This window comes from Anas platyrhynchos, chromosome 2 (assembly GCF_047663525.1).
Source record: "Anas platyrhynchos isolate ZD024472 breed Pekin duck chromosome 2, IASCAAS_PekinDuck_T2T, whole genome shotgun sequence".
Classification (NCBI taxonomy): domain Eukaryota; kingdom Metazoa; phylum Chordata; class Aves; order Anseriformes; family Anatidae; genus Anas; species Anas platyrhynchos.
The window spans coordinates 155,735,346-156,023,703 of record NC_092588.1 but is presented as its reverse complement, the minus strand read 5'-3'; the positions used below and the strand labels follow the sequence as shown (position 1 = coordinate 156,023,703).

The 288,358-nt window shown below is 37.6% G+C and overlaps 2 protein-coding genes and 1 long non-coding RNA gene across 19 annotated transcripts; 1 reads left to right on the top strand and 2 right to left on the bottom strand.

The window, feature by feature from the left end:
- Positions 1-19,992: 19,992 nt before the first annotated feature.
- LOC110353387 (uncharacterized) lies at positions 19,993-23,771 on the bottom strand. The gene is made up of 2 exons (XR_002403819.4): positions 23,274-23,771; positions 19,993-20,430 (listed from the first exon to the last, which is right to left on the bottom strand). It is a non-coding gene; the product is annotated as an uncharacterized lncRNA (long non-coding RNA).
- A 12,256-nt stretch (positions 23,772-36,027) lies between these two features.
- Positions 36,028-67,760, top strand: LOC101789968 (vasoactive intestinal polypeptide receptor 1). Its single transcript, XM_005023237.6, has 13 exons — positions 36,028-36,109; positions 45,654-45,753; positions 50,464-50,571; positions 51,294-51,403; positions 54,171-54,268; positions 55,412-55,544; positions 55,992-56,145; positions 58,232-58,292; positions 61,450-61,519; positions 62,396-62,487; positions 62,933-63,062; positions 64,307-64,348; positions 65,517-67,760. Exons 1-13 carry the CDS (start codon positions 36,065-36,067, stop codon positions 65,703-65,705), a joined length of 1,332 nt encoding a protein of 443 aa, XP_005023294.1. The 5' UTR covers positions 36,028-36,064; the 3' UTR covers positions 65,706-67,760.
- Positions 67,761-72,949: 5,189 nt separating this feature from the next.
- ADCYAP1R1 (ADCYAP receptor type I) lies at positions 72,950-215,917 on the bottom strand. Of its 17 annotated transcripts, none has more exons than XM_027450328.3 (20): positions 215,798-215,917; positions 215,216-215,518; positions 182,019-182,188; positions 156,904-157,009; positions 130,147-130,254; positions 116,416-116,451; positions 115,748-115,789; positions 113,901-114,004; positions 113,248-113,345; positions 112,685-112,817; positions 110,651-110,804; positions 107,013-107,073; positions 102,991-103,060; positions 101,578-101,669; positions 96,143-96,184; positions 89,401-89,454; positions 86,523-86,606; positions 81,315-81,444; positions 81,080-81,121; positions 72,950-79,445 (listed from the first exon to the last, which is right to left on the bottom strand). In XM_027450328.3, exons 3-20 carry the CDS (start codon positions 182,067-182,069, stop codon positions 79,236-79,238), a joined length of 1,617 nt encoding a protein of 538 aa, XP_027306129.1. In that variant the 5' UTR covers positions 182,070-182,188; positions 215,216-215,518; positions 215,798-215,917; the 3' UTR covers positions 72,950-79,235. The 17 variants fall into 17 exon arrangements, with proteins under 17 accessions (XP_027306129.1, XP_038030652.1, XP_027306128.1 ...); XM_038174724.2 differs by adding an exon at positions 214,525-215,054 and having other exon boundaries at positions 215,216-215,849; XM_027450327.3 differs by having other exon boundaries at positions 215,216-215,849.
- Positions 215,918-288,358: the final 72,441 nt, after the last annotated feature.

The window sequence follows — 288,358 nt, the reverse complement described above, 5'->3', positions numbered from 1 at the left end:
TAAAAGGAATACTTATTAAACTACCAGAGTGCTTAATGAAAAAAACCACAAAACCCTAATGGTTCCAACCTGCAATTAAACACATCTTTCTGCAGGCAGGACAATTTTCTTTAGAAAGCACTGCGAGATTGTAACCATTTCATCCATCATTGAAAATGACAACTCCTAGTTACATGTGGAAAAATAATATATATATAAAATAAAGACAAGATGAATCCAGGCTCAGCATGCTCTGTAACAACCTAATTGACATAACCCCAAAGGAAAAGTATTTGTCAGACACTGTCAGCTCCCACAGCTGCATAGTCTTGATTTTCTCAAAATTATAAGGTTGGGTTTAAGTACTTTTTGTAAGAGAGTGGAAAAAAATAACACATAGAAAACAAAGTTTCTTATCAGGAATAAAAGATCCAATCAAACCTCTACTGTTAACCCCACAATGATGATGATTTGCAGGAGGTACCTAATCTAAATTCAGTCTCCACTGTGCAAAGTACTGCAAACAAGCATTTCTTACATCAGAAGCATGCAGCCTAAAGACACTACTTGAAACAAGATTGTGGATAGAACATGTACAACATGTACTGACCGTGGTCGTCAGATCAACAGCTTTAAATAGTTAATAACTACTGTTTCAGTGAGAATCAGATGTAGCTGGTAAACCTTGTTCTTGATCCCGACTCACTGAGCAGCCATGCTTGCATATGGGCACAGAAAGCAGGGTTATATGTTCACATCTGAAAATAGAAGTGGTAATAAAGGCTTTTTTTTCTGAGCCCCAGAATATATATACATATTTATGTGTAATTTAATATATATTAACACAATATATTAAATATAATAATATATCATTTAATTATATTTATATATTAATAGAGTCTTATGTATACTAAATTACATAGATTAGGGGAATATGTCAAGTGAGTTGCTTTTCTTTCTTTCTTTTTTATTTTTTTTCTTTTTCTTTTTAAATAAAAATGTTGTGTATTCAGGAGAGGGCATCTAATCATTGCATCTCAGGTGTTATGATAATTTTGAATAGTTTTTAATGGAACAGAAACTGAAGTTTCATTAAAATTTTTGAGATAAGAAACAGCTGCACCAACAACAAACACGATCCATTTTATTACTGTGGATGTCTATATACAGTATTTGTCCCATTTGTAATTAGCGTAGTAGTTAGAATAGGAAGGTTAAGGCTAAACCAGTTGTCTGGAATCAAGGTAGGGTGACTTTCAGTTACAGTCTGAGCCTTATTAGCTGGAATCTATCACTCTCTGGAGTTCTTTCTTCTATAAAATGGGAAAATCTTTTCCACCAGTGCAGACTGGGGGCTGACCTTCTGGAGAACAGCTCTGCAGAGAGAGACTTGGGAGTCCCGGTGGACAGCAGGCTGACCATGAGTCTGCAATGTGCCCTTGTAGCCCAGAAGGCCAATGATATCCTGGGCTGAACTGGGAAGAGCGTTGCCAGCAGGTCAAGGGAGGCGATCCTCCCCCTCTACTCAGCCCTGATGAGGCCACACCTGGAGTATTGTGTCCAGTTCTGGGCTCCCCAGTACAAGAGGGACACGGAGCTACTGGAGCAAGTTCAGAGGAGGGCTACAAAGATGATTAGAGGACTGAAGCACCTGTTGTACAAGGACAAGCTGAAAGAGCTGGGCCTGGTTAGCCTGGAAAAGAGAAGGCTGAATGGAGACCTAAGCAATGTCTACAAATATTTGAGGGGAGGGTGCCAAGAGGATGGAGCCGGTCTCTTTTCAGATGTGCCCAATGACAGGCTGAGAGGCAATGGGCACAAACTGAATCACAGGAGGTTTCAGCTCAATATGAGGGGGCACTTCTTTACTGAGGGGGTGACAGAGCACTGGAACAGGTAGCCCTGCTTAATCCTGATGCAATATTAAATTCAGCAGAAGTTCAACTATATATATATGTATATAAATGAATATATATGTATATAAAGGAATAGCCACTTCCCACACAAGTTTCTAAAAAAAAACCCAAAAAACAAAAAACAACAGCGCATGATTTAGTCTTATTTCCAATAACTCCACGTATATATTTCACTACTATCCTTACATGTCTACTTACCTTTAAGAATCTGCTTCTTATTTGACTGTGGTCTCTGAATGATTGAACTGCTGAGTCAGTGAAACACAGTAGCTTGAACATTACTGTAAAGAAATTAATAAATCTGGGCTTTATCTTCTGCGATTCAGCTAACTGTAAGAGTGGGATGATATTATGTCCCTATCTTTTAAGAGAGCTGTCAAGATAAAAAAAAAAAAAATGACTGTGAAATGCTCAGATCTCTCAATAATGGGGTCACGTATGTGTCAGAACTAGATAAGAAGAAGTGACAATGTTGATAAAATATATGAAGATTTTATGGATATTCCAGCATGTCCTCACAGACCCATTTAAACTATAAAAATATTTTCCCAGTGTTACTTTCAATAAATAGAGAAATCAATCTACCAAGATCAAACTGAGTTTAGGTCACTTTGTCTAAGTGCCAATGTCAGTTATAACGTTAAAATTAAAGAGAAAACAAAACAGAACACATTTCAAGCCTAACAGATGCTGAGAATAGTGCAGCTGTGCAGTGTGTGTCCAATTCAATTATGTTAACTTTCTAGTTCAAAAGAAAGAGCATTTGACACCAGTGAGAGTGCAATAATATAAGAAATTTTTGAAGCTGTTAGCCCAATGGAGACAGCAGGGAATTGGATAGTAATGACAATAAACTAACTCCTGCAAGAAGAAGAGCCACACTCAGAGTTCTGAACCTTCTGTACCGTTAAGTTCATTCATTTCTCTTCACTGACAGCAATCTCACACCTGTGAGGGTCAGTATTTCCACTCAGAGTGTCAAAAAGATCAAATAATAAATAATATGCAAATATTTCTGTCAATTTTGGGGTGGGGGTGGGGAAGAGGGGTGTAGTAGTGCTAGTAATTGGTTGTACTAGCTGTATCTAGGAGCCTTGGCTATGCTATGAACCTGAAGTTCCATACTGAAACCGTACTGAAAGTTAGTAATACCTTCATCCGAAATGTTTAAGTCGTACCAGTTCCTACAAGCCTCAACCAATATCCAAAACAGCAATGTATAGGCTAAGCTTTATAGAATATAAAGACCATAATACTTACACAGTTCTTTTAGACCAAGAATGATTACAAACCATACTCAGAAATCTATATTAATACACTGTCACCTCCCAAATGACGCTAAATCCACTAGAAGAAAACTTACAAATCTTTCCAGTCTTGGAATTAAAAACAGTGCTACAAACAGCAAAAATAAAAACTGAATAAAGAACAGAGTCAACCTCAGCCTCTACAGCCAAGAAAACAAAACCAAAACAAATCCCCTGTGAGATCAGCTGTTATTTACTTCACTCATTTTTATCAAACAATTATGCAAGTGCCAGCAAGCCGATCAGTACATCTGTAACTTGAAATTATCCACAATAAAGATTATGTTTTCCTAGTGTTTAGCCAGCAGAGGCTGGAAGGCATAGATAAAGGCTTACAGGGAGGATTAATGGGTATTATTGCATCTGTAGATTGGTAGGGTCAAGAGGGAAAATCACGAGAAACTGGGTTTCATTAACTTGATTTTTTAGAGAGTGTAGATAGCTAGGTTTAAGAGGGAAATTCATGAGAAACCGTGTTTCATTAACTCAGTTTTTAGACAGTAAAATATTTTAGGCAAACAGTGAGATAGATGAAGTAAAAAAGTAAAAAATATAAGAAGTCAAAAAAGTAATTAAACTAAGAACCACATTTCTTATCAGGATTTAACCTCATGGCAACACAGTGGAGAGGAACCACAAGTTTCAGGGCTGTACCCTAAGACTAAGGCTGAAATTTTTAACTTATAGTAAGCCACTTTGCAAGCTTTACAGCAGGTCTGTGTAGATTAGCAGAGCCACACAGCAATTCACTCTTGTCCTCAGTACTGGAAAAAAAAAGTGGAAGGGATTTGCATTGCAAAACAACATGAGCTTTGAGCTAAGATCTCTGTCCCATTGGAATCAATGGAATTATAGCATTGGGCAGCTGGCCCAAGGACTGCTTCTGTATAACAGAAAACAACAGTTGTTTTTGACATATGTCCATCCAAGGTTACCAGAAAGGGAACACTTTTCCTGTGGAAGAACAATTATGTCAAGGAGCACTGAATAATTCATGGGACATTCTGGTTACTGAAAGGATCCCTCATCCTCTCTTTTTTCCATAGATTCTTCATAAGAGAGGTGCTCCAGCCCTCTGATCAGCCCTCTGATCATTTCTGTGGCCCTCCTTTTGATCTGCTTTAACAGGTCCATGTCTTTCTTGGGCTGGGGGCCTCAGAGCTGGCTGCAGTCTGCAGGTACGCCTCACAGGGTGGAGCAGAGTGGGACAATCCCTCGCCCTGCTGGCCACGCTTCTTTTAATGGAGCCCAGGATGAAGTTGGTTCTCCGAGCTGTAAGAGCACACTGCTGGCTCATGTTTAGTTTCTCATCCACCAGAACCCCTAAGTCCTTCTCTGCAGGGCCCATATGAAATCTTTCACACGAGGGGGGAAAAAATGAGAAAATGAATGTAGCCAAAGACCTGTTTTAGAAGAATATTTAATAGAGAAACTTTCAGGTTTCAGACGATCTGCAAAATATGAATTTCCAATGAGAGCTTATCAGATGAATCTTGACAGAAGAAAAAGGGAGGAGGTATCAGATAGGCCCTGTTCTCCGTAGCACTATCAAGACTGAGATGCTCAGAGACGGACAGCCCATAAATGTAGGTGCCTGTGGCATTTCAGCATTGAAAAGTAGATTAAGGTTACATGGCACCTGTACAGGTGTTTTCAGGATGACACTTTTAAAAGTGGGCACCCAGGTGTTACCCAGGTATTGTTCACGTGACCACGAACAATTTATACTCCACTTTATTTCTGTGGGGTATAAATTCAGCCCTTCATGGAACTGGCCTTTCTTACCTTTCATAGAAGAAAGTGTACAGTGATGCTTTTATGGTGATTACAATTATTTAGCTCTCTCTGTCCCCTCTTTTTCTAAGTGTCCCTCTGGTGACATCCCTCTGCCCCTCAGATATCAACCACTCTCCTCTAAAAATGTCTCATTGACTGACTTACTTGACTTAAACTCAGAGCAATTGCTCTTAGTTTGAAGCTTGCTGCTGCTCAGAGTCAGAGAAAGGCACAAGTGTAAAACACCTTGTCTGTACCCTCCAGGTATCTTAGATGGTCTGATAAAAAGTGAATACATCTCCGTCCAAACATTTCCTTGCATAAGATATATGTGTAATATTCCCCCTGTGAATGCAGTCAGAACTGCAATACTGGATTTATTCAAGTCAGTCAGCACAAGTATCTGAAAGGTCCTTTGATCTTTACAGTTATGTCTGGGAGCACAATCAATCCTGTTGTCTTTAATTTGCATCGGTCAGGGGCTGAAATGGCTCCCTAGCAGTGATGTTCTTTTTTTTTTTTTTGCTATGACAGAAGCAAGAAAACTGTATTATATGCACAAGGCTACTGGTGTTTTCCACAAAGTACTAATTAGGGATGGCTGACTAGATATAAATCACCAGCAGGAAGGAATGTAATTGTCTTACAGATTCTTATAGCTGCTTAGGGGCAAGCAAATCAAACGACATGTTAATTGCTCAATACCATAGATTCTTTCACACAAGTAAGGTTTCTTTTTTTATCTTACTTTAAAAGTTTAGGCCCAGTTTGCTGACAGACTTACTATACGTGGTTTGAATTCCATCTTTGTGCCTTCACTGATACATGAAAGAAGCAACTCAATAAATATGTCTAAACATAATGGAGTACATGAGACTTAGAAACCTTTATCAAATTTCATGATCAAGTTTCTTGCTGCCTAACACTTCTCCCTACTTGGGTTCAGTGGGAGAAAAAATGCCCCACACAAGATTTCCAATCACCTGGAGATTCAAATAGTCTTCTGGGGCAGAAACCCAACAATGTGGGAAAAAAAAATCATAGAAAAAAATATCATAGAATGGCTTGGGTAGGAAGGGACCTTAAAGACCATCTAACTCCAACCCCCTTGCCATAGGCATGGATGCCAACCAGTAGATCAGGTTGGTCAAGGTCACAAAATGAACCCTTGCATCCAAGTTCTAAGTTTGTGCATAAAATCATTTCATGCCTGTAATCATACTGAAGATGTCCTCTTCAGTCTTTGATGACATAACACACCTTGATATTGGATAGTAAGAATGGAATAGAATAGAATAATAATAATAAAAACAAAACAAACAAACAAAACTTGTAATTAAAGCAGAGTCAGAAACAATGACTTCTATGCAAGCTCCTATCTTTTTCCTTTTTATACTATCTGGTCTAATAAAATTTCACTACCATCTAAACTAAGCTTGTTTATAAACTTTTTTTTTTTTTTTCTCTGTAGAACATCACAGCTACAAGACCACTATCATTATGACCCCTAAATAATTTTTCTACCTTTTCTGTTCGTTAATGATGTAATTTTGAAGCTGATCACCAATTACCAGATTTTCAAAAGCATTTATGCGCCTAATCATGCATATAGATGTGTAGTGAGGTCATCATTAGATACATCTCAGACTAACATACATGCTTAGCGTTTAGGTCAATTGATTCCCATAGTGCTTAGGCACCTAAATCTTCTATAAGCATTCGTGGTTTAAAAACAATGGACAGCTAAGCACCACCACACCACTCTCTCTCCTCTTCCTCAAAAGGACAGGGGGAGAAAATATAATAAAAACAGATTATGGGTTGAGATAAGGACAGGGAGACCCACAACCTATTACTATCATGGGCAAAAAAAGACTCAACATAAGGGAGATTAATGTGATTTACTGCCTATTAACACACTAGAGCAGTAAGAACTAAAGGCAAACAAAAAACATCTTCTTCCTCATCTACCCGTTTATCCCTTCTTCCCCCCACGCAGTGCAGGGGAACAGGGAATGGGGGCTACGGTCAGTTGCTGCTGGCTCCCTCACAGCTCCTCTCTGCCCCTGCTCCACACGGGGTCCCTCCCACGGAATGCTGTCCTTCCCAAACTGAGCCTGCAGGGTCTGCCCATAGGCAGCAGCTCTTCAAGAACAGCTCCCACATGGCTCCATTCCACAGGGTCTATGCCCCAGGAGCAAACTGCTCCAGCACAGGTCCTCCACGGGCGGCAGCTCCCCCCAGACCTCCTGCTCCTGTGTGGGCTCCTCTCCACGGGCTGAAGTATGGAGATCTGCTCCATGTGGGTCCCATGGGCTGCAGGGGGACAACCAGCTCCACCACGGGCCTCTCCACAGGACGCAGGGGAACTTGTGCTGCGTGCCTGGAGCATCTCCTGCCCTCCTGCTGCACTCACTTTGGGGGTTGCAGGGCTGCTTATCTTGCATTTCTCACTCCTCTCTCCCAGCTGCTGTAGCACAGCATTTTTTTTCCCCTTTCTTAATCTGCTCTCCTAGAGACCCAAACAATATAGGACAAACAATTTGGGACCAGTAAAATCGCTGTATTGGACTTCCGGAGGGCTGACTTTGTGCTGCTCAGGACACTGCTTGGTAGAGTCCCTTGGGAGGCGGTTCTGAAGGGCAGAAGAGTCCAGGAAGGCTGGGCATTCTTCAAGAGGGAAATCTTAATGGCAGAGTCTGTCCCCATGTACCCAAAGATGAGACGGCGTGGAAGAAGACTGGCCTGGCTCAACAGAGAGTTGCAGCTTGAGCTTAGGAGAAAAAAGAGGGTTTATAATCTTTGGAAAAAAGGGCGGGCCACTGAGGAGGACTATAAGGAAGTAACGAGGCTGTGCAGGGACAAAATTAGAAAGGCCAAAGCTCATCTGGAGCTCAATCTGGCTATTGCCGTTAAAGACAACAAAGGCTCTGCAGGAGGATCTGGATAGGCTGCACCGATGGGCTGAGGCCAACTGCATGAAGTTCAACAAGGCCAAGTGCCGGGTCCTACACCTGGGGCGAAATAACCCCAAGCAGAGCTACAGGCTGGGAGATGAGTGGTTGGAGAGCTGCCAGGCAGGGAAGAACCTGGGAGTGATGGTTGATAGTCAGCTGCATATGAGCCAGCAGTGTGCTCAGGTGGCCAAGAAGGCCAACAGCATCCTAGCTTGCATAAGAAGCAGTGTGGCCAGCAGAGCTAGGGAAGTGATCGTCCCCCTGTACTTGGCTCTGGTGAGGCTGCACCTCGAGTACTGTGTTCAGTTTTGGGCCCCTCGCTACAAGAAGGACATGGAGGTGCTTGAGCGGGTCCAGAGAAGGGCGACGAAGCTGGTGAGGGTCCTGGAGAACAAGTCCTACGAGGAGCGGCTGAGGGAGCTGGGCTTGTTCAGCCTAGAGAAAAGGAGGCTCAGGGGTGACCTTATTGCTCTCTACAGGTACCTTAAAGGAGGCTGTAGCGAGGTGGGGGTTGGCCTGTTCTCCCACGTGCCTGGTGACAGGACGAGGGGGAATGGGCTTAAGTTGCGCCAGGGGAATTTTAGGTTGGATGTTAGGAAGAACTTCTTTACCGAAAGGGTTGTTAGATGTTGGAACAGGCTGCCCAGGGAAGTGGTGGAGTCACCATCCCTGGAAGTCTTCAAAAGACGTTTAGATGTAGAGCTTAGGGATATGGTTTAGTGGGGACTGTTAGTATTAGGTCAGAGTTTGGACTCGATGATCTTGAGGTCTCTTCCAACCTAGAAATTCTGTAATTCTGTGATTCTGTAATATCACTCATGGCTCCGCTCTGGCCAACAGCAGGTCCCTTTTGGAGTCATTTGGAGCTGGCTCTGATCAGACATGGGGCAGCTGCTGAGCTCTGCTCACAGAGGCCACCCCTGCAGCACCCCCCATAAACAAAACATCACCATGTAAACCATGAAACTCTACTCCTTATATTGGTAAGTATTTGTTTACATATTCTTTGAGTTTGGGCATAGATGAAAGCAGTCTGCAGGGATGTTATCACAGAAGAGTTGTTGCTAGCACTCGCAATTCTATTGCAATATTCATTAATAATTAGTGGATTTATTTTTGTGTGTGCATGTTTCAACATTTGCGTTCCAGTGCAAGGAAACTGTCCAAGCTATAAGTACATGCAAAAATGATTTTCGACCTGTGGTCCACATATCTGTGAAAATCTTAAGCTATTTCTAGAGGCTGAACAAGAAGCCAAGCATATTGCAAGCTAGTTCAAATTCACTAATTAAAGGGAATAGTAAGGGATATTTAATGAGAAGTGAAAAACGAAAGTGCTGAACGGAGACTTTTGAGCCCTTTCCTAGTCAGGTCATCATTTCAGGAGAGAAACAAAAGTGTAGAATAAAATTCAGATAAATAAAATAAATAAAAATAACAGAAAATATAAATGAACAACTTAAAATTCAGAGGAACCATTGCAGAGGCAAGCCACCAGGACTAGAAGGTCAAGTAAGGTCCACACTTGGGGGCCAAATTATAGTGCAAGAAAAGTCATTTTATATTCCAGTGGGCAGGAATAAGTGCCTGTCATTCTAAAGAATTTAATTCTAGCTCTTTATTCCTTACTAATCGGTCTCAGCATCAGGAAAGCTTGCTTCATTTTTTTTTATATATATATATATATTTTTTTTTTCTCTACAGAAGTTGACAAGACAACACAATTTGCTGAAAATAACACGTTGCTCACTCTTTCTTGTCTGTGCCCTATGACACTGGTAGAACACTTCATCTGAAATAGTTATTATTATCAACATTTAAGTCCTGCAATCACTGTTGTTTTCATTCCAGAAAAATAAATTCTCTTCTCCAAAAGCACAAAAAAAAAATCTGGGATAAAGTAACTTAATATTGTGCTGTGAACTGATCACGAACTCAGACAAAGAAAAATCCTTTAAGTGGGATGCCAAAGTTAAGTTAAAGTCTCTGACTGGTTCCTCTCACTCCTGGACAAGGTCAGTGCCCTCTCTGTCCTTAGGGATCTTCCTGAGACACATATGGATGTTGCCTTCATATTCAGGGTTCAGGCTGGCAGATACTCCAGAGGGAAAAAAAAAAATCCCCCAAGAAACAGAGAGAAGCAAACCCCTCAAAGCCTGACTGCAGTTAATGTTTGTCTATAGACAAGCTTTATACTATTCTTCAAGATGTGAAGGACTAAATATGACAATTAATTAATTTTTTTGTATCCACAATGTGCTAAGCAGCTTTAAACTATAGCCAAACCTGAAAGGAATTAAACTTGCTAGGGCAGAATGTGAGCTTTGGAGATCAGAAAGGAGAGATTCAAGTGGAAGGTTCTGGGCCAGGGATACAAAAATGACTTGGAATTGAGGGAAAGAAACATTATGAAGAGCTGGAAATGGAGCAAGTTAATGGAAAAAAAAAAAAAAAAAAAAAAAAAAAAAGCAGCAACAGCTATTAAATATGTTATTAAGATTCCCTGAACAGCAAAGACTACTTCATTGGCTAAACAAGCTAGCTAAAGAAATCATGATAATGACAATATGTAGCTGATGGGTCCCACTCCTCCCCTCAAGCAACGTTTTGTAAGTTGATAGCCATAATTACATGCCTCCTAGCTCAGCGTGTTCCTCCCCTCCCTAATATATTGGGTGCCTTAAACCAGTATGACCAAAAGCCCTGAGAGAATTCACTAAACAAAGCAGATCCCACAGATGAGGGAGCTTCACTAAGAGAAGCCTAATAGCCTGATAAATCACCCCCTCTGTCCCCCCGTAGCTGAAATTCCCATTAGTGGCTGTGAGTGGGTGGCCAGTAGGTGGCAAGAAGGATGGTAAGGTTAGAGAAATATTAATGGTAGAACACAGCAGGCACAGGCTGGGATCTAAATGCCAAAAGATGGATGTGGAGGGACTGAATTTCAGCATGTAATGGAATAGTGGACATCTGCTTAAGTCTGGTTGTTTCAGACATCTACTGAATTAAAGAAAGTGTCCACATTGCAATAGTAGGGTGTAAATCATTACCAGTCTTCCCTTCATCTCACTCAGGCACAGTCTATCAGTCCTAATGGTTTCTTAATATCATTATTTATATTCTAAAGCACTTTGGAGATTAGTGAAAAATATTTTTGCTGCACTGACATACTGCCAAGAGTCTTAACCAGTCCCAGTAAGCCTTTATTTCTCTCTTTAGTAGCCCCTCCATAGGATTCTTTCTTGATTTTGTCTCGGAGGTCATATGCCTGTAAGAGTAGCCATACACTGACTGTAATTTTGTTTATTTATTTATTTATTCCTTGTGTGTCCCTGCCAGCAACCAAGCAACCTGTGCTAGCTGTCTGACTGCGCTAACCTATCCCTGGAGCCAGGGATTCAGACTCCCCCTGGCATTTTCTTACTTTGCTAGTAGGTAGACAGAGTATTAATAGGACATTAACAGGTTTTGTCATGCTGGTATATTTCATCCTGAGGCAGGCATTTAGCTCTTAGGATAGACTCAGCCAGTTTTTTACTCCTATACTGAGGAGTGTAACCGAAGTGGTTCATGAGTGTAGAGCCTTGAATCAGAGGCATCCCTAATGGTTATTCCTCACTTTTTACTGTCCATAGTTAGATAAGAAGACTTATTTTGAAAAGTGCTTCTAGATTTATCTGGGGAGAAAAATGTGGCTAATTCTGGAAAGTTCTTGCAGCCCTCAGCAAAAGCTTACTCTGCATGTACAGCTGAAGAGAGGGTGCCCAGAGTATAAATGGATATTTTAGGTAAGTGAAGCAGAAGTGAGATAAACCTGGGAGAAAGCCAGATAATGTGGGTCACCAGATGGGATGCTATAAAGCAAAAGGAACAGTAGCAGGAATTATCTGAATAAGAGCAAAACAAAAGGACATAGCCATTATCAGTAGCTCTTACTCTTTTTAGCTAGTCATGATTGGAACTGAAAAATCTGTAGTAGATGTATGGGTTCATATAATGCAACAGACATTTAAGAGAACATTTTATAAAACAGAAACAATACAGGTTAGTTATCATTAAGACAATAGTAAAAGGACAGGAATATTCAGTTTTTAGAAGCTGTAAACTATAAGCAGCCACTACTTTTTAAATAATCTTGTACTTTTCTCCTATGTGCCCCTTTTCACACTCAGCCCAAGATGAGTGTCCACCTCTGCAGCCTTGGGGGAAGCCAGCAAAATAGCCCACTGAGGTTTTCTATGTAGACACACTATAAGAGAACTAACCCAGATGATGATCATCTTTATCAGCCCCAAAAGATCTTACTGATCCTTTTCTTCCTTTTTCTTCAAAGAGGACTGAAGACTGAAGACACACAGTTAAACAGTATATTTTACTCTCATCTCATGAAAAGAACTGTAGGACAGAAGGAGCTTGGGGCCTTCTGACTTTCTCCTAAGGTACAGCAATGTTCATGTTCAGCCTGAGCTGCTTGGGGGTAGCCAGGAAAACCTTCCTAACCCCCCCAGTCAGGGACAGGATCCATCCCTTTATAGTATGCTGACTTGCTGGTCTTGGCTGATGTGTGCAATCTGTGGCTAGCACAAGAGAAAAATAACACGCAGAAAGAGATTTAACCAAATTGGTCTATCAGTTTGATAGAGATAGACCTCACCGTCCTCTAGCAAATCCAGAATTATTGCTGCAATAATCCTCTCCAGACAGTACTGCTCGGATGTGACAGAACAATGAGAAGAATCTCAACGGTTAGGTTTCAAAATGGAGATATGCAAGGGTGTTCGGCACACTGGGCTATTGGATTATCTTAGACACATGCTTCCTTTCAGGGATGCCAGGATTTGTACACCTGCAGAATTTGGTAGTGCACATTTAAAATAAGATGTGTAAGGTGAATTTAAGAACGTAAAATAGCTGTGCTGTGGTCGGGCAAAGGTTTCATTTAACACAGTAGTCTTTTTCTAATAGATAAGCAAAGGAAAAAAAGAATTAGACAAGGTATTTTCCAACATTGACTATATACAGCTGATAGAGCTGGAAAAAAAGTGGACAAGCTTCTATCTATCTTCACCTCAGATGACATAATAAACAATACTACTTTTCCCTAAAGACCTTGTCTACCTGAATCCAGATATTGTCCCTGCTACAGAATTGTTATTATTGTGTAAAACAAAAAGCTGAAATATGTCTTTCAGTATTCCTCACTCATTCCATTCATGTGAGAGTAGTTAGGGATGACATTTTTCCCTGGTGATTTTTGGATGAAAAATATCTATTTCCCCCCTAATTCTAATTTTATATGAAATTGACATTCAAACAAATAAAAACATTCCAAAAATAAAAAAGGCATTCATTGGTATTCATTCCTCCATCCCTGCCTAGCTTTCCTGTGTGGGAAGCATCTGTATTATTTTAATTACAAATCCAACGCAGCTTTCTGTCTTTTTTTTTGATGGTGACTCTCCAGGACTGAAGAAATTAATATCTTGTTTTGGAACAACACCTCACAGCTATTGATGTCGCTTTGAATGGTAGAATTGGTATGAATGACCTTTCAGGTATACCAACATCAAAATTATGTTAGACCAAAGCAATAATGTCCACAACATAGACAGCACGTATGAAGGTAGTACCAAAGACAGAAGAATATTGAAAGAAGGTGTCCTCTTGCAAAGAGAAGATAAAGATTTGTGATTCCCCCTCCAGTGTCAATGGGAACTTAAGCTCTAGCAATATATAGGCAATACCTTGAATGGGACTTCAGTTACAAAGGAGACAGATGTTGTGACAATCCATTTGTGTACTATGCTGTAGCTATGAAGGTGTTGAGATATGACAGAGGTGTTGGGATACGACTGAAGGGCTTTTTACCCTTAATATCAACATGTAGAGTAAAATATATTACCTCTCCATAAAAATATCACCTTCTTGAAAGTACGGATTAGATGTGAAGGAAGATAAATAAGTAAATATATAAATAAATAAGCAAGATTGAAAAATTGCTTGCACTTGCAAAAAGATTCATAGAAATAATAATCTCTGGGTAGAAACATTCAATAGCAAATTCTACCAAATCAATCAATCAGTCAATTAAAATATCTCCTCAAAGGCCTTGTTTTAATCAGTTGTGTTAATTTATGGATTTAGCTCATCACCCTAATCTTTTCTTCCTCTCTTCTTCTGCCTTTAATCACCTGTAGGCTCACTGAGAACATAAATGATCTCTTGGAGACTTTCTTGCAAGAAAGATCAGTGCCTGCACAGCATGGGGTTCTTCTAATTACAGCCTTAATTTCACATTTCTGTCATTAGTGGTCATCCTAGATTAGGGCACAGATGACTTTTTAGTGTAAGCAAATATTCTTACAAGGCATTTTTATTCTTCACCAGCAAGCAGGTGCATTAAAGATATTCAGAGCAGTCAGACAAAAGACTTAAAGAACAGAGGCAGTTCACACAGCATTCACAGCCGTAATGTACCCATCAGAGCTATAACAAGCCAAGACATTCCCTGATGCTTAATTTCTTTGATGGGCTCTTCTCCTCAAAGTCTCTAGTGTCCTAGTGCTTTGAGCATATCCATGTAAGCTTATTAAATCGTTCCTCAGAGTAACTTTAGTAACTTTATAGCAGGAACTCACAGTAGGGTTTCCTGGACAGAACTGGATTCCATTTATTTATTTATTTATTTTATGTTCAGCCAGTTACAAGAATGAAACTGTTCACTGGGGGGAAAATCCCTGAAGTGTAAGGAAGATCAATCAGTCTTCAAATAGAAGCCAAGCTTATTTTGCAAGAGTAACAGATGAAGCATCCTGAAGACACACAACATATTCCACCCCCCACCCCCCCAAAAAAAAAACAACAAACAAAACCAAAACGAAACAAAAAAACACCCTACAGACAAAACAAAACAAACAACAAAACAAAACAACAAAAACAAAAAATGAGGCTCTGCCATCTGCTTTGCCCCAGGGGGGAAAAAACTATAAGCAGAGGACCAGCCTTTCTGCAGGAAAATGGTATGTGTCAATAGCTGCTGCTACATCTCCTCTTAAGCACCTTCCCTATTCTCCAGGAGCTATAGCAATAATAATAATAATAATAATTAGTAAAGGTTTTCTGAATTTCTCTCACCATATTACATAGTCATCTTACACCACATTCACCTAGAACAAGTTACCAGGCTTTAGAATTTAGGAGCCTGACAAAACACCCAATTTTGGTCACAGCATTGAGGGGCCTTCAGCAACACATGTGGCTTTTCTGTGATGCTTTGGAGCAGTGAAGAAGTTAAAGAGAGTAAACCAGGCTAATAGCTTCTAAGAGTCTCCACTGAAAGGCATTTGGCCATTATTAATATTTTTTTTCTTTCCCCTTTTCTAGAGAAACTTTCTTTCTATGACTCATTGTTTCCTTGTCTGAAGGACTTTACATAATGGAAAGGTAAATACTACTTTGGGTGGTATAAACCAACCCTTCTGACCTGGCTTGGAGTCCAAGGTTGGATTGATTAAAAAAGAATAATGATAAAGAAAAGAAAAGAAAAGAAAAGAAAAGAAAAGAAAAGAAAAGAAAAGAAAAGAAAAGAAAAGAAAAGAAAAGAAAAGAAAAGAAAAGAAAAGAAAAGAAAAGAAAAGAAAAGAAAAGAAAAGAAAAGAAAAGAAAAGAAAAGAAAAGAAAAGAAAAGAAAAGATTTTAGGGGAAAAAAAAATCTTCCCAGGTATCTAATTTACCAACAAATGTGTAAATAATTACCTACAGATTTACACAGAGAATCATGATTTTTCTGTTTTTCTAGCATCTGCTCTTGCTTTTGTGGTGGCAGAATAGCACAACTAAGTTAAACAGGGATCAATTGTCCTCAAACTCCATTTAGACTGAGCGTTGTTTTAGACTTGAAGAAAATAGAGTTTGCTCAAAACCTTTGCTTTTTCCAGTGGTGCCTGCCATTCTAATGAAAGATATCACCTCCGTTTTCAGATTTTGCTTCGTTACAGCTGGAAGCAATCTTTCTGTTGACTTGCTGGGAGCAATGTTGGCTTTTTAATGTAACCATCATACACAAAGCAGATTATGGACATGTGAGTCAAGGTTACTCACAAATATGCCTTTTTCAAAACATGACAGTCCCATTGGATCTCATTAAGGCAAAGGGGGGTTGCATATGAAGTCAGTGGAAAATATTTCATGGCTGCTACAAATGGAAGATTCCTACACATTATTCCAAAACTAACTTGGAATGACAGTACAACAAAAAGCAAAAAGAAAAAGGAAAAAGTAAGCAAACAAACAAACAAAACCAAACTTCTTCCCCTTTCCCCAACAGATCTTATGTTTGCCTAGCTTTAGGTTTATGATACAGAGCAGTAAATTAAATTAATTCTCTCCCACAAACATACCTTCTAATTAGTGACAGTTGTTTCTAGACTGAATGAGCTGTAAACATGGAAATGTTTATCTTCAATGAAAGGTAAACATGTACAGTCATGCACATACTTGTATATAAATGTAAAGACACATATACTTTATATAGTTCATATACTCTATAATTATTTACATAAATTATTTGATTTAACAGGATCATCACAGTTAAATCTTTCCATGGAGTTTTTATAAGACATGGTGTTTTTATAAGACATGGTGACCATCTTTCCATGGTCTTTTTAGAGGTACTTTGTCCATAAGGAAAGTACCTCTATCTAATTTGCTTTGGAGATGGGGAATGTATAGGTATATTATTATAATCAATCAGGTTGTTATTAAGACATGTAATGATGACATATTATGATTATAATAATACACAAACATCTCCTCACTAAAGCCTCCTTTAAGGTAATTGTAGAGGACAATAAGGTCTCCCCTGAGTCTCCTTTTATCCAGGCTAAACAAGTTCTGTTCCCTTAGCCACTCTTCATAAGACTTGTTCTCCAAACAATTCACCAGCTACGTTGCTCTTCTTTGGACATGTTCCAGCGCCTTGATGTCCTTCATGTGAAGGGCCCCAAAAATGGTTCTGAGTGATAAACAGCCATTGTTGAGTAAACACATCTGCTTTTAGAAGCCAAGGATCTTTGGGATGACTCATTATTTGACTGGGAGAGCGCCTGGGATTTCTGGACACCATGTGATAGGTCAAGGAGCTGTGGGTAAATGTGAGATCAGAGCTGTACAAGCTGGCTCTTTAGCTCAGTGGGCAGTGACAGAAAAGAGAGAGGCTGGGAACATCAGAGGCATCAGAATGGGAATCCTTTTCCACCAGCCATGACACCTGCTGAAGTTGGGAAGCAGAGAGGTAATATCCAGCTGCCTCCTGTGTTTCTGCGAAGATCCAACTCCTAAAAGGCCATTTTTAACAATGCCATCTTTGCTTCACCATCTTATTAAACTTCAGAAAGCATCCCATTCACAAACCCATTGCTGTGCATGCACTTTGTTGACCATTCCCACCTCTGCTTGATTCAAAAAATCATAATTGTTCAGTTTGAAAAACAATTTTAAAAAGCCAGCATTATTCAGAGAGACTCAACCCAACTTGTTGCCCATGCAACCTCTCTAAATCCCTGGCTAATATTTCACAGGACTGGAGTCACCTTTCCATGCTCCCCCGCTTGGACTAACACGACCAGACCTGCGAAGAGCTTGGGTGCCCTCTGCGGACAGAAAGAGGGATAGAGCCCCGGATCCTTCAGCAGATCCGGAGCTCCATCTAGTGGCAGATAGAAAAATGACGAGGGAATGTGAATGTGTCGAGAATACACAGCTTTTCATAGAATTACAGAATCGTTAAGGTTGGAAAAGCCCTCCAAGCTCATCTGCTCCAACCATCCCCTTACCACCAATGTCACCACTAAACTATGTCCCCAAGCATCACGTCCAGCCGCTCCTTGAACACCCCCAGGGACGGTGATGCTACCACCTCCCTGGGCCCAATGCCTGACTGCTCTTTCTGAGAAGAAACGTCTCCTCATTTCCAACCTGAATCTCCCCTGGTGCAACTTGAGGCCATTCCCTCTCATCCTATCACTAGTTGCCTGCGAGAAGAGGCTGACACCCAGCTCCCCACACCTTCCTTTCAGGTAGTTACAGAGAACAATAAGGTCTCCCCTGAGCCTCCTCTTCTCCAGACCGAACAACCCCAGTGCTCTCAGCCACTCCTCACAGGACTTGTGTTCCAAGCCCTTCACCAGCTTTGTATCATTTTTCAAACTATAATTGATGTCTTCAAGAATGCCAAGTGATTTGTTGACAGTGCTGCTGGGGCTGAGCATTTCTGAGCCAAGGGCAAAGCTTTGTTCCTTTAGTGGAGAGCATAGCATGAGAAGTCAATGAGGGCAAGGCTGAGTACTTGGGTCTCCTCCTCCAGACTTTGGTATCTTGGTACCTTCCACAGAGCTACATTTTAAAGCACAACTATAAAAATATAGATACCCAAGGCCAAACTACAGTTCTAAAAATCTCTGTACAGAATAGGCCAAGTTTCCATACATAACAGTTTCTGTTTTGTCTTGTTTTTCAATTATTCTTCTGGTTCCTAGAAACACTTAGCCTTCGTGTGTTGAGGGAGTTTTAACCTTCCTCAGATAATCCAGATCCCAAGCATGACAGCTCTTTGGCTTCTCTTTAACTTCCTTCTCAGAGATTCCCAGTGGGCTATAGATGTTCCCAGAGGCCACCTAATGATGCAGGATGCAGAGGGGAGGCAGTAGTTCAGGTCTCCTTTTGAACAAATAGCTGTTTCCAGCTGTTTTTATAGCACTTAGGCATCTGGGGAGGTAACCCAGTACAGCTGACTCCTAAATCTGTCTCTTCTCAAACTGACCTTTTCCAGTGAAGCTGTTTTGTCCCTGGCTGTGTCCTGGCCTCTGTTGGGGCACTCCTTCCATTCTCTGAAGCAGTGACTTTACACAGAGAAGAAGAAAATTGCTGAGCTCAATGTGAGCCAAATATGAGGTTATTTCAAATGATTATGACAGATGTACAAAAATTTCCTTGTAAGACCCGTATAGGCACAGGTCAGCTGTACTATACTCAGGATTTGAGAAGCAAAATTGATTTTATGTCAAGTGGTATTCGTTTAGTGTGTGCAAACACAGCCAAGTAAATAACTGATTTTGTGCTTAGTTTTCATTACTGGGAAATTAGGAAAAGTTTAAGTTTTAGAGTCAAAGTCAAATGTGAGTGTATCAGTTTGATTTTATTTATTTATTTATTTATCACATTTGAAAGGCTGTATGAGGTTTCATTTAGATTTAGAGCTCTTCTTGCTCTCCAAATCTAAAGCCTCAAAAGTTTCCAAAGATTTTAAAAGACAAAGTAAAATGAAAATAATTTTTATATCAATTTCTCACTCTGAGTTTTAAAGAAATTTCTTCAGTATTTTAAAATGAGGAAGACAGTATTTTACTTTTAATTTGTATTTATTCAGCTGAAATAACTCAATGAACTTAGCAACATTTCACCCCATCATTCAATTTGAATTTAATTTTTCAAATAAATGTCCATTCATCTCAAATAATAACACACATTAATATAAAGACACAAGCACTTTTTTTTTTTTTCTTACCCCAATTAATAGCTTCAAAACAATCTTGATCTCTTGGGTCAATTCCTCCTTTCTACATCCTTGACAACCCAAAACACCCAAAACTGATGTATTTAGTGAAATTTTCTATGCCAAGAGTAGTTCTTTAGATCTTTTAGGTCTTAAATAACGCAGGCGGTTCTGCGAATTGTGGAAATCATGAAATCATGGAAATCATTTTTTTTTTTTTTAATGAATATGAGGTGAAAAGTTGAACACTCATGTGGCTTCTGTGATTTTTAATAAGGTTTGGTCTCATATGCTGTTCCTTTCTCTTTTTCCTTTAACAGAGAGCATTAACGATGTCATGTTCAGCTATATGATTCACAATTTTTATTAAACTGCTTTAAAAGTAATGCTATTCAGCCTCTATTTATCTTACTTTGTCAAGGGTAGCTGGAGTAGGACATTGGATTTAAAAGCTTTTGGGGGAAAATAGTCAAGAGCACATGTATAGACAGGGATCATACGAGTCATTTTCCATGAAACCACTGAAGTGACTCCAGAGTGATTTTATTTTAAGAAACAACATACAACTGATTTCAGCACTACATTTTGCTGTCACCTCATGGATTTTGTTCCAGAATCTGGAAGTTATTAGAAGGGCTGATTTCTACTTCTTCAAGTATAGATTTCATTTTATTTTTCTCAGAGCTAATCAAAACTGTTTTCCTTGTCATTGTTTTTTTTAGAGTAAGGGGAGAGTTCAGGCACAAAAATATGGATGTCTAATGTAACTGAAAATATCCAGAGCTGTCTCTGAGGTCTCCACAAGGCAGACAGATGTGGCACCGTAGCGAGGAGTTTGTGTCCTTTTGGAGCAGCAGCTGGAAGCCAGGCAGTATGCCCTTGGGTGACTCAGATAGAGACAGATGTCCATCCATAGGCAATTGAATTGTTCTTTACATACTTGTCTGGAAAAGAAAAAGAAAAAAAAAAAAAGATTATTTTGTCATATTTGTTGTGGGAATACTTCCTTTTTGGTTTTGACTTGGGGGTTTTAATGGAACTTTTAAACCAGCACTTAAACTTTTTTCTCCTGAACGAAACAAACAAAACGCACACCACAGTCAAATGATAATAATAGAAGGATTCTATATTTAGTTGTAGAATATATAATTCACTTTTAAAGCATAGTTTTTGTCTTTGGGTTGTTTTGGAAGTGGGGTGAAGAAGGGACACAGTTACATTACAGACAAAATATCTTGCTGCTGTGCTGTGATGACTTTCTGGTAATTTTTTTTCACTGAAAGCAACAATCTCCACTGACTTCAGATGCAGTTTCAGATACTGCCTTAGAAACAATTTCATACTTTGTACAGTTTTGAGCAATATGTAGTCCATAGACTGTCTCCCCAGATATCACCTTTTTACTCTGGTTGCAAATGCAGGGTTCAAAGCGTGCTTGAGGGCTTTCCACAGATGGGGCACCCTTTCACAAAAGCCACTGCCAAGAGGACGGTAAGATCTAGTGATCTTTTGTTATCAGGTCTTTTGTTATCAGATCAATTGATTCTGCTCAATCAACAACAAAAACAACAAAACCAGTGTGTGACTCTCCCTCTGACACTTTTGTCTGTTCTTTGCTCCTTTGTCACAGGACTGTCATTAATATTTATGCGCCAGCAATCATTCAAGATTTGGCCTTGTACTGGTGATGACCAGGTTTATAGATGTGCATGACGCAGATGTTCCTTCTTTGTGTATTTTTACTGGTATAGGTAAACATTAGGTAGTAAGTTACATAATGACTGTTCTTTCTTTCTTTCTTTCTTTCCTTCTTTCCTTCTTTCCTTCTTTCCTTCTAAATTAGTCCATGTGATTTCTATGAGCAAGTGTTAATCACAGAATCACAGAATTTCTAGGTTGGAAGAGACCTCAAGATCATCGAGTCCAACCTCTGACCTAACACTAACAGTCCCCACTAAACCATATCCCTAAGCTCTACGTCTAAACGTCTTTTAAAGACTTCCAGGGATGGTGACTCCACCACTTCCCTGGGCAGCCTGTTCCAACGTCTAACAACCCTTTCGGTAAAGAAGTTCTTCCTAACATCCAACCTAAAACTCCCCTGGGGCAACTTAAGCCCATTCCCCCTTGTCTTGTCACCAGGCACGTGGGAGAACAGACCAATCCCCACCTCACTACAGCCTCCTTTAAGGTATCTGTTGAGAGCAATAAGGTCGCCCCTGAGCCTCCTTTTCTCCAGGCTGAACAAGCCCAGCTCCCTCAGCCGCTCCTCATAGGACTTGTTCTCCAGGCCCCTCACCAGCTTTGTCGCCCTTCTCTGGACCCGCTCAAGCACCTCCATGTCCTTCTTGTAGTGAGGGGACCAAAACTGAACACAGTACTCGAGGTGCGGCCTCACCAGAGCTGAGTACAGGGGGACGATCACCTCCCTAGCCCTGCTGGTCACACTGCTTCTTATGAAAGTTAGGATGCTGTTGGCCTTCTTGGCCACCTGAGCACACTGCTGGTTCATATTCAGCCGACTATCAACCATCACTCCCTTCCCTGCCTGGCAGCTTTCCAACCATTCATCTTCCAGCCTGTAGCTCTGCTTGGGGTTATTTCGCCCCAGGTGTAGGACCCGGCACTTGGCCTTATTGAACTTCATACAGTTGACCTCAGCCCATCGGTCCAGCCTATCCAGATCCTCCTGCAGAGCCTTCCTACCCTCGAGCAGATTGACACACGCACCTAGCTTGGTGTCATCTGCAAACTTACTGAGGGTGCACTCAATGCCCTCATCCAGATCATCAATAAATATCATCGATTAATAAACCATTTATTTTTTTCTTGAACCTTTCTGAGCTCAAATAACCATTCCAAGTGCTTAAGTTATCTCAGTGCTGCACATATGCATATCACTTACATTCTAACATCTTACTCTAAGTAACTTATTAACATGTTCTTGCTCTAACTTTGCAGAAATATGATAAACTAAGGTGATAAATAAATTAAGCAGGATCTTTGCATGGCTTTCCATTCATTGCACCTTTATACTTATCATACAACTTTTGGCATCCATCTTAGATATTTACACATAAATTTTTACAAAGTCCAAAATTAGGTTTTTAAGTTATCTGATCAAGGTTAAAATGAAAAGCTGGCAACCAGTTAGAGCAGATAAGAATGAAACATTTTAGGCATGAAAATGTTCACTGGGAAACACAGATTCATGTCAGCCATGGCATTTTCAGAAAGCGAATTTTTCCATTTCAGTATCTCTTATTGCCAACATATTCCAGTGTCATTTGTTTCCCAAAATAAACCTACAAAATCCTGTTCTTGTAATTTTCCAAGAACTTTACTTTAAAAAAAGAGAGAGAGAGAGAGAGAGAGAGAGAGAGAGAGAATTAATAAAACCTAAGCAAACCATTGCTACTTGTTCTGATCTTTTAAAGCTGTATTTTTTGTTTCACCAGTCTATTTGAAAGGGAAAACAAAACAAAACAAAACCAACCATCTAACAACAACAAAAAACAACAGGACAACCTGAACATCTTCTCTAGCTATAAGAATTAAAAAGAAGCTGAAAAAAAACAAAACAATTATTCCAGTTCCTCTGCTTCAAAATTTCCATTTCATTTCCCTGACACTCTCCCCTCCCCTCCTCTCCTCTCCACCACAACTTGCTCACTTCAGTAAGAAATTCAGGCGTCAGTGCCCTGTCAGATGCAAGACCTTTGTCTCTGTACAGGCAGATGAGTACAAACCAGCACAAAACTGCTAATGAGAGGCGATCCCAACCCACCTGCTTGTCAGCTTGCACTGCAGAAGACAATGTACAGGGGTAGCACCGTGAGTAGCATCAGGGGACTCTGTATGGCCTGCCTCTATAACCATCTCCTTTAAAGGTCACCAGTTATTTTTGCCTTCTTTTTCACATAGATTCTTGAACTCTCTGCTGCATAAATCTCTTTTTAAATCACCGTTGTAGCTGGCACACCACACACACTTGGACCAACACCACCAGCTCCTCAGACTCTTAAGGCCAGAGTAGTTTCACATTTAGCTGACACAAAAGAGGACAGTCTTCCTGTTGCTGCTTCGTGTTTCATGAAATGTCTTTTTAATTACAGTGATTCTACCTCAGTTGCTTTTCCGCTATAATAAGCCCTCTACTGCCAGGAGGAGAAACAATAATAACAACAAACCCTGCATTAGGAGGAAACATTTCAGTCCTTGATACAAAGCTTGCTGCCATCTATTAATTAACAGAGGCCACAGGAGCTGTTTTCGTTGTTCTTGAATGAGAATTGTATTTACAAGTGATAGCTATATCCTTTGTAATTGGAGGCTGCAGAAATAACCTACTAATCACCTGATCATTTCAACCTGAATTAAGGTGGTGATGTTTCCAAGAAAAGATCTGAGGATGTTCCCAGGCCAGACCTGTACTCAGGGATGTAATCATTTATCTCTTCAGAATTTGTATATCTGCCTGAAGAGCAGTTCTAAGAATAAACTAACAATGCAGAAAAGGCTGGATCACTTTATGCATTCACCTTTGCTTACTTTCTGCTTCTATTTTATTTGATTTGCTGGTGAATATTTGCATCAAGAGCTGTGGATTTAGCAGCCAGTGTAAATAGGAGTGTTGTTTTATTATTTCCTTAATAATATCTCAGACGAAATTCATGGCCTCTTAATGGCAAATATTATACTAAAATATGATTGTATAAAAAGTTTTTATTCATATTGGAGAAATAATTAAATAGAGAAATGCATATTTATTTGAATACATAATTTAATAAATTTAAGATATATATGTTTAAAGTTTAAGAACATAGAAAAACAGCTGTATGGTTCAGCTCAGAATCATATACTGCCAATTATGTATTTTTTTGAACAGAAAGTTCAGGACAAGTTTGAGAAAACAACAACTATGCAGAGATTCTTCCAAGAAAGCCTGGCTGACTTCCAGCAATTTGTGGCTTAGTGACTTCAGCAAAATGTTCTCGGCCACAGTGGTCAATAACTTAATTATTTGTTACGCAAATCAATCATTTAAAACACAACATATTAGGTTTAGCCAGTCACATTTGAATACTTGTTGACCCTTCCTGGCTCCCCTAAATTGGCAAGTGGCTGCTATTAAAAGCAGGTATTTGTTAAGTTTGGCATGTGTAATGTCAATCTTTTTCATCTGCTTGTGTCATCAGCTACTCTGGTATTTAGTCAGTCTGTACATAAATGTTGAGTATCCTTGTTGGTCAGAACAACACTGGAGATTTTTTCCATCAACATTGTTATAAGGATTTTGTGATGGACTTGTTTCCCATTTTCATTTTTGACAATTATATTTCTCTGGGAGAGTAAATAATAATAATAAATATAAATAAATAAAAAGTAGGGAAACAATCACTTTCAAGATATCTTCAGGTAAGCATTGTATTCTGCGCACACACAAAAATAATTGAAATTATTAATTTCAATATTGAAATATATTTTGTAATTTCTGCATCAGCAAACAAAGACCAGAGTGATCAGAATCTAAAATGTGTAATGTGCCTGAAGCCTTCAAAGTTATCAACATGCAAGAATTATTCAACTGTTTTCCAGATAATGAATCTGGGAGAATTAAAACCTTTTTATAATCAATTAAATTACAGGAAAAGGGTGAATATGTGTAAATGGTGAGCTGTTCACCATGTTCATCACTAAAAGCTAGCTGTTATGAATATAAGTGGAATTATCCATGTTTAAGAAGAAACTGATGGTTTTATGTTCTCCAGCCCAACTACTTTAAGTTCAGGGATTTTTACTGGGTTTGAAACATTGTGGGAGAAAGGCAATCACAATTGTCTTTAAAATAAAGGAAATTTTGAACAAGTAAGCAAAACCTTATAATCCCAAAATGTAAGCTTGTTCCCTGACTGTGCTTTGTGGCATGCTTATACTGACTCTTATTCCTGCTCTCTTGAGCGTAAATAAATCTTAATACTGAGGTGGTTTTTATGTAGTTTCTGTTCATGAGTTCCTGGGTTTAGATCAGTCCTAATGCTACATTAGTTTTCATCTAGTTATTTTTTGTTGGTATTTACAGCAAGAATTTTCTCACCTCATTCGGCTAATGCTGTGTTATAAAGCTTAGTTCTTAGAATGCAATTGTGCATTACACTAACTGTTGTGCAGTTGTCTCCAAATAAAATAAAATAAGAACCCTAGGTTTGAATTACTTTTTATTATTATTATTATTATTTTTAAATGATAAAAAAGATGTTGAATCCTTTTCTCACATTGTCATATTCTGTAATTTTGTAATGGCTCCTAGAAATATAAGAGCAACAACAGACAAACAGTACAATATCAAAACTAGGAAAAAAAAGTATCTTCTCCACAAGCTTTATGATAAAAAATAATAGGTAGCTTTTTATCATCTATTAATCTAGTAATGGTTGGTTTGTTAGACACAACTCAAACAAGGTCATTTGAGTCGCAGCATTAGTTCACGTGGCATTATATTTTCACTACTTCTGTTTTCTTTATGAAATACTTCCAGGATGTTCAAGTAACACTTGAAATTACATTCACTTATGCATAATATGTCATATTGCTGAGCTACAATTAAAAATGTTTAATAGAAAAAAAATGAAGCAAATAGAGTGATAAATTATGCTTTTTCTTCTGAAATATTAAGTTCTCAATCTCATATAAGCAATTACTACAGCCTTAAATTTGACCTAGATGGTATGATGGTATGTATTTTCACTTGGAATTACTTTTTTTTTTTTTCATTGTAAATGTCAGGATAGTAAAACTAAACTTTTTTTTTTTTTTTTTTTTTTTTGTACAGTTTTCCTTCAGATCTGGTAAATTGATGCACATTCAGGCATTTTGCAAGATGTTCTTTGTCCCATTGGTCTCTTCCTGGGGGAGGTTCCTAGATTTTTATTCTGGTGCTTATGAATCACAGGAAAAAGTGATAATTATCTGGTACCACCACACTTGTGCTAACCTGATATAAAAGCCTAGCACTAATATTCCATATTATTTTTGTCATGGATTTTTCATGATGAGATGTTAAGCACCTAACAAATTGATGTCTTCTTTAATTATTTGTTTGGGTTATGATTTTAGCTAGATGTGTTATTTGAAATATGTTTTTCATCAAGTATCTAAAAGCAGTCATTTAATAAACCTTTGAGAGCCATAAGATTTTTTGTATTTATATACTTAATCTCTTCTGGTGGGGAACAGTCATTTATAGTAGAAAAGGAAAGAAGGAAAAAAGGGAAGGAAAGGAGAATAAAGAAAAGAGGAAACAAGAGAAAAGATTTCCCAGTAGTAGTTATCACGTCCAAAGTTGATTTTCTTTTTTGTTGATATTTAATTCTTATTATTAGCCTGTCAAATATTATTTGTGAAACAGGAAACACTTCAGCTCATAAGAATCTGAAGGGATTGTTGTTTCTCATATTTGTGCTGGTTTAGATTGTGCAGTTACTTACATGTATTTCTCAATTTAGCATTCAGAGAACACACTGAAGAATCCACTGTTTCAAACTTTAGGCTATGGTCTCCCTAGGTACTCCTGTAGTCAGTGGAAAAGCAGGAGGGGGGGGAGAAAGATGTCTGTCTAGAGAACATCAACCTAGATTTGGCATTCTTAGGGGTTAAGTCTCTTTAGAGGAAAACAATATAAGGCTTTCATCCAAAATTAGTGTAAATGGAAGTGTGCATGTATATACATACATGAACATTCAACAGTTCTCCTTCCATAGGCCAAATATGTCTGTGGAAGCATATGGGTTGATGTTGGCATGTTTTACATAGATATAAAAATAATTTTATATTTAAACCTAGAGATTCATGGCCCTCCTGCTTTCCTGTGGTAGTTAATGTTCACACAACCCATTAAATAAGTAAATAAATAAATGAAATTCTGAGGTAAATGTTAGTGCTCTGTTGCTTACAGATTTTGCTGAAAGACCTGCAAGAAAATTTCTTCCCCATAAGACTTGATTCTGTCCCATCTGAGGGCTGTGACTCAGAAATGTTTAACTAGAGGTTTTTGCACTCTCAGAAATTGAGTTAAATAATTTCCCCCTACGCATAGTTTGCAGCTTGCTTGGCCTTGAGCATACAAAGTTTCCCTCTCAGGAAAGCTTGTGGTTCCTGTTATGATTTCATTTTTCTTTAGTTTTCCTTTTCCAAAATGCCAGTACTCAGAATAATGAGTCTCTAGGGGGTAGATCACATAAAACGTTTCTGTGTTGGATTCATTTAGTCAGTACAGTCAATGGCACACAGAATCTAATTGGTCTGATGCAAGAAAAAAAAAAACTTGAACATGCCTGTTTTTCTTCTTTCATTACAAATAAAGTTATGGCATAACTAGCTCAGCTGTACGTATCTACAATATAAAAAAGAATGAAGGTGAGAATTGTCATATCTTTCAGGATCAGTAATGATGGCCAGTACCTGAAGATATATCAGAGTTGGATCCTTATATTTATTATTTATTTAATGTTATTTATTTAATAACCACTCATTAAATAAAATCAGTGTGTTTGCATACTCTAGTCTTGTTCTTGGTTCTTCCTTACATTTTCCTATGACAATTAAGAAATTGGCCAGCATGTCATACTTGTACATAAGGAGTTTACATCACACTCCTGCATCATCTTCTTTATATTGCTCCTCCTATAAGTAGTGCTTCTCCTAGAAATTTAAATCTTCTTTGAATATGTCTGCACCTTTATCCCATGAGAATACAAGGGCACATTTCTCTGAGATAATTGGCTGGGTAGAAGCAGCACATGCATATGCTGTAGAGGAGAATTCCATGTTCCTCTCTCTACATCCACAAGCTTTGAGGGAAGTAATAAATTTGCTTTTTCTCAGTCTCACTTCATTGAATCTTTGTCCTCAGTCCTGCCAGTGATGGGTTGGGAAGACATTTTTTTCAGAGCAGGGCTATCTTTGTGGTTTGAATACAGCAAATTGAGGAGGGCCATGGATGGACAGAACTGGTATGCTTGTAGCATCTGTAGTGTTTTGTTACTAGTGTATTCTCTGGTATGGTTTTTGCCTGTCACTCTTTTAAATCATGCTTTGGCACTGTTCAGGTGATAGCATAGTCCAGAGAATGTTTCCAGTGGAAAGTATGAGTGAGACTGGGCTCTTTCCAGGGAAAAAAATGAGTTAGCCGTAGTTAGCTACATGGACAAGGACTGGCTCTACCACTTGCTCCTTCAGCCTTGCCCATTTTGATTTGTTAGGTATGGAAGATATGAACCTAATCCAGTCCTCAGAAAGCTATCTTTATTGGTTTGAGGTGGATGCAATTTGTACCTCCACAAAGCTGAGAGACTTAAAAGAGATCTCTTAAAAGAGATGCTAAGAAAATTGTGTTGTATGGAGGAACTGGAACACTTCAGGGTCTTTTGTGTGTGTGTGTGTGTGTGTGTGTGTGTGTGTGTTAAATATGACAAGAAACACAGCAAGGCATAGAAACAAACATCTTCCCAGAAATATTGATGGCAGAGCACTCTGGCTCGCACTACTAGATAAGTGCTATAGATCCCGAAGATCTCCTGCCATGGCTCATGTTACAGGTCTGCTCCTCTTATCAACTACAATTCCAAACCCTGTTTCAAACAGCCTTAATGCTTTGCGTTATCACTGGGATCATTGAATGTATGCAGTAATATCTGCAATTGAAAGAACAGAAATGAATTACACTAATAATACTTATTCAACTGGCAGTGTTTGTATTAATTTATTTGCATCTTTTTAAAATCAAAAACTGTTTTCTGTTATGAGCAGGTATTTTACCACAACCAGGAAGTTAAAAAAGATAATTAACTTTGGGGCCCTTTGCATGTTCTCAGGCCTAATTTATTTTCCACCCCCTGGAATCTAGTTTCATTTTCCTAGGCAGCTTCAACCTGCAATGCCTTTAGTACCCATGTTTCATATCTGGCAGCATCCTGTAAACATCAGATGTGCTAAGGCATCTTGATTGGCACAGGTCACCTATTGTTGGGCAATTTAATTGAGCCTTGAGGAGTGTAAGTTTATACAGTAGTGAATGGGATCTTACCTAATACAGTCAATGGAGTCTAAAAAACTGACTAAATGAAGGTGCCATCTTTTAGATGATTATTGACCCCAATGGAGTATCTTACCTGCATCTTAAGCACCTAGTCTGCATTTGACACCTACATACTGATACCTAAATTTCTCAATGTCTGAAATGTTCTCCACCTCTCATCTCCCTTTGAAGTCAATTAAAGGGGACAGAATGCTATAGGAGTCAGTGCCTCCCACCACAATACAGGAAGGATGAGTTTCAAACTGGAACTTCCTATCTCATTCTCATAACTGTAAAGCAAGCTTAGATAATTAGTTTAGACTGTCTATTAAACACAGCAGGAGCTCACTTTTCCAGCTTACACATCCAGATAGATGCCTAAATGAGGTGCCTATACCAGTGTGTGAAATCTCACCCCTAAAGTAAACATCTACATCTGAGTGATCATCCTATCCTCCTTTTAGAGACAGTGGAGAGGAGTACACCCTGGGGAACTGATTATCTTGTCCTCTGTAGACATCTAAATTATGTCAGGCAAATTGCATTTAACAGTGCCTGTGACTGTGAAAATAACCTGGAATAATCAGTTCACATTTACTCTCTAAATGTCTGAAGTTAGATAAGAAGAGCACAACTGTAGGGATCTGAGATGCGCTAGCTGTCTGAGCCCCCTCTACTGTTAGTGGAGAAATTGGCACCATAAAACAGAAATGTATAACAAATGACGACCTTATCTCTCTCTATCAAACATAAAAGAAGCAGAGACGAGTATATACTAGCTAGTGAACTCCTATATCATTAAAAATAGGTTACTCATATTTACCTATCTCCTATTTTGCAGTTTCAACCAATACCTGGAAGAAGCATGAATATCTTTTTTTTGGCTCTCATGAGGAGAGCAAGCATAGTCTTAAAACTCTATTTCAGTGAATAAGAATCAGTGTTCTACTTATCTTGAAAAACAAACAGAAATAAATTTGGGTTAAAACAGAAAGAGGAAAGCAAGAAAACAAATGAATAATATAATGCATAAACTATTTCCGAGGACAGGAACAGCTGGGTTGTCAGCTCTTTAGAGACTATTAATAGGAATGAAGATTGCATTGTGTGTCACTGGGAAAAGTAACTTCCCTTAGGTTTGAAAAAATAACTTGCCTATTCAACAGATAAGATACAATAAAAGTAGAGAAGGGATTGCTGACAGATTTTTTTTTTTTTATTTTTTTTTTTACTTTTAAATGAGAAATGTGGAAAAGATTAAAAGAAGGTGTTTTCTTTATTAAAAAATATACCTTGTTTGTAGTAGATATATATGGATATGATACATTTTTCAAATTCAGAAAACACCTTAGGTACTTAGGTGGAATTAAATTTATAGATTAAAATGTGGGAAGAGTCCATGTGAGGCCAGTGTCTGCATGGCAGTAAGGAAGGACCTGGAGGACTTCTACGTTTTCAGACACCCAAGACATTCAAGTTGGTCTTGCAGATATGGCAGAAGATCTATGGGATACTTGGGTCATTCTGGGACAGCAAATGGAGTACAGATGGGACATTCTACAGCATCTTAAATGAAAGTAGATAGATTGGATGCAGACAACAGAAGTATGCCATTAAATATTTCCTATTTAAAATTCACCTATATGTTTCACACTGGGTGGAATATCAAGTCATTTTCTACTACAAAAACCTGATGTAGCTGTTCATTTACCTCAGCACATGGAGACTCTTGTTATAGCTGATCATAACATGTGTTAGTATCATGGCCCTGTGTCTAGTGTATTTTTGTAGTTATCTTCATGTTAACATAACGTGAGCTTGTGCTCATGTTATGTTCTTCACGCTCAACAAGCTTCCTGCCAGCCAGGGATGTATGAGGTACAGCGTCTTTCACTGGAAATGGGCCTGAATTTGAGTCCATTAAGGCATACAGTTTGTGCTTGAGAACGCCACATCCAGAGCTGGATGTCCAAACAAATCTGCACAATGCTTGGTGCTGGTCCTCATTCTTAGCTCTTCTGCTAGCCCTCTGAGGCTGTGGTTGGCTGCTCACTTAAATTAATGTTGGCCTTAAATCCTTAAATTAAAGAAACAATTCTCTTTCTTCCTGCCACTCATTCTTATCCCTAAGTTAATGCTTTCTTGGACCGGAAGAGGTATCTGCAGACCATGTAGAAAACCAGGCTTGAGAACATCAGTCTGAAAAATACCATGCAAGAAAGGAAAAAATATTTTCTGAAAGACTTATTCCTGAACCTGGCTAAATTTACAGCTGCAGAAACAGATCAGCCATGATACAAAAAGGAGAGGGAACTAGTAGAAGTGAGAGAGTATGAGACAAGGGTGCTATGTTTTTTAGAATCAGTGAAGGTTTTTATATGCATCAAGCTGAGTTCTGAAATCCAAAGAACTCCTTCATGAGTGTTTTTTTGTGTGTGTGCTTTTTTGTTTGTTGTTTGTTTATTTTTGCTTTTGTTTCTCCCTATTGCTACAACATATTAGTAGCATATTGAATTATAAGAGTTCTTGACACCCTTGACACCCTTGCCTCATCCATACCCTGGGAGGGATCTATCAGCACATGGTATTTCTTCCATGTTGAAGTGCAGTTGAAGTGTAATTTATCCTTTGCTTCCAAGATCTTGTATTCTAAAAACAAGACAAGAACCAATAGGGATAGAATGAACAGGGCAGAGAAATAAGGAGACAACACAGTTCAGGACACCAATCAGCATTAACTCTTCAAACCATATTTACAGATAAAGGAAACAAGACTGGACTGCATCTCTGCCTATATTTCTGTGCTGTCCCTGGAGCCATGCCAGGTAAAGGTAGCAGAATGTGGGTACGTATAGATTGAAAATCACACGACACAGTGGGAGTCAATTTTCATCAAGAAAAATAGCAAATAGATAACACAGCTAGTGTATACAAAGAAATTGAGTTGGACAAATCAGCCTCGTGCAGCTCTAGGTACTTGTTTTCTCATACTTAATGTTTTACCTATTTAGCATCTCCACAACAACCCATTTCTTCAGCTGTTTTATCTTCCTGCTTTCCATCCCCTCAAATATCACACAGAAATCACCCTCAAGAACAACACTTCTATCCTTTCTGTACGTCCTCCATTTTCTGAATACAGTGGAGCTTTGTTTTTAATTATAGTTGCAATATGTTACTCACTAATGTCATGTTCTGCCTAACTGCTGGATTACATGGTTTCAGTAATTGCAGTCTTCTTCCCATACTTCCAGGGCTTTTTGTTTTCTGGTTTTAGCCAGATTCATCAAAAGATTGTTTAAAATGTCAATAGATTCACCTTTATTCCCCAGCTGACGGCTCATATTGCAATGTGGTTCTGGAGCACTATACTTTTGTTGTCTAAGGTGCTTGTATATGCACTCAAAGGAAACAGTTGCATTTCAGAAAGATTTTTGTTATGGAAAAACCTTATGCAGGTAGCATATGGTATCAAAAGCAACATTCTCTGGCACCTACAAAAGGTTCTAAGCCGCTCAGTAAATGCCAAGTAATTTTCATTAACTGACATTAATTGATTCAGAACATTCATGATGGGGATTGTGAAGAATCACAGGTCTATTGCCTCATTCATTAAGTTTCATATGGCCAAGATGATTAGATCCCTCTCTAATGCCGACCAGAGGACATTTTAATGCATTTCAAAGTTATATTCTGAGACCAGCTTGGTGCTGTAGAACAGTAGGTTATAGTAAGCTTATCAGGGGAGGAACCATTTTGTGATAAAAAGTAACAAATTCCATCAGAGCCTGCAAGAGATTATGAGAAATATGGTTACTTTCCTCTGTTATTTCATTATTAGAACTTCTTTGGGTAAGTGTAGAGTAATAACAAAGAGTACAGTGAATAAAGTAAATGAATGTGATAAACAGAAATTAGATTTCTAAATAAGGTTTTAGCCTACAAAAAAAAATAATAAAATAAAATAAAACTCAGTTTGAAGCAATGAATGGACATAAGTAGAATAAGGAACTCAGATTCCCATACATAAGTGTATAAGTGAGTTTTATAACATCAACTACATCAACATGTTAGAGAACAACGACAGCAGACTTTGTTTTTTGTTTTTTGTTTTTTTTTTTTTTATAGCATGGAGAAAAACTCATAAAAAGAGGAGTTTCCAGCTAGTCTGTTTAAAGTTCAGGTGTTAGAATGGGACCTGTTTTGTAGATCAGCTGGAGAACAGATAGGAAAAACAGGTGCAAGAGAGGAAATCTAGGAAGAAGAAAGCACAGAGAGACCAATGCCTTCTCCTGAGGACTGCTTATGACCACCCATGTCAAGATACTACCCTCCCCTTTCTCTCCTGAAAAACAAACAAGCAAGCAAACAAAACCACAAAAGTGGTTTGCACTTGGTTCTGCTCCACAGTGGGAGACTGGGTTTGATAACCTAAAAGACCTCACCAAAGTAATCTGAGAGGCCTTAAACAATGGAATGTAACTGAAACATTCTGGATTGGAATGTCATGTTGATATTTATTTAATTGCACCTCCATATTCACAGACTCTCTCTCTCTCTCTCACACACACACACACACATATATATACATACATATATAAATACAGCAATAAAGTCCCTGAGCAACTTAACCTGAGGCTGAAATTTGTCCTGTTTCAAAGTGAGGAGTTGGCAGGGGCTGGTTCTCCACAGATGCCTTCTGATCTAAATTATTTTGTTACTCTATGATCTCATATACTTAAGCTGATTGAATACTCTTTTCAGGAATTTTCATTTGTTTTTATCTTGGGGGTATTTGATTGATGTCTATTTTGCATTTTCTTTTGTAACTCTTAGAATAGGAACCGATGATATTATGTGGTGCCTACCTTAATGATTCTATATAATGTGTTTTTATTTATTTTATGTTTTTTTCCATTAGAATGAGAACTACTTTACTGACTAGTAAGAGTTGGTCAAAGTTTTGTCATTCTCTAGAGATGAGGAAAACTGTCAAAATAAGACTTAAAATGATTTTTTTGAGTTGTTTAATCACTTGGTTTTATAACAAACTTGATTTTGATGTAGTGTTCGAGGCTTATCTGAACAGGTGTTATTATGCACTAATAAAAGACAAACACATAGGAAAGAGGAGGTAAATGAGAATTGGGTTACCAATGTTATCCTACGAATTTCTGCTTTCATCCCCCTCTTTATCATGCACAGGTTGTAGGTTTGACTGTCTCTCTAACATAAGCCTGGGGTTACTGTTTGATTTTAGATCCAAACTTTGTTGATTTCCAAGTCTAAGGAGAAGTACATCATGACACTAAACATGTCAGCATTTTAATATAACAATCCACATATTCCCCATTACAACAGAGACTGATCTGGTCAGGATTAACAGAGTGCAAAGAGAGAAATTAATAGATATCACTGACATGACTTAGTTGCCCAAACACAGATAAGAAGTGTTACTCAAAGTATCCTTGCATATCTGAAATATCTAAATGGAGCTAGCAAAAATGACAAAGGACTTATAGGAGATCTATACAAATATGAAGAAATCTGCAGATATATGCAATTCCAGAAATGGTGTTAGATGCCTCTTTTGGAGTGGCTTAGGAGAACCCTGAATCTCTTCTGACTATACAGAACCCTTATGTTTAACACCACTGGGAAATAATGAATGATAAATGGGATATGAAATAGCACTTCAATCTCATCAAGAAAAATGCTTCTGCCATGTCCATAATTCCTGCTCTCTTGGGCCCTGAGAATAGCTTGGTTTAATATTTACTGTGGCAAAATCCAGATTTGGTGTCTAGGTTCTATGAACCCTGACATTTAAAAATTGCTATAATTTTTTGCCTTTTTCTTCTTCCCTCACTCCCTCCTACCCCTAAAGAAGCAGACTGTAGGAAAGACTTTACTCTTTACCCACTGCACCCATAAATAAAGCTAGTTTTGAGACAAATTTATGCAAAAGAGCCAGAAAGACCTTGCAAAGGAAATCCCCTTGCAAATGAAATCCCTTGTCACTGCTTGAAATTCCCACCTGAGAGAAGGGAGACTAAACTCCCTCTTGCAGAGGACCCAGGAAATGCCACCCTGCCAGACCCACTGGAAACGCTGCTCCTTTGAAAACCTGTTGCCACCGGCTGCAAGCACAGGCTGATGATAAACAGAAGGAGAGGTGAATTCAGCATCTCTTCTCGAACGGGGAGCATCTGCCTCCAAATACACCCTTAAAGACCAGCTGGTGCTCCAGCCCCCTACAGTTTTGCAGATGCCAGGTTCACGGAGGTGGGTCCAAAATCCCAGGGGAATCTCAAGCCTGGCCCTGCGGGGCAGGAAGGTGCGGGAGGAAAAGTTGCAATTGTCGGGATCCCCAGGAGGGACCCGGGGGTCGGGGAAAGGAGGTGCAAGGAGCTCCGGGGCGGGTCTTGGGCAGGTGGGGGCGGGCTGAGCATCGGCTTTTGGTAGCCTCAGAGGAGGCAGAGGGAGCGGGGAGGACCCGGAGGATGCTGCAGAGGATGCGAAGTTTGTGCTGGCTGCTGCTCCCCCTGGTGAGTGTCCGGCGGCGGCCCCGGGGGAAGGGGTTCCCTGGGCATCTCTGCCTTGCTCTGGGTGCCGGGGGTGGTCCGGGGAAACCGCACATCAGGCTGCCCACACAGCTGGCCACAGCTGGATGGCTCTGCCACTACCCCGCAGGGTCCCGGGGAGGGTCGTCCACAGAGGCAGGGTAACTTTTGTCAGAAGAGGGAGCAGGCTGAAGGAAGGGAAAAAATGAAAAGAAAAAATAAATAAATAAAAAGAGGGCGGGGGGAAGGAAATAAAAATAGAAAACGTATTCCAGAGTTACAGATTTAACCCAGCTCTTTTCTTTAATTTTTCCAACCCTATGATGCTATTAATAAATCTCTTTCAGTTTCCATTCATTAGAACTGCAGTTTCCAGAGGACAGAAAAGCATCCCTAGATCAGAGTAGCTGTAGCATATCTTTAGAGGGACAGGAGGGGATAGCTTGCTTCTTGTCTTGTCCTGAGAAAGGTAACTTTGCTGAAGAGAGAGGCTAACTAGAAGGGAATACTTCCTCCTGATGGATTTGGGACATTTACTTCTGTGAGAGGGCACTGATGTTTTTACTGCTGAAGGCAGCTGCTTATAATGCCACCAAGCAGGAGCCTGAACCATCTTGTGTCTGCTGTGCACTGGAGGCAGCAGGTGAGACTGTAACGTTAAACATCAGGGAAGATGTATGGGCACAGAGATGCAATTCAAACATGTATATCTCTCCTGTGCCCAATGCCAACTGCTGGTTTTGCCTGCACTGATTAGCAAAAGCAGGTGTAGGTGTAAGTACATCCATATCTCCTCTTTCTCCTACATCTTTAGCCTCAAAGAATTGTTTGGGAACCTTCCTGGGTGCGATTCCTGGGGACTCATTAATTCTAACTTTAGCCATTTCACAGTTGAATGTTTAGTGTAGGCTAGGATTCAGACTCCCTCTGTACTCAATGTGGAGTCAGTCGCCTTCCCTGGAAGGATTTCCTCTTGTCCTGAGAAGGATAGATGGGGCAAATATTCCTATAAAGCCTGTTCTCTCCCATTGACGATAACAGCAGTCTAAAGGGTTACAGACCGGACTTGACCCTTCTCTTTAATAAGGTGAAAGACAGGAGGCAAATTCTCACACCAGCACCAGATGTGAATCTTTTGGAACACTGGATTTTCATTGTGTTTAAACAGCTTTATTTACATGTGTTAAGATATAGAATCTTGCTACACAAATCTTGTTACATACAGTTTTTATTCAGGGCAAACTAGTCAGCCTGCAGCATTACACTTCTACAGGTAGAGTGACTTTGGCATTTGGACTAGCCCTTTTACACATATCAGATGCATAGCTTATTCTTTCAGATGTCTGCAGAGTGGAGCTAACCTGGAATGATGTATCATGCACATCTGTGGGCTGCCACACATTTTAACATTTTAGCATAGTGCAGCAGTCTATGCCCATAATAAATTACTTATCAGAAGGGATGAGAGCAGAGGAATTCCTGTTTGGAAAACTGCATGCTCCAAGTAGCTTTTGGCATCAAACTATTGCTTACATATGAACACCAACTGCATTTCTGGTAAGTGTCAGTGATCTAAATCTCATTGTTTTTCAAGTCTCAGACTTGGTCTGCTGGGAAGGTTTGGACTCTAAGTCAGACAGCCAGGAAAAGCCAGAGCCCCACTGGATGTTTTGAGTAAACGGTATTTTCACATGTCAAAGGGTCATATCAGAGAAAAAAAAAATCTAGTGCAGATTCTCCAAATATTTCTTCATTCGGATAAGAAAATAAACCAGAAAGATAATCCTGAAATAATCCTGAAAACTTCCTCTATGAAGCTAGGTACTTCTACCTCCTGTCAGCTCCCCAGAGAGCTGTATGATGCAGGATGTACTTTCTGCATTGGAGAATAGAGTCCTTGGCATTAAAAATTACCATTTGCTTGTAAGTGACAAGCAACTGAGAGCTGTGGGTGCTGAAATGCATAAAAAGGACTTTTCCTGTCTTAAAGAGCTCAGTCTCAGGAAACAGTGGATGGGGAGCTGAAAAGACTCTGTATTTGTCATCCTTCCTGCTGAACTAAAGTGCTTTCATCTCCAAACACTTAAAAGCTTTTCACATTTCTGGAGAAGGGCTTCCGCCTTGTTTGAAGAATGGAGGTGAGAGGGAGCATAGATGGGTTATCATATGGATCTACATCCATAGCAAGCAGGCACATGGATTCAAGTCCATAGCAAGGTGCTAAGTTCCCAGTAAAAGAGATTTGGGCTGGCTTAAATTCCAGATAGAGTCACTACTCAATCTTCATTTAAGGGATAAATGTGCTTCTTCTAGGGATTCAGTGTCTGCATACCTTAGGTTCCCCTCCACAGGCAAGTGGAGGTGTGGAAGGATCCGTCTGCTCAGGCATTTTGTTCTCCTGGAGTGAGTTAATGGAGGGAGACAGGCTCCTGTATAATGAGTCACTGTGTCCTCAAACGGGTGTCTGAGAGAGGTGGGAGGAATCCTCCCCTGGAACTGCCTGTCTGCCTTCATTGATTATTAAGGGAGGCTTGATGGAGGAGTTTAGATTAATCATCTAAAATTATCTGTCTAAAATTAGGAATCTTGTATAAAGTTACTAGTTTAGACTCCTTTAATATTACTAGGAAAGGGTAGGAACACTCCAAGAACAATGGCTATGGCTTTGGTTGAGTGAGCTTGCTGATGGTCTCTGACATCTGTTTCATTTTTCTGGAACTTGGTGACATGAGACCCAGCCTTAGGCAAACATTCTACACATATGGAAAGGGAGAAATATCACCTTAATATGGGCACTTGAGATAGCAAAAGGAAGGATCCTTGGCTATTAGGGTGCTTTTATTCTGTAAATATTAGTGGCATTATTAGTTAAGAAATTAAATGCTCTAACAAGCTTATAGAGCTAATGCATTCATTTTAATTTTCTTCAAGATAATATTAATTACATTGGGTTTGTAAACAAAATAAATTAGTATGTCTGAATTGTCACATAGAGAATTATCTATGAGTAAATACATATACTGGTATACACAGATATGTATGCGCAGCTAGTACTGCTCTGTATAAAGCTATGTGGTTAAATACAGTCAGATAAATACAATCCAATACACAGAGGAGCATTCAAACATTACTCCAATTTCTTAAAAACAATCTTGAAAAGATATTCCTCTAAATGACTGTAAGGCAATCAGTATCTCATCTTTTCTTGTTCCATAGGTAATAGAGTTAGAAAGAGGAAACAAACAGTGAAAATGTCCTCTAGGTAGTCATTTTCAGCCAAAAAGACTCCTGGAATAATCTATTTAAACTGGCTGAAGAGAAAGATTGGAAATAGGCCTTTACCTTTGGGGTTAAAAGCTTTGGGGATCGAGACTGTCAGAACTTTCAAGTTAAGGGCAGGATTTTTTATGATAACTAAATACGATGGAGTCATGACACTGCTGTGGTGACCTCATGCTTTACAGTCAGTCAGAATCAGGAGTGGTAAACATGGCTTGGATACGGCAGTTAAAAAAAAAAAAAAAAAGGTGGATACTCACTGTTTTTTCCAAGCACATTTAAGCATTGGGCTTTTTTGCTGTGTAAGAAATTTTGGCTATTTTTTAATAGTTTCTTCAAGTTTTCTGACAGAATGGAATACTGCCTATATTGTATTATAATACTGCATAATGGCTTACAGGTCACAATGAATAGGAATATCCTTACTTCAGTGATTGTGAATGTAGTTAAACTGACATGGCTTAAACATGAGTTTATGAAGCTCAAGGTTTGTCTTAGCTCTTTTCAAACGGGAAAATTGTCCCTGACTTGGATGACATATGGTTCCTAATTTTAAAACTTTCTAATTAGTATTTGGCTTTTTGAGAAAGGAGTGAAACAGGTGGACAAGGACAAGTGTTATGGAAGATTTTCATAAGATATGTTCAACAGATAAAGCTCATGAAAATGGCTGGGGATTTGTTGGACTTCTTCAGTGAACAGACATGTATTCAGATTTTTTTGTGTTGAACATAAAAAATGTTCAACATTTTCATGTTGAACACATCACTTTGATGTGTTCATCAACATTTCAACTTAAAAAAAAAAAAAAAAAAGCATGCGCTTTAGAGCATTTTCTTCTTTGGACTGTGTTTTTGGTAAAAACAGCCAGCTTATGAATGAATGAACACACCAGTGCACAGTTAAAAAAGGTCAGGGAATGCATGATTTTCACATGTCTTTGCTGTGCTCTTCTGTACTTCAAATAGCAAGTGAGTTTTAATCCTCCCAGTTGAGAGTCTATATGACATGAGTGGCAGACAACTCTTGTTTGAATATGGAGAAGAAACTATTTGGGCATCAAAGTCATAACAGAAAAAGCTGAACAGGAGAAGCCCAGACATGGAGAGCAGGGAGTACAGAGATGACTTCAGAGGAGATGAGATCTGAGAGATGAATTCAAACTGTGGAGACAGAGGGAAAAAAAATAGTGATGAATATTATGAATATTCTTAGTAAATGATTTATGCACTAGATGCAGAACTTGTTAGTGTGGGTTTAGGCTTCCACTGCATTGGAAACTTAACCAGATCACTGGAAATACACTTCAAGTTCTCGAAATGTTCCTATCTTTCCAATTCTTCATTCAGCTACTTCTTCCATTTTTATTACTTTTCAAAATGACTAAGAGTTACCAATTCATTCCTGTTTTTTTTAACCCACTGAATTTCTTTTACAAAAGTATGAATTTCTTTTACAAAAGTATGAATTTCTTTTTCAAAAGATGTCCAACTCTGAAGCACTTCCCTTGTTTTCAGAGAGCATAGAAAATGTCCCTTCTTTTTCCCAAGTGTGCTAATAGACTTTTTAATGAGTGAAGATCTGTCCTTTATGTGATGTCTAAATTACAGTTTTTCTATCAGAACAGTCTGAGGGCACCATCTCTTTACAGGCTCTCACAAACAATTGCTTTTAACTAATCTGCACTAAGTATGGCATTAGGATGTTGCTAAAAATACTTACTTCCCTGAGCTTACTAAATCTGGCCTTGTCCAACACAAGAAAATTAAAGCCTGAAGTGTCATTAGCGTGAATTTTCGGTTTGGGCAAACAAATGAAAATACAGAGGAAATAGAAAACAAGGTTATGCTTCTTACCATCAGTAAGTGTACGGCTCAAGGTTTCAATGCAGTATCCTTATGGATGTTAATAAAATTAAGTTCAAAAGTAAGTACAAATCTAACATCTGGCTCTATAAGCTGTCTCAGGGTTTAAGCATGCCCGCTTCTGTCATATACAACTTTTTAATGTTCACTTATGATTGCTTTTTTTCCAGGCAATATTGTTTCAGTTGTTAGGACTTAGATTTAAGACACCACTGTGAATTTTGGTTGGTCACTAAAGTTTGAGACTGCAAAAAGATCTCAGTGTAGCTCAGCAATGCAAAGCCTCATTCCTTGAGTGCTGTCCACAATACTGCATGAAACCCTAAGCTTTCTGTATAATTCTCAGGGTGAAGGCACCCTGTAATGTGGTTTTCAGTAAGGTCAATGCCATGTTGCTGCCTTGCCAGTAGGAAATGTTGATTCAAGAAGCAGCATTTTGAATTAGCCTCTGAATTATGACCACAGCAGTGAAGACTGTGTCAGATTGGGCACCCTTACTTTGGTTCCTAAATTACCCCTTTCTAAGGTGAACAAGAGCTGCTCTTTTCCTACAAGAGCTCAGTGATTACATCAGATGCCTCCCACATTGCCATACTGTGTCCCCGACCTGGTGAAGCAAGTTAGAGCAACAACAGGCACTTTTCTCTCAAGGCACTGTGAGAATAATAAGAAAAAATAAGCAAATAAGTAAATAAGAAAAATAAGTAAACCTTAGCCAACAAATCACAAATAATATTCTGCCCAGAAGGCTTTCCTTTAACTGTAAAATGGCTTAATGGTTGTCTTTTTCTTAAAGCCAGAGGAAAACCAACAAATTGAAGCATCATCACTGTTCTAAATTTCTTGTATATGTGTCATTTTTTCCTTATTTATTTATTTATTTTACAGTGGGATTACTTCCAATAAGCTACAATATTGTCTGTTAACAAAACCAGCCTCATTTTTGATTCTTACAGTGTAGGCTGTAGGTTACCTCTGTAATTACACTTGATCTTGATTTTCTAACTGTCAGAAATATTTAATCTATTCTCCGGCCTATAACAAAAGTTCTGGTTTCTAATGGCTACAGTCACTGGCACACCAAATCCAGTACCCCAAAATCAAATCAAATTTATATATACTTATTAATTGCTAAGCTATCAACACTAGTGGCATTGTGTTTAATCTCACTATTGGTGAGTATCAGCAACAGTTGTTATAGAGAAAATCCTAAAATCATGTTTTCTGATGATTAATCATTGCTGTTGGAGGCAGAGGGCTGGACTACATGGTCAAAGGATCTGATCTGTTATGGCAGTTCCTCTATCTTGTGGAAATTCAACACACACCTTCCCTGTGGGTAGAGTATGGGCTTCCCAGCCAATGCAAATGAATTGCCCTCCACTGGTTTCAGTGCAGTTCTGGGTTATAGTGACTGATAATCTGGTTCAACAGGTGTGGATTTATCAAAGGAGGGAAAAGACACACATACTGCCTCTTTGACAATGCATCTAGCAGAGTACAGTTGCTCAGTCCCTCATATGTGTTACACCTGCAACTGCTGCACGCACTGCTTAAGTTTGCCTTTGGAAAAATATATTGCTTCCTCTTTTGAAACCTTTCAATTACGTGTCTGCTTTTCATTCCTGGCACCTCTGGCATGAAGAGGAACCTTAAGTTAACCCATGTATCCCAAACGCTTTTTCTCAAAGGCATTTCAAATCTGTTTTAATGGTTTTGAATTCATTTTGGTCTCTGACTGGTCAGTGCTTTCAAGCATTTTGCCAAAGGACTCAAAATAAATGGTAATTGTATAAATCATGTTGAGTTGTTGTGACTTTTAAACACCAAGCCTAAGAATATTCCATATACAAAGTTTCTCATCAACATCAACAGAGTCCAGGAATTCTAGAAAACAAAACAAACAAAAAAAGACTTGTTTCCTGTCCAGCTGAATCCATCCTTATAAGTAGAAATAACGAGGGACTTTTTGTTAACAATCATTTTGCTACTACTACTCAAAATATTTGCTTGTTATGTAGGAAAACCAAAATGTATTTTAAAAGATAAGCAATAAATGTGGCTCACACTAAAACCTGAAAAATTACATTTCAGAGTAGAGTTACTACAGATGAACAGCACGAGATATTTTAAGAATCCTTCATGCTGGTTTATAAACTGTATTTAAAATTGCCCACTGGAGAGATAAAATGCATGAAAAAAATCCATGTCTTAATTTTCTTTTCATGCAGTGTCCTTAATCCTCTTTCTGTTCTAATATTAGGATGTATGAACCATGTCTAGGGCTTTATAATTAAATGCATTTTGTCCATGCTACTTTAAAATGCAAATACTGATAAAAATTTTGAAGTTTTTGAAGGTAAAGTTTTTTTATTTGTTGGTTTTTTTGCTTTTTGTCCCCCACCCCACACCCCCTGGCAGATATTATTATAAAAATGTAATAGTCTACAAAACTTCCAGTCACTTTCAGTTGATGCTAAAAGAAGTCCTGGCTGCACTGCTCACTAAACATTCTGAAGGCCAATAAATCAACTTCCAGTGACTGAAAAGGCAATATAGCAGTGATGTTTTCATCTGCACTGTGTTTTCAAAGTCATTAGAGGTTTAGAATGGCCTACAGTCTCCCTCAGAAATATCTCAGAAAGCCTTCAATCCATCACCACAATTAAAATCACTATCCCCAGAGCCTCTGGCTTTGCTTTGAATAGTATATCTTGCAAAGGAGCAAACCCTCTGCTCTCTTCCATGTAAGACTCCATGTCTTGAAAATCCCACAATAGCCAGAGGAAGCTTTGGTGCTCTGTTCAGTGGTCTGAACATAGTTTAGTTACTTTCTAGACTCTCTTAGCTCTAATGACTGAGGGGGTTAATTCTGTTGCTTAAATATGTGTGTGTGGAACTATTTAAAACAACCCATAGCGTCTGAAACTTTGTCATGGGGCTGGCAAAATTAATATCAAACCTACACAAGAGGTCTGGGATACCCTATATGAACACAAATGTCATTAACCATCCCAGGGTGAGTGAAACATCCTTTAAATTTCTATTGACTGCAAAAGAAACTCAGATAACAAGGTCTCATGTAGACACTGACATTGTAGATAATTTCTCAGAATTTAATTGTCCCTAAAGAAGCACCTGCTATCATTTTCAGAATGTTGAGGTTGTTAAGAATATTTTCACAATGACAACAAATATGACTGAAGGACCCTGAAACTTTCCAGAGTGTGAGATGGAGGCCAAGTAAAATACATGACAATACCTCAATGACACTAATTATTTGTATTTAAGAAGCTGTATCTAGACCCTAGTAAACAACACTGGTGATGTTTAGAAGTCCATTTAACTGGTTAAATGTAGTTATCTTCATCTGAGAAATAAAAATAATTCCATAAGCTCCAAAAGTGAATCATGCCTATATATATTTTTTAATTTCTTCCTTTGGTGAAATTGAAACAATGTCTCTGTGTACCAACTCTGCATCCTCAGAAAGTAAAGTGATAAAGTTATGTAATCACTTAGAATGAACTATGATCATGGCTACAATTTTCTTAATTTCTCTAAATTCTTGGACTTTAATATTATTTATTTAAGTCTGAATGGACAGACATCTGCTCCTTCCTATGGCTTCTTTCTTTTCTTCCTTTTTAATTATACCAACTTCATTCAGAAGGGAAGAGCTTAGACCATGTCTGTCAGTAGAGTGATTTGTATAGCACTGTCATCCCAAAGTCTTGGAGAAAATGGGGAACCAATTCTGTCAGTCTCAGCATCAAAAAAAAAAGAAAAGTGGGTACCTGCTCCTGAAGAATAAAAAAGACACTGCCATGAAACTCCCAATAATTCAAAAATAACTCGCAAGAGTTATTAATCAAAATAATTAACTAAGAAATTATCTATTTATGTTTAAAGAAAATTACTTATTTTTGATTTATGGAGAAGAAGCATGCATATGGTCAGAAGGTATGTATGTTTGGGGAACCCTGATTCCAATAGCTCATGCTCTTATTATCCGGTATTGGCCATTTGACAAAGAGGTGGAAATCCAAAGATTGTGAAATTCCAAAGACTGCAAAATCCACTTAAGTTTTGTGAAAATTATAGGCATAAAAAGGAGTTGGTAAAAAAAAAAAAAAAAAAAAGATAATAATCCATCTTAGAAAAAAGGTGCTACTCATATGGTGGACAGAAAAAAAAAATGTATATGCATACGCACACATGTATATAAATTGATACATGCACAAGATCACAGCCTCTTTTCCCTTTGTCTATCCTTCTGCTATTTACATTTCCTATTTGCAGTTAAAAAAAAAAAAAAAAAAAAAGGCTCTGTTCACTTTGGTAATCACAGAACTTCTTGGTTATGTTTTCTTTGTCTCACTGAGGTTGCGGGAATACATCCAGAATGCAAGATATTCCAGCAAGTCGTGAAAGAGGAGGCACTCTGCCTAGAAAAGAATGAATCTGTTTCATCTGATTTTAAAGGTAACGGTCTTGATTGACAAGTTCTGATATTAGTATCTCTTGTATCACTTCAGGTGTGTGATGTGAAGATACCAGTTACTGAATCAAATTTGATTCCACAACCCTATTTTATTTGGCTTGAAGTGCTTCTCCTTCTATTGGATGCAGCTTTACCTCATCTGATTTTAGATGTCTGTAAATGCTCAATGTCAGGATGTGTCTTCTTAGATTCCCTTAAAGTAAATGGAGAAAGGTGGGTGTCCTTAGAAAAATTTTCATTGCCTTTGCCTTAGATGCTTACTTTAGGATGAGATGAATCATTCTCTGAAATCACATTTCTCTTTACTAACTATGGAATGAGGCTAAGATGATTAGTTCAGACTCTGAAAACTTTAAATGTCTATTTCAGGCAAGAAAATCATATTTGGATATATTTTTTTAAGTCATTAAAGTATTTTATATGTACTTATATCCAAAACCCCAAAGAAGCTTCTACAGAATACAGAAAAAAAAAATGCAGAAATTTTATTATGTTGAAAAACATTCCAATTTGGTGAAAAAGTTATTTTCCAGAAGAAATGAGAAGAAAAAAAATGATCCCAACGTCTTCAAAACATCTCATTTCTACATATTTGGAGTTTTTCTGTTTGTTTGTTTTAAATTGCTTATTGCAATAGTGTTTTGAAATCTATTATATGTCCAAATATAAATTTTGTAAGTTAAAATGAACATTTCAGCATTTCTGTAACATATTTTTAAAATGCTGTAGAAGGGAATCTCTTTACTCTGGTTCCAGCATTCTAGAGGCCTGCTTTTAATCGGTTCAAATTGAAATATCAAATGTCCAAACTCTTTCAAAAACTCAATCCCATTTTTTATGGTCAACTTTGGTTAAAAAAAGATTGAAACTGCCTTTCAGTTATCATAAATTATCAGATGGACATTTTCTAGAGATGAGTTATGAGACAAAGGTGCTTCATGCACTTGGTATGAATGGAAGTATTGCAACCACCTGGAAACCTGCCTTTAGAAGCCTACAGAAGTTTATAGACTAAATCTCAGGATACGTCCTTTATCTTATGTATTTTTCTGACGCCTGTCCAGTCACTCTGGTATCTGGCATTGTTCTTGTCCGTTCTATTTCAGTGTTATTTTTTCCTCACCCCTCCACCTTCTTTAATCAACTCCAAAATACCTCCTGGATACATTTTACACTTGGAACACCCACTAACACTCCGCAAAAATTCTGGCAACAATCAAGCTTTGTCCATCATGATTTATTACAAGCATTTTGTCTTTGAAAAGTACAGTATGACATTCCAGATATTTTTCTCTTTACCAGGAAAAAAATTATATGATTTTGGAATCCTCTTTGTAGCAAAGGCCATGCAAATAAATAAATAAATAAAATCCTGAAACTTCTGTTAAACTATTTAAAAATCTTGAACCTTGTCAACTGTGATTTTCTCAATGATCCCCTTTCCACCTTTTGTTCTATACCGAGGGAAAGAGTTTAATGAAAATCTGTTCTGGTATTTGCAGCCTTTCTCAGTATATTCAAAAATGAAACATTAGATCTGGAAAAACAATTCATCTAGGGTTTTTTAAAAACCCTAGTTTATGTTATCTAGAGTGTTCTAAAACTTTTTTCAGATTGATAAGAGTCTCTGGATGTTTTTCAGTTTTCAGGAATTGCATATGAGACAAAATTAAAGACCACAATTTGTACAGTTGTTTCCCAGCACTCTCAGAGAATCAGAGGCAGAATTATTCTGTGTTGCAGAGTTTTAATCTAAAGTCATTAGTCATTATCCTCACTGTATGGAGTGGTGTCTAATGAGTGTCCTTAGTGAGTCAAGGGTGCAATTCCTCACTTCTTGAAGTTCATGTGTAAAATAGGTCAATTGAATCAAGCTCTAAAAATGCTTATTTTTCTCCTTTGAAAACAAAACAAAACAAAACACAACAACAACAAAAAATTAAAGAGTTTTGGGTGTCTGAAGCAGACTTAAATATCTATGATGTCAACATTACTTCATAGGATTCCTACTGCACTTGTCTTTATGGAGTCTCAGATGATTTAGCCATTTGTTAGTGTCTTGAAAACCTCAGCATGTGAAATGTTCTTGCTGACTTTGCACTCAGTGCTTTCTCAATCAACTATAGAAGTTATTGGAAATGAAGTCCACCCACTCTGGAAGATAAAACATCCAGGTCCCGCTCTCAGATAAGTTCACCTAATTCTGTTATTTAACCCCACATTGTTAAACAGGTTAAATTTTTAGACTCAGTTCCTTAGAAGTCTTTTAGTGCTTCTTAGAGGAACTCTTTAAGTCTCTTAAAATGTGTGGGGTTCCAAGTCTATGTGGACCTCCCATTACCTAACTATTCATTTGAAAATTAGCAGCCTAGTTTAGTCTATAATCATCAGAGAGACCTAGGTACATGCACTGAGTGATTCATCCTGTCCTCAAAAAGGAGACACCGATATATGGGATGAATCATCCACTAGAAGTCCCTGTCTCTTTCTGCTGATTACAGGGGGGACATAGCTAAGTTTAGCTAACATATTTCAGACAATTAAAATTAGAGATAATGAATCAGTCTATTTTCCCATCTGGCAAATTGGGGATACCAGGAATTTCATCCTTCTGAAGGTGATGTGAGGATAATCCTGTGGAAGATTCTCAGGACTATTCTTTCAGAAGCCAGAGAGTAACTTTGCTTGGCTACAGGCAAGTAATATTGCTTCCACATTTCAGCTCTTGACAATTTTAGATTCGCCTTGTCATCAGTCACAGAGGAAACAGAAAAGAATCGGTGAAGGAAAATAACACCTCCCAAATGAAACTCATGCACTGTTTTATATCTGCCTTATGACTACCTAGAGATTAGTTTCTGTTACAGCATGGTGCTTTTTTATTGGTTCAGGCACCTTTACATGCTGATAATTTTTCTGTACTTCACCCACACCTGCCTGACAACTGACACAGCATGACTGCAGCTTGAGTGTCAATGTGATGCATCAGTGACAAAGGTGTGATTGACTATAACTTCTGAAAACACTTTTTATTGGATGCATAGTTAATTAACTGCCCTGTATCTTCAGCAAACAACCTCTGGTTTAAGGAACCTCATAACTGCCAACCAGCCAGATCTGTTCCCATTTATGATTATTTCAGAAGATGCTGGGAGAATTTCTTCTGCTTCAGGATGAATCTAATCCCTGAATTCACTGCCAAATTTTGTTAATTGACTAAGACAAGGATTTCAACCCATATATATATATATATCCATATATATTTTTTTTTTCTTTAAGTCAAATGAAACTGATAGACTTTAAGAGTGAAGTCAGGAAGCTGAGTTTTTAAGTTGGATGATTTTCATTTGACTGAAAGCATTAATAAAAAAAATCTCAAGAGCTTATAATTATTCCATATTTTCATTTTCTTGACTTTTGACAATAAAAAGAGCTGTAGCTGATTAGACTTTCAGAGTGTGTCTGTTTGAATTTAATGTATTTTCTCTCAAAAGATAATGTAGAAGTGTGTATGTGAGGGATGATACACTCAAGGAGTAGAAGAAAGCAACACAGTTCTTCATTTGTAGAGCTTCATGGTCTGTTGTGACTCTTCTTCATGCACATGAATTAGTGAGAAAGCCATAGACAATCTCATTATGGAAGATCAGGTGTGTGATGTTCTGTGTGTATTCCTTTATTTAGATTTCTTTAGAGATGGACTCAAAGAGTTATAGTAAATGGGGTCACATCAGGCCAGAGGCCTGATGATACAGGACTTGAAGATTTATTAAGTTTGAAGATGACACTAAACAGGGACGAGCTGTTGACTCTCTCAAGGGTAGTGAGGCCTGGAAGAGAGACCTAGACAAATTAGAGGGCTGGGCAATCACAAACAATATGAATTTTAACAAGAACAAGTGTCAGATTCTGCCCCTGGGAAAAGGGGCAGCCCTAGATGTATGTACAAACTGGGGGGTCAAAAGGATGGAGTACAGACCTACAGAATGGGATCTGGAGGTTCTGGTTGAAGACAAGTTGAATATGAGTCAACAATCTGTTCTGGCAGCCAAAAGGGCCAACTGTATCCTAGGGTGCATCAAGCATTGCTAGCCAGTTAAAGGAAATGATTGTCCCACTCTGCTCTGGTGCAGCCTCACCTCAACTGCTGTGTGCAGTTTAGGACACCTCAACATAAGAAGGACAGAAAAGAGAGCATACAAAGGAAGACCACGAAGACGGTGAAGGATCTAGAGGGGAAAACATAAGAGGAGTGGCTGAAGTCCCTTGATTTGTTCAGCCCAGAGCAGAGCAGGCTGAGGGGAGGCCTCATGGCGGCCTGCAGCTCCCTCACGAGGGGAGCGGAGGGGCAGGCGCTGTGCTCTGCTCTCTGGGGACAGCGACAGGACCTGAGGAAACGACATGGAGCTGGGACAGTGGAGGGTCAAGGTGGGTGTTGGGAAAAGGTTCTTCACTGAGAGGGTGGTTGGGCACTGGGAAAGGCTGCCCAGGGATTTAGTCAAGGCACCAAGCCTGCCAGAGTTCAAGAAGTGTTTGGACAATGCTCTCAGACAGACATATGGTTTGATTTTTGGCTGGTTCTGTGTGGAGACAGAAATTGGACTGGATGATCCTGGTGGGTCCTTCCCATCTCAGGATATTCTGTGGTTCTATGATTCTTTTTTTTTTTTTTTTTTTTTTTTTCTTTCCAGGGTGCACCAGAGATTGGGATGGTCTGAGCTGTTGGCCCAGAGCTGCTTTTGGGGAAATGGTTAAAATTCCCTGTCCGAGATTTTTTGAAGAAATCACCAATATCCATGGCAAGACATTTTTCCTATTCATCTGATCCCTAGATATTTAGAAAACAAAATTAATAGTTCAAGATCAAGTAACTTGCATATTTTCATGATTCACAAAGCTATCTTATGTGACCTGACACAGAGTAATTATGTAGATAAACATATACATCTTGGCTTATGGTGGATATTTGACAATTTTTGGTGTGGTGTTATGCTGTACTGAATTGTCTAACTTCCTTCGTTGTCTAAAATATATAGGTAATTGCACTAGGTTGCTGAGGTTATAATGGAGTATATTATAGAATCACTGACTTATGAAATCATGAATAATTGATGTTAGAAAGGACTTCTTGAGGTCCTCTAGTCTAATCTTCCAGTCAGAGCAGGACCAAATTCAAAAAATCAAATCTAACTTCAAAGCTAAGTCAGGTGGCTGAGGACTTTGTCCCTAACAGATTATGTTGTAAGTACAGGATAGATTGCATAATTTGGTTTACTCTGTGTGAAGATTGAACTTGCAGAAAAAATGAATGGGAACATCTGTATTAATGTTTCAAATGATAGATAAATAATTAACTCTCTGTAGCTAATCTTGCTAAATGTGACTACACCTGCAAGTATCTAACTTATGAATCAAAGTAGGAATATAAATGTTTTTTTCTTGTCAAAAAATAAAAACAACAACAACAAACAAAACAAAACAAAACTTGTGATTCATTCTCTGATATATTTCACCCTTAAAGGCTTCCTTCAGAGAAACTGTACACAGGAGGCATATTGGTCAGAACCATTCCCACCATATGCTGTTGCCTGTGGATTCGATGAAGGTTCCAGTAAAGGGCCTGAGGATCAGGTGAGTTTTTATTTCCTGCTTGTGGACATCTCCAGAGCACATTCTCCTGAGTATACTGAATAGATGGATGTTCCCACATACCTGAGCCCCACCAGAATTCAGTAATTGCCCTTCTTCAATGTTAAACTCAAACCTTCAAGTATATTTACCAACTGTTTAACAAATAAGGCTTAGTGCAAAGCAAAGGAGTAGCAGGTAGGAGGGCCACTTTCCTCTCAATTTTTCCTCCTATTTTTACTCAGTAGATTCATGGTTAGGTCATCTATCCTGCCTAACAAAGACTTTGTTTATCTGAGATAGAGGATTTGAATTTACACTATCTTCCAAGGTAACCTTACCAACCTGTTTATAGGGAATTTTTCAGGGAAATCTGTTTTTGATTTATTTTTTTTCCATCTCTTCTTTGAATCAAAGAATAAAAGAGTCCATAATTTCATAGCAATGTTATCAATATATACGTTTAGTAAGGAACTCTTGGATACCACTAAGTAGTTCCACACTTCATTTTAGGTACTCAAGAGCAAGAAATGAACCCCCATTTTTCTTGTCTTGAGAGCAACATTTGGTGCTTCATATAGACTCTGGCAACACTTTTTCATCCACATCTTCATATGATTTAAATTTCCACATTCTTTATCATTGTGTTTGGCCCCAGGGTAGGAATGACTTGCACTGCATTGGTGGTGGTTGTTCTTCAACAGATGAGCTTTACTTCATGGCTGAACAATATTTATTCAGAGAGCCATGCTCACTGCCTCTGTCTCATGAATTCTGATCTTTGCTAATGAGACATGAGAGAATAGGGGTATCTCCATCCTCTCATCTCCATTCTGCATTGGGCAAGGTTCATACATCTCACATGAATGCACTAGTGCCTGTATCATCATAGAGTGTCCTCTTCTTATGGTAATTTGATAGAACTGATTGACTCCCTCCAATCTATGAAATAAAAGACTAACTCATATAATTTCTTGTGAGTGTTCAGAATTGGGACTTCACAGTGGAAAAGGTTATTGGTCACTGACCAAGACACAAAAAGCTGAAGAGGATTGTCTTCACTAACACTCTGGCTGTTGAGTAAGTCATTTGGCTCTCCAGGAGGGGAAAGGTCAAGCACAGAAGTACTAGTTCAAGTATCTGAATCTTTAGGAAGTGTTGACGCAATTGGTTTCATATGGCTTCATGAATTTGGAAACACAAGCATATTTGTAATAGGCAATACAAATACAAATTTGTATTATAAAAGGGAATAGAAATCTGGAGCAAAATTCCCCAACTGTAAACTAAAAATATTTGTACAATGGCATGGTTCTCACACACAGAACTAAACTCTCTTAATCTTCAAACCAGAGTGGATTTTTCCAAGAAGCCCCAGGTTTGTACTGAGCAGTAAATCATGCACATGGAGAGTCTGTAGTTGGCCTAAGCTGATAAGAGGAAAGGGGCTATATTTATATTTTAACATTAGCAAAGATTTCACATTCATGCTGTGCCTGTGTTTAATTTGTTATCTCAGTCATAACCACAAGGTTTATGAAGGGAAGATAAGATCAATTAGCTCTACTGCATTGTAAACAGAGGGAAGTTGGTGAGAAGAATCCCACTTGCAATCTAAGAGGACTACTTGTTTCATATTTTGTATCCTCAATGAGAACCTCATGTGTTTTTTGCATAGAGTATTGTTTTTTCAGATATGCTATAAAAATAGATAACATATCCAAATACTTCCTTATTCATCTGAAGGATCTATTTTTCAATTTGCACCTTTGTTTTGAAAATATCATATAAAAGATTAGCAGTATTTCAAAAACATAAGGGTGATTCCTAAATTGTCAGGGTTACTGATTTATTTATGGATCTACTTAAAAATGTTAATATATTGTCTCAACCTAGATATGCTGCCTTTTAGATAAATGCAGTTTGAATCAATTAGAGAACAAAGTCTCCACTGCATTTGCAAGGAGGAAATCTGAAACTAAATTCAGAGAATTTAGTTTCATGGGATTTTGAATAGTTAGGTGGTCCTGTAGTGAATCAGAATAAAATGTGTATAGCTAAAGCCAAATAAAATTGTTTTATTTTTCTTTGGAAATAGACTATTTGAATGCAAAGCAAACAAACAAATAAGCTACAAAGAATTTACAGTGTTACAGCTGTAAGGCCAGTGAATGAAATGCTTGTCCAAGGAATTAATGTCTGTGAGGTTATTTTTGTGGCTTTAACGTTCTTACTTCCATGATGCCATGTGACTTTTTCACAGAATTTTGCTTTCCTCTCCTGCAAAATGCAAGTTTTATTTATTATTTAACTATAGCTGTTTATGAAAACCAACAATTCTCGAATCAGCAGAAAACATCTTTTGACCTTAATGGAGTACAATCTGGCCCTGGTCTAAAGTTACTGATTCACAAATCACCCATCAGCAGGTTTCAGTGCCCTAGCGTCCATATGTACCTAGAAGAGGAATCATAGTTATATAACAAAGTTAACACCTTCCTGTTAAGCACGCTCAAACTATTTTATTGTCACTATTTCAGATGAGTTGGTGGGCTGTGAAACCTGTCACATGCATAAGGTTTTGAAGGGTTCAAAAGAAAAAAGACATGTTAGTGATGGAGGGAAAACCTGAATCAGATCTTTAGCACCTAAAGCAGCATGGAGGGGATGGGAATGTCTGCTAAGGGAAACTGTAGCTTAGTGAAATGAGCACACCAGCATGCATGCTGCATAACCACCAGCATTGGTCTTTGTTCTCTTTTTCTCATAGAAATCGTATTATTCTGCATTTTGGCGTGTCTACACTGCTGGCTATGCAGCATCAGTGACTTCACTCATTACAGCTCTAATTGTCTTTGCTGCCTTCAGGTAAAAAAAAAAAAAAAAAGTCTCTTTTCAGGATGTCTCAAGACAGCCTTATCCTAATTCCTTTCAAACCTGTGTTTTTGTTTTTGTTTTTTAACTATTTTCAAACCTTTCTCAGGCATTATACTATCAATGGAAATGTGTTCTTTTATTCATGTTGTGACATTTCCCTGCAGACACTAAAACAATAAAGCTGACTGGACAGTCTGTCCTATTCTCTATAACTGCACCATACAGTATTAATGCTTCAAGCTGTTATTGCTATTAACATAAGATAACTATTCCTCCAGTACATAGCAGGACATACTCTGCAGAAAGTGAGTATGTCTCATGCCCTGAACCTGTAGTCATTCTAAATTGTTCATTCCCTCTGTGAAAGACATAATAAGGAACAATGGAAAGAGGTTTAAAGAAATTAAATGTCATGCTTGATACTGTCGGATATTAGGAAATAGATCCTGGTTTAGACTGGCTCCAATGAACCTGAACAAAAATGTTAAGCCTACTTTCCAGGCAGGAGTGCAGACCACAGAAGCAACTTCCTAGGTGGTGTAAACTGACAGTCTCAAAGGTCATATCTCCTATAGAAGGACCCAGGACCAGGAGGCTGATATGTCCAAACCTTGAAGGAGATTCCTTCATCTCAAGGCCAAACCATGGAACCATGGACAGGACAATCTAGGGAAATGCAGCCTGGAGTAAGACAGCTGCTTCTCTGTTAGTAATCCCACAACAGGCAGCTGACACCTGTTCAATCCTCTCTGTTCTCCTCCAGCAAGAAAGGAGCTGGAGAGCCTGTTGCAGCCTTGTTTAAAAAAAAAAAAAAAAAAAAAAAAAAAAAAAAAAAAAAAAAAAAGATGCTATTTAGGATAATTAAAAGACACTATTGCTGTATAGCCCAAGAGTCCCGGAGTTATTCTCTGCTCCTGGTATCTCCTTTAAATGTGTGGCAATTCAAGGACAATTAAGCTAACACTTTTAGTAGAGCAAACAAATAATAACTGCTGTGATCCTGTTTGCCTAGCTGCCTCTCAGATGACAGATTATTTGCCTTGGAAAGTGTCTGAAGTCACCCTGCATTCCTGTCTGAGTTCAGATGAGAAATTTCTCTTGAAAAAACATTTTCCTTTTCTTTTTCTATGTCAGAAAATTCCACTGTACACGGAATTACATCCATATGCACCTGTTTGTCTCCTTTATCCTGAGAGCAATTGCTGTTTTCACCAAAGATGCTGTTTTGTTTGCAGATGAAACTATGGACCACTGCCTAATGTCAACGGTACTAAACTTCCCTACTGTCTTTCATTGAGTTAATACTTAATTCATGACCTGAAGAGAACATGTAGATTTCTTAATCCAATTTCTCTTTAGTTTGCAAGAATTGAAATTTTAAAGCAATCAGTACCTTACAAACAAAAAGATCAAGTGCTATGGGTTACATTACATCCAGAATTGGTGTATAAGGTACAGCCTTGTTGACCCTAATGGAGCTGTATCAATTTCTATCACAAATTCTATAAAAGAGGCCCAATGTTTTCTTTTCAAAACACAGAAAGTTAACTGAAATGATGGAATCCCATATTTGCTGAAACCTTGTATTAATTTCCTCATTTTTGTCTGGCAAATTTGATTTTTTCCTTATACTTGTAGAGAATCCAAACCCAATGGAGAATAGACCTAATAAGTTTTTTTTTTTTTTTTTTTTTTTATTCCTCTGCATTTCCAGGTTGCTTGTAAAGCTGCTGTAGCATTCTTCCAGTTCAGTATTTTAGCCAATTTCTTCTGGCTTCTTATAGAAGGGATATACCTACAAACACTGCTTTTGCTGACCTTTGTTTCAGACAAGCAATATGTATGGTGGTTCATATTTGCTGGCTGGGGTTAGTACTCTTTTCCACTCTGTGTTGTTTAGTATTTCCATTTACTTTTAGAACTAAACAAAATATTCTGAAATTTCCTTTGATAATTTCCTTTGATGAAAGGTGCCTTTTCATGCAGTAGTACTACATCAAAACCATATCATTATTCTGCCTTTCCTCTTATCTTGGTAGATTTTTCACCACTTAAAACTTTGAAGGAGAGGGTAGAACAGAATATTAGAAGTACTTGGATATACCTACTCGAAAGACTACAGCACTCCTGTTTATGACTGGAATTAATTTCATGCAACTACTGTCATTTAAAAGTTAATCATCTAATCTAAACTATCTCTCCAGGTTTTTCCTGCAGCAGTAGAATGAGGCAGTCATGCTGTGGTAGTGATTAATCCAGTCTTCAAACAGATGACTAATGTGCCTGGATAACATCCTGAAAACATCTTGTCTTCATCCACTGACTAAAGAAATTTGAGTGACTAACTTTAAATTGACATTTTGCTTTTGGTAGGCAGAAATAGATATCTGAGATCGCATGAGTTCAGGTCTAGGAATCAAAAATTCTATTTATTTATTTTTCCAAAGACATTTGCTGTCTTTAAGGAATCTTTTGAGTTTATACAACAATTAAAAATATCTCCCATTATCAGAATATGGCACAAAAAAAGCACACATTTTCTTTCACTGCAGAGAATTGTCTATTGTGACTCTCAGATATTCTTGTATTTCACCTTGGCTATTCTAAAATTGAGGTGTTTAAATTGAGTGGTTATATAACACTTTTGGATTATAAGTAAAATCCACATTCTTCTAAAGTAGATAGCATTTTTGCCTCCATCTTCAGATTCTTAAACTTGATTTATGTAACTAAAATTTTTTAAATCTGAATTTTATAAAGGGGATGCCAATTTGGAGCTATTTCAATTATGATTGCCAGAAAATAAACACTTAGGTCTTGATTCATCACAGCTATTTTGAGATAAGAACAGAAACACCTCAATTGATATTGTAGTAATACTCGTGTCATATAAAATGTCAAAAGTGAGAGACATCTCAGGGGCAACTCAGATCATAGGTAATATGGATATAATTTTTTCCTTTCATTAATTAAAAAGTCAACTTAAACTGAATATTATCCCATTATAAAAGCTTTGAGCAAAAGTTAGGAATAACAATTTCTGGGCTTTTTCTACAGATCTTATATGATACTTAAATAGACAGTATCTATATTTAATTTGATTTATCAGTGTGAATGTCACTTTGTTCTAATTAGAGTCTCTTTTGTGGCATATTTGAAAGGCACTTAGTCTTTGGAAACCCACTGATGGAAAGCAAAAGAAATTGCTAGTTTAAAGACCTGTTACAAAGGAAATAAATAAATTAATTAATTAATTATTAATAACAAAAACAATAATAATAATAATAATAAAATGTAAATAGTTATTCACTCACAAATGCAGAATCAATAGCAAAGATTGGAAAGAAATTATAAATCTTAGCTAATCTTAGCTAATAGTCTATTAGCACAATTTTTCATGGAATGCTTTCAAGTTGACTGTTTTACAATGATTGGTAGAAGCTTGTCAAGAAAAGATAAAAAAAAAAAGAAGAAGGAAGGAAGGAAGGAAGGAAGGAAGGAAGGAAGGAAGGAAGGAAGGAAGGAAGGAAGGAAGGAAGGAAGGAAGGAAAAGATAAATTCTTCCAGCTAGTGTACAAAGTATTGTGTTCTGACCGCAATTCAAAAGACAAAATAGCTGTAGCTCAATAAATGATTCTTTCAGCTGCACATCTGCTCTTAATTTATATCCAAACCTACAAGTAATCCTAGCTCATATTTTTGAAAACATTGTTTCACAGCATCCCCTATTCTTCTATTCTTTTTCATTTTTATTTCATTCTCCTATTCTTTTTTTTTTCCTTCCCTCTGAACTGAGAGTTAAGTTCTTCCATAAAGTCAATTCAAGATTGTCTGTCCCATTGTCTGAAATTTAATGTGCATCCAATCTGCTGTACTGTGAAACTTCTTGCAATAAAGTTTCCATGGGACACGGCATTAAAAAAATTATATTGTTTTCTACGTTGATCTGTCCAGGAGCTCCCACTGCTGTGATGTTTACTTGGGTCCTCACAAGAATACACCAACAGAATACTGGGTAAGTCAGAGCTTGGGTAAGGAAGCCAATGTCATCCTATTTTATATTATATTTTGATTTATTAACAGGGAAAAAATATAAATTTAAAACAAAAATATTGTTCCAAAGTCATGCCTCCAACCATAAAACTTCATAAAAAAATAAGTGAGAAAATAATTTTCAGTCTTATGATTTTGTTGCACATATACTGAGTAATAAAATTTGGAAATGTCATAGTAAGAATTAAAATTTCACTAGTTTTCTAATCCCCAATTCTTGATTTTTTTTTTTTTTTTTTTAAGAAAACCAATACTTATGTTTAAAAACAGCCATTTATATCTAGCTCTAGTCTTTTCACACCTGTACCTTGAAAACAAACACATTGTTATGTCTTGATAGGTAGTTTCATGTGTTATTTTCATCCCTTTATTTGAATCTTTATATATATATATATAATTATAATTATTCTTTATCTTTCAGTATGAGAGTCAGTTATAAAGCAGAAGATTGTTTACTAAGGGTTGCCCTGAAAGCCTTCAGGTTATTACACATGGATGATAAGTTGGAAAAGATGTTATTTTATACCTACCTCCTCAGGACTCACTTAAATTGTGTAGAAATAATAAGTATTATAGTCTACCACATTGGTACATCCTATTTTCCTCTTTTTGTATTACTGCAGTATATCTGTAGTACATGTTCTCCACTGCAGTGTTTCATAAGTGGAAGTAGTCTACCTTTCCAAAGCATGTACTTTTTTTTCTTTTTTTTTTTTTTTTGTGGCCAGAAAAGGTGCAAGAAGGATTTCATTTCTCCTCCTTTCCTGCTGCTCCAAAGCTCCTGCTTTTCCAAAGAATCATAGAACACTTTGGGGTAGATGATCTAATCTTAAAGATTATCTGATTCCAAACCCCATGTCATGGGTAGGGACACCTCCCACCACACTAGGTTGACCAAAGCCCCATCCAGCTTGGCTTTGAACACGTTCAGGGATGGGGCATCTGTGGCTTTTCTGGGCAACCTGTGCCAGTGCCTCACCTCCCTCTCAGTAAAAAAAAATAAAATCTTCCTTATATCTAATATACACTCTTTTAGTTTAAAGCTGTTACTGCTTACTTAGTCACTACACTTCCTGACAGAGTCCCTCTCCAGCTTTCCTGCACTTTATGTACTGAATGGCTACTATGAGGTCTCCTGAAGCCTTTTCTTCTCCAGGCTGAACAACGCCAACTCCCTCAGCCTGTCTCCACAGCAGAGATGCTCCAGCATCTGAGTATCCTCATGACCTCCTCTGGACTTGCTCTAACAGCTCCCTGTCCTTCTTGTGTTGGGGGCCCCAGAGCTGGGTGCAGGGCTCCAGGTAGGGTCTCATGGGAGCAGAGCAGAGGGGGAAAATCTCCTCCCTCACCCTGCTGGCCATGCTGCTTTTGATGCAGCTCAGGATATGGTTGGCTTTCTGCAAGTGCACCTTGCCAGCTCATGATGAGTTTCCCATTCATCAACACCCCCATGTCTTTCTCATCAGGTGTGCTCTCAATCCATTCTCTGCTCAGCTTGTATTTGTGCTTGGGATCGCCCTGGCCCATGTCCTTGACCTTGTGCTTTACCTTGTTGAACCTCATGAGGTTTGCACAAACCCACCTCTCAAGCCTGTCCAGGTCCCTCTAGGTGGCATCCCTTCCCTTCAATGTGTTGAGCACACCATACAGCTTGGTGTCATCATCAAACTTGCTGAGGGTGCACTTGATCCCAATGTCCATGTCACCTACAAAGATGTTAAACAACGCTGATCCCAGTAGCAACCCCACAGGAACACCACTTATTACTAATATCCGCTAGGGTATTGGGCTGTTGACTATAACTCTTTGAGTATGACTTTCCAGAGAATTCCTTACCCACCAAGTAGTCCATCTGTCAAATCCAGGTCTCACCAATTTAGAGACATGGATATCAGTCAGGAAATAAAAGTGATATATAATAGTACTTCTCTGCAAGCAGAATATTCATTAAGTAAACATACATGTATATATACATGTATAGGCTCAGGTGAAATGTATAAATAATTTAGGCTGAAAAATAATAATCCCAGCGCAGATGCCAGAATGGCCAGAGTATTGGGTTTATTTCTTGAATCTATAGCAGAAGAAACCAGCACAAGATACTCCAGTTACAAAGAAAGTTCAGGGAAAGATGGATGAATGAGCACTCTGACAAGTTCTCACAGGGTTAAAGAGGGGGCTGAAGGCTGAACAGCATTTGAACTTTGGATGCTCTTCCAGCAAAAGGTCTACTCACTCAATTTGCTTGTCTGATATACTTTAGGTGCCTACTTTAAGGTAAGGTGAATCACATCCTGTTGCACTGATCATCTTTGCAAAAGAACTGTAGTGGAATAGCACCAATGAAGACATTTAAAAAGTCAAATGTATCTCATTGCAGATATCTACATTCATTTGGTTGCTCCTTTGATAATAGATATATAAACAAACCACAGTATCAGAACCACTCTCTTTTTTGCCTAATATCTAAGAAAGAAACCCATGTCCTTCAGACACAGCGGGTCTGAACTCATGTTGCAAAGAAACATCTTATACTCAGATATGCAGCCAAGTGTTTTGTGTGACAAAACTGGAAGAGAAAATAAAGGAAAATGGAGAATGAGAAATACTAGCATATATGGAACTTGACTGAAGGGAGGAAAAAATTAAATGTTATTCATGCTAATTACATTAACAGCCTCCCAACAAAGACCAAAATCCTATTTTGCTCTCTGCCTTCAGGGTACCTTTGATAGAGGTCTAGATTTTTCTTACATATATCTGCTTCCCTTATGACACCAAAATCCTTATATTCCTATATTCCTGGAGGTATAGCAGTTTACTGCCTAATTTGTACTCTGTAAAACTTTTTTTTTTCAACAAGAGAGTAGGAAAGAAGCCTGAAAATATGTGTATTTTTTGACTTCACTTTAGTTCTTTAGCCCTTGGCTCTTACCGAATAAAATTCCTTTAAATCGGGCTGTACAGAATTTCTGGGGGAGATATTGGGGAAGAAGTAGAAGCAGAAGCCTTTGAATAGCCATTTCAAAATGTCTGTCACCTCCCTATTCAGTGACAGAAACAGTCTGGAAAAGCTCACATGGTATAGATAATATTACTGTTTTTGTTTGCTGTTTCAGATGTTGGGATGACGATGAAAATGGAGTAGTGTTATGGATCATCAAAGGCCCCATTCTGCTAACCGTATTAGTATGATTTGCATTTTTTTTCTTGAGCATCTTTTGAAATCTGACATATTTCTAGTATTTCATATTTCATATTTTCTAGTGCTTTCTTTCAGTAAGGTGGAAAAAAAAAGCACAGTAACACATGCTATGTTTGATTTCTTTTGAATTTCAAATAGGTGAAAATTATTGTATAGTATGTAACATTTTTTTATTTTTTTCTCCCAAAAAAAACTCTAAATCACAGTCTAAGGGGTAAATTTTCAAGAGTCACACTAGGACATTATAGAATCACTTTTCCACAGACATTCTATATACTATGTTCTTATCTGTGCCTCTGTAATTCGTTTCTGAAGAAAGGCAAACCATACTGGCAAGAACTCCTAGATAATATGAAGCTAACTTAAATCAAGAAATATATCTAAGTCATTTTATCTAGTATATTTTTACAATGAGTTGCTAGGATGTAAACTTAAGACAAAAATTCCGTTATACACAGACTCATTCTATCTAAATTCAGAAAGTAAAGAATATGCCATTTATGACTGTGTCTGTTATAATCCCTATTATTAACGATGAAGGGAACTGGAGGGACTATTTAAACCACAGAAGATCATCTGTGTGTTGACAGTGAGTACAATGAGATAATATCAGACATATAATGACAATCAGATATGCAGGACTAAATTCACTCAGCAAAACTCTGAGCATATCTTTACATATAATAATATATTGGTGGGAAAAACGAATATTTCTAATGATACTTATTTGATCTGAGAGCAAATCTTCACTGGTTTATATCAGTGCAATTACTGTTATGGGAGATTCTTACTTCGTTTGTATCAACTGAAGATGCTTCCTGATTTGTAATAAATTTACAGATTCTGTTTTTTCTTTACAGATTAACTTTATTATATTTATTAATGTGATCAGAATTCTAGTTCACAAATTGAAATCTCAGGACGGAGGAGGGAGCCATTCAAGCCACTTTGTGTAAGTATTGCAGGGTCTTTTGAAGTTGACCAATGTTACTTGTTCTAAGAAATTGCTTTACAGACAGCACCACAAAATGTTCCATTGGTTACTATACATAGAGAGATGTCCCCAGAAGAAATAACAAAGTAAACCTGTCTTTGTATCCCACACTTTTGTTTGATTGAGATTGGTCTCAGGAGGCAATTTGGTGCCTCAGCCTTTGCATACATAGCAGGGAGAAGACCCTTAAAGGTCAGTCTGGAAAACTTGCATGCTGATTCATCTTTGCTGACCAGGTGTTGACAGTGAGAGTGGCAGAAAGTAATATTTCTGTAACTTCATTGGATGTAGTTGCCTCCATTCTGGACTTGTCCTCCATAGTAAAATTTGTTCCAACACATAACTGTCATCACTAACTTTGTAATTCTAACAGTACCTTGTTCTTTAATTATTGGTTTTCCAGGAGGCTTGCTAAATCCACATTACTCTTGATCCCACTCTTTGGAGTGCACTATATTGTATTTGCATTTTTCCCAGAAAGCACTGGTCTGGAAGCTCGCCTTTATATTGAGCTAGGCTTGGGATCCTTTCAGGTAAGCTGAACAAAAAGTTTGAGTCCTAGGAAGTTTGGGCTGGAACACTTCACTCTTGGGAATTTTACATTTTTGTTTGGTTATTACAGCAGATGTTAATAATGTGTCTAAATTCAACACACACATTCTATTTTACTCCAGTGCAAGCTCTCTCTGTTGTTCCACTATCTTATTATTTAAAATCCAGTGCTAGTCTTGAGTTCTGACTCAGACTTCATATTAATAATCACAAAAAAGCACATCTACATTTTTTGAATAACAATGACTGAGTGCCATGAAGATCAGGCTATGGATTAAGAAGATCTGATTGAAACTTAATTCCACAAGTAATAAAGGTGATGATATGAGAAATGAAAAAATAATGATAATATATAGTAACCTGTTCTGCCCTTACACTTCAGCAGTAGTAAATCCATCATCTTAACACTTCTGTGCTTCTTTTATTTGCTATAACACTGTCCAGAATGATATCCTGGCTTTGGAATGCCAGGGACTGGTAAATACCTGAGGTTTTTTTCCTTCCTCTTTCCTCTGTACCCCACCACTTTTGGCCTAAGCCAAATTTTGGACCATGTTACCATTTTACAGTGCATTGGACCATGTTACCATTTTAAACAGGTGGAGAAGCAAGGGTCAGTGCTCAGGGCTGTGCTTCATGCAGTTTATATATGAAGATGTAGTTTATCACTGTCTAGTATCTGCCTGTGTTAGCACAGTCTATGAAAAGGTTTGGGTGTGGGCTGACTAACACTCACCCAAAAGAGCTCTGACTGCAGGTCTGGCTGAATATGAACCCAAGACCATTCCCAATAGGTTCTTTCGACACAGACATCCTCTTGTGAGTGAAAGAAGGTAATTTAGAAGAAAACATGCAAACCAAGAACAGGTCCTCACCAACTTTATTTACTAGTGAAAATATAGCCTTGAACAAGGTGAAGGTCCCTACTACCTTATCTGGGGAAGAATTTGTTTGTAGGATACAGTGAACTGCGATTTAGTCCTTAGTGCCTCCATAAAAAGTCAATGATGTATATGTAGTGTCACCAGTCCACTGAGACATTGAATCCAAATTTGAAAACCCATTAAATAGTTCCACATTACATAAATCCCAATGGAACAATGGAAAAATATTTTTGCTGTCTTACTTGAAGTTTGAATGAAAGATGATTTTTTTTTTTCCTCCTGTTTCTATGCTTCAAATCCTGATGGCTGATTTTTTCCCTTCTCTATTCTCCCTGTCCTAGGGTTTTGTTGTTGCACTTCTATATTGTTTCTCAAATGCAGAGGTGAGTAGCAAGTATATAAAATTATCAAAACCTTTGAAACTCATGGACCTCTCTCGTTTTTTATTTTTCCTGTTTCCAGAACTGATCTGTGCTTTGATCTATTCCTGAACACATGAAATACCCCTATCTCTTTTTCCCTTGGTACCTTTGTTGACTTTATTTGTATTCATATAATTCTGACAGAAGGATACAGAATAAGCTTTGAAGCAGTGACCCTTTACAAATGGTTGGTGACTTTTCTGTCAGGGGACATTTTTTCTGCTTTGTCTGATAGCTATCATGATGATGTCTCAGTGGAAACCTTGTAACATTGTACTTTAGTTTTGTTTTTTTTTTTTTTTTATCCTGGTGTGTTTTCCCTTTCCCTTTCCCTTTCCCTTTCCCTTTCCCTTTCCCTTTCCCTTTCCCTTTCCCTTTCCCTTTCCCTTTCCCTTTCCCTTTCCCTTTCCCTTTCCCTTTCCCTTTCCCTTTCTCTTTCTTCTCCAGCACATCCTATATGAATTCTGCAGTTTTGCTCAAGCACTTTCTTTTCTCTTTTTGCCACGTTCTTAGAATATTTGTATTTAGATACAATCCCTAGAGTATGTTTTACAGAGCTTTATCATTTTAAAAGCAGCTTCCCACAGAAAGAATGAGATTTATCTGGATTTCCCTGTATAAATAGTGTAATGTAATGTAATATATATTTAAGTTGGTTCAGTATCTTCCAAAATCAGTAAGAGATCTGTAAGAGGGATTTCAATATGGATAAACTGAAAACCTGGAGAAGGACCTTGTGCGGTCGTATTTTACACTGCAGGTCAAAGCAGGAAGGCACAGATTTGGTATGAGGAAAAATATCTGTAATAAAAAAAAAAAGGTGGAAATATTTATGTGGTAGAAATACAACAATAAATAAAGAAACTACAATTGCTAACTTCCTTGTCATCCTCTGGATTTTGGTAATAGTTTGTTTATTTATTTATTTATTTTAGTGTGAATGGGTGTATGATTTAAGTCCACCTAAAAATGCGTTAAGGCTTAATCTTTATTGGTTTGGGTGTATATGGGCCTAGCAGTCACACAGAAATTTTGGCATATTTTATCTTCAATGACCTATGAAAGGTCATTTTATCTCCAACAAAAAAGTTTTTATTTTCTGATTGTTTTTATAATTCCTTTTCCGTAGGTTCAAAGTGAACTCAAGAAACAACTGTGCAAATGGCAGTATCAAGAGTACCTGAGCTTCACACACAAACATGGTACAATGTCCAGAGAAAACAGTCCAGTCAATTATGTTACTCAGTTATCATTGCTTGAAAAAATCAGTCCGAAAAGGAAAACATCTGCGTACCAGAATGGTGTAACTTCTGTCTGAGTTTATCTATCAGGCTGAGTTGCTGTAACCTCGTAGCATACTACCTAAAATATAGACAGTTGGGATTCTTTATGGCTTTCCGTAGTGTCAACAGACTTCTGAGAACTTCTTGTCCTGAACACAAGCTGCTTTTCTCAACTGGTACAGATTAGTATCACAGTATCACAACTCTGGCTCTTTCTCTCCTCAACCACACAAAATCCATTGTTTTTTTTCATTGTTATTGTTGTGAAATGACAGATCGTGAGGACTTGTGCATCAAAAGGTTAGCACTCATATCAAAGGAACTACATTCATTTTTCCCAGGTCCATCATGTTTGTCACATCTTTGTCAGTGTTTCCTGAAATTTCAGTTTGGAAGAGCACTATAATTAATCTTCATTTGAAAGATTACAGAGTGGCAAAAGCTTGTGATAATAATTAGTGATTTTTTACTAACTGTTTTGAGGCAATTTCAACTAACTTGATGGAATTATGCACTGGGAAGTGCTAAGCACCTGTCTAAGGAGCAGTAAGCTCCTTTGAAAGGAATCTCAAGGTATCACATGAGTGATGCAAAAATGACTTGAGTTACATTATCTACTTGTTTTTTGTTTGATTTTGTTGTTGTTGCGTCTGTTGTTGTTTATTTGATTGGTGATTTTGTTTGCTTTTTTTTTTCATGCCTGTACAATGGAGATACTAAGTCAGGCCTGAGGACTTAAGATGACATTTTCTTATCCATGGGAAAACATGTAGTAGCTGAGCCTTAGGAAGATTATGCATGTACAAAGGAGGAACATACAGCAAACACAATGCAATATCCCAGCTGGGCTTTCTTAAGCTCAGAATAATTTACAAACTGAGTCTTCTTAGTGACCAGACACTGGTCCTTGTGTAGCTGGAACAGAACTTCTATTGCAATATCCTTGAAGGTTAGCTGGATCCTCCAATTAAATCCACTGTGGTACTGTGCTTCTGTGATTTTTGGTGACCTCTCTCTGAGGATGAACTCTGTCATTGTTGTGTTGATTTCAGTCCTGCCCACCATTTCTCAGCTCATTATCACTTCACTGAAGAATGTGCTAGAGGTCAGAAGCGAAACAGAGTATGGTCTGGTAAAAAAGAGCAAACCAATCCTGTACTTACATCACTTCTTTGGGTGGCCTTCCTCTTTGGGATTGAATTGGCCTCTACATCAAACTCTCCAAAAAGCAGCGTGTTTACACAAGGTACATGAAACATAGCTGCAGTTCATTTCAAGATGGGACCATTCCCAGAAGGACCTGCATCCAGACTTGAAAGCACTTCTAGAGACTGCAGCCATTCAAGTACACCCTGGAATTTCTATGAACTGGAATATCAGTTTAGCTTTAAAAAGTAGAGCTCTGTCCCTGATTTTGTTGAACTCTTGATTAATTATTTAAGCAAGGTGATATTGACTTTGTGGGAACCTCTTTGTTGATTTTAGGTGCATCATCTCTAGCCTTACATGTATTATTACAACAGAGATGTATTGTCCATGTTTCTATACACATAAGTTAGACCACTCCTTTATTAATTAGCCGTTTACTCCATTTGTCCCAATGAATCACATGCTCTATACAAAGGTGTTATCTTGTCTGTTCTGACCACCTTATTGGTTTTCCTTGTAAAAATAATCATTGCTCCTGTGTTGTGCGTTGCCTAGCATAGTGATTTGAACACATATGTATGACGTACATCTATAAAATGTAAGTGATAATTAAAACTGTTGTGTTTGTAATTTTTTAAATGTTTTATGTCAGTTTGGATGTTTCCTTCGAGACTTTATCAAAAAATGACAGTCTTATAATTGTGTTTGTTATGGATACAGTTTTGAAGCCAATGCATATGTATGATTATGATCTCTTTACCCAAGAGGAGATTTACATTATAGGAACTTTAACCTGTGGCTTGAGTTGATGCCTCACTTCTCTTTCAAGACACCATCACCAAGACAAAGCTTTGTAGTAACCTGCTTCTATAAATTTAGGAGAAAAGATCATTTATTCAGATATTTGGCTACTTATAAATGTTTTCTTGAGGAAATAATTAAACAGTGTTGAGTTATATAATATATGAAGGAATTGACATATAATTTCCTTTCATTTGTCTTTGAAGGGAACAAATTGGAGTGATCCTGCTTTTGTCTGACCTGAGAATGTTTCCTAAACAAACAGACAAAAACAAACAAAAGACTGGCCTGAGGCTTTATGTTTTGAACATACTACCATATTTTCTCTTACACCTTTCTTCATGGTTTATTTGGTGTATATATCAGCCGTCTTGTGTTACACAGCAATTCCCACTTCCCATCTGTGCTCCCAGGATGGCCCAAATTTGACTTTAAGGCCACCTATCTCACTCCATGTCCTTTGATTTTCTTACTGGGAAGCTTCTTTACTGAACTAAGGATCTAAGGAAAGGAGAAATTATGACAAAGAGCAGTAGTAGGTACATCAAGAAGGATCTTTTCATCACTCATCCAGTGTTCAGCAGCAGAAAATTCAAAATATGCAGTAATGACACTGTTCTTGTCAGACTTCAAAAACTGTTTTGTGCCCATCTACAGTCACCATTCACACTGAGATTGCATTAACTCCTTGGATAACCACTCCTGCCTTAGCCTCTTTCCAGACACCCTCACATCCCACCCCACAGTGATCCAACAAAATACCTCAAATGTTCTCCAGCAACCTTAGCAATATGCCAGGCACCTGTTCTGCCTGGGCCTTGTCCAGAATGTCCCTGCATCCCTCCTTATGCTTTTGACTTTTCCAAGTCTTATACTTTTCTATCATTTTTAATCAAGATGTGTAAGCCATAAGCTGGAATTGAGGGCTTTATAAAGTTATTCTGCCCGTATAAAAACATTATTTGCGTAATTTGTATAAAGGGCACACTTGGAACAACATGATGATGAAGTTAATAACCCTGGGGAGAACAAAAGTTTCTTGGACAAAGATTTTGTGTGGGCACTGAGAAGGCTGCTTCATGGCACATGTAAGAACATGATGGTGTATGCAGGAAAAGGAATGTGTTATGGATACGTACTGCTCCATTCCACGCCTTTGAAGGCGTTGTCACAAAGGATGCCTAGAAGTGTTGTGCCATTTGTGTGAAGGCACTGCCATCTAGTGGTTCATGGTGTGTGCTGGGCATGCTACTGCACTGTCTGGAAGTGCACAGCCAGAACAGCCATGAAGCATGCTGAAGCACGCTGAAGCACTGTTCACAGCTAGCCTAACTAGCTGAGGATCTGAGGTGTACCCTCTCCCAAGTGAGATTTATATGATTACCAAGGGACATGTGCAATATATCATTTAGTATATCAGCTAGGAAAAGCTGTTTTCTCTTCCTCTAATTCTGTTATCTTTCACATAGTTTAACACTCTACATATTTTAAAATCCATTTCTAAACTACACAAACTCATAGAAAGATTAAAAACAATTGTTTCATCTGTTTCTCTCGATGTTGCATGGTGCAGCAGAGTCAAGTTGATTAGGTGATTGAAACTTCTTACTAAGAGTACTAAGAGTAGTAGTAGTAGTTTGTTAACTTTTAGTCTTTTTTTTTTTTACTCTCCTGAATGCTGACCTTTCCCAAGGTTGCATATTGTATACACAGTTGGATTTTCAGAATGGTTCAGTAGTAGAAGACATAGTAGAAGATATTAAACCAAACCAAACCAATTAAATAAAAAACAAGAACAACAACAACAAAACAGGAAGTCTGATTATGTTCAGAAAAAGGCTGAACTGAGGAACTGGAGCCTGCAACATACGAATATATGGTACTAGAGTATGTATGAGGGTACATAAAATCTATCGTGGGATCATAGGCAGCTCTGTCACTATATGAGAGGGGTGTAGAGAATGGAGATTACTCAAGTGTATCATTTAAAGCTGTTTGATATAAACTAAGATTGGATGTCTAAGCCAGTGACAGTATTAGCAGTACAGTTAGTGAAATCCTTGAGCTGCACAGGTCTCCCTGAAGTGAGCACCTATATTTGGCCAACTACAGAGTTGTCTAAACATCATTAACTATTAATCTGGGGTTGGATTTTATAAACATAGTTATCAAATGCTGTTGGGACATCCAAAACATCTACACTGTCCTGGAGATATGATTCAGATTTTTGTACACTTACACTCATCTGGAGATCAAACAGGACACCACGCTGTACCTGAAATGACACTATTTAATCTAAGCAACCAATTTCTTCCCTGGTTTTATTATTAACGGAAGTATGGCCCACATCTAGCCCACATACACATGCCTTCTTTTTCCCTTATTCCTACCTCATGTGATAAACTCACCCCTGTAGGTAAAGTCTATTAAAGGAGCGTCATAGCCTCCTTGTATATGGGCTACCTATGTGGTTACATCAGCAGGATCTTATGACTTTCTTTTAATCTTTTAAAATGCTGTACAAAAATGTTTCCTGTCCAAAAAATTCACTCTCAGGCCGTTATGTGAGTGGGCAATGTTGATTAAACCCACACCCTTGCAGGACTGAGATTAAAAACTGGTGTGAGGGGAGTCAATACCAGATAATGGGTGAGTGACTAAATCCTGTGATGCCAAAATTGGTCAAGGTTTTTGGAAATTCAGTATTCATTTATTGTTCAACTATTGTAACAATTCAGATACAATTTGATGACTGTGCCCCACTAGATGCAAGTTTCCAGAAATAGTGTTTTAGTAAACTTAGAGACTCTACTTGTAAGTCTTCATGATATTGGTTTAAAAGTTGTGTTAAAATCCATTTGAACTAGACAGTGAGAATTTTTTAAAGTTGTTCTCTTTGGTATTTTGACAGATTTAGTAAATGAAGGTTTTCCAATGTCTGATTCTTGTAGCAAATTTGCTAGTGTGGTACTGTGTCTTTAAAGTTATGGATATTTACCACAAGACTTACATTTAAATACATTTATATGTGCCTTGTCTTTCTCTGTCTGTTAACTAAAAAAGAAGCCTAAAACATCTGCTCAGACTAGACACATAACCTTTAGAAATAAAGTATTCTCCAGATTCCCTCTTCCACATTTGCTAAGCTCCCTGTTTAGTAGGACAGTGACTGATGTAGCTCTTCAGCATGTGGTAGAAAGGGCAGACACATCCTGTGCTGCATCCTCTTACAACCAAAATAAAGGGTTGATGCTGGCCCAGCTCACCCAGTAAATCCCCAAGTAAGTGGATTGTCACAAGATATTCACAGTGATACAGAAAAATAATATGTCACACATCTGCACTGAGGACTCCCCCAACCTGACCATGGACCATGTACTGAGTTTAAATAACAAGGTTTTGGTAGCAGGAGGCTGCAGGTGTGGATTGTGAGAAGAATCCAGAAGGTGCCCCACGTTAGATAAGGGCCAGTTTCAGCCATCTCCAAAGGGACTCACCGCTGGCCAGAGCTGAGGCAATAAGTGGCATTGTTCATGCCTCTGGGAGAGCAGATTTAAGGAAGGGAAACAAACACACTGCTGTGCAACAGCAGCTGGAAGAGGGAGGAGTGAGAAGCAGCCCTGCAGCCCCCAAGGTGAGTGCAGCAGGAGGGCAGGAGGTGCTCCAGGCATGCAGCACAAGTTCCCCTGCGGCCCCTGGTGGAGCAGGCTGTCCCCCTGCAGCCCATGGGTCCCCCATGGAGCAGATCTCCATGCTGCAGCCCGTGGAGGAGCCCCCGGTGGAGCAGGTGGATGTGGCCTGGAGAAGGCTGCGGCCCATGGAGAGCCCCCGAAGGAGCAGGCCCCGGGCCGGAGCTGCAGCCCGTGGAGAGGAGCCCACACAGGAGCAGGGGGGCTGGCGGGAGCTGCCGCCCATGGGGGACCCGTGCTGGAGCAGTTTGCTCCTGGGGGATGGACCCTGTGGTAATGAGCCATGTGGGAGCAGTTCTTGAAGAGCTGCTGCCTGTGGGTAGCCCCGTGGGCTCAGTTCGGGAAGGACAGCATCCTGTGGGAGGGACCCCGTGTGGAGCAGGGGCAGAGAGGGGCTGTGAGGCAGCAGCGGAGATGAAGCATCAGGGACTGACTGCAACTCCCATTTCCTTGTGCTGCTCATGGGGAGGAAGGAGAAGAGGGTGGATGAGAGGGAAGGTGTTTTTGGTTTGTCTTTTTTTTTTTTTTTTGTCATTTCTCACTTCTCTAGCTTGTTAATAATAGGTAATAAATTTTGTTAATCTCCCTATGCTGAATCTATTTTGCCTGTTACAATAACTTGAGTGATCTCCCTGTCCTTATCTCAATCCTTGACCCTTTACATTGTATATTCTCCCCCTTTCCCTCTGAGGAGAGGGAGTGAGAGAATGGTTGTGGTGGAGCTCAGCTGCCCAGCTGGGTAAAACCACCACAGCCTAGCATCCCATTTCATCCCAGTTCCTATAGTAACACTATAGGATGCTGATCTCCAGTTCCACTACAGCCCCGCCCCACCATTGGTCCTGTTGAAATAGGCTGACATCATGACCTTGTCTCCGACCTGTCTTGTGCCTACCTTGCCACCATGATCTTGTCTAATGATTCATGATAACAGATCATGTCCCCATGGGGGGGGGGGGGGGGGGGGGGGGGGGGGCAGACAAAGAGTTACAGAAGCTGAGGAAAAAGATAGAAGCTGAGAAAAAGATGGAAGAAGGCTCATGAATAGATCATCTAGTGCAGAGTCCTCTGTAATAATAGCAGGGTGAATGTCCATGATCTTTTAAAAATGACCCTGACAAGAATCTTGAGGTTTGTTTTGACTGGAAAAGAAATGGAATATCAAAGCATGTCAGATATGATAGAGACCAGTGGTTTTCCAACTTTGCCAACTGGCAATGCCTTTTTTTTTGAGAAAAACAAACTTTATTTTCCACTTTAGACCCCTTAAAGATAATCCACAGGCCCAAAAGGACCTGTAGATTGAAGTTTAGAACAGGGGTTATTAGTTACAAGAGAGAGTGTGTTAGTTTTTGTTTGTTTGTTTGTTTGTTTTTTCAATATCAAACTATATTCACTTTTGATACTTATGTGGTGGACTAAACACCTTCTTATCATTACTCTGCTGATTGAAGGTGAAGGAAAAATGTGCACGGCCCACTAACAGCAAAGACTTCATGCCTCATTAATCCAGGACTGACTTTGCCAAGTGTAATTCAGGGACTCCTTTCCATGAGTAAGCTAATGTTTTTAGCCCCCCAAACTCCATCCTGACTGTTCATATAGAAATATGCTACCCTGCAACTTCACAGACAAAAAGCTCTCTTTGTTGTCATTTTATATCAGAATGGACTTATACAAAATGGTAATACATTTATTGTGTCATCTATAGCAGTCTACATGTTAAAAACAATTTCTCAAAACACAAAAATTGTTACAAAGCAGCAATTGATGTATGTTTTTCCACCTTATAACAAAGCTGAATAACTTCAGATACCATTATTAGTTAAACCAGTTTTGACCAAAAAAAAGACTGGTATTAAAACCAGCAGGCCAGTAGGTTTGTACCTTGACACAGTCAAAAGCCAAAATACAGCTTTCCATATGATAACTTGGTATATCTCTTCTCAGAGCTACAGTATGTTGCATCACCGCTAAACGGACAAAAAGAATGGAATGAGAACAAACACATTAAATATCTGTTTTTACAGATTACACTGCTACATGAAGGCCTCTTCAGACTTTTCTGCAAGGACACACTCCATTGGAAAAGGCATATCCAGATGTTTGTCATTTCAGACACTAAAGAGTGTCATTTCACATGACATCATATCACAGAGTAATTCTTTATGTGGATGAATTCCCCAGAAGACCAATAGGAAATTGTGATATTAATCATAAGAAAGTGAAATGACCATGAAGTTTAAAACATTTTTTAAGCTCTGCTGGTGTGTTTCCATACACAAAATACAATGTGTATTTAGCTGAACTTCACTCTTCAGTACAGATGCGCATGGAGCTTAACATCAGAGCATCATTAACTATTCCTTCATGCTCCATATCTTCCCAACTTTACTCTTAAATGCAATTCTGAACAGGTTGCATGTTTCTGACTCCTAAAAGCAGAGGATAAAATGCTAACTTTTTTTCATTGCGTGTGTACTATGTACCATGGTTTGTTTCTAGACACAGAAGTGCTTATCACATGTACACAATCTGGTGGAGAGAACAAGACCTCCTGAAAACTGCACTCAGTGAGAGCCTTTATCAGGCATGCATCTCCCCCAAATCTGCTTGGTAACATCCAACAGAAGCCAACCTCAAGATTTTCAAGACCATTATTCCTCACCATACAGGAAACAGAATAATAGTGACTAAGCACAGACCCTAGGGGAAAGTCAACTACATATAGACTTTCATAGTACAGATATCAGTCTCTGATCTGGTCAGTTAGACTTCCTGGTGGAAAGAAACAGATATGTGCAAAGTATGAATCATGTCACCCTTGAGTAGACATCATATATATGTTTAATGCTCTTACTCTAAAATCTTTCATTTCTCTCTGGTAGCTACAACCAGAACAACTATATCAGAGGAAGACTTCACTGTCAGTGGTGATGTGGATGTCGTAAGCTACCTTAGTGACATAAGATCTTTCCCAGGGCTTTCCTATGATCCACAATCCTTAATGCTGAAAATGCCTGATGTTGAAAGGGACACAGACGTATAATATAGCCTAACTGAGATTTCAGCACCTTTGGAGGCTGTCTAAACAGTTTTGCAGTTATAGCTATGGATATATACATATTATTTTTTTCTTTCACAGAATCTCTTATATGCCCTAATTAAAACCCACAGATCTAGGTTTTAGGACTTACTGTGGAAATCAGGCAAAATCAGATATTTGGTTGTATCTTTGCATTATGTACACCTCTAAAGTTGTTCCACCTCAGGAATCCAACAGACATCACTCTCACATAGACATAGTCTAGCTACCCAAAAGTAGATAAGCTTAGTTTATCTCAGTGAGTGAGTTTATTTCAGGTTCCTGGAAATCCACACAGACATCACAGATAGGAGCTATAAGAGACACCAATCTTGTTTGACAGCTGGAGGTCAAGCAGGATCCTGCTCTAATTGTCTTTACTACTTTATCTTGCTTCCCCTAGAACTCCCAGGCTATAACAGATCTCCTAGGGTCACATTTATTTTTCTGCAGCACCAGGTAGAAGATGATTTTAAATATCCAACATTTCTCTGGAAGCTTTGTTCATAAGAGCAAATCACTGGATAAAAAGAACAAAACAAAACAAAAAACCAAAAAACTTTCAGTTTAACTGTTCTCTCTCCCTTCTCCCATCATCCAATTTTAACACCTGGTTTTCAAATATAAGTACTTAAATGAAGCAGAACAACCTGGGCATTTCTTCTACAAAATAAAAATACACACAACTAAACACAATACAGGTGAAGGTAAAAACATTTGAGGTCACCAGTCAACAATGAAACAAGCCTTGTACTTCTGAAATATATATCTTATTTTTCATTTGGGGATGTTAATAGTTCTGTCATACCAATAGTCCACATCAAAAGTCAATAATAAAACAGTGGTTAGGTACAGTAAATACTCACAAAAGATGCAGTACGATAGGTTTTTGAACTCTTAAAAAAAAAAAAATTAGACTAGAAATACATTATGGACATGGTAGAAAAGATGGCTCAAGGAGTACTGCACTGCACACTTTTGTTTTCCTTTTAATTACATAGTTTTAATAACATAGTCTTTCTAGCTCCAAACTATATTTCACAGTGAAAAATCAAACAAAGCACTATTACACTGAATTGATATTTACACACACCCAGAAGCAAACCAGCTTTTGGTTTCTTCCATCCTGAAACAAATAGAAATGGCAGCCACTGTGAGTGGTGGCCATGCATGTCCAGTATCTTCAGCTTACATTCAATATAAAGATTTCTGAGACAGAAATTTGTGCGATGGCATCAGAATCTGTTTTAGTTTACTATATACACCTGAAATCTGATCTTTCCAGAAACACTGAGAAAGTCAGAATGACTAAGAAAAAGCAAACAAACAAACCAAAAAAAAAAAAAACACACACAAAAAAACACAATAACTTTGCAAGTGTGTCAGCACTTACAATAAAAAAATATAATAGAAGGGATTGCTTATATAAAATAACATATATTAGATATGTGGAGATATATCGTTTCTTCTGGTAAATTCAGTGCTGGTGAAAGGTACTGTAGACTTCAATTCGTCCATTGAACAGTAAACACATGGACTGAAAAAGTAGGAATTTCCCCTCCAATGCCCTTCAACTTGCCTTGCTCCAGAGCATTGGCTCTGGAGTGTAAGGGACAAGTCCATGTTTTCATGACTATTCAGTCCTTATCCTCTCTTGCTGAGAATGCCTAAAAAATAGTATTAACAATACTGTTCTGAGGCACAAATCCAGAACCAAAATGAAGTGGCTTTGTTCTAACAATTACAATGGTTATCTGTATTGATTCTAACATAGCTGAGGACCTGATCTCTAGGGGGCATGATTGGAGGATAGTTTTGATGTTGTGGACACTTGCCCACGAGGCACTGCAGAAAGATCCACCAACTCAAATTGCAAAGCACTGTAAGACAGCTAGGAAAACAACAGAATCTGAAAGTAATCTTAGAAAAAGCTTTGACCAAAAAAAAAAAAAAAGATCCAAACACCTTCTTGCTCTGGACTGAAACATGGCATAAAATTTCCAACCAGAGGCAGTTAATCAACACTTTTTTTTTTTTTTTTTTCCCAAAGGTTCCAATTTATTAATGCTTGAAAATTGACTACCAGCTATTCATGCAAAATAAACTTTTAGATTGTTTTAATAATACGCTTACAGTATTGCCAATATAATACCTTGTGAAATCCCATACTACAGAAAATACAAAACTAAATGATATCTGTTCATCTAATATCAGATAATTTCATTTAAAAAAAAAAAGTATAAGTATTCATTTACATATTAGATCTGACTTTCCTCATCTCCCTCTCTTTCTGGTTTGCAAATACTATGGTTCCTTGGAAAACTTTATAAAATAGCTTTTAGCATCATCTAATGAGATAGGAAATTCTAATCTATCAGTTAAAAATATTTCAGTGATTTTTGCACAGAGTCTGGAAGAGGAGGATAAATTCTGCTCTCAGAACAGTAAACCAATGCTGAAGACTTGCAAACAATGTCAGGATCATGTAACTCCCATTTAAGGTACTGTAGTATAATTTAACTGATATAAATCTTTTTTCTGGTCCTCTGTACAAGGGTAGATTTAACCTGACTGGGGCATAAGTGTCTCATATTAGAACGATCTTGTATGATATGAAGTCAGTCTTAACATTTCTCTCTGTTTAGAGTGATTTTTACATTCATTTACACTGCTACAACTGAGAGCAGAGTATGTCCCATAAAGCACTATGTAAGAGTTAAGTATTACAATTAATACTTCTTTCACAACTGACTCTTTTTTCCTTTTAAAAATAAGGAAGCTAGTGTTATTTTAAAAAATTTATACTTAAAATGACATTTTTTCCCCTAAACTAACAAAAACCAGTGAAATTAAAAGCTCAGCTGACACTAAAATTCTGAATTGTTCTTTTTTTATTTTTTATTTTTTATTTTTTTATTTTTTACTTATGATCAAGTAAACTAACACCAAAGAACAAGCCTGAATTTTAAATTTCCTGGTTACTATTAGTTTCAGTTTGTAGCTTCACCTTTAGAATGTCATTTTCATTTTTTATTTTTATTTTTATTTTTTTTTAATATATGCACACACATACACACACACATATATATATATTTAGATATATATATGTATATCAGTTCCTAAATTCAAAATGAAGTGAAAGCTAGTATGGTCATCAGAGCCTTTATGTATAAAGACTTAAGAATTGACATCATTGACATTTGACTGAAGTAGATGTGTACCAGTCGTGGCTTTAACTACAAGGCAAAGTTGGAAAGAATGTTTTAGTTTCTTTCAAAAACAAAACAAAACAAAATAAAAACCACAACACCAAAACCAAACCAAACCAAACCCAACCATCCAAACAAAACCAGTAAGTACATCAGTATTTAAAGAAATGGATTATCCAAAGAGAGAGAAAAACACCAGGTGTGGGAAGTCATCCAAAGTCTTTATCTTTTCTTTCTATAGCATTTTATTGTTCAGTTTGGTTTCTCACCAAATGCAGTTGACTTTTACTTTCCGAGACGATCATGCCAGATCTCTCTTGTGCCTCTTGCTCTGGGAAGGAAGAGTCATAATACACAGAAGTCAACCAGGTTGCAAAGGCACCACAGCACTACCCCAAAACATGCTGTGTTTGGGCACAAGTGCAGAAGATTCAAGGTTATATGCAGGGAAACACCATCTTGGAACTCACTTTTGCTTTTAAGGTGGGAAGGAGGAGACAGTTATTTCTATTATTCAAAGAATCCAATCAATCAATCAATCAACTCCCAAACAATCAATGCCAAAAATACAGATATATCTTAATTACATGGCCCTTTTAGAAAATTCACAGCTTAGCTAGAACATAAAACATTCTCAGAAGTGTCCCTGGGTATGGCAAAAGACAGCTGATTTCATCTCTCTTGCCTGGAGTCCCCCCACTGCCTGATGATAGCTATGCATCTTCACATTGGCACAGAATTTTCTTTAAGTCCACTGGGTACATCTGATTAAATCCAACCATGAAGTTAATTTCCTGGAGTTCTTCCTGAACCTCCTAGTAAGAACAACCCATGTTAGCTCCATCCTAAGACTCAAAAAAGAAACACTGGAAATTCACATGCCAAAAGACAGGGACAGGATAAGATACATTTGACTAGTATTAAAAAAAAATAATAATTAAAAAAAAAATCCAAAACAAAACAAAATGAAAAACAAATTGAAAAATTACAGTGTTCATGTCCATTCACAGATTAGTATCGGTTTGGCAACCAAGGGTCACAACTGCACAGCAATTACTTGTTACTTTTGACTGACAACAGATTACTTGCAGATGCTCTGAAATGTAAATCATTGAGCAGGTGGGCTTGGCTTTTAAATATTTTCCATCAATGGCCTTGAGTACAGTTGTGTATTTACAGTGATTTTTAAAAAGATATATATATACACTTCCACTGCTTTTTCACCTCTACAACCATCAAGGACATTTTGGAGGAAAGGAAATGAAAAAGGGAAGGAAAAATGAAGGGAAGGGAAGGAAAAGGAAAGAAAAAGGAAAAGAGAAAGGAAAGGAAAGGAAGGGAAAGGAAAGGAAAGGAAAGGAAGGGAAAGGAAAGGAAAGGAAAGGAAAGGAAAGGAAAGGAAAGGAAAGGAAAGGAAAGGAAAGGAAAGGAAAGGAAAGGAAAGGAAAGGAAAGGAAAGGAAAGGAAAGGAAAGGAAAGGAAAGGAAAGGAAAGGAAAGGAAAGGAAAGGAAAGGAAAGGAAAGGAAAGGAAAGGAAAGGAAAGGAAACCTCTACCACCAGCAAAACTATGTTTATTTGTTTTCTTTTTAAAGGGGTGGTTTTTGGTTTGCTTGTTTATTGTTTTGTTTTCCTTAGCTGCTCATGTCGCTAGATTCTCCGCATTTATGCTGGACATCCGAATCTGAGAGCTGCTCTTGCTCAGAATGGAGAGTTGTGTCCCCCCGTTCACTCCGCTGCTCGCTAGAGAAGGATGACGATGTTTGAAATCCACAGCAAAATACCGGTTGACTTTCCAGCTCCTCCATTTTCTCTTTATTTCTGATTGCACCTTTAGGGAGAAACTTCAAAAGGTCATTTTTTATGTACTTAGCCGCTCGAGGACATGCTGACAAATTATCAAGCTTAGAAGAAAATAAAAAAGAAAAAAAAAATGACAGAACAATTTTAATGACAATAAAAACCCCTTACTTTATCTGAGGTGACTTCTGTGTGTATGAAGAATGCCAGGCATGCAGTGGGAACAACAGCCTGGACTCAGTGTCTCTGACTACAGATAATTTAGGATCAGCCCAGAGAAAACTTCTCTTTATGCTTTCAGCTCGCCTCTCAGTAGACATTTCTTGTGTCCGTGTACATCTAAGAACCCTTCCTTTCTTATGACCTTTTATTATGGGCAGAGTAAATCACCCATAGCAAAGCAATCCCTGGTCAGAAGTCTAATTAGAAAATGAACAATAATGAAGTTTTCCTTGTTATCACCTCTACAGTTGTCGTGCTTAAAAATACTATAGCATGAAATTGGCTAATATAAACTAGTGTAGCCCCACTGAATGAAACCAAGATAGAGTGTTTGGGGTATGATTCATTAAGTCATCTTCTTTATTATTTATTTATTTATTTGGATAGTCAGAAGTTAGAAGTTTAAGTGAATCACAGAATCACAGAATTGTCTAGGTTGGAAGAGACAACCTCAAGTCCAACCTCTGACCTAACACTAACTAGTCCTCCACTAAACCATATCACTAAGTTCAACATCTAAATGTCTTTTAAAGACCTCCAGGGATGGTGACTTCACCATTTCCCTGGGTAGCCCATTCCAATGCCTAACAACCTTTTTGGTAAAGAAGTTCTTCCTAATATTCAACCTAAAACTCCCCTGGTGCAACTTCAGCCCATTCCCCCTCTTCCTGTCACCAGGCACATAAGGCACACTATGGGAGAATAGACCAACTCCCACCTCATGGGGGTGAGTGAGGAACTAGTGAGGAACTAGTCTTTTCATAGTCAGGTTAACAGACATCTGTGGAAGATAATTCATTTAACCTGTGCTAAATACACACTGGTGAGTAAGACACAGAACCTTCTAAGTTTGTTTGCTTGCTTGTTTGTTTGTTTGTTTATTTTCCCCTCTAGATTACAAAGACAGTCCACAGTTACCCCAGTAAGTTGTTGAATATTTCAACACTTAAGCACACTTGAATGTCATTCTACAACTTAAATCTTTCCTAGGCCTTCAATATCAAGTAGAACTGTATTGTAGATGAGTGATCTTATTTTACTACTGAAAGCCGTAAAAAACTATATTAAAACTGCATTATCCTGTAATACAGGTAACTGCAGAGAATGAGTCAGATTAGCTAAGGTCTGAGTCTCTCCTTCAAGGTGCTTCTCTCTCTGTTGACTCCAGAAGGACTCCTGGGAAACAAGTCACTTAAAAAAGTAACTACCTCTGTTAGGGAACATTAATCTGAGCCATCATTTGTGGCAAGGCCAATGTTTTGTTTTGATAAAGACATCACACATCCTCCTTCTTTTGTTGAGATATTGTGAAATTCAGACTGAGGTATTAGGAAATATGTAGATGGAGAAATATGTGATAGGGAGAAATTAGGATAACAGTTATTCCTACAAAGAAATGGAATGGGAATGGAAATTGAGGGTGAGGGTGAGGGAGGGTAAATATTAAAGGTCTTACCTCCCCATTCAAGAAACAATAGAGAACAGCAACAACAAAACCCTAGGTAAACATGAGAGAAAAAAAAATCTTTCAGGAAATGCTGGAAAACGGAGTTTAATAAACAAACAAAACCCAAAATGTTTGTACACAAAGCATATACATAAATGAATAAACATATGGTCTGAAAACTGTGCGTGCATAGTCATGATAAGAGATTTCTTTTTAACAAAAGCAGAATTCACTGTATAATCACCTGGAAAGATCCCAGTCCCAATTCAAACACTAGTCTCTCCCGCTTACTGACATTTTCAGGAGAAAAAGCAAACACCGTGTAGTGAATTCCAAACAAGGGGATAAGCAGTAGCGTAGAGCGAGCCAGTCTCCTGTTGTAATAGAGTGAAAGAACTTTAATGCAGCCTTGTAATAAACAACTTGTGCTTTAATTAAAGAAGAAAACACAGAATCTATTTTGTTGCTTCCCTTTCAGGAAATACATACACTTCATAATTAAACAAACGAATATACAACATCCCCATTTGTTCCCTAACAGTGATTTTAAACACACTGTAGTTTGCTTCCGTTTCTTCATACTGGTACAATTATAACACTTTAGTAATACATTATACCCTGTATTGTTATTCCGATTTATATTATTATAAATATTTTTTTTTTTTCCTACACTGCCAAACAAGAGAAACGTGGGAAATCTTGGCATGGGATTCAAACTGCTACCATAAAACAATTATAAACCTCTCACATAATTGCTCAATTCCAGTGGAGGGTTTGTTCTGAGGAAAAAGTGTTACTGATTTTCTTAAATAAGTTGAGGAAATAGATAGAGGACAAGGAAATCTATAAAACCATAAAGACCTTTGGAAGAGCTCCATGCTGTTTTTAAATTCAAATTTTTGGCCTCCTTATATTTATGCAGGATATTGCAGACTAGTTTGAATTGGCTTATTACATGTTCTATAATATCCTTAAAATTATGTTGTTTTCTTACTGAAAATGAAGACTTATTTAATATCTCCAAGAACTCTTTGAACATATCCTGTTCAAATGGGACATCAGTGCATTGCTAATGTCCCTGTCATACTTTGTGCACTAGTGGTGATAAACACATCACAGACTTTGCCTTAAGATGATACTAAATGCATATGATTCACTAGTCAGATGCAGACTAAATCTCAAGTCTTCGTGAAAGACCCCACAAATCACAGAGCATAGTTCTTGCAAAATATCAAGTTAGACATTGGCCAAAAGTATTTTAACTAAAGAAGAAAACCTTGAAATGAGATAAAGAGAGTGCAAAGTCTTCATTTTTGGTGGCCTCTAAAATAAGTTATACAGGAGTGACTCAGTACAATGGATTAAGAAGTTTCAAGGTCTCTTCTAGTCCTTTTTCTCTATGAGTATGAAATTAGATTAATAAAAAGGAATGAAAATATTGTAGAAAAGATTATAGAATAATGCTCTCCATAAAATCTCCATAAAAAAAATAAAGTTTGTAATGAATTTAATAGTATCTTCAACTACCAATAGGATACAAAGAAATCAAATGCAGATTGTAAACAGGAGAAATAAGTATGATTCCTAAAGTTCTGCTATGCTTTTTATTCAGGTTTAATGTCAATAACAATCAAATGATAAATGCTATTTTGATTCAAATATTACTGTGAATTAGTATGGTTTATTTCACTGCAGTCATAGGGGATTACTTTTGGGAAAGATGCAGAATTTTCTCTATAGCCAGTTTTCTGGCATTAGTAATTTAATTAATCATTAAATTAGTTTATAAGATCTTGAAATATAATGTCATCATCAACTTATTTGAGATGTTGTCTTCAGTAGTGTCATAGGAGTCATGAAGAAAATATATGAAATGTAAGAAGCTGAAATTTCATCCTGAAATTTCATCCTGAAATTTCTATATGATTAAGATCAACAGAGAGGAAAATAAGATTTTAATAGGAAGAAAAACTTAAACTATTACTAATGGCTGTGCAGATGATGATGAACTGTGTTTTTCTGAAAATATTAGGAAGAAAGACAAAGCAGCAGCTGTGAGACTGATGTGTATATGTGCAATGGTGAAATGAAGATGTTAAAGATAAGAATATAGCGAAATTCTCAGGAGTGCAACATGGAGGATGCCATCCAAGACAAGGCCATCCTCTTTTCTTCCCACGTTTTTTCAGACAAAGGAACATGGGGGACAGATCCAAGTGTTTTGAGGTCAATAATCAGTTAATGAGTTTTAAACAGACTGTTTGGAAGAGGCATATTCTCCAAAGGTATAGAAAAAAACTTGATTATTTTCCAATGGATAAAGGAATATTTCAAGCTTACTTACAAAAAAAATTAAAAATAAAAAAGTGTAAAACAATAATAATAATAAAATAAAAACAAAGTATGTGTGCAAATATATATATATATATTTATTTATTTATTTATTTTTGAGGCCGGCATTCTATTTTCCATCTGTCATCTTCCTTAAAAACAGCTTAAGAATCAGATTCCAATAGTATGGAATGAACATTTCCATGGAATATCAACTTTCCATAAAGTTAGTCCAAAAAGACAAAGGTAATTGTGTCTCTTATTTTTCCTCATTCCTGAGTGTGTTTCCTTAACCAAGTGAAATTATAGAAAGACATCCTTATAATAAATGTAACAGAAAGTAGAAAGGTCATCTAACTTTGACCTGTCTCTGGAGCAACCATGTCTATTTTGCCATTGCACATCCACACTTATTCAGGTGACTCCTGAAATGTCTGTGCATATTACATGGGACAAAACCAGGCTTGAAATGGAAATGAAAATACACATCATATTGCATTGTTGAATAGAATTCCAAGCAATTTCTACTAAATATTCCAGTGTGATCATATTCTGCATTTTAAAACATGATTCTATGAGACAAATTTATGCTATTATCTAAACAAATGCAGTAACTACTGCTCAAATGAAATAGAGAGAGAGAAAGAGAGAAAGAGAGATGTTACAGGCAACAAGCACCAATGAGGTCTAAATGGTCTAAATAGGTTCTTCCAGCTTCTTTGAATGTGACAACAAAGATATATCTCTAGATTCACAATCTGCAGATATAACTGTAAGAAAATCTGCTCTGGATACGTGAGGATGCTATTTTCAGTAACTGAAGGCAGGCATTAAAAAACATGGGTCTTCTACACCAGGTGACATGAAGCTCAAGAAGTGACTGAGGAAATTTGTGGTTGTTACTTTTTTTTCTGTCTTTGAGATAGAGGTGAAAGCTGTAGCTTAGAGCTTTCACTCCCATTAGTTCCAGATATTCCCACTGAAATAGTGTCTTGAACGTTTTCTCCTGGGACTATAGCTGCTCCTATTGGACTAACTGCAGAGTAGTGTAGCTCGAAAAAAAAAAAAAAAAAAAAAAAGTGTATTTACATAAGATTTGACAGATGTTATAGCACTGTGCTATTAAGGTAAAAATAAAATACACAATAACTTGTACTCTGGCAAACACTTTGTTGCCTTGTGCTTAGAGACTTTTATCATTCAACTTTTTGGAGACTATCACAGACTTTCAAATGATGCAAAAGACCTTCAAAACCACAGGCTTTGAGGAAAGTTGTTGTTATGTTTTCCCTTTATTGTCAATAAAGAGTAACAGGCACTTATGTATGAAGATGAATTGCCTCTTCCTAAGTCCTTTAAATATCATCTCCATGTTTCTCTATTGACTGTAAAGGAGGTTTAGACTAGGTTTGTGACATAAATTGTGATAAAAGACTTGTAAAGTTTAGATCAGAGGAATTCCATCTCTTTGGTCCTAACTCAGTGATGAATATGTGCAAAAAGTTTTAATGACAATATTTCAAATAGAAAGATAAACAGCAAACCATGAAGATAAAGGATGTTACCATCATTAATATGCTTAGTAGATCTCCTGTTTAATAAACCAGAGAATCTATATTATTTAAAGAATGCTAACATGTTAACCTGACTTTTGTGAATGTCTGTATTCTCCCTGACAGGTACATATCTTATCCAGAAGCTTAAATAGGTCTGTAGGACTTTGGAAGACTTGAGGCAAGACCTAGACACAATAACTGATGATGTCTTTATTTTCCCATGTATAAAACATGTCTTCAGACTAACGGCTTGAAAAACAGTGGAGGCTTACTGAGATTTCCATTTCTGGCAAAAAAAGTACAGTTTAAAATTTTTTTTTTGGGGGGGGAAGTGTATAATTTTTCTGGCCTCGTGTTTAGGCTGAACTCTCCCTGCCTTTGACTAAGTAGAGAATTCCACCTTTGGCAGCTATCAGTCCTCTGTCTTTGTGAAGTACTGCACTTAACATGAAGTTTGTTTCCCTGCGAAGGCTCAACAAAAAATCTATATTTTTGTTAAGGTTAAGAGGAGAACCTTGTATTTATAGTATCTCCTCCTAAATGTACACCCCAGTTTTGCCACTACTTTTTTTAGACTTCAGACTTCTTTCCATGCAGAAAATGGACCTGCTGCCTGCCTCTCTGCTAGTCTCTATTCTTTCCACCTGTTTTTGCATGACATATGTCTGTTGACTGAATCTTTTGAGCATTGTCAGAGCTCTATTTTTTAAATACCTTGAGGAGATGTAGAATCACAATCAGGGGAAGTTTATATTCACGCTTAAAATGGGTTTTGTTAGTAAGAAGACATATCAAATTACAGAACTGTAAGTTACTAAACAATTTGTTTTCCTTAATGATTTCAGCAAATACTATTCTTCAGCAAAATGTTGTACTTGTGGATCAGTGGAGCCAGAGATCCCTGGGAGTGTTGATTTGCACTCATAAGCCTGATATAAAATTAAGGGGAATGTTCACCAGAAAGTATAGAGTATAAGATTTCTGAAAGGTACACATCTCATCTAAACGTATCCTGTGGGCTTCTTGCACAAGTAACAGAGAGTGAGATGCACTGTGAGAACATTATTAGTTCTTGTCTCTAAACAAAAAGACACATTTTTCCTCATCCCTTCATGTATACTTTTCCTCATCCCTTCATGTATACTGAAAACCTCACTCAGTTCATCAGACTTGTACACCAACTGAATGTCTGATTCACTCAAGCCTGCCCTACTCTACCCCTATTGTTATAGCAAACTTTCAGGTGAAACATTTCCTCTCAGAATGACCAGAGAACACCACTTTGCTGTATAATAAAGACTATCTATTAACAGTTTCTATAGAGACACTATCCAAAACCATAAATAGCATCAGTGATAATTACAAATTAAAAAAAAAAAAAAAAAGCTCTTAAATCTTTGATCAAGGTGCATCAGCAAAAGCACAGAACAACAAAAAATTCTACATGCAACAAGAACTAAATGAATGCTTGCTCTTCAGTTACTACCCATCTGCTTATATTAAATCATTTACTTGCAACATGCTTCATACAAACACAGTAATGTTACAGGATTGCGTACACTTACAGGGTAATGGTTGATAGTTCTGACATCTTGCAAGAGTGCTGGTTAGCCCTCTTAGGCTTACAGTAGCATTTCTGAACGCAGCTGCTAAATATGACAAGATTAGCATTTTTTTCAGCATATTGTGAACAGGCCAAGGTAGGTCACTTTCAACACATTTCATGAGACACATCACAAAGATGGAAAGCGAACATGACAGAATGAAGTTACAACACAAACCAGCTGCTTGACCGAAGCAAAAATAAAGAAATTAAATAAAAATAAAATGCATTGGGTGTCACTGGCAACTGGGATGTGTCGATTCACAGACAAACCAAAGATCAAACAACCTGGAGGAAGGCGGGCAGTTTTATGCATCCAAAATACACATGACTTTTACAGTCTGGTAGTGTACAGAGGGTAACAGAACAATATAATAAATGAAAGCTGACTGCACGCTTGTGGAGAACAATCAAATAGTAACATAAACTTGTAGGATGGAAATTAATCTATGGTGAAGTTGGAGCAGATGTTCTTCATTTTCATGTGTAAATACCCAAGGTAGTGTGAATCCCTTCTTTCTAGTGAAGATTACTACTAAGGACACCGAAGCACTTCTTTGCCCAGATACATATTATTTTTTGTCCAGCACACTAAGACAGGTGGGATTGTATAAGCAGCAGGCTCATTATGATAGACCAGAACTGTGATCCCTACATGTTGTACTCTAAAAGGAACTATAGAGAATGGGAAGTGTATATTTAAATTTAACCACACGGAGGCTAATTTGAATCAGTTGTTAAAAACATTAATCTTGAAACAACACGGGAAAGCATGTTGAAGGATCTGAGGGATAGATATGTTGTATCTGCTATGTCAGACTTAAAAAATTAAACCATGAGAATTAACAATAGGAATCTGTTGTTGAGGTATATGTGGGAGTTTCTGTTTGATATTTTGTTTTGTTTTCAACACATGGTTATTTTGGTGGAATTCACCTCAGTGAAGCTTGGATATTTACAGTAATAATTGGATATTTACAGTCTAACTAAACCGGACGTGAATTGGTCCATTGGGAATCATCAGAGGGATGGTCATGTGAGAAGTACATACTTGTTGGTCAAGGTATATCTATTTTAGATGTCTACTTTAGGATGGGTTGAATAGAAAACTCCAATAGCTATCCCGACTAAATCTTTGTTGACTCTAAAGGATACTCTGGTTTTATTTTTATTACTTTTTTTTTTTTTTTTAATCAATTGCCTAGAAAGTGAATCAAAAGTTGCTTCTGTTTCTCTGCTAATATGCATGGTCTATGATTTCTGTTCATCTAGTTATAGATGGAAGAAGCACTTCATAACTTTAACAGTATAATAAAGTAAGTTGAAAACAGGTTAAATTTCTCCCTACTGGTAACACTTTTAAGCCAATCCCATTTAATGGGACTCTTTTTTTTTTTTTTTTTTTTCCCTGTAGCATAATCAAAAACCTACATTTCTATTAGAGACTATAGAGACTATAGCTTAAGAGCTGGAAAAATTACAGTGTAGTGGAATGCAAACATCCAGTAGATAGAAAAAAACAATCATGTTTCAACTTGCAAAAAGAAAAGAAAGGAAAACAAAACAAAACTCTTTTCTTGTATGAAGCTGAAGGAAATACGAAAATGACTGTTCCTTTTACAGAATCATTTATTGAATAAAATTTTGCACTACCTCTGTCTTTTACAGAAGTGAGTTGTGCTTTACTCAATATTTAAAACTGATTAAAAACATGGATGAAAGTTTTAAAGAAGTTCAGAGAAAGTTCCTTTTTACAATGGCTGAGACTTTCAAAAGTGACTGGATTTTGAGTGTCTCATTCTTGGATAACCTGAGTTGAAACAGCAGAAAATTATCAGAACAACTTTTACCACAAGAGGGCTGCCCAGCTTGTGCTGAAAAATGGTGTTTATGAAGGTATTTTAAGGTACATAATCTGAAAATGAACTAAAAATCAAATAATGTAAAAATCAATAATTGCTTTTAAAAATCTTAGTTATGGGGTGTAGTCACTGATTATAACTTTCCTTTACTGATTATATCCTGTTTTATTTGGCAAGGATTGACTTTCATTATAGTGAGTAGAACTAATATGACAGCATTTGTTTTTCTGATATAATTATTGAAAAGGTAAGACTTGATTCTAAAAAAAAAACTATCTAAGAAATAACTGCTATTCTACTGCCAATGAGGGTAAGATCATACCTTAAAATGGAAAACTTCTTTAGCATTTCTTAAGAAAATGCTGATATTTTAGCATGCTTTTAACATTTTTCTATCATCATATCTAATTTACCTAATCATCTCCCTGATGTTAGATATTTTAAAGTCACTTAAAATCTTCAGAATATAGAACTGACAAGAGTTTTCTTTCCTTTTCAGTTTGCTATTATTAATTTATTTATTAATTTATTTTTAAGCAAAGTTGAAACATCAATAGAAAGAAATGGAGAAAGAGAAAAGACAGAAGAGGCAGGAATCACAAAGAAATGAAAAGGAGGAAAAATAACTAAATAAGAGAATAATAATATAAATGAGATTATGGATATCAAAACATTACATGAATTAGGGCAGAAGCCTCAGATTTCTGTAGGCACAAACAAAATGGAACTGGTCACGTTTAACTATATGCATCTAAGAATTTAAACTGAACTACCATCTTTAACTTACTCAATCATGGAAAGAAACGGGCACTTCCAGAGGTTGGTCTAACCTATGCAACAGTGCCATCTAGGACATACGGGATGCATTGTCTTATGGAGAGGTGCCCTGGTCTCTCGATTTGACCATAGACAACAACTAGACTGCTTAGATTAAATACGAGACTTTAGACAGCTAAAGGCAAACAAGCTGAGTCTCACCGCATGTGTCCTGTGCATGGACTGCAGCTGCATCTGGAAGGAAGAGGGAGGGTGCTAGGGTGGAAGGGGAAAGAAAAAGTTAAACATTCCCAGGATGAAATGAGTGATGTATGATGTGGCTGAAGACCATCTTGTCAGACTGAACACCTTACGTCTAGCAAATTAATGCAAATGAGAGAGTTCACAAATTTGAGGCAAAAGTAGTTGCAATTCAGTCCTAAAGACTTTGTAGGTTTTTCAGAGATGCTTAGAAGAAGTAAAATGAGTATGTTTTTTTTTTTTTTTTCAGGGGAGTGACATTATGCATTTTTACCAAGTCCTTGTACATACATAATGAAAAATCAGGGCTCTGGGTTTTGGTCATTAATAGTACACAGGGAAAGGAAAAGTTTGTGGGTTGTCTCTGAATATGCTGAAGGTAGAGCCTCTGGGAAAACATAATGAAGGTAGAATTTGATTAACAGAATTTAATACTGTGCCTCATTAAGAACCTTTGTGCACCCTGCTCAAATAATTTTACGTAACCTTACTCCAAATAGGATTGGCAACCTGGTCACTGAAAAAGAAAAATAAAACAAAATATGTAGCAGTAGGGAAGAAATGTAGAAACAAACTAGTGAAATAACTGCTGAAAATACAGTAAAAAGTTAACCAAAGTGAAAGTTGAAAGATTGTATGGGAGAGAGAGTGGAAAAACTGAAAAATGCAGCTGTACCATCTAATATTTATATCCGATATTGCTATAGGCTGTGGGAAATCCTTTCCTTGCTACTCAGTAGCTAAGGATTTCTTGCACCTTGACTTGTTTACTGGTAAAAACACAAGCTAGCTTTACAGAAATCCTGTATTTACAGATCAAAAAGCAAGGATTGTACAATCCTACCCCACTGCAATGAATGTGGGCACTAATCCACTGCATGCAAGTAGACTCATTCACTTCTCTCATTCAGACAGAATAAAAAGCAAGGATGCTACTCAGCAAAGTGGTTATTTAGTTTCATCTCATGTAACTTTCGCAGTTTATAATATAGATATCTGCCTCTAACCCTGTCATCCCATACTCTGCAGTCAGTGGTGAGAAACAGACTATTATATGAGATCTGTCTGCCCTCTTTTAACATCTTGTTTATAATGAAATAAGAGGTAACCAAGGATGTTATTCAATGAAATGGGTAGATCTCTACTGACTACAAGAGACCAATATGATTAACCTATTAAATCAGTTGGATCCCATACTGTCTTTCTAAATGTACAACCATTGTTGTGCTCTCAGTAAAAAGCTATTGCTGTTTCTCTATTCTGCAATTGAAAACAAGTCCAAAAGTCCTAGTCTAGTCATGTTTTAGTCTAGTTATCTATAGTTCTACTTTATACTCCTGAAACCACCAAACTAAAAAACTTTCTTCTGATATCTCTAAGGGGTCTGAGGTATTCTAGGTTTGTCTTCTGACACATGGGAATAAATTGAAAACAAGTTTGGATAAATGAGGCAAAGTGTTACATCAAAGTCTTTGGTCAAACACTTTGGTTCAATTGACTTCATTGGGTGGTAGATTTTTATTTTTATTTATTCCATCTGTTTAACATGTAGGAGGTTATTTTTTTAATTTTATTTTTTTATTAATATGCTCCTGAGTAGGAGCATATTGCACAGTTCAGGTTATTTTATTTTATTTTATTTTTTTTCCCCAGTGTTTTGTAGAAACACAGAAGATTTTCACTTTTTGTGTCAATGAATCTAAGAAAGGCAATGAACTTCAGACTTGTTTATGCAGGAATTCTCACAAGAGTGTCTTATGTATTTCAAAGCTTCCACTTAAAAAAAACACATGGAGAAAAATTTCTCCATGAGTGTACATTTTATTTTCACCAAAGACAGATCTAATCACTGAAACTGAAAGCTAGCATGGTAAGTAAAATAAATAAATAAATAAATAAAACTGTCATGGAAATTACATGTCTGTGAGAAAACCTCTACTTCTTCTACAGAGAATGAGACCAGATTACTGTTTGCAGACTATAGATGCAGTTAAAAATAGATGTTTAACAAAAACTAATTAGAATTGAAACTTCTTGGTGAATATATATATATAATTTATTTATTTATTTATTTATTTATTTATTTATTTATTTTATTTTTTATTTTCCAAAACTGAAGCTTGAAGATGAAACAGAGTGGATAAAGAGAGACAAAAGTCAACTCTAGCTTCTCCATTCTTGACTTTGCTAACATCAATAGGGTGGTCATGCAAGGATAGAGAAAATAATTGTTTATACTCAAAGGTCAAAAAGTAAAGAGGTAAAGTTTAAAGTTAGCTGTGTTCTAGAGAAGAAAACAAGTAGTATTTCCATCAAAAAATAGACTTGAATGAAATGTAACCTCAAAATTATATGTCCTCATCCTTCTTCTATATTAACTCTGAGATTCTACTTCCACATGATAGGTTATTATGATAGGTTATTCTCACTGACTCTAGAATATAACTTAATGTCATGCACAATGGAATAATTCTGATGGAGGTGCATTAACATAACTTCAGGGAAGGAGACAATAGTGTGTTTAGTGAGAAAAATGTACCACATCAAACAAGATTCTTAAATGGTTTTGAATTTAGGTTTACTGCTTGAAACAGTGACTATGTATGCCCAAATCCGGCCATTAAACATCTGAGAATATGATCAGTTTATGCCTCATAATCTTTAAAACATATAAACAAGTAAAATCTGCAGTGTGTTTATTGTCTCAGGCAGAAGAAGTGGACATTCAAGCATTATAGACAGGTCTTAGTCTGGTCAGCCAACAAAGCTCAACATTGGTGTAGCTACATTGGGTTTACATAATTTGGAGCTCTGAAGCTTCAGTTATGTTGCTGTGCTTCACCTGCCTTACATATTTCAGAATATCCCTGTGGGGAAGGATCAGATTTTCAACCCATCTCCTTAACCCTCCTTAGTGAAGAAAAGAGAATGATGTTTTTGTTGAAAAGGCTTTGGCTTTCAGGCATTTAATCATCTGAACAACACCAGTGATTTCAACTGGAGTAAGACAAATTACAGTTCAGAAACTCTCTCTGTAATGATACTGATGCACAGGAGCTGGAGTTCTAAAACTATGATGTAAGCCACGTGTACAACCTTAGACTGGCCGAATTGTGAGGTAAAATACATTTGCTTAAACCACCTTCATTAAGACTGAATTCAATATTAAGCCATTGCAACTTGGTGGCCTTTAAGTGAGTTTTCATATTTTCCAAGGTGAGAAAAATTTCTTCTGGGGAATTAACCAGTTACCACCACATGGCTACCATTATGCACAATATTAGTTAAAAAAAGCCTCATGAGCATTTCACCATTCCAGATTAAAAAATAAAAATAGAAAATCTTATGCTTTCAATGCCTTCTTCCTCGTCTCTTCCATACCTCAGGATCTAAGGACTATCTACTTGCTTGGAGAATCTCCTCTAAGGAAGGATGTCTAATTCTTCAGACATAAAACCAAAATCACTGAATGTGAAGCATGTTAGTTGCTGAAGTGAGACACGAGAAATCAATGGTAAGGAGAAGCAGAGACACTGAGGGAAAATTAAACTCCTTTTGTTCTTATATGGTAGAGGCAAAAATGTGAATGGCAGCAAAAAGTGAATGGAAAACCATGGATGCTGGTGTTCATCGAGCTTTGACATAAATTGAAAGCATGTTCAAGATCAGAGATGTCAGAATTATTCCCCATTCTCTGCAGTCTTTTAACAACTGCTGCATGACCAGTTGCTTCAACTTTTTTTTTACTTTTACACTAAGTAAATTCCAAGAAATAACGCTGCAAACTCACTTGGGACAAATAAAATTCCAAGTTTTTCCTTTTTAGTGTAATAATGCCTTAAAGCAACTAAAATAGCTATTAGCAGTGCAGGAGGGAGAGTGAAAACATCTAGAATGATCTGATTTGGATGCTCCCATTTCAGCTTCCAATTTGAGGTTTCTAAAAAAATGATCTGAATTTCCAAAATTATCAACATTATCTTCTCTACTAAACAAACTAAAGGATATAGTAGTGCTCTCAAATTTATGAGTAATTCATGAAGACACATTGCCTTTGGCACTGGACATTCTTCCACTGATCTCAGTGACCACTAACATTTATCAATGTAGATCAAAATTAGGTTATTCACTTCAGTGAGGTGCAGTGACTTTAGAAACACATTTATAGAAACACATTCTTCAGGAAGCCTACCTTATTTTTGCTAATTTGTGAACTTGAATGTGTAGCAAAAGTGGTATTACAGAGGGTTTAGTTACTATAATTGATTTCCTATTAAAGGAAGAAGTTTTATATTGTGCACATTGTTAAAGTATTTGTAGTTTTTAAAAAGCAGTGCTGGAACTACTTTGCATAGAGCATTTCAAACCACACTTGTGTAGTTAAAGACCTATGTTTACATATGTACTCATGGACCCTACACACATAAATAATACTGACTTGAGCCTTCAGTTGTTATGAGTGCTGTTTCCTAGTTTCATACCATCTATGACAGTCAAGCCACAAGATTTTAGGTAGAGGGTATGAAAGGTCTCAAAAAGAAGAAAAAAAAAAAAAAAAGAACCAACTGTACAAATGTTTGCTACTAATATATATATATATATTTTTCAATATGAATTCAGAATACATTCTTTTTTTTTTTTTTTTTTTTTTTCCACTTAAGTAATCTTGGCAACAGGGCTTAGTGGTAATTCAGCCTTTGATGGAACTGTTGAGAGAACATCAAGCTTTATACTACCGTTTCTTCTTAAAAATAAAGAAGAAACATTTCTATCAAGAGAACCACACTCTTGAATTTAACACAACATTGTCCTTACTCTCACTGATCGGAACATCTCTCGTTAATCTTTCTAAAGAAGTGGCCTCTCTTTTAATGCAAACACACTCTTTTCTAGTTCATGTCTTGCTCTTGTATCAGGTAACGTAAAAAAGTCTGTTTGCACATTTAGGACATTCTGTGGACAGAGAACTTCATTCTCTGAGACAGCCACAGAGTGTGATAGAATCATGTGGGAATTCTGAGACATTGTTAGAGAACTGTTAAGCAAGAAACTTAAACAGATTTCAAAATAGCTAATCCATGAACCACAGAAATCAGGGGTTTATCATTTCCTCTGTCTGTATAATCACTGAAACAATAAACTTACCCTTGAAAATACCTTACAGCAATGTGCACAAATAGTGTTTAAAGAGAGAGTCTTCATATTTTTCATTATTATTTCAAAATAAAATGGTCATCAACTTCCAGTATACAGGTATCACCTATGCAGGCCAAGACACAATGGACTTCCACTCTAACCACCTCCTAAGAACTTGAAATTGCAGAAGCAGAGCACTTTTAAACACTGTATTAATCACAGAGGTTCTTGCAACCACAATAAACAAGTTTTGTTATCAATGATTTCAAAATCAGAGCCTATTAAACCTCCAGAAAATGTTTGCAAATCATTGGAAGTGGATGGAATTCCTTTCAGAAATAGTAATTTGCTCTTATAGTAGCAGCAATTTCCTCAGGCAAGTGATCCATGGAATAACAAAACCTCTATCAAGGTGGTTACCTAAGTATCATACTTAGGCCTGATCCCATCATCACTGTAAGAATGGAAAAGATGCACAGTGAATGAAAGGACAGCCTTGTGGTTGGGAAGCCAGATTTGAAAACAGAAGACCAAGTTCAAGCTCCTCTACCTGGGCATCTGGGGGGATTTTAAGTAGTCCTCAGACTTTTGCATCAGACTCAGCTGTTAAACAGAAATAACACCTCACAGAAGCATTATAAACACACTATATATGCTTTGCTGATTGGCTTTATACTTCTTGAGAACAGAGAAAATCTGTAGATAAATAATCAAAGCAGAATAGGATTTTCAATTATTTTATCTGAAAATAAATTAATCCCTGTGCAATTATATTCTTATTAATTATGGTACATAGCCTATATGATCTTATATTCCTAAGGAGTGTATTCATTTTTTTGTATTCATTTTTTTTCCACATCCCTACCTGAAAAGATTTTGCAGAAATTAACACTCCTATCCACCCCCACCCCCCCAACAATTAATAAATGAAACCAAAGGCAACCCCCAAAAACAAAACAAAAAAACAACCCCCCAAATAATTATTTTTCTTAGGAAATGTCAATGAAAAGTATAGTAGTTGTGAATGCAAACATTTTCTCTAGAATATTAAATAAATTAGTAGAGAATTAGTCTTAAGAATCACAGTAGTAAACATCTGCTTTCCTAGTATTTCTTAGGAATGAGAACTAGGTTCTTGGTGATCATGCACTGACACCAAATTATCTTTGTCTATGTTTTCCATTTTATTTTCTTATGATAGAAATTGGTTAGCAGAGGGACATGAGTTCCCTTCTTTGTTGGGTTAGTGGGCATTCCAGCACTCAACTGACAGAACCTGGCATTAGGAAATTAAAGTGCCATGCTAAAAAATACACCGTTCATCTACTGTCTGTCATTTTCCTGTCAGAAATTAGACTTCTTGCCATGAATACCCTGCCAATAATTATTAATGCCAGCAGTCAGAGCACTTGCAGCAAGACAAAGCAGTAGCAGAATGAATCACTGAGTGTCCAGTGACTTTGTAGGTGAACTGCAGAGGAGTGTTGTTTACCAAAACATTTCTGTCACAACATTGCCTCTCCTGCCCTAACCCTCTAGGTTGCACCATATGTAAAATCATACCTACCTATGATATATGCCATGTTTCTCCTTTCTTTCCAGCAAGATGCTGATTGGAGGAATGACATAGACCTGAATTAGCTAGGTATTTATGGGGTTTATTTTCTTTTTCATTGAATTTTCAACTTGTGATACAAAAATTATGATGAAGAATCTGTTAAGGCAAAAGCAGAAACAAGCTTCCCCCTCCCAGGTTATACTATTCATGACCAAAAAAATAATAATAAAAAAAAAATTAAAAATAAGCTTTTTTTTTTTTTTTTTTTTTTTTTTCCCAGTTAAATGTGCTTTGATCCTTGAAAATGAATAAATAAGCAGACTTGATGGAAATGTTTGGGCCTTTTTAATTTTAAAGGTTATTTCAGCATGCATCTTCACCATGCATACCTACTTAAATACTGTACTGTTTTATGGTAGTGATATCATTAGATGATCTGTCTATAATGAAGCTTTCAACACTGATCCTGAAAATAGTAGCCTGGATTTAAGTTTGTGTAGGCATTGCTAGAAGAATATGTTTTTTATAATGGGTGAATGTACTCTCTCTACAACTACTTGACTCAATCTCAGATGCCTGAATGTAGTCTGACATACCAAATTACACGCTCTCGGCTGGATTTCTCCCAAGACAAATAATGAAGCTTTGCCAGAATAACTTATTAACTGTTTCTTAAAACTCCAGTTCAGGGACTGATGTATGAAAATCCTTCCATACAGCATGGGCCTGATGTGACACACTATGTTGAGCCAGCTTCAGTAGGGTTGTGAATAGGTGTTTCTAGTCCTTAGGTGTGTTTCCAGTGCATGTTAATATTGTATTTATGAACTTCTGATGTGCTGCTACTTCACTTTCAGCATATGATGTAACAGTGTCCCTGAATAATTTACTACTACCTCTTCAAAATACTTGCAAACTACACAAGTGGATATTGGTAAGAATCAGGCTGTGTCTTCTACTTGGAAGCACAATAAGCAAGATCTACCTGGATTGAATACACAGATACAAACACATTTGTGTTATAGGATTAAGTATGTCATAATCATAATCACAATAAACTAAAATTCTTTATGGAATTCATTTACCAGCTCGGGCCAGAGACATATTTAGATGCAGATACCTGTCTTAATTATACCAGGAATACAATCTGTGTCACTTTTTGACTTACTAGCACCCAAGGATCTCAGAACTTCTCACTCAGGAAAAAAAAAATCTATTGCATGTGCATTACCGGGCTTGTTTTCTTTTGATACTTAATTTGCTGGAATTATTCAGGACTGACATTAACTGAATTAATGATTTCAGATTAACTGAAACCAGAACATGGTCCAAGCAGTGAAGATATGTCCTCTTAGACGACTTAGGCTACTCCCTCTTAACACTTAAAAGTTAAAAAACAAAACCAAACAAAACAAACAAACAAACAAACAAACAAATCTGACTACTGAGAGAAAGTATGAAAGCTGCTTTAAATTCTTAGGGAAAAATAAATAAAAAGGAATCCTAAAATCAAAATCAAAATTAAAAAGCGTAGCTTTTCTTTTCTTTTCTTTTTTTTTTTTTTTTTAAGTCCTACCTCAGCTGCTTAGATATTTTTGATGAATCTAACCCCCAGTCATTTCAAACATAAGAAGGAGTTTCTATCTAAAAAAAAATACCAGTGAAATAAGCACAGAGTTATTCTCTCGCAACTGACACATTTTCAGCAATTTGGTCTGAAATGAAGTAAGCAGCATGCAAACAGCTTTGAGGGGAACTAAATGCATGATGAAAGATCAGTTAGCCATGAGACTAGTAATGAATGATTGAACATACAAGTTGATAAAATGGAAGTTTACAATAACTAAAGCATTTGACTACTGTAGAAAATCATTAGGAGTTAGGTACGTTTCCAAGTTTTTGTCAGCCTAAAGGAAAAGGCTAATACATGTATTAATCATAAGGAAGGTTTTTAGAGGCAAATTTTTATGAGAGTGAAGCTCTCATTATTGTGCTGCAGATTATACAAATTATTAGTTTTTTAAAAGCAAGCCTTGCAATCTCTAGTGGCTACACTATGTTAATTAAGCATTAGCTCCCCAGTAGTGCAATCTTCTGTTGTGTTCCTGTCATAGCTTGAAGCTAACTTCAGTAGTGGGAATTTTAAATAATGAATGCAATGTGGTAATAATATATAATTAATCTTTGAATTTAAGCACATCCCTAAGGCTTGTAAATTTAAATACAGGCTTAAGTGATTTGCAGAATCATGACCTCTGTGTCTACAAAATTGAACTGGATGCAGATTTTCCTAACAGAAAATAAACATTAAAAGCTCTCAAACCTGAACATATACCATATATATAAGAAGAAAATAAATCCTCTCTGATGTCAAAAAATGAATTATTATTTTTGTCTTTTTTTTTTTTTTTTTTTATTTTAAACAGAGTTCCCGAGTCACAGGTCTATAGTAGACAAAACAAAGGCTTATAATCTTTGCTACATTAGATCATAATCTGATGGCAGATTATTTACAGGCAATTTCTCTGGAGTCAGAGGTCAAATTTCAACATAAATTTTGAATCTGAAACATCCGAAGATTGTGGTGTAAAAAACTATTTCCTTATATGCCTCATTGTAGTCTAACAGGTACATAATCACTACAAACACTACAAAACTGTGATTTAAATTTCTTGTTATCACCATGATGTGGCAGTATTTACCCTCATATTGAAGGAAAAGCAAGGGATTGTGTCAGCATTTTTCATCTGTACTGGTGTAAGGTCAGATGGTATGAATTAAACAATTGCAGAAGGTTTAAATGATCCTTTGCAACTTTGCACTGAGGTGGATCCAGTGAAGAGCTCTCTGGAGCCTTTGGTTGTCCATGCTCAGCTAATGGTGATGGAAGTCCTGGCTTAAATATTGTTCCCAAGAGTGGAAGGCTGATACCAGAGAAGGGATATTACCTTTATAAACACGCTGAGCACACTTCCTCAACTGTAGCTGATATGATCTATGTATTAATTATTTAATTATGTTGTAGAATAAAGATCTGGATGAACAGTTTGGCCTGGTGGGGAATTGAATGAGAAATCGAACTACTTTGTCTTGCCTTTTTTTTTTTTTTTTTTTTTTTTTGCTTGTTTTGTTTTGTTTTTCCATTACAAACATTGTGATTCTGTTGAATTCTACAGTGTTCAGCCAAATACTGCTGGAAAAAGAACTTTTCTAAAAAGTTTAATTTGTTTGCTATTTTCATCATGTAAATAATATCTATGTTTTCAAAATGAAAATGGGGAAACATATTTCACTTCACAGGTTTGAATGCAACTAAGGGATTCTTAAAATAATCTATCAGAATGGAGAGATAAGGCTTAAACAAATAGCTATTAGCATGCACTTTCCTGGGGATTTTTCAGTCTACTAGGAAAGTACTGGAAATATTTGATTTGTATTTTGCATATTTCAGAGATAATGAAATGAGATTTAAACATTCACTAGCATGAAGTAGCAATATAAGACATGAAAAATGCTTATATATGGGCCATAATCTATACACTGCAGAGATTTCAATATGGTGACATTACCATACTATGATCTAGCCTTTTCCTTTGTTATAATGACTCCCTTTTAACAGGATATGTGTGCAAAAATAACGTGTATGCCTGGTGTATATCTGCATAAACTTATTAGTTTCATTTCTGTGTGACATTTCTGTTGTTGAATCTGTTTGGATAAACAACACTCCGCTTCATAACACATACATAAAGGCAAGATCAATTTATACACACCCATTTATAAAGTTGCAAAGAAATATGAAAAATAATGGCAGCGAATGAAACAGAAAAAATGATGTTTTCTCTTGTTTTTTGTTGCTAACTATACACATAGGAAAAATATCAGTAAAACCCAGTCACCATATTGGTCAAAAACGACAAAGATGCTTCATAGTCTAGTCAAATCTTCGGAGTCTGTGGCATGCTTTGCTTCATATGTGCGAGATGTGCAGCAGATGTCAAACATGCACTTAGCAGGTCTTAATCAGAACTAGCCCTGCACATCTTAGGTACCAATGACAGTCAAGGTTTAGTGGCTGACCTCCCAGAAGCACATACAAAGGAAGACTTCATGCAAACTGTAGGCAAACCATGCATGGGAGATAGTTAATTTATGCACTATAATTTCTCCTGAGTTATAATCCAGAGAAATATTGACCTGCAGAATGAATTTGAAACATTGTTTATGGCTGAGTTTATGCTCATTGTTTATGGCATAGTTTAGAGCAAACATCAAGGGCAGTATTTTCAGTATGTAAATATTATCACTTCATGAAAATACAAAGAAGAATAAAGACGAGAAGGAAAGTAAAATAGGCAGCTGGGGGTCAGAGTTTTACCTGAAAATTGTTTTTTAAATGGATTATATCATTATACTCTGGGTGAAACTGATTTTAGGGAGATAATTAAAAAAAACAACCAAACAAAAAAAGTATTACAAAATAAAGGTCTCCTACTTTACCCTGACATATTTAATTTTTATTTATTTGAATAACTTGCATTTTTTTACTAGCAAACTAATCAAAGAAATAGTCTTATATATGTTTATGAGTGCTAGAAAATGCTGGAACTCATAAAAACCTGCAAAACAAATGTGTGTGGTGCTTGGACTACAAAGCCAAGCAAGCACCAAAAGTGCTGCTACATTCACTAGTTATTCACAATGATTATATAATATTTTATATGGTTATATGCACTCAAAATAGAAATGACTGTCTCAAATGACCAACCTCAATCTTCTAATGATCTCGGTAAATAAGGGGAGGGGTAGGTGGGTGGGGAGGGGATGCAAGCTTTAATAAAAATAGGCACGATAAAGTTTTAAAACCTCTAACGGATTAAAAGTTGGATTTCTTATGCATTTTTAAGCAAGTCTAAATTGTTGTGAATTATTTTGCTTAGGTTGAATTCAAAATTACCAGAAACATGATCATGAACATAAGCAGCTTTAGCCAAAGATCCTGAAATCTTTTTACCAAATCTCATTGCTCTCAGTCAACTTTGGACCACGTCTCTGGAACTTATGAAGCACAGCAGACTCTCTCATGAATACAATAATATTTATGCTTGGTCAGTATATTAATTTACAAACAATTGAGTTTTAAAAAAGAATTATTATTTTTTGTTTTTTATCTAGCATTTATATTTTTCTTTCTTTTATTTTATTTCCTAAGTGCTTTAAAGATGAAAATGAGTATTAAAATGTACTTCAGTGGCTTTTGAAATAATAATACAAAAAAATCTAAATCAATCAAACCATTTTTAATAGATCTTGTGACTTTTTTAAAGTCAAATTTACTCAGATGAGTTTTTTTTTTTTGTTTGTTTGTTTTTGTTTTGTTTTGTTTTGTTTTTCCTATGTGTATATTAGAAATTTAAATTGATTACTGCTTTATTTGTACTTACAAGTAAATGCTGGATTCATTGCCTCCAATATCAGGTGACTGGAGTTTCTGCACAAGTATCACAATTATGCCAATAAAAAGCACAAAATTTATCTGGGGGGAAAAGAGAGGAAATTGTGATGACTGTGATATATTTTTTCAAATATAAGATGAGACTTTCACAGTGACTTGCTGGCTCCATTGTATTATGCTTCTCCAAACTGCACTCTAAAAGTTTTATAGGGTCGTTAGCTAAGTTTATAAAAGGCATATTGCCCCTTTTTCCAGACAAAAATATCCCCCTGGCAGCAGTGAAGTTAAGGAAGAATGTAGTTTATCAGAAAAATGAGGTAAGACAAGTATAAACACAAAGGTTTAAACATTTGTCATTGTCCACTGATCATGCTTAATTTCCATTGTCTGAACTAAAGCATTTCTCAGCTTAGAAGTTTCCACCATCATTTATTTCAGACAATATTTAGTGTCTGCCATTTCCTGAAAATTCCAAGTTCTATCACTTTCCCTCCACTTGGCTGAACTGTCCCAAGATGAGATAAAAGAAAAAAATATATATATTTATTCATGTTCTTTATGACTTTTAGTTTTATCTCATCCTGAATATTTATTTATTTTCCCAGAGAATTGTGTCATTACAAGTAGAGTATTGAAATTTTGGAGAAGAGCAAAAGCAGTTTATTTTGATGTTTTGAACTCAGATTTAGCTGTGACCTACTCTATAGGCCAGAAGAAAATATGAAATTTAAGGTTTTGCTTGTTTCTTTGCTTGCTTACTTTTTTTTTTTTTTTTTTTTTCTCTTTGAAAGAGTTGTCAGCATCTATTTTTTTTAAGAATAATTTTCTATCTGGATGTGAAAACTACATGTAGATGGAGAACTCTTATGTTATTAGATTAATTACCTTTAAAATGTGTGAAAGTTACTGTACTTGAGAGAGCTGTCCAAACACTTAACAGGGGAAGCACCACATAATAAAGACATCTATATCTAAGTATCTACCTGTGAGTTTGATGTCTAAATTCACACAATAGTAAACAGAGACCTTGCCAATATTGTCACTGGAGTATGGAGAGCAACTTAGCATGTAGACACCTATGTGCAGTAAGACAAATTGCTTTTTAGGTGCCGCTAATCATATTGCAGAAAGGCTCAGTTTGATTTACTATATTGAAGAGCTCAAAGCCGTTTAAAAACTCCTGTTAACCCTGAAGCAGAACCTGGAGACCAAATGACTCTCAGTTGTCTATATGTAGGTATTGTGCACCATTCGGGTAAAACCCAAGGCCTTCATCATCTAAAGAGAGCTTAGATACCTTGTTGAAAGTTGAACACTATGTAGTGAAGTCATTAGAAGAAATTTCCATCAGTTATTTGCCCTCAGAAGTGCTGAGGAAGTGCCTCCTTCAAGTGTTACTTACCATGATTGATCCAACCACAGGACCCTTGATCACCCACCACAAGGCCGTGTTGTCATTCATGTCCCAACAGCTGCAGTTAGTAATGAAAGAATGGGGTGGGGAGAGAGAAGGAAAGAAAAAGATGAAGATACAACAAGGAAATTAATGTTTACAAACATTTCTATGGAGGCAGAGAGTGGGATGTTGGTCTTGTAGCTAAATTACTTTATTGAGCTTCAAAAGTTCCTTAGTCTATCCCTGTTAAAGCTTTCTTTTACAGATTTTAGCCAACTCAACTGAAACCAGGACAAACCTATACATATACTGTGATTTCAATACTACCTTTTACTAAATAGTTCAGACATTCTAGAAAACACTTCTATGCATGTTCCTGTGTCCACAAAGTACAATTGTAAAACTGCCCATTTCAGCCAACATCTCTGTAGAAGGGGTAAAAAGGCAGGAGTACGAAATTAACAGGAAAGAAAGGTCCAGGGTTAGCAGATAGGAATTTTGGATCCTGACCGTGACAAGAGGATTTTGACACATATCTTGGACACAACAATGTAGCAGGGACCAGCTATATTCACACACAGGAATGATTTTCCAGTCATTGAGTTGTCAGTCCTACCAAGGAGCAATGATTCATCTGAGAAGTTTCAAGTTGTGGGCAACAGTTGGAGTCATCTCCTTTTTTAAGCTGTCAGGAGTGAATGATCATAAATCAAGTGGCATTTCTACCTCAGCACTTAAAATCTTCCTCCAGATCACAGAAGGATTACACTGAAGATTTTTCCATATAGGTTCATTTGGACATTCCTTTGTAGAGCAAATTAATTGCAGGACCCATATGGGTTTTAAACTTTAACATTTATTTTTAAAGCTACAAGAATGATAATAATGGAAAATTACTTTTTTTTTTTTTTTTTTTTTTCCCTGCCACAACACCACCACACTACATTAATTTAAGTTATTACAAAATTTGATTGTCAGTTAATAAACATATTTTATTTGTGTCTGCTTTCTTCCCCTCCTGCTTACCTTCTAAAAAAAAACCATGAAAACACAGAAAAATGTCTTTGTACCTGCAGTTCAGAGGAGGATGGTTTCCCTCCCACTGGGACAACAGCCAAAAGTCCCAGCAGTGGTTGTCATGGTACATTTTTCAGATGACAAGTAACAATTTGGAAGAGCATACAGGGGTAAAACATGGCTGATCTTATGAGAGCTTAATACAACTTCTATGTCACTTAAACAGTAGTCTGGTAGCATCTGGGGGAAAAGTGAAAACCTATTGTGTATAGAAGCTATAGGCACGTTTAAGAGTGAGGAGGCAGAGCTAAAATTCCATCATCCAAGTGGGTGTGGCAAGCAGCTGATCGACATCTGGCTTAGAAATTTCAGTTGAACTTACAAATGCAATATTTTTCTAGACTTCCTGTAAAAGCAAAAATAAGTATGCATGTGGTAGAGCAGGGGAGAAGAAAGAAAATTTAGAGATGAGATATCAATTTTACACAAAAGCACATATTTTTCCTGGAAAAATCTGGTCAAATTCTAGTATTATTATTCTAGCCATATAATTAGGCATTAATATATGCCAGTTTGTCTAGGTAGAAATATGAAATTACAGAGGATGGAATCTACCTGTTCTTTGTTCAGTCATCTGTATTGAAAACATTTAAAGCCCAGCTAATTATCTCAGATTCCAGCTGAGACAAATAGGCTTTCAGAGACTTTTTTTTCCCCCTCTTTTTTTTTTTTTTTTTTCCCTCCACTGATGGATTTTAAATGTGTACTCTGGGGTGATGCATCTTCCCTTAGAAATGCCTTTTCTTCTTAGATCTACTCTTCTGCTTCTGCAGAAAGTCTATATGGTAAGCTAAGTTGTCAATGTGTTTTCCTGAAATGTTAACAGTGAACCAGATCAAGCTTGTACAAGGGTTTTATTAAGTACTTTTTTGATTCAGTCTACATGACATCTATAGGATAGATGTGATAAAAAAACAAACAAACAAACAAACAAAACACAAACAAGCATCATCTCCTCAGATGAGTATCATTAGAAAGAAAAAAAGCAGTGCACCACAGAACAGTTTGTAGTATCAGCCAACAAGCTGTACCACGTAAACAGGCTCCCTAATTTCATTACAAATACATTGCTATGGTTGAGATCAAGCGTACAGAACTCTTTTTCAGGATGGATGATGGGAAGGGAGCCAGTGAGATGGGGGAGGGATGTGGTTTCCATTTGAAAAGGCCAAAATCTGATCTCTGTTACATCTCTGGTGTACATCTGGTATAACTCCATTTAATTCAGTAGCACAGCTCTGGATAAACAGACAGTTGCATTTATCTCCACAAACCTGTCACTTACAATGATGTGAATCAGGAATTGAAGTCAAGGGAGCTCTGCCAGTTTTATAAGGAGCAAGCAGGAGGAAACTCAGACTCAGAGTCTGTATTTTAGTCCATGCCTTTGTCAGTGTGGTTTCCCTAGTTCAGTAATTCCCGCAATGTTTTCAAGCTCATGCTGGCTTCTCCCCCACCCCCAGAACAATGCTTGCTGATTTTTAAAAAGTAACCACTGAGACGCTCAGCTAGAATCTGCCTAAATGAGTTGCATGCTAAATAGCTTCTGCAACTAAAAGAGAGGAAAAGGTGTTTTTTTTTCTTTCTTTCTTATTTTTTTTTTCTTTCTTCTTTTCCTTCTTTGAAATATTTCTCTTCCCCAAAAAACACAAGGACTGTTTGGGCTCCTAAGAGAAATTAATGCATTTAAGACCTCTGTTGTAATCATAATAATGGCACAACAGGGGTTTCTGGCTTGTTTTGCATGGAAATAAATGATTTAATTTGTCTTAATGTCAAAATAGAACATTGGGTCAAAGCACTGGCTTCCCCAGTGGAAGAAGGGCTTTATGTGCTTTCCAAAAAGAGCAAGAAAGAACAAGAATGAAGAAAACATGACAGAGCGGCAAGTCTTGTACTAGTTTAGTTCCAGGTACCCCTAATATAAGGAGAACTTAAAATATGACCCTAAATACCTTGGGAATCAGATTTGGGCACAGAGTAACATCTTTCACTCAGATCTAGGTTTTCAAAGGACCACTGCTGGATTTTCAAATTTTTTTTCAAACTCCTTCATTCTCCAGCAGTTTTCCTACCACTCAATCATTTTGAAACATATTTGTCAGGAAAAAATAAAATAAAAAAATCATATATCCATTCCTACAAGCTATGCCTGTTTCTCTGTCATACCAGTCAGTCTTCTGACTATGTGGATGTACAGGACCATCTCTGGGAGTCTGGAAGCATCCTTTCCTTCAGGTCTTTAGCAAAGGATACAGGATCTTTGTAGGTTTTTCTCCACCAAAGGATACTATTTGGGTGGTATCTACCCTCTTGAATTCTTTCTTAAATTATTCAATTTCCTAAATTTTATTTTATTTTCACACAGAAGACTAAATGAGAGTCTTTTTCTCACTCCTACTCATCTACCAAACTAGATTTGTGGAAAAACCTCAAGGGGGAGCTAAACTCATAATTACCTTGGTAAACTGAAGCTCAGCGACTCCTTGTGCAAATTTCATTCATCTTATCAGAGACATCCACAATAATTTCTACAGCTGAGCTTATCAACTTTGTCTTTCTTCATAATCAGTTGGAGAGGAGCAGGGTATCATAAGTGCAATACATTTGATCACTCTTTTAAGATGAGATAAAGCATATCCTGAACTCCGCTGGCTTAACTGAACAGGAATGGAGAGCCACTGGGTCAGCTGCAAATTTACAGATGTCTACATGGCCTTCCATAATTTCACCAGTGGAATACAGACATAAACATTGTCTCTCTGTCTCAGACATAATCATTGTCTCTGAACGAGAACTCTAAGTTGAACATTTGGCCTAACCTGTTTGCATATTCAAAGCAGCATTGGAAGTGGAAGGAAAAATTGTGTCCTCTGATCACTAGATTTCTATTTCACCTTTGTCATCATACCAAAGGCGTGTGAAATGTTTTTCCACACAGTGATACCTACCCAGTATCATCAAAGTGAAGTCTCAGCACTGCCCAGACAGTGACACAAATTGTTGGGGTGCCTGCAGAAGACAAGATGTTGTTATCATTATCAGTCTAGACTTATTCACTACTCAGCAAAGACCACTTCTCCACTGAGATTTTATTTCCTGATAACACTCACGAACCAAACAGTGCAATTCATTACATTAATTGAGAGCTCTAGAAACAGCTTTCTCAGTCAGAGTACAGGTTTGGCTTGATGGGAATGTAAAAGTAAAACTGATGAAAGAAAATAATGATGCTGTTTCAGATCAATATTGCTCAAAGTTCTTGTATTGTATTTTGTTACATTAACAATAAAACATTGTATAAAATAAAACCAGTGACATCAGCTTCCATGTCTAAAGCTACCGTAATTATGCAATAATTGCAGAGTGGCAGATGTTAAGCTGTAATGGCATTATTGTATTCTTTGTATTCCCATGTGGTTTTGCTGTAAATAAGTTGAATATATTGCATTTTATCTGTTATTTTATAAATAAGTGATTTTTGCTTTATTTATTCAAACAAAGCACATCAGTAGAGGACAGTTTTGCATTATTCACGGGAATATTTCATTTCTTTCATGAGAAAAAAATAATCTAAAACCAAATAAACAAACACAGATACAAACAAAAACTTGGGAATGAGAGGGTTTCATTTCTATTTCAGAGATTTCTTTAATGTTTAAAAAATGCGTGTAAAATACAAATTAAAACAAAACAGTAAAAATCCAGAAATCTGGATTTGTTTTCCTTTCTGAAAAAACTAAAAGGGTATTTTTTTCAGTGGAAATATATATATTAAAAAAAAAAAAAAAACTAACTCATTCTTGCAAGAAAACTATGGTTGTTTCTACTTTTTATGGTAAATAATATCCTTGACTAGAAAACTGCCTACTTTTGTTCAGGCACCACTGGAAAGATAAAGTGTTAAAAAGCAAACAAAACAAGTATCTTGATAACCTCAGCTTGCAGTAGCTGAATAAGACTGTCATAAATTGACAAGAACAATTATATTTTATACATTTTTCAAGGCTGCATTTATGTCACGTTAATTAGTCATTCAGTTGAATCTACATCAGCGAGTCTCTGTCAAATTTCATATTCCCAATATTAGAAATAAAAATATCCTTGTTATACCTGATGAAGCCCTCCTTTTTAAAAAAAAAAAAAAATTGAATAGAAAATGACAAAAAGAAATAAGATGTCTTTGGAGAGAAGAAATCGTGCATGTTTAATTTAAATTGGAGTCTGCTTTTCTCACATGAGAATACCTAGAAAACATTAAGATCTTTGTGCACTGAGATGCATAATAATAATTAAAAAGTCTTTAAATATTAGTCACAGCTCTGACATGCTATCCAGTTTGTACTTATTTGACTATAGAAATTTTGTTGTTACAAATGAGGTTCCATGTCTGAAACATGGTCAGGAAGGCACCTGACACTCAATGTGTCATAAAAATATAGTTTAAAAAAAATAATTAAAAAAAAAAAATGGATCAGCTTGGAATTTTGAACCATCTGCTGTATGAATATATATACGTACATACTCACTTTTCTTTACACAAAAGATATATATAGCTTCATCACATTCTTTTCATCTTCTGAGTAACATCAGAAAACAAAAACCCCAAGGGCTGCAGAAAAGAGCTGTTCTTGCTGACTGTATTTCTTCCCTCAATAAGGCACAGACATTAGGAGAGATCTTAGCCTATCCAGTGAGCCTACTAGCACCTTGAATATTTAAGAGGACAAAATTGGATTGACTCAGCCATCTGTAGTTCTCGTTAATCACATGTGGGCACTGATGGGCTCAGCACTTTTCAAGAAACAGATAAACATCCAGCTGCTGTAAAATGCTGAGCTGTTGCCTACTGCTGCTTCAATGCAACCCTCTTCCCATCAGCTCTGAGCTGAGGGGACCACTTTTGCCTGACATGAGTTGAAAACCTGAATCCAGAGTCTGGAAGAGCTTCTATTCTCACAAAGTGCCAATCACTCTTACTGTGCCTGGGAAACCATTATCCAAATTAAAATAAGCAGGAACTGAGAAAATATTGCACTTAAAAAAAAAAAAAAAAAAAGTAAAAAAAAGTAAAAAAAAATCCAACATCCCACATTTTGAGATCCTCTTATTATTATTAATGGATGGCATTGAATATGAAGTGGCATCCATAAATAGCTAGATCTTATTTAGAGTATTTATTTTGAGTATTCAACTCAGGAGTAAAAATTCTGAGGCTATGTTACAAAATAAGCCCATCTGGATAGTTCTTTCTTTACAGATGCTGACTTTTTTGTCAGTTAATATGCTGTGTGTCGCAATATTCTCGCATTCAGATGAACATACGGATGTGAAATTTGTGCAAACTCTGTTAAAGGAACTCAACCACAGATTAGTGTTTGATTTGCAAAAATTTACATGTTTTCTTTTATAGCTATCACATTTTCATATATTCATCCCCAAGTTCTCTATAACAGCCTTATATTTCATCAATAGTGTAATTATAGATCTATGGATGGTACAAAGGGAACTTTGAACACCCTTTTTCAATAGTTTCCCAGCCTTGATATGCTATTTCTGATCACATTTTCTCTTCTTTCTTCTCTGTCTCTTTGCTTCCATTGTAGGGAGTCTTTGCCAGGAACTGAAAATTTTATGTATATGCAGCTGCCTCAGGAGTAAAAAAAAAAAAAACACCACCACAAAAAAAAACAAAAACAATCCTCCCCCACCAACAACAAAACAAGAAAAACAACCACCATCACCACAGCAAAAAAGTAAAAAAGCTACAGATTACCTGACAGTTCATGTTATTTGGGGATTTGTTTTCAAAGAAGAACAGTTTAAGGAATGTGAGTTGTATGTAGTTTTTGTGCATGAATATATGTTGTTTTTTTTCCATGTAATTTCAGAGGCAAGGTTGTTTAAGTGCAAATATTTAGTTTAAACTTCTTAGAGCACATTTAAAATTAAGGTGTTCTGCATCCACCTTCTGACTTCTGCACAAAAATGTCACCAAAGTATAGCTTGAATTAATATGTTACAGGAATTAATTTATCTCCAGAAGGCCATCATGAAAAATAATTACACTGCTTATCATCTTACAACTGGCCTTCTGAAACAAATCTTATTTCTTCTCAACTTTGTAAGTTCCCATTTCTCACTCAGGTATGATGAGCATTTGTGGGTACCCCTTTAACATGTTTTCAGTTTATTTATTAGCTGGGAAAAAGACACAAAGGAGGTCTTAGAGAATGGGCTAGACTAAACACTGAAGATTTGATTATGTTGAATAACATGGTACTTAGATAATATCTCGTAGAAGACAATTTTGAATTGTGGAACACAACTCTGCACGATCATACTGAGATATGATTCCAGTTCAAGTCTATCTGAAGAAGAATAACAAGTTTGGTCTGCAGTGGCACTTCTAAATAAAGACTAAAACTGACGTGATATGAAACTGTGTATGAATCTGTGGATGGAAATACTTGAATCTGTGTATGAAATACTAGATGGTTCATTCCTGTGCCTGCAGTGAACCTTTCAGGACAGAGAAGAAAGCTCTTCTGCACACTGACACATATTTTACATAAGAAATGTCACGTACCCCAGCCAATAATAGTGTACCAGTAGAAATATCTCCTCTCTGGGAAAAAGGTTTCTACCAACAAAGTGAAAAGGTACAATCCCTCAATGAAAAGCCAGAAATAGTTGGACATGACACAGTAGTGAAAAAACACCATCACCGCTTTGCATTCCACCTGCAGAGAATCAAGCAAAAACAAAGTTATATCCATGTTGTTTTGCTGGAGATTAGCAGACAGAGAAAATGTTTTCAACCACTCCAAACCTGTTAGTGGAAAGGAACACAGTTGGGATTAGTATTATACACTTTTAATAGTAAAGTTTTAAAATCATGAGAGTAATGTGAAGGGCCACTTAGAGAGCAAAGCTGTAAAGGGCAGGTAACCAATTTTATCAGTGGGAGGTGGCTGATGAGCGCCTGCAGACAGCTTGAGAAGCTATTGCCTTAGTGGGAGTTCACATCAGCAATGGACCTTAATTGCTAGATTTAAGCCCCCGTCCAAGTATTAAGTGCAGACAAGAAAAGAATCCAGTTGTGCTTTGAGAAACCTAAGGAAGGATGTGAAATGGCAGGATGATTGTTGGAAGCCCTGAGAGTGGGCTTGGAAAAGATGCACCCTCCTGTGCGCACTTGAGAATTGTACTTCCTGGCCATTTGTAGGTGTTGTCACTCAGGGACTGAAAATGAAAGTGAGCAGAAGTGTAAAGAAAACTGAGTGATTTACTGTACAAAATGATAGATACTTTCATTCATTTATTGGGGAAAACAAAACAAACAAACGAAAACAATGGGCAAAAGAACAGGAAACAAACCAACCAAAAACAAACAAACAAAAAAACAACATTCTGAAAGCTTTAAGTGGCAACTGAGCTCTGCCATAACTCTGTGATAGCAGGACACGCTTGTCTTAACAGTGCTGCATCCCAGTGAGACCTCGTTAATCCTACTGAAGTGACTTTTTAACACATCACAGCAGAATCACAGTATAAACTGGGAGCTCCTGCCTGGGGCAATGGAAGGTTGACAGTTTTGACGGTTCACAATTGTGTTCCATCCTCTTGGATAAGCAATATGTTTAAACCAACAAAACTTGAGTTGCTAATGTGGAAGCTCTACCAGTTTATGCCAGCTGATCTCAGGCCACTAGATCACTGGTTCCAAGATGTTTTATGCTTCAAGTGTATTAAAACAAAGAAACAGATGCCATTGTTGGAAGAGTGATATGAACAAACTACAGATCTAATATGGCTTCAGATTTTTAAGGAGAAAAATATAAAGCAGAATCTATTTTAAATGATGAAGAAAAGTCTATGAAATAACATAGATGCACTTGTAGAAGTGACTCATGGGGAACTTATCTCATAACTGGATAGATAAAAGAGAACTCACTATAATTCTGCCAATTACACAAAGTGAGCTGATTTGTCAGATCAAATATTACCCTTAAATATAAGATAGTATTAACAATGTATATATTAGATGCAAAGTATATGTAAGTACGATAGTGAAATAGACTGCTTTCCATGAAACCACACTATGAACAGCTCCTCTTCAGAGACAAATACATTAAAAAAAAAAAATTGAATATTAGTGTTTTGTTTTTTTTTTTTGAGAATGACTATCAGTACCATTTTCTTGTGCCTGAGTGTTCACTCTCTTTAACATGACTCTGCCCAACATCCATAGCAAGTAAGGCCCTGGAGAAAAATCCAGACCCCAGATGAAGAAAATTGCTTATCTCTATTCTCATTGCACCTGTCGCTATGCAGATCCATGAATGAGAGAAACAACTTGATTGAAGTCAGAAAATGAAATAACCTTTTAAGTTTCTCTTAAAGCACAGACCAGTAAGCACTGCAGACATCACAGAACCATACCACTCATACTTTTATTGTGAACTGGCAGGGAAGTGTACCAGCAATTACCCTCTCTCCCAAAGTCTCCTCAGTCTCTGATACCCAACAGGCTGATGCCTGCCTCACACTTTTTGTTATTAAAAATAAATAAATAAAAAATAAAGAAGAAAAAAATGGAAAGGGCTTTCGTTTTACTTACAGTTGAGATGAAACAATGATTGCCGTCTTGTTCAGCATAAAGAACCCCATCTTTAATGAATACAGATATCGCACGTAGGATGAATGAAACAAAGAGATTCATGTGGATAAAATTTCGAGTGCAGTGAAGCTTCCTAAAGATGAAGGAATAAGAAAGAGGAAAAGAAGAGAAGGGGAAAAAAAAAAAAAAAAAAGGCTTTTTGTAGAAATCATACATTCTAGTACCTTGGTACTAAGAATAACAATGTCTGAAATTCTGAAAAGCAGGAGTGTAAATAATACTGACCCTAAAACCAACCGACAGGAGGATTGTCCTGCAAAACCACACTAATTAACATAAAATAGACTCAATCCAATGCAGAGAGTTTCTGCAATTATATCTGCAGTTTACTGAAATATGACTACTGGAGAGATTCCAACCTGGGGGAACAACTCAGCTAAAGGCTTTTCTCCCCACTTATTATGCAGCTGGGGAGATAAAAGCTTAAATGTTGTTTTGGGCCTATGAGAGCCAGTCTGTTTTCTCCAGTGACTCAGTAGCAAACTGCTCACATCCTGACTCACCTGAAACGACACAGGATAACCATGGCAGTGGTGAGGGAAACAAGAGAAGTGCTGTATCCAACCGTGTATAGAGCCTTCACAGATAGATAGTAGTAATCCTTGGAAGAAAAATATCACATGGTTAAATGGTTTATCTATATTCACCTCTTCCTTACCCTGTCAGTGTGCAGAAGGAACCATAGGCAAGATTTGTTTCTTGAACAGACCACTTGTTTTTTCCACTTGTTTCCCCTGAGATCTCACTATGTATTAGATAACTGCTTTATATTTGGCATGCCGTTAGGTTTGCATAGCGTGAATCTTATTTGTCAGTGAACTAGCAGAAGCTGTCTATATTTTTGTGACCATTCTGCACGTGCCTGTAGAAAAAAACTCGTTGGCTAAAGGAGACTTTAGTCTATAGGAAATGAAATGGGGACTAACTTATGCTTCTTAAAGTTACAAGCTGCATCAAGAGTAAACATTCACATTCTGGAAATACTCACCACTGAGCTAAGAAGAACTTCAGTCTCATGTATTAACATCCTTAAATTTGTGATTTTTTCATTATAATTACCATCGAATTAGAACATGACCAGAAGCTGGACAAAAAGCAGCTAGCTCCACCCTCCCTCCTCTCCCCATTTGTTTTTAATTGTAAGATTAATTCCCACCTGATTATCAGACTCTGTTTCATTTTCATCAAAGCCGCAGGCATCATAATAATGAGGAAAAGGTTCAGACCAGCCATCTTCAGTGCAATTTCTGCTGATGTCCCCTATGTCAAACATACCAGGTACAATTGGGAATGTGACACTATTGAAGCAAACCCCAGAATGTATCCTGCATCCCCCGGTACATGACCAAGGAAAACTCCATGGTACCATTGGGAGTACTGTTTGTTTGAGTATACACAGAAAGCTTTAATGACATCTTTAACCTGTAATAGATACCATTGTATCTTTAATAACACAGTTCTACACTAGGCACCTACTTTTACAACTGGTCACCAAAGAGCAATAGAGATCTAACAAGTATAGTCAGTGTTTCCAGAGCATCAAGGACTCTTTCCAAAGCAGATAGGAAAAACAGGGCTCAGCTAAATGTCCATACCTCTCCATTGACTCTTAAAGGCATGTTGGGAATACATCCTTGACATAGGCATTTGCACTTCAGAGTAAAGTATCAGTCCTGTGCTTAAATATAGGCACATTTTGCTATTTGAGATGTTCTATATTTGAGGCATCTGCATTGGACTGTCAAGAAAACATGGTGTTAATAACTTTTTATTTATTTATTATTATTTTTTTTTGGAACAGCTGCTGGAAGCCAGGCAGAATACTGTCGGGCATTTACAATAATCATCATACGTTTCTGGTGAGGCTGCTGGACACTCCCCTACAGTCATATAGCACATACATCTTCAAGCCTAGGCTTTGTTCTGACAGTGACCCTTTAAGAAGTGTCTGTAGGAAAACAAAGGAATGATTCAGCAGGAATCTCTTCCTTGTTGTTGTCTTGACAACAATTGCCCATTGTGGCTTCACTTGGTAATTTCCCTGAGAACAAACCTGTTTCAGATCTTCTCACTTTCCTTTGTTTTTTATCTGTGCCAATCACAGTTTATGACCTTGATTTAAAACACATGTTTGCAAGGAGTTTTAAAACTGGCTTAGAGAAAACCTCTTTCTCTTTTTCTCTCAGTTTACCCTGTTTGGTTAATCTCATTTAAGGACTAGGTCCTAAGTGTCTCTCTCTGGCACTGTTAAAAGACTTAAAGCTGCCTTGGGAATCAAGAGGGTAATGTAGAAGAGGAAAGTGTCTCTTGACACTCTCTTTGTTACCAAGTCTGCCTCAGGTGGGATGGCTCCCTCGTTGCTATTTTTAAGTACCAGTAATTTCTCTCTAACATTAAAAAATAATAATAATAAAAATAAATAAATCATTTTTCAAAGTACTATTTTTTTTCTGAATTTAAGCTATTGTGAGAATTGACAGAAATGTCAAAGTTTCTGTTGTTGTTGTTTATTTGCTTTGCTGAGGTTATGAAGCTTTTTATTCTTAGAGCAATTTAGTCAAGTAGCTCATAACACTAACAGTGACTTTATTTTTAGAGAATCTGTTTGTCACCAGTGTAGCAGAATATATCAATTTAATCACAACATTCATTTAAGAACATTGCACTGCTTGGCAAATTTTAGTCAATTATTCCTTCATGTTCATCCCCAGTTTTTCATAGAAAATAACCACTGAATCATGGTTTTGAGCTTCCTTTATGCTGTTTAGTAATTGCTGTTAAGCAGGTAGATATAATTTTAAGAACCTACCTGCTAGACTGCAAGACTGCTTGAATAAATTCTCATAAAACTGTTAAAATTCAGGCAGCAGAAATTGTGTCACCATAATTAGAACTGATTAAAAAATAATATTTAAGTGTCAGAAGAAAAAGCTGGCACTTCCTTTTTAAGAGAATTAAAATAAAATAAATAAAGGAGAAAAATTCCATGGATCTGTTTCTTACCTAGGGGAGACTGGGCCGTACTTTCCAGCAGGTCATAATCACCTGTAAAAGTGGAAATCTGGTATGAAATTGTTTTGATTGCATTTTCTATTAGGACCAAAACTAGTCTCAGTGGAAGTCAGTGAATAGAATCAAATTGATTTTATTTGTTTGGATCAGGCCCAAAGGCAATAAATTCTTGATTCTGTCTTTTCTGGAAGTAAACATAGTTTTACTTGTAAGTTTAAATCAAGGTTGAAGCAATAAAATTACAAAACTGCTACCGCAAACAGCAAGCAAATCGATGAAAAGGAATACCATCAAACTAGGACCAGTTTTACTTTAAAAATATAAAATCTAAGCATTGTAGCTTTAGAAATCTATAGATATTTAAGTAAGGGCAGTCTTTAAAAAATTCATGAAAAATGATTTCCATTCATCAGTCGCAAGCAATGAAAATTAATTGGCTTTAACGAAAACAAGTTTCTGTTTCTAGGATAGACCACACTGAATTCTAGAAACAGATCATATTTTTTATTTTCAGTTTTTGTCTGAATATTATATGTATTCATTATTGTAATAATTGGCACACAAAATAACTTTTATGTAATCTGACACCATCATTTGCATTACAGAAAATTTTTGAGAAAAGAACTATGTGGTAGGTAGTCAGCGTAACTGGTTCTTACCTGTATGAGCTTGGCCCAAGTTATCTACTTCCCAACCTGAAATTAGAAGAAGAAAAAAAAAATAAATTACTTTGATCTTGATAATAGTTTGTTTTCCATAAAATGAATAGAAATAGGAGAGCTCGTGGAGGAACTGCAAGAGAATTATTATTATTATTATTTTCAAGTTAAGTAAGGAATGTTTATAGATGGAAAGAGTTTTTCAGATGATGGTCTATTGCAATGTGCTGTTAAATCTTTGTTTATCATGGAGCTTCACTGAACTCTAGGAAATATATGAGAAAGAGAGAAGGGATTATTATTGTTTTTATTATTATCATCATAATCATAATTTATTTTAATTTATTTTAATGGGCTGAAATAAAAAGAGGCCACACATTTCCAAGGTATTGTGCCAAAATTCATGCTGATTTGTTTATTAGAAATACAAACATTAGAATAGGAAACCTTAAAAGTTTGGGTTTGCATTAAAAACTTCCTTTTTCTTTATTTTTTTTAAGTCATAAAAAGCTTGAATTATCTCAAACAAACCTCCCATTCAGCCTGCTATTTACTTAACCCCAGCTGCACTGAAATGAGACTTTCCTGAATCCTCAGTGGATTTTGGCTGGGGATGGATGTTGGAGGATGCATATAGAGGAGCTGCCTTAAGCCACTGCGTGGTGCTGCTGCATCACATGCAGTGAGACATGGAGGAGTTGTTTGGAGTAGCTTTGCCACCAGCCCATTGATCAAATAGGACCAGAGAAAAAAACTTGCCAATGTTTCAATGACTGTCCCATCAGGTTAAATGTATAAATTAAGCTTAGCTCTGTATTCCCTGGAACAGCTGCAAGGCTTCTGGTTATTCTTTAACTCTGGACATGCAGCCATCTCTTAACTAGGGATTGAAAACACCCATCATCTATTTGTGTAAGGTTTTATATTAAAAAGTTAAGTTCTACACAAGGATTGGTTTTGATCCTATGGGAAGAGGAGAAAACAGCATCTAAGGAAACGAACTAGTAAAGGGTGTCTTTTCAGTACAGCCTAAAATGTATTTTAGATTTTATACTTTTTCAGAACTGTTATCATGTAGTTATTTGAAATTCATTGATTTCTCTCCGTCTTTTTAGTCAGATGTACTTTTCGATCTTCAAACTGGAAATAAAATGGTTTAGTTTAAAGATGATGATGGAAGTCTAGGAAACAAAGCCGAAACATTTGCTAAAGAACCATCACTCTTTTTTGACATCCTCTCTTTCAGGTAGGCTGCACTATCTTTGATGGATGTAATCAGCATCAATCTTCAACAAACCTACGTATTCAACTAGCTAGTTACTCTGAAGAGTTAATCCTCAATGCCATGATAAGAATACCCTCAGTCTTTTGGCTTCTCTGCCCAATTCTGACCACTTTCCAAATTCCATGTATGAGCTTTCTTGGATGTTTCAAGTTCTACATAGGTCTATTTATACTGAAGATAAAATCACCAGTATTCTAAACATTTTTCAGTGGAGATCATTCAACCTGCTGCAGCAGATTAAAGCACCAGATGTTGCAGAAGCACTACAGCTCTGCTCCAGATTTTTGGCAGAATAACAGAGATGCCTCTGCAGAATATTTTGGACAGACCTGTGGCCCTCCTGAGCCTACCAAAAAACAGGTTTATTAACAGTGATCAGCTCAGATATAGATAAAATATGAATTTTCTAAACTATAAATTTAAATCATCAGCTTTAGTATAACATGTGGGAAATTTTGCCTCATCAAAAAATTAAAAAAAAATAGCCACTCTTTGTGTATCACTGTCTTATAAAGTCCATCTCCTAATTCCACTCAAGCCAATAGGTCATTAAAGTTCTTTATAGGAGGTCATCTCACTTAAAATTCCATATCATACAATGACCAATAACAGAAGAATAAGAAAAAGATGCAAAAAACTCCAAGCTCTTTGACTCACAAAAAATCTGGTTTTAGTTACCATTTGTAGTGTGGCTTAAATCCTAAAATGCAATATTACAAACTACAGAATTTTTGTTGGAGGGAGACCAAGACATTCTTAAGTAGGTTGAAACATGGTATTCCTGGCATCTTGGCATGTTACACTGGTAGATAAAAAATAAAAAAATAATAATAACAACAATAATAAAACACACACAAAACATTTTTTGATATGTAAATGATATTTTTAATGTACATTTTTTTTCTCCTGTAATCTAGAAAGGAGAAAATAAAATCTGCTGTTTTTTCACTCTTAAAATGGGAGGTAGTTGGAACAGTGATGTTAAAATATCCTATTTTAGATCATTTTGAATTTCATGACATCAATGTGAACATTACATTATATTAATGTAGCTTTGCAAAATGAAGAGCCTTTTTATATTATTATTATTATTTTTTTAATAGCCAGATTGTTTTTGCACTTTAACTGTGTTTGGACACTATAAAAGGATTCACATTTTCAACAGTATTCATTTTCTGATTGCTGTAGGAGCAAGATTGCCTTTTATTAACATATTTGTCTACAGCTGAGTCCTTGTTAATGTACTGAAGAACATTCCAGTGCAACCTTTTACTATACAGGCTTTTAAGGCTTGATCCATCAAACTAATTCGCACTAATAAGTTAAGCTACTAGAAAGTCAATTAGATTTACACTGAACATTATGGCCTGAGTTATAATGGAAAGTCAAAGTTTACCTAATGAGTGTTAAGATAACATAGGCATATAAAATTGTGTATATAGAATCATACAATCACAGAATTGTTTAGGTTGGAAAAGACCTCTAAGATCATCTGGTCCAACCTTTAACCTAGCATTACCAAGTCCACCGTTAAACTGTGTCACTAAGCACTGCAGGAAATACACGGATACACTTATAAAACCACAGTGAGGGAACATACATGGGGCTTTAATTTCCTATGTGCTACCGCTGCATTTCTTTCTGATACTGAATATTTATGCATCCAGCACCAGAATATGTCTGTTCATGTGACATATAACTGTGCCAATGGGTATGGTTACTCATAGGTATGAGAGTGTGAAGGAGTCTGTTTGGATTATTTCCGAGCTTAACATTTAAGGTGTCAACATACATGGTGATGTTAACTTGCATTTGAGTTTGGTAGTCTGGGGTTGTATTGAAATCTGTACATAGAGCAGCTCCTTTAATTTTTCAATGCTACCTGTTTTTGTTTGTTTGTTTTGTTTTGGCTTTGTTTTGTTTTTAATTTGGGGTTGTCATTTGTTTATTTGTTTGTTCCATTCTGACTCTAGAGAGACCTCAGCAAATTGCTCTGGTGTCAGCAATGTAATGGGGAAAACTGCAGGCACCTTGCTGTGTTGGCACTCACATACATCCTCTTGTTGCTCTGTTCTTGGGACATAGACAACGAGAAACTGGTGCATTAGGCTTGAGTGATGAAGCAAAGGAAGCCCACTGAGATGATTATAAAACAGGCTAGATGAATTACATTATTCCCACGGAACGGGAGAATAAATAAAACACCTTTTTACCTGCATTTTGACTAGAAACCTAGATATCAATATTTTAACTTAAGGGTTATATTAATGATTTACATCAGTGCTCCTCACGTGTATTTAAATAACAGCACAGCCCAAACTACAGAAAAATGGTGCCAACAGCAACTATTAAACAATATCTTAGAACACCAATTTTGAATCAATAACTGTCTGCATTAGTCACTAAACTCCTGAGGAAGCTAATGTTATTCTTGACAAAGGATGGTTTGTCCAGTGTATTGACAGATAGTGTTATTCACTATTTGACCAGCTTGAATAGGAAAGTGTCATTTGAGAAGTAAAGCAAATCTTCCATTAGTACTTTAACTGTCATTATTAATTAGGTGTTATTTGCGGTACTACTTAGAGGCTTTAAAGAAGATCTACCAGACAGATGAACTTCATTTCCAAAGACTGAACAGAGAAATCATAGAGAAAATACTGTGTATTTCTATTTTCTACATGAAGAATTGAAACTAAAATTAAATTCAAAGGACTTTGCCAAAGGATCGATCTAGAAAGAGTTAGTAGCAAAGACCCAATTCTTTCATGACCATTTCTTGCATGTGTATTACATTTCTTTCTCAGATTTTATTTGCTGAGCCTAAAAAGAACAAATACCTCCTTACTATCTTCCGTAGCATGAGAAATTTAATGCAAGCAATTGTTGCTTCTGCTTTAAAGTGAGCAGGACTGGCAAAGCTAAAGCCAAGAAACAGCCTGTGTATGATGAGCCTCGGCACTCTGTGCAGCCTTTTAGATCGTCTCCTACGTGCCAACTCCGTGCTGGCTGCTTTTGGTGTCAGCTGGCATGGCAACTGCTTTATCTCCCATTGATTTGTTTATCTGAGCACAACTTGCATTTAACCCTTTTGTTCCAGCCTTTGCCCATTATTAGTGCATGGAGGGGAATGAAAGGCTTCAAAACTATTCTGTCCTAAAATGGCTTGTCCACACTTTTACCTTATTTCTACTGTTCCCGTCTCAGAATTATTTGTTGGAGGGATATGTTATGAAAAATATTTCAAAAAATCACTTGTTATTGTGCTGTCCAGCTATGTGAATGACAAGCTGGTTAGGCAGGAATCCATTTTTTCCGTTTTCTATAGCATTGATTAGAAGCTTAACATCGAATACATAAACATGAAATAAATCAACCAGATCTTACACCTGACTCCGCAGCATCCACCACCACACGGTGCCTTTTTGCTCCCTTCCCCATTGCTGCATGCTGCTCTCATGCACCAGCAATCTGTTCAGCCGGCTGGTAAAGCCACAGTCAGGAACAGCAGTCTACTTAGCAGCTTTCTGGGACTTTCTGAGCTCCCCTAGTTGTTACTGCTCACACGTTCTGCCTGCCGTATCTGTTGCCCTCTGCCCACTTCTATATGTGGGCACACACACTGTCAGATCATCCTTATTTTTGGGAGGAAAAGTGATCCAGATCCAGCTGCTAGGTCTTAATATTCTCATTAGCAGAATCTGTAGGAAGTGGCATCCAGGCAAGGTTTTGGAGTGAGCGGATTTACAGGATCCCACACCTTTCCCTATGCTAAGTGCTTTCCTCCAGTGTTTCTGGGGGTTGCGGTCTCTCCGGTCTCATGCTCCATAGCCAATACTTTAAACTACAGTTTGGAATTCATTAGTTCACTTGGTATCAACTGCATATTGCCATTTTTCTGGTCAAAGTAGTTTGAGAACATGGGGCTTAATTCACTGAAGAATGAAGTGGTCTTGTTCTGCTATTGTTCTTTTAGAAAACATGAAAATTGAGACAGTGGAAAATTACAAGTAGATACCTTCTGCATCTTTGTTAACCACTAGCTTGTGCAAAACATTGCAGTAAAGCTGACATACAAGCTCTTGTGTCCTGTACCCCATACATATTTTAGGGCACGTGGTTTCATGGCAAGGAGGCAAGACCCAGTGAAACATGTCTGGAGATCATGGGAGAATCCCAATGAGGTCACGTGGAGAACATAAAGGCTGTTGTACTTAGGTCTGGCAGAGGCAGAGCTGCTGTACAGATGTGATCAATAGCATGTAAGGGACATTATGACTTTCTTCTTTTCTTCCTCTTCCTTATCAAAGGCTATGAAACTGTCGGTGGACTGAGGTCACCATGGCAACTGCTAGGCATCATTGAAACATTATGTGTATCCTTCCTATGAGGCTGCCTGTCACAGGAGTACCCATCAGAGTGCAGGATCTGCACAAATACTGTCAAAGAGGCTCCTAGCTCAGAGAAGGGTCATATCTCAGAGAAAAACAGGTGTTTTTCAAGCAAGAAACAAAACAAACAAACAAACAAAAAATATTGTCCAACGTACATTATCAGCTATGAATTAAGTCCCAGAGAAGAAATCATATTAGAACACTTGCTTAAAGGCAAGAGTGAATGTGTGCCCACCACACCTAAAATATTTCAATCAACTGGAATTCCTTTCTTAGTTATTTGAGTCAAAGGGAGAAACAACAACAGAGCAGAGGCTGATGGTAAAAGCTGAGGCAGCTGTCCATGTTGCACCTACAGTGATACTCAATATATTAATTATCCTTTTCAAGTCCAAGTGTTCTCCAGACTTCTCAGCAGCTCTCAGCATGTTCCATCCTTGGATACTTCCCAGAAGAGCATAGTTTTTGAATTCTCCAAGGCCAATTAGCTTTCTGATCACATTGCCAAAGGCCTTGAGTTGCACTACAGAATTTTCCTGGTAACCACATAGGATGTCATCTTGTACTGGACCGAGAACTTGATATTTAACTGAATTGATCAGAAGAATTCAGAGCAATTGTTGCTCTTGGTCATGTTCAGTGTTTGAGTATCGGGGACACAGAATCCTTTGTCCCCATAATACGTTGGGAAAGGATAAAAATGTAATTTTTCTGAAAAAAAAAAAAAAAAGAAAAAAAAGGTAGCCATGAAGCCTTAACTAGATGATTGGAAATGTAGATATGGCTATTAGTCTTTGGTGGCAATATCGTCCTCCAATTTCCATTTGCATCGCACATAGACTGTGATGCTGTGGCAGAGGAGGCATGTTTAAGCAAGGAGGAGGCTTGTCCTCCTTGCTTTGGAAAAACTGAAGTAATTCCATGGCTTTAATGCCTGTGGAAAGCCTAGAGATGGAAACAAGTAGGAAAGGATTTGCTATCTAGTAAGCGCTATCTAGGACTTTCTGAACACAAAGCAACAATAACATATGTACAATCTGCAGACGGCTTTGAAAGCTGTCCCAGGGCATTAGCTAGTACCTATCTAACTATTTATCTATCTTAAATATACAGGTTTATATATAAGTATATATATACATAAATAAACAGCTACCTTTGCATTGAACTTCCTTCTGACTGTTACATAGGATCTCAAATAAAGTGAAGTATGAAAATAAGGCATACACAGAGTCCTGGACTCTTCAAAGACTAATTAAGCACTGATGGTTTATTATTATTCCTGAGACAGTAACACTATGGGATGGTCTATGTCTGTTTTTCAGAGAACGCTCCCTGCTTCCAGTCTATTTTTCCCCTGTTCTTCATGCAGGATGCTGAAATACCCACCAGGGGTGAGATGTATTTGAACAGAAAATCTAGACCTCTGCATTGAACTTTTGCCTTGCCTATTTGACAGGCAAACACAATTTCCAATTTCAGGTTGCTGCGATGCTGACTTTAATTTTAGTTAGTAGAAAAAAAAAGTAAAATAAAATCCTCTGTCTTCTATTTCAGTAGAAAATAAGTGCACAATATTTTCAGATACATTTTATTTGTTAGAAGCCCTTTGATCTTTAAGAATCAGCTTTTCTTTTTGTTTATATATGAAAAAAAAAAAGGCCAAACTAATACCAGCTGACTTAAAAATATTCAGAACAGCTTTCACCTTGAGAAGACAACAAATCTTTATTTGCTTTCACCTGGTTTGGGAGTTAAATACCATTTTCACAGTAATATGCAGTCAACAATTAAAGGCTTTACTGCCAGGACTATTTCCCCAGAAGTGACACAGGGCTTTCCACATGTGCATGTGTAATATCAATTCCCCTCTCATTAACTTGTGTCTTATCATCCAGTTTTGTTTGATTAGGGGTAACATCCAAACTCAAACAGGAGAAAAAAGACAAGGACAATTTACCAAATTCAGTTAACCCTGAATTCATAAATCCAACGTTGCATCCCTAGTGCAGAATATATGAGGCTTGGTGTTTCTGCCAAGAGTACTTGAGTGACTCTCAGTATTTCTAATGAGATCTGTAATAGACTGATTTTCAATAGACAAGGATTTTCAATCCTTGTTCTCAGGGACAATAAATGTTGGTGGCTAGCACTGAAGACATGACTGAGTATTGTGTCCAGTTCTGGGCTCCCCAGTACAAGAAAGACAGGGATCTCCTGGAAAGAGTCCAGCGGAGGTCCACAAAGACGATATGGGGTCTGGAGCATCTTCCCTATGAAGAAAGGCTGAGAGACCTGGGTCTGTTCAGCCTGGAGAAAAGAAGACTGAGAGGGGATCTTATCAATGTTTATATCTTAAGAGTGGGAGACAGAGGGATTTGGCCAACCTCTTTTCAGTAGTTTGTGGGGACAGGACAAGGGGTAATGGTCACAAAATTGAGCACAGGAAGTTCCGCACCAACATGCAAAAGAACTTCTTCATGGTGAGGGTGACAGAGCACTGGAACAGTCTGCCCAGGAAGGTTGTGGAGTTTCCTTCTCTGGAGATACTCAAGGCCCATCTGGACGCCTACCTGGGCAGCCTGCTCTAAGGAACCTGGTTTGGCAGGTGGGTTGGACCCAGTGATCTTTCTGGAGGTCCCTTCCAACCCCTACAATTCTGTGATTCTGTGACTATCAGAGCAGCAGCAAGCCAAACAAATATTTTGGTTCAAAAACATGAGAACGGAATAATATTCTCTCTTAAGCTCTACAACATCGTGATGCATTCTTTATTCCACTGAATTTTAATTAGACCCCTTAATCCTGGTACCAGCATGGGATATGTTTTGTGCATTTACTAAAAATTAGGTATATTTTCTCTGTCTTACATAGTAAACTATACTTTGCAGTCATGCACTTTTTTTTTTTTTTTTAATAGGCATTGCCCTATACTGAGTACTGGATAAACATTCTGAATAGCTGGAAGATTCAGTAAGAGCTAATCATATTTATTATTTGGATTGGTGAAAGAAGACAGTTTCTCAATGCAGAGCATATGGCAACGCTCAGAAAGTGCTTATTATCATTTGTATTAGTTTATACTGCAAATAAAATATCTAAATATATGCTCATTTCTGATCTGGTTACTGGGTTTCTCTCAATGGTCCTTTTGAGCAATTTGGCTTTATAAATTTTATTACTACAGAGTATCTCAGCTGTGCAAAGAAAGAAAAGCTTTGGCATCTGTAGATTTCCTCTGCTAGACTTACCATCACTGTTCACCACAATAAAAATAAAAATAAAAAAATAAATAAAACGTAACATTTTATATCCATGAACGCAGATAACTATGCTGGGGACATGTATAAGTCTTGCTATGTCATATTGAAATGCAACTTCACAGATTACCATGTTTTTTTGTTTTTGTTTTTGTTTTTGTTTTTGGTTGGTTGGTTGGTTGGTTGGTTGGTTTGTTTTGATTTGTTTCTTTCAATGCAAAGATAACTCTGAATGCTTTAAATTTCCTCTGTGCTAGAGGGGTTGTCTCTGGAGTTGGTACTTGGAAGGCACTGGAGAAAACATAATTTACAAAAGCAATATCATGGAAATTATGTCTTCCAGTGAAAATAACACTGTGAATTGATAGAAGAAATGAATTTGGAAGAGAAAAAATAACAAACCAACCAACCAAACATCAACATTTAGGAATCCTCCAGAACAAAACCCACTGTAAATCCTTAACCTACTAGTTTAAAAAAGTCTGAGGAACTACTGTGTCTTTTTCAGGTGGAGAGATTTTGAGAATAATCTTTTTGTTCACAAACTGCATCTGAAAAAAAATGAAAAATTCTGATGATTTTAGGGGAGCAGAGAGGTGAAATAAAAATTTACAAGGAAGGGTCATTATATATCATGAGATTTGCAAAAGTTTTTAACATTGGGATTTCTGTATGATGTTAACAGCAATTCAAATGTTACTGCTCAGTCCAATTACAATGAAGGTCAGAACAGAGTATATTTTCAAATTCTGAACAGCAAGAGATGATATTTTTAACTGGATCCTCTGAATCATTTTTCAACAAAGCATCTCTATGGATGATGGAATTAAATTAGTTAATTTTTATTTTTAGACTCCATTTCTTTTTCATTTTACTGCATGTGGAAATCAGACATCCAAGTCAAGACAGCCAAATTCCTTTTGGAAATTCATCAAACAAACAAGACTTCTCCAGTAGCTTCATTCATCTCAAGATAAGCATTTGAGATAGGTCAGAGGAAACATCTACAAGTACGTATCGCTTTCCGTTCATTGAACCAGAAATCCATGTTCCTTGTTCAGACATACACAAATAACTTTTGATATCCATAACCAAAAGAATTAAATTCCTCCCACTCTTTAAAATTAATATTTTCCCATATGGTTTCCCTGCTGTCATCCAAGCAACTGTAACTACAGGTGCTTTGGGGCTTCACAAGACAAGTATTTTTAATGTATAAATTAAAGTTATTGCTACTATTTGTAAAAACATAAAAAAATATTTTTGGTCATATAAAAACCTTGTTGTATTAAAAATGAGTATGCTATTAATAGATTTTATTGGCACTGCCTAGCTTACTTACATAATCTAGAAACACGGAAGCAGCCAGAGAATACTATAACAATCTATAAAATGTGATTAGCCATGTCTTGGAAACATTTTAGTTATCTAATAATCCTTTATTTAAGGAACCTCCATAAAATGTGACTTTTTTCATTAAGCACTCCTTGAAGCAAATATACTTGGCTAATTAAAATTAGCAGTAATGATACTGAAAGCCCATGCTGATTCACCCAAGAGAGTGATTACGGATGTAGATATTTCCACCTTGGGGTCACTAGTGCAAATCCAGTCAGGCCTGCAGAGGTTTTAAACTACTCCAGATTAAATGTTTATTTGTTTATATAATGAATTATGAATCTCGGTTTTGTTTCTACTGAACAGATGTCCAAAAACCCTCAAACCCACCACTACAAGTGGTAACAGCTGTCACTTTTATTAGTGGTCCCTTAAGGAGATAAAGAAAGAAGACATATATTTACACTGGACTGACTACTTCTCCCCTTAGGGTCATACTATCACCCTGTTAGAGGCCAAATGTGAAGTACAATATACAAACCAGGCTGTAAATCCTAGGCAAATATTAAAAAATCTTATTTCATACATCTAATTAATATTTTTTGTTATGGTAAAGCATTTCATTTTTATATAAAGAAATATTTGTATTTTTCTAAAATGTATATTACTTTTAAATATATATATATATATATATATGTTTTAGATATATACAGGAGAAGATTTTCCAGTTAAAAGGTTAGATATGTGATGGAATAGATAACACTGAGCTGACACTGACTTTGAGGAGGGAGACAGACTAGACAGACTAGATGGCTTCTGAGAAGAACTGAGAGCACCATAATTACTCCAGAAACGAGGGCACCATAGAAAAGAAATTTAATCAATAAAAGTGAGAAGGCACTATTTTTGTGGGGGATAAAAGGAGGAGCATTTGAGATATTCCTTGAAATAAAAAAGAACAGTAAAAAGGTCTGCTGTAGAGGTTTGTTGACAGATGGTCAGAGACTGTCTAAGATTTCCTAGACTTTAGACACACACTCTGTGTGCATCTGGAGATGTGTATGGAGAGACATCACTCTCCATACAATCAAACTAGTAATATCTGAGCATTGCATAAAATAAATAATAATAAATAAATAAATAAATAAATAAATAAATAATAATAATAATAATAATAATAATAATAATAATAATAATAATAATAATAATAATAATAATAATAATAATAATAATAATAATAATAATAAATAAGAGAAAAAGAGAGGGGGAGAACATTTGAAAATTTCTGCCTATGTTACCATGCTTATATTGAGGATATGGAGGGGAAGCAGATTAAAAACCACGTAACAGAAATTTGGAGAGGTACTGCCTTGAGCAGCAGGCCTCCTGCAGTTATATCAGAAGATAACAGTAGATCAGCCATCTGTTGATGCACAATAAACAACATAAACGTATTTTGTCTGCAGGCTGCAAACATCACTGATAACTGGACAGCAAAAACTTCTGGCTGATTGTGTATCCTGCTCAAAGGATGACCAGAACTGGTTTGACTGTCAGGCTGAATGACAAAAATTGATGACAAACTTATGAAGAACTAAAAACCAAACAAACAAAAAGCATACATACAAACAAAAAAACAACCCTGGAAGATGGAAGAATAATGCTTTTCCCATGCTAGATACAAAACCTCATGAATACTTGTGTGGTTTTGTTTTGTTTTGTTTTGTTTTGTTTTGTTTTGTTTTTTTGTTATGGTTGACTATGACAGTTCAGTAAGTGTCATTGTACCCACTGAATCAATACTGGACCAATATTGAAGCGGTAAAGATTATGTTTAATTATCTTTGTTAATAATTGAAGCACATAATATTATAGTAATAACTTTATTTTTCTATCTTATAATTTAAAGAGGGATTTATCTTTCTCCCTTCAAAAATTAGGTGCCTTGTTTATGTGAGTTGTCTTTAGTACTTGCTGGATAATGAGAGATATCTCTAAAGGGTGATTTACCTCGTGTTTCTTGAAATGACATACATTGTCTTCTGTTGTGTTTTTTTTTCCTTATTTTCTTTCAATTAATGAAAGATGGAGTCCAGTGAACTAATCTAGAGAAGACATTTGAATTTCATATGGATATTTTTAGTGAGGTGGTGATCACTCTTAATTTCCTTTCCATTTCACAAGAGTATTGACGTTTGCTTCTGTGTCTAGATGAGTTCAAATGGTTGTATTTAAAGGTGGGGATTTCCGCAGTTCTAGAGCTATGCATGAAACACTAACTGTCTCCCCAAAATTATGCTCTGCATTTAGGAACACTGAGAAGGTGAATTTTGTACTCGACATTATATATGAATAATTCGTTGGCAAAATAATCTTTGGGAAGAAGGATCCCAGAGGGAAAATGGGGTGAACCTTTACTTCAATGGAAGGTGCTAATGAAGTAATTCATGCTAGGCTAGATGGGTGCTGGGGTGAGATGGAAAAAGCTATTACCAACGAAGTCTTGTTAGCTAACTCTGATAGTAGAATTTTGCCACCCTCAATCATTCACCTGGGAAGCTCATTTCATTGCATCATGAAAAAAATAATTTTCAAGAGATCGTCTAATAAATCTATAAACCTTCTGTGAACATCTTAATAGTTGTTTCCTCCTCTCCATACCCTCTTATTTTTACCCAGCAAATGTTCATGTATTTCAAAGTTAATATATATATATGTGAATATATATATACATATATACATGTATATAGAAAAAATAAGATATACATATATAAGAAAAGATAAGGGGTGTTTGTTATCACACAAGCAGTAGCTTGAACAGACTCACCATTAAAATATACTAAATAATATTAATAATAAGTAAATACTATTGCTACTAATAACATAGGTTTCCATATTAATAGCACCTAGCTGGGCAGCAGGGGCTGGGTTGCATATGGATTGAAGCCAAGTGTCTGATAGGGTTTGGTTATCAAGCATGAGTACATGAGGCTTTTGGTTCGAGCCTAAAGTAGTTGGGAAAAGAGAGAAAAGAGAAAAAGGAACCAGCCTGGATGGCCATAAGCAGTACATCTGCAAGATGAGGGACAACTCTGACAGGAAGCAATGCATGCTGGAAGCAGAAATATTTCATTTCACCACATTGCAAATTGCAACCTGGGCAAGTTTCTAATCTTTTATTTACTTTTGTTTGCTTGCTTGGTTGCTAATGTCAGTTGCAAGGGGCAGTAGGATGCTGACATCTCATTTCTACAGACCACAAAATCACATGACGGAGCTTCTGCATCTCTTGCATAACACACATATCCCATTTTTCTACTGCATGCTTTTGAACTGAAACTCAACCAACCCTAGGCCACTGAAGAGTTTTTGTTTTCCCTTTAAATAGAGTGGTTAAGTCAGATTTTATAGTCATGCTGGCCACGCAGAGGCAAAGAACATGGAGAAAATACTTTACCGTCTTCAGAGATGATAAATCTGAACAATGCAGGACACTTGACAAAGACAATTTCACCCACACTTGCAGGTTTCCAGCATGTAATATTGTCCCACATTCCTGGGCAACCTATAGAAGAGAAGGGAACAAAAGATACATTATGGTGCAAATCCACATTATTATTTTTTTTTAAACAATTATCGTAGTTTATTGTTGGTTCTTCTTCTTCTATCCACAGATGTGCGCTTGGTTAGAATGCTAAATATTTTTTTCTAAGTTTTCCCTGGAAAAGAATAATTTGTATTGAAGCATAAGTATGATATAGTTGTGTGGTACTATAATGGACAGACTCTAACCTGGCAGAAAAATGTCATTTCTTAGTCCCAATTAAATCATTCCAGTGTAAGTCAGGAATGAATTTTCCCTTGAGCATGGGATCTGCCACCTTTTAGCTGTCTCTCAATAGTGTTTTGTTAAATAGGATGTGTGGATCCTATTTTCAGTTTCAAGTCTGTGAATTTCTGAAGACTCTAATCTTTGTCAAAGGTTGGATACTGGCACTTTGGGGAATTTAACTCAGGAAGTTGACTGGAAACTGAAAAACATGTTCTGCTTCCTCCTGAAACTGCTTTTTGTGGATACGTGAGGGAAGCTAATCTCTTCCATGTTGTTCGTTCTCTCAGGAAAATATTGGGTTTAGAAGTAAAATTTACTCCATTAGTAAAGACCCATCATAACATCATCCACTGTTTTTTTCAGCACTCTGCTCTAGAACGTATAAACTCAAAATATCAAAAGGACAATTTTACCTGTAGTGATTTCTTGCTAAAGGCAGAATCAGGCCCTTAACATGCATTGAGGGAGAAAGCCTTGAATTAAAGAACTGAGTGGTGAATAACTAACCTCCTACTAAAAGATTGTGCCTTGTATTTCTAACCTGAACATTTCTATTTCAAATTTCCAGTCATTATATAGATCTGGCTCTATTTCGTTTCTCTATTCCTTAGGTCAGGAACTAGGTGAAAGCTTCCCACTGTTTCCTACCTGCTCACACATGTAGGTTTTAATCTTACCAGAAACGATGCACAGACATACCTGACATAAAGGCAAAACACAGTCAGAACAAGAAGCATGCAGAAATAGGAGGTGATGAGATTGGGGATGAGAGGTTTCATCTTTTAGGACATAGGAAGAAGTCAGGTCTTATGCATCAGAAACATGACAGATTATGACGGGTTTTCAAGAAGCACCTTTCTATGCATGACTCCTGTAAACCTGAAGTCACCATCTTAGAGGCTCATAAACCTAAAAACTTACACGGTATACAGAAAAACTCAGAAATATCTCTCAAATTTCCTACTAATGTACAAATAATGACTTAGTGAAGGAATCTCAAATGGGGATCATCAGCTACCTCAGCAGAATAAAGAAAGACCAAATCTAAATGTCCCCATGACTTCTTTGCATTTGATGTTGCAGTCAAGCACATAATCTTATCAACTGTTAAAAGCTGCAAGTGCCACACTTTTCTAAATGGTTTTCTGTTGATATACTTTTTCTTTGACTATGTGCCAGGGAAAATAAGATCTTCAATAAAAGCAGATAATACTTCAAAGTGTCATGCTTTCAGACTAGGAGAAGTACAGTTTAATGAGGGTTGGCTGATCAACTGCTTTACATAGCGTGGACTTTATCAACTTGTGTGATAATATGAGATAGATAGACAGCAGTGAAGGATGTATTTTCACAGGAATGGGTTTTGTAAATTTTTTCTATCAGCTTCAGTGCCAGAGAATCAAGTCCTATGTTCTCTCATGAAATATATGCCAGATACTACCATGTGTGGTAAATAGGACAGTTATGAATTTGAAGAATTAGGTCAGTGTCAAATGACAATGTTATAAGGACTCCATATTATAAGCATTTGATAATCCTTCTTTCAAATTACAGGATGTAGCATCAGATTACATAAAATAAATTATCAAAAAAAAAAAAAAAATTAGTTACCATATAACATTCTGATCCTGTTATCTAAAAATCTTTCAGCTTTTCCAGACCCTCCAGAATATTACTAGAAAACTGCTCATTAAATCACCACAGGAGTTGGGAAAAAAAAAAAAAAAAAAAAAACATTTCCCTCTCCTCATCCCTTTCTTTCACTCATACGCTAGGTTGTTTTCTTCACCAGATGAAGATCTCATTGTATGAATACTGTGATTGAATTGAATATCTCCATAAGAATTGAAGACGGGGTTTTGAAAAGTTCACTGGTATGGTCAGTGTACTAAAGATGGAAATCGAGATCAAATTGAGCACTATTAGATTTTACTGGCTTTGATAGCTACTGTTTGTCCACACAGGAGAAACTGTATTTACCTTCTAAATCTGAAGATGCCTAGTAATAGGTTTATAGTTCACTAATGAATGGCAATCTGTTCAAAAGCATAGCACATGTAAATATCCATTTCAATGAGACATTTACTTACAGGAGGTGTTAGAAACAATCAAAGTAGCTAATAAGATCTGATAACCACCTGCTAGCCTTGCTCACTTAAATTAAATGGCTTTGGTAGAAACAGGGAAAGCTTTCTTATTTTTTATTATTACTTTAAAATCAGTTGTCTTCTAAACTCTGGGATAGCAATAGATACTACAAACAAACCTAGAGAAATGTGTGGAAATCATCATACTGCAGAAAAGACAGGGAAGAAAATGAACAAATATTTCATAGCACTATGTATCAAATTCAGTTATACTAGATGTTTGTTATCGTCATATTACCATGCATAGCTAAAAATAGCCTCATTTAAAAGGCTATAAGTTTGTTGTGCTAGAAAAGACTGATGTGCTGACATTGAAAGAGAAGGGAAAGAAGCAAAGAGTAGTCAAATACTTTGCCCAAGTTACTAAAATAGATGAGTGATGAAGATTGGAAAGAATTCATTAAGAAAGTTGCCTGATCCTGTCTGGAAAAATTGTATTGGAAAACAAAAATTTAGAAAAGCAAAGAAAACAATGACAAAAAATTCAATGTAATACAAGGCAGTGTGGACAATCCCCTTACATTTATAAACCACGGTACAGACACAGGCTCCTGCTGGGTGAAATCTGCCCATGGAAATCAATGTGACTTGAGTGTGAAACTGCACAGCGGGGTTCTTCACTGGCACTGATGGTATGTCTCCATTGCCATGTGATGTAGGGATACATGAGCTCACTTTGAAAAAGGTGGCTTAGACACTGTAAGAGGAACATGCATCTTCAAGAGGGCAATTTTCCTGTTTCTTAGCATGTTAGGAATAAAGAACATCAGCAAATAATTTTAAAGAAAAAGATTTAATGTGTGCCAGGAAAAAAAAAGGGGAAGGGGAAGGGGAAGGGGAAGGGGAAGGGAAGGGAAGGGAAGGGAAGGGAAGGGAAAGGAAGGGAAGGGAAGGGAAGGGAAGGGAAGGGAAGGGAAGGGAAGGGAAGGGAAGGGAAGGGAAGGGAAGGGAAGGGAAGGGAAGGGAAGGGAAGGGAAGGGAAGGGAAGGGAAGGGAAGGGAAGGGAAGGGAAGGGAAGGGGAAGGGAAGGGGAAGGGGAAGGGAAGGGGGAAGGAAATGTTCCTTAAACTTTGTTCCATTCATCTCAGCTAGCTGAAGTGATGCAAAGCTTGGAATCTGACCTTGGGAAGCTACTTAAATCCTCTTCATAACATGAGCAGAAGAGTGTTTCTTCCTATTTAGTTAGCTACCTTCTCTTCAATGGGATGTCTCATCCTTTGGTAGCCCCATTTGTCACTGACTTTTGGGGAAATGCAAAGTAGTTAATTTAACTACAGGATTAGTCATGATTGATTTAATTTCAGATGGCTAAGACTTACCTATTTAACCTTACTCAGCTAAGTGAAGTTTCTTCTGTAGTCCATGGAGAGACACTTTTCAGATAGGGATAACCCCATTTTAACATGGCAGTGGTGACGAATCGCTCTGTAAGTGTACTTCCTTCTCTCCACTGATTACATTCTGTAGAATGAGTATAAGAACTCTTATCCTAAACATCTGCCTATTGAATATCTGAAGCATATCTTCCCCATAGGGTTTATGTGATATTTTGCATTACACATGAACCAATAGCCTTCTGGGCACAGAGCTGACCAGTAGCAATGCAACCTTAGCCACTTTCCTGCCCTGAGTGAAGGAGTCTTGCTGAAGGCTGAAACATGATACTGCAGGCTGTGAATGGTGTCAGCACATTTATATAGCTCCTAAGCAACTCAAACCGCAGGCAAACCACAGTGGCTGCTTATGGAAAACCACTTGGTCAGTCCGTACATCTTAATCTCAAGCTTCTGCTTGTAAAAGTGTGAGGAAAAAAAAAAGTTTTTAACTGTAAGCTCCTTGTGGCAGTGTTCACCTTCTATTGTGACTGTTAAATATTGAAAAAGTGGGATCCTGATTTCAGCTGAAGAACAATATGCATTCTATATAAATTTCATATGAAGCTCATGACAGCTAAGTTGCAATTCAATATTATTGAAATTGATGGTGATGCTTCACATTCCTAAGGATGGATTTGGCTTGGCAACAACTGAAAAGGAATAGCTCTACAAGAGAAAAGCCAAGTTTCATACCAAGGAGAAAACTGTGTATTTTTATCATTTGTAAGTCTTCAGATGTAATTTTAAGATTATGCCTAGCACTAAAACCATTCCAGTCATCTTCCCTCCTTGGAGGGTCACACAAGTCTTGTTCTTCTCCTTAACTTTAAATTAAGCCTCTTGGAGCAAGATGTTTTCTCTCTAACTTGCTACTTCTGGCAGCTGAAATATTCTCTTCCTCGCTGAAGTGTATGAACAAGAGACAGAAAATAAATAAATAAAATAAAAATTCCCAAGCTATTCTGACAGAATAGCAGTGACAAAGAGCTCTTCTGAAAATAGCTTGGCTTTCTTTATCTTCTTCCTCACCTCTGTCAAGAGCTCTTTACAGTCCCAGTTTTGATAGTGGCTAGATATAACAACTGATTTCAGGCAGTCCTGTGGCTAAACTTCTCCAGTTTCAAGGAAAGGACCTTGCTTTAAATTGGCTGCCTGTTATCTTCATGAAACATGGAGTCACTGTTACCATGACTGTGTGCAAACTGTTCTTTTTGCATACATCTGTGTCCTATTACCTCATGGCACCTCTTCTGCAATACTCTTATTCACACTCTGTATAGTTACACACTCTTTATTGTATCTGCAATACCCTCCCATTTCCTCATTCTTTCCCTAGTGCAACATAACTGCTCATTTCTGGCATTCGTTTTTGGCAGGAGAAGGTGCAAATGCAGAGATGTGCCTTTGGATGGCAAGGCCTGTGTAGTAAATCACTGTGAAGTCATTCACTCCTTTTAAAGTGGTTAAGTCAGTCCTACCTGGCCCCTCTCTGTGAAATTTGTGAAATTCTTTATAATCAGCACACCATTTTCACAAAACATAGGAATTTGCATCTCTGACACTACTACACCTCTGACAAATATTGCTGATATTCAGAGACCTTAAAATTGTTGGCTGAAGTGAGGGTGTGAAAAAAATAATGACAAGACAATGGGCAAAGGGGTTAATGGGCCAATACACAGACAAAAGGTAATAGATAACACATTTTCATAAATTTTCTTTAATTGGAATATTAAGAAAAAATGCAAATACATAAATATGATATTTCTATATTTTTTCACATATGGAAATGAAGGCTTGAGGTGAAAGTCAGACCATTTGGCTTACAATGTTCAGTTTTAGTTTCGGCTCTTTTTCTCATTTATTAGTTTAAAATGTCACATTCAAGGTCATATTGCCTTCAGAAAAGTAATATCAAAGAAAACATAATGTTACAAGCCAGTATATTAAACTGAATTATGTGATGCACAATAACTTTTAAAGGGCATACTACATACAAAGCCCTTCAGAGAGACGGGGAATATGAGATAGGTGCTTCCTGTTCTTTCATAAATCTAGGTAAATACCAAAACAAATAAAAGTTTAAGCAAGGCCTGGGTACGAGGCTTGGAGTTTCAAAGGTGATTGACATTTCAAAGTAGAATTACCTTATAGGAGCTCCTATTGCAGAAATGGTGTCTCTGCAGGTGTTTCAATTTAGGCAGCAAAATCATAACAGTCAGATTCAATAGTTTCTTTTTGAAAGCCCAGGACATAAGAAAGTAGAAAATAAAAAACAATGGAAATTCCAGAAAAAGCTACAAAACAGGGAAAAAATACTAACAGAATATATCCTATGTTGGAAAAGAAAATACTTGATCATTTGCAACTTAAAAAAAATAAAAAATAAAAAAAATAAAAAGGTCATTCCTTCCTTAAAATGTCTTACATACAAAGCAGGATTGAAAGAAGCCCAGTAGAGAGAAACATTTTTTCCCCTTCCCAGTTACTGCTTCTCATAGCTCCTGGCATTATCTGAACAGTGCTTATTGATACAGCATATACCATCTAAACCAGCTATTACACTGAGAATTTCTACCTTTATTCAAATTTTCCTACTGCTGCAGCAAGAAGCACCTTGTTTTGTCTATCATGGCACTCATTCACCTTTAAAATAGAAATGTTAGATGTGTAAATATGGGTTATGTTCTTCTACACCTCTTTTATAGCACATAAAAACAAAACAAAAAAGAAAAAGAAAAAAACAAAAAGAAAGAAAGAAACCTCCCGAGGGCACTGCTGTAGGGTTTCTAAGATAAATTATCTTCTGGAATGCTTATTTTCTGTTTCTGATTAGAACAGGCACCAGGAGAAAGCCCAATCTTAGGCTTTAAAAATCTGTACTCATAGCATAAGAATTCAACACTTATTGTTCAAGTCACTCAACTAGGGTTGCATAGGAAGAAAAATAAACTGTGGTCAAACTTACCAGCAGTTTGCCAAAATTAACATTTTCCATTGCCTTTCTCTAGACAACTGCTGCTCCCTACATGTAAAGTTATGCAACACTGCTGCATTTTAAACCTATTTTTTAAAATGTTTCTTTGTTTAATTTTAATATTTACAATCTATTTTTAACTATTTTAAATCTATTGTTTATATAGTGATAACTGTATAAATTATAATAATATTTTCTACTGGTATGTCATTATCGGTAAAGTTAGTTGCTTTATAGGATGATATTTACAGAGATCTAAAAATTCCTGAGTGCAACACTGTTTTCAAATAAGTTATAAAAAATATTGGCTTAATTTATGAAACAAAACATTGGGGGAAAAAATGATTTGAGATACTTTACTTTTTATCTATCAAGTTAATTCTAGACTGTATTAAGAACTGGAAGTGAAATAAACAGAAAGAATGGTCTTTCATTGATTATAACAGTGGGTCTGTTATACAGAAGAAGAAAAAAAAGAAAACAATGAGACAAAGATGGCAGGCTTTAGCTCACAAGAGATGAAGTACATATGCCTTGCATTTGCAAAACCTAAATTGGGGTTTTCAGAACTAGAAAAATGTATTTATTTATTTATTATTATTATTATTATTATTATTATTTTTCTTCCTAGTATTCATCAGGGAGGTTTTCACCTGCTTTGGCTGTTCTGCAGTTTGATTCACTTTCTTGATATATCTTAGGAGCAAGCTACACAAATTATAAATCAGAACTCTATCCTTATTCTTACTATTTACATAGGGAAACAAGTACATACAAATACACACACTAACCACTGTTTGACCATGATCTGTCTCAGAGAAGAAAAGAAAACCAAGATCTCTTCATTTGTCCAGCGATTCATCCATTAGAACTACTCTCCTCATGACAGTGAAAGATCTTGTCTATGTCTTGTCTCTATCTATGATCTTCTGTGAAATATATCTAAACAGAAAAGCCTAATGCCAAATTATTATTATTTTTCTTTGAACATTTTATACATGGCAAAGATCAGCCTTTAAATGACAGAAGCTATTGGACTTGATAATTCTTGTGGGTCCCTTCCAACCAGTATATTCTGATTCTATCTGTTATTCTATGTTATCTACAATGAGAAAGATATAAAACTTATAAAACTATTTTCTTCATCTAAAGCTGTTTATTTCTTTTGATCACAGGATATTTATTCTAAGTTCATGCTTGTTACTTTTCTTGCATTGTTACCAGCCAAGAAAACCTCATCCAAGAAAATCTCAAAAATCCTTTAAGTGCTGCCAGCCAATTGGCCTTAGGTGAGCTTTGGAGCATTTTAAAGGGAAACTTCCGTTTGGCAAAATCTTTGGAACATTTCTTCATCTAATTACACAGGGGAGTAAAAAGCCAATTATCTGGGAAATTGAGAGGTTTTATTTAACTTCCTTTAAAAGGAATTGGTTATTCATCTGTGAGAGTCACCATTTTGCTACTCTGGAGGCAGAAAAACTTTGTGAAATTAGTCAGAAAATTAGGAGATTTTATTCTAGTGCTGCTGGAGTACAGAATGAAACTTCCAAGTTGCCAAAACCTGACCCTGTGCCAAGCTCACCAGCTGTGGATGATCTGGCATCACTCAGGGCATGTGTAATGTGAGATCATGGGTTACTGCTGGAGGCAGCCTTGCCTGGCAGCAGCTGGTACCCCTCGTTCCTTTTATTGCTGGTGGCAGCCAAAATGGCTATCATCGCCCTGCCCTACCACCACGCCATTCTGACTCACTTCCCTCCTTTCTTAGGAGAAGCAGAGATAATGCAGTTGTCTTTATCAACTCTGTCTTCCATTAATTTTCTAAGCTGAGAGAGAGGGGAAAAGACAGCCTATTCCACTGGTGCCTAGAAGGCTTTGCGTACATCACAGTGCTATTAATCTTAATCCCTAAGTCACTAGGATCAAAATCATTTCTGGGAAAAAGATAGGAAAAATACTGGCTACAGAGTTAGACAAAGTTTGAGAAAGAAAACAAAGCAATAAGAACCAGAAAGGTGTGTTCTTCTATAAAGCAGAAGAACTCTGCTTTATCTATCTTCTTCTGTCAGATCCTCCCTAAATGTTTCATCTCTCACACATACAACCTGCCTAAAACTAATGATTAACTAAGGACAACAGGATGGAGCACTACAAACTGTTTCCTATCTTTTTGAAGTGTTTCAGTTAACAGTATTAACTAAGACTATTTTTGTCTGTGTCAGTGGAGGAGCTGGGTAGAAATATAGGTCTCTAAACTTTTTATTCAAAACATATGTGCATGCTAAGTTTTCACAAGTATTAACATGCCTCACAATGAGCCCTGGCTTTCAGCTAGGGCTGTAAGCAAAAATTATTTCCAAGCTGTATAAGAGTCCATTGTCACTTTTGCCACACATGGAGAGTAGTTGATATTTGGCCCATTGCAATATTTATGGGCCTATGAAGAAGACATTTGTAAAGATCAATGGGATTCACTCATTGCCATGGACACAGAGAAAATAAAAATTTTCTTGTCATGTCTTTTTGGTGTTTTGGAGCTTGTATTCCTTTGGAAATTGAGAGAGGATGGGGCTGTATGGGAGAAGAAATTAAGAGGATTTGGTAGCAGGTCTTCTGAGCATTAATGTTTCACAGATATAAATTCAGGATCTGCTCTGACACAAATGGAAAAAAAAAAAAAACAAAAGCAAACAACAACTACAGAAAGTATTTCCTTGATTTGACAGTTTTTAACAAATCGTACAACAGTACTACAGTGGGACTAAAATGGGACATAAGCCTTGAAACAGTCTCTCACTGTGGGGCTGTGCTTTGAACTTAAAAAATAACTAAATAGGATTTTCAATGAGATTTACTCAGAGCAAACCCAAGCTGAACAGCTGCCTAATCAATGACATTTGCAAGAACTTGGACTTGCTTCTTAAAGGATAAATAGACTAAACAAAACAGACAGGCGTTGAACAACTGAAAATAGCAACCAACCTCAAGGGCTATGTGACTGGTAATTTCAGAACTTATGTTAAATTCCATTGCATATATATTAACTTCTCTCAAAAGCACTTACAAATGGTAATGATTTAGGTTTCATGGTAGCTCTGTGGGTAAGAAGATTTTCTGCTCTTTTTACAGCTTGAAAACAAAACAAAACAAAGAAAAGAAATAACATTGAAAACTAAACACCCTCCAGAGCACGAGTTGTAATAAAGCTCAGAAGAAAGCTGACCTTTCATTTTTATACTCCTGTCCTCATTTTCTTGCATTTCTGTTGTTTATAAATAGTTATCTAAATGGAGAAGGCACTTCTGTAGTAGAAGATAACTTATAACAGATCTCAGGCCAAATTCGTTCTTGATGTAACCACAGTGACGCCAATGTGGATACACTTGAGAGGCATTTATTCCTTGTTTACTCCTTCAAATCTTCTGAGAATGAGAAATGACTGAATTAAATAACTTAATTTCTTTCAGTGTGCAAATTCCATAATCTCTCCTGGAAATTGTTCTAGTGGTGAGTCAAACAATTCCTTATTAGAGCCCATGGGACCTGATGATCTACTGTAGGAAGCAAAGGAAATAAATACATTTTAAAAATCTGGTTAAAAGGCATGTTAACACATTGTGTATCTCCTGTTTTATGATGAACTTCTCTGATTCTGCCCACAGTGTATTCAGAAAACAGCAAAAACATTACTGAAGCATAAATCCAATGCATTATTTAAAGGATTTGCATACACCTAGGAAATTTTGGTCAGTATATAAAAGACTAAAGTAAATTATATCGTTCAGTAAGTTCTCAGCTGCAAGATGTTTTCCAGTCCTAAGTAAAGATTGATGGTTTGATCTCTGCAGTTTACTACCTGAAGTGAAAAGGCAATGTGAGTAGTACTGATAGGTGAAAATGGAAAAAAAAGATATGTTAGCGAGGCATGGAGAAATATCATGATCATTCCCCTGATACTCTGGTAATTTGTTGGTGGTTTCTTGGTTGGATGGTTGGTTGATTTTGGAATAGTTTTCAGCACTGACAGAATAGGCACAAACGTAATGGGATGTAGACTGAGAAGAAATGACCAGTGACATCACAGCCAGACCAGTACTATCCCCAGGAACCAGAGGCCATATATGTACTTAATCCAGGAGAAGTACAAGTTTACACACTATTTAAACTCTGTAGTATGTAAACTACAGCATACATCTCTCCCAACAGCCTATAGTAAAGCAAAAAAAAACAAAATCCATAAACATTATAATGAGATCCAGGAAGAATCAAAAAAAATATTTCCAATATCGAGCAAAAGTATTTCCAATGTCTTAAATACATTAAATATGTTAGGTGAGAATGCCCAGAAAACCATAGGAAGTGGTCACAGGTCACAGGTCCAAGTGAAAGTAATACAAAATCTGAACCACTAGGGACAAGACTATTCCCTTGCCTTTGTTAGAATTTGGATCACGTTCTTTGTGAACAAATGTGATCCATCTATCTTTGTCTAAAGATTAGGAGGGTACAGGAAGAAATGGGAAGCAGTTATTAAGGCGTTCTGAAGGTGCCATCACTACCTGACTTAAAGCATAGAAACAGTGATATTAATTTAAACTTCCAAATATACAGCTATACACATCAAACCTCCAACACTGCTGGTTTAGTCACTACCTCCATCAAAGCTACAACAGAAGGCATTGAATGAAGTGGTATTTTGGGAAAAACACATTTAAAATATATTTTTAACCATATTTGGCCAAAAAAAAAATAATCTGCAGATCTTCATTTTTCTTTTGCTTACTCCTGTAAATTAGGAGTTAATTCTAACAAAGTCACTGAGTTTCTTTATGCATTAAGTTGCTGTATGTTGCTGTATGTTGGAGACTATTAGTTTGGAGAATTTAGAGATAAGTTAAAAATACATATGAAATTGAAATAATTGTGTTATTCTTTTTCCCTCTGTTCTCACTAGAAAGTTAGTCCTGTTAGAAAGAGAAATTGTTCTGTGGTATTGCTCATAAAATGTGTGGGCAGGTAATTACACTCCTGTCTAAAGTAATAAATAACAATGAAAATTTGCATACATATAATCAATATTCTTTTACTGGTGATATTTCTTAGAATGTTTAATAATCACAGAAAATAAGGCTGGAGGGAGATGTGGTTATATGAATAAAGTTCATTCCTTGCACCCAGACAAAATAAACTATAACTAAAATCTCTAAAAGTGAATTTATGAGTTCTCATTATTGGTGACTTCCTTATTACCTGGACAAAGGATTAGAATGTATTACAGGGAACAGTTCTGGACATCTTAGCACTTACAGTAAAGGTCCAGAAACTTTATGTTTCAACCATTTGATGATCAGTGACTTCCAGGAACTGTGATAGAATCAGTGTCATATATGAAGATGGTAAAAGATTTCTTTATGATGTTCTAAGAGTGAATAGATGTCAAATTCCTAAGCAGATGGGAAATTAACCCATACTATAAAACACAGTTAAGAGTGTAGAAGGTATTTATAGATATAGGTGTGTATTTATATGGGTATGGAACACAGATGGATGTATGCAGTACTATGTATGATATTATATAATAATATACAAAAAATATGTATATAATAATATAATATATATAATAATATGTATATAATATATGTATTCTCAGACATCTGTGTCCATGGACTACCTTTTTAGGGCACCTGTCGAACCAAAATTAGAAAGCACATAAAAGGTTGCACTGTTTATAAAACGATCAAGAAATCTTATATGTATTGAAATGATCAGTTGTTGTAATTGCATCATTTAAACTTTTCTTTATCAGTTCTTGATCCCTGAAGAATAATGTGAAACAAATTATCATACAATAGACTGACTAGGAGTACTGTATTTAATATTGTTCTTGTTTATTCAGTTATGATAATAATGGGTTCTGTCTTAAGTCACTTGCAGGTTAGCAGAAAAGTGGTAGAATCATATTAGTCATTTGGCTGTACGTCCAAAAACCTGGAATGGATTCAAATATTCATGTCTTGTGAACAAAAGATGAGGCATGTTTTCAGAATATATGCAACAGTTTTCCAGTGCATTGTAAATAATCGTTTGTTATTATTGCAGTTTGGCTTTGCTACTGTCTTATGTGTTTTTGTTTTTTGTTTTTGTTTTTTTTGTTTGTTTGTTTTTAAAAAAGGAACAAACCAATCAATTTGAGCAACTGTTTGAGTATGAAACATATGGTTTCATTATCAAAAGTACAAGCTGATGTGGAGAGGCAGGCATTCAGGAAAACTGAAATGGCTCTTAGTGTAATCAGAAAGGCAGTAGAAAGGATAGATGAGAACAGTGCATCCAGATGCTTGTCCACAAGATTCAACTATCTGCTCTTGAAGAGCGAAAACTGTACTACCTTCAGACATGTCTTACTTGGCAAAACTAGCTTGGCAGGCTCCTCCTCTGGTTTGTTCCACAGGGAGTCAGAAAAGAAAATTATATAAGCAAATTATGGAGAATCAGGGAATTGAGGATCCAGAAGTGAAATATGAAGCTAAAATCATTTAGGTTATGGATACAGCTTGATTGTGACTCATTTTACAGATTAAAACACTTGAATTTAGGCGTTTTAATATGCAAACTGAATCTGAATCTCAGTATTTTTCTATCAGTTGTATAAGGAGTCTTGGGAGACTAGCCAGTTAATTACATCCAATACTGCAATTTTTCCCCAAGGAGGACATTTTTCCCTAAATACAGAGCCCAGTACTCTACAGTAGAGTTCTCTTTACTGAAATACATATTGATAATGCCTATTGAAGTCAGGGGGAGATGAGGTTGCAGACTGACAGCAGCATAATTATATCTCAAGAAGAGTAAGAGCTGTTCCTGGTGCTGACCCTCCAAAATATGTGTTTACAGTATAGTGTAAGAGGCAGGTAATTACTTTGATTCACCTATAAACCTATAAAGCACTATGTATTCATCAAGCTGTCAAAATCACAAGTTGTCATGGCATCCAGGAACAAAATTCAGAGATGAGAAGAAAAAGAAAGAATATTCATTTTAACTGAGGTCACTCTGAATTCTGGGTGACAAGATTGCTAAATTCTACTCCTTTCCTACAATCTTAAAGGAATAATACATATCCTCAAAAACAAACAAATAAAAATTAGAATTGGACTCTAACCTTCAATATTCCTATAGCTGTGAAATAGAAAACAATTAACAAACAAAAAAGAAACAACAAAAACAAAAAACAAAGATCACACATCAGTAGGAGAAAAGGTATATTATCCTACTTGTGAAGTATTCGAAATTAACAGATTATATTAAATACATGTCAAAGACAGAGATGGAGTCATTGAATCTCCCTCTCTCTCCCTGTCTTCTCTCCCTCTCTTCCTCTCTTCCTCTTTTGCTAAGTAGCCTACATGCCTGCTTTCAACAAGCTAATGTGAGCTGAATTTAGCCTCTAGAGTTTGGTGCAGTACAGTTGCACCACTGAATAACATTTTTTTTTTTTTTTGTGGTGGAATTCATATTACGAAATAAAATCTCAAGATGGAAATCATAAAAACAGCACAGGACAACCCCCCTTTTTAAATAGTATAACATATAAAATTATTCCCTCTAGGATGAAGTCTATAACCACAAAAATAAAATATTTGAGAAGAGTTCTAATTTGCTTCATTTGTTTCACAAAAATGATGGAAAATAATGTAAAATTATGAGATCCTTCCATTTCTGCTTTCCCATTCCTTCTATTTTACAAGAGAATTTTGGGGAAGGAAATGTACATTCTCTTTTCTGCTCTTTTGTCAGGAGCAAATTATAATCCACTTTCTGAGTCAGCAATGTTGGCTAGCATATGGGCAAAGCCACGCAAGGATTTCCCTTTCTCCACCCTCATGCTCTCTAACCCAGAAGCTAAAAACAATATAATGAATATATCCTGCTGCTTTGCTCATCCAGTGATGGAAGGTGCTGTGAAGTTAAGCAGGTGCTAGAGGACTGTCCCCACATTTTATCTCTCTTCAGCATCCCACAGAGGAAATAAAGGTTTGATCCACTACAACTTTCAACAAAAGAAAGGGCATAGAATCATAGAATTATAGAATAGCTCTTACACTTCTGCAATCAAAGCTGAACTATGTCTTTTTTTTTTTCTTTTTTTTTTTTCCTATGGAGAGAGGAGTAGATATCGATACCTTTTCTACTGCTTAGCAGATGGAGTAGCTGTAGCTTCCTTGTCTCTCTGAAGATAATTTAACTCACTGTCTTTCAGTCTTATTTTGCTGAGGAAAAATCAATATGCAAAATCTGTCAGCAGTCCAAATTATTACACTTATTCAATTACATATATTATTGAGTAGACAGTTTTACATAATGAAGTTCTTGGCTTAAGTTTGTAAGTGAGGTGTATTAATAGGTAGTGGATATAGCTCAGAATGAGCTGAAACAAATTAAATTGTACAGTTGGGTAATTTTAGTCATTGGCCACCTATGTTAGAATATTAGTGCTTGATGAAGTCTTATCATAAAAAACATTTCACAGTAAAGAATAGTCTAAGAACAATCTCTTGAGCATTTGATAGAGCAGCACTTGATCCATGATTAGAGCTTCCCAAATGATCCTATAATACATACAGATACTGAAAGGAGTAATTCTAAATATTTCAAATGCAGTATGTCAGAATGTGAAAAGAAAGTGATTTTTAGAGCATACAGAAAACCTTAACACTGAAGTTCTTCACTAAAAGCCATTGAAGTTAGTGCTAACTCTTTCTTTTTCCTATAGCATTTAATGTTCTGTCAATGGTGATCTAAGTACAGGTAACCCTTCCCATTAACAAAGGAAGCAGTAACTGGCAAATGTGCCTTCCAGAGTGAGATTCACCTGACCAATTGCCAACATCTACATTTGAATAGTCGCCAAAATTTTTGTAGTAGTAGACAGAGAGGGGTAATCCTAGAGAACAATGTCTCTCATCTGAAAGCAGACATTTGAAGTAGGTCTGATGACTCATCCCCTCAAAAAGCCAGTTTTTGCCATTGACTGTGAAGACAGCTATGGGACAATAGCTGAGATAAAATTACCTAAGACATAGAAATCTCAAACTCCGTAAGAAAAACTCCATGCTGGCTCTGTGGAGGAAAAACAAAAACAAAAACAAAAACAAAAAACACTAATATTGTTCTCACCTTCATATCAAGCTACAGAAAAATAACAAAGGAAGTTCAAACAATGCCACCTTTATGGCAGGCTCACAATGCCACCTTTATGGCAGGCTCACAAGAGTCCCATTGTAACCCAGACAATAGAGTCCAACAAGCTCACTTCCTAGGCTGTGCCACTGCCAGTCCTGTTAAATCCATCTCTTATCAGAGCCCAGATGAAGGACTGAATAGACAGACGAGGTGGAAATTGAAAGACACTGCAGGATACTTGATGATTCTCCTGGTCATTTCATGCAAATGATTGAGTGGCTGACCATAATCCTCACATGAAAGAAAAAAGGGGCAGTCTGGTCACACTCTCCTGCAGCAGGTCACAAGCTGGAGCATCATTCCTTGGGCATGCTTGTCTTTGAAAAGCCTTGTGTTCTACAAATTCATAGCCTAGTCAGCTGATGAAAAAACAGTGGCACACATTGGATCTCTGCTCTAGTCTCTCTATTCCCTTCCAACACCAAGCCATAAACACGAACAAGAATAATGTCATTACAATCAACAGGAAATGTCATTACATGTGGGGAGCTATTTCAGGGTGGAATGGGAATCAACAGGTATATTACAGATCCTTCATCATAGCAGGGTGATAAAACATGCTCAACACAACCAAGAATCCTACTTTCAGTCTGTATTGGTAGGTCCTACTATATTTACTGGTCATACTTTGTGAATTCATTAGCAACAGACTCTGAAACCTGAGGAATTACAGAAGGGAATCAGTATTTGCATTTTGTCTTTATTACCCATTAGCATATGTACCAGTGTCTTTTACAGCTGTTCAGGCTTTTATAAGCTCAAGCAGAGATCATAAATTATTGTTGTACTTTCTTATTTCTGCCTTTGGTTAATTCTAACTAATATAACTAAACTCTGTAGGTATGTGTACATGGTAATCCTTTAGTTCCTCTGCTAGAACAACCAATTATGTCCCTGTTAGTCGTGCTTATAATAAAATTTTACTGATCTATTTTTTTCATGTCTCTACAATCAATGCAAATATATAAGCATATATTTCCCATAGGTTGATTAATATCCTTCCACAAACAAACTTGCCATTATTTTTTTTAGAGGTGTCACTTAGGAAACAAGACTGGCTTTCTGGAGATGCCTATCTCTTTCCATTGATCTTTAGTGAGTCCTACAGCTCTTTTATTCCGTATGTGAAATAAAGTGGACTTCATCTGCCTCGGTGCAGGTAACTAAGGGCATGTGAACTATTACTTGACCTTCTGTTTCTGATCCAGTGGTGTTACTCCTGTAAGTCTGTGCTGCAGATCCTATAAACCAGTGAACTGTACCATTGATTCTAGAAAGAATCAAACTCACTCTCTTACTACAGTGTTTAGGAATCTTGTTACAGTGAAATTAACTGTCTAAAGAAGCTCTAAGTACTTTTATCAGAAAATACATGTACGCAAACAACAACAAAATTTGTCGTGGGAATAGTAAGAAAAGAACATTTTTACAGAATCGCCTTTTAAAAGAATATCCAGTTGTCTGACACCCGACTCACTCTTTTTACAGAAATATAAACTGTATTCAAGATTTTGAAAATGTGGTTTGAATTAATGAAAACATTAATTCTGCACTCAAACTTATTCACTTCTGGAGAAGACTGCAGCAACTGCCTCATGGCATACAACACAAGTATGCAGTTTAAATGGAGCTGCAAATATCTGATGAAAATCATACTAAAACCATATATTGTCATTGATTTATAATTCAGATGATTTTTCATCCCAGACACAGCACTATAGACATTAAAAACCTATGTATTTGCAAGTGATCATTTGCAATGAATCTGAAGGTACCAACAGATAACACAAGTACATGAAAGACCATCACATCTTTCATTGCATAAGTTTTACTGATAGTCATTGTTCATTTTTAACAGTGTGCATTTACATGTAGTCTCTATATACGCTCTCCATATTTGTTCTAGATCACCTTCTCATTGCACATTGTATTCAGTAGAAAGTAAGACTCGACTTCCTGACACTATTTACTCCCCCCCAAAAAAAAAAAAAAAAAAAAGATGCAGGGTGATTTAATGAGTTAGCTGTCACCAGAGAAACAAGAAACTCAAAACAGAGCTGCATAATAAACAATATTTTGTTTCAAAGGTTAAATTAAACATGGAAAAACAAAACAAAACATTTAGTTCAGTGTGGTAAGATTTTTTCCTTCTTTTTGGTTGACAGGAAATATAAAGAATTTAACAGGCAGACAGGAATTTTTATTTTTAATTTTAACATTTCATTAATTTTTAAATTAAATTAAGTTTAGTTAGCAATACTTCTAAAACAATGTTCAGTAGTGAAATGTCAGTACAATATATTTTTTCTAATTTGCTAATGGTTATTATTTTTCAGCCTAAATTATTTCAAAATTTTACCTGAGCCCCCTCCTTTTTTTTTTTTTTTTCTTTTTCTTTAAATTAATATTCTGCTTGCAGAAAAGTACTTTTATTTATCATTATACTTTTTTATCACTTTTATTTCCTATATTGTATTCTTGTCTCTAAATTGGAGAGACACAGATCTGAGGGAAGGACCAGCTTACTTGGTGGGTAAGGAATTGGCTGGATTGTCGCACTCAAAGAGCTGCTGTCAACAGTTCAATGTCCAAGTGGAGATCAATAATGTTCTTCAGGGGTCGGTATTGGGACCAATGTTGTTTAACATCCTTGTTGGTGATATGGACAGTGGGACTGAGTGCATCCTCAGCAAATTTGACAGTGACACCAAGCTGTGTGGTGTGTTCAACACACTGGAAGGAAGGGATGCCACCCAGAGGGACCTGTGCAGGCCTGTGCGAACTTCATGAGGTTCAACAAGGCCAAGCTCAAGGTCCTGCACCTGGGCTGGGGCAATCCAAGCACAAATATAGGCTGGGCAGAGAATAGATTGAGAGCAGCCCTGAGGAGAAGGACTTGGGATTGTTGGAGAAGCTCGTTATGAGCAGGCAACATGCGCTTGCAGCCCCAAAAGCCAACCGTATCCTGGGCTTCCCCAAAAGCAGTGTGGGCAGCAGGGTGAGGGAGGGGATTGTTCCCTTCTGCTCTGTTCTTGTGAGACCCCATCTGGAGCCCTGCACTCAGCTCTGGGGCCCCAATACCAGAAGGACAGGAATATATTAGAGCGAGTCCAGAGGAAACTACAAGGATGCTCAGAGGCCTAGAGATTTTCTGCTGTGAAGAAAGGATGAGGAAGCTGGGGTGGTTCAGCCTGGAGAAGAGGTCTACAGGGCTACAAGAAAGCAGGAGAGGAGCTCTATGTCAGGGAATGTGTTGATAGGACAAGGGGTAATGGATTTCACTGAAACAGGGTAGATTTAGTTTAGATATTAGGAAGAAATTCTTCACTCAGAGGGAGGTGAGGCCCTGGCTCAGGCTGCCTAGAGGAGCTGTGGCTGCCCCATCCCTGGAAGTGCTTAAGGCCAAGCTGGATGGGGCCTGGGGGAAGCCTGGGCAGGTGGGAGGTGTCCCTGCCCATGATAGGGGGTTGGGATTTGATGTGTTTTGAGGTCTCTGCCAACCCAAACCACTCTGTGATTCTAGGATTCCAGACCTACTCCCAGAAATGAATCTCATCAGAGTTAATATCTTAGCAAGTTGCCTGGACAAAATCCATTCCTCCTTTTATTTTCCTTTAACTCATGTTCCTCTGTTATTAAAGAAGGACTTCCTGGCAGTTCTGGGGATTATAAAAGTAATAGCTTTGAAATAACCAGGTAGGAATTATTACTATAAGTATATTATGGCATGGAAATAGTAGCTCATACACATGTTTTCCAGTTAATTGTACTTTCAGAGCTGCAGGCATTAAATTTCAGTATTTTTCATTCTCTTCTCTACCCATCTGAATCAAAGTCCAGCAAATACTGAGTAGATAAGTAAACTCAGATTTATTATCAGGGCTTACAAAGTATGTAGTCCTCACTTGAACCACCAAAATGCCACTGAATGTGTCGGCAGAATATGTTCATACAGTCCAAGGAGATAATAGAAATTTCTGCTCCATTACAGCAATTTTTGCATCTTTTCTCTGAGTCATCGTAAGTGACCATTGCCAGGCTGATGATCACCTCATCTAAGTTTTACCTATCTTAGGGAGAGCATATAGATTAATTTGTTCTCCAGCTTCCTTCTAGAGTTTTTTAAAAAACAAAAACAACAACAAAAAAACACATTTCAGAGAAAAAATATATCCCCAAAAGCTCAGGAACCCATATCAAATTATATCAAACTGGGTTACCGTTAGGAATAACAGGGACACAGCATGCTTTTTTCCTCTGTAACAGATGATCCTGATTTTTTTTTTTTTTCACTGCAACACACTTCCCGGCTTTCAACTTCACTACTGTGACTGAGTTTACAGAAGGCTCACAACATCCCCTTTATCTACTGCTGCTCCATTTGAGAACAAGATTCCTTTAATAGCCTGCAGCTTGGTTTATGTCTGATTTGTGAAGGTTTTATTAATTCCAGTACTACTGCAGTATAATCAAAAAAATTCATACCATCTAACTTCTGGTCCCTTTAATGATTGCTTTAAGAGACAAGAGAGAGAAATTGGCACTTCTAAACACAGTCTTCTCAATATAACCTGGATGTATAAACTAAGGCAAGTTTAAGTCCTGTAAATACTTGTAAGGGTAAGTGACTCCTAGGTACTTATCGTCATATATTGACTAAAATCACAATCTAAATAGCTATCATTAATAAAGGCCTCTCTACTTTAGACAACCACATCAAGGTGACATGAATCCATCCACTGTTTGTCTTTTGCTCAATCAGATTGTCCTTTGCTCAATCAGACAATGACAGGACAAGGGGGAATGGTTTTAAACTAAAAGAGGGGAGATTTAGATTAGAGATTAGGAGAAAATTCTTCATTCAGAAGGTGGTGAGGCACTGGAACAGGTTGCTCAGACAGGCTGTGGATGCCCCATCCCTGGAGGTGTTCAAGACCAGGTTAGATGAGGCAACCTGAAGCAACCTGAAGGCTGTGACTGTTTTTTGTTTGTTTGTTTGTTTGTTTTTGTTTGTTTTTAATGCATCCCGCGTTAAGATTGGCATGACCCAAGAACCCAAGAAACTGTCATCCAGCATGAGATATCTCCTCTAACAGTCTTTACTAGACACCAGAGATGATAATAGGATAACACAATCTGGATGAAAAAAAAAAAAAAAAGGTAAATGAATAAATAAATAAATAATAGAAAAGAGTGCCTATGGATCAGCAGTGAGCTTTATCAATTGCAGTGTGGCAGAAAGTCCCTTTTGGACTGATGGCAGCAAGAACAAGGTCCAGCAGGAACTTGTGTAGCTTTACAATACAAGAGAGATGAAAATGAACAAGGGAGACTGAAAATACTGATGTAAGAAATAACCTGGTCCCACCACTGGGAGAAGCTGAGCTTAGAGGCATAATTTTCCTTTTCCTTTTTTTTTTTTTTTCTGCCCTTAGCTTCTATTATTTCCCTTTATTATTTTAATTCTCTCTCCACAGCAAAGGAATCAAATTCTGAGTTCTGCTGAAAGTTCATTTTCTTCAAACTCTCTTTTTCATGCAGATTTTGTAGGTGATGGCTGGACAGAGATGGACACATAGGGTCATCACATGCACCTTTTCTCTTCTTATAAAGGCTTCTGAAGAATTTAAAGCATTTAAAAGGGAAGAAGACAACATAAAACACAGAAAAACTAACAGAAAATCTCAATGCAATCATTGTTTCTGAAGCATTATAGGCAGAGCACAGCAGCAGAGGGAGGGAAAACTACTGTGAAGGATAAAACAGTAATGAGCATAACATCTGGGCCTGAGAGGCAGAGTGGGAGGGAAAACATCAGAGCCCTGATAGTTTAGGGCTGGCTGCTTTCCATAATAGAGTGCCAGCTTTGCTTTTCAAGGCCTATGGTTACAGTTGCAGCATCAAAATTGTGCTCCTATTGGACCTCACCCAGAGGAGCTCTGGGGAACCTTTTAGTTTATGTCTGTATTCACAGATGCTGAACACAGCAAGGGGGCAAAGCAAAGGAAGGAGAAGTAAGTTATTGTTGCAAAATGTAGGAACCCATAATATGGTTTTCTGCTTTTAACTTCAAAGTGCATTGCCTTCCATGCACTACTTTTAGCTAGGAGAAATATCAGTACAGAAGACCAGGCCTCAGAAGAACAGGACCAGAGAACCTACTATTACTATCATTAGTTTTTACACCATGTAGTAGGATTTACGGAATGAATGTGATGTGGAGTATTCTTTGGGCACAATAGGTTCTGTAACATCATTCATCTAGATATTGTAGAAATACAGTTTACAAAACCTGTTTGTGTCCCAGATTCAAGTTTTATATGTAATCATTTGACATTGTGTCACCTGCAACAGAAGAATATGGAGCTATCTTTCTTCCAGAGGTTTCTGTAGTTTAGCTGATTTCAAAGATTTTTTAAATTATTATTATTATTATTTTTATAAACCACAGTAACTTGAGCATGTGGCTGAGCCTCTGCAGACTCTCTAAAAATTCCCAATCTCATTTTGTACCCTGAAGCCCCTATGAAAAGGAATAAATCATCAGAAAATATTTGTATGAAATTGTTTTATGTAAATTTGTATATATATATATATTTATATATATATAAAAGTCAAAAGAGGTACTTTTATGCTTCTTCTTGCTCTTGAATAAACAGAATTGTATTTACTAGCTAGGAAGGATTTTTTCCTTCTTTCAACTTTTCCTGAGTTATTAATTTTTTTTTTCTTCTAAGGGAAACAAGCTAACATGTTTTCCAGTGCCTTAGTAAGGATTAGTAAGTCTTTAGTAACTCTTATTAGTAAGTTTTATTAGTATTAAGTAAGTCTTTAGTAAGTTATTAGTAAGTCCTATTCGTAAGATGAATAACAAAAAATAAACGGGCCGTTATCACTTTTCCCGGGTGAAAAATTGTTTGTCTGCAGCAGGTTAAAAGTGAGAGAAATGAACACACTGCAAATATGGCTGCTTACTTTACGGTCGGTTGTTACCTTTCCATCAAACTTCTCCAAAAAATGCTTGGTAATTTAACAAGACAGGTTCGATCATGGTGAGTAGTGTTCTATTACACTAACAGACTGGCAGCAAAAGAGCTTTGGGAGTAAGCAGGTGCTTCCCAAGTGTTTCAGTGAGTGAATTCATGTCAGGTAGATTATCCCTTATTAGAACAACCTATTCTTAGCAGTCACCATCAAGGTGCCTTTCAAAACAGAGTGAGTAGTATGTAAGTAGTATATAGAATAGAATGGCTTGGGTTGGAGAGGATCTTAAAGATCACAGAATCACAGAATTTCTAGGTTGGAAGAGACCTCAAGATCATCGAGTCTAACCTCTAACCTAACACTAACAGTCCCCACTAAACCATATCCCTAAGCTCTACATCTAAACGTCTTTTGAAGACTTCCAGGGATGGTGACTCCACCACCTCCCTGGGCAGCCCGTTCCAGTGCCTCACAACCCTTTCAGTAAAGAAATTCTTCCTAACATCTAACCTAAAGCTCCCCTGGCGTAACTTTAGCCCATTCCCCCTCGTCCTGTCACCAGGCACATGGGAGAACAGGCCAACCCCCACCTCTCTACAGCCTCCTTTAATGTACTTATACAGAGCAATAAGGTCACCCCTGAGCCTCCTCTTCTCTAGGCTGAACAAGCCCAGCTCCTTCAGCCGCTCCTCATAGGACTTGCTCTCCAGGCCCCTCACCAGCTTCGTCGCCCTTCTTTGGACCCGCTCAAGCACCTCGATGTCCTTCTTGTAGCGAGGGGCCCAAAACTGAACACAGTACTCGAGGTGCGGTCTCACCAGAGCCGAGTACAGGGGGACGATCACCTCCCTAGCCCTGCTGGTCACAGTGTTTCTGATACAAGCCAGGATGCCGTTGGCCTTCTTGGCCACCTGAGCACACTGCTGGCTCATATTCAGCCGACTGTCCACCATCACTCCCAGGTCCTTCTCTGCCTGGCAGCTCTCCAACCATTCCTCTCCCAGCCTGTAGTTCTGCTTGGGGTTATTGCGCCCCAGGTGCAGGACCCGGCACTTGGCCTTGTTGAACTTCATACAGTTGACCTCAGCCCATCGGTGCAGCCTATCCAGATCCTCCTGCAGAGCCTTCCTACCCTCGAGCAGATCGACACACGCACCTAGCTTGGTGTCATCTGCAAACTTACTGAGGGTGCACTCAATGCCATCATCCAGATCATTGATGAAGATCATCTAGTTCCAAACCCAACGCCATTGAGCAAACAGGAAGAAGGTAGCTGAGCTCTGCTGATGTCCCATCCTAATGGTTTGTTGGGAATTAGGTGGCAGGATCTGGCTTGAAGTAAGTGTCATTTAATAAAAGGTGAGTCTGAAATGAGGTTGTAAAGGAGATAGAGTGGAATGTTATAGGTCCAGCACAAGAAGTGAAATGAAATATATTTAAAATATATCTACAAGAACTAGAAATGGTAGGGGGAAGAGGCAGTAAAGATGATTTTTTGAAATAATTGTCTTTCAAGCAAGAAAACAAAAACAAAAACAAAAAAACAACATAATTCTTTAATGGAAAATAACTATCTCAGAGGAAAGGTGGCTTCTTTACCTAAAGGCTTGTATATGTTGGAATTCATTGACACAGGATGTGGTGAATAACAAAAGGATTGTTTTAATTCAGATGTGTTCGGGCAAATTCATGAAATCAAAATGTCTGCAGCTTGTTAAATACTAAGACAGTAGGGCAGGAAGCTAAAGATATCTGTAAATGGGCAAGATATGTTATGGAAGTATTCTCTGAAGTCATCCATTGCTGGCTGCTGTCGGAGACATATAGATGAACAAGTATTACATGCGTTTCAGTGTAAGAGACATTCAAAACCTTCATATACAACTAAGTTTCTGGAAGAACAGTTGCATTCTCCACCCCCAGCAAATTCACCATGTATCCTAGATATCTGAAGGAACCTGTGTTCCACATGTGTCAAATTGAGGATGAGCAATATCACTCTTGTGCATGCAGCAGTTCTTCACATTGTGGAGGCATTGCCTGTTCACATGTTCATGTATTATTCAAGAAAGAAGAGAAAATGTGAAGGATTTAGTGAAGAGTCCCTCTTCACTTGACATACGCCCTAGCAGGTCTAAACAGAATAAGCCTGGGAAAAAAAAAATGTTTACAGTTTTTAAAACCAAAAAATATTGGGGTAACATAATAAAGAGTGCTACTTGTTTTGCTGAGATAGTGTTTGAAAAGATTCAATCTCTGCCTGCCTGTGTGGGTGATACTTTTTCCTCACACAAATATGCAAAAGGCTTTCCAATGGCTCTGGACCTCCTCTCTCTCTGAACTGTGCTCTATGAATCTGAAACAGGCAGGAGGGAAGAGTTTGATCTGAATAGCCCTCAAGTACCAAAAAGCAAAGGTTATTCTGGATCTGAGTGAAAGAACATGGTAGCTGGTGAAACGGTCATTTTTCAACTTGGAAAATCTATAAATTATTGAATCCAAATAATAGTAATTGCATAATCATTAAAAACAGGGATCATGGTCAGCTTCTGGCATCATTCTGTTGGGGAAGAAACTGTTTTTCCCTTTTGTCTTTGCTTATGCCACTTCTGGGCTGAAGAATAATTGGGAAATCTTCTGTAATGGACAAAGAGGGACTCAAAAATACAACCATGGGGCTAAAATGAACACACCTTTGCTATATCTTTTTCTCAATTTTGACAAAGCACACGGAACATTTGTCCAAAGCTGGGAATCAGAATAAAATTGAGTTTACATCTTAGCTGAATATCAGGACACTGATGGAAATACTCCTACCAGCTAAAATGGCTTGCTGCAGAGGAACTTCTGGTGACACAGATATCTGCACCCTGCCCTCTCTTGCTTCCGAGCTAAAATATGTGGTGAATAAAAAGGGAAATAAATTTCCCCTCTTTTATTACACACACACTGTGTTTTATCTGCAGTTCTCTTCAGTCTTACCAATTCAAGTCACAGTAGAAGCAGTTTGGACACGACTCAGAAAATAGACCCTGATTTCCAATTAGTTTCTTTGTCATTCTTTGTCCTTCTCTCATTGGTGCTGGCCATCAGCAGCTCCTGCTGCAGTCAGTGGGAAATGAGACAGGATATTAAACTATTAATTTCTTCTTTGCTTGCTGCCTCAGTTTCTTATCTCAACAAGAACATAAATATTCTTGATCAAGATTATAGTCATCATAATGTTAATCCCCGTGAAGGTCTTCAGATCATGTTAGAGAGGCACAAATTATTACTGAGATGATGAAGAGAAAAGAGCAATTGCTGTTACAAAACAGACCACTGAGGCACTTAAGCCTTATGTCCAGTCCCCAACAGCTGACGTTGCCACCTACACGAGCAGAAGTCATAAACCCTATCAAGACATTTCCTTTCCAGGTACATTGTTGTTGCTGTTTTGGTGTGTGTTTTGATTCATTTTGTAGATATGTCACTGCATTGCCTAATGTATAGAAGCAAATTCATGATGTCTCGTAATGACTAGCAACTGGCACAGTATGTCCCCATTGCTTTTTAGTAAGATGTTTGCATTGACACTGCTGGAATCCCCTACAGGCATAACAGAAAGGATTTAGACACCATCAGTTCATGTGGCATATCCCAAGCTAAAACTCACCTGGAGAAGAGTCATTAAGAGGGTTCAGGGCAGCTGCCCTCCGTATCTTCTCCAGACAGGTTTCTTGCTCCTTTTTAATAATGCAGTTGGAATGTGTTGCTGTAACCTGAAATGGGAGGAAAAAATGTGGAGAAAGAACAATTACAATCTTAAAATATCTGGAGGGTTTATGAAGAAACACCAGTAAGCTTTGCTGTCCCCTTACAAAAAGAAAAAAAAAAAAGTAATTAAAACATCCTTGGAAAATAAGAGGAAGCTGCAACTAACTTCTTGTTTTGCTTGTTTGTTTTGTTTTATTTTCAGAAAGCTTAAGGTCAAACCATGGAATTATTTCACTGTTGTTGCTGTTTTTAATTTTACTCCACCTGTCAAAGTGTAATTTCTAATATGTTTGCTTTGGTTTACTGTATTTCTTTCTCTAAAAAGGCAGAAGAGAAGGTACCTCTAAATAATGAAATAATATAAAGCAGAATCAGAAATCAATTAAGATTCTGTTTGATCTTCCACCACTTCCTTGTGAGTCTCACACAATCTATTAACCTCATTCAGGACTCTAAGCTAAATTAAAAGTTCTTCCTCTCAGCCTTTCACCCTGTCCATTCGTTAATGCTTCCTTCTTTTCTTCCCAGTGAATACAAGGCAGTTTTCTTGCCAAAAGAGAACGCAATGCCAATTCAACTGAGATGATTTGATCCAAAACTTACTTTAAAAAAAAAAAAAAAAAAAAAAAGTGAAGAAAAATAAAGAGAGAGAGAGAGAGAGAAAGGAAAGGAAAGGAAAGGAAAGGAAAGGAAAGAAGGAAGGAAGGAAAGAAGGAAGGAAGGGAGGGAGGAAGGAAGGAAGAAAGGAAGGAAGGAAGGAAGAGAAAGAAAGAAAGAAAGAAAGAAAGAAAGAAAGAAAGAAAGAAAGAAAGAAAGAAAGAAAGAAAGAAAGAAAGAAAGAAAGAAAGAAAGAAAGAAAGAAAGAAAGAAAGAAAGAAAGAAAGAAAGAAAGAAAGAAAGAAAGAAAGAAAGAAAGAAAGAAAGAAAGAAAGAAAGAAAGAAAGAAAGAAAGAAAGAAAGAAAGAAAGAAAGAAAATGTTTAAGAGAAACACTGTGACCAATGGAATGTAGGCAATTCCAAAGCTGCAACAAACTGAAAATGGGACCCATTCCCAGAAATCAATATAAGATTTCATTCCTGCTGCGGAAAGTGGCCTGGGAATATCAATCCAAGCAAAATACAATCTCAGGTTTCGTTAGACCATTTTACAGGGGCACTGCTAAGGTTCAAATCAAACTCACTGGAAAGACCCATAAAAATCTTTGCACTAGTTGAAGATGGGATAGGTCAACCCATGTAAGCAATTTTGTTTTTTCATATTCCCTATACCATTTTCTTCACCCTAGTTGATGAAGAATTACTGAGGAAGTAGAGTGTGCCTGCCAAGTGGTCTGTTTTCTCTTACCTGATAAGTAGGAACAAGCAAACAGGGAAAACAATACCTGAATTCAATCTGTTTCAATTTATTTTTGGAACCCCATTCACATGGGTCAACTTTATTTCTCTCATATCCCAACAGAGGGAACAGAATGGTGTGAACTCTTTGGGTCAGTGATGCATCAAATAGACTGCACACACAATACACAATACTTACAGCACGTCCCAAGGCATGCATAATCCTAGTTTGGTTATGCTTATGTTGTGCATTTGTGTATGCTAGGAGGCAGGGACCCATCTGCACACTTTTGACATTATAACAATTACAAGCCACCACCCCTGTTTCAAAGATAGAGGATTTCTTAATGAATCTCCAGTGTAGAGCTTTACTCACCATTTGGGAACAGCTAATGCTACACCAAAGCTAATGCTCCCCAAAGTCCTAGTAATAAATTTAAGCAGTTTTCCCATGGGATACACCAAGCATAACCATATTAGAGTTGTTTATCTTCAAAAGAAACTATGTTCTCTTCTAAGGGCTCTCAAGGGCCTGGAAAAGACATACTGTCACAGGTCTCTGGGATCTCCCAAGAATGTATGGCTTTTCTACATAATCCCCTAACCTTGCCAAAGATAGGAAAATTGCTTTGGCCAACAAAGATTCTTAAAATCTCTGAAAAAAAAAAAGTATAAAATAAATAAAATATATTAAAAAAAAAATCAAAACAAATCAAGCTTCTGTTGCTAACAGTAGTTCACTCTGCCCAGGTCTGAAAGGAGTGTTCAGGGTCTGCCACAGTATAGAAATGTTATGGTTTCTATACAGTTAGGCATGTGTAGATTAGAAAATCGGGATACAAATAAACAATAGGCAATGTTTCTTCACACATTTATTGCAGATATTTATCCACATAATTCTTTGAAGCTTCACATTGTGGATGTTAACTGTTTACAGGAGTTCAAAACATATGTATGTATGTATGTAACTATGCAAAATACATCAAAGTACACTAAACATTAAGAAACCCACCATGCCCAACTTCTGATGTCCTATGGGAGTAACTACAGACCTTTGAGAACTATCTTTAGATTAAATCTATAGCCAAAGGACAGAAGAGTGTGATTTAGCCTTCCTATTTTTGGCATCTTCTGTACTGAGAGTAAATCAAAGCCAGGTCTTTACTGACAACAAAGAGAGTGTAAGGTGAACAGCTCAGGTTTCATTGTTTTCCTTGCTGACAGCATATTTAGTAAGATGTATCTGACTTAATTGACTAACTTTAGTGAATTGTATTTGAGTAAGTCTGACTCAGGATATACTGGAGATGCAGACTGCTGGACACAGGGAGAGCACTAGACCAACATGCTTCACCTGTCCCTGTAGCTTTTCTTAAGCTTTCCCTATTGGCAGAACACTTTGCTATGGCCTCCCATAACTATCTTTATAGCACTCTTCATCAACAGACTTCATTTTTTTTTTTCCCAGAGAACAAGGAAACTGAGACAGAAAACAAAGAACAAGAGGAATCGGTAACCTCAGTGACAGAAGAAAGAATAGAAGCCGCTTGTCAAATCTGCTAATTAGCAGTGCCTTTTCAGAGAAAATAAAACCATGTTTGGATTGCTTATAACAAAACATTTCTTTGTTGAAGGCAGAGATGTTTTAAGGTTATCATGTTTTCCTGAAAGGATCCATATGTTTCATGAGTCTCCACTAACTATGTACTGGCAGAGTTTATGCCTTTAATCTGTCAAGTCTGTCTTTAACAACTGAACAGCAGAGACAGTTCACATAGAAGTGTGAGCTTGAACTTCATGGACTCCTGATTTTGCTTCTTGTGCCTCAAGGACATTTGCAATTTCCTGAATTCATTGTAGGCAGTCTGGTTTCTGTTTCCCAGAAGATATTAGTAATATGTGCAGTCAAAGAATATTTTGACACATATTAGACAAATCTAGAAACTAGGTGGAAAGTACACAAAATTAACTTTTTTTTTTTTTCTTTTTAATTTACCACTGTAAACATAATCTGATCATGTTCAGATGAAAGCTTTAAAGCAGTAAACCTAATCAGTATCTGTTCAACTGTGCAAAACTGCAAAGAGACAAAAGTATCTAGCTAAACATATTGGGCTTATGTGGCAAGATTTTGGTCAGAGTGGGAGCTGTAGGTATGGTCTCTGTGAGCAGAGCCCAGCAGCTTTCCCATGGCAGAAGCCAGAGCCAGCATCAGATGTGTTCTGATGTATCTGATGCATTGATGCATCAGAACCAGCCCCAGATGTCTGTAAAAGGGACCTGCTGCTTGCCAGAGCCGAGCCATGAGTGACACTGTTTGGGCCTCTGGGAGAGGCCCCCAAAAAACTGAAGTTCAACAGCAGCTGTGAAAGAGGGGTGAGAAATGTGAGGGAAGCAGCCCTGAAGCCCCCAAGGTGAGGGCAGCAGGGGGGCAGGAGGTGCTCCAGGCACACAGAACAAGTTCCCCTGTGGCTGGTGGGTCCCCCTGCAGCCCATGGGTCCCACATGGAGCAGATCTCCACGCTGCAGCTCGTGGAGGAGCCCCCGGTGGAGCAGGTGGATGTGGCCTGGAGGAGGCTGCGGCCCATGGAGAGCCCCTGCAGGAACAGGCCCCGGGCCGGAGCTGCAGCCCGTGGAGAGGAGCCCACGCAGGAGCAGGGGGGCTGGGGGGAGCTGCCGCCCACCCGTGGGGGACCCGTGCTGGAGCAGTTTGCTCCTGGGGGATGGACCCCGTGGGATGGAGCTGTGTGGGAGCAGTTCTTGAAGAGCTGCTGCCTGTGGGCAGCCCCTGCAGGCTCAGTTTGGGAAGGACGGCATCCCATGGGAGGGACCCTGCGTGGAGAGGGGGCAGAGAGGGACCGTGAAGGAGTGGCAAAAATGTTAAGGACTGACCACAACCCCTACTCCCATTCCCCATTCCCAATTCCCCTGCACTGCTCAGAGGGATGAAGTAGAAGAGCGTATATGTGAGGAAGGTGTTTTTAGTTTGCCTTTAGTTTCTCACCATTTAGTGTGTTGGCAATAGACAATAAATTACATTAATCTCCCTTAGGCTGAGTCTGTTTTGCCTTTGATGGTTATTGGTGAATGACCTCCCTGTCCTTAGCTCAGCCCATGAGACCTTTTTCATTGTATTTCCTCCCTGTCTTCCTTTGAGTGAGAGAGTGCTGTGGTGGAGTATAGCGAGCCATCAGTGTGAAACCACAAAACTAAGTCACTATATATGTGCGATAAATTGAGAACTTTCATGTTTTCTTGTTTTATTTTTATTAAGGGGACCATCACAGAAATAAACTGGTGTGTTTTGTGCTTAACATGTAGTACCTAACTCTTGAATGATCCCTTGGCATTACAATAATGTTAATAATAGTAATGTTATCATATTACAGCCTACATATATTTTCTCACGCATAGTCTTAAGGTACTGCTTTACTGAAAACTGTCCCATTAAGAAAGCCATTAGTAATAGACAAGCCTGAATAGCACACCCAGTGAATACATCTGTGCTGCTTCTAGGCTTTACCTAGAACTTGTAGACTTGTAGAACAGAACTAGCAAATTTTTAGAGTCACTTATTCAAGCAAGGCATTCCTCAAACATAGGGATACTCCAGGGAAAGAAATGGGTAGAAAGAATTATGGAGATCAGAAGGGTACCATATACTTCCTTCCTTGCTCAGAGAAATACATATGCATAGTCATCTTATTCCAGCAGGAAATTTAAAGAAGTTCTCTTTTCTCTTGTTTGGGTTCAATAATATCAAACACTGAGAGCAAGACAGGTTAGGGTAAGTTTGAGAGCAACTTCTTTTTCTCCACAAGATTTCTGTATGGGAAAGTGACAAGCTAAGGTGCTTGATTTAATGCATCTACACATCACTGTAACAGTTCTGCACCTCTTCCCAGCATGTGGTATCGACCATGCCCTGCTTTATGCATGGGTCAGTACAAATCACTGACATTGCTCCCCAGACCCTCATGTCCAGTAAGTGCACAACTAACTTGGGAGACAACAGTCCTGAAAATACGTCCAAAGAGCATGAAGCAGGGCTGCGAGTAGACACCTCTGAAAGAACAGCACTAGACCACATTAAGAAGATGCTTCCTAACCACTGGTACTGAGAAACAGTGGTTATAAACTGAAACTGAGCACCACTCTTAGGTACCTGTCCTGACACTGTATATCAAAATGTATGTATATGACACTGCTTGACATGCAGCTATATCCAAAGAGAGCAAGTCAGAAACCTAAGCACAGATGCCAAGACCATTTGATATGCCTTAGGGTACCTTGCTTGACCTCCAGTTGCATCTGCTTGCATTGGCCATTATGTTTGCCTTTTGTTAGGATATTTTGAACCCTGTAGGGCGTATCTAATGTCAAAAGACTTTTACATTTTGGCACCTGACTCATTTCCTCGGTTATATCAAGTGTATACATTTCTCAGAGATAAAAGAGGACTTTCTCTATGAAAGACAACATAATCTTTGTGACACATTCATGGTCACTTATAAAGGTTTGTGCATAGCAGAGGTTATATGGATTGCTGGAAGGATTTGGAAAAAAAATACAAATACATAAAATGTGGGTATTGAAAGAGGTCCCAGAGTTATCCAAACTAATTTGGATCATCCTGTGGGCAAGCAGTAAGGAAGGGTCTGTTCAAGAAACCTGAGCTGTCTTTGACTACCTATAGTCATTCAAAAATACTTAAAGTTCTGGTCACTTTACTCATTATTGCTTTAAAACATATTTTCTCTCCACAAGTTAACTCATTGGAGCTAAAGAAGCGAGAAAAATCCTGTGTTCTTGAGAAACTCCGGGATCAGGCAAGGCACTTTGAAGTCATAATAAAGATGTGATAAAGAACAGGGCAATTCCTCTGGCAAAGACCTGATCAAATACAAGAAAGTACCATTTACTGGTCTTTATTCTTGTGGTTTTTCATATTCTGCCTGTAAAGTCCTGACCTTTTATTTGTAAAGTGATTGAGAATATTTCCACAACATTCAGGATGTGTCATATCAGACACAGTGATAAGGAGAAGGCTAAGTAGAGGTAGAGTCCAATTCACTTGTCTAAGCGTTTGTTCTAAAGTAATACGAGAGAGGAGTTTAATCTACTGGGTTTATAAGATCACTAGCTTCACGCTGAATTGCACTTGTTGCTAATAGTATTGTGACTTTCAGTTTTAAAAAGTTAGCTCAAAAAATGATATATTAATTTGCAAACATTACACAAAAACCTGACTTTGCAATGGAAACATCACCAGATTTAATCGTTACTCCTTAAAACCAATCAACCTACCAACCAACTAAATAAACAACACAAACAAAAAACAACAAAACAAGTCCAATAGTATAGTGCACGCTGCCAAAACAGGGCATTGATCTCTCTCAGACTGGCTTATATGAATTTAAGATATGTTTACCTTCTAACACTGACAGCTCCTGGAGAGATGTAGTTCTCACTGCAGATTAGAAAATAGCTGCAGCATAATCAACAGCTCCCTTCACTCAGTGGATACCTTCTGAAGTGGTAAGTCTGGACAAAAGATGTGTTATGCAACATGGGGAAAATGTGTTTTAGAGTTTACTCTAACCATCTTTATATCCTGGAAATGTGTTCAAAAACATTGTCTTTCAGCATGATGAGGCTTTATCAATATAGTCGACGTCTTCCACGGGAAAAGACATCTTGAGTTAAACCAAAGCATACCTTTATCTTATCTCTTGCTATCTAACAGCAAGCAATATCAATTTATGTTTCTTAAAACTTTGCACTGAAGGGAAAGAACCACTCATTGGAAAAGCATTTAAAAATCCTGGTAGAGAAAAAGTGCTTGAAGTGAAGCTAAAGGTTTGATAATCTTTTCTGATTGTTATTGTATTATGTAAACTGGATTTCTCTGACAGTTCCTAAGAATTTCCAAAGTTAAAAATTCTAAAAATGCATCTCCCAATAACACATGCTTGATGTCTTCTTCTTTCATTCCTCATAGGTCATCCTAGTCCTGAAAAGCTGACAGTCTCATGCCAACATTGAAATTCCCACTTATCTTCAAAAATGTTCAAGAGCAATGTTATTTAGTGTCCAAATCAGGCTCTAGCCCTTTCCAAATCTGACTGGGCCTTCAGGAAAGTTTCTCACCCCTCCTTGAGTTTTCAGTGCTGGGTGAAAGTGAGTGGAGACGCCTCTCTGCAGGCCATGAGTGGTGCAGGACTTGCAGAGATCATCACCAATCACTTCCAAGGACACTCTCCTAGTCATTGGCACAGCCTGCAACATGGCAGTCCTAAAACAGCAAAGCTGCTGGAAACAGAACAATCCAGTGTAGTTCCAAGCTTTAGCAAAGCATCCAGAAGTGCCTGTCTCAGCAAGCAGAAGCTCACTGAATGGGGGTTTCAGGCAAATAATGCATATGTAAATTGGTGGAATTCATGTTTAACAAAGGAGAATAAATGATGATAAATGATAAATATTTTTTCCTTGGGGTTCTGTGGTCAGTTTGCTTCAGTTGTGTGCCGTATTTTGTGCACATTCATCATGACAGTTCAGATTGATCAGGAAGAAGAAATGGCTGGAATGGAAGTTGGGGTATAGGATCTACCTTTCTTAATACATTGAGTCACTAACTGAGAAATTAGGAGTTATATTTACAGAAATCTGGGGTATAATGCTCAAATTCAGTTGAACATCTGCAATGGGGGAACTGAAAAAGATTCTCTGACCAGTCTGGGACACAATACGCTTCTCACCTGGGGAACTCCTGATCCAATGGGGTGAACATTAGGTAACAAAGACTTTGCTTGTCCAGCTCCTAGGTTTGCTCTGTTAACTTAGTCTTCCACAGCCTCATCCTGCGGAAACATCTGGTCTGTTTTAAAGTATGAAAAATTCCCACCTGAACTCTGAATAGAGAGAGGTCTACATTGCTTCCTTGTGATCCCTAAAATGTCCCTGACGATCATGCTGCAACTTGTTTGGAATAGCCTTTTCTGAGAGAAATAGCAATGGACAGAAAGGCTTTTTTCCCTTGTATATTACCTCTAGAGGATTTTTGAGAAAGGCACAGCTCTTTGTCACTCATCAGAGAGCACTGGTAATATAACACTGTTCCTTGTTTAAAGTAGTCCTGGAAGGGTGCATCGGGTATCAGAGCAATTGAAAAACAGAGTGTATAAAAGATAGTCTTAACCTTTTTCTTTGATCTACAGATTTAGTGTTTAATATAATTAAACATCACTAATATAACGGTCATTAATATACATTTGCGTTTATCTATGTATCCTTGTCTCTGGTGGCTGCAACTGTAATTTAACATACATGTTAACTATCTATGACACATGCATTTCAGATAGAATCATTGAATCACAGGATAATTCAGGTTGGAAGGGACCTCCAGAAATCTTCAGTTCAACTTCGTGCTCGAAACAGGGTCAGCAGTAGGGTCAGGACAGGTTTCTCTTTTTTTTTTTTTTTTTTTTTTTTTCCCAGCTAGGTCTTAGAAATTTGCAAGAATGTAAACCGCACAGCTTTTCTGTGCAACTTCTACCAATGCTCAACTGTCCTCAGAGTAAAAATATTTCTCTATATTCAGTCAGAACCTCCCTTGTTTCAATTTATGTCCAGTCCATAGTCTGTTGTCCTCATGACATGCACCATGACAAAGAATCTGGGTCCATCTTCTTGATGACCTCCTCACAGTTATTGTAAGGCTGCTACTAGGTTATCCCAAAAGCCTCTCCTTTCACCAGCTACACAAGGCTATTTTCCTCATCCTCTACTTATAGGCCATCTTGATGGCCTTGCTTCAGTTGCTTAACACCTTTTTTATATTAAGGAGCCTAAAACTGGACCTAACATGCTAGATGTGGTCTAACAAGTAAAGGGTGATAACCATGGCCCTAGATCTGCTGGCTGTTGTCTTATTAATAGAGCCCAGGACACTGTTGGCCTTAATCTGATTTCCTAGGATCATTGTAAAGTGTGAGGAGACAAAGGTATCAAGTAATTGAATGGGTTGTTACACTGAAAAATCTCTTGATGAGTTTCACTAAGTGAAGGCAGAGGGAATTTGTGCTAACGTAAGACTCCTCTCACTGAGGGGACACTGAGAACAGAGAACCTTTTAGGATTTCTGTATTTGTCATGCTGCCGGATGCCACATTCATTTACAAGGCAAGTTTTTGTTATTACTTGTTATTATTTGCCCATTTATACTTCATTACTTTTAAACAAAACCCCAAAGAGAAAAGATCTTAGACAGGAAATTTGTTTTGTGCAGGCTCCCAGCAAGTTCAATAGAAACCCCATCTGAGTCACACTTGGAACAGAAATGCATGATGAACAGCTACAGGAGGCTGCAGAAACACTTTCTCCACACACACACATATAGCCTACTCAGGGGAGAAAGCTTTAATTAATCCACTAATTAAATTAAAGCTATTTGCCCTCAACTATCACACGCATTCCTCCCTTTCAGTCCTCCCCACAGGCAGTTCCAGCAAGTGTGTCGTGCTACAGCTTTCAGTCTGATATTCCCCAAAGGGGCTCTGGGACTGGGGAGAATACTGAAGAACAGAGGCAAAGAGCTTTTTACAGCAGTGGTAATGGAAGTACTCAAGCTTGTTCTCAATTTCCCTCCTCCTTTCAGTACTAAGAGGCATTGGTTCAGATATTGTGCCAAAGTGAGGGGAAAAACCACCAACAAAAAACCCTCAGATCCCACATGGAATCAAAACCTTGTACAAAAGATCTCGTCTAGGCTAGCTTTTTCAACAAACCGTTCTTTCTCATTCCCGTGTCTGGAGAGTTTCACCACTACTGCACTGTAAAAACTCAAAGAGGGGAATAAAGTTTTTATTCATGAAGGAAGTGAAGAAACAGAGTGAATGGTGTGGCAGAGCATAGCACCTTGAGATGAGCCAACGTGGAGCTGAGTGGAGGGGATTAGAAAGGAAAAGAAATATTATAGGAAAACTTCCTAAGGATGATCAGTGAGACCGTACACAGAAGGAGAAGTACCACCAAAAACAAATTACCATTTTTAAGAGAATGACTTTGCTTAAGAGATGCTTAAAAACAGATGAGGAGGAAACATAAAGTTGGGGTTTTCGTTGTTCTTGGACTATTGGCACTGTGTAGGAGGAAAATATAGCAGTGACTACAAAGGTATTTCTGGCAGATCCATGGTTCACAAGCTGCATTGTTCCTCTGTTGTCCCAGCTTATGACTGTAAAGAGTGTGACGTACCTGTACTTTCCTATGTGTCAGTTACATTTACAGTCATTTGTCATTGATACAAATAAAAAACGTTGTATGAAATGTTGAGGTATTGAGGTGCAATTCAAGTAATCCAGTTCTGGAATAAGAAATGTTTTTGTTCTGCTTAAAGATGTCAATATGAAATAGTTCAGTATTTTGGAATCAAAGTTTTAAAAGGAGATGAAATTTACTCTGTGGGAAAAAAAAAAAAAAAAAGAAAAAAAAAAAGGGAGCGAGCGAGAGAGAGAGAGAGACTAGATATATGAGCATATTCATATATTCCTGCTGGAGGAAGATGACAAAAGACATTGAAACAATGCACATTGAGTATTCCACAGGATAGAAAATTCCAAAATTTGCCTGCATAACGTTATAACCATTATAATCCTTCAGCCTGGGTTTATACCACAGAGAATATGTGACTAATGCTACTTTTATTAGGTGATCTAATCTGTTGATTAGTCCTTAGGACTAGTGACAGGTGACTGTCCTTAGAATTGTCTGCCTAAATAATCAGTGCCTTAACTTCTTATTTAGGACTACATTGATACCATGCTATTGAGAAGTATCAGAAGAAGCTCCTCTCACAGCCAGTTAATGGTTTGGACACTCAGTGTTGGTCAATATTTGTCACTTAAGTTATCTAGGTAAAACATGTGGTACAGAAAGAGACTTGCAGCATCAATGCTTGTTTCTTGCTAATAACAAAAACGAGAGCCCAAAGTGACTTGCGAAGCTGTAGACATTGTACTGATGAATCACATCCCCATTCTACATCTCAGGAACTGTTATCTCTGCATTGTTTTTCCACCTCAAATAGGCCAGTAGAAGAATTGCACTCTCATTGGGTGTGTGATTTAATCATAGCTGATCACCAGTATTTAAATATCTGGCAATAGCTCTTTAATAATAACATTTAAATACAATTTTCAGAAAACATCATCTCTGGTGATATGCAGCTATATCATGACAGTTGCTAAGTTCTGGGTAGGTAAACCATTGCCAAAGGGGTGATCAACACAATTTCTTCCACTGACACAGCAGACGGTTCAGTACATCTGTGATTCATAGAAACTTAGCTGTATGAAAAATTTCTGTCTTGGGCATTTGTAAGCTTAAAAATGATACCTGTTTAAAGACACTCTAGGTATAGATAAATGGAAGCAGCTACATTACCTGTTGTGTAGTATGCATCTTAAATTAAAGTAGCCAACACCTGTAATACTGTAATACTTTACAATGGGAAAATAAGCCTTTGTCTTTAACCTCATTGGTTGTAACATGCAGCTTTGAAATTGGCTCATGCTTTATGATCTGAATGCAGTTTAAATGTGTCCTGCTCAAGAACATGCAGTGACCAGGTGATTGAGTGCAATATTGGACTTCAATTGCCCATTTCTGATATTACAAAGGAAAGATAAAAGTGCATTTCTGTCATATACACCATAAAAGAGAAATGCATGCTCATACTGAGTATCAGCAGGGGCCCATGTGTTAGCCACAATAAAAACATTACAGACAAACAGAAGTAATTGGAGTTTGATCTGTACTGGCAAAAATAAAAATCCACAGAATTCTTTTCTTTAAATTCAAGAGTTGAACTTTAAAGCATATTAGATTAGGTTCATTGTGATGTGTAGTGGGATTTTCTTGTTACACACTATAAAAATTCAGACTCACCAAACTAAATGAAAACAGATAAGTTGCACACAGACTGCACAGGAGGCAATCGTGTGGACAGGAGATAGGCAGGACCCAGCCCCTGCTCTTCTAGCTTGTCTCTAGGTATAAAATTCACCCAGAAATGCATTTATCATATATGTTTTGCTCATGAGGTATTCTTAGAACATCTTACTGGTAACTACACTATTCTACATGAGCTGAACGTCAGTCATGATTTCAAGAAATTCTGAAATATGATGTGTTACAAAATAAAACTGCATATGTTACTCGAAAACAAATCTACTACTACTACTACTAATAAGAAGAAACAACAAACACAAAGAGGCAGACTACATACCCAGCCTCAAATTCCTATTGTATTTGCCACTGCAGGTAATGATTTGATTTAAGGAAGGACAATACAATTACAGAGGTGGTCTTCTTCTAAGAACAGATCTCCCCCTTAAAGGGTGACTGTGTTCCAAAGAAACCTGCAGGATTTGGATCCATTTCAGACCCTGACAGCTAAGCCACAGGTCTCACTTTCAGTCTTGTCATGACCCAGATTCTGCTCCAGCATTTTCTGCTCTGCTGCTATATAGAAATTTGCACAGATAGGTGATAACTTCCTGAATAAGGACAGATTCCAAATGCATTTTACTATCATGTAGTAAATGATAGTACATCCCGTACATCATGGTACATCCCCCTTATTGTGCTCAGCCCCCCAAAAATGCAGCAGGCATCTGAAGTGTTAAGCTAGCCAGCCTAGCTGGCAGGTACAAGGGCATTCTTGCTGCAGAACACGGTGGCACAGGGGATCTCTCCAAGGATAACAGATGCTTCAGCTGTGCTGTTTGCAGCTGACTGCAGTGCGCAGACGTTTAGGACTCAGAATCTTTTGCATATTTAAACAAGAGACAAATTTTCAGTGTCAACAAAAATAAAAATAAAAAGAGAAAAAAGCAAAAATAAAAATGAACAAGGAAACTTTGAAGTCCAAACATACAGGGTTACTACTTTACAGTGAAGAAAATAAATGCTGGCCAATCATTTAAAGTTTTTCTTCTGCATGGAAGAGTCCCTATATTGGCATTCTTGAGAAAGAGGGAAGGGTTTTGCTGGGATATTTATGTGTGCCAGATTTAATAGGGTTCCCGAAGAGATCCTAACTTTATATGTTTGGCCTCAAAAATGCTGGATGCTGCTTCATCAGTGGTAATGACCACATTATAGACTCAGTGAAACCTGGTTCTGACATTTTTGGCCATTCTAGATTCCAAAAGTCTTCATGTAGTACACATCCCAACACTACAAGCAAATTTTGCCTCTGTAGTTAATAGGGGAAGCTGGTGAGAGCCAACATGTAGCACAATCCTAGGAAAGATACCAGAATTTCTCAGATATTAACCTTACCAGCTTCATTTTCAGCTTTCTGCTCATATGCATTCCTCCCAAGAAGTTCACTTCTGATATTGTATTTCCAATTACAGAGAGAAAAATCAGTTTCACAGAGTATATTACTTTTACAGACATATATGTGCAGGAGAATAATGATGAGTGAAGCATTTACTCTAAGGTAAATGGTCTAAATTTTCATAACCTCACTTATTTCTGAACTGAAGTATGACTTATATGAAAAAGAGATATACATCTGAAGCCCTAGGAATGGAAAAATTAAATTGCAGTAATGTTTTGATTTGGTTCAATTTGTTATTAATAAAAAAGTGTCATTTTCTATGGAGATGGGTAGGGTTAGAAATAGGGGGAAGCTATTTCAGACTGCTTTGGTTTTCTTAATATCAGAAGAAAGCATTGATACATATAAATAATGTATACCTAATACATACTGAACGGAGAAAGTGAGAGATGAAATTCCTCTCCCATGAGAGCAAACTGGGTTTACACTTAAGTTAAAAAAAGACTTGAAAGCAAAGTTGTGCTGTCCCTCATGGGTTATTCTGTGTGACTCCAATATATGTTTACTTCCATTTATTTGACCCTCAAGATTACCATGTTCAGATGTTCTACATTAATCCTTTGACAACAGATACATATATTTCACATTTTCAAATATGAAAAAATAAAAGTCTCTAGACTAATGTTATTTATGCACATCCCTGTCACTTTCCCTTCATTTTTGTTACATCATTTTAAACTCAGTATTTAATTCTTTTTCCTTCTCCTACTTTTTTTTTTTTTTTCTGTTTCTATTTTTCTTTTTCTTTCCCAAAGCCATGAACATAGTTGAATAGTAAGTGTCATCCACAAGGTGTTATTCTGGATTTGATTAACAAAGATACAGGGAAAAAACAAAAAACAAAACAAAAAAAAAAAACAACAGAATTTTCATTTTTGTGTCCTGTAATTAAATATCTGCAGAATTAATGATTTAACCAATAGGTAACAGTGAGAAAACCAAAGCAAAATCAACCTTATCTTTTCTGGTCTCTATCTATTCCTCTAACCCAGAGGGAAAAAAAAAAAAAAGTAGTCTCTGAAAGGAAAAAATACATCTGGTATACACAACTGAAAAAATATAATAAATAAACTTGCATGAGGTGTAAAAGGAATAAGTATGTCAATGTGAAGATGAAACCATGCATCAGATGAAGATTTATGTGGGACTTCATATCAGCATTGGAAAACTCAGGAGGCACTTTCTTCACAGTGTCCTGTCCCGCCCCTTCTATGATTTTCCAGAGCACCCAGGTGTGCCCTCTACTTCTGTCATGTACTATCAGTACATATCCATGGATTTTAAGGGTGCAAATACAATGTATTTGCATGTGCAAAAGTACGATGCACAAAGACATCTGAAACAAAAGGCAGAAAAAGAGCATCAGTTCTGGATCATAAGTTCATTAAAACAAGCTATATTATGAAATGATATTGTGTTTCACTTAGATACAAATGGGGGTTTTGCTTATGGTTCAAGCTGCAAAATAAAACAAATACAGAAGCCAACATTTTTGTTTTTTTTTTTTTTCCAGGTTAGCTGAACATATAGACCCCAGCGTGTCTGAAAGCTATGTCTAGAGCTCCTCAGCCATGGACTTACATCATGATCTCCAGGAGGCAAACTCACACTTTTTTCTTATAGTGTTTAGATTAAGATTAACAAAACCTCTTGTAGCTCATACATCTGTCTTTGCATCACTCCTCTAACACTTGAACACGTTAGCCATACATGAAGAAGGCAGAGCAGTGCAGCTGGTGTTATTTGGCAAAGAAAGAACTGAGGAACAAGAAGCTGCAGCATTTCTCAAATTAAACACTAATCTGGGGTGTGACGAACATTTGATCTTCTAGCTCTCATGTTTTATGTTACTATCTAATATCAGGGATCAAATTATACCTGAATTAGCTTTAAGATTTTATTTGATAACCAAGCTGATGAGTTTTGTGAGCAATAGCACAAAGCTTTAGTCATTGATCATGTGGATTAGTATCTCCCAGATGAGCTCCAGGTCGGATACTGTATTTTCTAATGAGGTTTGAGCTTTTGCTGAAGTTCATTTTTCTGCGGGGAATTAACAAAATCTCTGTCTTTACTCAAGCATTCTCATGAAAGTTTTAGAAAATTAATTCATCTGAGAATGCAGCCCTTCTGTCAAAGTTAGTTGAAATCACCCAGAACATTCAGAATTTGGAGATAGATAGATGACCTGGAGGAATGGAAAAATAAATACATATGCATGGATGGGATCACATAAGTCTTCCTTCCTTGGGATATTAAAAGCCCATCGCTGTTTTACAGCCCATTCTCACTTCTGTTTCCTGTCCTGCAGTAGTAGACAAGTGAGTGTCTACAGGTACTGGATGCCCCATCCCTGGAAGTGTTCAAGGCCAGGCTGAATGGGTCTTGGAGCAACCTGGTCTCATGGAGGTGTCCCTGCCCATGGGTTGGAATTAGGTGGTGTTTAAGGTCCCTTCCAAAGCAAACCATTCTGTGATTTTATGATTCTATGACATGTCTAGTTACAGGGTGAATGATGAGTTCACTACTTTTAATACCAAAATTACTAGACTGAAGACATGCAGAAAATGTGTGTCTTTAAATGAGCTTGCAGTTTGTTTAGTGGGTGTGCCTGCTGTCAGTTCAGGCATAGCAGGCAACACATGATGGGCAAAAAGGTTTTGATTTTACACATGTATGTAGCTGGAAGAGATACTAAAATGGACTAATTTAGCTTATAATTGTGTGGGAATTTAACTTGTTTTGTAGTGCAAAAATAACGTGTGTTTTTTTTTTGTTTTTTTGTTTGTTTTTTTTTTACATTTTTAAGTAATGGAGTAAATTATCATAAATCCGGCTAACAGAAATAACATAACTAAAAACAGCTCAGCCAGAGGGCAGCAAATAATAAATAAATAAAAAGTCGGCTTAATATTTCTGAGGAAGTAAGCATAAACTTATACCTTTGAGCTTCAATGTATTTCTATGCTTACCTAGTAATGCATTTTACATTATCATTTATCTAGCAAGCGTTTCACAAACACTAAAGCCAAAATAAAGATCTGATTAGTTTTAAGCCCAAATATGTAACATGCTTAGATGTTGCTGTTAAGTAATGAAAACAAACAAACAAACAAATAAATAAGTCTGTATTTCCCCTTCCCAAACCTCCAAATACAAGTAGTTCACATTATAGTGTTTTTTTGTTTGTTTGTTTGTTTGTTTGTTTGTTTGTTTTTCCCCAGGGGGCTTCAAACATCAAATCAGCAGTCTGCATTTAGCTTAAATAACTTCCATATAACATATTTTGGCCACAGATGCTGAATGAGACAGAAATTGTAGGACCAAAAGCGTTTTAAAAGAGCACACAGAAGCAAAAGTATTTTCTTTTTCTGTATAAAGCTCTAGAGAATTAATAAGAATTTTGCACTCCTAAAACAGCATACAGAGCAATATTTGACATAAGAGGACATTGCATGAATATGTTATCAGGAAGGCCAGAAGCAGTAAAAAAACTACCACTTTGCATCTTCAACAGAACTTTTCACCAGTCCGGAATAAGTGTACATCTATAAAGTATGCTTGTGCAGGGTGTGTACTGACTGCATACAAAGGCTGATAAACTATTAAAGTTGCCAACAGACACAAGCGTGATCTGGCTGAAAGGCATTTATTGAGAGTATTTTCCCTTAGGAAATATGTTGATGAAGTCTATAGTCTAAACTGTATCAATAGCAAAGTTGTCATTTGTTCATTTTTAGAAAGGGGGAGAACTGTTATAAAGTGCTCGCTTTCCATGTTTTAAGTGTCTTGTTTGAATAGAATATTTATTTAGAAATTTTATTTTCTTAAAAAAAAAAAAAAAAGTGGTTGAAATTGTGAAGAAAAATGTTTTAATCCTTACTGGAAAGAAAAATATCCAAATGCTACAAAATAATTCTAAATTGCATTATGTAGGGAAAATATATTTCCTGTTCTCTTAAAAATTGATTTCCTTTCATTGCTTGAAAGATCATGAAGTATTTAATGGTATGGATTATTAATTCGCTTATATATATATATATATATATATACATATATATATATATATATATATAATTTTTTTTTCTAGAGACACTGTGATTCTTTGGCGTCTGTCCTCATCCATACAAGAAAACACATTCAATAGTTGATTTTAAAAACGTATTCCAGGAAACATAATAAACAGCATTTGTGATAACCTGACAAGCCATTTTATGAAAACGAGTCCCAAGATATTGATAATGCAAGACAATCAATTGCACAAGAGTGACTTAGTCATTCATTCAACGTTCACATGATGTCCATAAAAGGTAACATACTACTCAATAAAGATGAGTTTTCTAAGAGCTAAAGAAACCAAAGTCTAGTCTAAGCTATTTTTTAATTACTCTGCAGCAAAGAGAGCACTACACAGGTTTATGATGGGTCATACAAATGTCTGGAGGTGCTCATCTCTTGTTATTGACTACAGAATGATTGTTAGTAGATTCTCATATAGATAAATATCTTAAAGTAGACATCCAGATTTTAGAAGGCTAAATATTGTCCTAAGTGCACTTGCTGACATCAGTTAGGTACAAACCTCAGCACTAACAGGAACAGAAATATACGTAGACAGTTCCCATTCATTAGGATGGTGATACTTCTCTTTTGGACACAACTATTATTATACAGCACATAATAAATATATCTCTGAGATATCACTGAGATCGCCATGTTTTAGTGCAGAAGGGGACCCATACCTCACCAATCCTCTCTTCCAAGAGATTTCCACATGGGAAAAAAGCAAATCTGACTGAAACCCTGTTTTCTTTTCAGGAACATGAACACAAGGAAGCCTGGAGTGAGCTATTCACCCCTTGCCCAGAAATACAAAGAGAGTTTTGTTGAGTTGGGTTCTGTGCCCTTGGGGACTACAATGACAGCAACACTTGGGCTTTATGGTTGGCAGTGTTTTTTAATAGGCCTCATAGTCGTTGATTAAATAGCTGTGTCTCTGTTGGCTTGAAAAAGAAGCCCTGGAAGCAGCCTTAAGCGCAGTACACTCTGACTCGCATCTCCTTCCTGTCCCTATGGCTATTTCAGAAGCAACCAGTGATCTGGAGGGCCTTGTGATGTGTAATCCTGGGGCAAGCACTGCTCATGTATGCTCCCCCAGGCAGGCTTAAGGCATAACTACTTGATCCTCAAGAAGGCCCAGATTCTTGCTGAAGGAGGTGAATTAACTTTAAGAAGCAGTGGAGTGTTTACTTTGCAGATTGGGAAGCAAAAGTAAAGAATAGCTATTTATTACAAATGATGGTGAGAGGGACCAGGGGACATACAGAAGACCAGACCTCTAACATTTTTTTTATTATTATTACTTTTTGTTCATTTCCTCTCATCCTGCTCTTTTGTTTCCATTTCCCCTTTCTCTTTAATGCAGCTTTGGTTCTGCATCACAGCTGTCTATTCAAGCTGCCTCTAAGGTAAATTTTAAGCTGCTGACTCCACAAACTTTAGGAAGAGGAGGCCAGCAGCTGACTTGCTAGAGACTTGAATAATATACCTCCAGGTATTGGATATAAATAGCTAAGAAACATAAAAAAATCACTGATTTTGATTTATTATTATTATTATTATTATTTTTAAACAGGCTCATTTTCCAAGACATCTTTTTTTATTTCCTAATTTGGTATTTGACTGCTCATCCAATACTCCTCCAAGCTCATGAATTCAAAACCAGCAGGCAAAAGAATCATATTAATGTCCTTAAATCAGTGTTGTCATCATATTATTTGCCTGTCACAAAAATTATTACTATTACCAGAGGGCAAAAAAGTGAAGGCATTAATGTAGGACAACCATTTTCTGCTTCATAATCCTTTCATTTCTAAGACCTAGATATAGGCCTTGCATTTCTAAGACCTAGATATCTTGCCTACCTAAATAAGGAAAATTACACACATAAGCCTGTGTTTGTGCGTAGTGTTATGAACCAGAGGGTGATGGAATAAGCATTTTTCTAGAATTTCTTTTTTTTTTTTGTTTGTTTGATTTTCATGTTTTGTGCAAATATGTTTAATAAGCTTTAAAATATTTTAATCAAGTGTGTCTTTCTTCCACAACTAACACCTGCATTCCCCAAGGTGCGATGGCAAGTCCTGGTGTACTAATCACAGCACCAACATAAAATGGAGGCCTCACACCAGCCTCTGGTGTCCTAGGGGTGACAACACACTAGGAGTTTCCCAGAGAAACAAAGGGATTTACAGAGTTCTCAGGAGGAATCAGTCACCCTTTAGAAGTACTCATGCCCCCTTGCTGGCAAGGCAAGGAACATCTGGGACCTGGGATAAATTTTTTTGTTTCCTAACAAGGTTCTTTAAGCTGTGTGGTGTCCAAGGCATTATTATTTTGCAGCATGGAATCCCTTAGATGCTCTCTGTGACAGACTTTCTGAAAGCTTGTTTTGAAACACCCCTACCCAATATTACAAATCCTGACTCTTCTTCTTTTTTTAAAAATAAATCACAGGCTTTTAAGAGGTCTTTATATTCTGCTGATTCCCCCCAGCACCATCTTGTGATGAGAAGAAAAAACATAGCATCAGTAACACCTTGGCTGGCCTAGGTATTTCTCCTCTGGAGGACATTCCCAGCATGTCCCTAGCCATTGTACAGGAGCTGCTGTGGTATTGCAAGTAACAGAGAAGTCCCATGCATCTGTGCATTGTGTTAGAGACACAATCCTACAGAAAGCTTGACATTTCATGATCTGTAAGCTCATGAGCTCTTACAAATCATAAGGCCAATAAACTGATCAAAAGCTGGCTTATTAAATCCTACATGGAAAAACAGGTTCCTTAAAGAGCAGACACCAACACAAGCATACACGTTGCTGTCCCTAGTGAGAGGGGACATCATTTCAGCTATGGATGCTCAAGCAAACATAGCAGAGACAAAGAGAAAGTAGTGGAATAGTGTATCTGAATATACTGCTTCCCATATTAAAAAAATAAAAAATAAAATGAAATGTAGATGATTCTGTTTGACTGTAGCTAACCACTGGAAATGACAGCTACAGATTAATAATTATAGTTCTCTTCTCTGTGGATTAAACAAAGAATAGAGGTCTTCTAAACCCTTAGAAGATGTTACCTCTCCAGTAAACAGGATCTAAGGAAAAAGACCTAGTTTCTCTCATCCTCTCTTAATGAATGGAGACTTGAAAACAATCACTTTGAGGTCTGGTTCTCTGATCTGTGAGATGCTGCCTACACGTCTGTATTTATACATCTGACCCTCATACTGAGATTGCACTTCAATGTTGGTATACAAGAGACATCACTTAACACCTTTCTTTTTCATCTCTGCATTTATTATTATTATTTTTAGAGGAAGTCCATGAACATGTTTGCCAAATAATGAAACACTACAAGAAATATCTTTTCACTTCAAACATTTAAGCTTAGCAATATTAAAAACGCATCCACAAGAATTTCCAAGTATTAGGTGAAAAATGAAAGAATTATTACAGACAGTTAGAACACCTGCATTGCAGTTACATTTAAAATTCAGTTCATATACTAAGCCAACTTTGTGAGTCATGAATTTCATTGTTTCTCAAGTACATTTGGAGCCAGACAAAGAAACCATGGTTTCTTTGGATCCTATGGATCCTATGTTTTCACTAATTTTATGGTGAATTTTGTTAACATTTCCAATTAAAAATTAAAACCCCAAAAGCAACAGCCTAGTGCTATCACAAATGAATTGAAAAAATAAAAATAAAAATAAGTGGGATGAAGAAAACTGATGTATAAATGAAAAGATAAGATGTTTGGACTAAACTGAAAATTATGAGAGTGACTGAAAATAAGCAGTCTGGCTTTAAATAATAATAATAATAATAATAATAATAATAATAATAATAATAATAATAATAATAATAATAATAATAATAATAAAAGGTTAAAATATCAATATAGACATTTAGTTTGAAAAACATTTCAAATAGAAAAAAAAATAAAATTTCAAGAATTACTCTCAAACATTTTCCTTTACAGGTCTAACATGTATCTTTCTTCTAGATCCTGCCTCAAGTACAAGAAGATTAATAAGAATATGGAATACCTTTGAGACAGGCAAATACAAAATAACTTGTTAAACACATGAAAATTTAATCAATCTAGTCTATGATAATTAGAATTGGCTTAACATGCCCACATCTAAATTATAAGTAGCGTATTATTTTCTTTTTTTTCTGGTCCGAGCCTAGAATTGAAGGCACCTAGAACTTTCCATTAATACATTTTGTCCTCTTTTTGCCCTTTTTTGACCTGTTTGTGATTGTAGACCATAGTCTGTGTGGTTTGGTTACCTGTGAATAAAATAGGACTATCTGTTGATGTAACAAAAACATGCACACCCAAGCAGGTGTATAGATTCAAGATTCAGGAGCTAATGCTAATGAGGGATGGAGATGTGCCTTGAAATTGGGAACTATACCACTGCTGAAAACAATAACCCTTCTTCAACGTAAACAGATATTTCTTGAATGGTACAAGATGTATTTAGAGAGCAGCAAGGTAAAACAAGACTTTTTAAGGAACCTTTTGGAGGACAGGATGACATTCAAATTTACTCTAATTTTTTAAAATGTCACATCCACTCAATCGATAAAAAATCTGGAAATCTGTATGACAGAATAGTATTAATTTGAGGACATCAGCACAGCATATAAGGGATGATTCAAAGAGAAAGTGAGTCCCAACAGAGGGAAAATGTTACCACAAGCATTATAAAAATTCTCAGCAAGGGAAGAACCATAAATAACATTCAGCATTCCTGAGTTCTAGTCTGTGAAAATGAAGGTTATGGAGGTAATAAAGAATGAATAGAATACACAAATTATGGTATAATCTCTGTCACGGGCATAAGTCTCTTCACTGACCAAAGAAATGTGTGTGCATATTCACAGGTTCATGCACGTAAAATCACCAATTTTACTACCTGGATTCTTGCAGGAGTCTATGATTAAAACTTGCATTCAGAAATAAGCTCATAAACATTGCAGAAACCACACAGAAAAAAGCATATTTGTTCTTATTAACTCTGGTTTGCTTCATAGTATTTCATTAGAGAGCTGTTCTTTCCAAAAGCAGGAGCAGATCACTGATTATCCAGCTCAGTGATCACAGTTATGTCCTGAAATGCTAAGAATTGGAAACTTTCTGTCCTTTTACACTTGCCAGGAAGGTCATCCATCTAAAAGCTCAAGAGATATATTCAGTCACAGTTATTTTCCTTAATTAAAAATTGTTCACTTCTAAATAAGTAGATACCTTTTGGATGTCTCAAGCTGAACACCAAAAATCTTGAAATGTGGAAGATCACTGGTCATTAAAAAAATTCCATTTGACTTTCACTTCACATGATCACATAACTAATTTTATTACAATTTGAAAAATGTTCTTTCTTACCCAGGAATTCAGCAGCTCTACCAATCTGCCTTCCAGTTTCACCTGATGTAGGATACAACTCACTGTCACTTAAGATGAGAAAACATTGAGGTTGACCTGGGCTTAATTGTATGATGGGAACTCCTAAGAGACTGAGACATGTCATTTGCTGTTTCTGGGTCTCAAACTAGATACATCAAGGTGAGGTTATGTAATCTAATCTATGCACAAAACCACAGCACCTGAATTTGAGCTAACCTCCATTTATAGTGGATAGATACACGCACCTCTGGAAGACAGTAATGTCATGCTAAAATAATCATATGAAATAGGTTAACTGGTGGGTTTTTCCTTCCCCATTACCTTAGAGGAAGTCTAGTGTAACTATTTCAGAGACAAAACACAAAAATTAAACATACTCACTTGTTTGTAAGTAATACTTTCTATCTGAATAGGAATAGTCAGAAGCATCATTTACCAGAAAAAAATATCAAAAATCAGATATTTATATGGTGAGGGGTTAAATTATTTGAATGAACATTCCCATTCTAAAGAATCTAGTTGAACATTGTTGTATTTTAGATATGCAATTAATTACAGTGGTTTCTGAATAAGACCTTAGAGGAAAAAATACATATTTATGTGTGCCAAAAAAAGGTGAATACTGTATGCTGACCATTATGCATTGAAGATGACAAGTTACACAATCAGTACAAATAAGCAAGAAACTGTAAAAACTGGTAAAATATATAGTTTACAGTGACAGTTCTAGTCAAATCAAAACCATATTAACAATTTCTTCTTTAAAAATAAAACCAAACTATATTTCAAGAGTGTTTTAAAATGTCTGTCTGTTAGAGAATATTAAGCAATTGTAAAGTACTTGTATGGAAGTTATAGAAAGCTATTAATATGAAAGATAGATAATTTAAATACCAGTGCTATTTCTCTGGTATCCTTTTGTGCAGTGCTTCCTGAGACATGATGAAAGGCACAGTTATGATCAATGATCTAGCTAAGAGCTGAGCTGAAATGCAAGATGAATTTATTATGGTGGTTGTATAGTGTTGCTTACAGTTTCAAAGTGGAAAAAAAAAAAAAAAAAAAAAAAAAAAAAAGCTTTATTCAATGTTCTTACAGCTTTTATGTGAGACTAGATAGAGCCACAATGCAAATGGGGACAACAAGCAAGAATAGACTTACATGACAAATCCCCAAAAATGTGTTAAGACTGAGTGATTCAAGGGATAGTACATTATTTGGTAAGTGAAGGATTATGATGCGAATAAATCCAAGTACTATTCATAAAAATCCCAAGTTCTTCATAAAAGTGACTAAAGAGTTTGAAAGCCTATATCTTTAATGGCCTTCCTGTATAGTTTCTGAAAAATGACCCTCTGAAAATTGAGGCAACCAAAAGCACTGGCTGAAATACCTGGAGGCTTAGGCTTCATAGGACTGATGGAAACCTCTAATTTTATCGCTTTTGCCTGGAAAAATTAATCTTGAGCGGATTGGAAATAGGCATCCCACTATTTATTTATGTTGTTTTATTATTGCTTTAATTTTATTGTTATTTTTAATCTCAGACACTAGCAGTGAAAAAATCCCTTCAAAGAACTGACTTGCCCTTGTGCAGGATGAGCAGTGGTCCCAATTCTATTACAACTACAAAGGAAGTTGGAAAAGGCTTAAAATAACTTACAGGTCCACACAGAAAAAGACAGAATGAATGTTAACAGTAGAACGTTAATGCTTATCAAGTGCTAGACTTGGGAACACGTATTTAAATAATAACATCTTATTTACAAGGACAATTATCCTTACCATGGGAAGCAATACGAGAGTGAAGAAGCAGGTCTTCCAGTTGATGGCCATCTTGTCTCTCAATTTTGATCTTTATTCAAGATTTTCTTTTTTTAACACTGTTACTGGGGATGAAGCACACACTCTCTGCAGATGTTATTGTCAATGTCTTCACATCAAGGCTCAAATTTCTGCAGTGAAAGAAGAAAATGATTATAAATATGTAAAACATGGTGGAGAATGAGAAAGAAATGGACAGAAAACAGCACAACAATTGAACTGTCAGTTGCATATATTAGAAGTCAATCATACTTATGGATTGCAGCTACTATAGACCTTCTTGGACAATAAATATAAGGCCAGAGGATATGGCTTTAAGATCAGTCACTTGCATCATAAAAAGTACTGAAACAGACTCTAACAACAAAGGCCTCAATTGTACCTAAAGAAGAGGCAGAATGGAACATTTTGAACCAGCCAAAGGGCCTGTCTGCTTCATTTCTGAAGTCATGATTTGACCGTCCTGATTTCAGTAATGGCTCAGAATCATGACTGTGTGAGGATTTTTTAAGAGATGGTATGACTTGAAGATTTATTCCTAGAGTTTTCTTGTCCAGACAACAAAATCCATGACCAGATTTGTTAATAAACTGATAGCTTTTCAAGCACACACCAATGGAGATGGAAAGAAATTAATTGTACTCTCAGACAGGCTAAAGTTTTATCCATAGCAGGATTGATTTACATGGGTGACAGTGCCATACATATCTGTGACTTTCACTGCTTTGTCTGTGCCAAGGAGCTAAACATGTGGTCAGGACACCATCAGAATTGTATCCCTTGCATTAAATACATCCTAGTTCTTTATGTCATAACTCGTTGTTTAAAAATTCCCATGCAGTCCAATTCATTATGATTCTCAAAATAGTTACATAATATTGACAATAAATTCTCTGTTTGAATCTCTGGCAGGATTCAAACCTCATTACCTTTTAAAAAACCATCTTGCCTGAGATATTCATGTCTTGATGATAGAGGTCTGAGCTTGATGTCCTACCTACAGGCAGGTTTTAACACTGAGATATTCATTAAAAATGTATTTGTCCACCACCTGAGATGGATCCCCTTCCATTTATCTCTGCGTTCCAGACCAAATTCCTACAAGATAAACTCAGCTAGTGGTCTTTGGCTATGTCTGTAGTAGTTTATACATAATCTTTTTGCTTAGGAAGGTATGAGAGTTTAGCCCTCTCAAGGCCAGAAAAAATTATTTCATCTGTTTTGTTTACAGATTGTACCGGGTCTGGCTGGGATGGAGTTAACTTTCCCTGCAACAGCAGTGCTGTGCTCTGTACTTGTACCTAGAACAGCACTGGTATCACACCAGTGTTGTGTCTGCTGCTGAGTAATAGTGGCACCTCATCAGGACCCCCTTTAACCACCCCAGAGCGAGCGAGCTGGGGGTGGGCAAGAGGTGGGAAAGGAACATCACCAGGACAGCTGGATTAAACCAACCAAAGGAATATTCTGTACCATATGATGTCACAATCAGCAATAAAAGGTGGAAAAAGGAAGAAGAGGGAAGGGGTGGGCTCTCATTGTGAAAACGTCTGTCCTCCCAAACACTGGCTACGTGCATTGAGGCCCTACTTCAAGGATGTGGTCAAGCATTGCTTGTTGATGGGAAGTAGAGAGTAATTTCTTTCCTCTGTGCTTCCACGTGGCCTTTACTTGTTTTTCTTTTTTTTTTTTTTTATTCTTTTTATCTTTCTTTTTTTTTTTCCTACTCTTTTCCCCTTTTTCTTTTCCCTTTAGTTAAATTATTTAATTATTAATAGTTTTATCTTTATAATAAATTTCCCTTTAATTAAATTATCCTTATCTCAACCTGTGGGTTTTTTGTTTTGTTTTGTTTTGGTTTGGTTTTTTTGTTTGTTTGTTTGTTTGTTTTTTCCTTTTCTTCTTCCCCTCTTTCCCCTCCTCTTCTGAGGAGGGGTAGTGAGAGAATGATTGTGATAGAGTTCAGCTGCTTAGCAAGGTAAAACCACCACATACATATGTAAATGAAGACTTTGAATACAGAGGTGCTTTTTAAAATCTTACTCTATGATGCAGGTTTTGTGTATGCCACCTATTACCTATGTGGACATAAATAAGACTGGCATACATCTTCCAAACTAGAGAAATGTTTACACATGTAAACAAATTCTTGAGAAAGGGAGAAAAAAAAAAGTCATAAAAAATAAAAATTCAGGGATAGAGAACATGCAAACGTATGTAGAAAGAATAAAACAAGGTCATATTGGGAAAAAAAAAATCAGAATGTGGCAAAGGAGAAAAGGCTGAAAAGAAATCATACTGAATACAAAAAGTAAATACAGGAATGGTATAGGCAAATGTGAAATAACTTTTACAATCACTGGACACTCAATTTTTATATTTACTGTCATGTACCACAACGACATCAGCATTTACAAATTTAAGTCTTTCAATTAAAAAATAAATAAATAAATAAAAGCAAAAGAAAAAGAAAATTAAGCTCTCAATAGATTTTTGTCTTCTTTATCCAGACCCTGACTAAATAGAGAACAATGATTCATAAAATTCTCTGAACTGATCTGCCTTCTTCCATCCCCACTCGATCAGTCATTCTTGCTCTGCTCTGGTACTGAATTTAATTACTTAACTGTGTTTCTGATGGTTTATCAAATAATGAGGGACTGATAAGATCTCAGCTGAGGAGGAGCAAAAACATCCATGGTGACATTCAGCAGCAAAAAGATGGAAAAAGAAAGTCACTCCATTAACAGAAGCAACAGACAACCTTGCAGACGCATCAGCAGACATTGGATTGGAAATTATTCCTTGATAATTTGCACTCCTGTGCGCAGGCAGGCCTGGCCAGAAAGGCCAGAGAGTGGTATGGAGATTTAATTTTGTCTTTGGATTGTGCCACTGTCATGCATCAAAAACAAGATTTAAATACAACAGAAGGGTGGGAGAAAGCTGACTAAATGTATGGACAGATAACCCGTGGTAAAGCGGTAACCTTTAGAACACACTCTTTCCACTATACCTTTTTAAAGGTAGGGTTTTACTTTAATCTGGCGTTCACTAGGCTTGAAGAGTGGAGGTTTTGTGTTTTATGCTAGTTTCAAAGAAATTTCTAAAGATATGAGAACATCTGCTAACCATTTTACTGCCTTTCTTTGACATTTTGCAGAGCAAGTAAAAGAATCAGCTTCATTTTTGCCTTCAAGGTAGTCACGGAAACCTGTATCAAAAAATGGACTGAGGTCTTCATATCATCCACAGAGGCCCAAGTGTTTTTTAGGTAATACCAGCTACCAGGCCCATGAATTTGTGTCTTTGACCTGCAAAGAAATCTGTACATATAGTTTAGCAGTTCCTACAGTGTATGACACATACAAGTGCAGAGTCCACTTATTACCAATAAAAGGCTAATTATCTCACAATTAGGTACAATCAGCGATATTTTACAAGAAAAATGAACTTTAAAAAAGTAGAGACACTGTCTATAAAACATTTCCAATTCTATTCAGTACTGGGAGAAGAAACAAAAATATTAATACAAGGCTTGGAAGGAAAGTCTGAATTCTTGTATAGATTTCTGATGTCACTTCTAGTCACATCCTGACATTTTATTAGTAAATTGGAGGTGTTGGTGCTTCATGCAGTTGTTTTATCTGCATCTGCTACCATAATTAAAATCAGTGAAACCAGAATAGCCAACAGTACAGAGGTTACACCCTCCAAGGGAAAAAAAATAAAAATAATAATAATAAAAAAAACCTTGAAGGTCTTCAGGGAATAATTTCAAGCACAGCTGAAACACAGGAAGAAAAATGACTTGTTTAGGTCAACTGATGACTTAAGAAAGTCACACATTATCTATAAAAGGAGATTCATCTATCCACTGCAGTCATTTTCAGTGCCACAGAAGATTCTTTGTGTTACTTAGTGGAGAATCATAGGTCCTTCAAGGGCAGGTTGGAAGAGCTCTGGTAATTTGTTCTGCTGCAAGTGTCCATTTCTTTCTCCTATCTAAAAAAGGACTCTGCTGCACCTAGGTCATATGTGAATTATATATTATAGAAGTCTAAGGCCTGCTGAGGAGGATCCCACTGTGGGAAGCCCATAAACGCAGAGTGTACACTATGATGTCAGTGACCAATAAAAATAGATAGTGAGACCCTTCCAAGCAGGACATGTCTGCTCCCAGGTAGGCATAAAAGAATTGATACTTAAAACAAATCTCATATCGAATGATATCAAATTCGATATCAAATCCCATATCAAATAATAGATGGAATTGTTATACCGTAACTCAAGAGTTGTACCCATATAGGATGAACAAAAGAGGATTTTAGAGACTGCATAAGGCAGTTATGTGTTGTTACTGAGACCACACTAAAAAAAAAGGAAAACATGATGTTCTAGGCTCTTGGTTGTGGTCCTCTAAATGTGTGCCAGTGGTTTGAAAGAAAAGCTATAAACTTCAAAGCTGACCAACAAAGGCTTAGACCAGAGGTGATCAATTGTGAGTTCATTACTTAATTAATCTTAATTCAGAGTCTGGTCAGGGCTGTTCACCACATCCTTCCCATGCAGCATATTGGAGCTACTGCACAGGTGCAGAAATCTGAAAGCTTCTGAAAATATGCGAGATCGATCACACTTTTGCAGACTGAAAATTATATGTTGCATCAAAGCCACCCATTCCTTGCACAGTTATCTCAGTGTTTCTTGTTGGCATGAACAGAATTCTGTTATGCAGAATACACATGGGTGGAGAACGAAAGAGTGCAAAAGAAAGAAGCAGCCAAGGAGAATACTCCAGCTGTTACCAGTCAGTTTGTCTCACAGAACACTACCTCAGCATTTCCAAGTTCTCCCCAGGGAAGGCAGACTCTAAGGCTGTTTTTGACACAAATTTTGCTAGATGGACACCTTTGGCTTAGAAATGAACAGGTAGTTATGTAATTGATACTCTATTTATCTTCTTTAGGCTCTCAATGTAAAGTGTAGAATTCAGAGCATTTTATTATTTCCCCCCTAAAACACCCTGAATGTAACATGCCACTTTCATAATTTATATTAAAGGACATAGTGAATGTCTCTCATGTCAACTGAGACTCTTGCTAGCAAGAAATAAGCACAGTTGGGGAAGCAACCCTTCAGTGACCTAGGACTTGTCACCAAATTTTAGAAGCATGGAAGACACTTACTCATAAATGAGCTCATTGTTAAGTCTCTTTTTATATAGTCAAGTATATAAAGAGAGAAGTAGACATAGGAAGAGAGCAATTTGTCTGACCTATTTTAGCTGTCTACTTTAAACATTCAACTTCTCTCCCTTGAGTGTAAAGGAATTCTTAACAGCTAGCTATGTTGACATCTACATTGTGGATATGTAAATTTGGCCAGCCATTTCCAGATATACAGAAATGTCTTGACAGCACTAGGAAGAAATGCCACACTTTTGTCTGAAAAAATTGGTAAAGAGCAACCTGGACTTTGTAAAAGGATTGTCTATGAGAAAAGATTCAGCCAATGTTATAACATGTGGACTGATGTGTGGGTCATGTGCTGCAAAATATACATTGGTTGTACAATCAGGTAGTCTCTTCTAACATCCTTTGTTTTCACTATTTAGGAGAGATGTTGTTTTTGACTTCAGAGAACAAAATTAAAGCAAGCAGCTGATACAAAGCTGATGGTCATTTTTAATTAAAATAGTTGTGATCATAGAATCGCAGTCATTAAAGTTGGAAAAGACCTCCAAGATAATCTGATCCAACCACTCCCCTACTGCCAATGTCACCCAATAAATCATGTCCCTAAGCACCACATCCAACCCTTTGTTGAACACCCCTGGAGACAGTGACTCCACCACTTCCCTGGGCAACTCGTTCCAATGCCTGACTGCTCTTTCTGAGAAGAAATGTCTCCTAATTTCCAGCCTAAACCTTCTCTGGCACAACGTGATGACATTTCCTCTCAACTTATCAATAGTCATCTGCAAGAAGAGGCCAACCTCCAGCTCCCCACAACTTCCTTTCACATAGCTATAGAGAGCATTAAGGTCTCCCCTGAGCCTTCTCTTCTCCAGATAAACAGTTCGCTCAGCTGCTCCTCACAGAATTTGTGTTCCAGGCCCTTGGCCAGCTTTGTAGACCTTCTTTGGACATGTTCCAGGGCCTTGATGTCCTTCTTGTAGTGAGGGGCCCAAAGCTGAAAACAGTACTTGATGTGTGACTTCACCAGAGCAGAGTACTGGGGGACAATCACATCCCTGGCCCTGCTGGCTACACTATTCCTGATACAAGCCAGGATGCCAGTGGCCTTCTTGGCCACTGGGGCACTCTGCCGACTCATGTTCAGGTGAGCATCAATCAGCACCCCCAGATCCTTTTCCTCTGTGCAGCTTTCCAGCCACTCTCCCCCAAGCACGTAGCACTACATGGGGTTGTTGTGGCCAAGGTGCACGACCTGGCACAGAGGCGTGTTGAACCTCATCCCGTTGGCCTCTGCCCATCGACCCAACATGTCCAGGTCCCTCTGTAGGGCCTTCCTACTCTCCAGAAGATTGATACTTCCCCCCACCTTGGTGTCGTCTGCAAACTTACTGAGGGTGCACTCAATTCCCTCACCTAAATCATGAATAAAGAACTTAAAGATATAAAAATCAGTATATATTCAACTTGCTGCCTAGCTTAGACATTGCAGTATTAAAGAATATGCAAACCTGTTAGTAATACACGGTAATATTTCTCTCTCTATCTGGAGGAATAAGTTCTTTGATTTTTTTTTCTTTATTATTTTGTTTATTATATAACATGAAAGAAACACCTATGAATTTTACTGAAACTCCATTTTTAAACTGAAGATAGTTCTCTCAGACTCCCTTTGATTCCTTACTCATCTTTGTTACTCTTTGCTGGACTCACTCTGGTGTGTTTATGTCTGTCTTGTACTGAGCGGGTGAGCACTGGACACAGCACTCCAGCTATGTCTCACCAGGCTCAATACAGAGCATCACCTGCCTTGCAGTGCTCCAGTGCTTTTCCTCATACCCAAGATGCTTTTAGCCTTCATAGCCACAAAGGCACATTGGTGGATCAGGCTCAACTTGGTGTTTACCGAGAGCCGCAGGTCCTTTTCTGCAAAACTGCTATCCAACCATCTGGTCCCCAGACTGTACTGGTACATTGGGTTGTTCCTTCTCGGGTGCTGGACTTTGCATTTGTCTTTGTTGAGCTTGAATTTCTTCTCTGCCCATTTCTTCAGTCTGTCTCTTTCCTTCTGAATGACAGCAGAACCCATCATTTGGTATCACAATCATTCATTCAAAATTTGTATCATTACCAAACTAATGAGACTGCACTGCGCCCAGGTCATTAATGAAAAAATTAAAAGGTACTGACCCCATTGATATCTTAGACACTTATAGTTCAGACTAGGCTCTCTTTTTTCTCATAGAGAAGAGGTAAGTATCCTCAAGGAACAATTTCAGTATCTTTTTAATAGATACCTAATATTGGAAAAAGCAAGATTCTGCTTTGATACAATATGTGTAAATATATATATATATATATATATATATTTATTTATTTATTTATTTATTTCTCTTTCTACTCAGATGGACTAAGGTGAACAGAGAAAATTCCATCTCTTTAAGACATCAAAATATTAATGGTAAGCAAAACTGAGAACTGTTTTCCATCTATGTCATGGCATTTTTGTACTTTCAGTACTATCTTTATTCCTTCTATTAACATAGCCTAATAGCTTCCGTGCATGTTTTAGTTCAGCTGCTCCCAATTATAAATTTGGTAGAGGCTTATTTTTTTCTTTTTCTTTTCCTTTCAGTGGTTTCAATTAAATTGAAATTCCCTGAAGATGTAAGACTATTATAATTGGTTCTTCCAAAGTACAGTCCTTATCGTTTCTATATACCCTTGTCATTAATAGAATCATGAAATAGATTTTACACAAATGTAGCAGCAAGAGTAGACTATACTTGCCATAGCCCTGTCAGCTCTCGTATTTCCCAGTTGTCTAACTTTACAGAATTTTCCTAACGTTAAGAAAAAACTCTCAAAATTACTCTAGAACAGTTTTATGTATTACTCATTCAGCTCAAGAAAGATATCCCAATTTACACCTTCTGAAGATCTAAAGCAATTCTTGATCATCTGAAACTTTTGCTAGCACTTTTGCTAGCACTTTTTTTAAACCCTACATCAGATTCGTTTAGCATAGATCCTTCTGGCACTATTTATTGATTCTGATAGATGATTCTTGCTTGCTTGCTTTCTTGCTTTCTTGCTTGCTTTCTTTCACAAACTCTAGTTAAAAAGTTTGGCTTTTCTAAGTGATTCTTCATGATATGACAATTCTTCTCCATATTATGATGTTTGAACTATATGAATGAACAGTAAAATATTGAAGGGTGCTGACATTTAAAGGATTGTTCTAGATATCTGAGTATTTTGACATTACAATGACTTTGAAACTCTCCATTGGAGCTATTGCAAAAGGGTTTGATATGGACATGAGTGGATCATTTGTCTATAGGTCAAGTTTTCTAGCTTATTTTGCAATTGTAGCAGCAACTACTGAATGTAGTTGATAACTCACTGTGTACAGTATAGCTGTTTGGCAGATTTCCCATTTAACATCACCTGTAAAACTCATCCAGCAATTCTTGTCTTGATTCGGATTATTTTCCCTGTTCTGTTATCTGTTGGTTTTATTGTGCACTTACTTTTTTGACTTCCTCAAAGAATTAGGAAAATGGTATTATTTCTTTAACTAAAGACTACAGATAATCAGTTGTGGTTAAATATTTTTAAACTGCCATGTATTTAATAAGCATTAGTCAAAGTAAAAATATGGCACAAGAAACTTTATCTTCACAGGCAGGTTGATTACCTGTATGAAGCATCTGTGATGCATGCAGCACTTCAGAGCTAATATGAATCTAATAGGAGATTATGAAGATAACTACATGCTGCTCCATTCCAGCAGAGCTTTAAGATCTCTTTGGCAAGGTCCTTTAAAAGAATTACAACGCAACCAGTCAAATGTATTCTCCAGCTGGCATAACAAAGTTTTACAACAGCTACTTGATTCATTTGATTTCCTTGAGTGGTCATCTGCATTTCATTCCCTGACCATAGGTGTACCTACTGCTTTCTTCAGTATCACATAGGATCTCTTAGGGACTCTGTTACCTCACAGTCAACACTGCCGTTGGTCTCTGATTTGAACCCAACTAACTAGCCAGATGTCTGCTCATAAACACCACTTGACTTATTTTGTTCCTTTTGTCTTTTGAGTTTCTTTCTCTGTGTCTGACAACTACTTATATACCCTCACCCAGAACTGAGTGTATCTTAATGAAATTTGTTAAAGAGAATAGGCAAAACACAGCTAAGGACTATGCAGGACCGAAGTCCTACCAAGACTACTGTGAACAGCTTGAGGATCTTCATATTTCTCCTAGGAAACATAATGAAATTTTAAAAGCATTGATGAGAATTTGAATTTCCCAAGCGCCTCTACCCTCCAACAGTCTATGAAATGAAGACAGAAGCTATGCATGTAAACACATTTCTGGAAACAGAACCACTGCACTTGTCCCTCACTGTAATGCAATTTGCTCATCGTCATATGTGACCACACAGTACTGCCACAGGACAGGTTAGCTGGGGCCCTGGGCAGCCTGATCTAGTAGAAGGTATCTCTGCCCATGGCAGGGGGGTTTGTCATATTGTTGCTTGATATAACAGAAAAGCTGTGAACAGGTGATGCACGTGATCTTGGGATGCATGCAATCATACAGAACCAGTGACTTCTTTGTGCTACCTGATGGTTGCAGCATCAAAATCCTGAAAGAAGGGTAAAGGAGACAGCTTTTTTTTTTTTTTTTTTTTTTTTGGTTAGTATAATCTTATCTAATTTACCCAGTTGTCAATGAATCCGTAATATACCTAAGTCAAGTCCTTAACACTTAAAATAGATAAGGAAGAGGCTAGAGGAAAGAGTATGAGCAGAAAAGTGTAGCTCTGTATCAGAACCTTTTATTCCTATTGTGTTTGAAGATCATCCTGAGTGCAGTATTCATACATTATCTGCAAAACAACTCCTGAACTGGAACTAGTGTATTTTCTTGAATGCAAAGCCACCCTTAGCACCCTTAGTTAGCTCTTCTGATGAGCTGAAGTGATTATCTTGAGCACAGAGCTGTCATTACGAACCTATATTTCCTCTCCAGACCCAAGCTAGTCTCTGTGTAAGTGATGTGTGCTCTCATCTGAGGTATCTTTAATAAGGCACTTCACCAAGTAGCACAGGCAGGCTCCAGAGGAGTGGTCCTACAGTTAGGTGATGGACCTATAGGCAAACCCAGTCACTGAACTCCAGCAGCTGCACACCCAACTTGCACTGTCTCTGGGAAACAAGTCTGAAAGTAGAACCGAAGTAATACAATAAACAGTGAAAGGGAGTTACCCATTGCTTCAGAAGACAGAAAATAAAATAAGTAGTTGCCTGATGCCAAAGAAAATGCATGACCTTGGTCTGTAGAAAACTGTCTGATAGAACTCAGACAGACACTGACAGGGGGATTTTTGGAAGTGTGAAGAATCGCCAAGGTGTTCAGAAAGGACAACCAAACAAACTTTTTTTTTTTTTTTTTTTTTTTTGACTTATATCTACAAGTCCTCATTGCTATTTTCCCACAAAAAGAGCAGAGCCATTCTGAGTATAACAGCTTGTACTTCATTGAGCACTTTGACTTGGCAATCTATAGTGATGTCCCAGATGAATATCCATTGGCCTCCTCCACAGATATGAACAACAATATAGAAAGCTTTTACAGGCCAAAGTTCCTATTGTGATGAAAACTTATCGTGATGAAAAAAATAATAGATATAATATGTTTCCTGATTCCTTGCTGTGCAGAGACGATGAATCCCCTACTTTCTTGATTCCTCAAGTATATATTCAGTTCAGTTATCAAGGAAATGTATCCCAGAACAAATCTAGGACTGCAACCCTGTCTTAATAGCAATGAAAAGCATTTGTTTGTTTCAAAGAAGAGTTTCATTCCTACACCGAGAGATAAAGATAAGTCACGATATAAGCACTGACAAGTTACATAATTCCTTTCCACCCACATTTCTTATTGGCTTCCTTTTCTACTGTGCCTCAAATAGCCTAAAATTTGCCCAGCTTTATCCCATCTTGTGGTTAATGGACTCATTATGTTTAGACAGTATTAAGACCTTCAACAGCATGTGGTCTTGCAACACCAAGAATGGAATTTGTGTCACATAAATCCAGCTGTCTAAAACTGAAATGTCTACATCCATGCTGGTTTCTCTTGGCTGCCTTTATAGTGAACAAAAGATGAAAAATGCACCTCAGCGGCACATGGGTTAGCCTTGCTCTGGAACAACATGTATTCATCTTAGTAAGCAGAGAGCTAATAAAGCAGAAAGCCAGTTTGATTAGCTTAGAAGAATCTGTTGAATAGGGACAGCCCTGAGCATAGTAGAAGTATAAACAAAGGAGAAAGAAAAGTAATTGAAATTAAAATCAGCGCTGGAACAGAGAATTGTAAAGCTGGGAATTAGAAGAAAACTTCAGACCATCAACAGAGAGAAGCCCTGAAAGTGCCTTCCAGAAGCAGGAGGATTTTCAAAAAAGATTCCAATTCTAAGAGGTCTCTATATAACCTGAATATTCTGTAAACCACTTTCTCTGAAAAGTGGATTACTGCAGTGTTAATACACATAGGTTCCCAGTCACCTGAAAACTGCAATGTGTTCTTGGTCTTTCCTTCTCCCATTAATATACAGGCAGTGAAGGCTGCTGAGTTTCTTTGGTAGTGGATGTTGAAGGTGATCGTGGGATAAACAGATAAACAGGCAGGAGGCATTCAGGCCTCAGCAGAAAAGCTCCTACTCATACAGAGGACCATCCTAATCTCCTTCCTTCAGTCTGACATAGCGAGAAATGAAACTGAGTTAAAAGAAAATGTTACTTTTTTTTTTTTTTTTCCCCCTTAACTTCAGCAGGTTACAAAGGACTTTGCACTCTGTCTCACAAAACAAGAGCACGTCAAACGAAACAATTATGAGAATGTTGCAGGCAATCCCAGACCTTTCAGTAAAATACATTGAAAATACATTGAGGAGAAGAAGAAGAAGAAGAGGAAGAAGAAGAAGAAGAAGAAGAAGAAAATAGATAAAAGGCACTGCAAATGCTTCTGAAAAAAAAAAAAAAAAGAAAAAGAAAAAAACGCAACAACAAACAAAAACAAAACAAGCAAAACAAACAAACAAACAAAACCAAAACCCTAATAACTTGGGTAGTACTGAAAAATTATTCTATGCCATAAAACTGATTTGCCAAGCCATCCTTTACAACACTTACAATGTCTTAGCTCAGGTCCCATTTCAGAGTGTCCAGTGCCTTAAAAAGTTGCAGATAACTATGTCTTACAGCAGTACAGATTCTTATGAGGACTACATTTAATAGGTTAAATCTAGAAAATATAAACATTGTTTTAGACATGTAAACATATACACAAATGAAAAATGTATTGGCCAAGATCTGACATGCTCTCTTCTTTTGTTGTTTCAAGAAATTTCAAAATAAAAAATATGCAAATAAACCCACTAAAATGCAACTAGAAGGGATCAGCTGTATCCATTATTGCTTTTTATTTCAGTGGAACTCCTGTGTATTACAACAGAATTTTTCTGGTGTAGAAAACCTTAAAATCTGTGTGAATAGGAGTCAATAGAATCTATAAAAAGTGGGTTATTGTTCTCTATTGAATGTGGTGATTGAAGTGAAAGCAAAAAAACTATGATTGTAGATATTGTGGTGTGTGATGCTGAAGTTTCAGACTGACAGAATCATGATGAAATTGTACGCAACTAAACTTGATATAATTCAATTTTTGCTTAGAAACCATGTGGAACTGGCGTATTCGATGTGGTCCAGAAGGATACCAAAATGTTATTTTTTTTTTTTTTTACTGAATAGCTTTGAAATTTATTGTCAGTCATACCAGTAAAACCTAGGATTTAAGGACGTAAATTCAATTAGACTGAAATCACCCTTTCACCAAAATGATCAAATGAGAATCTGGATAGGCTGCACCGATGGGCTGAGGTCAACTGCATGAAGTTCAATAAGGCCAAGTGCCAGGTCCTCCACCTGGGGTGCAATAACCCCAAGCAGAGCTACAGGCTGGGAGATGAGTGGTTGGAGAGCTGCCAGGCAGAGAAGAACCTGGGAGTGATGGTTGATAGTCAGCTGCATATGAGCCAGCAGTGTGCTCAGGTGGCCAAGAAGGCCAACAGCATCCTGGCTTGCGTAAGAAACAGTGTGACCAGCAGGGCTAAGGAGGTGATCGTCCCCCTGTACTCAGCTCTGGTGAGGCCGCACCTCAAGTACTGTGTTCAGTTTTGGGCCCCTCGCTACAAGAAGGACATGGAGGTGCTTGAGCGGGTCCAGAGAAGGGCGACGAAGCTGGTGAGGGGCCTGGAGAACAAGTCCTACGAGGAGCGCCTGAGGGAGCTGGGCTTGTTCAGCCTGGAGAAGAGGAGGCTCAGGGGCGACCTTATCGCTCTCTACAGGTACCTTAAAGGAGGCTGTAGCGAGGTGGGGGTTGGCCTGTTCTCCCATGTGCCTGGTGACAGGACGAGGGAGAATGGGCTTAAGTTGCGCCAGGGGAGTCTTAGGTTGGATGTTAGGAAGAACTTCTTTACTGAAAGGGTTGTTAGGCACTGGAAAAGGCTGCCCAGGGAGGTGGTGGAGTCACCATCCCTGGAAGTCTTTAAAAGACGTTTAGATGTAGAGCTTAGGGATATGGTTTAGTGGGGACTGTTAGTGTTAGGTCAGAGGTTGGACTCGATGATCTTGAGGTCTCTTCCAACCTAGATATTCTGTGATTCTGTGATTCTGTGAAGTCAGTACTTTATGTTACCTGAAAATGCAGCCTGCATCTAAATTAATCTTTTTGATACAGTGTATATTTCTTAAATAAGGAATCATGATTAAGAACAGAAAATTCATTCATTAGTAACCTATTTTTCATGACACAGAACTCCTCTACCTGTAGAACATAATCTTGACAGGTTATGGTCCAAGACTGTGGACTGTGTAGAGTTTAGACTGTAGATCCAAGACTGTGTAGAGTTTAGAATCATAGAATCATGTTATGAGTTGGAAGGTACACACAAAGATCATCAAGTCTAACTCCTGGATCCCCAAAGGACCACCCAGAAATGAGAACATGTGTCTGAGAACATTGTCCAAACACTTCTTGAATGCTGACAGACTCAGTGTTATGACCACTTCCCTGGGGAGCCTGTTCCAGTGCCTGACCACCCACTAAGTGAAGAACCTCTTCCTAACATCCAGCCTGAACCTCCCCCTGCTGCAGATTCAAAGCTTATCTGTTTCTCTCCATTGATTACCAGAAAGACCCTAAATTTAAGCCGTGGAGGGCTACAAAATGCACATATTTAGGAGGTGAGATTAATCCCATTCAGTAATAATAATGTTAAAAATCCTCACTCATTTTGGGTACAAAATAACATGATTTTTGAGGGCATTAAACATGCCTGAAGCTCAGCCAAATTCCTGCTCTCCCCCAAGATAAGTCATGCTCTGCCCATACAGAAAGTTCAGAGTCTATATAGCTCTGACATTCTGGACAGGTTGCAAAAATTTTCTCAACATTTCCAAAGACATGCACTCTGGAGAAATACTGACACCAGATAGACAACAAAAATCATGTTGCTGATAACCAAAAATGTATTTTCCCTCCTGTGAATTTTTAATTCCTAGTTCTGAAGCATGAAGGTATTAAAAATTCTTAAACAAAGAGTCACAAGAATATATATATATATAAAGCTTTACTTTTACCTTAAATGGAATTGTTTTAATTGAAATTAAAAATAAATAAATAAATAAAGGAGGGAAAGAAAGAGAGAGATTTGAGAGAGGTACACAGCACGCAAAATTTCAGCCCAAACAGCAAAAGTTTGCCAAAGCTACACTCATCTGATTAGTAGTATCTTGTACTGGGAAGCAAATTAAGGTCAAACAGCATCAAGCATCCAGCAACAGATTTCTTTCCTTGTCACTGCAACTTCCCTTTACTTTCCTCACATTAGATCAAGACTAAATTCTCTTCAGGACTTTATCTGCACTCACTCTGAGTTTAGCATAATTTGTATTCAGCAGAAAAGCCACAAAAGAAACAGCAGTTTAAGAGCAGTGATGCAAACCAAAGTTTATTTAGGTCGGTTTCTCAGAAAAATAAACTAACTAAAATCTGTGGCAAGACCTTGAAGTACTGATATGTTTCTACTATGTTGATCATCATCATGTGTCTTTCAAGTACTTTGGGGATGAAACTTTGAACCTTTGTAAACTCCTTAGGTCAAAGAATTTTAGCCAAAGATTTCACAATTTCACTGTAGTGTATAATAGAGCAGTTTTCCATTATTCCCCTATTTCTTATATGCCTCATGGAGAGGATTTCCTCTAATCTCTTAAAATAGCTACAATAACATTGCTGGAGGCAGCAGTGCTCCACAGGATGGTTTCTCGCAGAAACACAGTACCTGCCCATCCTAGTCAGTGTTTGACAAAAACATTTTATAAAGAAAAACAACCTAAGAAAGAGAAAGCTTTATTGATCTCCAGCACTGCAAGATCCACTTCAGCAGCCTCCAAAGGATGCAATTTATTAAGATGAGAAATAAACTTGTCCCAAAGCCCTCATTTCCACCTGCTGCATTATTAATGACCCTCATGCCTGTAGATGGCAGAGAGCTACATAAAAGTAGCCTTCTTGGATTTTCCTATCCCCGGAAAGGTGGAAGATTAAAGGGAGGGGAGGGAGGGGGGGCAGGAGAGCAAATCAAAGGAGAGACCACCAGTGTTATGTGAGAGCCAGTTAGCAAAACATAGACCAAAGTTTAATGGTTCGTTTGTGCACTGGCTAATAGCCTAAAAACCTCTGAGACATCCCTGATTTTAAACATGATAGAAAACTAAGGGACTGAATAGTAGTAACAGAGAGAAACTCTGAGTTACCTTTATATTTTTTTGGCTCAGCATGGTCTGGCAAATCTCAGGCTCTTTTATTGCTGTCCCCTGGGAGCGTATTCTGCTGCAAAAACCTGATCTCATCTGAGGCACTGGGCAAACAAAACCAACAACAAAATAAACAAACAAACAAACAAAAACTCTACCTGAACATACAGAAAAGGTACTTTCACATTTTATGGTATTCCTTTAATCACGTCCCAAAGTTCACTTCTCTCCCTAGAGTTTGCAGACAGATGGAGTAAATGAAGCATAGGACGAGTCTGTATGTTGTTCTGAAATGTGTCACTTGCTGGGGAGACCAGGGTAGAGGCACATAGGGGAAAGGGAGGAAATGTTCCTCTTTCAGCAGATAAAACTAAATATCTGGTAACCTGAAGTCAGCACAGTGTGAGTCTCTTGGAAAAAAAGAGAACAAATTTTGTGATGGTGTCTGGATAGAATGGTACAGAGGCACTGTGGAATGGACTGGAGGATTCTCCAGAGCACAGGTGAAGCTGTTAGACCTGCCCAAAGAACTGCATATTTTATCTAAGACTGCCTTATTCTAGAAACAGCCCTGAAATGAAAAAGGTATTTGAGGCAGAGAATTTTTTACATAATATTTTGCATGTTTTGTATGTGTTCATGTTTCCCACATAGATGAAAACAATATTTTGTGACATGGATTTAGATACCCTTCTGATTGTTTAATTTGATCCAGCATTGTTTGGCTCTAATTCGTCACAAAATCTGCACAGTATACTTTCTGTTTCCTTGATGGGCAATGGTCACAGGCTTTGCAGAAATATTTCTGACTCATCTTTTGTGTGGGAGTGGCTGTATTCTGTGTTATCTATCTTCAAGCCAGTTATGAAAATTGAAAAATATGTGGAATTACAATAAAACAGCTCTGCCAAGAAGAAAGTCCAATCCAAACCAAAATAAAACAGGATATTAAGACTTAAAGGTCATAAAGATGTAGGTGAATAAACCCTAAGTACAGCAATCCATTATTCAGTGTTACTCATCCAACTCCAGTCCAAAAGGCCAGAATCCTCCTTGTATTCTAAAACAGATCAGCAAGTCTCTACAAAGAGAAATAATGCCATTTCCCCATCTTTCTTTTTAATCTCTTTTCCAGAGCAAACAAAACATCCCAGTTTGCTCACTTGTATAAACAAACTTTACAGGCAATCGTAGACTTTTAGGGTTATTTTACCTACAAAGAAATCTACTGTGTTGTATAATGCCTATTTGTGCTAGGGTTACCACTCCTACTTTGCATATTAATGAAACCATGAAGCAAATGAAAAGGACAAATTTCTGAAGAGATAAGCAGTAACTTCTGCTCTGAGTGACTGGAGTGAGAAATGAGGGCATTTGGTACCTGACATCTAGATAGCTTTGGTATTACAGGTAAACACAGGATTACTTTAACTGAGTACCAACTTTATCTTCTCTGATCACCAGTGTAGACAGTAACACAAAATTATCTTCATTATTCTTTCACAATGTTTTCATTTTTAGCTATTTTCCAGCAAGTTAATGGAACTTGTTTGCTTTAGCTGAAAGGTAGCTGAGATTCCTTCATAAAAACACATGATTTCTTTCCTCCTGACCCTCTCTAGAGATTAGATTCTATTGGTTAGCACACCACTGTGTCTAAATCCCATACAGAAGCGTCCAACAGCTGTCAGCTCCTGACACCTACCTTAGGCTGTGGACATCTCTCTCTCTCTCCAGCTGTAGCCATGCTGAAAATAACATTACTCCCAGTCAGGTTAGTGTCTCCAATCCATGCCACACTGCCACTGATCTGCCTGCTGAGCTGGTCGTGCAAGCATTGCCTAAACTAATTCACTCCCACTAAATTGGGTTAGCTCAAATAATAAGGCTTTGCTAACCAAGCAAGGTTAGCAATTTGATTCAATCACATTAGGGAGTGCTTTCGCAAGCAGCTCAGCTAACAGATTCAAGGGGTGGTGAGAACGTGGTGGACATGGCTGGAGGTGGTGGTGTCTTCAGACAGCTACAGGGCTTTACAGCCATTGCATATACCTCAGACAATTTATTAATCCCAGATACCATATGACTGTATTTTTATTTTTTTTTTTGGTATGTACTATTCCTCACTCTTGACGTTCATAATTTTAATGATTAACTGGTCAATTCATCCCACCGTTCTTGACAGAACAGGTGAAAATGGATCTCCGTAATGCCCATATTCTAATCTTGTGACAAGAAACATACTTCAGTAAGAAAATAAGCAGTGAATTCTCTTGCTATTTCGTTTGCCATTTAATCAATGTATTCTTATGCACATTAAATGGTGCATTGTCAGTTTAATTTGTTAAACTCTCATTGCGGTTCTTTTTTCATTTTCCTTACTTCCCGCTTCCTCAATACGTAACCAACATATCATTTTGCATCCCATGTGGGATTTCTGTGATTTAACCTGGTAAATCTTTTAATTCCTAATTTGGTATTCTGTTCTAATACATTCACCCATGAAAGAGCCCAGAAGGCTGAAACTAAGAAAAATCACTTTCATTTTCTTAGACACTACTGAGTGGTTTAATGTAAAATACACATGCAGTGCACAGTTTGTGATCTCAGATTTTATAACCCATACATTTCAGAGCTGAGTCAATCTTGATCAGCTTTTTGATGAAGCGATAAAGATTCAGGTCTAGGCTGGAACTGCTTGACAATGGTGAGTTACAGGGAAAAAAAAAAAAGTGTGGTGTATAAGAGCAAAAAACAGTTCACTGGAGAGATTGAAATTCAGCCCCAAACCACTGATGTGAAATGTAGATATCAGCAAGCAGTCCAAAGCAGGACGTTAAGTTTAATTAACCTTCCTGCTTAGTTATCACTGATTTCCATTTAAATTAATGGTTCAAATCAAAATGTTAAAATAGCAAATGGGCAATTTATATATTAATCATAAGCACTATTTCTGTCCGTCATTTACATTTCTAGCTTTTTTTTTTTGGCTGAAGGAAATATTGATGCTACTTGATTTGGGACACAGAGTTTGGAAATTCTTTTTGATAACTGGGGAAAGTATTTAAAAAGGTTTGAAGTAGAAGTATATTTTAGCTATTATTTTTAATTCATTTTGCTGTATTACAGAATATGCCATGTGATGCATTCTGATTTACTTATAAAAAATTTAATCATGATTTACTGTGTCATAAAATAAATTTGGAACACATTTGAAAATGCACAACCCCATCCCCAACAATTTGAACCCCTTTACTCTGACTACAGAAAGAAAAATGAAGTTCTTCCTGACATTCAGTGTTAGTTATAATTACATGATATCCTAAATAAAGCAAGTGTCACGTGGTATTAGTGAACTGTCTGTATTGTTCTGGGTCACCAGGCTTTAAATTATTTTAAATAATTTAAACATTTAAATTATAAGCAGAGAAAATTTAATCTCCTTCTACATTTAATGAAGAGAGCCAAACACCTCTATTGTGTGAATCGTATTTTTACTTCAGCCCCTCTTTGGAGATGCCTAGCTCTCTTCTCCGGTAAAAGAAACCTATACTGATGGCACTCCCAGTTCAGACGTGATAATAGACTTTGGTTTTTAGCACCACCTTCAGGGTTTTGCATCTTAGGGCTTCCTACTACCAAAGCTCATAAGCCTTTTTCCTTTTTCCCTTTTTACTTCTCTGTTTCACTATTATTTTCTAATATCTCAGAGTCCTCCAGACTTTCAAACTGCACATTTTTATACTTGTTTCAGTCAGTCTTGTTTTCTTGGAAATTAAAACAAAATTATTCTGATTGTGCTCAGGGTCCTTAATTGTCAGGAGACAGAGTGGGTGTTTATTCTGTAAGGTTTTTTCAACAAACATGAGAACAAAACAAACAAACAAACAAACAAAATATTGCTAGAATAACCCTATATTTTTTCTCCAAAGAATCATGTTCCATATTTTGATTTTAAAAACTACTGTTTATAATAGCAAATATGAAGGGTGCTGACTTTTATCAAATTTATTTCTTAGAAACAATTTTCTTCTGTTCGTGCTATTTCAGTTTTCCCATTAGGAGCCTAATTTGGGGAGTTTGTGAGTGCTCATTGAGTTTGAGTAGGTCTTAAGCTGTGTCTACCTTAAATGGCCCACAGACCTCATGGTGCAGAGACAAATTCCCAAGTCACTACCATTCATACAAGACACACTAAGGATCCCACAGGATGTGTTCCTTCAGCTCCCACAGGGCCTGTGGATTGAAAAATACCAGCAGTTGCAAGACAGGGAGATCCATGTTATAAACAAGATCTCCCTTGTGCCAATGTGGACTATAAATCAAACAAACAACCAAACAAAAAATCCTTTCTGCTGGAAAATGCCCGTTGTACTTTTTGACTTCTGATGATATATAAACTCTAAAAGCAGACATGGAAAAAGTACTCTAAAATCATTCTTGTTAATATCGTCACTAGGGAAACAACTTAGGAATGTGCAAGTCGAGTATAAACTCTGATGTTCAGCCAGCTCTCTCTTCCAACATATTTCCCAGCCCTGCAGAGAACCGGATCTGCCCACCAAGAGAGGTCTTTCCTCCTCTATCTCAGCTGAGTCATTACTTCATGTGGAGATTAAACTCTGATGCTCCAGAAAAGCCATAGTTCAGACTAGCCACAGCATGAGATATCAAAGCAGAATCATGACTCAGCCAAGGAATATTGCCTTAGGATACTCCCTCTACAATCCAACAGCACTGCCAGGAGACCTAGAATAGCACAGGAGCTAGGGAATGTGGGAGGCAAAAGACAGATACAAGATTTACTTGTGTTGTTATCACCCACACTTCTTCTGCCCCCCACCATAATTTATGTAAATATCAATAAGAAGGTGTCTGTAAGGCATCTGTAACTTTTTTTTTTTTTTTTTTTTTTTTTTTTTTTGGCATTGAGGCCAGCAGGCACAGAACACACTACCTGTAGTTTGCTTAATGTCTTCAGCCTCTCAGATTGTCTGGTCACCTGTGAAATTTCTATTGGGAATGATGTGTGTACTTTGATAATCTATGAATTTTGCCCAAGCATTGTCAAGAATAATCTTAATACACTTGACCCCAAAACCATGCAACATTCCACGCCGTATACTTTAACATAAATTTAATAACAAATTAATAACAGCATAGTGACCAAATTGCAGAGGTCCAGGATGTTCTCTGGTGCTCTTTAGTTTCTCATCAGGGACCCTGACAATGTATTCCACAGTCTTAGTCCCTTATATCCCAAAGGACTTGATAAATAATGTGTTCTGCTGAAATGTATTCAAATATTCAAACAGGAGAATGCATGTAGATATTCCATCACCAGTTCTTCTGCAGACTCAGAAGCAAATATGGCTGAATTCATTGAAAAGAGATAAAGCTTATAACAGGTAGCATCCAAAGATCAGAATTATTTATTTTAATCAGTGAGGACTCATCCAAAAATTTCAGAGAGTGGGCCAAATGGAATAAGTGGGAAGACTCCACCAATATAAGATAATTTCAGCGCATACAAGCTTTGCAAATACTTTCTCGTTACTGCTGACAGGTGTCCATGTCAGATCCTACCTCCTAATACTCCTTGGCAATGTCAGAAGGGCTTATGTACTACTGTGTTTATCCAAGACACAGAACACCTCACCAAAGACAGGTTTGCTTCTGGTATCTACTTAGCTCCTAGCAGTCTCTAGTCTTCTTCTGTAGAAGCATAACTTAGTTCTCTCTAAGTCTCCTTTGTGTGGCTTATAAACTGATTCTTATAAACTGAGTTCTTATAAACTTAACTCTTAACTGAGAACTCTTAACTGAGTTCTTATAAACTGATTGATGCCCAAAATTGGAATGGCCTCATCCAAGCTGCCTATGGGAACAGTCTCTCATCCATGATTTTCCCTGACCATTGTTTGAAAAGTTGCTGATGGACTTTGTTACATATCTTATTTATTTTATGTTGTATAGAGAGAAACTCATGTGGAAATCAGATTCTCCTGGGTTACTGCAGCTTCTTCCTGTTTTACTCCCATTACAGCAGTGTAAATTATTATCTATTTTCCCAACGATTTCCAGTCTAATTGCTATTCATGCCAGTGCTGAATCAAGCAAATGCACCACTACTGAACAGATCTTACTGAGGGCAGTTTCTTCCACATCAAGGGAGAAATATTTTATCTTGAAAAGACAACAGAAATTTGTGTTGTTACATATCATAAAAAGACACATTGCAAAACCTATTGATAACAGTTTCAGGAAGATATTTTTCTTTTCTGAGGATTTAAGATCTCTGGGGTTGTGAGTTTTCCATAGATCATTCCTTATTAAATATCAGTTTGGGATAATGACAATACTTTGAAGAAATCCTCTGGGTGAAGGAAAGTAAGTATTCACTCTTAAATTCTGTAATTCTATAAATCTACATTTATTTATTTATTTATTTATTTTTGACTGTGTATCTATTAAACCGAATGAGTGGTAGACCCATCCTTGGCTTGGAAAGCCTTTGTTTTGTAAACACTCTCAGAGTTAAGAGAATGTTGTGATAGCAGCATTAGAAGAAACCTCAGGGAAATTGTATTCAACTGCTAGATTTCCTTCAAATTTGTTGTACATCTTTATGCAAATCAAAGTGGACTTCCCTCTAGTAACTTCAGGCATACACTTTGTGGATGTTTACAGATAACCTGCCCCTTCTTTTGGGACAGAAGTATTCTGATTTATTTTAAATTCCTGTGGAAGGAAGGAAGGAAGGAAGGAAGGAAGGAAGGAAGGAAGGAAGGAAGGAAGGAAGGAAGGAAGGAAGGAAGGAAGGAAGCAATTGAATCCTATATACTTATGATCTATCTCAGATGTGGATAACTTGTAGAAATGTGTTTGAATGGTAATCTCTCCAGATGTCTTGTGTAGGATGTTGAGATTTTGCAATAGTGCTCTAATCGCTATTGCAGCAGAATGTTGAAGAAATTAACAAATAAACAAAGAAGTTTTGATATATGGACTGATTCAACTAAATTATTTACTTTAAAATAATTTTTTTTAAAATGGTAGAATGTTAAGTAGGAGACACGTTCAGAAATCAGGGTCACCTCTTGTTGATTCAGTGGTTTTGTAGTAAGGCCAAGTTTCAACAAGCAGGAAGAATTTTGTTTGACAAACATTTCAGCATTGTTCACATTAATGACTCTGGTTCCTTCTCATAGCTCATTGCAAAACACAGGAGCTCTTCCAAAACTGCTCATGACAAACTAAGAAGGAAAAACTCAAAACAACAGGTGGAATAATAATAAGTCATACTCTACTTAGTCTGATTTTTATTATTACTTATGGTCACTAAAGTAATTTTTCTTAGCCTCCTTGATCTTAGCTGAGGAAAAAAATGCCACATATGTTAATATAATATTTAGAAGTGTTGGAAGTCAAGGTAGGAATGTGATTGGAGGCATTCTGAGCTATGTTGCGCCAAGAGCCGTGAAAAGTGGGCATTGAGATGCATTTTGAGAAAAGATGAAGATCATTATATGTTTGGAGGCAACAAAACAGGTTCAGCTATCTCCACATATGTCTCCTTCATCTTTTCCAGTACTGATACAAATGCACACTGTTTTCTGTAGTACAGGCTATATTCGGTGGTCTGATCTTTTACCTGTTACAGGCTAAATGTAAATACCGAGGCACTAAAATTTACCATTTTTCAGAGTTGCATAGAAGTACTAATGCACAAGGGTGATGCATTTTGAAAATGGCAAGGACACCAAAGAAGCTGTACAAATATTTTGCAGGTTGGAACCAGCCCATGAATCACAAGCTGTAATATTTTGGCTTAAAGCTCTCAAAACCGATTTATAAAATGCAAGTTAGAACATGCTGCTAAAGAGAGTGATATGGATCAGCTTGGACAGGCAGAGAGAAATGCCTGCGTATTCTTTTGAATTTGGCCAAGAGATCTCATTTGACTTTTAAAAATCGTCTTGCTTGGCTTACCTGGCCCTTTCTCTTCCCCCCCCCCCCCCCCCCTTTTTTTTTTCCTTAAGACAAAAAAAAAAAAAGTTCAAAAACCATGAGAAATTTTAGAAACCTACTCTGTGACTCCACTGCCCATAAAGACATCATACGACAAACAGCCATTAACTTCCACATAGAAATCTCCAAACACAAAAACATTACATGTAGAACAAGTAATTATAAGATAAACAAAAATGAAGTTACAAAAGATTATATGAATGTCTGAAAATTCAAACAATTTCTGATTCAAATGAAATAATTTTGAAATTGTAATGTTGCAATGTGTGACAGAGTATGGCATGGTCTGGCAGTTCATTAGGCAGAATATCAGGTAAGAATTTCACCATCTAGATAGCAAAGAAATAGATCTCATGTTAACATGCAAGTGAAATTCCTTTCCAGCTTTCAAGAATATAGTCACGTGTTACTAATTATCTGATCTAAGTTGTGTGGTTGAGCTATCACACTGTTGCCTTCATATCCATACTCTTAAACATATTTCACTTACTAAATTTCTGTGGCTGTGAATACATTTGGCAATGGGTCAGATCTATTGTATTGCATAATGTACTAGTGGTTCACGTGGAACTGCTGCATAACAGCCTAAGAATATTCTACCCATTCAGGTTTGTCTCAGAATCAATTTGGGAGAGTAGCTAAATTGTGCCCTCATTGCTCTAATTTACTAGGAACACTGGAAAGGAAAACAGGAGGTCAAATTAATGTTCTATCAGGAAGAGAAAAAAAAAAATAAAAAAAAAATCTAAAGCAATAGAGTCAAAAGGGAAGCTCTTAGTCTGGAGAATCCTTTACTGTTTCTGTTAGAATAGTGTGGGGCTTGTTTTATGAGATTAGGAAGCTACAGTTCAAATGATTCTTGAAAACTCTCCCTTTCAGGGAGAGTTTTTTCTTTCAGAAGACCTTGAAGAATTTGAGATGATCAGAATAATATTAAAGCTTGATGCTCTGAAGTGTTTTGATTCAAATATGTCATGTTTTGTTTTAATATCCTTGGACACAGCTCCTTGTCTTTTGGAGAAAGAGAACTTGATGGGGGAAAGAAAAAAAAAAAAAAGCACAATAGAAATCTTTAGCAAAGCAGGTGTGTAGCTTATAATCTCCATTCCAAACAGAGGAGAGACTGGAGAAACTGAGACAACCATGTAGTAAAGTCATCAGCATTAAGGAGATTGGGAACTTCAACAGAAAAGTCTTTTTGCATCAAAGGTACATGAATGAGGGAGAAAGGCTAAGGTAGCAATACAGAGACAGCATGGACTAGTGAGCAGTACAAGGACACATTGTAAAGGCTGAAGCACAGGATGGTAATACTTCAGCTGAAAATGACATAGATGGAAAAACACCTTTTGGATTAGTCAGTCACAGGATGAGCAGGAGCTGCTTGTGGTGATTAAATCTGGAGAAAGGCAAGTTCAGCTTCTGTGACGTCCCAGGAAAAATAATTCCAGGAGCAATCTGGAGCTAAGTGGAAACAACGGCAATGTAGCAATTCATTTGTGGAACATCATCTTAACTGTGATCTTCTGAAGTAGCAATAGCAAAGGGCATTCCTAAGCCCTGTGCGAGAATGTTTGAAAATTAACTGTACGCTTAATGTTTGTCGTAAGAGCACCAAGGCCACAATAGATCAGTCTCATTCTAAATCATGAGAAGGGATCAGAAACCCAGGGCAGGGTTTGAACTGCAGACTAAAACATCTAAGTAGCATTTATTCAAGAGTTTTCAGGCTTAATATTTACAAAGTTCACTCTGTAGTACGTACCTCTATTTATTTTCATTGACTGGGTATTGGCCTGAAACAGTAAACTAAACATTGGTGTTTGTGTCACCATTGTCCCGGGGTATTTTACCTGTACTCATACAGAAGTGAAAAGTTCAGGAGTAGATCAGCATCACACTTCCTTGTCCCTAGAGGATGTCAGATACCCCAGGGGACCTCAGATGACACTTGACACTTGACATGTGTGGATGACAGAACCATGCTCTAAATCCCCTTTGGCTGTAATAGGAGCTTAACTTTGATACATGTAGACACTTCAAAATACATACATATATTTACGTGTCTTAATCATGTCTATCTTTATGTCTCTCAATCCCATTTCTGAACAGTATTATAGAAACTATAATAATAAAAGAGGTCGAGTCTTCCATGCAAAGGAACAGGAATGAGTTGAAGGCCAGAAGTGAAAATCTGTCAGGGCTACAGCTGCGAGGGGGACCAAAAAGGTTACGATACTCATATCTTCTCCTGAGTAACATTCAGATTTTGGTAGTCTCTGAAAACTATTTTCTATCACCATCATTACCCAGCTGTGGTACAAAGAGCAGGGTCAAGAACAACAAGCTAGAGAAAATAGATCAGTGTCCAGAGATGAGTGGTGAGAGAAGCAGCTTCAAGATGTCTAATAATGGCTTTTCATGCTCTTCTCTCATTCTGCAGCCACCACACACTGTTCTCTCAAATTAAGTTTATTCCAGCTGTTCTCCCACTGTACATAATCATCTTGGTTAACTAACCCATTCACTAGCACAAAAACACCATCCAAGCTGTCAAACTTCATGCAACTCAAATGAATGATTGTGGATTGTGGAATTCAAGGCTCTAGTGACAGCTGTGACACATTCACAGCCTTAGTCATGATGAGCTTAAGCATCTGCGGTATTTCTGATGCTCTCTCATCTCCTCTGCATCTTAAGTTAGAGCACAAAACTGTTGGAAGAAATCCAAAGATCCAGCTCTCTAAAACACAGGAAATGAGTAACTTTACTAACTTTAACTTGGGCTTTTATATAATACACTTGTGCTGGCTTCTTTATATAATTTGTTTCTAGGCCAACGTGAAGAGAGAGTTTTGTTGTGTGTCTAACATCTTAGAAATGAGCGTACCGTGTACTAACGCCAAGTTCATACATGGCTTTTGGTGCTCAATTTAGATCTCTTTAAGAATTTACATACATATAAATATCACTATTATGACAAATCACTTTTTAAAATGAAATACTTTTTACATAAGAGCATGAATACAATTCTATTTTTTTTTCCTAAAAATAAAAAAAAAAAAAAAAAAAAAAAAAAAATCCATTATAAACTTACTTCCAAACGGAAAAAAAAAAAAAAAAAAAAGAGCAAAAATAGAAATGTTATGATTTAAAAAAGACTTATGATTCCTGGAAAAAAAAAAAAAAAATTGACAATTAAGGATATCTTAGCTATTTTAAACTGCCTTTCCAAATAAATATGTATGACGCATTTCCGCTGTGGAGAAGTTATCTGTTAGTACTGCAACTTTAATTTGTCTACATATCACTGTGCTGTGAGATGTTCATGTATTTATATATATATTTCATTATTTGAACTTCAGAAAGTATTTTTAAAAGCCATAGTTATGGAGGAAGGTGTTAGTTAAATTCATTTATCAACAGACAGTTGGAGTGTGTTAGCTTAAGACGGGGGTGGATGCATTATAATAAGAAAGGTATTGATTTATGGCAAATAGCTGGCTTTCAGGTCTCCTAATTCTAAGCATATGTGCCCCAAGGTGGCCAGAACATTTTTCACAAGTTGCCAGCCCTAAGCCAATGAGGCCTGATCAACATTCGTCTCCATCTACTTGCAACACATAGTCTAGCTATTCACAAGTAGGGTATATTAGATCAGGCTTGTTGCACTGCAAAGCTGCTGGCTGGCTCAGAGAACAGGCAGAGTGAGCTTGCATCTGCCTACAGAAAATCATGTAGCTGTCCTGGATATTCCTCTGTGTTGATGCATCTCCACCTGTTCATGAAATGACATACAAGCTTCAGTTGGCAAATCCCTCCTACTAATTGGATGTGCTTTGAAGACAGAAAGTGTCAATACACCAAAGAAGGCTCTGAGATCCAAAATAATCAATGAATTCAAAACAAAAACAACCAAAAAATCCCAGCTTCGAATAAAAAAGGTGTTGCCTGGGACATGCAGCAAGAATTCTACCTGCCAGGGACAGACTGCGTCTGCTGTCATTTGGAAAAAGGGAAGATGGGGGTGAGGAAGCTGTGGAGGTCACCACAGCAGGTTTGGGCTTTTCAGAATACTGAATACTTTTCAGGATCTGCTATTGCTATGAGCTAGCAAAAATATAGAGAGAAATAATAATAATTACCAAAAAATACATAAATAAAAGATCAATACATTTTCCCCCTGAACAAAGACGGGAGCAAGAGACGGATTACACTTCATAGGGACATGTCTGAGATATTGTGGAACAATTCATCTCAGATTTTGGATGTGCAGCTCTGATACAGTAGCAGCAAGACCACCCCCCCCCCCAACCAACCCCCCAAGTTATTCATCTTCAGGATGAGATGATGCACCTTATATCACCTTATATAATAATATGGGAGATTGGAATTAGCCTGGATGTAACTATCTAATTTTCAGATGCTTAAATGAGAGTAGATGGACATCACCCCAGACTGTCAGACACGTCTGAGAGAAAGCCTTCATCCACATGAAATGAATGACAGTTTTGCAGGGGATCCCTTGGGGCCAAGTATTCACCTTGAGAGTGAGGCAATTTACACCTCCTCTCTGCATCAGAGACAGAACTTATGTCTACTCCCTGAAAGAAAAGAATGTGATATTGTCGTGTTTCTATTCAACAAGACATTTTCCTTACAATTTCCCAATGAATCAGATAGGGCAATATGCTGTCCTTGGAGAGAAAAGAAATAGCACAATTTGCCTTATTCTGAGGAACCGAGGAATAAAAATCTTAGCCATTAACCCACTATGCAGATTAAAAAGACTTTTCCTGCCTTAACCCTCAGTTCCATTTAGCAGGCCCAACAAATCACAGATAACAGTCTATAATTATCCTTCCATTTGCAGTTCCTGAACAATTGTGACCCAATAATCTGTAATGGAGTGCAAAAGCCATTGTGATTAAGGCTTTTTGTGAAATACCTCAACAGCAGAAAGACAAACCCTCAAAAAGATGTGGCAGAAGTGTGGTGTTCTATGCTCAATAAGGAGTTCTTAGACTTTAAAATTCCCAACATGTCATAAGTGGAAGTTTATATTGTTGTTATTGTTGTTTATTGTTGTTGCCATAACTATTTTTAAGAAGAAAAATTAAACCATATAAAATATTTATTTGCTTTTTTGCTGGGTGTAGGGTGAATTAGAGATAAACTAATGTAAAGTAGAATTGTTAATTTAATTTGTTAAAAATATATATAATTTAAATGGAGATTATCACACCTTTTAAAACATCTTAAAAAAAATCTGTCAAATGAATAATCAGAACTGTTTCAGATCATAGTCCTACCATACACCCTTATACCTTCACCCATCCAACCATTACACCTGAATGAACAGGAATGAGATCATCAGGATATCTCCAGGGCAGATAAATTCTGATGTCAAATGTAAATTAGCTCATTTTATGGGACAATTATGTCAAGAGTATTTGAATTCAACAGTAGCATAGAATCAGAGCAGGAAACAAGAGTCATCGCAACCAGGTTTTTATGCAGGGTTCTTTCCAAAGGAATATTCCCCGGTACAATAGCCATGTTAGCTTTAAATGTTCTGTGTGACAAAGCTTGTACTTTTCCTTCAGGGAATGTAATAATGTATCTCCTCCTAATGTAACTTCTCCTAAGAAGTTCTACCCTGAAATTATTAATCTGGCTACTCTACAGAACAGCCCATCATCTTGCATAGGAATACCATCAACAAATTGAAGTGAATTATGTGAACAAGACTCAAAGAATCTTTCTTGTTTTACATGATTTCCTAGTTTGTCTTGTGGAGATAAAAGTTCAAGCCAAAGAAGGTGGATCAACAAACTGAGAGCAAAAGGTGGTCAGAGACTAAAATACGTGCAAAGCAAGGGGGGGGGGGGGGGGGGGGGGGGCACAGCAAAGCATTTTGCATATATGCCTTTTTTCCCATATATTTGTGCCCACTCAACTAAAATCTGAAGTGATGAATTCTACTACTTGTTAATGACTGTAGACAACCAAATACCTTTCTGTATGCAAAGCTTTTCTTAAGACCAGTACAAGTTCAGCACAGAGGGAACTGGAAAAGTGTCTCCTCAAGGGATGTTGTACATATTGTCTAGCAGGAATACTCTGATACAGGGTGATGCTAAAGCTATCCTTGCCAATGTATTATCAGCACAGATGACTAAAGTCATATACAGGAAAAAAAAGAGAGTTTCTCACTGGTGCATTTGTACCCCTTTCAGTAGGGTTATTCCACTTTTGCAATGGTGTGGAGGACCCACTCCAAAAATCCCGTTAAGTTCAATGTGTATGAAATTGTGCACCTGTTATCTTCACAGGTGATACTGGATGGTTGGATGTCAGACATGAGAGGAGAACAGGGAATGGAAACAAGAGAGCATAAACCAACGCAAAAACAAAAAACATGCTGACTTATAGTTTGATGCTGTGGTTTCTAAGCCAAGTAAAATAACTTGCAGTATCTCCACTGACTTCTAAATCTTGATCTCATTTTACATCTCCTGAGAATCATGAGAAAAAAAAAAAAAAAGAAAAAAAAAGGATTCTTCTCTACTAAATTGGAAGTGACTATAAGATGTGATATTTCTGCACATGAGTTACAGTATGATCCTGTCCTCAGTTTACTTTTTGTCTGTGCTTCTTAACTCACATACTCTGGTTTCATTAGAAGATAATCTGAGCTAATTTAAGAATTAGACTGTTTGTACCGAGTGTGCTCAGAAGGAAGGAAAGAAAAACAAAATCTGCTATATTAAAATGAATCAGCCTGGGGACATGGGTCTCAACTGATCAAAGGCGTAGGCACATATGGAACTCAACCCCAGAAAAAATATCTCCAGGATGCCGGCTCAGTCAGCCAAATCAGGAGAGATGCGATGAACAAAGGTCTGAACGTGATCAACAGCGCAGCCCACAATCTCAGAGATCTCTGTTTTTCTCTCCCTGGTAGCATCCTACAACAAAGCTTCTGCTTTCGTGTTTATGAGCTTCACATATACACTGACAACAGCAGATCTGGAGAGCCACAGGAGGCTGTGGCACCACCACGAGAACAGCAGACATCTTAAATCTACAGGGAGGAAGAAGCCCTCTTGCTTTCTAGCAGGAACCCCAATGGAAGGCTAGAGCCACGGAGCAATCACAAAACCTGTCCCTGTTTAAAGACGAATACATTGGGACAACTGGCTTTCCTTCTGGCATTCCGAGAAGCCCCCCATGACCTTGGAGTCTGTTCAGTGCCAATGGTTATCCTTCCAGTCACTGCACACATGCCTTAGATTGGAGAAAACAAAGCAACAGAAACCCTCTGCTCCGCGATATCCAAGATAGATTGCCACTACAATAACAGATCAATTGTAGCTGTCCTGCATGAACAAAAAAGCAGCTACCACTGCTCTCAGCACATAGAATGTGAAAAAATATACACATAAATTATAACACAGAGCTATAACCAAGATACAAGCAGAGATATCAACTTAAATCCAACTGCTGTTATTGTACTGAATAGCATTCCTTAATTATTCATCAAATTGGAGCAGTGCTGCTTTACCTTTCCTTTAGGACAACTTCGTTCAAGACAGCTCCAGCGTGTTTTGCATTAGCCAAGTAAAGATGCTTGTATAATGCATTCTTTCTCCATAGCTATAATAACAACACTTTAAGGATTTTGCCTTCCTATTATCTTTAACAGTATATTAAACAGTCATACATTCACTTTGATTAACATTTGCTAGCCATAGAAATATTTTCCCACCATACCTGACCAGTGTTGCATACGCAGAATACAGAAGTGAGATGGCAGTGTACCAAAATAATATCAAATGAAAATCTATTTGCTGTTTGTTGACTCCAAGAGATTAAAAAGAGAAAGAGGGAAAAAAAAATCTTCTTCAGTTACACTGCATATTGCAATATCAGTCCAACACATGCACTTTAATTAACGTACACAAGACGGATGGTAATCCATAATACCCTAGGAAAGAACCAGGTCACTTTGCCACCTTCTTCATTTTGGTTCTTATTATTTGTTACTCTTATAATTACCTCCAGTGCTACTCCAATACCTGCTTCAAGCTAAAGGCCAGATTCTGTTTACCAGCAGACTAGATGCAGAGGAAAACCACTGACTTCCAGGGAGTTCATCCAGACATACTTCTATGTAAGTGATCATCTCGCCATAGACACCGGTATGTCTCAAAACAAATCTCTCCCTCTCTCTCTCTCTTTTTTTTTTTTTTTTTTTCCATGCATTTCCTACTCCTGAACACCATGCTGCATTTTCTTTCTCTCCCTGACAGTAAACTCTTCAGATTCCAATACATACCTGAACCGTTCACACGTTAAAACCACAGCATAGCGGCAAAAAGTCTGTCCTGCGTGCTATCCCTCTGACTTAGGATGTGCTCTGCATAAAGATGGTATTATTAGAGCCAGCTGTTCAAATACTGATAAGAAGTGCCCAGAGGCATGCAAGCAGAGGTCAAAGGCACATTAACAGCAATTTCTACTACTGCCCCACAGAAAAATAGAGGAGTCCTGGTGCACTGCTTGAAGGGTGAATCAGAGTTTCTGCGGCAGGTGAAGATGCAGAACTGCAAAGGTAGCCTAGAGCTCAAAAATGCCAACAGCAGCACCGTGTCTGTTAGCAATCAGGTTTTATTTACCAGCCATATTGTGTTAAAATCAGACGTGATTCCCATACCAAGCACGTTAACCTGTCACCACACGCAAAGGGAGCTTTATCTGTTCGACAAGCAACAAATCTATCTCGCGGACACATCCTCGGAGCCTGCAGTTGTATCTGGAGGCTGAAAGCCTGCGTTCATTTCCCCCCAAAAGAAGTATTCCCAGGACCTGGGGAAAGAGCCGGTAAATCAATGTCACTCCAAGACAAGCCGCCGGTTCCTAATCCCCCGCCGGCTGCAATCAGCGGCTCTGGAGCATCTCCGGGCTGGGGCCGAAGCGAAGCGGGGCAGAGCCCGAATCCCACTGCCCGGCCGGGGGAAGGGACTTACCATTGCAGCAGGGATCCGTCCCGGTGCTGGAGATGCTGCATCCCCGCCGGGTGCCGGGGCGGGGCGGGTGCCGGCGGGCTCGGAGCCAGCGGCGGGGGGACACGGAGGGGACCAGCCCCGGCTGCCCGCGGGGACACTGAGCGGCCGGAGCCGGGCTCCCCCCGCCTCGCTCCTACCGGCCGGAGGAGGGGTCGGCGCCTCCGAAGGGAATCCAAATTCCTCCTCCCTCGCCTGCCGGTCATGTCCAGGCTGCCTTTGCTCAGGGGATGGGCCAGGTCCTGGCCGTGAAGGAATTTGCCATCGCTAAATCCAAAAAAAAAAAAGGCAAAGAGGGGGGAGGGAGGAGATTTGTTGCAAACTTTTTTTTTTTTTTCCTGGTGTCTGTTTTGTTTTTTTTTTCCCCTTTCTTATTTATATTTTTATTTTTAAGGGGGGTTATTCTAGCTTGGGAAGTGGGGGTTGGAGCAAAGGAGGAGAAGGGGATTCAGGCTGGATCAGATGCTCTGCATGCAAGTCAAGGCTGTGGTGTGCTCGCCCCGGTATTTCTGTATGTGTGTGTGTGTGTCTGTGTGATTCTCATACCCAGACAATGCTCTGCAAAGCGAGCTGGTCCTGCGGAGAAATGCAAACACCTCCTCCCCCAAGTGCCTGAGGAAAGGAAAGGGGATATGGAGCCAATCGCTTCTCCTTGGCTAGTTCATTAATATGGAGGAGAAAGAAGGAAGCCAATGAGGACCAGAGGAAGGAGGGGTTTATTCAAATTAAGTTTCTTAAATCAAACACTTTTTCCCCCACCCGTTTTTTTTCCTCTTCCTACCTCCCCCAATTGCTCTTTCTCCCTGTCCCCTGAGCACCGTCTCTGCAGCTTCACAGATTCATTTATTTGTTTATTTTCAATTGGCACGACTGGGTCAGCAAAACATGGTGATGGGAGGGAGAATGGCATCGCTGCTGGATGGGAAAGGGGATGTGGGAGGGAGGGTGAGGGGAGGCAGTTTCTCCCTGAGCTGCAGAAGAGTTGATAGCAAAGAAAAGCGATAAAGTAGCTGGAGTTGGCAGGAAAGGGACCTGAGGGGAAGTGGAGCAGGAATTTCACCTAGAAGCAGCATTTTGCAGATGGTATTTGCAGATGGGCATGTGGCCTGTGTCCAAGACAAGCCCCGTGAGCAGGTGGAAAGTACGTCCTCCCCTCCCACAGCAGAGCCACACACACCCAGGAAAAGAAGTGACTGCACAAGAACAACAGCAGCCACCCTGCCCTGCACTGCCCTATAGGTGCACGACACCGAGCTGCCCACAACAGCAGTGCAGGAGTCGGACCTGTTGCAGGAACAGGCATAGAGCTGTAGACAAGGCTGAGGTGGTCAATGAGAAGGGCAAGGATGTCCTGCTGGTTCCTTTGATGTGTGCCTGGAAAAGCACAGGGTGGCATGTGTCTCCTGGCAGGAAATGGCACAAAAGCATCCAGTCCCTTCTCCCCTCTACAGAGAGTAGCACTCGAGGGTAAAGCCTGTCCAGACCTGGGAAATGGTCACTAAAGGAGTCTGAGCGTCTACAACAGGTGTAGAGGAGCCCTCTGCCAGGGCATCCCATGAAAGCACTTGTTTCCACACTGCTTTTGTTGCTTTCAACCATACTGGTATCAGGCCCTGCAGATCCATGTCAGGAACTGGAGATGCTGGATGCCTGCATCCCTCCCCAAATTCCCTGAGACCTGTGTTGCCTGCTGATGAGGTTCTTCCAATCACCCTCAAATTTCACACCTGGGATACCAACACTGTTCCCAGTATGGAAACCCTTCCCTTTGCTTATCTTTTATCACTCCCTCTACATTTTCTGCATCTCCCATCTTCCATTTCCCTTAGAATGTGATCTCATTTCATATCCTCCTTCCCTTTACCCTTTGCCCAGATTAAACAAAAGAAAAACAAAGCAATCCATTCTGAAGAGCAACTAAATCTATTACCTCTCCAGTGTGAAAATCCCTGGCCCAATTACTTATTTTTATGTTATAGTACCTGTGGCCTGAGGGGGATGTAGCTCTGCAACAGAAGCACTGACTGAAGCAGCACTGCTTCTGGTCCCTTATCACAGTAACAGACCCATGGCTGCATCGGGGCCTTCTGCTGAGAAAAGAAGGCACAGACACACTGTGAATGCATTCAGCTCTGTTTTTCATTTCAGCATCACGGAGCAGTCCAAATAATCAGTTAGACTTTTCAAATATTTTCTTTGCACTTTCTCCTTCTCCATTTTACCAACTTCTCTAGTCACATCTCTTAGCTTTTAGTAGCTTTGCTAAACATGAGAGAAAAAAAGAATATGAGAATAAAAATCTTTAATCACCCTTTGTACTGTTTATAGACATTAAAGGGAGAAAAGTACTTTTAGGATATCATCTATTGCACCTACTTTAATGCCTACCTAGGATAAGACCCCAGGCTAGATTTCCAGAAAGCATAAAGAAATCTAACAGTAAGGAATTCAGTCAGATGTAGATACCTATTTATTACTCAGAAGGATCTCAGCAAACCTCATTTTATCTGAATCCTAAAGGATAAGATGCAGGACAAAGTAACCTCCACAGCAAAATATTCTTCGCAATAAAAACATCTCTGTTCATCCTGTAGAAATAAATAACTCTCCCAAACAAAACAAAACAAAACAGCTGCCATGACCCCTCAAAACTTCCAAAATTTATGATAGCACTACATCAAAAAACAGAAGCATCCCTATGAAATGTCCCATTGGAATGCTAAACATGGAAGAAGGTTCCCAGCTGTTCAATTATTATGTGCTGCTACAACATCTGCTCCCTGTCTTTCCCAGGAGAAGGGCAACAGGCCAAAAGAATCATCTAGTGGCCTGTATCCAGCCTCAGTTGGACTGCCTTAGAGGATCTCAGCTGATACCCATCTCAGGTTTCCTATAGAAGAAGTCAGGAGAGTCTGTCTAAGAACTTTGCTCTCTGAAAAAGAGAATTTTCTTTAGGATAAAACAATTAAGTCATTTTCAGGCAAATGGTGCTTGTTTGTTACCCTCATCAGCAGCCTATTAAACAGCTATTCATTACTTAAGTGTGTGTGAAGCGTGATAACAATTATTTTGGCCAGCATGAGGGACTGGCAGGGGCAGGAGAAGGCTTCCTGAGAGAAAAGTGTGATGTGCTGCTAAATGACCTAGACAGCCTTCCATCTGTCATCCTACACAGGGTCAAGACACTGGCAAGCTGGCTGCAAGAGTATTTGCTGGTACTGGGTTAAAGATATTGTTGGAAGGTCCTCCCCCTTTTATTTTATTTTGAAATCACTGGTGATTTAGTTGATTGAACAACTAGGTCTCAGCTGGTCAACCATCCCTCCCTTCGTATCAGAATCAGTTCTTACCAATGCAGTTACTGGTATACAAGGCATGATCCATCTCAGCCTGGGGTAATATTGAAAACAGCTCAAAGGAACTGTGTCCTAAATGTGCCTGTTTCTCTCCACCGACATTAGACAGACTGCAAACACAAGCCCAGCTTGTCAACACTCACAATGTAAGCTCCTAGTGTTTGAAGAGATAAATCATCGTTATGAGGTTTGACAAGCCTCAACTGCTGAGACACACCCGGTTGGCCTGTTCTCCTCTACAAGGATAAGAACTACCCCAGGACAGTGTTCTGGTCTGCATATTGCCCAGTCACTTCCTACCAATTAGGAGACTGCTAACAGTCAGAAAAAGATACCTCCTAGCTCCTGATGGCAAGATCTGGTGGAGGTAGAGAGTGGGGAAAAAACAGCTACTTATGCAAGGAAAGACAGTCATTTATTCCCTTTCTAGCTATGGAAATGGGCTATACTGTTTTAAGACATTTCTACTAGCAGAACTCTGTCCAAAACCAGGGAGAACACAGTATGCTAAATACCTCACCAGGTATGATTAACTGGGATGTATGTGGTGTGTAGGCAAAGGTCTAAACAACTATCTTAAGAGGAGGCAACTCAAAGAGTGACTATAAAGAACAGAAGGTATCTGACTGTGTGCCTACTTTTACACTGTAATAAATATAAGGGAGCTCAGCCCACAGACATACAGCCATGCTTATCTCAGGATGCTGGGAAGTAGCAGAGGGTGTGAAAGCAGCCATCAGTGAGAAGCTGAGGTGCAGTAAATTCACTCCTAGCTGTCTGGACAGGAGTCTATTGATCTGGCCACCGTCAAAGGGAATTAAATTGAACCAAAGCTCTTGATTCCTTTATCTAGCCTTCCTTCCTTTATCTTTGTCCCCTGTATCTGTTACAAATTTTACTGGAATCAACTGCACCTTTCTTCATCAACACCCCATTTTCCTCATGTTTGTTCTGCTGCAGAAGATGCTGTATTTGACTTGAACACTCTAAAAAATGAGGAGAAGAGGACACATCAGCACATGTAGCGCATGGAGGTGATGCCAACCTGCCTCTGACTCAGGCTTTTGCATATGCAGAAATCACCCACCAGAAGCTGGGTATGACAGGAAAAATGCTCTGCTAACCAGCTTGCAAGCCGGCTATGAAGCATGTTTATGCAAATGGTGGTAGCCATACCTTACCTTGATCAGCCTCCATAGGCTGCTACATAGCAAGGGATGACATCTCATGGACAGGAGGATGGGAGTCAGCTTGAAAATTGACAGGTGAAGGTAGGTACCTGTATATGAGCTAGGCAACTGCACTACTGTCATAGTCAACAGAGACCTAGTCATTAAAATCAGTGAAGCCCAGGGATACTGTGAGCTCACTTTAACATACTGTAACCAACTGAAGAGCTCCCTGGACACTGCTGTCTCTTTTAATATCTGCAGCTTTAGTATCTGTTGCCTTAGAAAAGGTGTGCATTGCCATTTGAAATGCCCTAGAAATCCTTTACTAGCACCAGCTGCTCCCACATCTCTTGTATTATATCTGCCAGTCTCAAGGGATTATTTATTTATTTAACCTTGCTAAGAAAGAGTTTAGTTCAGGTGGTCAATGTAAAGCTCCTGTATTGTACCTTTCTTGAAGTCGAGAGTACTGTTACTATTAAAATCAGCATTGTTTTTCCTATCTGACCTACCTCTTCCTTCAGGAGTCCTCACACCACTTGGCATGAAAGCAGAATTTGTTCATTCTTCTTCTCAGGTAAATACACTGAAAATTTGGTCCTTTAACAAACTCTTGTGATTCACGATCAGCTGGTTAAAGAAATTAAATTGTGTGAATCATCTCTCCAGTGAAAGTTACATCCCCACTAAGGAGAGTCAACAGAAGGAAATATATATGAGCATCTTTGGTGGAGAGAAAACGGACAAAATAGCAATGAACAATATATAGCAGGAGGTCGGCAAGGGGATTAAATATATGCAATGAATCATCTATAAGAACCAGCTAGATGAGGATTCTTCAGTTTTCAACAGAGACTATCGAGAAGGAAAACAGTGTAAGTTTATAAAAAATAACTCTGAGAAGGTGAATAAGGAAAAAATGTCCACTGTACTTCCTTACATAAGAATGAGAAGGTACCAAACAAAAATCAGGGAGCCCTGGGGAAAAAAAAAAAAAAAAAAAAAAAAAGTATTCAAAGTCTGTATTCAAAGTCTTCACTTAAATGTTATGTTATTCTATGTTATTCTAGCAGATGCTAGAAGATTGCAAGTGTTTCAAAGCAAATTATAGAGGAGAAGTCCATAAAGGTACATGTAATTCAATACCAGAAGACCACTTCTGTCTCAGAATGTCTCTGAGACACGTTTTACAGAATCACAGAATCTTCTAGGTTGTAAGAGACCTCCAAGATCACCATTTCAATCAGTGCTGGGAGATAATTTAGGGCACTTAATATCTGCCCATTGTTTATATATTTTTCTAGTGACTTGCAAGCATACATATAGATTTCTGGTCTAACTGTGCAGGTATTTTTGTATTTTCTGCTGCCATATATTTCCATAAAATCCACTAGCCAAAACTACAGATTTTTTGAGTCCATTCACCTGATCTACACAGCTCACACATCTACACACGTAGCTGGGAAGCTGAGACACATTTATTTCTGCCAACTCTGGAGGACAGTTATTTCCAGCAGAAGGTTCAGGTAGACATTTACAGTGTAGTAACTTCTTCCCAATTCTGAATGTGAATAGACAGAGCATTCCAGGAGAGGCTTTATGGAACATTGCTTATTTAGTTAGTTATTTCAGGGATTTATTATAGGGATTTAGCAATCTCTAATTTAGGCATTTTGGTATCTAGTTCATGGACTTCATTTGACATCTTTCAGAATAATGTCATCGAAGTCCTCACCTAATGTACCTTGATAATCAAGTTTTTATCCTTGAGCTCTGTAATCAGGGCAATAAATATTTAAGACTAATTAGTACAAAACTACAATTTTAGAAAAAAAAATGTGGTTTTATGGAACAAAATTATTGTGTAATCAGGTTGTATTTGGTGAATAAAGGGGAGAAAAGGATGGAGAGGTTTCATTTCCATACTTTTAAAATGAAATGTTTTGACAGTTCAGTCTCCAATTTGACATGCTTAGCAAACTGCTTGAATTGATCTGGAAATAAATTTTGTACTTTTTTTTTTTTTTTTTTTTCCGAACTGTGTGGGCAAAAAGGTGTTTTTCACTGATACAAAACTATAAATATGTATTATATAAATATTTATTATATACACATTTTATAAGTACATTTTATTTCATTATATAAATTACTCTTCAGATATGGACTGAAAACCTCTAGCATTCTTGCAGTTCTGCTTATTATCTCTCCTTTGCTATGTGGCTGAAATTCATCCTACCTCATTTTAGATGCTTAGTTGAATGAGATTTTTAGGACTTTTCTTGCTGTATAGTCCCTGTCTCTAGTGCTAAGTCTCTCCTGTGAGAGGCAGAGTGCTTCTGAGAGAGCCTGGTCTGCTCACTAACTATAAGAAAGAGCCCAGAGTGTCTATACTCTGAATCATAGTGAGATTCCTTGAGTTGTATGGATGCGTGTTTTCAGGTATAAGATTTTATATGAGGTATTACTATCAAGGAGAAAATGATTTGCAAAGATACCATCTCTAAAAGCAGCTCTCATTTGTTACTAGGCATGAACAAATAACTATATTCAGTCCCTTTATGTATTTTTCTGATTTTCTATTTTTCTAAGTATGTTCTCTAAAGCACTCTGAAGGAAGGGCACTCAAGTGCCTATGTCCAATCCTAAACATTGTTAGGAAAACTTGGTTTAAGTTTTAGTTGAAATATGTAATAATTGTGTTCCGTTATAGGATAAACAAATGTCCATGTGTGTGGATTTAAGGTTCAAGTCCATGTTAAACTGAAATACAGGTTTGAAATTTGACTCACCAAAAGTCTGCAGAAATTGTAGAAAACTATGAAATGTGTGTGTTTTGAGTTTCTAACAAAAAAGCTTTTTAAATAAATGAGTTATTAGTAATTGTAGTGAGTATTCCTTAATTTCAACTCTACCTCATCCTCTTCCTTAATAAATTGTTTTGGGAGATTCTTCTTGATTTTTGCATGAGGATGAGAAAAATGAGTTACTGTAAATTAAAACAGATAGATGTGGACGCACCTTTGGTTTAGACAGTAAAAGTTGCAAGTCCTGCATATACTATGCTATGCTTATGTGAATTGGAATGTTTTGTTAGAAAGTGCTAAAAGGCAAGGGAGACAAATGTCAAAATGAAAAATTTCAAGAAATAATATCAATCTTCTACCACTCATCTCTATCCTGATGTTGAGGAGGAACTCTTCCCATGTACATTAAGACCAGACTGGTCTTATGGATTTTGTCATGATGAGTCTACAGAACTGCTGTTGTCATACCTGAAGTTAGACTCAAATTTCAAGTGGGGACAGGGACAACAGGAGATTATCACTACTCAACTGAAATGAGATCCAATCTACCTATTTCTCTTCATATTCTTTCTTCCTGGAAGTCTGCTTTTTGGACAACTTGTGTCCAAGAACAAATAAACATTGATGAATTAAGTCTTCCGCCTTCTAGGAAGGCATGGAAGAAGATGTATTGTGTACTGCTAGCTGTGGTCAGAAATGGAAAGCAGCAAGCAAGTGCTCAGAACTTCTTAGGGACAGCCTCTGAGCTGTGACTCATGTCTTGCTCAAGCCCACTGCAGAGCAGATTAGGCAGGCAGGGCAGTAGGCAGGGCAGCACACAACAAGAAATGTTGTGTGGAGACAGAGAAGGGATCTCCATGGGTATCGAGGCTCTTGTTAGAATCAAAGTCCTAGAACGCTTGCTCATGTCCTTTTCTTTGTGATCATGACCCTTCTCACTAATTTAGTGAGTCTGTTCAGAGTCTAAGCACAATACATAAATGTCAGCAGGCATCATAGAACAGAAAATTGCAAGTTTTAAGGAAATGTTCTCATCTGTTGTTGGTTGTCTTTTTTTTTTTTTTTTTTTTTTTTTTTTGAGGGGGGAAGGAGGATGTTTGTGGAAGGAAAAACAAAAGTTTGTGACAAAAGTGGAGGTTGCCTTTAAGTAGCACAAGAAGTCAGCGATTTAGTCAGTTCTTAAAACAGAATTTCAAAAACATTATTCCTTGAAGCAGATACAGCAAAAGATTTATTTGTGAACGAAAGATTTTGACTATCTGTAAAAAGAATCAGAAAAAGCATCATTAATATAGCAAAGCAAAAACATATATATGTCTTCTTTGACAATGTAAAAATCAGTAGCTCAATAGATTTATTCTACTAATCAGTGAGATTAGTAGATAATAAATAAATTATTAATTTAGTAATTTAATTATTAAAGTAATAATAAATAAATCAACAAATCAAGTTTATTTATGAATCTGTCTACAGAAAGATTTATTGATAACTCTCTCTGAACTTCCACCTCCAAATTTAAGGAAGTTTAACATACAAGCTTTTAAGAATAGTGTGGTTTTGTTTGTTTCTTTGTTTTAATTAAATTTTGTGATTGTTTCAAAAGAAATCATGAAACTATAGATAAGAACAGCTGTAAGGAGTATTCTCAATGTTATCTTGAGATAGTGGACAACATGCTAGATTAACCATATAAACCAAAGTGTAAGAAGAAATAGATGTCCACTGAAGACTGAATGTTGTTTGTTGCTTGCCAACAAATATGGAAAAAGCCCTCCACAAGACCACAAACCTTCATAGACATCTATCAGGATGTGACTGAAACGCAGAAGACTCTTTCTGGAGGTTCTAATCCCATCTGCAGAGTATGGATACTTACTAGAATTTCTCAACACTTATTAGAATTAGACCTACCCTACAAAGTTTTTACCTCAACCCTCAAACCTGAAAGGTGGTTGAAGGTTTACACAAGTAAATTCTTGCCCTGTAAATTGATGTCTTGAGAATTTGTGGCCTAACCCTTGACCCTGACAATTTGTCCTTAATTAAAGTATAATAAAGACACTAGTGAACTCATCTGAGGAAGAAGTCACAGATCTATCCAGCTTCCAGCTGTTACACACCTTCCTTCATCTTTCAGACAGGGTCTTTTGCAGTGGCTGAAAGATGCATTACATCCTCCTTAGACAGATCTTACAAGAGTTATTAATGACCAGCTTGTGGCAAAATTCAAAGGTCTCACTTCCCATCTGAACTATCTTGATTTATAAGCTGTTTTTGTCACTTTGGATCAGTCTGCCTTCCTTATCTGTAGGCATAGACAGATGGCTCTCGTAACCCTGCAGTGAAATGGTTTTCCTCTAATTTGTCTGATATGATGTCTTGAGTTAAACCTTTTACTGCACTCCTCTTTTTAAGGTGAGAATAGTCCACCGCTGTGGTCAGAGTCCCTGATTCTAGCACTCAGAATGACCTAAGTCTAACACCTGATGTTCTCTTCTTGCATGAAAGACCTCTGGAGGGAGATTATTCTCTTCTGCTGAAGGAAAGCAGTCTTCCAACAGCTGAAAAAAAGCTCAGCTATAGAAGAAGAATAGGAAACCTGTTTTCCTGCAGAAGGGGAGATGCTGAAAGCAAATAGAACTCTAGTGTGGGCTATAGAAGGTGTGTGATTAGTCTGAGCATCAAATCCATGATAGTGAGACATAAAGAACAGGCATAAATGGAAGCAAGTCACTACTGCATCTATAAATGTAGTTCATGGAATTTTTTCACATAGTTGTTTTACTTGAGACAATTATTTATTTGGCACAATCAAATAATCTTTTATTTGGACAATTAAATTTGTTCAATTTTTTTTTTTTTTCTTTCAAAAACTCTTGACTGACTCTCTTTCTTACTCTTCTTATTACATATCTTTGTTTTTCTTAGCATGTGATTTCAGGTCTTAGGTGCTACACAGCATTTATTCTGTGAGGTAATACCTTCTATAGTATGATTCATTAACAGTGAACAAAGTCAGAACTTTAACCATTGTAGAATCTGTCCTACTTGCACTTGTAACAAAAGAAAAATTGTGACTGTTGCTAGTAGCAGATTTTCCTCATTTCATAAGACAAACTCTGTAATAATGAATATGTTTTGTTGCTGGACAAGAACTGGTAATTAAATTCAGATTTTTTTTATCCCTCCCTGCTTTTTAACTGTTTATGTGTTTTGTTTTTTTTTTTTTCCTTTTCTATTTGAATTGTCTTTCTCTATGTTCCTCTATGTAAGTCAATTTTCTTAAATCAAATATAACAAAGCCCTTCTCTAACCATGAAAATATTATGCAAACAATCAAAGGCAAGTTCATACAAAATTTCTGTCTTCCTTTGTTGTATTATGAACATATGAAAACATTAAATTAGATTACATCTTCACAACAGTATACTTACTAGAGGTCTGACAAACCATGTAGAGAAAAGAAAAATAAAAGCTAGTGGTTGGAAGCAAAAAAACAGACAAATTCATCTCAGACATAAAAACAAACACTTTCTTAAATATGGAGGAAAAGCAACCACTGGAATAACATACCAGAGGATGGGAAAGGTTCTTAATTTTTAAGGGATTAATCTGATCCAGAATTAGGTGAACATGTACAATGTAGATGTCTATAGATGAGGTAATCTCTGGCTTCCTTTCTAGTCAAAAGACACTAGTCCATACCGTCAATGAGAATCAGTGCATGATTCACCTCAACCTCAGGGAAGCACGTAGAGTAAATGAGAAAAATCACATCTTATAAGTGTTACTTGTTTCCATTAACTTTAAAGGAACCTCAGGTCAGAAAAAGATAGTATGTAGTCAGCATTTAAAGATTTCTGAGATGCATCCCAATCTAGATGTCTTCAAAACAAGTCTATTTATTACTTTAATGTAATACTTTATCCAAATATAAATCATTGCTCTCAGTAACTGGGCAAAATTTAGTAGTTTATGATGGTCAGAAGAATAAAAAAGTCAACAGAGAACACAAAACACATAGAAGGAAGAGATCAAGGGTGTAATTCAGAATGAAATATATTGGAAAATAAGAAAAACACAAATAATTATAAAACAAATTTATTATGAGATGGTAAATCTATGGCTTGAAAACTTTAATAAATACATAGATACTAAAGACCTATAAACTAAAACACACATTGTACCCTGAGTAAGAATCTTACACTTTCATATAATATATCTTGTCTCAGGCAAACTGAAGACTGGATTAAATGAGCAAAGGAACTGATGGAATCAGAAGATCCGTATATATGTATATACGGATCTCAAAACTTCCTAGACATGTCACATAGAAATAAGTGAGGAAAATAAAACCTGCTTATCTTATTTCCTGAAGAAAAGGAAAGGAAAGGAAAGGAAAGGAAAGGAAAGGAAAGGAAAGGAAAGGAAAGGAAAGGAAAGGAAAGGAAAGGAAAGGAAAGGAAAGGAAAGGAAAGGAAAGGAAAAGAAAGGAAAGGAAAGGAAAGGAAAGGAAAGGAAAGGAAAGGAAAGGAAAGGAAAGGAAAGGAAAGGAAAGGAAAGGAAAGGAAAGGAAAGGAAAGGAAAGGAAAGGAATATGGAAAAAGAAAAAGGAAGAAGAAGCAAAAAAATAGAGCCTTTATCCTTAAATAGATAAATAAATAAACAAAATCAGGGGTTGAATTCTGTGCTGAGATGTACCACTTTGTTTACTGAAGTTGTTATTTGTTGTTATTTAAGATTTGTTTAAATACATTATGAATGTCTTGAATTTGTCAGATCTCTTTTAACATAAAGGAAAATTAACAGAATTACATCAAGGAATACAGGTTGCAGAGAGAGAAAGTGAGTTACTTAATCTGTATAATCAGTCATGAAGAACAAAAGATCTCATAACTTCGTGCTTTAGTATAGCAGAAACAAAACACACCAGTGTCATTTTGCAAAAAAAGCTCTCAAAAATGATTTTTTAACACTCTTTTATTGTGAGCTAACTTCTACTTTATAATTATCATCACTTATATCACTTTATCATCACTTCCACATTAATGATTTATACTTTATTTATTTATTTATTTTTTACATAATTTTACAATAAGCAGTGCAAAAGTCAATAGGTTTAACTTTTTTGTTTGTTTGTTTGTTTGTTTTGGTCACACCGATATTATCTCAAAATTTAGTTTAGCTTTACATGTATTCTACATTTGAAATAAAGAGTTCCTCACATTTTTAATACTAGGTTTGTTTCTGCTCTCTGTTTAGTTGAAGTAAAGTCTGATATCAGCAGACTGACACAGCATAAGATAGATGCAACGCTATCCTATCCTAAAAAAAATGTCAGTTTATGAGGTTTATTGCCCTTCAATAACAAGAGTAGCAAGAATCTAATACCACCTATTCTCAGGCAAATTCTTTTTTGTTTGTTTTATCTACATTTCATTCATTCACTAAATCTGCACCTTACGATCTGATTTTTTTTCTTACTTATTTTTGTCTAAAACCTTGCATAAAAGCTATAGCATCCCCTCGTCAACCTGTTCAGAAATTTGCGCTTTTTAAAATTGTAGCTGTTTACATCTCTCTTCTATTTCTCATTCTTCTGGCTTCCATCCACCTGTGCTGCTGCTTTAAATATTCATTTCATCTGCCTTTATATTATTTCTCATCTTCCTTTCATTGTGTCATTCTTCTGTGGACCTTTACAAAGAAGAGGTTTAGTCAGGTGTTCATCAGATTCCTTTACATTATTTCAGAAGCTTCTGCAGCACTCCACAGTGCCATATCTGAGTATCTCTCAACCTTCAGGAATAATTTACCACCATCCTTACATGCAGTGAGTGAAAAATTTTAGAAATTCTGGCATAGGCAAAAGTCTAAGATTCAACCCATTTTCTCTGAGCGAAGTGATTCTTAAAATAGTTTCTCTCTGCTGAAAGTAAAAATATAAGATGTGTTTGTTCCACTAAGTGAAGCTGTCTACAGTATAAATGTTTACACGTATAAATGTGGAGGGACTATCACTACAGCCTTCTCCTCCATATGTACACATACTCTGTACAACTAAGGTCAATAACTCCTGTTATACTACACATTGCTCATGCTGCTTTTAAGTGCATTTAACAGCCAGAGATTTAATACATCCCTCAGATGTCTCCCATGATATCCTTGGCTTTTCACCAAGTATTTGCATGCTTAATACTATTACATCTACATCCATTATGACTTTACATATTGCAAAATTGCTATAGTATAATTTAATTTTCTGAAATAATTTCCCTATTAACATACCCCTTTTAAGTAAAACAAAAACAAAACCAAAAAACATATCTACAAAACAAAACACAGATGTTCAGCAAATGCATTAAGAATCAAGCCAAGACAGATTCTTTTTCTAGAGTAGTGGCTATGCCGAGTTAAAACTGTGACAGTGGCCTGAAAGATTGTATAGTGTTATTTCTCTTCTACTTCTTCAGTTTTCCATGTGAAAAATTATGATTGTTGTATTGTTTTTCCTGTGAAGGCACCAACAAAATAACTATGAAATATATAGGTTTTTCATGTGTTCATGATAAAACACACACAGGAGTTATAACTGCACAACCCCTGGATGCTGCTGTTTCCTCCAGGACTGGTGACTAACACTTCAGTTTGTTAGCCCACAAACCATTAAGGCTTTGCCATCAGCATGCAGAGGCCAAAATGAACATTGGTTCTTGCTATATCTGTGACTATCACAGGTAATTTTGAAGCATCTATTCTGCTGATAAATATTGCAATGAACCACAGAGGCAATAATATTATAGCATTATTCAGTTTTCTTCAGTGAGCATGAAAATACACTTCAGCAGCACTGCCTCTGAACACTAAATGTTCTCTTTATTCATTTCTAGTTCTCTTATATATTTTTTTTTTTTCTTGAGTAATAAAAAATACATCATCCTATCACTTCTGCTCTTGTACATTTAGGACCATAATGAAATGCTCTAAATGAACATGGATTGGAAATCTATTAGAATTAAAAAAAAAAAAAAAAAAAAAAAAAAAAAAAAAAAAAGTAAGTCACCACTTGCAATAGGGAGTTTGTAAGCCATGGAGCTGCAATTTCTGTGGACATCTCTCTCTCTCTCTCTTTTTTTTTTTTTTTTTTTTTTTTTTTCTTCCCTGAAAAGCTTTCCAAATCATGACAGACGAGCAGACTGGCTTAACACAATCATTTCACATTGCACAGAATTTTCTCCAAGTAAAATTGCCAATGATCATTCTGATTTGAAGCATTTTATAACATCGATGAGGAAATCATAGGCAGAAATTTGCAATATGAATCAGAAGTAGCTCTATGGGGGGACCAAACAGCCTAGAGATTCCTGAATAACGAACAAAGTGATGGTGAAATAATAATTATCCCCTGTGCTTGCAATATGGTTCATCACAGAGCCCTGCAAAGCCTTCTGGCAGTCTATACAGGATTTGTATTCTGCGTCACTGGAAAGCCGTGTCTCTGAAGGAAAGCATGGTACCTGCTAACAGTGCATCACCCCCCTGATAATTCAGTGTTATTATAGGGACAGACATTCACAGTGATGCTTATATAGCGTCATGCCTTATCCCCTTTTTAATTAGATGCTTTCCCAACACAAAAGTACTTCAGCACAGGTGAGTATAGAATCTATGTAGACATGAGGGAGAAAAAAATAGAAGGAAAGGGAAGTATTTTACAGATTTGAGATTGCTGACAAACAGAAAATGATTTTAAATATTTTGAGATACCTAATAATTCATACAGTAGCTATTTAGAAAGTAGAAGCACTGTTGTCTGTACAGAATTTTCATCCAGAATGAGTCCAGAAATCAAAGCCAGATTTTTGCCAGTTGCCTTGTTTCCTTCAGTGTAAATCTAAAGCTGTATTTTTCAATATCTTCTTATCTGTGAAGACATATATATATATATATATATATACATATATATATATATATTTTTCCTTACTTATGGTGCTGTATAGCAAATTTAAGCCTACAAATACTTCAGCTATATTATTTACTACAGACTATCAGGGACAATGGGTCAAATGTCATTCTAGAGTAATTGAAAATTATTCCTCTCCAAGCACGGAAAACCCAAGTAGGCAAGGAAGGAGGAGCACAATGACACCAGCCCCACCTTCAGGCCAGAAAGGTTTTGGATGACAATTAAGCAGAGCTGGATGTATCTCTTTCCAAAAATATAATCACCCTTAGGTGAGTCTTGATAACTGTATATTCATGGCTGTGGGACAGGACAGAGCAGACAATGGCATAAGTAATTTATTAAGTGGAAAGTTTAGAAGAGACAAAAATTAGACAAGAAAATGATGTTGTCAGCCCCTGAGCCAGGTCCTTTGAAGTTACCTCAGGCCCACGTGCCTGGCAATCACACCTTGAGCCGCAGAATTGTGGTTAGATATGCTTGACACAGAGAAACATCCATCAAAGGTGCCTTTGGTTCTTGTGGTGGTCCTGGGACTGTCTCCCTTAAAGGCTTGTGCAGTACCTTGTAAACATTGTTTTCCTCTTATTATCTTAGTGTGGTGCTATGCAGTCAACCATATATATTTTTCAAGGGAAAATAGGGGAAGAGAGGAGAGGACAGGAAGGAAGGAAAAAACTTGACATTTTTTTCTTTTATCAAAATCACCGAAAAATAATATTGAGGGGCTCAGTGTAGAGTCATTCCACTTGGTCTGCAGGACTGTGTTGAAAAAAGTGGGGTTCTGCTCAGTAGTGCTCAGCCTGTAGCCAGCTTTGATCCTCAAAGGATACATGTTTGAGCTTCATGCTGTGGGAAAGCCAATAATCTGCTCCCAGACTGGAGCTGACCCTAAAAGAAATGTCACTATGTTCATACTGGGTCTATGTTAACAAATGCAGCCTGTTGAAACATACTCTGCACAATGAAATTGCAATGGTCAGGGTATCCATGGGGAAATTAATATGTAATCCCAAGTGAATCTCACTCAGACAGTGAGAAAAGAATAGCATAATCTAAATATTAGTTTAAATAAAAACATTAACAAAACAAGCAACAACAACAAACACAAGCCATTGAGGGGATCTAAAAAAAAGTTTGAGAAAACTTATGAATATAACAAACTTTCTTTCTTTGGGCAAGAAATTTATCATGCAAGATTTACTCAGTAGTGTAACCCAGGGGCCCAACTTTTCATCAGTAAAACATCTATATCTAATGCTATTTTGTTACAGTCCCCTCTTTCTGAGATCTGGGTACATTTCTGCCACTTTCCATGTTGTTCCAGAACACCTCTGATCTCAATGCCAATCAAGCAGGCTTAATTTCCTAGCTTGTAAATAATCTCACTCTGGCAGGTACTTTTCCAAGGTGTGAGAGACAGCTTCTTTTTGTCTCTTAGCCAAGGTTTTCCAGTTACGGCCTGAGAAGCTCCTCAGCTTCCAAGTAAAATTTCACTACACAGAATCATTCCTTACATCTAGTTGTGTCTTGATAGACAATAATTACTCATTCACAAATAAACCTATCACGAAGTGGGTGGTGGTGAGACTGTAAGGGAAGGATACATATGTGTGTCTCTGTCTCCTTCAGGAGGAAGTAAAAAATATCCACTTGTCTTCCATGAGCCCTGTAACATGCCCCAAATCCCGAGAGTCTTGTTTTATCTCCAGCAGTGGATGACCGGAAGATGAAGGATCAGGGGGTTATCCCTGCAGTCAGCCTGGAATAGCAAACAATTACAACACACAGCAAATCGAAGCTGGACTGCCCCTGAGTGCCTTGGATTTGTTACAGAGTGTTTTGCTTTTCTCATTTCTGGCAGGTTTATAGCTGGGCTTGTTATCTCTACCTTGCTGTGTCCCTGAGCTGCATATCATGTGCCTGTGCAGATGCAAACACAGAAGAGCAGAGCAATGATGGCACAGAAGTGCTGCCTGGGATCCCCAAGCCCCAGACAGGGTGTTTTTAACACCACACATCACTCAGCAGCCGTAGCAGCACTTCCTTGCTGTGTGCAGTGGTTCAGTGGTGTAAGGCGAGGTCTGGGAGACATCAAACACCTCATTCCCATTACAACAAAATGGGGAGGTTTTTCTAAATACAATAAAGGGTGGTATTAAAATATTGCACTGCCGATCTTAACTGGTAACAGAAGATACAGACAGTCTTAAAAATCTATTAAAGGAGATTAAAGATGTGGAAAGCATTTTAGTCATGAGCCAACAAATGTAAGAGCTTTAAGAGGGAAGGTTAGAAGCTGACTGTAAGATTCCTATCGAGCTTGCTGGTGATAAATGTAAATATGATTTCATACAGTGCAGAAGCAACCTTTTCTGTCTCACACAAAGGAATTAATCAGGAAGGGAGCTCAGGACTGTATAAAAAAATACAGACACTTCACTTGAAATACAACCATTTTGAGATGGACAAATCTCCTTTTTATCACCACTAAAGGTATTACAAGAACCAGTGCTTCTTAGTCTCTTTTTCTTTACAGACAATAAGACTAATTGGCAATTGCAGCATCCCGATAAGGCCTAGATGCAAGATGAAATGTAGGCTCAGATGCAAGATAGCTCTAATGATTAACATTAACGAGGATGCTGACTATTATTAAATCTGTACTTTCATGGTGGTGGTGGGGAAAGATTACTTCTATATGCGGTTTATTTTGCAGCAAATAATTCAATGACAACAAAAGGTTACTTAAATCCAGGAAGACCAGTACAATGATTTTTAGTGATTTGGAATTATACATTTGACAATTAGGAACAAAGATACAACAGGGTGTGCGTGGGGGGTTGTGTTGGCAAGCAGTGCTCTCAAAAAGGTTTTATAGGGAGAAACGATAAGATACCCCATGATCCTCTTTGTCAGTCTATGAAAAAAAAAAAAAAAAAGTGGAAGCAGTTATTGGGTGTAGGAAGAGGAGAATAATGTGTCATTTTTCCACTTTATACTGTTTCTGTAGAATTCATTAGAAAAACTACATGTCTTTAGGGAGTGCTGTTTAGTATATAAATAAATAAATAGAATAAAAGACTAAAGCTTAAAGAAATGTCTGTATTTATCTGCAATATAGACACATGCTGCTGAGCATGTCATACCAGGCTCATTTTGTACTCAGTGGGAAGAAATAGGCACTTTTTTGGTGCAAGTCACGTAGTATATTTCAGATATTTGTTTTAAGGTGAGATAAATCATGTTCTGGTTCCTGGTGACTGTTTTCACTGGCTCTTCAGTGACTGCAGAATCAAGAGAGAATATTTCCAATAGAGATATTCTTATTGGAAAAAAAATAATCATCATTATCTAAGTCATAGTTTGAAGGACAAAATATCTGTTTTGGCTGTCATAAAGATGACTTAGATGATTGACACCAGACTAATATAAACGGCTGTATTGGAAGGAAATAAGGCCTACTGATCAACTCATTAATTTAATGGCAAAACGCATAGGAGGACTGGCTGGAAGTTATGTTCTAACTTCATGTTAGAAATAAAACATGTTTTAGTACTTAAAGTGGTAAACAACTGTATTGCCTAGGCAGTGATGTTTTAGGTTGCTCAAAAACTGACCTCTCTGCAGATCATGTGGAACAGTAACAAACATTACTAGTTTGTGACGGACTATCAAGAAGTTATCTTGTCTGATTTGAACTCTTCCTTCCTTCCTTCCTTCCTTCCTTCCTTCCTTCCTTCCTTCCTTCCTTCCTTCCTTCCTTCCTTCCTTCCTTCCTGTCTTCCTTCCTGTCTTCCTTCCTTCCTGTCTTCCTGTCTTCCTGCCTTTTCCAGAAAAGCATCTCTCCATTGACCAAAAATGTTCTTCTAGACAAATAAAATGAACATTATTCTACTTAGAATAGCCCTACAAGAAAGAAGACCACATGATGCAAAGTAAAACACAAAGAAAACCCTAGACATATATTAAATTGTAATTAAATTTCTGAAGAAACTATTGATCAAAATTATTAGTCAGTAACGTAAACTACATTCTCCAGCTATGTTGATATTTTTTAATGTATTTAAGAAAATAACACAGTTATAGAAAGATTAGATCATGTGGGTGTTTATGGGAACTTCTTTCCAAGCAGAAAGGAGAGCCCAAACAAAAAATCACAGAGGAACATCCTTGTAAATCTTTGTCAATGTTATTCACTTCAGGATGGTATTCCAATGTGTATTGTGGAGATTAGGATCCAAAAATTAGGATCTTTATTTTTCTCTAAAAAACAGACTTTTGACCCCAATTTGCGGAATGAACAAATAGATCTCATGACTTTTCAGTACTAGAGTTTTGTTTTGTAATTACCATCATGCAATAAGACATCCAGCTCACATTCTTTCTCCTACTTCTCTTCTCCCTTTCTTGATCTATTTCCCCATGGTCCAGAAAAATAAATACTTTTTGGTCATACACTTATGGAACAATTTTCATCTGTCATGTTTTTCTTTCATAAAAAATAAATCTGATTGTAGCAGTCAACTCCATTTCTGTACGAAACAAAAACATACTCCAGAATAGTTTCTAATATATAAGCTTATCTTCACAAAAATGTGAGGTTTTAAACAAAAAATATATAAATGTATAAACATCATCCACAAGTGAGAGGTTTTATTTTGCTCATGTTAGGCATAAAATCTTTATTTGGAACACATGGCTGATAAATAGGATATCAAAAGAGGTTGTCATGCAGAAGACAGCCTTGTTTTAAGTAATATTCCATCTTTAAGCATGTTAGCAGGCACATGCACAAGCGCAGGACTTGTTCTATATCGAACATTGCTGTTGTTTACCTTATGAGTAACTGGATTTTCCTGGCAACACCTTGAATTTAATGTCTCATTAACACTACTGATGCCAGGGCAAGCTCATATTTTTGCTTAGACGGTCTTACAGCTTTCTACTTCTGTGTAGTTGAATAGCCTCTACATAAATATTACAGTGAAATTGATGAGTGCTGACTGACCCAATGGCTGATCTTTCAGTAACAACAGATCCCATGTCTTGGCAGGCAGAGACTTTTGCATACATTTATAACCGTCTTTCTACTCCAAAGGAAAAATTCCATGAAAGCAAAAATTCTATGAGAGAGACAGAACACCAATACAAAAGGAAGGAAGGAAGGAAGGAAGGAAGGAAGGAAGGAAGGAAGGAAGGAAGGAAGGAAGGAAGGAAGGAAGGAAGGAAGGAAGGAAACAGATAAACACAAACACAGATAAACATAGATAAACACAGATAAACACAGAAACAAATGAGTCACGATATTTTTTGGGGGAGGAAATGTCTTTTTTTTAAAATCTCCTTTGTTCAACAAAATGCCTAGAATTTGACAGCACAGTACTCAGATATGGTTTGTACCCTAGACACCTCTGTGCTCTGTAAATAATATTTATATGACCATATTTTACACATGCACAGATTTTTTTTTAATTGTCATTATCATGATTCCCTTAGGTGTCATCTCTACCTTCTGACAGGTTGTCATTTTTATTGCTTTCCCATGCAGAATTTTCTCTGATTTCTCTCTTCTTTTCAAACTAAGTCCTGTTCTGGAGGACAATAAGGATTGCAAAAGATCTGAATAATACACAGAGAACTTAATCAGTTCCTCTTTGATTTTAATTTTCCAGTTAGATCTTATTTCTTAGTCCCTTCCAATTGGGCTCACAGTTAAACAATCAATGAGAACAATCTTTGCTAAAAGTTTGTTCCACGTCCTTTTCAGAGCTTTATTGCTAATGAAGTGTTTAATGTTTTTTCAGCCTTCTTAGGTTACATACGACATCCATATGAGACTGCAGATACTACACAGCACGTACAGGGAACTGATGCCTTCTAGACAAGCAGTTGGAGGACATCAGAATACTCCTCAGGACAACAAAAATACATCAAGGAGAGAATTAATTTCTTAAAAAAAAATAATAACATTTATGGTCTCTTGATGGCTGTCATCTACATGAATATAAAGATACAGGTTTCCTATGGGTCCTGTGGCAAGAGTAACTTCCCTACACAGGCCTGTTAGATGACCAAGATGACAATATTTAGGCAACAGTCTCCTATCCTGCTCCTGGTGTCTTATGGCTAATTGTCCAGTCTCAAGCTACCCACCTTACATTCCTTTCCCACTTAAAAGGAAGTAAAAGATTTTCTAAAGTAATATTCATGCAGTCTATTTAGACACAACTCAACACAAACTTGCATAAGCAAATATGATAGGACATACTACCTAAAAAACAGTTGACATCAAAGGCTAAATTTTTCATCATTTGCCTGCAGTTAGAACAATGTAACCAGACTGTGAAACTGCAGCCTTGTTGAGAGCTGCATCTCCCAGCTGAGATGGGGAAAGAGGTACCTTCTTACATAGCTGTCTTCAAAGAGTGCCTAGCCATGCTTTTCATGGTCTTTTCACCACTATTAATAGTGCACCTTAATACTACTAATAATAACAATAATAAATACTAATAATGTCACGATGATTCATGAAATAATTGCAGAGGAAAAAAAAAAAAAAAGTCAGCCTAGTCATATTTTGGGTAAAATCTAGAGGATTCTTAAGTAAAGACTGCTTTTCACCCTTGTATTTTTACTTATCTTGCTGTATTTTGGGGAATAACTTTATCTAAATTGCTAGGAAGGTCATCATTCTAGATTAGTAAGTAATCCTGACCATCCTGACTTCCTGCAGTGACTTAAGATCTCCCTTTTAGATTCTTATCTGCAAACTTGGACTTCTACACAAAAGAAGCCATGGTGCATAGTGGGATAAATTTTTCCTAGTAAATGGTTGAGGTTCTGGAGAACCTCAATTTCTGGAGAAATTTCTGGAGAAATTGTTTTAATTATTATTATTATTAATATTATTGTGGTATTATCCTAAGGTGTTTAACAAATCACTAAGTTTCTTTACAAAAACAAACAACTTCAGTTTCTGTATCCTAAGATGTGGTTTGTAGAGCTATTTCATGAAATATGCTAAAGATCTCATTTGCATGATATGGACATGATATGAGTATGATAGGAGTTATTTAACAATATGAAAACAATGATGGCCTAGAAAGGCAAATAACAATTACTCTATTTCCCCAATTTTTTGGAAAGAAATATTTCCAGGAAGGAAAAGGAAGATGGTTAAAATTATAGCTCTTCTTATTTTTTTTTTTTTCACATAAAAATATATATTTTAAAATGTATTCCTTTATTTGGATTATAGTCTTTCCACTGGAAAGATAAAATTACTAGCTTTTCCAACACATTCATCCCATTTGTTAAAATTTCAGTTTGTTTCTCATGCCATTCAGGGAGTCTTTTGAAAAATGAATAAAATAGCGTCTTAATTAAGGAGCAATTTTTGTTTTCCTTCTGATAAAATAGGAATCTTATTCTAACCATTTGGGGCTGAATTAAAGACACGATCAGAAATGGGAATGAATTAGCCCACGTGGACAAGATTTACCACCCCAAACTTCAGGGGAGATGCCTATTTACCTACGAAGATGTTCCCCTTTGTCACATGTTGAGGGTACCAGACATGACACAGGCATGGCTATCATGGCAGGATGTAGGGAAAGTTTGTGCCTTTGGATCATAGCCACAAAGCCATTAGGACACCAGCAGACAATTCTGTTTGTCAGAAATCAGAATTCTGCATTACATTACCATTGACTATAAGTGGAGCAGCCTATGGTGTGCACCTCAGAGTTGAAAGTCTATAATATTGGCGTTCACTTTTAGAGAGCTAGATCCTACTCATCCTCTCATTACAGCTGCATATAGCATTAACTAAAGATAACAGATAAGATTCTTCTTTAGTTTTAGACCTTTCATTCTGTGGCATTGGCACAAAGAAAGCCAAACTGAAGAAGGCCAGGGGACTTCTGAATTCTTCACTGTCTGGTGTAAACAAATGTGTTGTGCTCCCATGTCTCTATCTCCCTCCATCTCAGGCAAGAATTATCACTTTCTCCCTGGTCTCCCAAGGCAGAAAGCAGGGAATCCAAACTGCATTTAATGGCTTTTGTTGGGTGTCCAACAGTCTTTGAAGGCTGTCAGATGGGGACAACACACCTGCAAATGCTTTAATCAACACTGGCAGCTGTAGATTAAAGCATTTGCAGGTGATTGCATCTAAAATCCATGCTAGTTTCAGGTAAGTATTTGAATGAGAAAAGGTGGGCTTAATGACCTTCCACACTGACAGACAAAGCCTCTTTCACTGTAAGCCACTTTCTGTCAAGCACAGGTTCAGATGATCAGTCAAGGCAGACAAGTAAATTTAGTTTCTGTTGTGCTATGCACAATGTCAATCCATTTAACGTGCCTCACTGTGGTGACCTGAAATAATTGTATGGTTTACTGCACACGGTTTCTCTTCTGTCTGGCTTGTTTTAAGAGTGGGAGGGAAAAGGAGAATGGGTGGAAGGGGTGGAGTAAACACATGCAGCCCTAAGTGTTTTCAATAGAGCATTAATTGAAATGTTGTAGATACTGTTTGCCTCAGCTGTGGCTGTTCATAATAATTAGTATGAAGGATTTAGAGAACAAAAATAAATAAATATATTCACAGAAAGAAAGTCAAGCACTAGGTTGGGAATCTGGGAATCTTCTAAACTCCTGAACTTTATAAATTGGACAAGGACAATACTATTTAAAAGGACCTTGTAAATTGGACAATTACAAGTCCTGGATCTAGTTGGGATGAATCCAGGGAGCTGGCTAACAAAATGTTGTTACTCTCTTGCTTCTTTCAAGGATTTTAGAGAGAACCCCAATGGGTCATGTATACATATATATCAATTTAAATTATAAATATTAGCAATTAAAAATAAAAAAGCTACGATAATCCTTAAAAAAGGGTAAGGAGAAGGGTACAGAGAATTATGTATCAATTAGCTGTGCTTTAGCCCTGGGGAGTTCACCAAGTCTTCATAAAAACATTTTAAAGGCATTCAGATGAGAAGAGAATGATCAGAAACAGGTAACATGAACTTCTAAGGGCAAGTTGTAGTTGGTCAACCTGATTGTATTCTGAGAACATGATTGGCTCTGGTAAGTGGAGAGCTGTAGATTATGTTTATCACGACTTACATTTTAAATATGGTCTTCTATAGTGTTCTTTCAAAAAAGTTTGAGATGTAGAGGCTAGATTTCAAGGTAGGTGGACAGCTGGCTCCTCTCAAAGGGCAGTTTGAATTCTAACTGGCATCAGCTATGACTGAGGTTCTCAGCATGAAGTTGTGTTTAATAGTATTGTCAATATCTTGGACAATGAGCAAGAATGCATCCTAACCATGTTAGACGATGACAAAAAAATTGTGGGGAACAGTCAAATTGGTGGAGAACAGGTGTGCTGTTTAGAAATACCTTACCAGTTTGGAGAAGTGGGTTTGTAAGAACTTCATGAAGTTCAAAGAAGACAAATAGGAAGCCCAGCTGATGGGATGGAATAACTTCATGCAACCTTATATGCTCAGAGCTAACTGGATAGAAAGCAGTTATACAAGATAGGACTCGAGGTAATGGTTGACAACTTGTTCAACATGAGCCAGTAGTGAACCTCTGAAGTTACAAAAGCCAACTACAGCTTGAACTGAATTAGCAATATCATAGGTTGAAAAAAGTAATTTTTTCCCCTCTATTCATGACTCACAAGGATGATTTCAGAGTACTATGTCCAGTTTGCAACCTTTCAATACAAGACAGTGACAAACTGGTGAATCTCCAGTGGAAGTCCATTAAGATGGTCAGAGGGCTGGAGCACATAACATGCAAGAAGAGGCTGGGGGAGCAGGTTTTGTTCAGCCTAAGGATAAAGTGAACAGTGATCCAACCGCTTTCTTCCAAGACGTTATCTTACCATGTAGAAAAGACTGAATCAGACCCTTCTCAAAGTTGCAGAGCAAAAGGATAAGAGAGAACTGTCACAAGGAGAGTTGTGGATATACATGTAAGTAAGAAAATATCTGTAAAAGATGCTGAATACTGGAACAGGAGCCAATAATGTCTGTGAAATCTCCATCCTAGGAGATTTTCAAAACTTGGCTGGATTAGGTTCTTGGCAACCTGATCCTATTTTGAATCTGGCTCTGTTTTGAGCAGGAAATTTAATCAGAAGACCTCTAGAGACCCTTTCAAAATTAAATTATTATCTGATTCTAAAAGTGGAGGTACTTTATAGTACTTTAAGACATTGTGCTTTATACTGCAAAATGGTTTATGAGTCAGTTTGGAGAATGGGTTCACAACTCCTGATGATAGTGTTTAAGGTTCCTAGGTAGAGAAAAGAATAATGGAGGTCAAAACATCAGGAAGATATTTCAAAAATGCATGTTGAGACCATTCTCTGGCTCTGAGGGCAACTGACACAGCCCAAGTTACTTCCTTTCAGTTAAATTTGCTCTTTTCCACTTCCCAGTGTGGCCTAATCCATATGATAGTGCACCACAGCTCATTCTGTCTGCTGAACCATGACCAGGTGCTGTCTGGGGGATGGCTAGTTTGTGCAGACCAAAACCATGCCAGAGAGGGAGGTGGTAATTGCCCAGTCTCTGAGGAAAGGTATTATACTGGGTTTATGTGGCAAGACCTTGGTAGCAGGGGTCTGCAGGGGTAACCTGTATGAGCAGAGCCCAGTAGCTGTGCCATGTCAGACCAGAGCCAGCTGCAGTTTGCCCAACAGGGTAAAACCACCACAGGTACTGAGGGACATTCCAAGCCTGCAGACAGCTTGCTTATAAAAACATAGTATGCAGGTGTGCAATCAGTAGCCCTGGAGTTTCTTCTAGATTCTGGGTCCAACATATCCCATATCTGTTATATCCATTCCAAATGTAAGCTCTTAAAGGCAGGGTGTAAGCTCTTAAAATCATAAAACTCTTCATAGGTTTACAGGGCTTGTTGCCAAGGGGCACTGAGCTTAGTTGAGTTCCGCATGGCCTACAAAAATACCAAAATTCATCCTTTGTATTTCCAGGGCAAAGAAATGGATCTTGAAAACAAAGTATATTGTAACTATATGACTAGCAGGGATGATCAGTACAGACACTTGGGTACCTGGTTTCTTTTCTTCCAATTAGCTTGTTGGAGTATTTCTATGCTTTCCTTCCCAACCTCAAATCATCAGTTAGGCAAGATTTAGAGGTAACATCTTTCTTCAATGCCTAACAGGGAGCTCTGTTTGTGGCTGGGCAAAGGTCTTTTTGGCTGCCATCATGTAACACTAATGATACTAGAAATGCCAGTTACTGTTCTCCTGAGTGTCAGGTCTGATTTCTCTGGGTGTTTAACACTATCTTCCTTTCTCTCTCCCTTCAGTCACACACCGCTTTCTTGATTTTCCTTTATTGCCAAGGTCTTGCTATATTGACAGTGAACATAAGGCAGGTAGAGATAGAGGGAAAAGACAACGCAGAAAACCATATTCAGTTGTAACCTTCATTCCACCTCTGCTGTAGAACAGTGTTTTCAATAAGCTAAAAAGTATTTTTTTCCTTAATGGTGGAAAAAAAAATCTGCTTATATTTTTACTTGAACAAAGCAAATCATGAAAGAGAAAATTTGTGCGACTGTCACCAAAAGAGAGAGAAAGAGAGACTATACTGTTACTTATTTCTTCCCTGGGAGGCTGACTACATCAAGTGTGAGAAATGTGTTGTTCAGTCCATCAATGAACCTTTTTCACCCATCAAAAAAAAAGGAAACACTAAAAAAAAAAAAAAGTAAAATGATTGTATTTAGGCATTTAAATGGACTGACTGCAAGCTGCTTTTTGACTAACTGTCTAACCTTGTAGTGATTATTCAGTATTAGATAACACACACCAATAATGACTTCAATCCTCTGTCATGAATAAGGACAGATTTATGCTTGGTGCTACACAAAGGCAAAACAAAGACATCCAGTGCTTGAAGTGAATCTTTGCATTTTTTCTTGCAGGAAGCACACCTAAATTGTTTCCATGCTATCTGCTCAGTTTTATTCGAACACAAACTAGAGCTGCACTGACTCAGATAAGCTGGTAAGACTGCATAAAATGAAAAGATTGAAAATCAGATCTTCCCTCAGCCTATTCTGTTGCTGCAGGTTAGGTTTTCATCTCCACTCATACTCACAACACAGCATACTGTTTATTCCTGACTTGCAAAAACCTCCATGCTGTACCTTTTTATATCTTACAAAGATCTTTCAGTAGGGCAAAACACATGTCAAACCCAGCAGAAACAATCTGACCACTTATGTCATTTCTCAGAAGAACTATGGTCTCTTCAGCAGTTTGGTATGGGTGATTTGTTGTCATCCTTCTTTTAGCACATCTCTGATTGCAAAAGAAACAGAAGTATAGATGTGCAGAATGCAAGATCCGCTACCCAGCAAAAAGGGCAGAGAGCTGTATTTCTCAATACATTATGTGTTACACATAAATAAGTCAACATACATGCATTTAGAAACACCAATTGAAAGTTTTGAATATATACTGTTCTTGAGTTGTATCATCAGAGATGGACCGTGGGAAGTTACTAACTGTGACTACTAGGATTAGGTTCATAAAGAATAAAGAGCATATGGGATGGAGATACAAGACTGGGAACGGGGAGAGAAATGCCAAGAATGGCTGAGTTTTCCTTCAAAGATTGTCTCTTTTGACAATACAGGGAACTGATAACTGTATTGCTGTGGGTATTCACATCCAAAGATATGATGAAATCAGGCAATGCACCTAGCTCCTACAGAAATAATATTAATATTAATAGTAATAATAAATAAATAAATAAATACATTTATACATGACTTAGATGTTTAACCACTTTGAAAAATATTCTCTCAAGTACTCTTGTTGGCAGCTATAATAGAGGCAAGGATCTCCTCTGCAGACTGGCTTCTGTGTTGTAATTTTACATGGATCTTACCAGTAAGTGGACAGAGATCAAAGATGAGATTAATTCTTCAGGTGACCTCTACTCCACAGCCATTGCACGCTTTGCATTTCAGTTCTACCTACTATTGTTCTTTTTCCTTGAGATCCTGGAGCATTGAATATATTAGTAGGGGCAAGAAAGCATGGAAAGGAGAAATACTGGCAATCCTTCTAATAGGTGAGTCAGAGAATTGTTTAGTTTCATCTTTAGATGAAAAGTTTAAATTCTTACCTCACTTTGTATCTGGAGTTAAATCTTCATTGAATTATTTTTTTTATTATTTCTTTTTAAGATTGCAAAATAGTTGACTTAAAGAATTTAATGTTTTTAATCTTTTTGATGAATTTTAGAATCTCAGAAACGTTGCCTAGCAAACCTACAAATGATGGTAGGAAAACAAAAAAAGAAAGAAAGACATTTTGGGATTAAGAATATTTATCTAGATGGATAGTCGTAAAAGATACAGAATTTCATTCCATTCACCATTTTCTTATAATGAAAAAACACTTAGAATTTACACAAGATTTTCATCCCATCCGGTTTCTTTAAAATTACTGTTTTGTGTTTTAACTTCATTTTGCCAGACCTGAAGCAGCAACTCAGGGTGGGTGTGGGATTCCCAGAGCTCCTTTGTTGTATTTGTCAAGCTCATTAATATGTCTTGGTAATAACATGGGTGGAAAGTATGGCAGCTGAGAAGCAGGCACATTCCATTCTCTCAGGAGTGTGTGAGATGTGGTTTCTGGTCACGGACCCACACAAAATCTAGGCTATTGGCTGGACAACATTATCTTTACAGCCGAGATAACGATTATTGTCAATGTACATGCCGCTGGTTTCTGGCAGCTTAAAGTAAAATAAGGCTGATTAAGTCCTGACATGAGTCATTTTACCTGCAAGCTGACAAAGCGATGGTAAGGACACAGTCAACTGTGACATTGTAGCAAAAAATGCAGTAACTTCTTTGAACTCAGCCACTCACGATCCTCTGACTGTGCCCAAAAGCAGTAATTTCACCAGAGGATTTACAGCTTGTGAGACCATCATATGCTTTTACAATAGCACAGATGATACAAGATCACTGTATGTGCAATTTCATCTTGGGCAAATTTCCAGGGAAGTTGCATCTCAGTAACAGTTTAATTAAATTGCCAATGCCATGACCACAACTGTGCCAGAATAAGTAATTGTTTTTTTTTTTTTTTTTTTTTTTTTTTTTTTTCTGGCAAAATACGTGACCAGGACAATCTTTAGCTGATATATATCTTCTTTCTCAAGCCAGGCTACCATATCATCTGCTGAGTAAGAAATTGACCCAGCTGTTCCCCCTGTGAGAAGTATGACAAGTTGCAGCTGAAAGAGTTTCTGGGTCAAGTGACATTTTCCAGTGACATCAAGGGGTAAGGTCCATCAGCCACCACAGATGTGAGAGGTCTTCATCCAGCTGCATCATCAGTTCCCTGTGCTATGTAGAGCTGGTCACTCAGAACTACCGTAATAGTGGAACTTCAGCTAGGCACTGGGAGTCTGAATACAGTGTTCACTTCCTAACTCAGATGGCCAAGGCAGATGGTACAAAAATCCATAACAGTCTGCCAGTGGTCCCTTTGGGTCACTTAGAGAAGTCCAGAGATGGACTTCTTCTGGAAGGGAAACAATGTGGCTTGATCCAGAGAACTACCAGTCAATGGGTCAATACTCCACCTTAGGTGTCATGGAGTTTCACTAGAAAACATGATCTGGATGGAGAATCACAGTTTTCCAATTGAAGGAATGCTTTCTTACCAGTTGCACTCAGATGTCTGTCAACACCTTTTTTAAGAGCTCCCTCCTCCCCCTCCCTCTCCCCCCCAAAAAAAAATGGCACTACTGAAACTAATAATAATACTTATAAAATAATAAATGCAATAGTTCATTAGTTCATTTTATTTTGCTTCTTGATTTCTACAGATACATCATTACACATTTCCAAGTTTTCCCATGCTAGTCAGGAAAGCTGAATACTTTTTTATTTTCCTGTTTAATGATAGCTTTTTCTTTTTTCCTTTCTTTCTTTCTACATTCATATTGACACAGGAACTGGGGTGTTAAGAAAAAGATTAAATTGTGGGGGGTTCATTTAACTTCAGACTTTCATCTAACAGAGTAATTTTATATTAGATACAAAGGTGTCTAAGCAAAATCACACACTGTAGATGCCAGTCTCTTTTCACTGAGTGAACTAGGACAGGAAGTTTTAATGCTTTTATATAGATAAAGCTAGGTGAAATTAATTCCTCCTGCATTTCTAAGACTTACAATAAATATAATGACAATTGGGAACATTCTGTTTGTTTCATACATGGCAAGTATTATTTTTTCTACCATTGTCATTCCTGTGAAATGTTAGAATGATATTTTTCACTTTCCTGGCTAATGAATGCTAAACACCACTTTCAAAATGTACATTGTCCTGAGCATACCAGAAAATTAACTTAAATATATATATATATATATATATATATATATATTTCAATGGTGGATTGTCTTTATATTTTTCTTCTCTTCTGAGCAATTACCTGCAATTTCAGATCTAAATTTCAAATGAATGTATTGCGATTCAAGAGCTTTTTCTCAGTGTCTACTGAATTCCAATATTTTAGTAACAAGAATAGGTTAAGAAAAGAGTTATGCTCTCAAGCTGACATTGGAGTCATCTCTTTTGAATACAACAGGACAAGGAATGCTCAAAATCTCAGAAAAACAGACCAGACAGTATCTCTCCTGCTAACACGTATTTGCTCCTGCTGCTTATTTTTCAACTGAAATAACAATCCTTTGTTTGAGAATCCCCATTAGTTGCTGTGGAGATAATTATGAGGCCAGAGGAAAAATGGAAATTCTGGGTGAAAGTATAAAAAGAGGAAGAGAAATTCCTGGTACAACAGAGTTCCTCTTAATAGTAATAATAATTACAAACATTAAAAAAATAAAGCAAATAGAAGGCTCTAGGCTAAAAAGCTGATTCTCAGCACCTGTGTGAAAGGAAAAGAGAGACAAGATCTATCACAATGCAAAGGGAAGGATTCACCTCACTATTCATAAGCACCTGAAAAGTAGCCATTTCTGCTTGAGCTAGTCCCCTGGGCCTCCTTCAGGAGGTATAATTAATTCACTCAATGGACTCTAGACCTCCATTTCTCTCATCCTCAACTAGATATCTAATATAGGTGAGATGAGCCATGCTCAAGTGTCTATTTTTGTCCATTGTCTGTCAGGGAAGCCTTGGGGGAAGAAACATCCAAGTCTGCATTGCAGACATCTGCTGAGAGGTGCAGGAAATCTCACACAGGGGGAGGACAGCAGAGCCTGTAAATTCAGTACTCCATATGTAAGGATCTGATGCCCCCTCAGATTCTGCCTGTCGTGGTTTAACCCGGCCGGCAGCTAAACACCACGCAGCCGTTCGCTCACCCTCCCCCCTCCCTCTCTGGGACGGGGGAGAGAAATGGAAAGTGAAGCCCGTGAGTTGAGATAAAGACAGTTTAATAAGACAGGGAAAATAATAATAACAAAAATAATAATAACAATAATAATAATAATGATACAATAGTGATAATATGAAAGTAATAATAGTATGTACAAACAAGTGATGCACAATGCAATTGCTCACCACCCGCTGACCGATGCCCAGCCTAACCCCGAGCAGTCCGGCCCCCTCCCCCCGGCTAGCCACCCCTATATATTGTTTAGCATGACGTCAGATGGTATGGAATACCCCTTTGGCTAGTTTGGGTCACCTGTCCTGGGTCTGTCCCCTCCCAGCTCTTACTGCACCCCCAGCCTGCCCGTTGGCAGGACAGAGCAAAAGGCTGAGATGTCCTTGGCTTAGTATAAGCACTGCTCTGCAACAATTAAAGCATTGGGGTGTTATCAGCACTCTTCTCATCCTAAGCCAAAACACAACATTCCACCAGCTACTAGGAAGAAAATTAATTCTGTTCTAACTGAAACCAGGACATCTATCCACCCCTTATTCCATACCATTTATGTCATGCTCAGGTTACACTCTTTTCCATACATTCTAATTAGTCACCTATAGTAATCATGGTAGTGATAACATACAGTATAATATACTAATTAACATGGTACAATTCAGTTCATGGGCTATTCTCACCCAGTATTAAATCTCCTTGAGGTACACACCGGACCTCTCCGTTCTTTTGCATCACCCACCAAGTGTATCCAGGTCCCTGAGCGAAAACAATTCCACGAATAGGTTTGCCTTTTCCTGAGGCAGGAGTAGCCCAGACTGTTTTACCCAGCATATTTTTTACATGCACTACAGGAACTTTATCCCCATCTACAGTATGTAACAGGTTTGATTGGGCAGGTCCAGCTCGGTTGGTAGATCCCCTAGTATTGACTAACCAGGTGGCCTTTGCCAAATGCGTATCCCAGTTTTTGAACGTCCCAGCGCCCATTGCTTTCAAGGTAGTCTTTAACAGGCCATTGTATCGTTCAACTTTCCCGGAGGCTGGTGCATGATAGGGGATGTGATACACCCATTCAATACCATGTTCTTTGGCCCAAGTGTCTATAAGGTTGTTTCGGAAGTGAGTCCCATTGTCTGACTCTATTCTTTCTGGGGTGCCATGTCGCCATAGGACTTGCTTTTCAAGGCCCAGGATGGTATTCCGGGCGGTGGCATGAGGCACCGGGTATGTTTCCAGCCATCCGGTGGTTGCTTCCACCATTGTAAGTACGTGGCGCTTGCCATTACGAGTTTGAGGGAGTGTGATGTAATCAATCTGCCAGGCCTCTCCATATTTATATTTCAGCCACCGTCCTCCATACCAAAGAGGCTTTGACCGTTTGGCTTGCTTGATTGCAGCACATGTTTCACAGTCATGAATAACCTGTGCTATAGCGTCCATGGTCAAGTCCACCCCTCGATCACGAGCCCATCTGTATGTTGCATCTCTACCTTGATGGCCTGAGGTGTCATGGGCCCATCGGGCTATAAATAATTCACCTTTATGCTGCCAATCCAGGTCCACCTGAGCTACTTCAATCTTAGCAGCCTGATCTACCTGCTGGTTGTTTTGATGTTCTTCAGTAGCCCGGTTCTTGGGCACATGAGCATCTACGTGGCGTACTTTCACAGCCAGGTTCTCTACCCGAGCAGCAATATCTTGCCACAATGCAGCAGCCCAGATGGGTTTGCCCCTACGCTGCCAGTTGTTTTGCTTCCATTGCTGTAACCATCCCCACAGGGCATTTGCTACCATCCATGAATCGGTGTAGAGATAGAGAACTGGCCATTTTTCTCGTTCAGCAATGTCTAAAGCCAGCTGAATGGCTTTCACTTCTGCAAACTGACTTGATTCACCTTCTCCCTCAGCAGCTTCTGCAACTCGTCGCGTAGGACTCCATACAGCAGCCTTCCATCTTCGATGCTTCCCCACAATACGACAGGACCCATCAGTGAACAGGGCATATTTCTTTTCATTCTCTGGTAACTGGTTGTACAGCGGGGCTTCTTCAGCACGACCCACCTCCTCCTCTGATGATATCCCAAAGTATTTGCCTTCTGGCCAGTCCATGATCACTTCCAATATTCCTGGGCGACTGGCGTTTCCTATTCGAGCCCGCTGAGTAATCAGTGCAACCCACTTGCTCCATGTAGCATCAGTTGCATGATGCGTAGAGGGGACCCTTCCCTTGAACATCCAGCCTAGTACTGGCAATCGGGGTGCTAGGAGGAGCTGCGCTTCAGTACCGACCACCTCCGAAGCAGATCGAACTCCTTCATATGCTGCCAATATCTCCTTTTCAGTTGGAGTATAGCGGGCCTCAGATCCTCTGTATCCCCGACTCCAAAACCCCAGAGGCCGACCTCGAGTTTCCCCAGGTTCTTTCTGCCAGAGGCTCCAGGTGGGGCCATTCTCCCCGGCTGCAGTGTAGAGCACATTCTTTACATCTGGTCCTGTTCGAACTGGCCCAAGGGCTACTGCATGGACTATTTCCTGCTTGATTTGTTCAAAGGCTTGTCGCTGTTCAGGGCCCCATTCAAACTCATTCTTCTTACGGGTTACTTGGTAGAGCGGGTTTACAATTAGACTGTAATTTGGGATGTGCATTCTCCAAAACCCCACAACACCTAGGAAAGTCTGTGTTTCTTTTTTGTTAGTTGGTGGAGACATAGCTGTTATTTTGTTGATCACATCCATTGGGATTTGACGACGTCCATCTTGCCATTTTATTCCTAAAAACTGGATCTCTCGTGCAGGTCCTTTGACTTTATTTTGTTTTATGGCAAAACCGGCTTTCAGAAGGATCTGGACTATTTTCTTCCCTTTCTCGAAAACTTCCTCTGCTGTGTCACCCCACACAATAATGTCATCGATGTACTGCAGGTGTTCAGGAGCTTCCCCCTGCTCTAGCGCAGATTGGATCAGTCCATGGCAAATGGTAGGGCTGTGTTTCCACCCCTGGGGCAGCCGATTCCAAGTATATTGGACTCCCCTCCAAGTGAAGGCAAATTGTGGCCTGCACTCTGCTGCTAGAGGGATGGAGAAAAATGCATTAGCGATATCAATTGTGGCGTACCACTTGGCTGCCTTTGACTCAAGTTCATACTGAAGTTCCAGCATGTCCGGCACTGCAGCACTCAGTGGTGGCGTGACTTCGTTCAGGCCACGATAGTCCACTGTTAGTCTCCACTCGCCATTAGACTTTCGCACTGGCCATATGGGACTATTGAAAGGTGAATGGGTCTTGCTGATCACTCCTTGGCTCTCCAATTGACGAATTAACTTATGGATGGGAATCAGGGAGTCTCGGTTAGTGCGATATTGCCGCCGGTGCACAGTTGTGGTAGCGATTGGCACTTGCTGTTCTTCGACCCTCAGCAACCCCACAACAGAGGGGTCCTCTGAGAGACCAGGCAAGGTAGATAATTGTTTAATGCCCTCTGTCTCTAAGGCAGCTATACCAAAAGCCCACCGGAACCCTTTTGGGTCCTTGCAATATCCTCTTCTAAGATAGTCTATGCCAAGGATACATGGAGCATCCGGACCAGTCACAATGCGGTGCTTTTCCCACTCATTCCCAGTCAGACTCACTTCAGCCTCCAATACAGTCAACTGCTGAGATCCCCCTGTCACTCCACAAATATAGATGGGCTCTGGTCCTTTATAACTCGATGGCATTATAGTACATTGTGCACCAGTGTCTACTAAAGCCTTATACTTCTGTGCGTGTGACGTGCCAGGCCATCGAATCCACACAGTCCAATAAACTCGATTGTCCCTTTCCTCCCCCTGGCTGGAGGCAGGGCCCCCCTAATCCTGGTCAGAATCTTCTTCGTTTCTGTGTTTGAAGGACTGTCTGCTGGAAGTTGGAGCAGCAAACTTTTCAGAGAATCCCTTTTTCCTGATTGTTTTCTTTTGCAACTCACGTACCCGTGCCTCTAGGGTTGCAGTAGATTTTCCATCCCATTTTCTCATGTCCTCTCCATGGTCTCGTAAGTAAAACCACAGGGTGGCACGGGGTGAGTACCCACCATATCGTCTTCCTTGTGTGGGTGAACGCCTACCCCTGACAGCTGAGACACTGCTTTGTACAGGTACAGAGGAGAATAATCTCTCTTCAAGTTGGTGAACCTTTTCAGAAAGTTTCTCCCAAGTGTTCTCTTTTGGTCGTTGGACACCGGTTGGTTCAGGTTGGGGGGAAGATAGATTCTCTTTAAGTTGGTGGACCTCTTCAGAAAGTTTCTCCACAGCTGAGACGCAGGCCTGTAAGGAAGAGGAAAGACTTTCTTCGTACTGCCGGAGTTGTTTAGCCGCTTCATCCACTGTGGGTTCCTCATCCTCTTTCCAGGCCATTATTGCCAATGAGCTGGCATATGATGATGGTGCACTCCGTACAAACTTCCGCCACATGGGTCGTGTACACTTGACTTCATCTGGATCTTTGGATGTTTGTCTCTGGTCTGGATCCTCATAAATCACTTCCCGTACGGCTAATTCCCTCAGGTACTGGATTCCCTTCTCCATAGTGGTCCACTTGCCTGGTAGACATAAAAGTTCTTCCTTGAAGGGATACCTTTCCCTCACAGCTGAGAGGAGACGCCTCCAGAGGCTGGTGGATTGTGCTCCATCTGCAATTGCTTTGTCAATGCCGGCGTCTCGAGCAAGGGATCCCAGCCGCTTGGCTTCCCTGCCGTCTAATTCCACACAATTGGCTCCAGAGTCCCAGCACCGGAGCAGCCAGGTGACAAGCTGCTCACCTATACAGCGACCAAAATCTTTTCGCACATCTCGTAGCTCACGTTCGTTTAGGCTTCGGGTAGTTACTGTTGCTTTTTCGGCATCCTCATCTTCCTCCTCCTGAATCCTTGATGGCCCAGCGTCGTCGTCATCTTCGTCATCTCTATACCTAGTTTTGGCAGAAGCCTTACCTGGATTGGCAGAAGACTCTCTGCGTTCTAAACGACCTGAATCTCTATACCATTTTTTCACCTTCTCTACAGGGGCAGCTTGCACTGCCACAGCTCGTTTCTCTGACTTTGTTACAGGGTCTGCCACAGGGGTTGGAATACCCTCTGCAGGATCAACTTGCACTGCTACAGCTCGTTTCTCTGACACAGCCACAGGAGTTGGAGCGGCTGCAGGAGCTGGAGCAGTTGCAGGAACCGGAGCTGGAGCGGCTGCAGGAGCTGGAGCTGGAGCGGCTGCAGGAGCTGGGACTGGAGCGGCTGCAGGAGCTGGAGCTGGAGCGACTGCAGGAACTGGGACTGGAGCGGCTGCAGGAGCTGGGACTGGAGCGGCTGCAGGAGCTGGAGCTGGAGCGACTGCAGGAACTGGGACTGGAGCGGCTGCAGGAGCTGGGACTGGAGCGGCTGCAGGAGCTGGAGCTGGAGCGGCTGCAGGAGCTGGGACTGGAGCGGCTGCAGGAGCTGGAGCTGGAGCGGCTGCAGGAGCTGGGACTGGAGCGGCTGCAGGAGCTGGAGCTGGAGCGGCTGCAGGAGCTGGAGCTGGAGCGGCTGCAGGAGCTGGGACTGGAGCGGCTGCAGGAGCTGGGACTGGAGCGGCTGCAGGAACTGGGACTGGAGCGGCTGCAGGAGCTGGAGCTGGAGCAGCTGCAGGAACCGGATCTGGAGCGGCTGCAGGAACCGGATCTGGAGCAGCTGCAGAGTCCACCGTAGGGGTCACAGTGGCCGTTGGATCTGTCACAGGGCTTGGAGTGGCCGCAGGGTCTGTCACTAAGTTGATAGCAGTATCAATGGCAGCTCGATAGGCATGAGCCAGGCCCCAGCACGTTATAATGATTTGTGTTACTTTGGAACTGCCAGAATCATGACACCTTTTTTTCAAGCATTCTGCCAGTTTTTGAGGATTTTGCCATTGTTCAGGGGTGAATTTCCAACACACTGGGGGTGCCAACTGCTCTAGATGCCTGCCCATATCCACCCATACTCCCTGCCACCCACAACTATCCTGCCTCCGGGCAGATATCCGGATAAGCTTCCCAAGTAGTTGTTTAACTTTAAGCAGAACCTGAAGTGCATTCATGAGGCAGAACAACAAGACTATGGTACTCTGAGTATTCCAAAAATATTCAATATCTTGGAGAGCTATTGTGACAAGCTCAGGGGGTAAGAGGGTGGTGAAGGAGGAAGGCAGAGTGATCCAGGAGGATACAGGGGTGGTGAAGGAGAAAGGGAGAGTAAGCAAGTAAGAAAAATTATCTTCCCCTTTTCCCTCCACAGATTGACTCTCTAGTGGAGAAAAACAATAGGTATAATTGCTAATAGTTCCCAAGATGCTGTTTCCAAAGTACAGAGTCCACGATGTTACTGAGTATAAATACCAAGTTAGAGTCATGACCAGATATCTTATCGTCTCATAAGCCATTGCTATAACACTCAGTACCATAATGATCTGAAACCAGGGCCCGGAGAGGATAAACAACACGACAGAGAGCAAATACGGAAAATAATGTACTATAATACTCAATTTGGAAAACAGGCGCAGCAAAGTTGAGATTAAAGCAATCAGCATCATGACAGGTGACTATTAAGCAGGTCTAATTCTTACACCAATTTTAGTTTAACACACTCTGATCAGATCTGCCGTTATCTCAACCTTTCGGGCCCCACGTTGGGCGCCAAAAAGACTGTCGTGGTTTAACCCGGCCGGCAGCTAAACACCACGCAGCCGTTCGCTCACCCTCCCCCCTCCCTCTCTGGGACGGGGGAGAGAAATGGAAAGTGAAGCCCGTGAGTTGAGATAAAGACAGTTTAATAAGACAGGGAAAATAATAATAACAAAAATAATAATAACAATAATAATAATAATGATACAATAGTGATAATATGAAAGTAATAATAGTATGTACAAACAAGTGATGCACAATGCAATTGCTCACCACCCGCTGACCGATGCCCAGCCTAACCCCGAGCAGTCCGGCCCCCTCCCCCCGGCTAGCCACCCCTATATATTGTTTAGCATGACGTCAGATGGTATGGAATACCCCTTTGGCTAGTTTGGGTCACCTGTCCTGGGTCTGTCCCCTCCCAGCTCTTACTGCACCCCCAGCCTGCCCGTTGGCAGGACAGAGCAAAAGGCTGAGATGTCCTTGGCTTAGTATAAGCACTGCTCTGCAACAATTAAAGCATTGGGGTGTTATCAGCACTCTTCTCATCCTAAGCCAAAACACAACATTCCACCAGCTACTAGGAAGAAAATTAATTCTGTTCTAACTGAAACCAGGACACTGCCTCATGTTGTCTCAGCTTGTAGCTGTGGTGCTTGCAATGAACGTGTTGGCTTTGCAGCAGGGAGGTATTTCTCCTGCAGCTGCTACACAGCAGGCCCAGCTGCTCAGCTACCAGTGAAAAAGCAGATTTGACACAAGATCGTTGCAAAGGTAATAGGCAGTGGTACTGCAGCAGCCACAGAAAAGACACAACTTTGCAGGGCTCTGTGCTTACAGGAGCCATCTAGAAAACACAGCAACAACACACACCCCTGTAATCCAGCTCATCCATTAATTTGGGTAGAAATTGAACAGCACGGTCAAAGGTTGCAAAAGGGCCACCATCGTAACCAAACCCTTAAATTCTGAGCTAAGCTGAGGAGTGTTTGGTGTAATAACATAAGCAAATATATACCTTGACCTGCAAAATCATCCCCCTCCAGGGAGGTAGTAGAACAACTCCTATCACCTCTAAACTGACCAGAAGGAGACTGAGAACTTGTATCCATATCTTATACAGAATAGATGAAAAGATAAAATATCTTTGATCATGTCTGTGTAACAGAAACATAGGACATGGCCAGAAAAAAAATAATAATGCATGCTGGAATTCACATCTTGGGATGCAGCTTAGATGTAGAAAGAGAATGCTCCTTCGCAGACATCTGAGGAGTCGACAATGATCAGAAAGATATGCTGTCATATAATTCACTCATTTTGAATACTGTTCCTCTATGCAGAATTTGGTCTAAAATTATTATTATTTTTTCCAGGGCATTTGGGCTGTAGGGTGGGAAAAAGACCTTTCTATCCCAGGTCATGACTAGCTTTCCATTCCCTCAAATAGAACCTTTAACATTTTCTTCTTGAGTCACTATTTGTGATAGATCTATCTTGGATTTACTTTCACAGTTTTTACAGATTTCTCTCTGGAAAACACTGGTTAATTTCTTGTGAAAACAAATTAAAAGGAGGCTTTGGGATAGATTACACCCAGATTAACAAATGAGCCTCCACTTTCCCAACTCTCTATCTGCTTTGCAGCAGTTTTTTGTGGGATAAGTGAGAGCTGAGAAAGATGAGAACAATTTAATGGATAAGAGTGTTCCAGGAAAATTGTCAAGACTTCCTTGGACCGTTGAAATGATTTTTCATCTGCCAGCTTCAGATTTACTTGCACTTTTCTATGAGATACTTAATTCTGACCATTACAGCACATACCTAGCTGATCAGTCCAGTGTAAACTATGAGCTGTTATGATCTTTCAGTTGTAGAGAATGTGTTCTGGCTTTTGTCAGTCATTTGAACTTTAGCTGATATGGTATTAGTTGAATTCTTCTGAAGTCATTAGTTTTTTCAGGGATTTCAATGAGCTGTTTGTAGCTCTGTAAAGTCATTCCCTGGTGGCCTCAGTCAAGCCTAGACACTTATATCAGGAAACAAAAATTGACGTTAACCTTTGTTGCATTGACTATGTGCAAACAACAGGGTTTATTAAGCTGTGAAAGAACATATTTAATAATAATAATAATAGTAGTAGCAGTAGTAGTAGTAGTAGCAGTAGTAGCAGTAGTAATAAAAGTCAAGGCAGCAGCAGACTAAAATCTGCTGCAGTAAGAAGTCTGTGCAGGCTCAGTTCTCAAATGCAGTCAATTGGTATGATACCAAGTAAAATCAATGGTGCTGGGTCAAATTATACTGGTAGTGGACCCAAGAGGATAAGTATGTGATAGCATTACTAAATCAAAGATGGATGAAAACACTGCTAAACTGAACTAAGTATGCCCATCTCCCTCCAGAATATAGAAGAAAGGGAAAAACAGGTCACGTCTCTGCTGCCTTTGCACAGCTTCCAAAATAATCAAGATTTCCTGCTACAGACTGCTCTATTTTAGCATTACATCCTGATGTATTTACGTACACACACACACACACACACACGCCTGCACATAGCATCATTTTTATCCACATTTTTTCATTTCTCTCCATTATCACAAATTAAATTATAGCCTTGGTGACTCTGGATAATGCACAATGAAAATACACTCCTTGAGCTATGATTCTAAATTCCCAAACGTATTAATTAAATACTGAGGTATCATTCCTGTCATTTGATATATCAAAAATTAGAATATATTTTTTCCTGTGTGCTCCTCTGAAGCAGGAAATATATATATTTTTTTCCTTAGCTGTACCACAATCAAAGTTTGCAGGCATCCATTTTGCAGTTTAGCTTAATCATACTTATGCAATTACTGTCAGAGTATGACATTTTCCTTTCACCTTTACTATTCCTTAGAGATTAAGCTATCAGCCTTTCAAGATCATTACAGTTGTTTACATGCAGGTAACAAAAAGAGTCTCAGATGTCTAGAAAGCTTTATTTCTGGTTGTAACATGAAATAAAATCTCTATTCTTTTTTGATATTTTATTTTGTAGCATGGAAGTATCCATAACTGAGAAATGGATTAAGTGTTGAAACATAAATGTTTCTCCCTAAGAAATTCAAAACAGTCATATAGAAATTTTAATGGAAAGATACTGGGAGAGGGATTCAGTTTTGCATTGCTGCAGTAATGACATACATATTGAATTTAAAGCCAGAAGGTACTATTAGAGTAATTTATTATAGAACACACAAACACCAAAGTTCTACTTTGTGGTTCCTTTATACAGCCTAAATCTCTGCTGATCTATTTCATCAGGTCATTATTTTTTGCAAATGAAAAATTAATGGTTTTAAAATAAACAATGCAATATCACAGCAGTTCAGGATGAAACATGGCTAGGATGGTAAGTGGTGCATCTAGACAGCACTGAAAAACTGCATCTCTTTTTCATAATTCCTTGATGGTATTAGCCCACCAAGTATGTAGGTGCCATTTTCCAGCCATGCATTCAGCATTCAAAACACCACCTTAACAAATCAGGAGGTGTAAAAAATGTTAAAAATAAGAACTTAGTGAAATTAATTTGAAAAAAATATTTTCTCCTTCTAAGTCATCTCTTAGTCCAATTATGATATGCGGTACACCTGCCTGGGGCAGCATCTGATGCCTGATTTTTGTCACATTTCTGATTCATGAGGTAGTCCCTCAAAGCTAAGGGTGATTTTCCATGTTCCTTTGCAGGTGAGAGAGGGGAAGGGGAAGGGGAAGGGGAAGGGGAAGGGGAAGGGGAAGGAATAGGGAGGGGGAGTGCGAAGGGAAGGGGGAGGGGAGGGGAGGGGAGGGGAGGGGAGGGGAGGGGAGGGAAGGGAAACATTTTTCACTTAGATGCCTTCAATATCTCTCCAACTTAGTAGTAATTAGAAACATAATAGTACCTCCAGAGGGTACTTTTCTCAGTCAACAAGATAAATCTAAGACGAAAATGAATATTCTGAATATATCTTTCACTCTCACAGAAATAGAAGCAAATAGATGATCTATATAGCCACTTTAAGCTTATGGTGTCCCTGTGCCATTATCCACTAAGAAGCATTGGTCCATACACACACCAGGATATTTGTTTATCCACTCAAAGGATGGTAACTATCCGACTATCACACAGTACTTTAAAACTTTCCTCCATTATTAAATTAGTACGTTTATGTTGACCTGCTTATCTCACTGAGATAAAACTTTTCAGAGATGTTGAGTAGCTGAGGAGGAAGAATGAACAGCAGAAGAGGCTGCCAGGTTCTGATTCTCCCCTTTTGGTTCTGATTCTCCCATGCTGGAGACTTTAAGCAGACCTTAATTCTCCCAGTTAAGCAGTACCTTCTGCAGGTCTTCATGCCCGTGGGGAGGTCAGGCAGAATGTTTGTTCAGAGGCTGACCAGCACCGAGGCTTTGTGGTGCTCTGAAATGTAGTTTTGACAACAGCAAAACTATTTTTTACAAAGCTTACATGGCTGAAAGGAGTTGGCAGAGACTTACAAAATCTGTCTTATTTCTTAGGAATCCCCTTGCTTGACCTTTAGAAGACAGTTCTTGCTCAGGTGAGCTATTCTTATACACACATGCACAATACAGCAAGCCCCTGGACTTCCACATGTCTGTTTTCTTTCTTCGTAGAAATACAGCATTATAATATTAGCCTAATTATCCACCTCTTCTCTCTCAATTGCTGCACCAAAATCTGCTCTCAGTACCATTTTGACCTGCCCACACCACTAATAACTTAAAAAATGCAAGACATGAAAATTTCCTAAGGAAGGAAGTTTTTGCAAACCTGTGTTATGTCTGTCAGTCCCTGTTATTCACTGAATTTATTGGCCATTTTCAACTATAATTAGGCAAGATGTTGCAAGGATATGAATTATGCTAACAATAGCTATGAAGAAAGAGTAGACAGATCACAGCTGGTATAGAAAGCACAGAAATAAGATGTTCAGGAACTCAGTCTCAATATTTGACACCAGAGGATCAACAGAATGGAAAGGAAATGAGACTTTACAAGACCTTCTGCTAGAAAATCCTCATTCTTTTCTTTCTGAATTCCTTTGGCAACCAGGGAAGTCTGGTGAACACTTGTTTAGATATCCTTCATGTTGCTGCTCATGCTGTATAAATATGAAGATTATTTGTTTAATTATTCAACTCCCTCCAGTTCCTGAAAGTACATCAAGGAACTCTTCAATTCTCAGTGTATTATATTCTGCATTTAATTAAAATGAAGCAGTTACTTAATGTATGTGATATGCATATTCAGGTCTTCATTTTCAGCTAGATGAAGTGACTCCAGCAAACATAGAAATAAGAATGAACTGAAGAGTTCACCCTTTCAAACACTAAGTAGGCTTTGGTTTCTTTACAGCGTAAGATTAAGTAATCTATTAGTGTTGCAGAATATTTAAAACCACATTTAAAAAATAATATCCAAAAACAAGCTTGATAAAAAGATGCTAATTTTTTTTTTACAAAGATATTTGAAATAAAAATTAAGTAATTTTCAAAAATTTTATGAGCTCTTTCTTCCCTGAATTTGTATTTTAGTTTGAGAGATACTAAAGATTTTTATTTAAACAAAAAATTAATGAACTTAATTCCCTTAATCCCCTTACATAATAGAAGAGTTATTTGTTAAGAAAGTAATTTCTTCATTTTAAAAGGCAGAAGACAGTAGACTTTTTAAACCGCTCTTTCCAGTGACAAGAATACAGCAAATATTTCACTTGGCTGAATCAATTAATTTAAAAATGAAGGGAATGTTTCGTACCCATGATTCAGCAGACTATCACAACCCGTGTTCCACTTTAAACATATGTATAACTAGACTTGAAACATATGTTCAAGATTTATTTATTTATTTATTTATTTATTTGAACTAGAGCCATATACTCTGCTCTGCACAGGCTTCAAACTGTTCTAGCAGCTGAGCTTCAAACACAACACAGTTTCCACTTAGACACCCTACTAGATGATTTCATTAAGAAAGCCTTTATATATCAATGGTGGTATATGATCAGTATTTGATGCCTCACTCGTGGCAGTATAGGAGGTTAATGGACAAAAATAATCTTTTCAAAGCTCAAGTTAATGGCTGTGTAACTGGGATGCATGACAAATAAATGAGCAGTAATTTGGCCACCCTCTGATTAGCATAGGCTCACCATGTCAAAGAGCAGTGGGATGGACACAGACAACAAGTATCTATTAGAATTTACCATGACTGTCACGTTAAATGAACACAATTCTTCAGACTCTCTACACAAATATTACTTACTCTTTTTGACTGCAAGGACTGTAATGTTCAGGTTGCATTTCTTCCCTTACTGTGCAATACCTTATAAAGATCTGAACATATCCACTACCAATATTAAAATAACATCAATGTCAATGTCATTTCTAGTAGAGGAAGATCATTTAAGCATCTTAAAGGTAAGAGTCAGGACCGGGTTGTCTTACAAGCTTCCATAAGTGTCATGTTCTAAATGTCTGAAATTTGCAATAGTAAGGGCTCATGCAGTACTCAAGTCATGAACATTTAGGCTTAATCTTAGGTTCTTACTTCTTAAAAATCTTAGGTAAAAGCATTCCAAATAAGTATACTAATTTATTTAAAAAAACAAAAAAGTTGTTGTTTTGTTTTGCTTTGCTTTTTTTTGTTTGTTTGTTTGTTTGTTTTGGTTTTGGTCTTATGACTCTGCATTGTAACAGGTTTGGGAACTTGTCCTTACGACTAAGAACTGTTTTACAAAGAGATTCATAAACATTGGCAAAATGATCATGAGCAATGTGTTCAGTGGACTCGGTCCAGTTCCCAAAGGACTGTAACATATTAGGCAAAATATTTCCACAACTGCAAAGCACTGAGCAGAAATTGAAAAAACAACAACAACAAAAACAAACAAACAAACCACCATGAACTTCCTTTGATCTTTCCTCTGTGCAAAGATAAAATATACTCATAAAGGTAAGGGAAACTTCAATTTATTGTTACCAATTCCTTGTAAGTCACAGATTGTGGCTCCCTTTATTTTTCAATGCCCTTTCCTGCACTTTTCCTGGACATTTATTTGTAATAGATTTGCATTTTTAATTGCGATGATTTTTTTTTTTTCTTAAGATTCAGCTAACAGAAAACAGATGGCATCTAATTCCTCCTTCAAAGTAAGCAAAATGAATATCAAAACAGAATGATGACTCAAACATTTGCCTAGGTCAAGTTATTTATTGTTGCTCCTTTGGTATTAATTGCTACTTTAATTATGCTGGCAATAAGTGTTGTTTGTAAATCAGACCTTTTAGGGTGAATCAGCAAAACCTTGAGTTGCTCTTGGTTCTGCCTGTTACTTCCTGTGTTAAATATATCAAATCTTCTGAGTTGAGTTCTATATTTTGGCTACAATGTGCAATAACATTTCACAACCTTTAATTTGTATTCTGTGTATCTTTCTTCCCCATTGCCTGGTACCTGGCACCGTTCACATCTTTAAATAACAAATGATGGGACTCATGTAGCTAATTGCAGACATTCAGTGCAAGTGTCTACCTATGACCTATTGAATCTTGGGTCCATCTGTGATTGAAGGAAAAGAAAACACAGTTCGGGTACAAACAAAGCCCATGGATTATTTCACCTGGGATGAGAGTCTGGGATGACTGACAAAACTGTGAACACATAAACATAACGTATCAAAAGCTGTATGATGAAATTCCTATATAAGATAATAAATAATCCTTTATTTTCACACCTGGAAGAGGCTTATTTGACTTACCACTACTTGAACAGCCAGTGAATGCAAAAATATAAAGCATACCTATGTGCTTATAAATATACACATATACACAAATAGGTACAGAACACATGTAAACTTCTATTCATATATTTAAAAATATTTTTCCTATGTACAATTGCAGGATATGTTACAAGTTTAGCTTTCATATCATACCTAGTACCTGACAGAAAAAAGAGTTTATGCTCTATTGCAGATGGTACAGATATATGAGAGTTGAGGTCATCCAAACATCACCAAACTCAAAATCCTCAGTCACTACAGTCTTAGCTTCACAAGCTGTCTAGAATGTACAATCTGACTTTTCCATTCACTGTAAATTGTTCATCTAAAAATTGAGTAGTTTTGTTCGAGACATGGGGACAAATTTACTTTCCTGAGGTCCCATAAAGTAGAATCAATATCTGAATTCATTTGAGCAGGCACAATCTAAATTTATGCAACACTTACTCTCCAAGCATCAGAGCTAAAGTGGGCTTTCCACTCTGCATATTTGCAGGTACTTTGTACTCAGCCATGCTGTAGATTATCCTTTCACATCCTTAAGAAAAATTGTAGAGGTCCTTGCTATAAAAATATGCAGTAGGCATGAATATGATGGGCATTTTAAGCAGATAACCTCCCGTGCCTGGTTCCTGAAAATGAACAGCTAGAGTGCTGACAATTATCTCTAATTATGGTTGGTATAAAAGGTTTGTTCATAATGCACTTTTGTACAATGTGCAACCTTGAAATGAAGTCCCAAGGCTGAAATATTTGCTCCCCTTTTCCATTAAGAACATTTTAAAAATATATATAATTAGAAGATCATTCATGAGGAAAGATAACACTCTGACATGGTCACTTAGTAAATATGTAAGACTTATGATTTGCCTCTCAAGAGTCCTGATCCTCTCCCAATTATTTAATATTAACCACCACATAATCCATTTCATTAACAAAGCTGAAAGGGAAGAGAGAGGAAAAGTTTCATTAAACCTGTTTTCCAGATAAGGAAACCACCACAGAAGGTTCTTTGCATACGTTTAGCATCAAAGCTTAGAATCTTGCCAGTCTGAAAACTCCTAACCCAAGGGTGAGGTATGTAACCCTGACAACTTTGAATTTGCCAAGAAAACGCTCACCATCTATCAACGTCTTATTGATTATTTTTCTGCTTAGTTTTTTTCCCAGTCCACTTTGTGGTGTTTAACAATAAAGCAAAGCAGTCCATACCTCTCAGTAAAGGGTTAATCTTTCAGTGGCTGGAAGGTGAATATTAGACTTGACTTGTCAAACATCCTACTATTAGACCCTTTTGCCAGATGCTCATAATTGTGACAATCCATTAATCATTCTGACCAGAACTTTCTTTGTGGACATTTTTCTCATGCTGAGCTCTGTTGGTAAACAGCTGTTTCTGAGAATAATTTAGGATTAAAAATCCTCCTTTTCTTAAGCCCTATTGATAGGAGAGACAAGGGAACCTGAGCCAAAAAGGAAAATAAGCCCTTGTTTACATACTCATTAGAAATACTGAGATTTTTAGTGCCTGTCTCCTCATGTGTTCCTTGTGTCACCATAGGTACCATGAGAACCTCAATGTTAATTAATAAATCATGACATTTAACTGACCCCCTGCACTTACTGTGTTAAGAAACAAGATTGCTTTGAATACTCTGCTAAATGTGATTACTGGGAACAGCAAATATTGAGATATTAATGATACTCCCTGTATCACTTTATTCTTAAAAATTAGTCCAAATGTCCACTTGGTTAGACAAAAGCAAAGAAAAGAGAAATGGAAAAATAAAAGTGTTACTTGTCTATAGATAACTCTGATCCTGTGATTCTCTCACTGTAATTTACAAATAATAAAATTCATTAAAATCCCTCTGAAGCGAATGAGTCTCGGCTAAGCATTCTTACTTAGAGAGTTAGATAATTTGAAGGGTCTGATTCTGTGGAGTGCTGATTATGCTTTTTGCCTTCGATATCTAAGAAAGCTGGTGTCCATTCTTAACTTCAATGATTAAAATATATATATATCTTGAGTCATTATATTAATTAGTCTCATAGATACCACAAATTAAAATAAGAAAAAAAATACTTACAAAAAGTCTTGAGATCTGCATATAAACATACCTGTATTATCATCCCCCATTTTCTTTCCAATAGGAAAGGAAAGTGTTGTATTCAGAATAATCCAGGAATAAACCCAGAAGTAAATTTCTCATGTCTAACTTCAGAGCTCTAGGCATAGCTATGTTTCCAAATGCTCCCTGTTGCAGTTTAAGCCAAACAAGTTACTTATTTTACATCAAATTTGTGTTCTAGAAGAGAACTGATTCCTCAAAAATTCATGGCACCACCCATGAAGAGTGAAATGATATTTAAAATGAATTTGTTTATTTGTATGAGTACAAACCCACAACATGCAAGACTGTGCTGAAAGAGAATAACTTAAAGCAATACTGGAATGTGTGGCCCACTGAACATGATAATTTCAGATAATAGATTGTTTAGGTTACCTCAAAGAATTATTAAAAGTGCAGATCTCTGTTTGCTTAATTATTCATTATCATATTTTTAAACCTGTGATCATGAGGATATGTGATATGTTGGGTATGATTGTCAGCTTTTGTCCACTGCAGTTCTAACACTGCAGGTAGGCTGAATCTAGATAGTCTGCTGTTTTATTGGCAGCAACAATGAATAAGACACAATTGAAAAGAACTCTTTTTAACAAATAACTTATTTTTAAATACACCAAATTGCCCTTAGGGCACAAAACAAAAAATCTTTTTAAACAGAAGATTTTGCAGAGCAGGAAGAAGAGTGTGCTTCATACCTTGCCTCAGCAGCAGAAACGTTGCCCTAGAAACACAGCAAAGAATATGTTTTACAAAGACAGTCTCTCTGCTGTACAAAAAGATTAGCTGTCTCCACTGTGGCCCCATTTGGTATATTGGCCATAGGAACAAATTCCATGAGTCTCCCACTCATCACAGATTGTGAAGCTTCAAAATGTTAAAGTGTGTTTTTTTAAACATATTAGGGATCAATTTGGCTGAAGAATGGAGGAGGCCCAGTCAGTCACTGAGACCATGATTCTCAAGGAGGGAAAACATTCAGCTGGAGCCAGGGAGTTTTGCAAGCTTTTTTTTTTTCTCAAAATAGAGTATGATTTTATAAATAGCACTGTCACCACCAAAGAGTTAATGGTGTGGTCACAGTTACATAACTCTGTTCTTTAGTTGCAGCTGCCCAAATAGTGGACTTAATTCTAATAACTCTAATAAATCTTCCCTAAATCAGTTACAAACTATTATCCTGATTCCTGATCCACAGTATTCTTTACTCTTGTTGTTTCAAACAAAGTCCCACCTCCTTCAAAGCTTGCCACATGGCTATGAAGTTTAATCATATATCTGATTTCCATCCCCAAAAGTTTAGTAGGAGATACTGCAAGGATGTGCACTCAAAGGACTTCACACTTTCTTCCAAGGGTGCTTACCTTTCATATACGTAGAGTAATAGATATGCTAATTTACTTCAGACGCTGAAAATGGCATTTTCCTGCCTTGGATTTGTGACTGCTATGGACAGTTCTTCAAGCAAATTTCAGTCAGCTTTTTTTCTCTGAGCCAACCTTTCTCTTATTCTCTCCATTCTCTTTTTCCCTGCTTCAAATCGATTTTATTTGATTTTTTTTTCTCTACTTGCCTTAAAAATATTCTCTTTTAAGGCTTTTTTTCCCCACATAGTTTTTTCTGAAGAGTGGTTGGTGAGACCTTTCCTTTTATGACTCCTAATCATATACTCGGGTGACTCCCTGATTAACTACCTTAGGTGGTCAAAGTGTCCTTTTAATTACCTGTTGCTAAGTTACCAAACATGATACCTGTCTATTGTAACATGGACACCTAAAAGGCAGGCATTTCATTCAGAGCTGATTGTTCTTGGCACCATTTTAATCAATAGAAGGTTATATGTAAGATGTCTAGAACACCATCTGTAGTGATCACTATCCTGGGTGCTTAGGTTAGTATGACTTGAATATTCTGCTGGTGACTGTTAAAGTAAAAAAATGAGCCTAAATAAAATGTTTAATGTTTAGATAAGATGATCAAAATCCTAACATCCTAACCCAGTATCATGTCTTAGAGGAGAGTGAGTGTATTGCTAGGAGATGAGCCCATGTCCTGTTTTAAGTCTTTCAGTGTAATGTTTTTGATTATGGTTTCTAACACCAGTATTAGAAAAAAAATATGGAAAGGTTACTAAAGATTCATTCACACTACACTTTAATTAGAAACTCTGAAAGAACAAAGTGTATGTTGAATCATGATTATAATGTTAATATATGTATAATGAAAATAACTATGATTCTATGATAACCAGCTAGTGACAGGCTTAGTTGTTAACTTAATTTGCAAGGAAAAAAATATTGTCAGTAAAACCTTGACATGAGAATTTTCTTTAATTCTTTGACCTCATGATAGGGAACATCATCTGAGATATCCACAGTTGCCAGGTATGACACCACTTCTAGAGAAGATCTTAGTCCTTGTGAAAGTGTAATAAAGTTCAGGCAGGATAACCTATGGACTTGAAAACAGCATGAGATACAAAGCTGTGGGCAATTAAAATATAACTAGTTATCAGCCAAGTATAGAGAGAACTGAAAAACACATATCCAAATCTTTGAGTGCTTAATTTCATTTAGTTGTTTTATCCTTTGGTTGAGTCCCACACCACCTATTGCACCTGCAGGTAGACTAAGAAAGGCAGATCCAAGCTTTTTTGGATTCTTAGTTATTTATTTTGCATAAAGCAACTCTGTAATTTCAAAGCCATGCATGGCAAATAAGAGAGGCAATACTTGTGCCTTCCAAAGAAATCTGTGTGAGTATCAGCCATTTTCTACAGCATTGCTAAGAGACATTCATCTATTGTGGAGGTGGCTATGTATGGTGACTGGGGTAAACAAAACAACCCAAACAAACACAAAACCAGTCCCTGCCTTGCAGCAAAGAGGAGACATGGACAGAATTGTAATCAAATGGAGCAGCTGTAGTAGAGGTCTTACTACAGAAAACCCAGCAAAGGCACAGGAGGGGCGGTGGAGCACGGTTAATCCTATTATAAATTAGCTTGTGCTTCCTGCTCTGAATGCTTGGGCTACCCTCTTTGTTTCTAGAAAACATCATTTGGAAAGCTTAGCCAGCACAAACAACTGAGTCAACAAGTCCTGAGGGTGGGTGGGTGGGGGAGGTTATATTGGACATTGGGAAGAATTTATTCACAGAAAAAAAAAGTGGTCAGGCATTGGAACAGGCTGCTCAGGGAAGTGGTGGAGTCACAATCCCTGGAAGTACTTAAGAAACATGGGCATAGTAGCAAGGGACATGGTTTAGTAAGGGGAGTCAGTAGGTCACATTGATGATACTTGCTGATCTTGAAGGTCTTTTCCAACCTAGATTCTGTGATTCTATGAATAAAAGAAGTGACTGTGTCACATATGGGATTGACTAGAGTCAAAACAATATCAAGGTGCAAAATCTGCATCATGTTTATACCAATGATTAAATTTGCAGTACTGATATATTTACCTAGAATTCCCTGACACATGTAGCTGACATTAAAAAAGCCTAATATACATCAGTGAAATTCTAAAACACTGAGATCAAAGATCTTCCCCACATAAATAAAGATTTATAAATGCTGTACATGTTCTTAGGTGGTAAAGAGTCTGTGACTTACTCCATAGGCAACAGACAGACATACTTTGTTGTGGGGAAGTATGTAATTTGTAGAAATACGTCTGTTTTAGAGAACAGAAAATTTTCACTTCCAAATCAAGTATAAATGTGCTTTTCAAAATAGAACCCAGCTGTAACTACTAGGAAACCTATGCACTCTATTAGTCTCAGTGCACTTTTATTTCTCATTAGATCATGTGGCATAAAGCTTCCAAAGAGGATAATGAATGCTGGTCTTCACTTGATGACCCAAAGATGCCAGGCTTTTATTTTTCATAGTAGTCACTAGTTCTGCAGGAATAAATGACTCAACATTTATATTGTTTAGCTATTTTAATACATTTCTTTTCAGTTTTATGGAAACTAAATAGCATCTTTCAGGCATAGCCTGTAGGATGTTGACTTGAAGGTGCAAAGACATTGATATCAACATATCTATGGATCAGCAGAAGAGAAATGGCAGTCAGCTTTACTTTTGATTGATGCCCTGTGTTACAAGTTGGCCACCTTCTTTTATCTGAATGCACCTTTTTTTTTTTTTTTTTTTTTTTTTTTTTTACAGAATCACAGAATTGTCTAGGTTGGAAGAGACCTCAAGATCATCGAGTACAACCTCTAAAAAGGTTTTCCTCTTTTAGGAAAACTTAAACTTGTAATAGCCAAAAAGTAGGTATTTTATCTTATTATGTCTTAAAATATTTTAATCCTAAATTATTATAAAATATTATAATCCTAAAATATTTTCTTACAGATTTATGTATTTTTTTTTAAATGAAAACTGAAAGAAAGGTCTTTACTATTTAGCACAGACTTAATAGGACAGTTTTACATTAGGTGAATATTAAGTAATTGCTAAATGAGCTCTTCAGGCTTGATAAGTAAATAAAAGCTAAATCTAGTTGCTATATAATTATCTTAAAATTACACATGCTGCAATATGAAATTAAAACTATTCTTACAGTGTAAAAACAGGAGTTCAAATATTAGAATCACATCTATCCTTAGAAAATATATTTTGTATCCACTGACTAGTAAATTTATGATAATGTTTAAGCACTGTAATAGAAAAGAAGATATTTTTCAGTCTGGACCTAAGCCATATTGAGAAAAACTCCCTTAGGACATATTTTGAAGTCTTAATTAAATCACTGAATTGTGTGAACTGCAGATATGTATTCCCATACTATATTAGGGTATCATCTACCCCCAATAGAAAGAGAAACATGTCTCAAAACATTATTCAGCATAGCTATGATCAAAGGAGGTACCCAACACACTGTTGCATACAAAATGACCTAGGGAGAATGCATATACTTAATGCTGACATCCCCTTTAAATGTCCTGTATTGGCTAGAATATCTGTAGACATAACTGACCATCTATTCACAGCAAATATATAAGGTAGCCACACTTAAATGCTGAGTAACTGAGTTTTAAAAAAATATATAAATCTGGAGAAACTTAATATTTTTGGAATTGTGTTCTAGAAGCATGACTGAACTTAAAAAGGAATTTCTAGATCATAAGCTCTAGATCTCAAAGAAAAAAACATCCAATATGAACAAAGGTCTTCCAGAATTAATACTGTTTTTATTGTTGTTGTTGTTGCTTGTTTGATTGTTTTTGTTTGGTTGTTGTTTTTTGTTTGTTTGTTTGCTTGTTTTCCTGAGCAGAAAGTGAAGTGATGATATGATTTACTTGGAAAAAATCAACAAACTGGAAAGCAACACCTGGAATTGTCACAGGATCAACAAGATTTGTTAAATACAGTTAAATAAATATGTAAAAGAAGGTAAATTAAAAGAGAAGATAGTTCATCAAATCAATTACTTCTGATTTATATGAATTTTGTAATCTGTAACAGTATATATTACAGAACTATGAAGTTCTGTAATAAGACTCATATGTTAGGAAATTCCAGATTTTTTCAAGCAATTATCACTCTCTTCCTCTTTGAAAGAACTCAGTGTTTGATTCTGTGATAGTATATAGATCTTTCAAATAATTTAAGGTCTTATCCAAACATTTTAAGGAGCTCCCTCCAGCTGAGACACCTGAGAGATACCTGTTGTAGGACTTAGTTGCCTAACCATGGCTATACATTTCTGTTTGAGTTATCAAAGGGATTTCAAGACATAGCAAATATGACATATGTACCTTCATGATGCTTCATCAGGAACCCCAGCTGGATATTGCAGGGTATCTTGAGTTGTGTTAAAAACCTATGTTTGAAAAACCGAATCCTGCCTTTAGGCTTCATCTATAATTGACAGAGAGAGGAAGGTGTATCTAGAGGACAATTTAATGCATTTATTTCTCTCTTTGTTAAACAACTACAGAGGAAGTACAGAAAGGAAGCTAGACACTGAACTTTTGGAAGGTTACTGTCAAATGAAATGATTTAGGAAAGCTTTTGTTTCTGGTCCCTAACTGTACAAGTGCTTAAGTACTTCTGCCATATAATGACACTGTTATACTCTAAAACTTCTGAAGATTTTTATTACCACACTGATTTCTTCTGGTATTTGAAAAACAGTAATGGCTATGAATATTGCTGTAAATGTGTTGAAAAGCTGTAACTAATATCCATGATCTCTTTTGCATTATGTTCTGAATATGATTCATGGGCTTTATTGACATGTATCAGGGTTTTATGCTCCAATTCTTCACTAGTTTTAAACAACTAAAAATGATCAAAAGGTGTCTCAAAGGAAACAGTCAATATGAGTCTCCTTTGTAAAACTGACATCAAAGCCATTTATTGTTTTAGAAAGTGGGAAAGAGAGACATATCCATTATATCAGATTTGTCTGTTTCTTCACGTACCGGGGAGAAGAGATATTCAGAGAATGACATAGAATGATTAATGTTGCAAGGGACTTCTAGAAAACATCCACTCCAAATCCTCTGCTCAACTACAGTTGTTTTCCCAGGATAGTGTGCAGTTGGGTTGTGACTGTCTCCAAGGATGGAGACTCCACAGCTTCTTTGGGTAATTTATTCCAGTATTTGATCACTCTGAGACTCATGATGTTTTGGAGAAAAGTTCAAATGGGATTTCCTGTACTTCAGTTTGTTCCCATTACCTTATCTCAGGGTGCCACCGAGAAGACCTTGAATCTGTCTTTACTGCCCCCTTCTGATTCCTTCAGTCAGGTATTGAACACATTGATAAGATCACCCTGAGACTTCTCTTTAAGTTGAACAGTCGCAGCTCTCTCAGTCTCTCCTCATGTGCAAATGCAAAGGGTACATTCTGTCACATCATTATGTAAATGAAAATAGTTAATAGTATTGGTCCTAATATCAATATGTGGATTACAGCACTATTGACCTATCTCCCATTGAACTTCATGTTGCTGTTCACAATCCTATGAGCCCAGCAATTCAGCCATTTTTCAGTCCATCTCACAACCCGTTTATCTTTCATTTTCAAATGATCATTTCCGTGTTTCATGATCTGTTTGTGGATTTGCTTAGCTGCTGCAACACTTACATATAGAAAAAATATGTTAAGCCATACTTTTTGCAGAGCTAAAGATGAACACAGTGATCCTGGGGCCAGAAATATACTGGCTTCTGTTGAGCATTTAAAGTACCATAGCTAGCTGTGACTTACTCTGAGTCAGTCTGCCACTCACAGTAGTGCAGCTGATGCTAGGATTCATTTAATTTAATTTTAGCTGCCAAAAAGTTAGCTGTCTATTCTAAGCCAGTCATTTAGGCTGTCTCTGTTGTCAACACACAGAGACAAGTACCCCCAGAGGGCGATTCATCCAACCTTTCTCTTTGTATTGACTCCAGAGAGAACATAATGAATGGCTTAGATTAGATACCTAATTATTAGATGGTGAAGGTTAGGCAAGATGAATCCCATCAGAAAAACAGGGTTGTAGCAAGCATTATGCCAGCTCTATGCCAGCTGAGAACTCTTATGTATGGTGACATCTGGCGATATTCCAGCTTGTTTTCTCTTCCAAACAATGTGCAAGCGGAGAAGCAGGGGAAGGGAACAACTTGACTTCTATATTCCTGGGACAGTGATTTTTTCTTTCTACTTGTCCCTGGCAAGCTGAGAAGCAGGAAGTGCTTTTTGGAGTAGCATTGAGTGAGTAAACTGAGATTAGCGTGTCCAGGTTTATTTGTTCTTTTTTATGCTGCTGGTTTCTTGCATTGTGTTGTCTGGTGGTTTCTTGGATGGAGATAGACTGCATTCTCCTGCTCTAATACTAGCAAGACATGTATTGTGTTGAAATTTCATGAACAGAGGACATCTATAGACCAAAGTGAACATGAGTTAAGTTTCTGTATAAGCAGCATAAGCAGACTGTCTTAGACCTCCAGGGGGGGAAAAAACAAAAAAACAAAAAAAAAAAAAAAAAAAAAATCTTTTTCCACCACAGTGCTGTGTTACCAGACAAATAATCAGAGCACTGAACCATTGAGACTGATATCTGAAATAAGGTCCATGCCACAATTACTGTGTAAGGGGATTCTCTCTATTTCACTGTCTAAAATAGAACTCTTTATTTTGGTTTCCAGGACCACAACAATTTATTTTCATTTATTTATTTATTTTTATGATGGCAAAAGAGGGGTTATAATATATAACTCCTAATAATCTGTATAATATGGGTCATAAAAACAGAAGAGAAACTTGCAGGTTTAGAGTAGGGTTCATCTGACGTTTCAACAGTAGAATGCATATTTACATATTAAGACACTTCTAAAATTAGTATTATTTTTATGCATGTCTGCAGCTAAACTGTCCATTATACATGGACAAGAGGACTAGGAAAAGTATCCTACTCTCCTAAACTAGGTGTTTAGGTATTAGTGACAGGCTGTAGAAACCCCACGCTGTTGGGAGTCAAAGGAATGAAAAAAACATTTCTGGAGATTAGCTCACCTGATCTCATTTCAGAAATTCTGAAATGAGCTGATCAACCATCTGGAAGGTACCTGCTTCTCTCTACTGCCTGTGAATGATGGACCAGTTAAGAAACACGGGAGTAATTTTTGGACATCTAAAATGAGATAAACTGAATTTCTAAAACAATTCAGTTAAACTCAGTAGTGCAGGAAATAGGCTTTACGGCTACATCTATGGCCATTTTTTGGCTCCTTAAAAAAAAAAAAAAAAATCTATAATAACCCTTTGAAATCTGCTGGTTTAAGTGAGTACTTCAAACGGTGGCCAAATATGCACTAAAAGCCATGTTACATGAGACCTATGAGCATGCAAGAAGCAATTTTGTGCTATCGATAATCTCACAAAGTGAAAATGTGTGCTAGGATACAATTCATTAGTGAACATGATCCTGATGTGCTTTTAGAAGTCATACTGACATGACAGTAAGCAATAACACTATTAGCTTCTTGTCAACTGAGTTATTCTTACCTGGTCAGATGAACACAAGTGTATTAAGAATATGCAACTATGTACCAATTTTAAATTATTTTCCAAATATAGTAGAAACTCAACACTCCAGTTTCCTTATGCATCATTTCCTTTGAAACGCAAAGCTTAGTTACTATCTCAAAAAACTGTCTCACCTACTATATCAATACAACAACTGTATATATATATGTATATGTATATGTATATATTTAATTAATCTACTCAGGAGATGAAAATCATAAGTCTCTACTAAGTTAATCAGTTCTCCTAAACAATCATTTATCAGTGCCCATTATCAAAAGCTAATCATGAAACTAACAATAATAATAATAATAAATCATCTATAGATCTCAGCCTTTCAATTATTGCCTTATTCAGGATAAAAGTTTGGATTCTACTCCATGTTTGTAGTATGAATCATAGCTATATTTTTGTGAAACATTCATTCCTTTTGCATGTTCAGAATGTTTAGCTCACCTTATTTCAATTGCTAAATAAAAACCCTGGAAAGACACAGGACACCAAACATAATATCAGAGGTCAGCAGTCTGGAACAATTGGGCTGTAGATTTTTCTGGATAATGCCTCACCTCAGCTTGCAGTCTGGTATTTAGAAAAACTGACAAACAAAAACATTTTTAAAAAGTCTCTCATTACGCGATAGAGCTTGTAGTCACTTGTAACAGTAGGATGAATAATAGTTTTGTCCTGAAAAGAAATATTCTGTTCCTAGAGTGTGACTTGCCAGTTAACTTCAATCCAAAACAAGAAAAACTTCTGTGATAATACATAATGATGCCAGGAACTATGTGTACAGATGCAAGGAGTCTTCAAGCCTTCTCTAAACATGACAGCTGTCATCTCATTCTCCTACATCACCTTTGATGTACCAAGGAAGCAGACACTTTAAGGGGTTTTGTTTCTTTATATATAAGGCAAGGAGGCAAAAAAAAAGAGTGGAAAGGAAGAAGCATTATTTTCCACAAATGCATTCAAATTTTTATGTTATTATTTGTGATGAAGAGATTTTGGGGCGAGTGTCTAGAGTGAGTGGTTAGTTAGAATCATAGAATGATATTGGTTGGAAGTGACCTTAAAGTCCAATCAGTTTAAGCCTCCTGCCATGGACAGGGACCCCTCCCACCAGCCCAAGCTGCCCAAAGCCCCATCCAGCCTGGCCTTGGGCATTGCCAAGGATGCGGTATCCACAGCAACTCTGGGTAAACTCTGTCAGTGCCTCACCACCCTCTGATTAGAAGCACATCATTTGCTTCTTCTGTGTGGAAGAAGCACTACTGTGATTTTTCCAGAATAAACTGACTGTGTACATTTAAAAACAAACAAACAAGCAAACAACAACAACAATAAAAGACCCCAAATCTAAAGAAGATTGGTATTGACACTTGCTACCAGTGGGAATGCTACAAAGTGTCTGTACTATCAGTGAGGAACAGTAAACCGAAGCAAATGAGGGCAGAGGTGAATGAAACCAAATTGTAGCTGATGCTGTTCTCGGTCAGCAGTGGCTCTGAAGGTTTTAAACCCCAGGTTGCACTGACAACTTACAGGTTGTTGTTGAAGATAACTAGCTGGAGGATACTGACATTCAGACGTGCTCTTCCCACCCGCTATACTTTTTCTCCTTATAAATCTATGGGTGATGATTCAATTGTAATCCGTTAACCCAGGCATGGACTCTTTTGTTCTCTCAGGAGTTCTGCAGAGGTTTCCTATCAATGCTTTCTATATGTAAACCTTCCTGCATGTCCCATACAGACTATAAATCACTACCCTGGCATGTAATTCCTCAGAAAGCTTTTGTCAGTACAGCTTCTTTTTTTATTTCCTTGCAGTTTCTCAACATGCCTGGAGGCAGGCATACTGCTGGCCTCTAAAGAGATCAAAATGAAGGGAGAAGAGCACAAAAACACCACAGAAACTCTTGACAATGATGTTAGTAAAAATACATTTTGGAAAGCTAACAGGAAGACTGTGAACTTGCAAGAATCATTACGTTAAAGATCCAATGTGGCAGCAATCACCATCTACCATAGAATATGTGGACTGATTACTCAAATTAACATCGAACTCATAATTTTCCAAACCCTTACCTACCTTACCTCTCTTTTCTGGATCATGTTAATTTTTGTGTCTTTGTTTCCTTTTGTTGTTGTTGTTGCTGTTGTCCAGCTGAGGGACACATGTAAATGTCTATTTTTTCCCAGCTCGTCTGCAATAAGCATACATGTCACCTGCTCTTTCACAGCTTGTTGAACAGCTAACTGGGCAGCTAGTGAGTTTACAGTGAAATATTTAGAGAGTGATTTGGTTTAACTGTTTTCTACATCTACACTTCCATGAAAAAAGTTGTACCCTGGAAATCATTGATTATGCTGATCAGTCCTTTACCAATTTTTAAGCAATCTGATATATCAAGACATCTACATAGTCAAGTTAATCTGAGGCATGACATGGTCTCATAGAAGCAATAGATAACCTAAATCTTCATCAAAAAACACAGAGGCAGGCTAGAAAGTTGGCACATCCTTCACATTACCATGGATGGAAAATTTCCAGCCTTGTGAAGAATGGCAGTCTTCTCAGTACTTTGGCAAAATAAGCACAACCTTCTGCAGACTCAAAATAATTGTTATAAGTATCTGGATTCTCAATTTTGATCATGCATTTCCCTGTTCTTTCTTGTACATCCTTTGGATTTAGTTGCTATCTTTAAAAGTATAAATGTTCAGAGACAGCAAGTTGGATGGGTTGTCTTTTCAGTCTGCTATTTAGTTTGACAACAACAGTTGTTTCATTTATTTAGAAAGCATCTCTTACATGTGTGACATGCAAAGAAACAGACTTTTTTTCTCTGAAAACCTAGGAAGCATGTGTATGCCATGAAAGTGCTCATCTAATCTCCATGTTTCATTGCACAAGTAGCCAGCTCTTGGTTGAGTTAGTTATCTCTCATGAGCACAATTATAAATAGAAACTCAAAAAAATAATTTTTTAAAGTATGCTTATCAGCATCTTCAACAGCCTGATAAGTTGGCACAGCAACAACATGACTGAGCGAAAGCTGTTCATCTACAGTACTTTTAAAAATAAATGCACAGTTTGTAATAAACACTGTTGATTTATTTTTATCTCTCATCTTGAACACTTTCTTACCATGAATAAGCAATGAAACAGCAAGCTTCTGAGCAACAATATTGGAAGAGAAACTTTAGAGCATCATTAGATCTTGTAGATCATATTCGATGTTTATACACACAGAGTAAAGATGATCAAATTTACTACCTTCCTCTACTATTCTATTCCATATACAGATGTTGACACAGGGTATTGGTCAGCAGAAAGACTAGGTAAAACTGTGACTGCTCTTGGTCTGTGGAAAAGGGAAGAATAACAAGCATGTGCATCTCTGTTGTCTACCAAACAGAGTTTAAGGGAAAAAAATCTATTTCGTGCACAGGACAATATTTTGCTTTGTGTCTTTCCTGAAAGATTCAGGCAGGGCTAACTGTCCTCTCTCTCTTTCAGAAGGAAGGAAGGAAGGAAGGAAGGAAAAGAGAGAGAAGGAGAGAAGGAGAGAAAGAAAAGAACTCTAAAGAGAGTTCAAAAATTGATGTTTACCTTTCAAGTCTAAACTCAGATTTTGCCCTACATGTCCCATATTCAGGACACCAAGCTCAAGGCTTGTAACAACTTTGAAGCAGCTTCTAAGTGAAGGAATAGCATAGCAGATATTGTAACACAACATTGAATTTTCAGTTAACAAAGCAATTGGCTCTCAGCCTGGCAGTCAGGCAGGAAGTCATTAGTCAGTGACTAGAAAGCCATTTACTGATTCAGTCAGTCATCAACAAGCACCTTGTAGAGGCAGCAGCGAGAATAACAACAGTGAGAAGGCCAGGTTATAGGGCTCAGTTAAAGACTTTGCCTTTCACAGGATTTCAGCTGAATATAGTTCACCCTTCTACTGATTTGACTCATCAGCCTAGTGGTAGTATCTCAAAGTAAAAATAGAAACAGTGGTGATGTCACCAGAGACCTGAAGCTGCGCACATTGACTGGTAATAAATAAGTTCTGCTTACTGCCATGACAAATATACAGGGAGAAGCAGAGGACAGTTCTCCACTCACCAGAAGCCTGAAACCTTATTTATTCTCTAAGTAGAGCATCACCTCAAATGAATGAATAAATAAATAAATAAAAGTGAATCTCTGGCAGGTATTCTGGGGCCACATTTACAAGGATTATGCAAAGAAAACTCTGTCCCAGAATCTCAGTCTTATCCCATTATCCCACCTCATGTGTCAAACATATAAGGTTTTAAACCCTAGTGCCAACCAGTTGCACCAGTAAGGAGGAAAAAAAAAGTTCTTAGCAGATCCTAAAATACTGTGGAACTGATTTACTAACTGCAATTGGTTGCAAATATAGCTATTTCTTGCCTTGCCTTGTCACATTGCAATAGAGAAATGGAAAGTCCAATAAAGAAAGGGGACAGAAGCCAATTATTTAATGGATATGTAAGCACAAATACAAACAATAAAAATAAAATTGTCTGTCCCAATTGTGGAAGCACAGGGAAAAAAAAATATGAAGGTCTTGTGCTAATTCAGTGCATAGGGCAAAACTTCTAAGACACACCGGTGAAGATGGTCACCATCACCATCATGCTTCAGAAGCAAAGCAGGTAAAAGCTGTAATTTTCAGGCCCTGGTCCTGAAATTGTATTCCCACAACTAAGAGCAGAAGCATTCTCTTCCTCTTTTTCTTTTTTTTTTTTTTTTTTAAGAAGGTATAACATGCAAAGGATTTTGAAGTAATACCTCGTATAAATCTTATAGTATAGTATAAATCTCTTATAGTATAAATCCCATTATCTTTCTTCTAAAGACAATGACTAGTCTCGAGACAAATGAAATGAAAAAAAACCATCTTTGTTGGCAATTTCCAGTCAACTGCATTGATAGAAGCAACTTATTTTATTACTTCTCCTCTTCTTGATTATTTTAATATAAGTAAAGATTCTTCTTAGATAAAGATTTACATGAGAAAATGCAAGGACATATAGTAACAAAAGAGCAATAATTTAAATTCTTCCCTGGCACCTGTATTTTGGGGTGGTGAGTATTGTGGTGTTACCGCAACCTCTTTTTCAGCAAGGAAACTATTCGTTAGAGGAACAACTGGCTCTGCCTCAAGATTGGTCAAAGCATTTAGTTGCAGCCTATAGTCACTTAACAAACACTGTTTTTTCTCTACTGTTCCCATGTTTGCTGGCTTTCCAGTTGGCAGCTGCAGCCTATAAATAGCTATAAAGATGATTAGTCTGAACGACAAAACTAAATGAACGACAAATGAAATAATTATACTGTATCTGTGCAGAGCTCTGCAACGAAGCTTATAACAGTAGTCACTGGGCATTAGGCCCAAAAGGGGAAGAACCTATGATAAGATCAAGACCCTCCTAGCATGTTAAAGAAGTTGTTCATACTCCATGGTTACTGTTTTTAATGATCTGATACTAAGCCCATTTTCTTCTAAGATGCTCTAAAGGGACTTGATTCTGCATTCTCCTACCAGCGCAACTTTTTCATTTGTGAGTGTAGAAATTCGGCAGTAGGCAGCAACAACACAATTTGGTTTCATTGGGTGGAAAATCCAATCTCTTCATGCACTGTTCATATAACACACAGTCTTTCAAATAAAATTGTTAACCTTGCTTAGATAGCTCAGTAAGAAAAAAAATGTTGTTGGTTTTCCACACTGGCACTTGTTGTATTGATTTCTCTCCTGCATCTTGTAAAACATGTTTCTTTTCACTCGTTCCCAGGAATACTTCACTGAAGGAAGGAACACCCTGTTCCAAAGACCTCTTTGTGTTGTTACAGACTGTCTCCACTTGATTTTGTCTTGCCACCTTTTTTTTTTCCTGCTTCCTGAAGCTCCATAATAGCTTTTAATTCCAATCACACGCTTGCAAAGACCTCTTCCAAAAATAAATTAATGAATAAATAAACAAACAGGAAAGGAAAAAAAAATATGAAAAAAAAAATAATGAAACGAATGACAAGATCAGGATCACCTCGCTTGAAAAGCCAATAAGAACCAAGCATATTGAAGTGTATTTATTCAACTGGCTTATAAATAGTGACAGAGAAGCACTGATGTTACTGGATGAGATGATTTCATCAAATTCAGAGTTGTTCAGAATTGTCCTCTACGGCTATTAAATTCATTTATGCACTACTAAATTCCTCTACCACTCTATGTGGTCTTATCTCAATGAGCTTTTAGAGGCTTCTAGCACATCTAAATTCAATGTAAAATCACAATTCAGCCTCAGCAGCAATATCAGATTATATTATGTGAAAATCTGTACTGTGATGCTGCATTATTTTTCCCATTTACCACTGGTACTGCAAAGAATTTGAGGATCTACAAAGGGCCCAACAACCATGTGTCTTTTAGTCAGATGCTGAACCAATTCTCCATTTTTTAAAAAAAGTGCTTGAAGAATAAAAGATAACAACAGAGTTCCAAACCATTATTTGTCATTAAATCCTTCATCAAGATTGTTGATGAAGAAGGACATAGAATGATAGAACCATAGAATCATTTAGGTTAGAAAAAAAAATCTAAGATCATCAAGTCCAACTCTTAACCTGCTGTTAAGTTAACACTAAACCATGTCCCTAAGCCCCACACCTATGGGTCTCTTAAATGTCTCCAGGGATGGTGACTCAACCACTTCTTGAAGTGCAGCCTCAGCAGAGGCGACTACAGAGGGACAATCACTTCCCTACTCCTGAAGACTACACTATTTCTGATACAAGCCAGGATGTTGTTGTTCTTCTTGTCCACCTGGACACACTGCTGGCTCATATTCAGCTGACTCTCAACCAAATGTCATTCAAAATACAAAAAATTGTTCCCCTCATCAGTTACCAAAGGAAAAAGAGCTAGAAACATCTACTCCTAAACACTCTAATTTCATATTCAGACAACTCAAAACAAAACCAAACTCCTATGATAGCAGTTTTTGATATAGAACCAGGTCTGGTAGCAACATCTGTACACAATAATCTGAGGGTGGCAGTGGGGTGGGAATCAGTCATCAGTCATTTATATAGACAGTATGGAAATACACACCATGAAATAAGCCATTAACATGCTTTGTATCACAGTGTTTTGCCACATGGCAGTGTGAACTCTTTCCATAGTACGAAGCCGCCCATCAGGGAAAATGGCAGTAGCTTATGCAGAGTTATTTTGCAGTATGATAACTACCTCCAATGAATGTTGGTTTCCAAGCAATCAGCGGGGTACAAATCTTCACAGGACCTAGGACAAGGGCCTGACCTTAAGCATGGCTCCTAGACATCCCCAAGGAGGTTTATTATGAACATATGTATATTGTTAACTGGTAACCACATGACTTCCTTTTTCAAAAGGGCAAATCTCACCTTCTTAGAGAAAGTGTCTTAGGAGAAGGAAATTGGATGATGAAGCATATCACGTTGGATTTATTAGTGGATTGTCACAGTATATTAAAAAAAATAAATCTAATATTGGTCTTGCTTTCTGACTAAATCAGTCAGAGAAATCAATCAGGTTAGTATCATGCTCGTTCAGCACAGTTAGAATTGCAGATTTGCAGATTTGTAGAGTTGCAGAGCTGCAGAGTTGTCAGCTGTGGTCATGGAACTCAGAAAATTTATCACCCACATCACTGCTTTTTACTTTGAGTCCAGCTGGCCTTGCCAGACCCTAGTGACATGTCCTCATTGTGGGTAAAATACTAGTATCCATGGATGGTAAAAAGCTTCAACATAGCGGCACAGTTCCATATCCACAGTTCCATGAATAGTGACTTGGTCTGGTGGAAAGGCAACCTAAGTAAAATGACGTTACTGAAGTTAAAACCTCCCATGTGTTTCTGTGAAACAGGTTCAGAAAATATGCAGATATTGCTGTATTGAGAAAACAGATTGTAGAGCCTGGTGCAGTACCATAGGGCAGTTGCCACAAATGTCAGGAGAAAAGGAAAAATAAGTTAGTAATAGAAGATGGTATTCTTATATATTCTAAATATATAGCCATAAACATCTTCTTGTAACCATCTAGTTAGGGAATCTTTTGAACATGCTGGTAGATATTTCAACAAAATGGAGTAATTTCTGAATCAAAAGTAAATGCTGTAAACAGAGTAAAGAAAATGGGACACAAAAAAAAAAAAAAAAAAAAAAAAAAAGATATTTGCCTTTCATAGGCAAGTGGGACAGTCCTCACTGTTCAACACACAAATCACATGCAACCATATACACCTAAGAAAGACCTAAAATCTCTCTTTCTCCTTATATCAGGAAATGCAACAGCCAGTTTAAGGCCAGCAAAGATTGTGTCAAAACATGTCCTCCCTTTGAGTAAAACTGGTTTGTATTTCCATTTACAATACAAAGGAAGTATTGATTTATTCCAGCAGCAAGAGTCATCTGGAGTTCTTACAGCCAAAAATATCATGTAAGCATGAATTTGGAATGGTATGGAACAAATTAAAGGCAGAGGAACTAAAAGTCTAGAACATAGAGCAGAGGCAGAGAAAGAAAAAAAAAAAAATAAATAAGAAGGAAACTTTTTTTTTTTTTCACATGTTACTGAAGCCTGCACTTCTGTGTTTGGTGCCCACAGAGTATACAGCTCTGGAGAAAAAGGGAAGTTCAAACTTCTGCAATTAATGCAGTACTTTGATGTTCCTAGTTGACGCAAAATCACAGTTCTGTGATCCACAGTGAATCTTCCAACACTATTAGACATGCTAATAGCTTAATAGAACTTTAGAGAAAAGTATAGTACATATTTGTTAATTTGTCAATGAGATTTGTCTTTATGATCTCATTTGTCAGTGTGTTGAGTCACCACCAAAAGCATTTTTGCCTGCACATGTACCTTTTTGATAATTCATCAAGAGTTAAAGACTGATTCACAATTTCCAGAAGTGCATGCATACTAAACAACTATGGAATTCTCTCCTGACAAATTGCTGACATACAAAACCAACACATATGCTTAATCTTTAATTTACTGGCTGATACTACATTGCATATTTACAGAAAGCTCTCACTTGAGTGGCCGCATTATGTCACATATCAAGTAGTCAGCAATGTCAGTCTCAGCTCAAGACTCAACGCCAACAGCAGTATCTATAAGAAGGCCCATCCAAATACTACATTAAGCAAGAAGACACAAACCTCATGAGAAATTTCTAGAGCTAAGTTGAAAGTAAACAGATGTTAATAATTCACTCTGTGTTCCTGAGCCACTTTCAAGAATTGGCTGGAAAATTAAAAAGAAATATCAGCATCATACAGCAGCCCACATTTTATTTGATTGAAAAGAAATACATTCATCAGTAAATGTCAACATGAAGTCTTGCCTATTGCAGTGTCCATGACAAGCTCATGCAAAAATGCAGGCTAATGGTCCTTGACTAGTAAACAAGGCTGTTGTGTTTGCCAAGCAATTCTGCATCCTGGATTTTCACTGAAAATAAAGGATGTTTTTTCTGAAGCCTAAACATGCAGGGAATAGCAGCTGCTGGGGACATTTACCTATCAAAAAATGTGACATTATTTCAGTCCTGAAAACAGACCATCATTTTCCTACCCTTTTCCATTATAACACACAACTACAAATAAGCAGTGGTGTGATGAAAATTTTCACGGGTAGATATCATCACTTCCTAAAAAAAAAATAAAATAAAATAAAATAATAAAATAAAATAAAATAAAATATAAAATAAAATAAAATAAAATAAAATAAAAATCTAATAGGCATATTTTGATTCCTATTTAACTTGTAAAATAACTAGGGCAGATAAACTTGAATATTACAAAGGCCATCTAGAATTCATCTAGTCCAACTGCCCTGCTTAAACTCTGACCAGCTGCAACAGGTTGTCCAGGTATGTGTCTGGTTGTTTTTTGAATATCTCCAAGGATGGAGACTCCTCAATCTTTATGTGCAACACGTTCCAGTGTTAGACCACCCTCACAGAAAGAAAGTTTTTCTTAGATTTAAAAGACATTTCCTGTATTTCAGTTTGTGACCATTGCGTCTTGCCCTCTCATTAGACACCACTGAGAAGAGCCTGGCAACTTCTTTCCTTCCTCCTATTTCCTTCCAAACGAGTAGGCAATTTCACAACAAATGTTAAAACATGCTGTACACTACTTCTACTTCAAGGAGTTGATTGAGTATGTAGGTCTATGAACAGGCACTGCCATCATGGAAATTGGAATTCATACAGTAATACATTGATGTTGTATTGATGCATAATATTTATATACACACAGCCAATATAAATGGTAACAAGCCTTGGATTGGATGAGCCAGCCCTGGAATTGTTGTAACCTCTCACCATGGGTTTTGTTTTGTTATGTTTTTCACTTTTTGTTTTGTTTTTGCTACTGAATAAGATAAATGGCAAGACTTACCAGAAAAACACACAGAAGCTTTAGAGCTTAATTGGCTTCTACATTTGGGTCAGCAAATGTTCTTGCTGCAAAGCCAAGTCAGCTGGGGATTCTTGCAACCTATTCATGTTTCTCACCAGCACAACAGCAGCTAAAAAGATAGGCAACCATGGCTACCATCATGGGATCAGCAAACTCCTTTTCACAGCTGTAAATATTTGTAGTGGAGCCAATTAGGAACGGCATGCTTTTGTCAGCATTGCCTAGGAAACATCGATACCTCCTCCAAAGAATCCCCCACCTCTCCTTATCCTGCTGGCATTTATTGAACAGTAGTGTCAGCTCCAGTGGCTAATGTTGCTTTCTACACACACAGCGTTAGAAGCTCTGTTTGTAGTAGGTGAGAAAACGTCTGTGTTATGGCACAATGCTGCTTTTGCAGACACCAAGAACCTGGGTTCTTGTTCTTCAGTCTTTGGGTGAGCCTATGAGACCAGTAGGAAGGCAGCTGTGAAATATTCCAGGCAATGATCTGTATTTTAAATGGGTTCAAAGGCTTCAGCATTCGTTTATACGGCTATTTGTATTCAAAATCCCTGTTCTGAGAAAACACCTTTCAAGGGCTTTTGGGGTTTGGGACTGATGCATTTGCTCACACAGGGTAATTCTGTAAACAAGAGAGCCAGTGTCTAGCACATACATAGAAATCACAGATAAAATGCTGTCTCCTTTTACTCAGAGTGGAAAAACAAATATAACCTCATCAATCTCAGAAATATTTAGAAAATAAGTCCCCTGCATTATTCTGTGAGTGTTACCCCAAAACACAAAGAACTTACAGGCAATATACCTCAGATATTGATTTTTCAAAATACAACTTGCAGTTGTCAAAAATTTCAATGACGTTCAGGAGAAAAACTAGTTCATGTTAAAAAAAAAAAAAAAAAGCATAGCACATAGGGCAGGACAGAAAGGCAATCCCAGAAAATATGTAGTTTTATGTCATGCAGATGACAGACCATTTGAAAAACTTCTTTTTACCTACTCACTGAGATCTCCTCTATGATTTTTAGAAGTTTTCCAGCTCATTGCTGTGACAGTTCATTCAACTCTTGCTCAGATTTTGGCTAACGTACAGCTCTTGCTAAGGCCTGGTGTATGCTCAGAGTACTACCATTAGGTCAATGTGAGAGCAACACATAGGCTTGCCATGATGGACAGGAAAGCTCTAGGTCATTATGAAGCTGCTATCTCTTGCGGCCATAATTCTTGCATATTGATTGTCTGGCATTTTCTTTAAAATCCATTAACTTATAGAAATTGTATAGACTAAAATTCCAAGTTGGAAGGTATAAATATGTCAGTATAGCCAAGAAGTTTTGAAGCACATCCAATAGCAGCCAAACTATTGAGGCTTTCATACTTCCCAGTATAATACCAGGGATGACTGCACCATAATGGAGAAGGAAGAATGAAAGCTCTCACTGTTGGTTAGAGATTTTTTTTGCTCATAGATGTAAAAGTTGCAAAATTACGACTTACAAATTTTGAGTTAAGAATTAGAAAATGTGTGAGTTAGAAACCTCATTAAGTGATGAATTAGTATATTTGTATTAAATTAGTCTGTACAAAGGGTTTTGAGCCCTTGTCTGTCATGTTTGTTTTCTTTCCTGATGAGTTCATAAAAAAATAGCTTTATTGACAAAGTACATTTTCCTGTAAAATGGACAATTCCCAAGATTTATAACATAGTCTTTTATGGCAAGCTACTTAGGTATGGAGTATGGTTATAAGCATATACATTCATATTCATTAGCTATAGCAGTAATTCTTCTGGTTTCCTAATACAAAGGAGACATCATTCATACAAGCTGCTGAGTGATCAAAGAAACAGGCTGTAGTTCCACAGAGGATGTACAAATGAAATATGAGAATTTGTGCATGATTCTTACTCAAGATAGTGACATCAGTTCACATGGTGAGTACAGAGCGATGACTCTGTCCTACTCCAGAAAACATTAATACAAGGCATTTTTCACTGTTGTAATCAAACATAAAGTTGGCAGGTATTTCAGCTGTCTAGCAGACACTGGAACAGGTAGCACTGTTATAGCATGAAAGAAAACAAGCAACAAAAACTGAGGTCAAAAAAACTCTTGTTAAAGCAGCCTTAAAGCTTTTCCCTTTCCTAAGTGAAGAGAGACAAATGGTAGGAAGTTGTCAAATGGACTTATTTCTTCTGCAAGCATTTTAGAATCTGGTTAGTGCCTCATTTTGCCCTTTCAACTGATGTGCTAGTTTATACTCCAGTTTTCCAGCCAGAAGCAGCTGACAACAACCACAACTGCAGCAGACATATTAAACTATCGGTGTCAGAGGATGAACAAGCAAGTCCCCAGAACCCTGCTAACACAGACAAATGTGTCAATTTTACAGTCAGGGAAGTGGTACAGTTGTTTACCATCAGATGGGATAACAATACCATTGCTCAGGCACCCCAAGATGCAAACATCATCCATTTCCATGAACAGAAAGATGACAGCTCGTACTATGATAACTGATATGGTGTCTCACCTCTCATGCTGTTATACAAATGTTCAGGAGAATAATGGTCAACTGACTTGCTTGAAAGACTGTCAGAAAAATGTCCAGGATGTCATTGCATCAAGGTTGGGCCAATGTAGTTCTGTAGCTAGGTAGATTCAGATAGACATGCAAGAAATATACCTCCAGACTTACAAATGTAACCAAAGTCTTGATGTTATGATATCATTGGAATGGATTGAGAGTAGCCCTGAGGAGAAGGACCTGGTGGTGCTGGTGGATGAGAAGATCAATATGAGCCAGCAATGTGCTTCTGCAGCCCAGAAAGCCAACCATGTCCTGGGCTGCACCAAAAGCAATGCGGGCAGCAGAGCGAGGGACAGGATTGTCCCCCCTCTGCTCTGCTCTTGTGAGACCCCACCTGGAGCCTGTGCTCAGCTCTGGGGCCCCAGCACCAGAAGGACAGGGACCTGTTGGAGTGAGTCCAGAGGAGGCAATGAGGATGCTCAGAGGCTGAAGCACCTCTGCTGTGGAGCCAGGCTGAGGGAGTTGGAGTTGTTCAGCCTGGAGAGGAGAAGGCTCCAGGGAGAACCTACAGTGGCCTGCCAGAGCCTAAAGGGAGCTGCAGAAGAGCTGGGGAGGGACTCTGCTGGGCAGTGTGGTGTTAGGACACAGAATACACTGAATAATGGCTTTAAACTAAAACAGGGTAGATTTAGCTTAGCTATAAGGAAGAAATTCTTAACTCATAGTGTAGTAAGGAACTGGTGGAAGTTGCCCAGAAAAGCTCAAGGCCAGGCCGGATGGGGCTTTGAGCAACCTGATCTAGTGGGGGGTGTCACTGCCCATGGCAAGAGGGGTGGAACTGGATGATCTTTAAGGACCATTCTAACCCAAAGCATTCTGTGGTTCTGTGATCTCCTGCACACCTATGGTTGTCCCAGCAATGTGGAAACTGTCATGCAGTCAGTGAATTATCACAGAAAATGTCTCACAGAAGTGCCTTGGATCAAGACGGAACATAAGTTTCTTTAACTGTCAAAATTGAATTGAATAAAGGTGTGTCCTTGCAAAAGTCCAACCTAAAATCTTAAAAACAAACAACAACAAAACAACAACAAAGCACAAAGAAAACAATCAAGGAATTCATGTTCAGTGTTCGACTCATGTTGCAGAATTTTCAGCCTGCAGTATAGGAAAGCCATTATCAAATCAGAGGCGAGAGAATTGCCAGTCCATTAATTCTGCCAGTAATTGAGCTCTGAATACTGAAGGACATACAGCTTATTACTGACCATGATGATCTGTTGTCAAATGACTCAACTTTAATAACACTATAAAAAGAATAGAGGCCCTATTCCAGTAGTTTCAGCCATGTGGAAAACATGTGCACGTGGCAGTTTATATCAAGTGTAACATCCAAAACAAGGGGCAAATGTACCTGTAGCTGAGCATAAAAGCTGGAAGAGCTTGACACATAATGTTATACCCCATTTGAAGGTCACCACAAGCCTTTCACACTCTCTCCAGACACCAGTAACCTAAGGAGAAGAGGAGGGAAGGAACTGGATAACTTACCGTCTAATCCTATCTTTTTGATATCTTTCTTTGCAGGTGTGCCTGAAAGCAGTGAGTTTGTGCCACATGAGTTAATTCCCAGATATCCACTGGAATCTGCATGTTCCCCTTAGGTTCCTCTCATCTCTTCCCAACTGCCATGGATTGATATGTCAGAAAGGGCTGATGTCCCTGTTCTTGGCAGGGTCCAAGACCACAGCACCAACAAAGAAAGGAGCTTTTGGGAAGGTGAGAAATACCAAAGGAGTGGCTCTACTTGTTTGAATGATCCACTCCACTTTGTAGCTTTCTTTACATCTTAACTCTAATAAATATCCACTGCCTCATTCTAGTCAGATTTCCCCACAAAACTAAATGTTTGTGTTACCAGGCCAAATAAATCTTATTCAGCTTGTTCAGCTTGTACCTCCCCAGTGCTTACTTGCTCTGAACATGTATCTCACAGCCCTCAACAGCTCCCGAAGGACAGATGGCAGAAAGCGCTTCCTTGGTTAGAAAAGTCATTTTCCCACCCTTCCTGATAGCATTTTCTCTATATATTGTATAGCAAATTACTTTTATATATATATATATATATATATATATAAATATATATATAAAAGTTATATATATGTGACTGTGGCCTAATCTGACATGTCTTGCTATAGAGCAATCCATCTCTTTGTAATATGGTAAGCCAGGGAAACTCAGGATTGCAGCTTTTTGGCAAATTACCTTCCCCTGGAAATCATTTTTTCTATCACAGTGTTTTGACACATCAGCCCTGATTTGCCACAGTACAGCTATCATCACAAATACTGGAAAAAATTGACATTTCATCCTATTGGTCCACCTGAAGGCACCTTGATAAATTTCTGCTAAACTGGAAAATCTGTGCTAGTGATCTGAAAGCCCAGTATGCCAAGGTGGTGAATCCACACATAAATGTGATAAAAGCTGAAGCAACTCTAAAATTCACTTAATGTTTCTAACACACACACACAGTATCATTAAAACTAGGAGACCAGACACAGTATCACTGTTCAATGAGCACAGAATTATTTAATTTATGTGTTTCAAAAGCATTATTTTTTCAGTCAGGTATTCCATATCTCCTGTTGTCCCATCTTCAACACCTATAAATTAC

Excerpts from the sequence above, each read along its gene's own strand:
- LOC101789968 (XM_005023237.6), top strand. The coding sequence starts at position 36,065 with ATGCTGCAGAGGATGCGAAGTTTGTGCTGGCTGCTGCTCCCCCTG. Across the intron at positions 45,754-50,463 it reads TGTTTCATCTGATTTTAAAG|GGTGCACCAGAGATTGGGAT; the intron begins GTAACGGTCTTG and ends TTTTCTTTCCAG. Across the intron at positions 54,269-55,411 it reads ATTGTCTTTGCTGCCTTCAG|AAAATTCCACTGTACACGGA; the intron begins GTAAAAAAAAAA and ends TTTCTATGTCAG.
- ADCYAP1R1 (XM_027450328.3), bottom strand. The coding sequence starts at position 182,069 with ATGGCCATCAACTGGAAGACCTGCTTCTTCACTCTCGTATTGCTTCCC. Across the intron at positions 115,790-116,415 it reads CTTGGGCCAAGCTCATACAG|GTGATTATGACCTGCTGGAA; the intron begins GTAAGAACCAGT and ends CCACTTTTACAG. Across the intron at positions 112,818-113,247 it reads GTTATCCTGTGTCGTTTCAG|GAAGCTTCACTGCACTCGAA; the intron begins GTGAGTCAGGAT and ends CTTCATCTTTAG.